Source organism: Syngnathoides biaculeatus, chromosome 5 (genome assembly GCF_019802595.1).
Source record: "Syngnathoides biaculeatus isolate LvHL_M chromosome 5, ASM1980259v1, whole genome shotgun sequence".
Taxonomy (NCBI): Eukaryota; Metazoa; Chordata; class Actinopteri; order Syngnathiformes; family Syngnathidae; genus Syngnathoides; species Syngnathoides biaculeatus.
The window spans coordinates 21,591,028-21,852,705 of record NC_084644.1 but is presented as its reverse complement, the minus strand read 5'-3'; the positions used below and the strand labels follow the sequence as shown (position 1 = coordinate 21,852,705).

The 261,678-nt window shown below is 40.9% G+C and overlaps 3 protein-coding genes across 17 annotated transcripts; all 3 read right to left on the bottom strand.

Annotated features, from left to right (window-relative positions):
* Positions 1-12,089: 12,089 nt before the first annotated feature.
* Positions 12,090-21,474, bottom strand: zgc:91890 (solute carrier family 52, riboflavin transporter, member 3-B). Of its 2 annotated transcripts, none has more exons than XM_061820690.1 (4): positions 21,329-21,474; positions 16,449-17,529; positions 16,112-16,235; positions 12,090-12,955 (listed from the first exon to the last, which is right to left on the bottom strand). In XM_061820690.1, exons 2-4 carry the CDS (start codon positions 17,480-17,482, stop codon positions 12,743-12,745), a joined length of 1,371 nt encoding a protein of 456 aa, XP_061676674.1. In that variant the 5' UTR covers positions 17,483-17,529; positions 21,329-21,474; the 3' UTR covers positions 12,090-12,742. The 2 variants fall into 2 exon arrangements, with proteins under 2 accessions (XP_061676674.1, XP_061676673.1); XM_061820689.1 differs by lacking the exon at positions 21,329-21,474 and adding an exon at positions 21,017-21,298.
* A 6,919-nt stretch (positions 21,475-28,393) lies between these two features.
* On the bottom strand, positions 28,394-60,412 carry macf1b (microtubule actin crosslinking factor 1b). Of its 5 annotated transcripts, none has more exons than XM_061820447.1 (40): positions 60,139-60,412; positions 57,226-57,929; positions 56,979-57,035; positions 56,691-56,861; positions 55,926-56,092; positions 55,688-55,847; positions 55,523-55,607; positions 54,917-55,161; positions 54,273-54,392; positions 51,912-52,019; positions 51,608-51,826; positions 50,540-50,743; positions 49,565-49,796; positions 49,203-49,429; positions 48,998-49,120; positions 48,822-48,923; positions 48,594-48,695; positions 48,283-48,447; positions 48,015-48,170; positions 47,489-47,686; positions 41,877-42,005; positions 41,625-41,795; positions 41,401-41,556; positions 41,099-41,305; positions 40,880-40,999; positions 40,640-40,809; positions 40,394-40,553; positions 40,120-40,314; positions 39,714-39,839; positions 39,363-39,506; positions 39,027-39,215; positions 38,790-38,904; positions 38,539-38,705; positions 38,203-38,365; positions 37,237-37,391; positions 37,086-37,160; positions 32,911-33,031; positions 31,689-31,834; positions 31,380-31,535; positions 28,394-31,264 (listed from the first exon to the last, which is right to left on the bottom strand). In XM_061820447.1, exons 2-39 carry the CDS (start codon positions 57,847-57,849, stop codon positions 31,389-31,391), a joined length of 6,321 nt encoding a protein of 2,106 aa, XP_061676431.1. In that variant the 5' UTR covers positions 57,850-57,929; positions 60,139-60,412; the 3' UTR covers positions 28,394-31,264; positions 31,380-31,388. The 5 variants fall into 5 exon arrangements, with proteins under 5 accessions (XP_061676431.1, XP_061676432.1, XP_061676429.1 ...); XM_061820448.1 differs by having other exon boundaries at positions 31,415-31,535; positions 57,238-57,929; XM_061820445.1 differs by having other exon boundaries at positions 28,395-31,264; positions 31,415-31,535.
* Positions 60,413-91,818: 31,406 nt separating this feature from the next.
* On the bottom strand, positions 91,819-242,889 carry plecb (plectin b). 10 transcript variants are annotated; one of them, XM_061820436.1, is made up of 34 exons: positions 154,398-157,612; positions 129,196-129,257; positions 125,528-125,542; positions 124,897-124,986; positions 123,713-123,790; positions 123,488-123,592; positions 122,294-122,460; positions 121,545-121,660; positions 120,339-120,442; positions 118,617-118,736; positions 116,719-116,814; positions 116,471-116,598; positions 115,239-115,332; positions 114,620-114,774; positions 114,494-114,518; positions 114,209-114,421; positions 114,021-114,098; positions 113,775-113,936; positions 113,560-113,664; positions 113,373-113,468; positions 112,918-113,043; positions 112,676-112,828; positions 112,446-112,600; positions 112,151-112,277; positions 111,507-111,690; positions 110,821-110,978; positions 108,726-108,904; positions 108,500-108,638; positions 107,949-108,305; positions 107,770-107,853; positions 106,633-106,737; positions 106,448-106,546; positions 101,362-104,715; positions 91,819-100,326 (listed from the first exon to the last, which is right to left on the bottom strand). In XM_061820436.1, exons 1-34 carry the CDS (start codon positions 157,510-157,512, stop codon positions 94,171-94,173), a joined length of 16,500 nt encoding a protein of 5,499 aa, XP_061676420.1. In that variant the 5' UTR covers positions 157,513-157,612; the 3' UTR covers positions 91,819-94,170. The 10 variants fall into 10 exon arrangements, with proteins under 10 accessions (XP_061676420.1, XP_061676418.1, XP_061676419.1 ...); XM_061820437.1 differs by lacking the exons at positions 125,528-125,542; positions 154,398-157,612 and adding exons at positions 236,681-236,911; positions 242,403-242,889 and having other exon boundaries at positions 91,823-100,326; positions 114,209-114,518; XM_061820439.1 differs by lacking the exons at positions 125,528-125,542; positions 154,398-157,612 and adding exons at positions 236,681-236,911; positions 242,403-242,889 and having other exon boundaries at positions 91,823-100,326; positions 114,209-114,518; positions 123,500-123,592.
* Positions 242,890-261,678: the final 18,789 nt, after the last annotated feature.

The window sequence follows — 261,678 nt, the reverse complement described above, 5'->3', positions numbered from 1 at the left end:
ACTACAGTTACCTTGGCAGTGGGAAGGAGAACAGCTATCTTACAAACAGTCAATAAAACAAATTAATATTAACAATGGATTCAAAACCAATGACCTTCTTACAATTAGACAAATTAACTCAAGTATTCCTGCCTGTGCAGAAGCGGCGTGTGGAGGGACACACTCAGCAACCATGTTTGTGCGCGCATGAGACATTCACTTGTGAGCAAGCAGATGTTAGAGGACGCTCTCTCTTTTTTTTTTTTTATTTAACTCCCATTCGGTATCGTCATACCCATCTGACGCCATTTTATTAAGGTCACTTTAATTTCTACAATTTAGGTCATCTCTCAACTGGATTATTAATATTATTAGATTACATGTTTTTTCCCTTTTATCTATTGACTCATTCATATATTTTTTTTTCTTTCAAAAAGTGCTCAAGCCTGTTTATTTTAACACAACAGTCTTTTGATTTCGAATGAGGAATTCTAGTCTATAGGATTCTCCGAAAAAAAACAAGACAACCTCCCAGTCCAGAACGTTTCGGACTGGCCTCAACATAACCGGTGTGTTCTGCCAGTCATGGGATTTACAACCTTTTTGTGTTGGCACAACCTCCGACACAGGGCACTTCTAAAATGTTTTTACAGTGGTATGCCCTCACACTCTACGGCTTTTCAACCATTTAGATGGGACGCAACAGTTACCCACCAGGGCCTCTAACCTAGGACTATTAATGTTCAATTTCCCCTCCTGCTCATCCAGCCAGAAACTATAATTTCACAATGTCACAAATTCAAACGTGACATGGACCTCAACCCCAGTTAACAGACAGAAGATCACTTTTGGAGGATTAATGTCCTCTTACCTTATCAATTGTTGGGCGGACAATGTTCCGTCTGTCAACCAACACCTTAGTCCGAAATCATGTCAAGGTCACCAAATGTTGGAGGATGCTTTTTTTTTCCTCCGCCTGTTTGTTTAATTTCAGGTACTGAGAATGTTGGTTATCCAAATACAGGCTTGACACAATGAACAGCTTCTTTGAAGTTTTTACTTACACAATATTCCGGGCACTTATGAGTTACAGACAATGGCAGTTGGAGTTCACAAGTGCAAAGGTACATAGGGAGCATACATCTTTTATTTTGTCTTCATGTCGAACCACAGGCGCTATTTAACCTACTGCACAACATCGGGTCCTTCTACTTAGACAAAGACTTTCCATCTAAACCGGTTGTAGCTGGCAGTGCATTAATAGAAAGTTTCTAGTATACAATTCAGCAAGGTTAGCCTACATGCAGAGATGTGCGATATCACTCAAGGACACATCTGACCAAAGAGCAGAGCTCCACAGAGGACATGAGAAAGTTATGCAGTCATGACTAAACATGGGCATAAGACACAGTTCAAGAGCCATTGGTTTGAATCGCTTTCATCCCCATATCCTTTAAATTTACATATCCTTTATATTTTCATACTCGAACATTCTTACCCACATACCCTTTTAATTTTAACTTTAACATAGATTAGGTTGTATGTGAACTGTGTACCTTATGTATTGACTTTGTGTATTTGATTACATTTTTTTGACTGTCTGCAACCCAATGGGGAACACAATATTGTGCGACATGAAGGCCGGTCCCATGCCAGGATAAACGCAGAGTGCAGGGTTGCGTCAGGAAGGCCAGCCGGCATAAGACTGTCCTAAACATATATGACCGTTCATCAAACGAATTCTATAACGGATAGGTCATGGCCTGGGCTAAATACGTCTGACCCTGGCACTGTTAATCGGCAAGGGATAGGTAGAAATTCAGATAATGTAGGTCGAAGGCAAAAAAGAGGAGGAAAGTGGCTTAATCGGCAGAAGAAGAGGGGGAATGCACAGACCCTACAGCTTTGTGTAGGGACTTTGAATGGTGGTGGACTTCACAAAAAGGATGGAATTGACAGTGGTGAACACTTTATTTCCAGAAGAGTGGAGGTAGAAGCACGTAGGTGGATTAGATTTTGTACAGACTATGTAATTTGAAGGATGTTACCGACTTTAAGGTAGTGGTGAGGGAGAGTGTAGTTTGACAGCATAGGATGGTGATGTGTAGGATGTCTCTGGAAGTGGGTAGTAAGATTAAGAAGGCAAAGGTAGAGCAGAGAATCAGGTGGTGGAAATTGAGAAAGGAAGAATGTTGTGTGGCCTTTTGGAAAGAGATGGGACAGACTCTAGACGGACAGGAAAAGCTCCCAGAAGACTGGAATATTACTGCCAAGGTTTTCAGAGAGGGTGGCAGGAAAGTATTTGGGGTGTCTTCTGGTAGGAAAGGGGGGAAGTAGACTTGGTGGTGGAACCCCAAAACACAGGAAGTCATTCAAGGAAAGAGATTTAGCGAAGAAGAAGTGGGACACTGAGAGGACTGAGGAGAGGCGAAAGGAGTACATTGAGATGCGGCTTAGGGAAAAGGTAGAGGTGGCGAAGGCTAAACAAGAGGCATATGACGACATGTACACCAGAATGGATACAGAAGAGGGAGAAAAGGATCTCTACAGGTTGGCCAGAGAGAGGGATAGAGACGGGAAGGATGTGCAGGATGTAGAGTTGATTAAGGATAGAGATGGAAATATGTTGACTGGTGCCAGTAGTGTGCTAAGTAGATGGGAAGAGTACATTGAGAAGTTAATAAATGAAGAAAATGAGAGAGAAGGAAGAGCAGAAGAGGCAAGTGTGAATGACCAAGAAGTGGCAATGGTTAGTAAGGGGGAAGTTAGAAAGGCACAGAAAAGGATGAAAAATAGAAAGACAGTTGGTCCTGATGACATACCAGTGGAAGGACGGAAGCAAGATGGAGCGGGGGCTGTGGAGTTTTTGGCCAACTTATTCAGGAGAATACTAGCGGGAGAGAAGATGCCAGAAAAATGAAGGAAAAGTGTGCTGGTTCCCATTTTTAAGAACAAAGACGATGTTCAAAACAATGGAAACTACAGAGGGAAAGGTTAGTGTATGATAGACTCTGGACAGAAGTAAGTATCTGCAAGCAACAGTATGGTTTCATGCCGAGAAAGAGTACCACAGATACATTATTTGCCTTGAGGATGGTCGTGGAAAAGTACAGAGAAGCTCAGAAGAAGCTACATTGTGTTTTCATATACCTAGAGAAAGCCTATGACAGAGTACCACGAGAGGAACTGTAGAACTGCATGCGCAAATCTGGTGTGGTGGAGAAATATGTCAGAATAGTACAGGAAATGTATCAGGGCAGCAGAACGGCGGTGAGATGTGCCATAGGTGTGTCAGACAAATTTAAGTTGGAGGTGGGACTGCATCAGGGATCCGCGCTGAGCCCCTTCCTGTTTGTGGTATTAATGGATAAGCTGACAGACGAGGTTAGACTGGAATCCCCTTGGACCATGATGTTCATAGATGATATTGTTATGTGCAGTGAAAGCAGGGAGCAGGCAGAGGAACAATACAAAGATGGAGGTACGCACTGGAAAGGAGAGGAATGAAGATTAGCCGAAGTAAAACAGACTATATGTGCATGAAAAAGATGGGCGGAGGAGGAAGAGTGAAGTGAGGGTGGATGACTTCAAATACTTGGGGTCAACAACACAGAGCAATGGTGAGTGTGGTAAGGAAGTAAAGAAATGGATCCAAGCGGGGTGGAATAAGGCATAAGGTGTCTGGTGTTCTATGTGACAGAAGAGTCTCCGCTAGGATGAAGGGCAAAGTTTATAAAACAGTGGTGAGGCCAGCCATGATGTACGGATTAGAGACGGTGGCAGTGAAGAAACAACAGGAAGCAGAACTTGAGGTAGCAGAAATGAAGACATTGAGGTTCTCGCTCAGAGTGAGCAGATTGGATAGGATTAGAAATTAGCTCATTAGAGGGACAGCTAAAGTCGGATGTTTTGGAGACAAGGTTCGAGAGAGCAGACTTCCATGGTTTGGACATGTCCAGAGGCGAGAGAGTGAGTATATTGGTGGAAGGGTGCTGAGGATAGAGCTGCCAGGGTAAAGAGCGAGAGGAAGACCAAAGAAAAGGTTGATGGATGTTGTGAGGGAGTAAATGAGGACAGTGGGTGTTAGAGAGGAAAATGCACGAGATAGGCTTAGATGGAAAAAGATGACACGCTGTGTCGACCCTTAATCGGGACAAGCCGAAAGGAAAAGAAGCAGATTTTTTTTCTTCTATGCATCACTTTCAGGCACTCTGTATAAGACTATAAGAATGAATGTCATAACGATGCAAATCATGGTTTGATTACACCATGGTAATTTATGATTTAAGCTGTATTAATAAAAAAATTACCATTTTTACATTTTTATACTCATGTTGGTTACTTACACTACATATAAAAAAACCCACCTTTGCTGAACATTGTCTCTGGATGTGTGTTTAAACGGTCACAAGTGTTCTCAATTCCCCACCCCCAGTCAATATGGTCTTTCCGGTTCACTTTGTGTTCTCTATTTTTTCATGGAGCCTTCCCAAACAATCAGTCGTCCATTGTTGGCTGCAAATGTTTCAGCACATATCCATGATGTTTACGTTCAAGTATACGTGTATTGTAGCGCACATTAGAGTTATGCTTAATGGGCTTCAGTAAAAGCTCAGGCTAGTCAAGAGTTGAGGCAGGTGCAGGCTCTTACAGTAGATAAAGGAGACGGGCACTGGAGATGAGTTCATGACAAACACTGTTAGGCTTTTAGACGCCTTCTCCTAGCTCAATCTTCATTTCCCCTGACACTGATTTTGCAATAAGGATCCGGAGAAAAGGGGAATGTCCATCTATTCATTTTAATGATCCTTCATTATTGACTGCTGGCAGGGAGGGGGCGGGTAAAGGTAATGATTCCTTGTCTTTGCTGGCCAATCACTCTTCTTAAAGAAATCAGACTCTAAAGAAGGCCACTAATAGATGCGTGTTGTGACCTAAAACTAACCCTTGAATGTAATCCACGATTTCCACACATGCTGGACATTGTTGTGTCGGCCTTTTGTCTCAGTGACAACTTCTCGCATCACCGAGGGTGGAACTGTAAACAGGAATACAGTAAAAATACTCAGAAATAGAGTCCAGTTTGTGATTATTGAGTCCAAATATGATGATTACAAAAAGACTATTGTACTCCCCTTATTAGAGAATGACACACCGGTTGACATTTTGGAAAATATGCCGATTGGCTTTCTTTCAGAGTTAAATGACAAAATGAATAGCACATGTCCATCGGCTCATTTATAAGGCCACAGACTGGGGTCTGTTAGCATAGTTTAGCAGAAAAACTTGAAAGGAGGCCAGGCAGACTCTGTCCCAAGGTTACAAAAGCTGCTCGTCATACCTGCCGTGTCCACAAGTATGCTCGGATCCACCGCATGACAACGTGCAGAGAACAGAGAGGGGTTGTGTACCTGTCAAATTGTTGAGTCTTCTTGCAGTTGTCTGCTCACTGACTTTGCATGGAGAACAAATGATGAAGTGACTTCAAATCACTTCAATCGTCAACACAAAACTGCCTGCTGATCTTAAACTTCCTTTTTTTTTGTCTGCTGTTGGGACAAATGGTTTCCACATGAAGCACTTGAAATCAAATTGAACACCAGACATTGTATTAATACCACAATGCTGTGGTGTTTTTTCAATGAAAATAAATTGGTGGCCTACCAACTGCTAAGGCAGGATCCATTAATATTGTCTTTCCCCAATTTAGGCTCCTGAATGTTGCATTGAACAAAATTCTGTGAACCAAAAAAGTAAACTTTTAATACCTGCCCCTTATTTGTGAGAAACGACTCTCATGTAATATTTGACAACTTTGTCAATATGTAGCTTTTGTATAACCCTCATAAATGTTCAGTTTTTCCTGAATAAATTTGAAAGGTTTTTGCTTCCTGAATGCAAACATTTTGACTCTGGAAGTAGATAATTACATCTCCATTGTTTCCTCTGGGAGAAAATTGCTTTATAATTACATTGTTTTGGACCTCTGAAGATCCACTGTAAATCATATTCCTAAACAGATTGCAACTATATTGAAAAGCCCTTGTCCAGTTTTTAGGCCTCAAGCAGCCAACGCCTCAAGAGACCTACTGTTGTCATAGTTTTGAACTGAAATTAGGGTGGATCTATACAATGGTTTTTTTTTTTTTAAATTAATGATTGTCAGTTTGAGCAATGACTAAAACTGTTGTGTGTGCGTGTGCGTGTGCGTGTGCGTGCATGTGTGTGTGTGTGCATGTCAGCCGTCATCAGTCTGTCAAAGTAATGAACCCTACTTTGGTCCACCCTGCAACAGCTCTTTAAGGCATCATTCACGCCACTGGAGAGACACACTCAGGTATTAGTAGTCTTGCCTGGATGGTCCAGTGAATGATGGGTGGGCGGGGATGTTATTAGCAGCATTCATCTACAAGGCTCCCCAAGCTACACTAGACTGAAACTGACCACAAGACAACCCTATCATCTTCAAAGATTACCTGTCTCCTGCACACTATATGAATGTTTTATCATAAAAGCTTTCCTTTTTTCTTTTTGCTAAGTGCCTCCTTGAGTGTTTGCTTTCAACTTTTGATTACTTTATGTCTTGTTGCGAAGAAGAAAAAAAAAAGGCCAGGCCCATTTGAATATAATGGACCTAACGGGAAAGGTAATTTCCCATGCATTGGAATGATAAATGTGGAGGTGAAATTTAACATAATAGGTAATAGGTTTTGACAAAGATAAGATTTTAGCACCTAAAAAGAATGCTTTCCTTGAATCCTCAAAGTATCTTTGTGCAAACAGAGTTCGTCAAGGGGAGCAAATAAATGAACATGTCAACAACTTCTAAATCCATTTTAGAGGAAATAGGATAAGATGCATTTCAGTGTAAAACACTTCTTTAAAAACCATTAATATCAATTTAAAAAAAATACTCTACTGTTGCCATTGACGTCTCACTTTTCTCAGTTTTAAATACACAGTGGTTTTGTTTCATTTTTTTTTCTTATAGTCTTGAGTCATTTAACTGAAAAAAATATTTTTGCACTCCTTTGGTCCAGACACTGAGGTTTCCAGCCCCAAAACACCCCGACCTAGTTACCCCCCCCCCCCCTCTCGTCGAGGTTTTCGCAGACACTGCGTTGTGAGCGGGGAATGGATGATTGCATAACAGCAGGCGAGACGTGATCGTTGCTGGCAGCTTTTGCAAAATTCAGTCATTCTCTGAATTCTCCCGTCCCATAAATACACATTAAAAAGGAGGATGAGTGAGGATATTTACTCGTATGTTTTAGATAGCGGTTATGGTCACATAAAAGTTCATAAAAAGGAGGGAAATTGAGAGGAAAGGGGAATTTGAAGCATGGAAAAAGAAATTTAAAGTTAAAGAACAATGTACTTTAACAATTATTTCATTTATCTACTTCCTGCCCAAATTTATTCTAACCATTGTCAAAAGGTCCCATTTAAACGTAAGTACTCAGTCACCCCATCGCAAATCCTTCCAAACTGGTCTGCAGTATTTAAACAAAGCATACCATAAGTCATAGAAACTACTGGAAGCGATAAGAGCCAACAGGTGATGTATGAGCCACACAGAGATGATGACCCCAGATGTTCACAAGGAACCACTGGGATCTGAATCAGACTCTGACTAGTTATGACTTTCTCATTCTTAACTGTCCCTGCGGAGTAAATGGAAGATAAATGAACACACTTCTTACACACATACACTCTCTGATTTAGTGTGGTGGGGGATATGATGCAGATGCTACAATATGGGCATACCCCCTCCAGGGTTATGAATCACAAGGCTGTCCACAAACTACAACGGCATTTTAGTGCAATGGGGCAAATATTATTAAGTCTTGAATTGAGCAAAGGTGATATTTTGGCTTTAAATTGATTGAATGTACTTTATGTAATACCATTTACGTCATGGTCACGAAGGCACATCAATTCTTTTGTTTTTTGTTTTTTTAACCGTTCAAACAGAGACACCTAGTGTCCATCTACAACATGTGCAGGTTAAGGCTCCTACCACAAATGCACACACCAAACCAGAGGATTAGCGAAAAGGTTTCACCGTTGACGTGTTCAATGGGTATTATAAAATAGATTTTTTAAATTACTTTTGATAACATAATACACAATGTCAGTGGGGTCACTGTCACTGGCAGAAAAGGATTGCCCTTACAAAACGTTTAGCCATTTGGCTGAAGGATGGATTGGTAGTTTTTTTTTTTTTTTTTTAACTTGCATTATAAACTGATATATGTAACATCGTGTACTGTAATCGATCACTAATTAAAAACATGTTGCAATATTTAAAGGCATCATACTCTGTTTTCCAAAACAAATTTTTCTCGTATTTGGATGTAATATTTTCTCAATTGTGCCTCAGTTACCGTGAAATATGAAAATCACCCACGCATTCCTGAGAATCAGACGTTTTTCTGCAGGGAAATCAGGTCATTCAAATCTCAAATTTATCCACGTCTTCGCCTACCTCTCAGCTCACAAACCAGAACTTGGGAACGCACCAAAAAACATCTGCGCTCACAAGTTGTGAGTCTTCGATATGGAGGAAACCAATCTGACAGAAGGGGGGAGTCATGGTAAATATGGACAAAGTGGATACAAAACTGGGTCAAACAGATGTGGTTGTCAGATGGGTCCTTTCTAGACACTTGTATAATAAAACGAAGGTGGGTTAGAAATGAAATCATTCAATGGAGCTCTAGGTGGCCAAAACATGGGGTCCACAACAGGGAATGTAACAACTAACTTGGTTAAACTAAATTTAGTGTAAAGCAGAAAAGACAAATCTAACCTAGTCTTTGTATTTTTTTTTTCTCAGTAGCAACAGGACAAGCTTTCCTAAAAACGAGTCTGCCAAAATGATGTGCCTGGTTGAGTGGAGACGTCAACTTGAGTACAACACTAGAAATACAAAAATGAAAAAAATCAGATGAGATCTGGACTTCCAAAGAAATTATTGTGTGTGTGAGAGAGTGAGAGATAGATAGATAGAGAGAAAGAGAAGAAAACTAAGGACATTTTTTGTGTGGTATTGCCTACAGAAAATTTTATCCAAAATATCTTTAGAGTAACTTCATTATTTTACAAAAGTGCAAACACCAAAGGTATCTAAAAGATGACACCAAAAAAAATGACACAAAAAACATTATAGGAGGGCCTGGGGGGATCCTCTGGGCCTCCACAGATAACTTTTAATTTGAACATAAATGAAACTCTCAAAGATTAAAGAGTACAACAAGGCATAATAAATATTTAGTTCATACAGAAAAAGTGTACAAGTACAGTTAATTAAAGTTAATTTCCAAATTTTAAAAAAGATTAGAAATAAATTTGCTTCATTTCTTTGCTTTTTTCTTTCGGCCTTCAACTTCCACCTCCTTCAAGCTGTGCCACATGAATTAGCATCCTCATCTTTAAGCACTCTCAGTCTGAGAAAGAACTGACTAAAAGTCTGTTTCACTTCATTTTTCATGATTACAAATTTAAAAGGCTAATCCCAAATGCATCCTCCAGGAAAATATTAAGTACTGTACGTATTTTTCTTTTTATTGACCATTTGTGAATTTAAAGTTACTTTGTTCTGTGATGTGACATAATGCCTGACATCACGCTATCAACATTAACATCTGTAAAATAATAAGATAATTGTAGGTGCATGATACAAGATGCACTCGCGGATCAGCTCTTGACACCTTTACATGTGCATCACGCTTCCACTGGGACCACAACCAAGGCCACGACTCAGAGCACCTCTATGCCAAAAGATAAAAGACCAGTACAAAACAACACAACAATTTGATTTGATGAGCAAAAATGCTGCTTAAAGGTCAAGTGTCATGCCTATAAACATTCTAAAAGAGATATTGTAATGAAAAATACATACATTAGTCACTTCAATGTCTATAGGAAAAAATAAATATGAGCGGAGAGCGCGTAATCCGTGCGCAAAGTTGCGGAAGTGTCATTCGACGACATCCAAGTGGTCGCCATATTGACTGCATCTCCGGTCCGTGACGTCACCCCGGACATTCACCAATGAAAACACACTGTGGACCCTAAAATGGGAGACGAACACACCCCTTCTGACACGGAAACTCTTTTCAAAGAAGAGAACATCACACAACCGAGGGAAGTTAACGGGGCAATATTACTCTATTTTTTCGAGCCATATTCAGATGATATGCGATCACGGCCAAACTGCCTCCCATCGGATCCACTTCTGCAGCAGAGATGAGCCATCACGGCCTTGTGCAGCGATGAGCCACCCCGGCCAACAAGGCCTTGTCGGCTGGTGTGGTGTATTTTCAGCACCTTGGTGGCTAGTCACGCTGCCGAGCCAGGCCGCTTTATGGTGTTGTCGACGCTCGTGGCTGAGTGCGCCATAAACAATTGTTTATCGCTGCCGCCATCGGCGGTGTTGTTCATCGTGGATGACGCCGGCTATGAAGCAAAGGCTGCCGCATCGTGACGCGGCAGCCTTCGCGGGCAAGCCAACGCGGCAGCCTTCGCAGGTAAGTCGACGCGGAAGCTGTCCATGCGCACATTGACATATTAAGCACCTGTCATACGTACGCAGATATTTTGTTACATTATGAGAGATGGATTACATGGTCCATCCCAAACTCATATGTATTTTAGTAGCTGTATACACACGTACCCGTCATTTGGAACCCAAGAAGCTCTCGTCCTTTGCACCCGTGCAATCCATTTCTCACAAGAACCGGGGTTCTTGCAAATTTATGAAGGGTAAACCCATCCTCCCGAGTGTTCAAGCAATATCCAGCAATGCAACGAGCCGGCATTTTGACAAACACGAAGGAAGAACGAGCTACCTTCCCAGAGGTAAAACTAATAGAAACAAACGAGTCCACTTGAGCGCAGTCCTGCCATGTGTGTCACTTCCTGCTTCTTCTTGAAAACAAATCCCTCGAGAGAATTTTCATGGCGGGAGTATACATCAAAATCATGTTTTGTGGTGAAAAAACAAATGGGTCCATGTCGGCTGCTGTTTTTTCATTGATAACATACAAAAAAAATATGCATTTCATGACAGTGGCCCTTTAAATATGAGTAATGATAGAGGATGTCCGCTCCAGAGGTTGATGGATTAGACAAAATTTATAATCAAGTAAAAGTACTGTTATTTTCCAATAATGTGACTCAAGTAAAATGTAGTCCTAAAAAAAGGGTTAAAAGTATACAGCGAAATAATTACTCAAGTACTGTGTAAATAGTAACTTCTGATTTTATTTGATCACAGCATGGACATCAATAAAATACAAAAAATAAATGTGCAAAATCTGTGTGTGTGCATATGCACTGCCAGAATGACAACAAAACATCTTCAATTTACTGCATTGTGTTTTCTAAAGTTGTGAGATGGCACGTTTGGCAAGACAGTGCCAGACAAATATTACAATACATGAAAGCTGATGTCTCAGCACATCTAATCATAAACTAGTTGTGCGTCGTCGTCTTCATGGTAATGAAAACCTTCCAAACATGGTGGCCTGGCTAATATAGTGTTAATGCCAATGTCCTGGAAGCCAGATACAAGACATTGTGTGAGGTCATGTGACTTAAACGTCACTTGCCCTTAAATTGGATTGACGCAAACTGCGCCCAATGCAGAGGCTGAAGTCAAAGTCTCACGGAGGTAATAGTGGGTGTGTTTTTTCTGGTCTCGTCAATTTTTGTGACATATCCAAAGCAGGTCCCAAGCGCAAGTGTGTACTTCAAACTGATGCGCTCGCATATTAGTCCAGAATGCAAAACAGCCTGACGTCAGTGACCCCCAACCACCCCAAGGAAAAACTCTGGATCTATAAGATTCACATAAATGGCCTACTTTGGGTTCAAAACAGCAAATTTTGCCAAAAGGCAACTGATTTGCATGTATGATTTTCACACAACTTCTTGACCCTGTTCAATTGGCTGATAAATTTCAGTTAAAGACATCCAATAGGCTCATACATGCCAAATGATGTCATTTATCCTAAAAATGCCACGTAAATGATGAAACTAAAACATTATTCATTAAGGATTTTTTTGGGGCAATTCATTTGTTATGGAGGATTTTAGATGTGGTTTTTAGGAAATGTCCACAAAGACAGGGGCACCCCAATCTCACATTTGTTAGATACTTTTAGCCATAACCATGACAACAATGTCATAAAGTCGCGTTGTACCTGATACAGTATTCAAATGAGCAAATGGTGTTTACCATTTGATGTTTTCATGAAGTGTTAACAAAAGTGAAAAAAAAGAGCCCACTGTATTGATTTTGGCTTTATTTTTGTTACAGTTTCACCAATCTAGTACATTTACATAGTCTCTAATATGTAACAGTCTGAAATCAAATAGTTAAAAAAAGAAAAAAGTACCGCATTTCCAAAGTGCAAACTCAAAATATTTCAACTTTTACATTATGTTCACATTAAAAAAAAAAAAAAGTTTGAGCTCAGAAAAGTAAAGGTATTGATGATGTAAATAAGCAAATAAATATTTTGATCTGCTGTTATTTTGTAGTCCGTAGTCTTTCAGAAGACTGAAATCTACCACGGATTACCAACTCTGTTTAAATAAGAAGAGTAGTAGATGAACACCTGAGCCCACTCAGCTCTGCTCAAAAGTTGAAAGGTTTAAACCTCATAACTTCACACCCATTAATGTGCCTATATTGCAGTACAAGTGCAAGTTGGACTTGTGGTTCGTACACCGATGGTTTAAACAGATTTCTTTGTTACATGGGGCACTTGGTGTTGCAGGCATCACCTGACTTAAAAAGGCTATAGATGCTTACCAGTGGAAACATGGAAAGGGCACCTACCATAGAACCCAACTGGACTACTGCCCCACACCACACGAGGGCAGTATGGCCCTCGTCTCGGAGAATTACTCCAATAATTACTTTTACATAGGACAGGGAGAGAACAAATATGATCCAGACCAGCACCTGAAGAACACAACATATAAAATAAACACAGAGTAGCAATTGAGTACAACACAAAATATACAATAAAACAACTGTGTGAGTGTAAAATTTTTGAACTACAAGAGTCCATTTACTTGGATGGACCATGGCATATTTTCATGGCCCGGACGACTGATCAGTTACATATTCCAAATAATATTCGTAGCCAGCATATTGGAATGTTTTATTACTAGTGTGACAGTGAGCTAAAACAATTTGTATGTACTTATATATTTGCCGTAATTTCTCGTGTAATGCGTCCTTAAAGGTATCCAATGGGTCATGTAATATGTACCCTATTTTGACAATGTGATGTTAAATCCTCTCTCATTTACTGTTTTGAGAAGATTTTTACTGACTAAGAATTTTCAGGGGCGCTGTCATTTTCAAACTGGATTTCCCATTTAAGTATAATGTGCACCCCAAAGTTGACGTAAAAAAAAAAAAAAAAAAAAACAGGAAAACCCTTCTTCCAATGTACAATGTGCACCACCAATTTATTGCTATCCATATGCTCAAAATATTGTGAATTATCTGTATTTATACTTTGTTAGGTTTGTACTCGTATTGTTTTTCAAAAACTGTCTGTACAATAATCATTAATAATCATTGTACATGTGCTGATGTAGCGGTAAAACATATTTCGGGACAGGCCACAGGACACGCTTGTCCTGGTCTCTGTAACTGTCAGAACAGTATCCATCAACCAACTAAAATAAATGCTCAATGATGGCATAACATTTTATCACTGATGTTGATAACACATATTCCAGTCTTAAATATTGAACACTGTTTGACTTGAGTTTTTTTTTTCATTAAATATTTGTGCATAAAACGTTTGTTCATAGCACAGTTTATCCACTACATTACACATCCTTGGCCAACACTTCAAAAGAAGCATCTGACTCATCTACAATCTGAAAAGTATCCACTGTAGCGTCCTTTGGTGCATCACTGTCAAACTCATCATTGTGACTTGGTACAGTTCCGGTCATGAAGATCCCATCTTGCTCCCACCGCATGTCATCCTCCCTGTCATTCATGGGGTTTGTGAGGAAACATTTTTTGAATCCTAAGAGTTTTGGTTCCACAGCGCAGCCTCTTGCTCTCCATTCAGCTACATTCTGTAGCAGCTTCCATACGACGTCGAGTGGCTATCAAAACAACATGAGCTCAAACTACATAGAAACGAGCGTAATGGGAGCATTTCAATTGTGTGCGCTCTCCCGTTTTTTCTTTTTCTTATGTACTCATGACGCTCGTACTATGGAGTTTGAGCCCACGTTGTTTTGATAAAGACCTGAAGCCATTGGGCTCTGTTGTTTTGGACTGCTGCGCTGGTTCCGGGTTCCTAGCGTCAGCGATGACATATTTCTTTTAAAAGCCGCTGCTTAACTAGTCGTCGCAGTCGACATTTTTTGTCTTAGTTTAAGTTAAAACGAACTCATGGGCAGTCGTTTCTGATGTTTGGTACCGGAGGAACAAATATGCTATGCTAACGATCATAAAATGCGAAACTCCGCTGACGAGGTCAGAGAGCTCAGGTTGGTGGTACACATTACCATAATATATATATACACACACACATATGTGCAACATAAGACATCGAATATCATATCAAAATGTAAATGTATAACTTTTTTTTTAAAACCACTCTATGTACCTGTATACAATTATACAATGTGATTGTATTTATTTTTCATCCAAACCTATATATAATGCATATGCACAAAATATAATTATTTTTGACAAGTACTTGAGACATTTGAATCAGAGACAAAAATCGAGCATTCACGGAGACGATGAAATAATACTGTGGGCTGTCACCTGCTCTGACAAGTGAGTTAGAAGAAAACACAGACTGAGTTATATATTTGTTAAGATAGTTATTTTTTGTGATATAAAATGGAGCTCTAAGTTTTGTAATTATGAATATTTTTAAATTGTTATGATTTTCCACACTATACCAGGGTTAGTTATTTATTAAATTAAATCCCATACTTTCATAAGAACGCTGTCAGCTGTGAGTGTTAAGGAGGCATTTTTGAAGAACGTTGGACTTTACAGTAAAGAAAATACTGTACGTATTTGAACACTCTGCTTTATTGCAAGTTCTCCCACTTAGAAATCATGGAGAGGTCTGAAATTTTCATCGTAGGTGCATGTCCACTGTGAGAGAGAATCTAAAAAGAAAAATCCAGAAATCACAATGTATGATTTTTTTAACAAATTATTTGTGTGATACAGCTGCAAATAAGTATTTGGACACCTGTCTATCAGCTAGAATTCTGACCCTCAAAGACCTGTTCTGAACATGCACCTACAATGAAAATTTCAGACCCCTCCATGATTTCTAAGTGGGAGAAATTGCAATTTAGCAGGGTCTTCAAATACTTTTCTTCATTGTAGCTATACAGTTAAATACTTCAAGTCCAACCAAACTCACGATTTACACTGTTAAATATGTCAGTAAAGTACATACCACTGAACTCTGTTTCCTATCCAGTACCTTTTTAAATAGCGTGCATGGATGCTACCGTATGCTTTAAGCTAATGCTGCTATATAGCTATATTCTTTGTGGCGCTAAACGTGTATGTAAATAACATTTGAAGTGCATGTTTTACGTCAATTATTTCTTTGCTCATTGTTTTCTTGTCTGCTGGTTGTGCTGTTCTGTTTGCTGTGGTGTAAAGATTTTAGTTTGGTGTGAAACCGTGAGTGAAGATGGTGTGTTGACTCATGACTCGCTTCCACTGCTCGTAGAGGGGGAAAGAAAAATGTGTAAGCTTGTTCTTCTGCTTACAAAAATAAAGGTGCAATTGAGAGCGCCACTGTACCTACGCCTGATGATACGGTGTGCCTTGTACATCTGTTGGATACGAGAATTGCACCCACATCTGAGACTGCCCCTCTTAATACGGTGAGCCTTATGGTAAGTATTGTTTGACCCTCGCAACATACCGGATTGGAGCATGGGTGGGGGATTTCCAAAACCAGGCGGGCCTTTGGACATAGCCATTGGCGTCCGTCACAGAAGCTTGGGGTGAATTTGAAATTTTCTGATGTGCTGCTTTGCTACAATTGAGACCGATATGGTGTGTTAATGAACCGCTTGAGACAAACAGAACAAGTCTTACTATAACAACGGTCCCAGATGCATTATGGACCAACAGAGGGCAAGGACTGAGTGCAGCCATGGCCATGATGTAGGCTCCAAATGCAGTGCCAAACATAGTCAGAAGGGACATGAAGATAAGAGACCTGCAAGCAAATACCCATAAATGAAAGGAAATCCTTAGTCTTAAATATTAAGTCTTTAAACATTGAGCTAAAAGATGACTATTTATACATCAAGTACTGTGATTAATACAACGTTATGAGACTTTTCTATTTGTCATTATTGAAATATTTAGTCTTTGAACATCTTATGTTTGGACAGGAATATTTGTAGAAAGCTCCTACAGTCACACATACCTGATAGGCATACACATGGCAATGAAACACGCCAATGGATTGGCGACCGCTGCCATTGTAGCAGCCAGATGATAGGCCTGGTTCCCATAAGGCAGACAGGAGTAAGACTGCACCGATGGCAGCACGCCATTGGTCAGAGCATTCACCCAGGCCAGTACAGCAAATATTAAAGCCACCTCAGAGTTCGCGTATGTGCCCTTGCCAAAGGAGCTCCGAGGTTCCCTCGGAGCAGAATCAACAGGATTTAACATTGGCTTTTGCTCTGGTGTTTGAGTGTGCAAAGAGAAAACTTGCTCTCTCTTCTCTGAGGTCAATTCTTCTCTGAAATACAGGTCCTTCTTCTTCACTCGATCCACAGCAGGGTGATGGTTGAGTAGGATGAAGGCCATCAAGCATACAACCATCATAACACTGAGGAACAAGAAGAAAACTCGAGCAGAGAATTTTGCTGGTTGATAGATTGCATGGAGCTCCCCAGCGTCAACCGTGGAATTCTCAAATGTTTTGTTCAATGAAACCGTCACGTTGACATTATGACACCGGACTACACCCACACCTTGAATAAGAGCCACCAGTGCAGGCACCAGACCGCTGAGGCCTTCACCTGCAAAGTAGCTGGTAAGGTACTGAGGGCACAGACGTATCATAAAAGGCAGAAAGGTGACAGAGGAGGTGCAGTCCACCACAGAAAGCAGGAAGCACAATATCAAGAGGGGAACACTGTGCATGTTTCCTGATATAGTCACTGTGTGCTTCCAGAAGAAAGCCAAAAGGAATGTGGCAATGATCCCCAACACAACAATGCAGTAGACAACACGCCTCTCATCCAGCAGTCCTGGGCGAAAGTGATGCATCAAGGTGATGACGAGGGGGCCTATGTTGGCCATCTGGATGAGGACTGTTAGGTAGGATGGCAGGTACCAACCCTCAGGGATCTGTGGCACAATCAGTGGAAGCTCCACCCACATTCCGTTGATTGCCACCCAGGAGCCCGTGCCAAACAAACATGCCAGCATGTGAGTCAGCAGCGACATGATGGCAGTGTTGATGAAGGTAATGAGGAAACTGAGTGCTGTACAATCTGAAACACAGAGAAAGGACAGTTTGATCACATGGATATGAAAAAAAATGCTGCAAAACTCATATTGTTTGTTTAATTCACAATAAGTATCTTCTTCTTCTAAGTATGTTTCTATTTATATGTCGAAATAAAAGTTACACAGTAAAAACTGTACTCTGTTCTTTTGGACAATCTCAAGTAGAATGTGAAAATGTTTCTTGTTAGACAACTGATTTAAAGTCCATATAGTTTTAAATCCATCAAGGAATTAGTGTAAAAGAGGAATTAAATAACTTGGTTTGACAGTTTAATATAAGGTGCATCCCACTACTCACCCCAACATCACAGGCTTTAGTTTGTTACAACTCTGACTACAAGAACTATAAAAAAAAAGGATACTTCATCCATCTTGAAATCCACTTTTTGAGCTGCTTATCCTCACAAGGGCCATGTAAGTGCCCGCCTATCTTGAGGCAGGATACACACTGAACTGGTTTCCAGGCAATTGCAGGGCACTTACAAACAAAACCGTTCTCAACTATGGGTAATTTAGAGTCTTCAGTTAACTTGCTCTGCATGTTTTTGGGATGTGAGAAGAAACCGTAGTAACTGGAGGGTCGTGGTTGAGTAGGATGAAGGCTATCAAGGTGAATTTACATTATCGATCTAGCATCAAGCCATCATTCTCTGGGGTTTCGTAGCATGAAGCGGCATTGACGTGCATTTAAAAATGTGTGTAATTATGAGTGTATCCCTTTAAAAGAGCAGGGGGAGAAGTGCAGCTAGTTGTTGTTGAAGAGTTTGGTGTGCTGCTGGAGTGTTAATTAATAAAAAGAATCTAACAAACCCGTGGTGACTCCTCTTCCTCATTGCCAAGGGTATTACATTGGGAAAAAAAAAAAAGAGCACTATTTTATTGAATGATGAAAATAAATGTGCGCAAAATAACTGCCCGAGTATTTATTTTACCTGCTCCTGAACCTCTGCACACAGCGTCTGCAAATTACGGCTGTAGTAAATTACTTACATCTTTACGCAGGACTGTAAGCTGCCATCTGGGAGGCCTGTCGGCATCTCAGTGTGAGACTTATTTTGAGCGATGAAAAACATATCTAAATATATACATTGGGTGTCCCAAAAAAAATGTATCATCTTTTTCTTTCAGCTTGTCCCGTTGTCCTTTTTTTTTCCCCCATCTAAGCCCATCTCGTGGATCCTCCTCTCTAAGAAAACGGTCCTCATGTTCTCCCTCACAACATCCATCAACCTTTTCTTTGGTCTTCCTCTCACTCTTTTGCCTGGCAGCTCCATCCTCAGGCACCTCTCTACCAATATACTCACTCTCTCGCCTCTGAACATGTCCAAACCATTGAAGTCTGCTCTCTCTAACCCTAACCCGTCTCCAAAACATCCAACTTTGGCCGTCCCTCTAATGAGCTCATTTCTAATCCTATCCAACCTGCTCACTCCGAGCAAGAATCTCAACATCTTAATTTCTGCTACCTCCAGTTCTGCTTCCTGTTGTTTCTTCAGTGCCACCATCTAACCTAACGGGACAAGCTGAAAGAAACTTACTTACACACAGTCACTCACATTTTAAAGATGTACAGGTGTGGTCAGTCATGCTCGCAGATAAGAGTTCCGGGTGTGATTACGGATGGCCTTAAAATAATTTACTGGATTATTATGACATAACTGTAAATTAAAAATGTAATAAACAAATGCATAACTAAAATAGAAAACTAAAATTTCAACTGATATTAGTAGAACATGATATGAAACGGTATTTAAAATTTTTCATCAATAAATCTGACAAACATTATCTGAAGAAAAGTTCAATGCGCGAGCCTGTCAAGGAATAAACACGAACGGTCTATACTCACAACCTTTTGAAAAAGCTGAAAGTTTAGTTCAACATAATTGCCGTTTGTGGCAACAACGTCACGATACATTGGAACAAACATTCCTGTCGGCAACCGTGACGCATTGTTGGGGCGGGGGGGGGTCACGCATCACGGGACTGCCGTAAATAGAAGGACGGCTTGCTAGAACGTGCCTTTATGTGCATGCGGTCAACGTATTGACCACAACTCAATCAAGCGACCTGGTGGATGATAGTCTTTTTTTTTTTTTTTTTTTTTTTTTTAAACGCCGTCACACTGCCTCGCGATTGACGCAATGAGCACCCCTGGTGTAACTGAATTTCCTTTGACATGCCTCATGATATTGATGACTTTTGACGTAAATGCGCTCGCATTCCATGAAGCAGTTCTGAACATGCACTTTCGTACATGCTCAGTACGGTTTACGTGAATTTCCTGTTTCCAGGTGAATAACTGATGTTTTGGAGCACGCTCATTTAGTTAACGTTTATGAAATAAACACGTAAATTAATGTCAAGACCACACAAGATAAGCGACGTCTTGAGAGAATGCGAGGTCAGGGGTGTTATTGTTACGAGTGATAGTGCCTCATCATGGCTACGCTTGTGAAAGCAAAACAACGAACTCAAAGGCATGTTCGTTTAATGTTGTCAACTAATATCCGGATTAATTTTAGGCAATTTTTCCTCAACTTTCCGGACCAATTTTCATGAAAATTTACAAATCCGGAGGACTTTCATCACTGCACAGAGGACACCAGACACCTTCCGCCAACTGTTCCATCCCGCTTGGACCAGTTTCTTCACTTCCTTACCACACTCACCATTGCTCTGTATTGTTGACCCCAAATATTTGAAGTCATCCACCCTCGCTATGTCTTCTCCCTGGAACTACACTCTTCCTCCTCCGCCCCTCTCATTCATGCACATATATTCTTTTTATTTCAGCTAATCTTCATTCGTCTCCTTTCAAGTGCGTACCTCCATGTTTGTAATTGTTCCTCCGCTTGCTCCCACTGCAGATCACAATATCATCTCCAAACATCACGGTCCAAGAGGATTCCAGTCTAACCTCGTCTTTCAGCCTATCCATAACTACAGCAAACAGGAAGCGCCACTTTGAGACTGTACTTGACCTTTTCTACTGGTGAAGTATGCGATGAACTTTCACACACTAACACACTGCTCCCATAAAAAGAATGTGACCTGCAAACGCTTGAAATGACAAATACGTAATGTTAAACTAACCTTGATAAAGTTTAAAGCAAATGTATAGTATTTAATGAGTGATGAAGACTATTTTACTTTTATTGTACTTCCATTATTTGCTTAAATATGACCTTAGACATTTAATCAGGAGATAAGGTCCATTTGCTAATCAGACAAGGATGTGTTGCGCAGTGTGGCGGCTGTCCTTGATCTTTGTACACAGAAAACCAGCTGGTGAGAACCTCCTCGCCCAGGCGTTGTCATGGAGACGAACGACACCGGATAAGGAGCAGAAAGTTACCCAAGACCAGACTGGGGGGTAGCCAATTTTACCATGGACCCATATATATATATATATATATATATATATATATATATATATATATACACCTTATATACCTATATATACATATATACCTTGTGTCTTATTCTTCTTTGGGCTATCCTGCCAGAAGACACACGTGTCGTGTGCTGCAGATACGGATAAGACCCGGACGTCTGTATTGCACATTCCTTTGTAATAAATCCAATTACTCGTCTAATCATTGGTCGTCTCTTCCTGGATCCGTGAACACGGGTAGGGTCCAAACTCCCAAATCCCTACAGTTACAATACTGGGCGATATGAGATATTTTATCGTATTTAACTGTCTCGAAATAAGCAGTTAAAAACACTAGTAATTGTTTAAACTTCCGTCGTTAAACGACGCAAAGACGTCTATCTACTTACCGTTTTCCGGTCACATGTACCTCTCCTGTGCCGGTTTCTACAACTCCTTTACGTTGCGTGACAGCTTGGTTGATTCGGTCGTAAACTTGTGTGGATGTGAGCGACGGTTTCCATTATACTTCCGGGTTTTTGAAGCGGTTTGACTGTGAGGCGTGGCTGCGCACGCGTACACGACCTAGATTTCATAAAACACGCGTGGTGATCGAACCATAGATGCTAGCTTGCAGAACCCCTACCATGGCAGTTTGTCCGCCATATTGGACGTGGCAGATCTGACATTAAATTTATGCAAATAAAGGGAGTTAACTCCATAAAGCAATGTCACCCTCCTATTTACCCATTCACTGACACGCACAAACATTAATATATATCTTGACAAAAAATTTATATTTTCTAAGCTTATATTTGATTAGTATGTATTGTTATAAACATTAACTCCCACACAATATTGTACCGTATATGGATACATTCCAGTGTCGGAGTAGCCTTCATTTTCTGTCTATATTAATTTTTTAGTAATTTTTAGTTGTCCTCAGACAAAATGTAACTGTAGGATGTAAATTGTGTTGTCACCATGCACTATAGCGGCTAAAACAGGTAGAATGGACTCTTCGGCAAAAAAAATAAAAAAATAAAAAAAAATGGTTAGTTAGTACAACCTTTTACTCAGAGTTTAAACAATATGAAACCTACAATTTATTTTATTGTAAATTATTTATCCAGCAATATTTTTCATTTTATTTCAGGGGACTGGGTATCCGTAACAGGGTTGTACCAAATGCATCAAGCTATGTGATATGACAGATAAAAGACATGAAAAAAAAAGTTGCAGCAGTTGGTTTAGACGGTTGACTCAAGTCACATGTTACTTTATTACCTGTTGTATTTGGGGCGGGGGAGTACATTTGTGTTGGAAATGTTGTGTTTTACATGTATATCAAATATTAGTTTGATTCTTTCCACCTTCAACTTTCACGGGCTTTGTTCTGTTATGGCTTGTAGTTCTCCCAGTCATGTTGTCCGTAATACTTGTCCCTAGATGCTTTATTGTTATTTTGTTCTACCCCTTCTGTGTAAAATTTGGTACAGCTGGACCAAGATAATTTTGTTTTGTCTTTCTGTCCTTTTCACTTTGATATAACAAGGGTTACTTTTAGTCTGAACTTCAGTAAGGGGGACAATTCATAAGATGTGGACCTTTTCCTTCTCTTTGCAAAAATGTTTCTTTCTTTTTGTAATATAAACCCACAAAAACAAGAATGCTTCCTTTCTTACGGTGTCACAAAAATATTTTACAGAACACATTTAAAAAACTAAATGAAGTGGTCTGTTTTCAAAAAATGTTAGTACGAAAATTGTCTTCCAATGATGGAATGACCCAAATATGTCTAAATATTCATCATCGTAATCACATATTTGCATGTATTTGTAGTTAGGAACATTCTTACAAGCTTGAGAAAGTAAAATAATTAGTTTTTCTGTCTATGTATGCTTCCTAAATACATACACACCCACACACACGCATGCGCACACACATTAATACAGGTACATAATTACAAATGTTTAGGTTATAAGTAAGCACCGTACCATCCATCCATCCGTCCATTGTCTGAGCCGCTTAACCACAAAAGGGTTGCAGGGGTACTGTAGCCTATCCCATTGATCTTCGGACAGGAGACGGGGTACACTCTGGTCGCCAGCTAATCGCAGGGCACACAGAAACAAACAACAATTCACACTCACAATCACATCTACGGACAATTTGAAGTATCCAATGAATCCATGTTTTGAGGATGTGGAAGGGAACCGGAGTGCCTGGAGAAAACCAATGCAGGCACGGGGAGAAGGTGCAAACTCCACACTTGAGTGGCCAGATTTGAACCCAGGTCCTCAGAACTGTGAGACAGATGTGCTAACCAGTTGTACACTGTGCCCTACATAGTCTTTATTTATTTTTTATTTAATATATTCAATTCATAGTTGCACAGTGCAGGAGTGGTTAGAGTGTCTGCCTCACAGTTCTGAAAGCCAGGGTCCAAATACCAGACCCGCCCATGTGGAGTTTGCATGTTCTCCCTGTGCAAGTATGGGTTTTCTCCAGGCACTCTGGTTTCCCAAAATCCTGCATTAACTGAAGACTCTAAATTGCCCTTAGCTGTGAATTGTGTTTGTTTTTATGTGTCCTGTTATTGGCTGGCAATCAATTCAGGCTGTTGCCCAGCTCGTGCCCACAGATAGCTGGGATAGGGTCCAGCACTCCAGTGACCCTTGTGAGGATAAGCAACCCACAAGATGGATGAATATTGAACTCATTATAAATTAAATTAAGACTATTAAGATACAAAATAAGTAAATTAATTCCCCCAAATGATGTTAAAATAGCTAAATACAATCAAAAGTGTTTTTCAGTTTTAAACCAATGAGATCTGATTACAAGTGTAAATTGTTTCCTAAATTTCCAAGCAGGAAATTAATGAAAACTTTTTACTGGTTACTCCACTTAACCACATCCAGCATGGCGCTAATGGCTGATCAGCACACAACTTAATCCCTCCTGTTCTAATTAATTCTGAATCATCCATCCATCCACTTTCTGACCCACTCATCCTCACAAAAGTATGGGAATTATTTAGGCTTAAATAACGGTGTTATTAAATATTAATTATGTTTTGTGTCTTGTCTCAATGTTTTCAATACAATCTCAAAAAGACAAAATGTATAGCCTTAAAAGTTAGTTTGATTATTTTGTTTCACTCCAGTGAAAAGTGTTCAACTTTGAAATAGGTTGTAATATTATGGGTCAACATCGTTGAAATAATTCAGTGTGTCCAGTCAGCTAACTAATCCTAATGCAATTGGTAGGATACACTCCTCATGTGCTTTTTTTGGGTTTGTTTGTTTTTAATGAAATGCTTCAGTGTGTCAGCGGAGAAGTGTACAAAAAACGCAAAGCTCATGTTTCTGGATGAATGTCTAATCAAAAATCCATTCTCAAATGTTAGTTTGCTCCAAAGCTTATTCTGAGACACATTTCTAAAGCCTTCAAGATTAGTTTGGACTGTTCATGAAAATTATTATGAGTATAAGTTTTATCTTAGACTTCTCACATCATCATTGATGGCAACAAGTAGTTGAACATTAAAAATGTTAAGTTCAGAGAAATAATGTATTTTTTTACATGATACATAACTGATCATTTAACCATAGATATATTTTAAAAATCAGTTTCCAGTGATGTAGCAACAACGGTCTGGTGAGCATGAGAAGTAGAATTTGTAATTCATCATATATATATTTGTATATTTGCAATTACTGTATTTTGCAATCATTGGAAGATATATTAAGTATTACTCACCTGCCTGTGAAAATGAAAATGCTGAGTCTGCTCTAGGGACAGGCTTTACATCCGTGGAGAAAAGTATGTAGAGGTAAAGACACTGCACAGGAACTCAGTGGTGGCCGTTTGATGCTCCAGTGGACGATGTATTATTCATTTTGACTCCAGTGTTTTACTAGTCTGGATTTCTGGGATATTGTCATGTGACTATTGAGGGCTGAGCCAGGGGTCCAGCCTGGGAACCAAAGTCAGAGGAAACATATCTGGATGGAGGAAGGTAACGAGGCCAGAGGGAGGTAAAAATGAAGAGACGAAGGGTGGAGCTAAATGTAAAAAAAAAGAAAAGGTTGAAACCACCCTATAAGAAAAATAATAATAATTAATCAAACCAAACCAATCCACAATATATAATCTAAAATGCACTAAAATTTTAACCTTGGTTGAACTACAAACAACACAGGTAATGTACAAAATACACGGTTTACTTTGTCACAGAACTCAGAAGTTGTTTCAAATGAGAGACAGTTGTTATAATCTGAGGGTAAAAGGTGTATAAAAAGAATACTCAAACACAAGAACAAACATAATACATGATGCTTCTGTTTGAGGAGTTAAAGGTGACATATTTTCCCATACCAACTTTTTGTCTGGTATTTGGGATGTAATACAGGCTCTATGGTGCCTCAGTAAACGTGAAATATGAATTAAAATTGTCCATATATTCGTGACTTCCAGACGTTTTTCTGCTGAGAGGGCTGAAATAAGTTCATTCATACTTCTCAAGCTTATCTACATCACGAGTAAAGATCCCCACCTTCCCTCTTCGCTCCCGAGCCAGCGCTGTTGATATAACAAATACGTGTGCACTCACAAGTAAGCCTTCTTCATGTATGTATTTCTTTCGGCTTGTCTCTTTAGGGGTCGCCACAGTGTTCATCTCAGATGAACGCTCATATTTGTTTGGCACAGTTTTCACGCTGGATGCCCTTCCTGACACAACGCCTTGGCATTTATTCGGGGAGAGAGCTGGAGCCTATCCCAGCTAGGAAAGGGGCGGTCTTAGTCAAATCTGGACAAAGGGGATACAAAACTGGGTGAAACTGACCAAACAGAATTGACTCGAAAAAAAAAAAAAAACTTTTTTTTTTTTTTTTTAATGAGATTGACACTTTTAAGTGAAGTCTATGTTAGAGAATAACTCCATGGAGTTCTTAATACCCCAAATATGGGACTTTTAACTCGTGGAATGGTTATAATAAATACATAAAGAGATAAATTAGATGGGCAGCATGGTGGAACAGCTGGAAACGGTTGGCCTCACAGTTCTGAGGACACGGGTTCAGTCCCAGCCCTCCCTTTGTGGAGTTTGTTTGCTCTCCACATGCCTGGGTGGGTTTCTCCGGGTACTCCAGTTTCCTCCTACATCCCCCCCAAAAAACATGCAACATTAATTGGAGTGATTCTGAGTGCAACTGTTGTCTGTCTCCATGTTCCCTGTGATTGGCTCGCAAAAAGTTCAGGGTGTACCCTGCCTCCTGCCCGTTGAAGGCTGGGATAGGATCCAGTACTCCTTGTGAGGATGAGCGCCTACGAAAATGGGTGGATAAATTAGATTGATGATGATGATGATTTTGGAGCACTTGGAAATGTTTGCTTGAATGTTATCTTGAAACGGATTAGGCTATTTACATGTAAAATGTCTTTCTACTTGCTAAATTTTCAGGTTACAAAACGACTTCCATAACAGATTAATTTCGTATGTCGAGGCACCACTGTATCTGAACAGGTTCTACACTTTTATAAGTACTGTATGCATTTATTGGGGATAAGGGAGTCTCATTAGTCCAAAATAAAAGCAAGTTTGAATGAATGAACCTTTTTGAACTCGAACGTCATTTGATAGCATTTCAGCTGACTGCGTTCCTTCAGCCACATATCATGTGACCTCATGTTGTGTTCTTCAAAAATAAAGTAATGGAATGGGATAAAAATTGTAATGTTTTCTTAGTTTTTTTGTTAATCTCTCTTTCTGGAAAACAAACACTTCCCTGGTGCTCAAGTGAGGTAATATTTCAGGGTCAAGTTGGACCTGAAATGAGACATTTCAAGACTGGAATGCCATTTACGAGGGTGACATCAGTTAAGTGTGTGACACATTCAAAAACCATTTTAGTCCCAAATGACAGTTTGCTTCCAAGCCCTTGAGGAAGGTAGCTATTCTTTAGACTCTTGTTCTTCTTTTTCTTTCAGCAATAGACTGTGACAACATATTTGACATGGACTTCCTAATACAGTATCATAATAGAAATCCTTTTTTAGATATGTATTTCTCCTGCACAAGAGTCTATGTAAATACTCTAGATAATAGAATGTGAACTTCTTTCAATGACTTCTTAAAGACAGATTGCGTAAACTTTGATGATTTGACATCTACTTATCGTACTATGAGCAAAAGAGATCACAGGCTAGCGAGCACACAGTATACTTGTTGAGATAAAACTGAGCAGCAGGGTGTTGTTGTGACCTGGGGTCATGGTCAGTGTTTTCATTGAACAATACACTGCTTTCTTTGTGAAAAGTGCTGGCCTCTGTGTTTAAACTCGTATGAATGGTTTCAGCACAGCATGTTTGTTGAACGAGCTTGGGGGAGGTTTGACAGCAGGAGAGCAAACTGAGCTGAGGATGCACAGATGAAATTTCTGCCAAAAGGACTTCATCATTATAAAAAGGTCTATGTATCTGCCGATATTTTCTACAATATTTACCAGAACGGGCAGCACGGTGGATCAGCTGGAAAGCGTTGGCCTCACAGTTCTGAGGACCCGGGTTCAATCCCAGCCCTCCCTGTGTGGAGTTTGCGTGTTCTCCCGTGCCTGCGTGAGTTTTCTCTGGGCAGTCCGGTTTCCTCCCACATTCCAAAAACATGCAACAGTCATTGGACACTAAATTTCTCCTATGTGTGATTGTGAGTGCAGCTGTTTGTCTCGATGTGCCCTGCGATTGGCTGCCAATCAGTTCAGGATTTACCCTGCCCCTTGCCTGTTGACAGCTGTGATAGGCTCCAGCACTCCCGCGACCCTCGTGAACATAATCGGCTAAGAAAATAGATGGATTTACCAAGACGATAACTCCGCTATCATGGCACCACAGTTGCTGCTATTTTTACTGCTGTTACTACTACTACTACTACTACTACTGTCATGGTCCTGCCGTTCCAGTCCTGGCTGTGCGTGTCCCACCGGACTGACGATGTTTCAGAGCCGCACACTTGCGCCTCATCTCCGCTGATTAACCCTGGTACTTATCGGACCCAGGGGACGACTGGTCTTCGCCAGATCGTCGCCTCGCATGTCTCATTCGCGCACTTCTGAAGTCCTGACTTCAACCTCCCGTGTACCGACCAACGCCTGTCTCCCGACCTACCCTGTAAGCCTGTCGCTACTGATCCTGTTGCTTGTGTGGACTGACTCCGCGGTTACCGTCTCTGGAACAAATATAGACTTTCTCCTTACTGCTTGCCTGTCACCCGAGTCGTGCATTTGGGTCTGCCCTCGAGCCTCGTTCGACTACTACTACAGTAAAAAAAAAAAAAAAAAAAAAACACATTTGCATGTAAAATCCACCAAATTGATTAAATGACTAGGTGCATGTTACTTTAATGGAAGTGACGCAATAATCACGCCAAAAGTTTGGATTTTTTTTTTTTTTTTTTTTACAAATGATGTATTTATTGATACACATAGACAAAATGATTAGTGACCTGAATCAATAGGTCGCCAAAAATTTAACTGGGGTACAGAATCATGAACAGTAGATAAATTTAAGGGTGCATAGTAAGTTAGTTGAAATGTTGTCATTTTTACAGCAAAAACACCCACATCCCGATAGAAACAAATTGAGACCAAAAGGATATGCAGATATATAAAGGAGTATTCTACACTGTAAACATATTTAATAAATCAATTCACAAACGCAGAGACCAAATACAACTTGTCTACTGATTGGACCCAGTTTCTGTAAAAAAAACAAGAATAAAAAATGGTGCATTTATGCTGAGTATTAACAAAGGTAACAAAGAGGTATAAAGCTCGTGCACCTATGTCATAAAATCAGGTGACTTTTGTTTGCCTCGCCATATTACCTGTCAAGCTAAGCATTGCTCAATGCTAAGTCGATTGGAGACGACAAGGAAATATGTCTTGTAACACAACGCCCAGAGTCTTGTCCGATACCGTCAAACATTTAGAAGGTGAAAGGAAACGACGGTACATGGAAAAATTAGATAAACTCGGTATAGAGGACCCGTATTTAATGCCGAAGTTGATGTTTTCGTCGATAAGAAATTTGACTATTAATTCACTTCCGCTTGTCTTGGACAATTGGATATACACATGGATCTGGTGAGTAAGTCGTCGAGATTTACACGGAAAAGTTTGAAAGTGTATAAAAGACAGGACGCATACGAATAATTTGTTGCTGGATCTGTTCTCATCAGAAATAAATCTCACATAGTGACAGTTTTGACGGCTTGTGAATACAGAAGTGTGTTCGCCGACACGTTAACGTTTGGCGGAATCCATTGATCTTTTCAGCTTGTATTCAATACAAATACCAATATTTAAATAAATTGACCTCTGGTTTTACACAAACTCTCACTCATTAACTATGATTGAAAAAAGACAATGGTTGGCGGCTCGTGAACGCGGAAGTGTGTTCGGCGACACGTTAACCTTTGCCGGAATCCATCGATCTTTTCCGCCAGTATTCAATACAAATGCCAATATTTAAATAAGTGACCCCTGGTTTTACACATACTCTCATTCATTAACTATGATTGAAAAAAAAAAAAAAAAAACAGAGGACAGAGTTGTTTCCATGAAACGTACAAGAAAGCAACTGCGGCCACATTTAACCTCTGTAAACCTCTGCGACACAGTTTTTTATTTAACACACATTGTTCTCAAATGAGCCAATTTGGCATTATAAATACTTTTTGGTAATTTGAGATTGAGAAGAATAATTCCTACCTGAAATGAAGCGATTGCTCCACAGGCGTGTGTGTATTTTGGTTGGGCACCATCCATCACATTTAATTGCCGAAATCCATCAATCTTTTCTGGTCTTTTTAGCTGGTATTCCATAGAATGATCTCTTTGAATATCTGTCACGTCTGTTCTGGCAACCAAACAGCACAACAGGTCTCGGGTATTGTAAATATTCTCCTCCGGTTCAATGTCTCCCACAATGTCGAGCAGCTCTGTTTGACTGGCAGTATGGCGCGGGGGAAATTGTGACGTCACATGTACGAGCTCTACAATGTTAACACTGAACAGTTTGATTAGTTGCAGTGGACTGACAGACTGACAAGGGAAATTACATGTTTTAATGTTGTTTTCACATGGGCTACTGACTAGAGACATTCCACATTAAAGGAAGAAAACCAAGCATATAGACGTACTTTTGGTACAACTTGCTAGCAAGACAGGCAGAGATTAATACTCTAAATTGTAAAGTATGTATTGTTGGAGGAGAGAGATTACTTCGTGAATATCTACAAAAAATGATTTCAGATTTTAGCATGTATCTCCTAAGTACTACATTTCTTGCTTATAAATCGAACTGCAAAGTAGTCATGCATAGAAAGTGCTTAATAAGTGAACAAAATGAAAGTAAAAGAAAAAAAAACCTACTGCAGTTAAAAGGAAATATCACATCTACTCTTTCCCAGCAATGTTTGATAAAATTACATCAAAACCAATCCTAACAAAATAATTAGCTTGTCAAAATGGCATTGCATCGTTTTAAATATTGGGTACACCATTTTCAATAATTCAACTCCCGTAAAAATGCAGAGCATTAAAACAATATGCAATCACTTAAAAGCACAGCATCAGAAATTGAAAAAGACGCAAAGGTGTGGCCCTGCCAACAATATCATTTTTGCAGCAAACGACAATTGACATCATACAAGAGAGGACCAACAAAGTGTAGCCTCGCATATTCATAGTGGATTTGGTATTTGTGTTTTTTTGGCTACTCAGTGGGCAACACAAAGGGAGCACACTTTTTTTGTTCATGTCAGTCCCATATAACACAAACGTGCATGACTGGGCACTGATGTTTGCTATTAAGTTAAATAGGTAATTACTACGTAGCAGTTGACACTTTCTGGTTTAAATGATGTAAAAATCTGAAAAAAATGCTTAGGGGGAAAAGAAAAAGACTGCTCATGAAGCTACCATGCATTCAGTTTCCATGCATGACCTCGACAAAACTATTCCATTTGCAATTATATTCTCGTGTAGGAACTGGATCTGGGGAAATATGGTACAAATGTGATTTTTCACACTTGACCAGACAGTTTGAGTGTCTTTCTTTTTCTCAGACATCCCAGGCAGCAGATCTTCCTGCATGCTGACCCAGGTTGTACTTTCTCTTCACAGTTTGCTTTTTGTGTTTGCTTCAATAACCGGTCGATGACTACACACCGACTTATGGCTGTGTCTGTCACTCAAGGCCATAAGGCTGTTCAGGTTTTAGCACACACATGGAGCTTGAAGGCAGAGAAAATCATGTGGGGAGCAGCCTCTCAGCTTCTTCTGGAGGGTGAAGAAGAATGAAAAAAAAGGGATATATTGTATATACTGTATTATATAAACAGTCATGCAGTCATGATGTGAACTATAAACTACATCACACAAAGAAATGACTTACTGTAATACTTCATGTAACTGTAGTAATCGCCTGACCTGAGGGTGATTGAGAGTTGAGCCCTTCTGTTGTGACAAATTGGAGTTCAGACCCCAATGCGGCAATGGAACTTCGAGGACGAATGGAACGGTCGCCTGAAAAACTTCGGCGGAGTAAAGCCTAAAAAGCAAGTCAAGTTGAAAGTCACATGTTTCTGGTCAAATAACCTACAACGGTAAAGGTAATGCAATTTGATTATTTAACATGCACCAGAGTGGACTTATACGTTGATAATAAGCAAAGGTGGGAAAGGTTTGAGGAAGTAAAACTTGCCTTGCGTGTCATGGGACTCGTAGGGGCGGAGGCACTGCTGTAGAGACTCAGACTCGAGTTGGATCTGCTAACAGTCAAACCTTTCGAGACGCTCCCTGTTGGAGACAAGTACTTCTCCTTGATCTTCAGATTGGTCCGACCTTTTACTGTTGGTAAAAGAGCAGGAGAAGTGATTAGAATGCTGTAGAGGCCTTTATTTTATTTTATTGTAGCTATTAATCGAAAGACAGGCTTGTGACCGCATGTGTACAGGTTACAAATTTGTTGTTACACTTGAGTTAAAGAAAGAATCCCCGAAAATAGTAACTACAGACAAAAGGCCGTGATGAATGAAATAGCCTGAAAAAAAATTAATAATATTACTCAGTGTCGCCTCTGAATTATAATCCTACAGCATATCAAAAGAAACCAAATGAAACTGGAAAGTTCATTGAATATTTTAGGACAGTTTTCAAGTACTGAAAAAAAAAAATACAAAAAAATATGCACTTTCATGACGGCTAGCATTAAAATACAGCAGTGCAGTAGCCCTAAACTTTAATACAAAATAAGGCAGAGGTTAAGTACACAGTTTAAATGTGAACACTGCAATTAAATAAAGGAGAAAGTACTTACCTTATTCAATGACAGTGTATTGTACAAAAAGTTCAAATAAAAATGTGGCTCAATAAAAGTTTAAAAATAAAAGAAGCAGTGTTTTTTTTTTTGTGCACTACTAAAGGGAGGCCGCGTACCACTAGTGGTGCTGGTACTGCACTTTAAGAATCAGTGGTTTATCAGAATTAGTTTAGCAAGTTTGTCCACTTGTGTAGAAGCAATAGCACAGATTGTACTGCAGAAGTTTATCAATGCAACTTATAGGTTGTGGAAAGGAGCCTTTTCCTTTGGGGTTTTCATGTTAATGTAAGATGTGTAATTTTTTTTCTGAATCCACAAAGCACACCAAAATGTATTTGTTTGTTCCTCATCATATTTCAGGAAGTTTAGTGGTAATTGCTTGGAAACAAAAAAAACAGCTTTTGTGGGTTATTCTTGAAAGGGATAATAAATAAAATGACTTTGACAATACAGTACTCAAAACCCGGAATTAAAAAAAAGTTCTCATATTATTGCCATTTCAATTAATGACTTGTCGATTTATGTAGCGATTTGTTTCTCTTAAATGCATTTTTTTTCTGTTAACTGACACTTTTGGGACAAGTCCAGTTTTCAGTACGCTTACCTCTGCAGGGGTCATTCTTCACCAGGAACTCATCGAGAGCAGTCCAGCCTCCTCCCACTCTAACCATCAACGTGCTCCGCAACATACGAACCATCCGCAACTGTTGGGACTCTCCAAACTGCTTACAATTGAACATTTGCAATGACAATAAACTGTGAAAAATATATTAAAGCTTGTAAACTAACACCAGATATTCAGAACGGCAAATGTACAACCGCAATTCCAATGACGTTGGCATGTTGTGTTAAACAGAAAAAACAGCACAATGTTTTGTAAATCATATTCAACCTACACTTGATCAAATACACTATAATGTTCTAACTGATAAACTTTATTGTTTTTAGCAAATAACCATCAACTTAAAATTTTATGGCTGCAACACATTCCAAAAAACCTGGGACAGTGTCATGTTTAACTCTGTGTTACATCACCTTTTCTTTTACCAACACTGAATGAACATTTGGGGACTGAGGACACGACTTGTCAAAGCTATGTAGGTAGAATTCTTTCCCATTCTTGCTTGATGTGCAGCTTCAGCTGTTCAACAGTCTGGGGTCTTTGTTAGCGTATTTTATGCATCATAATGTGTCACACATTTTCAATGGGAGACAGGTCTGGACTGCAGGCAGGCCAGTCTAGCCTCCACATTCTTTTCCTACAATGCAACGCAGCCCTACAGGGGCACAAACTAGTGCAATCTGCAGGCCGGTCCCAAGCCCGAATAAATGCAAAGGGTTGCATCAGGAAGGGCATCCGGCGTAAAAACTGTGCCAAAAAAATATGAGCGTTCATCAAAAGAATCCCATACCGGATCGGTTGTGGCCCAGGTTAACAACGCCCGCCACCGGCACTGGTAACCTGCAGGGCGTCGGTGGAAATTCAGATACTGTGGGTCGAAGACAAAGAAGAGGAGGAAACCGGATCCAGCATCAGAAGAAAAAGAGGAATGCACCGAGCCTACAACTGAGTGTAGGGACTTTGAATGTTGAGACTATGACAGCAAAAGCTCAGGAGTTGGTTGACATGATGATTAGGAGAAAGGTTGATATATATCGTGCATCCAAGAGAGCAGGTGGAAAGGTAGTAAGACTAGATGTTTATGAGCAGGGTTTAAATTATTCTACCACAGAGTAGATGGGAAGGGAAATGGAGTAGGGGTTATTTTAAAGGAAGAGTGGGCTAAGAATGTCTTGGAGGTGAAAAGAGTATCAGATCGAGTGATAAGACTAAAATTTGAAATTGAGGGTGTTATGTATAATGTGGTTAGCGGCTATGCCCCACGGGTAGGATGTGACCGAGAGTTGAAAGAGAAATTCTGGAAGGAACGAGATGAAGTATTTCTGAGCATCCCAGACAGCGAGAGAGTTGTGATTGGTGCAGATTGTAATGGACATATTGGTAAAGGAAACAGGGGCGATGAAGAAGTGATGGGTAAGTAAGGAAAGGAACTTTGAGGGACAGATGGTGGTGGACTTTGCAAAAAGGATTGAGATGGCTGTAGTGAACACTTATTTCCAGATGAAGGAGGAACATATAGTGACCTACAAGAGTGGAAGTAGTAGCACGCAGGTGGATTATATTTTGTGCAGACTATGTAATCTGAAGGAGGTTACTGACTGTAAAGTAGTGGTAGGGGAGAGTGTACTTGACAGCATAAGATGGTGGTGTGTAGGATGAATCTGGTGGTGGGTAGGAAGATTAAGAAGACAAAGGTAGAGCAGAGAACCATTTGGTGGAAGTTGAGAAAGGATGAATGTTATGTGGCCTTTCGGAAAGAGTTGAGACAGGCTCTCAATGGACAGCAGAAGCTCCCGGAAGATTGGACTATAACAGCCAAGGTGATCAGAGAGACAGGTAGGAGAGTCCTTGGTGTGTCTTCTGGTAGGAAAGGGGAGAAGCAGACTTGGTTGTGGAACCCCAAAAGAAAAAACTGAGGAGAGGCGAAAGGAGTACATTGAGATGTGACGTAGCGCAAAAGTAGAGGTGGCAAAGGCTTAACAAGAGGCATATAATGACATGTACACCAGGTTGGACACGAAAGAAGGAGAAAAGGATCTCTACAGGTTGGCCAGACAGAGGGACAGTGATGGGAAGGATGTGCAGCAGGTAAGGGTGATTAAGGATAGAGATGGAAATGTGTTGACTGGTGCCAGTAGTGTGCTAACTTGATGGAGAGGATACTTCGAGAAGTTGATGAATGAAGAAAAGGAGAGAGAAGGAAGAGTAGAAGAGGCAAGTGGGAAGGACCAAGAAGTGGCAATGATTAGTAAGGGGGAGGTTCGAAAGGCACTACAAAGGATGAAAAATGGAAAGGCAGTTGGTCCTGATGACATACCGGTGGAGGTATGGAAGCAATTTGGAGAGATGGCTGTGGAGTTTTTGACCAACTTATTCAATAGAATACTAGTGGGCAAAAGGATGCCTGAAGAATGGAGGAAAAGTGTTCTAGTTCCCATTTTTAAGAACAAAGGGGATGTCCAGAGCTGTGGGAATTAATGAGGAACAAAGTTGATGAGCCACACAATGAAGTTATGGGAAAGAGTAGTGGAGGCTAGACTCAAGACAGAAGTATCTGCGAGCAACAGTATGGTTTCATGCTTAGAAAGAGTACCACAGATGCATTATTTACTTTGAGGATGCTAGTGGAAAAGTACAGAGAAGGTCAGAAGGAGCTATATTGTGTCTTTGTGGATCGAGAGAAAACCTATGACAGAGTACCAAGAGAGGAAGGGTGGGACTGCATGCGCAAGTTCGGTGTGGCGGAGAAGTATGTTAAAATAGTACAGGACATGTATGAGGGCAGCAGAACAATGGTGAGGTGTGCTGTTGGTGTGTCAGAAGAATTTATGGTGGAGGTGGGACTGCATCACGGATCAGCTCTGAACCCCTACCTGTTTGCAGTAGTAATGGATAGGCTGACAGACGAGGTTAGACTGGAATCCCTGTGGACCATGATGTTTGCAGATGATATTGTGATATGCAGTGAAAGCAGGGAGCATGCAGAGGAACAATTAGAAAGATGGAGCCATGCACTGGAAAGGAGAGGAATGAAGATTAGTCGAAGTAAAACAGAATATATGTGCGTGAATGAGAGAGGTGGAGGGGGAAGAGTGAGGCTACAGAAAAGATAGCAAGGGTGGACGACTTCAAATATTTAGGGTCAACAATCCAGAGCAATGGTGAGTGTGGTAAGGAAGTGAAGAAACGGGTCCAAGCAGGTTGGAACAGCTGGCGGAAGGTGTCTGGTGTGTTATGTGACAGAAGAGTCTCTGCTAGGATGAAGGGGAAAGTTTATAAAACATTGGTGAGGCCGGCCGTGATGTATGGATTAGAGACGGTGGCACTGAAGAAACAGCAGGAAGCAGAACTGGAGGTGGCAGAAATGAAGATGTTGAGGTTCTCGGTCAGAGTGAGCAGGTTGGATAGGATAAGAAATGAGCTCATTAGAGGGACAGCTAAAGTCGGATGTTTTGGAGACAAGGTTCGAGAGAGCAGACTTCGATGGTTTGGACATGTTCAGAGGCGAGAGAGTGACTATATTGGTAGAAGGGTGCTGAGGATGGAGCTGACAGGTAAAAGAGTGAGAGGAAGACCAAAGAGAAGGCTGATGGATGTTGCGAGGGAAGACATGATGGCAGTTAGGGTTATAGGGGAACATGCAGGAGATAGGGTACGATGGAAAATGGCGACCCCTAACGGGACAAGCCGAAAGGAAAAGAAGAAGAAAGTCCTTAAACTGTTCGACTATTTTCTCATGCACTTGTTCACAAAGTGGTAAACCTCCCCCATCTTTGCATGTAAATGACAGAAAATCAGGGAGGCTCTTTTTTTACTCAATCATGGCACCCATATGTTCCAATTACCTTTTTCACCAGTGGGATGTTCCAAACAGGTGTTTGATGAGCTTTTTTGACACGTGTTGGAGCTATAAAATTCTACATTAATTATATATATATATATATATATATATTTTTTTTTTTTTTTTTTTTTTAATTTTTTTTTGGGCTAAAAAAAATGAAGTTTATCAGGTTAAACATTAAATACCTTGTTTTTGGAGTGTATTCAATTAAATATAGGTTGAATGTGATTTGCAAATCAGTGCATTCTGTTTTGATTTATGTTTAACAAAAAGCTTCATAGGAATTGGGGTTGTTAAAACAAAAATGATAACTCACCTTGTATCTGTTGGCACTGATCTGCTCCACTTGAAACCTCTTGGGACAATTACATTGTGACACCTGACGGCTTACCTGCAAAAAGAAATTGCACGGAAAACTATTTGAGTAACAACTAACTATATCACAAGTAAGCATGTGTTGTTCGTACCTCTTCATTGATTTGATCCCCATCCAGAATTTTCCGATAGGGATCTCTGCTGGGGTGCAGTGCGCTCACAAACTCATAGTAATCAATGAAGCCATCACTGTTCATGTCAAAGATGGCTGCCACTGCGTTCATCTCCAGCGAGTTGGTGGGAAATTCTGCAGTGAAGGGGACAATGTTAATACATAGCTGTAGAGTATTTGGTGTACTATGGTATCTAGGATCTTTATGCATCATTGGTAAGTTGAAAGGGAATCAATGCTAAAATCAATGGAAATTATGTCAGTGAGAGTGGTGCAGATTACTTTGTTCACAAGCTTTCAACCCAGCAGTTTATGCGTCGATGCGGCAAATTTATGCATTTTTTTTCCAACGGCCACAAAGGGGCACTCGAGCGGAAAAGGTAAGATTGAGACTGGTGGAATATATGTGCCGAGGAAGTGACTTTTACCAGTCTGGCCCTGTTTGAGCTGCGCTAGTGTGTTACTGCCGTGTCTCAGTTTTTTACCGGTATGTTTTTTTTAATCGGCCTTGTCAGCGTGGCGCTAGCATTAGCTTTAGCGCGGCTGTGCTAGCGTTAGCGCAGCGGCGCTAGCATCAAACTGTCTGTATACTGTCTTTCTTTGTAAATATGTTTCAACTTGGGTTTCAATGTGGGTACTTGCGCCTTTTATACAGCAGCGGTGTATGTATGTACCAAATAGTATTTCTTTTCAAACGTACTGGGTAAGGCTTATAACATGGTGCGCTGTGTAGGCTGGGAATTAAGATAATTTGTAAATGTACTTTGCTGCACTGGCTTTCTGAGCATCTTCAAAGGAGCATTTTTATTCCATTCATTTCATTACTTTTTTCTTTTACATACCGTCTGTGTTTTAAATGGCACCACATTTATTGGTCATGTGAAATCAGTTCAGGTAATGTCTTAATTTCACATCTATACAAAACAACAAAAGGCAAGAGCCTTACTAGAAGCCAAGACGAAGTCGATGAACTCTTTCTGGCTGATGCGTCCATCCTGATCCCGGTCAATGTTGCGGAATATGTCTAGGATACGAGATTTCAAATGGCTGATCCACTGAATGTAGCGTTTTCGCCAAATATTAAAGTCAAAGTTGGCAAATTCTTCTATCTGTTGGAAAAAAGCAAAAATGTAGGGCTAACTCTTTAATGAAGGTTCAAAATAATTGATTGCATATATATATTGTATAGATTGCATATCTACAGTATATCAAATTGGTCAATGTACATTAGACTAACAATGTATGTGTATCGTATTAAAATATTAAAAAACAACACAATAACCTCTTTGAGTTTTTGCCGGTGTTGTTCAAGATGTTTTTGTCTCGCTAATGCCAGGAGCCAAAGTTTCTGCCACTGACTGACCAGCTGGATGAGCAGTGGGGTCTCGGGGTCGAGGTGCTCCAGGGGGAGTGCTGCTGGAGGCTGCATCTTCAGAGTGCTCCTCCTCTCTGGGAGAACAAAGAGTGGAAGTTTATTATCAGGTCAGTCCAATTCATGCCTTTTTGGGATGTAAACAACAGTGATGTCTTTACTTATGATTGGTCGTTTGGTGGGGGAAACGAGCTGTTTAGAAACAATCTTGTGTTTGCAGGACTTTGTAGCATGTTCAACTTCGGGGAGCTTCTTATTCAGCTCCTCCATGAATACCTGCAGGAGGAAAACATTTAGCCGATTGCTGTTATGTGTGTTAACAGTCACACTCTAGCTCTGAGTAGGCACACTTCCAAAGTGAACAATTTTTCCTCACATTTAAAAAAAAAAAAACATACAGAGTGCTGCTCAATAAGTTGTTGGTTCTGCGCTGTGTTTTCAGCCACAAGCTCTTCATCTCTGATACTGAGAGCTTCTTGTGCTGAAGAGATCCACTCCAACAGCCTTTGGACCTGTGCTCTCTCTTCCTCCAGAAGTTCTAAATTGGTCTGGATCCTTAAGCTCTGTTGCTGGGCCCACGTCAGAACCTATCTCGCAAATCCAAAAAAGGATTCTGTGATGTTGTGTCCTGGAAGCCTCCCTAATTAATTTCATTTACCTAACAGTAACCAACAAAACTTTGTCTGAGGAACAAAATGTGTCATTTTTCATAATGTTATCATAAAATGTCTCACCTCCTCGTAGCGAGTCCTGGTGACACTAATCCAGGACTTGAGGGTTACTGTTGAGTCTGGGTGACAAAAGGAGAGGATCTCTTCACCCAGAGACTGGATATTCTGTAGCTCAGCTGTCTGCGCTTTTAAGGCAGCCATTGTCTCCTGCAGAAAAAGGAAACAAACACTTAGGTCAACATTTCTGCATGTAATCAATTATTCAATGATCAAATATGATCATAGACGACTAACACCCTCATTGCCCGACTGCATCCCCTTGAGCTTGTTACTGAATCCTGATCTGGGCCCTGACCTCATCCCACATTTGACCTTCCCTGATGTTTCGTGCATAGAATTGGAAGTGGTCCTTACCTCATTCTGTTTGTGAAAAGCAAGCAAACCTTCCTCTTCATCTGGTACGACTCCGAATTTAAAAAGCCTTTCTACCTCGGTGAGTCGCTCCATGAAAGAGTGAACAAGGCCATCGAATTTCTCAGCCTCATGGGAGCAAAGATCAAGAGATGATAATTACATTAACTGATAACCAACCATAACACAGTTGTATAAAGCAAGAAATTTTGTGATGACAAGTTACTTGCAACCTAAATTTCATGCAGCAAAAAATGAGGAAATATGGGTTATCATAATTTATTTTTTTTAGTGTGCTGCAAAGAGCACATAAAGTCATACACGAACAACTCAACATACAGTACCATGTGACACAGGGTTAAGTATTAGTTCACATACCATAGCGTCATTAATGCTACGCTTGAAGTACCTGCTGAAGTGCAGCCTCAAGCCTGTCCTGTTTGGCAACTGAAAGCTTACACACCACCTCCCAGCGGCCCTCCAATTCATCCATTTGCTGCTGCAGCCAGTATGAATCAACAGTGCTGCTTCTGGTCAAGTCCTTTACTGAGCGTTTCAGAGTCTTGATACAGCCTGCTCGCTTCCCTAGCTCCTTTTGGAATGCCTTAGTGAGAAAAACAAATATGTTTTGCAGAACATGAAACGTGACATAGTAATGGAAGATTTCTGCTTTGGTGGCGTACCTTGTGTTTGTCTATCAGATTGTTGACCAAGTCCTTGTCTCCACTAACAGGGACATCTTCAGCTAAGTGGGGCTCAGCTCTATATAGCCAGTCATTCAGTGCTTGAAGAGCATCTGTGAACCTTCCTGAGAAAAGTAAAGCTTCCTCTAGTTTGTGTTGTCTGCAAGAGAAAAATGACTTCACTCAGCATCTTTTATACTTTGTAGAAATTCATGTTCTCCTGCCAATAACAACATATCATGGAACCTCTCGGTAGACTTTCCACTGATGGTGTCCCACGTGTCTTTCAATTCAGCCAGGAGGTTCTCCAGGTGCTGCTTGTCATGGCTGCTTTGTGCTCTCTCATGAAGTTTGCGGCCACTCTTTAGTGTCACTTCATACATGGGCCTCTTGGATCTCAACACTTTCTGGAATGCCTAAAGAAAATCAGCAGGATCCATGAACATTCACACATAACATAACATTATTGTTAAAACCTGAATGTACCTTCTGCTCAGTTAGTTGCTGTTTAATCTCCTCATGTGACGGAGCAATCTCTTTATGGTTATCTAAGGTTTCTTCTACCTCATACATCCAGTCCATCAGAAGGCGACAAGATTCATTAAACTGAAAGTAAAGGCAAATTTTACTTTGATTGTGATCGTGTTTTTCAGTTCAGGCATCGCTGAACATGGATTTTGATATTGAACATAGAAAACCCACTACCTGTTTGGCATCCTTTTTGACCTCATCCAGCATCCTGCCTCTCTCTGAAGTACACTGATGGAGCTTTTTGTAGCGATCCTGGACAGTCATGATGAGGTTATGAATGACATCACAATCCTCTTTCCTGCTAAGCTCTGCAAGTCTCCTGGCAGCACTCTCCACTGTGGTTTTCTTCTCCCCGTAACCATTGATTTCATCTACTAAGGTCTTTACAGATACGTTATTACAGAGAAAAGAGGGATTACATTACATCGTGCTGAAGTACAAAATAAAACAATATACTGTATATTGAAATGACCTACCCTATGATCTTCCAGTTGGTTATAAACTGTGTCCAGAACAAAGCTGGGAGCTGGGAGGAGTCCAATAGACTCTTCACACTTGGTCATCTTGGTGAGAAGGTCCTGGATATCACTGTAGAATTCCTTAGCAAGACTCAAGCCTTTTGTTAGCTTTGCCTGAAAAAAAATAGCAATAGACCCTTAATTGTGTAATATATTGATAACAAACAGATGAGTTGGAAAACCTTGCGCTCTTGAACTTTGTTGTAGACAGAAGACCACTTTTGTTCTAAGATTGACAGGGTGTGTTCTGTACTTGATCCCCGCATAACATTATTGCATTCCAGCATTCTTTGGATGGAATTTTTCACATCTGTGTAGGTGTGAAGTTTTGACTCCATCTCATTGCACAACTCCTGTTGCAGGTGAACAGAACAAAAGAGTAGGATGTTAATGTGAAGCTATGTCTAAGAAGTATAACAGTTTGTTTGGCTCACCAAATGAGCATTAAGCCTCTCACTGGTTGATTCTGGCATTCCCCACATGGATTTGGAAGATGGCAATCTCATGTCTGTGTTGTCCAGCCACTGGAGAAGGTCCTGAATCTCCATTGTAATATCTTGCACCTGCAAAAGAAGACAAAAATGCATTTCACTTGAATAAAAGTGCACAAACATATATTTGGCAACCCAACAAAGGAGCTTCAAAATAAACAGCAGAGATAGCTGGAAGGGTGAAACCTGAAAGTTTGCAATGGACCTTTCCGACTGGCGATCTTCAGCTCCGCCCACTTAGCTACAGTTGCCGTGCCCCACAATCTTCCAAAATGGCGATTGAACAGAACATGTTTGAACTGGATACTGTATCGCGTATTCCAGATAATGGGGTATGTTTTTTGCAAAATGTGTCAAACTTGTCCAAGAGAGATATACAGATAGGTCTCACCTATTTCACGCAAGGATATGGACATGGAATTAAGATTTTGGACGGACGTTGCAGGACGCAATGTCAGAGTTCCAGCAAAACGTTGGCGATCAATGCAAGAAAGTTTGACGCCTCACAAACTTCATATTGAAATCCAACAGGATAAAATTATGGAATCGTACTGCGCATGTAAAGCAGGGTGAGTACTTTTTACTTGGAAAGATCACAAGTAATATCATTGTAGTCTTTATAAGTGAGTGGGTCTATTCCTTTGACTTGGCTCGTAATGGAACCCAGTGCCCTCCCTGTCTTAAAAGTCCGATGCGATACAAATAGGCAAATAGACATTTCTCTTGATTGACATCGTGCATTTACGTATCACTCACCCGACTCGTCGGCATAAAACATTACACACTTCATTCAGCAGGTCTGTGATACACTAACATACACGTGTCAGTGATACACTAACAATACATGTGCTCTCTTTGCTGTGGTTGACAAGCATACAACCCCCACCCCCCGAATCAGATAGATCTAGAAATCAGAAAACAGGTGACAAATGCAACGAGTTTGCCCGTTATTTTAGTGAAAAAATACAATCCATCAGGTTAAATGTCAGCACAAATCAGCAAAAAGATAAAATGATCTCACATCTGAAGCCAACCAAAGAAAACTCTATTAACTTGTCAGAATTTGTTACAGTTGACCAAAAAACTGTTGAGAAAACTGTTCAGCAGTTGAAACCATCAAGGAGGTGTCTCAACACAATACCATCTGACTTTTTCAAAACTATGGTGAAGTCAGTGCTACCTGATTTGCAACAAATAATCAATTGCTCACTTCAGTCTGGCGAGTTTCCCAAAGCTCTTAAAGTAGCTGCTGTTAAGCCTCTTCTAAAAAAACAGAGCAATGGACGATTTCATGTTAGCAAGCTATAGACCCATCTCAAATCTGCCGTTCATGGCCAAGATTCTTGAAAAAGTCAGCAATTTCTTGAATTTAAATGGACTTTTTTGACAAGTTTCCGAACTCATCGCAGTACAGAATCTGCTCTCTAAGGTTGAACACTGACTCAGGAAAGGTTTCAATTTTGGTCTTGTTGGATCTCAGCATGGCTTTTGATATGGTACATCACAATAGACTGCTAAACAGGTTGGAAATGTGGGTAGGACTAAATGGAAAGGTTCTCAAATGGTTTAGGTCCGACCTGGAGGAAAGGAGCTACTTTGTGACCATTGGAGGTGATGACCTATGGGGTCTCTCAAGGGTTAGTTCTTGGACCTCTCCTGTTCAGCCTGTATATGCTACCCTTGGGTCAAATTCTTCAAAACCTTAGTTTTGACTACCATAGCTATGCAGATGACACACAGTTAGCAGTGTCTCCAGATGACTACAGTTCAATTGTGGTATTGTGCCACTGTCTCAATCAGATAAATAACTGAATGAGCCAAAAATTTCAACTAAATCACAACAAAACTGTGACAATTGTTTTTGGCAATAAAGAAAAGAGAATTGCTGTTATTAAACACCTGGACTCTCTATCTTTAAAAACCAAAGACCAAGTCCGAAACCTTGATGTTCTGACTGATTCTGACCTGACTTTCAACAATCATATCAAATCAATCACAAAAACTGCCTTCTACCATCTGAAAAACATCTAAAGTGAACTCTTGTATGTGTCACACTGTCATGGTCCTGCTGGTCCAGCCTTGGCTGTGCAGGTCCCCACACACCTGCACTGATTAGGAGGCGCACACCTGCGCCTCATCGGCAGTGATTAACCCCTGTATTTATAAGACCCAACGGATGATCTGTCTTTGCCAGATGGTCGCCACCCATGACTTGTTCCCGCACTTCCACATTCCTGACGCCAACCTCCCGTGTACCGACCAACACCTGTATCCCGACTAACCCCGTAAACTTGTCTCTCCTGTTCCTGCTCCTTGTGCTGACTGACTCCGCTGTTATCGATTTCGGAACGAATAAAGACTCACTCCTCACTGCCTTCCTGTCCACCGAGTCATGCATTTGAGTCCGCCCTCGAGTGCTGGTTATGATAGAACGATCTGGCCAAGACATGGACCCAGCCGACTTCGAAGCCATCCGCCGCTCATTACAATTCCAAGGCAGCCTGACTGAGCAGGAAGCTGCCCTCCAGGTAACAAACCAGAGGCTCCTTGAGATCTGTGCCCGGCTAGAGCTGTGGCTAGCCTCTTAGGCTAGCGCCGGTACTACCATGCCGATGGCGGCCACTCTGACTTCTACCCCTGCCCAGCTCGCTCCGACTACCCCACCAGCCGCGGAGAGTCAGCATACCGGAGTAACAGCTCTCTCCTGACCCGATCGCTTTTCTGGCAACTCAGGAACGTCCGACCCTTCCTATCTTGGTGTGACCTCCACTTCGAGCTACAGGCTTCCTCCTTCCCGACGGACCGCGCAAAAATCGCCTTCTTCATGTCCCACATGACGGGAAGAGCGGAGGTGTAGGCCACGGCGGAGTGGAGTCGCAACTCTGAAACGTGTCACTCCTGGACGGCCTTCGTCTGCGCCATTATACAGGTTTTCCAGTACGCCGCACCGGAATGCGAAACAGCGGCGACGCTGATGACATCACACCAGGGACAGCAATGAGTGGGTGACTACTCCATCGAGTTCTGCATCCGGGCAGCCGAGAGCTGATGGAACGAGGACGCCCTCCTCGACGCCTTCTTCCAGGGGCTCTCACCGCAGATCCACAGCCTTCTCATCGCCGTGGACCTCTCTACCTCCCTGGATTCACTCATCGCCCTGGCTCTCAAAATCGATCAGAGACTAGTGATCCAGGGACAAATGGACACACTTGTCGGAGGAGAAACCTCCGCCACCGACACCCACACCCAAGACGGAACCCATGTAGGTGGAAGGCCTCAATGGCCCAGCAGAGGAGTGCCTGCGACATCTGCAGGAGGGACGCTGCTTCTACTGTGGGCGCCTGGGTCACTTAGTAGCCCACTGCCCGGTCAAACCGAACCGTCCCGGCCTCAAGATCACTACTCCGGTGAGTGTAAGATATACCGCGGCGGAATCGAGTCGAGCGCTGCTCCAGGTCCCCTTAAGCATGGAGGGGCATTCGTGTTCCGTCACAGCGTTAATTGACTCAGCCTCAGACGCTAATTTAATTAACCCCCGTGAAGTTGAAGCGTAGGGCACTGCAAACTTCCAGACGCAGCGGTTCCGCAATGCGTATGCGGCGGATGGCAAATTCCTCTGTCGGGTGACGCACCGTACGCAAACAAATGGGAATGACGTTTCCGGATGGTCACATGGAGAGAATAAGTTTCACATGTTCAACTCACGGAGCAGCAACATCATCCTGGGCAGCCCGTGGCTTAAGGAGCACAACCCGCATATTGATTGGATCACGGGTCAAATCAGGGTGTGGGGCGAAGAGTGCAGCAAGGGGTGTTTCGGAACTCAAGAGGAGGGGAGTATTCAAATTGCGCCCATTGACATAGAAGCCAGGTCCCGTCCCAGAGTTATCCGCGGTGCCATCCTGTTATCTGGACCTCAAGGAGGTCTTTTTGGAGGCTAAAGCTAAATCCTCTTTGTTTTGAAATGTCTTTAATCATGTAAAGCACATTGAATTACCTGGTGTATGAAATGCGTTATACAAATAAATTTGCTTTGCTTTGCATTTGCTTTAACAAAGTGAAAGTTGTTCTCCAGTAATGTATAAAGCACTAATAATGAAATCAGATACTTCACCCTCACTTAACTTTGAACCTACAGCTTTGTGTTTATTGTCCACAGTTAGTTGTAAATCACGTGCTTTTCCGCGAGCCTTAATCCATTGTAGACCCTTGCTCAACTGCGTTTTAGGCTTTGGAAAATGAATCAACCCGGCCCCCTGTAATCTAGCCGGATATCTTTTCATCAGAATTGCACGTTCCCGAAGCGCATCTGAGGGCCATTTTGTTTGTAACATTAACTTTTCCAACCGCACGCGACCGACCAGCATTGCTTGTGGGAGGGTCAAGCCAGGGGTGTTAAGGGGGGGGGGGGGGTACTATCATGGTCCGGCCAGTCCAGCTCTGGCTGTGCGGGTTCCCGTACACCTGCACTGATTAGGAGGCGCACACCTGCGCCTCATCAGCAGTTATTAACCCTTGTATTTATAGGATACGTATATATTATATTATATTACATATATTAGTCAATGCGGCTATCTGATTGGCTATTATTGTACAAGTGATTGACAGGTTGGAAAGGTCCATTATATTGAGGTTGTCACATTATATAGGGTGAGCCGTATAATAAGATATATTTTGTCAAATTCAGTTTCACTCATTGTTTTTAAAACTGCCATCAATGTTTGAGTCATGTTTATGTACATTTACAACAATCTTTGTCAACCTAAAATGTATTTAAAATACCGAAGTTAAATTCAGTGTTTGTAGTGTCAAATGACAACCACAAAAAAAAAGAACCCAAAAACATCTCTTCCATGGAAATTCTTGCTTGGAAAGAGATCATGGTGATAAATATCTGAACTGAAAACTTTTGAAGAAACTTGATTTGCCGTGTACTTTTATTTATTTATTTATTTTTCATTTATAATTATTGGACATCCAAACATGGTCTGAGTCATAAGCATCGTATCCTGGTTAAATTACTTTTACCTGCTTTATTTCATGCAGAAAAAAACTAAACTCCCTTCGAATTGTGAGAGTTGCCCACAACCCAGAGCTGTCCGCACATCATGACTGGCCAACTTCATATCCGCTAGTATGAGGCATTTTCAAACTTAAACTGTGATTTACCTTTTTCACAGATACAGAGTACTATAAATTGAAAATAGTCAAGTCCATGCCTGAAAAACAGGACTTTTGCATAAATGGGAGAATATGGCTTTATGTGGAAGGACCATACAAATTCAAAGTAATTGTCATGTAAAGTTACTCCATGTTATTTCAGGTAGTGATTATGTGAGTGTAACTTAATGCTTGGATTCAACTATTTAATATACTTTTCAGTGAACAAATACTGTTGTAAAAGTGAAAAAAATGACCTTAAAAAAATTCACCAGTTTTTTTTTTTTTACACATTTCTTGAAGATAAGTGGGAGAAAACACTACCATTATTTTTGGAGCAAGCCACTGAACAAACTGCACCCCACAATCGTAAACTTGTAAGTGAACAGCATTACCTGACTGACTCTGTTCTCTAACTCCAGCTGATAATGTTCAGTTTCACAATGAACAAATTCCCAGCTTTCGTTGAGTTGAACTAATCGAGACTGAAGCCCATGTGCAGAGTCCCCAGATCCAGCCTCCAGCAACTCCTTGCCTGCCTGGTTCAGGGACTTCATTGTGCAAACATGAGACATAATATCATTACGCAAGACCTGGAAGAAATGGGAGACATTTCAGTTACTTTCACAAGCAAATTCATGAGCTGTTGTCTGTTGGTGTGTCAATGATACGCAGTCCTGATAAGAGTTCATTAAATGGTAGTAGAGATTGTTTCTGTGAACACATGTGTTAGAATCGAACTTTTTTCAGGATATAGTAGACACTGTTATGTTTCTGTTTCTCATCCAATGCTCAGGGAAATGGTTTTACTATTGCTATTTGGAGAGATATTTGCCGCAGTGACATTCTTTTGGTGTACAATAATTTCCTTCTTTTTCAGGCATTTTCACCATTTAGGATCATTATGATCTCATTGCCAACCTTGTGTTTGGCCAGCTCTATTTCACAAGCCTGCAGGTCGATGCTGATTATTTTTCCACCCTGCAATTGTTCAGCAGTATGGGCAAGCCATATGTGCAACTCATCCAGTGTGTTTTGGAACTGGCCCAGACCCAGTAGAGCGCACTCCAGTTGATGCTGCAAACAGAAACAGACTTGGACTGTATGGTAATAACTAGAATACTGGAACAATTAAGTATTGTGGCAGAACACAAATCTTTCATTTTGATATATATTGTCATACTCTCACCTGTCTGCTGACAGTCTCTGACTCTAGACTGTCCCAACGTAGTCGGAAGTCGCACAGCGGTGAGACTGAGGATGGACGCTCTGTGCCTGGAGACAACCGACACACAAAGCGATGGTTTTGGCTTTCTATTTCAATCTTCTTCTGATAAAGTTCTTGCTTAAATTCCTGAGGGAAATAAATGCAGAGTTAAAGAACCGGTGATATACAGTACATTAAATGAAAAATAGCAAAACCAAAATAATTTTCACAAACAGAACATATGGAGGAACTCATATAGTAGCTACAGTGGTCATCTCAGAATGAATCCTCACCTTGAGTTCATGTAGCTGCTCTTTTACTGATTCCAGATCAGCTCCAACCATGAACTCTTCAGTTGACCTCAGCTCTGCAGATTTCAACCATTCAAAAAGTCCCTGAGATATAAAATGTTAGGCTGGATGGATGAATTATACAGTACACAAGATGCGTGAATTATGAACATAACATGTTTAGAACTTGCTCCTCTATTCAAGACAACAAAATCACAATCCTCTACACACCTGCATAGTGTCTTGATAATTTAAGGCCATTTGCAAGGACTCCTCCAGCTTTGTCTGGCATTCATTCCACAATTTACTCAAATTGTTCCATAGGCAATAAAGCTTAAAAACATCGAACACATTGTTGTTCTCACATCTCATAACATCAAATCTGATTAATTTCATGTAATGCTTACTTCATCCAGGCTCTTTGTGACATTTGGTTTGTCTGTGTCCCCACATGCTGACATGAAATCCATTCCGAGAACACCAAGCGTGTCTAGATCTCCTTGTAAAGTGTCAATATCCTCCCTGAGAGTCTATTGTGTGTCAGAATGAAAAAGGACAATTATGTCAAACTTTGTTTCATGGTAAAAAAGGCTTGAGATTTCTCAGACTAACCTCCATGGTCTCCAAGCTCTGGCGGATTGTTTCAAAGTCCATCTGACTTGCATTAAGATCCAAAACTGCCAGCTGAGCATTATTGAGAGCTGCTGTGAAATCCGCAACATCGCTCCAAAATTTTATGGACAGATCCAGTAGTTTGAGCAACCAGCTTTCCCTTTCTTGAACCTCACCATGTGTCTTGGCCAACAGCTGGGAAAGAGTGGAGACTTGCTCCTGGATTGCTAGTATTGGAAGGATGTAGCAAAATGCTTCTCGATAAGCACCACTGACATAATGTGCAATGACTGCAGTATGGATTAGAGCAACATAACTACTGTATTGATAAAAAAAAGTTCATTTCAGACAGTGTTTGTTACCTGTGCCAATGGAGGGATCTGCTGCCAGCTGTGTGTTAGTCAGCAAGTCTTCCGCCTGTGTCTTAACACTTGCAACACTCAGCTCCAACTTGTACAGTTCAGACAGTGTGTGCTTATTGTCATGCAACTGCTCTTGAATCGTCAGTGTCAGGCATTGAAGGGATGTTGGAGTCTGGATGCGACTGCGCAGGCGGTCAAGACTTTGTCTGAGAAGAGCCATCCTCTCATTCAGCTGCCGTAACAACAACAGCTTATTATACATTCATCCATTTTCAGTACTGATATTGTCACCAAGGTAATGGGTGAGCTGGAGTCTATCACAGTTGACTCTGGGTCAGAGGCAGGGTACAATTTGAACTGGTCGAAAGCCAATTGGAGGGCACATAGAAACAACTATTGACACTCACAGTCACACCTATGGGCAATTTAGAGTCTTCAATTAATGCATGTTTTTGGGATGTGGGAGCAAACCAGAGTGCCCGGAAAACCCACGCAGGCACATGGAGAACATGCAGACTCCACACATGCGAGGCTGAAATTGAACCAGGGCTCTCAGAGCAGTGAGGCAGATGTGGTAACCAGTCGTCCACCATGCCATCTGCTGTATTACTGTATTATCGCAATGAAAATTACTGTTTATGTCCTTCTTGTGGTTCCTCTTGTTTTCTCTGACATTAAGAGTAAACGTTTTTATCGACCAATAAAATACATATAACTATACATGTTATTTAATAACATTTAGTGGAAAAGCTACAACACAAGACCAATTCATTCATATTAGAGATCTGTATTAGGATCATCGGTATCTGGAACTAATTCTGCAGTGTGACACCTTTGCATTGAATTGATGACCTATGGATTGTCATTCTATTTTTTTCCATTTTCTTGCAGGACATTTTTTTCCACATCAAACGTCACTGAGTGATCAGATTACTGTCTTGGCACGTTCTTTCTTTACAAAGGGTAGAAACTTACTTGAGTGAATCTGGGTAAGGACTCTTCAAGTAGAATGGCAGTCTCCCTGACACAGTCTCTGATGGCTCGGTGCTGTTCCTCAGCCTCAGTAGCTATACGAAAAAATACCTCTCCCTGAACTGGGTTTAGCTCCGACAGGCGTTTTGCAAAGGAGCATAAGCGTGAGATCAATGGCCGATGTTCGGCAACTGACTCTCTCAGACCCTTAGCAATGGAAAAAAAAACTGAAATTGTTAAACAACACTGAGTTGCAACTCGCAAAAAGGCAAAAGCCTACAGTTTATGTAAACAGTTACAATTAGATGGCACAAACATGATTTACACACAAATTCCAATGGTAGGTTTTCTGTCTTGAAATATTACATTATATTGATGAGGTGGTGTAGGCAAAATGAGAGACAAAGCGAAGAACACATTTCTTTTGCTTTTGTAAGCATTTCAGAAACAATAGTCCATTTTTATGATCAATTTACTATACAGTTAATGTGTTCATATTTTGTATTTGATATTATAGTTTAAAGATAATTGTCATGATTATTTTATATATTATAATGAGTTTGTGTAAAAATACAATAAGATAGTTTTATGAAAATATTTAATTATTGGAACGAATAATAGTGATAAAAGAGAGCCAACACCACCACCATCTATTCAGCAATGCAATTTGGGAGCTTGTGAATGATCTTAGGGCTGAGTTTGAGCCAAATGATTTCTGACTCTCTCACTTTTTGGGTATGTTGTGCTAAGTATTAACTGCTATGTTACCCAGGCTGAGCCGATAATGTGCATGAAAATGTCACACACTCAGTCAAATCAAGTAAATTGCTTCCCATGCAATACATCTACTTTCTGTGACTCAATCATAGGTTTCTCTGCCTGTTCCACTAAAATTTGTAATTCCATCTCTTCAAAGTTCATTTTTCACTTTGGTGCTCTCCCAAAACTTCAATGGTGAAAACCATCAGAGAGCCACCTAGAGCGCATAACCCTCTTTTAAATAAGGGAGTCTAAAAGAGTGACGAAATGGTACAATATGGAGAGTAAGGCTTTTTTTGTTGTTTTTTTTACCTGTAAAAGGTCTTGCTGTTCACGAAATCCTTCGTAACTAATTGTGCTGAGAGAGAGCTGCTGAACAAAGATTTGTGTGTCTTTTAGCCAAGGTGAAACCTCAGCAATGCCCTCTGAGAACTGAACAAGAAGTGAGTGAGCATGCTCTAGCTGCAGAACTCCATGGGAATTAGTAGCTGACGTGGTGGCACATTGTTCCTTTAAGGCATCTAATGGGGTCTGCATAGAGAGATGAAAGGAGATATGAAAAAATAACGACAACAACACATTTTTCAACTAAAGTGTTACATTATAGAGACATTACCTGCAGATTCCTAGTTTCACTTTCCTCACCATATGTTTGCAAGATTTCAGCTATTTTTACCATCTTCTCAATGTTGAATCTGTGTTGTAGAATCTCAACTGACAAAATCTATTCGGGAGACAAAACACCTGATTTGTGCATGCTCTGAAGTTTCTGATCAAGTTAAATTGCACCATGAAAGAGGCTTTAAGCAGATATCATGTTTTGTTTTGAAATACATTTGATATGTTTATAGTGCTGAAAACATGCAAAGACTTATGAAAATATAGTGCTGAATTGTTGAGATACACCTTATGCATCTTTTTCACCTTTTGAATTTTGAGGCCTATACTTTCTAGCGTAACTTCCCTCCTCCACTAAAAAAGGACAAAGTGAAATATCATTTGGCTTTGTTGCTCAGTTGTGAGTTAGTTTTCATACAATGCCCATTTATCACTATAGCAAGTAGTTACGACCTCAGTTCCAAAAATACATCTTCACTAAATGCCTCCATTTACAGAACAGCTTAGTGATGTTTATTATGCTTAAAAAAAAGAAAATAAAAAAGCGGTGGATTGACTTTTTAAGACATGTAGATGGTGAGCTCAACTTCAACATTACCAGGCAACTCAGCAGTGCCCATTTTACGACAGACTTTTTTTTTTTTAAACTTCCACCAGAGACAACGTATCTTTGTGCTTGACTTGATACAAGTGAATGAGGCAATGCTAACTGTTTTAACTATCTGGGGTTTCTCCTACTGTACCGTTGTCATAATGTCCCATGTCCTGCTGTCACATTATGTCACTAACAACAAGGGTAAGTTGACTTGTGTGATTATTTTTATGATAACAGTCCACAATAACCATTCAATTTTGAAGTTGAGCCTGCTAACGTGATTTTACGTTCCATAGTCAATCACTTCCTCAGTATGTTTGATTCCTTTGGTCACATTCATTCGACACACCTTGAGTGTTTGAGAACTGAGAGGTCGCACTTATTATTGAAGTTTTGAAAACCAATTTTATACATGTAGCATTTTTTTAATTCATTCTAATTTGGTAGGCTTGTTATCATTTCTCTTTAAATTCCCATGCCATTTTGTGGGCCTGTTTACAGGGATGAGAATTTGCTGCGGATTCCTGGAATTCTGAATTTTTTCTGTCGACAATGTCATTGTTGCATGGTTGTGAAACGTGTAGTTTCGTTGTAGAAAATTTGGGGGGGGGTTTGTACGGGTTGACGCAGGTCGACGCTTTGATCAAGACCGGCATCTATCGGCAATGGCATTGCTACCTGTTTGCATTAAATTTTGTGTTTATAATAACAACAACATTATGATTTCCAGCATCATTTTGGCGGTATTTCATCTATATTTTCACTCTGATGTTAACATTTCATAGAGAAGCATTCTGTTTACTACAGCATAGATATAACTTACAGACATACATGCGTATATGTTATCAAACGGTATGTACGTTTTCTAGTATGGTGAAAGTCTTGGAGCGAAAAGATGAAGATGATCGTGGTAGGGAAATTGATTAAAAACCACGGGGTAAACAAATGTCCCATATGGGCATGGCTTGAAAAAAGTGTAACCGTGCAGATAGGAACAAAAACTGTAACATGTCTAACCGAACACATGCAAAAAGTGGGCGCTCCCGGCAAAGTGCTGTGCACTTTGTGTTCCGATAGGAGCAAAAAATATCCAGGAGCATATCCAAACCAGGAAACATACAGGTAAGTTGGACGTAAATTTCTCAAATATTATATAACTGACAGCTGTTAATACGATTAGGCCTATCTGTAGCGCACTGGCCCCGTAGATCACGTATTTTATCGCTCACTTTTATATTTCATGATCTCTCTCTCTCTCTCTCTCTCTCTCATACATATACACACACACACACACACACACACACACACATATATATATATATATATATATATATATATATATATATATATATATATATATATACACACACACTTGTGTACTTATATCTAAAGTATAACTTGTAAGTGCAGTAGTCTCTTTGATAAATATTTCACTGTGTACATTTTTACGTCTGAAGTTTGGCAAAATTATTTGGGTTGTTTAGACTCATATTTTAAGTTTTAAAAATATTATGATTGCCCTGTATTTGCACTGTTAGAAGTAACCAGAGGTCACCATTTAACGGTGCATTTTATAAAAAAAAAAAAAAAAAAATCATGCCCAAAGGGGGGATTACCCCCCCTTTGAGCACGCCCCCAAAGGCAGACGTTTTCAGTGTTTTTCCAAATTGGTCATTCTCATCCCTGTGTTTAGTTCCTAAACAAATCTAAAACAAATCACACACATTACAAATGTCATGGTTACTTATTGTTCATTGGCACAACCTTCTGCTCCTTGAGTTGTTCGGATATGAGCTCTGGATCCAAATGAACAATTTTCAACTTTTCAAGCCTTTGTGCTGCATCTTTAAACCAAGCCATCTCTTTCACCACTGCCTGTTCCAGCTATAAAAAAATAAGGCGGAATACCATGAATAAAAGCACAAATAATATATACTCTACATTTTACAATTAAATCAAGATTTTACAGTGAAAAGAAAAAAAAGATATACAAACGTTATCATTAGAATGCAGTATGAAAATTAAATAATCACAACTATGTATGAATAAAAAGTAACATACCCATAAGCCGAACAATTCTAATCTCAGTCTGACTGTGGTAAATAATTACAATGCTTTACAAAACGTCTATGTTTTCTGCGCAGAATTTATTGTTAGTTGATATGCTTAGCTCTTAGCTTTCAGTCTTTGTTTTTCATTTACACTTGCAACATTATTGGTAAATGATTAAATGTGAAACACACCAATGGATAACATTCATTCTTGGTTCATGTGGAAATTTGAAAATATTGTAGATGATGGGTTCTGTTTAATAAATACAGCGTGTCTGGTCACCTCAGTACCAAAGTCCAATAGAGCAAGTTAACCTGGATATTTTAGATGACAATTCTTTCAATCCTTGATCTCACCCTCTGTCTTTCTGCTGCACATAGGACTGCATCTCCGGCATGTGTCTGTGCACCTGCTGCACCCAAGAGTTCTCTCTCAATGCGACCCAGCCACAGGTGGAGGTCCTCCTGGCTGGATGTACAGCGACTGGAGGCCTCCAGAGCCTGCTCAAGCCTTTGGAGCACATCCAGACTACTCAGATTTAGCACGGAGCATCGGATACGAAGTGCATCTAATTTGTCCTGCACCTGGTGTTCCTCCTCCTCTGAAATCAGTCACAGCAACAATCACTGGGCAAGCCAAATATATTGAAATGTTCATTGGAGACCGTCAGTGACAAATTCAGACTTTTGCAAGAAATCTCATATGTATTACTCTAGTTCCTCTAACAGTGAGTGGGGCATTTATTTACAAAAGTGAGGAGGTGTATTTGGAAGGAGGGATTCATTAAGCTAGACATGCCTCTGTTTATTGCTACATCTTTGCTTAAATAACTGGAGACTAGTTTCAGTAAGTGGCTCATATTAGCAATTCTCGTGTTCCCCTCTGTTGTGTCAAATTTGACCTTCGATTCGTGTATACACAAAATCCAAATGACTTCTTGTATTGGTATTATAAAATATTACCTGAGATCACTTCCATGAGATCATGACCTGTTTTCTGAACTTTTGCAAGGTCAGCAGTTTTAACCTGGATCTCATCCGTGATGGCCTGACAAGAAATGAATGCATGTCAAGTTCTACTCCTCCAATTGAAAAATACAGTATTTAGAAGAGGTATACATTTCCTACCTTCGCCCCGTCTGTGGCCTCTGAAAGATGCAGCATCACTCTTTCAGCATTACGCAGTTCAGCAAGGGCCTGCTCAACAGATATGAGCCACTGCTGCACATTGTCCACGCCTTCCTGGAAGATCTGAGCCCTAGGTAAAATGGCATCCAAACTGTACCTCCTGCCCAAAAACATAGTTAAACAGTAAATGAGATGTACTGAAATGTGTGAGTTGGAGTTGCCTGTCAAAGTGGTTGACCTTTGCTCCGCCTCTCGCTGTATAGACTCCCACTTCTGTTTGAGGGCAGAGAGCTTGACTCTAGCCTGCTCTCCCTCCTCTCCTGGGTAGGCCTCCACTAGCCGAGGACCCTCTAACATCATAGTATCGATACTTTTCTGTCGGTCTGTTAGGAGTCGCTGAAGGAGCTAAAAAATATTCTCAGTTAATGAGTAAGGACTATACCAAAAGGAAGAAAAGAAAAAGTCACGTGGTAAGGATTCTTTGAGTCAATTAACTCATAAGCACAAAGGTAAAAAATGGAAACTTTATACTAGACATGTACTGTTTAATTTTACAAAAAGGTAAAGGTGGGCTGGGGGTGGGTAGAGGCCCATATCAAGTTAGAATGCATTAGGCATATTTTCTGATCAGTTCCATTTCTGATCAATCATGTGGAAAAGCCATTTGATGTTTCATCTTTTTTCTTTTTTTTTTCCTGCCTGTACCCTTCTCAGGTGTCAAGATGATATTGTTTATTGCCAAGTAAGGTTCACATCATTGGAAGAACTCACAATAGCTGAAGTCAGAGCGGAAAGGTGAGAAAACTGCCTCCTTTGTTCCCAGGAAATGGCCATTAAAACATGCAAGAGGCCACTGTGGACACCAACGCGGGCCATTCACCCCTGACCAGAGAAGGGATCTGACCTTGCTGCACCTTTCAGCAGCATGCCTATTCTGGCGTATTCCCCTACTGTAGGTAATCTAATGATTATAGGGTGTGAAATGAGGTGATAAGAAACAAACCCTTTGTTCTTGAAGCTGCGCTTTCACCACTTTGACCTCTGAAGATGGAGGTTTCTGATTCGCTGTGAGCTCTTCTATTTCACACACCCACGTCAGCAAGGCTTCCAGACTTTGAAGGAACATCTCAGAATTGGTAGAAATGTCTTGCAGAGACAATGTAGACTTGGTTTCCTGTAGAAAGACAATCTCATTATATTGACCAAATGAATTCAATGAATGGAAGGCTGGAAAATGTAATTAATTTTTTGGTAGTGTAAAATGGTAACAGAGTGGAGAATAAAAACATACCCTCCATTTAGCCACGCAGGAATCTTGGTCTGAGCTTGAGTGTCCATCACTTTGGAGCTGTGAAGTGAACAAAATATCATTACTTTTTTTTAAATCAAAATTTGTTAATTGGATGCAGTTTTTGAATATCAGACCAATGGGAATATTTGAGATTAGGCATTGTTTTGAAAGACACAATGTTAGTTTAGGTGAGAGAAACAGGGATGAAGTAGGTGGAATCAAGTGATATAAAATAGTAAAAAGTTACTTTTGTCTCAACCTCAGCAAGTTCCTGGGCCACTCCATTTAGTACTCGAACAGTTCTTGTGATTATGGGGTCACCCCCCTTATCTCCTGTTGGATATTCTGTGACTTCCACGATCTCAGTCACGATTGTTTCTGTCACCTCTGTCACTTCTGTCACTTCCCGTGACGCCACAGTCTTCCAGGACCAGGGACTCCCTTCTCTGGAGTCCCTCCTTTGAAAGCTGGCCCTTCTCTCTGCAGCAGTCTTGTCAGGGTAAGACAAGGGAGATCTTGAAAACTCTGGGGGCATGGTTCTTCTTGTTAGTGTCCCATTGCGTGATGTTTTTATAGGAGAGGGGGTACTGTGCCAAGCATTATCCAAAGTACTAGTACTCCTGATTGTGGAAGCAGGGGAGCTGTGCAGAGGTTTGTCAGAAACTGGTGTATGAGCTCTTTCTTCTCCCTTGTGATGAGGTTCTTGTGCCTCCTCTGTCTGTACCATACTGTCCTTGTTCTTATCGTGCCCATGTTGAGGAGACTGAGACTCTTTTCGCCGTTGGTAGCACTCCTTCAGGAAGACCTCATCCGACCGCACATGCTTGGACTTCTGACCCAGGCAGCTGGGCCGGGTTATGAGGTTACCCATAATCTTTCAGCCCAAAGGGCACTGACGTAATAAATCAGCTAAGTGCCTTCGGCCATGCATGTGGAATCTCCTGTAGCTTCCTAAAATAAGACAGATGAATCATCATGCAAAAATAATTTTTTTCTTTCATAACTCTTCATATCATAGCTAAAATAAAAACCAGTGCCTTTATTGTCCAGAGGGAACGCAAGCTGAGACACTTGGCTCTGGTTCTTGCTGTGGCTTTGTTTTCAATTAGACCACATACATGCATACTCAATCTCACATCAGCAACTCAAATATTCTGGGTTTACAAATCTATGTGACAGCCTTATCAAGGATCCCACTGTTGGCATGATGAACCAGTGGCAATGATCCATCTTAATTCATCAGCCAAGTCCAAGGGGGAAATATTATTGTCTCACCATTCTTAATGGCATCAACATATTTTTGACTGTAATTTGCAAGAGGACTATAAGAAAAAAAGTTTTTTGTTCTATGCCATCCCTTTATTGTTGTTTTGAAGAGTGGTTACGGGTGAATGCTCTTATGGTGATTTGGACTATAGAAGAGGTGGTGAGGTGAGCCAAACAGGCAATCACAGGAAAGGTTCTTTGTGCAGGAGGGTCCTTCCTGCAGGGTTGTCACGATTCAGGATACTTGGTCACCTTATTCATGCTTGATGACCAAAGTAAGCTTTCAATATGGTGGTTGCATCAACAAAATGATAAACAGATGGTTTGCTGATTAAACAAAAACAGAGAGGGGAATTAAATGTTTGGCAGACAATGGTTAATACTTATGATATTTCTATTTTAAACACTTTTGGGACCCAAAGAGTTTGTAGCAATTTGAAATAAGGAATCATTTACTGCGACAATAAATTTGATTACTTTTCTCACAAATACAGTATCTAACCACATACATTCTGGTGTAGAGGACATGGCTTTTAACTAAATGAGAGTCTAAATTTGATACCTTCATGTGAATTTGTAATTACCTATCATGTGCTGTGTGCCTCACCCGGCAGAAGATCCGGTCAAGAAATACACAGGGGAGTACTAAGTCAGATCAGAGAATGGTCACGGACCAAGCCCCAGCCTTTGGATCAATTATTACCTGGTTAGCTCACATCACTGCCCACCAGTGAGCGTACTAGGACAAAGTAACTATGGCCATGTCCACATGGGTTAACAATTCAAGAGCAAGGGTGTGCCGTCTTTTATTGCCACATGTAGCTGTTTGCTAAATCGCAGGTTTGGCTTCACAGTGATCGAACAGAGGTGTCCATTAAGTTACAGGAGATTCAGCAATATACTATATAGTGATATTTTCTGTCAACTTCCCAACCATTGCTATGTAAAGATATCCATCCATCCATTTACTACACATCCAAAAACTGCCTTTCAGTGTCTCAACGGACATAACGCGCATCCTAAAAATCCAACATACAACTGTCTTTGACTTAGAAGTCAAAGTTCCGCTGATCCATTTAATTCATCTTGCGAGGACCTAACTGACCCAACACTTAACCATTTTATGGATCTCTTTTAATTAAAAATAAAGCCAGTTCTGAACTCTATTTCTGTTAAATGCATATACCAAATTTAATTAATTAACTACAAAGCGTAATCCTGTGGTATACATAGACAAGGATGTTTTTGTGTAAATAAATCCTAATAATTAAAATAACCACAATCATTAAAAAATATATTATAATACTATAATTAATAATAATTTAAGTGCTTAATTATATTCCAATATCTACATATTTACTTTATTTCGACCAAAATTAATGCATTTAGATGGTCCAACAGCCACATTATTGAGCATATTTGTAATTAGCAGCAGAGCAAGAATCATCAATCACAGGAATCATCACTATGATGTTTTGACACTCTCCTTTCATCATTTTAGTGTTCCCTGAACATGCAGAAGAGCTAATCATTTACTCCTGAGACTAGTATGACAAAATGGGATGGCTATTGTGGCCTAAAAAGTCACAGATCCAAAGTTTGACATCATAAGTTTACTAAATGGGTAATGTGTTCAAATGTTAATCAGGACTGATTAAGATCAAGATCAAAAGGCTAAAAAAAAAAAAAAAAAAAAAAACTTTGGGGGACGGAATTTTGCAATGTCTATTCAGCGTAATCGCTATTTGATTCTCTTACTCAGAATATAAAATACAGTACCAAGTCCCCCATGATCATGTGGACTTCTAGTTCAAGGACTGGCCAGGAATGTCCAAACAATTTTTGTTTAATACATGGCATTTTGGCAGTTTGGAACTATGTGAACTACACTTACCCTAATTCAGGGACAAACAGCATGAGTAAAGGAATCCAGCCAGTCCCCATTCAGCATTCAAACAGGAAAGAAAAAAAAAGCTTTGTCTGAGCATCCTTTGAGTGGCCTCCCAGTTCCAACATCCCAAACTGAGAACTGTGCACACCAACACGTCCATACTCTCTTGAATACACACTCAATCGCTTCTACTCGTTTACACATGCTCACCTACAAACACACTTTCTAAACACTACCACGCACATATCCTGATATCTCATGCTTTTCTGTTGCCCACAGCCACAGGGAAACAATGTCCTCCTCCTTTCCCCTCACAGTGCACCCCTCCCCTCAGCTCACTTCTCCTCCCACCGGCTCTGCTCCTCTCCCTTTCTTCTTTGTTGTGCGAGCTGCGATAGAGGAATTCCTTGCTTGTTAACACCGCTGATGGGATAGCGTGCCTAGATGGAGACAATGTATTCCAATGACTCAGTTGAACTCCCACAGTTCCCTGCCAAGAGCAGCTCATCTATGGAGGTCAGACTCTTGACAGGCGCCTTTAACGTCAGGACGATATCACTCTCACCAGTTCTGAGACTGCTCAGGTTGCTCCTGTACAAGGCAGCTGGATGGCAAAGTGCCCTCTTTAACCTTTCCTTGGGATTTCCTCTCGAACTCCCCCTCTTTTCATCTGAAAATGCCCCTCCTCTGGATGTGAATGCGGCTTAAAAACTCCATACCGCTGTGTCTTGAGCGGGTGGGCGGGCGCAGGGTGCAAAAAAAAAAAACAGAAAAGAAGGGTTTTCTAAAGGTCCCCGGGTTGCCCTCAAAACATTCACATGTTAAGTGACAGCTGCCTCAGCCCATTCCCCCTTTTGGTGGTGAGGGAGAGAATTGCAGGCTACAAAAGAAGAGACCCACACCCACTTTGATACCCACCCACTCATACAAACATCCCAACCCCCTTGCATTGCCCATTCTCCCTTCAGCGGCAGTGCAGCAGTGCTCCTCAGCAGCAAGAAAGGCACTGTACAACAACATCTCAGATTACTTTTCAAATTACTTTGCAGCCATTGTAATCCTGGCTCAGGAAGAAAGAAACCTACAGAGAGTACAACAAGATGAGTGTTTTCCCTGCTTTTGGCCTTGAAAAACAATAGAACCCCTATTGTGAAATGATATCACGTCTCGTTACTTACTGCAGCTATTCCCATTACCATTCTTGGATGTTTTGACTAAACCGTGAGGCACCTTTAGGTATTCTAGGTATAAATAGAAGTCTAACATTGTTACTGTAAAAATATAGAATTGAGTTCTGGGCAAATGTGCACACCAATGACTTTTACAATGTCCCCAGAATAGTTATTTTGATGCTTCTGTATTTCACCAGCCACCCAAATAATGAAAATCAACTGTTCCAACTAACATGTGCGTGCTTGCATTGTGCACACACCCACACTTTCCCCCCTGAGCAATTCCAATTAACAGACACGCACACATTCACTTCACAAGGTCAGTTAGTTGAATTTTTGTTATAGCCAACCTAAACTGTCGAAAAGCAAATGTAACTTTTTTAATAATTTTTTTTATTCAATTCATTATCCATCCGTCCATTATATTAGCTGCTTATCCTCACAAGGGTCACGGAAGTGATGGAGCCTCTCCCAGGTATCTTCAGGCAGGAGGCGGGGTATACCCTCGACTGATCGTTAGCCAGTTGCATGGCACATAGAAACAAAAATGACTGGCAGACATGCTGGGCTTTATTTTATTTTTTTTCCTCAAGTCAACTAGCATTGGCTTCAGCCTCAGTCATAATACTTAAGAGGATAACTAAGACAAAACATAAACCCGACTACAACAACAAAAAGTATCTGTGTTACACAGCCAAAGAGTAGCCATCAGCATTTTGTTGTCAATTTGTTTTTATTTTGCTTGATTTACAGATGAAAATCTCCATTGCTTTGATATATTGCCTGGATAAATAATAAAAAACAAAACAGCTGAGTAACAAAAGCAGCAAAAAGAGTCAACTAATACATCAGCTTCAAAACCTTTTTAGATTTCGGATGTTGCCAACTCTGCCACCACCTGTCACGATGCGGGGCTCAAGGGTGGACCCAAATGCACGACTCCAGAGACAACAGACAGTACAGAGGAAACCTTTATTCAGTCCGAGGTCTGAGATCAGGTAGACAGTCCAAACAAACCGAAGTATCAGTACGGACGGGCTTACGAGGGTGGTCAGTGGACAGGCGTGGGTCGGTGCACGGAGATCAGAAGTCAGGAAAGCAGGAGTGCGGGAACGAGGCATCAAGAGCAACGATCTAGCGGAGTATTTGTCGTCCCCCGGGTCCTATATGTACTGGGTCTAATCAGTGTTCATGAGGCGCAGGTGTGCACCTTCTGATTAGCTGGCCATGCCCAGCCCGGGCTGGAATCCAGGAGCATGACACCACCAATTATTATACCCATCCATTTTCTGAGCTGCCTATCCTCACGAGGGTTGAGGGAGTGCCAGAGCCTATCCCAGGCATCAACGGGCAAGAGGCAGGGTACATCCTGAACTAGTTGCCAGCCAGAATTTTGTTTATGTTGCCATATTGCCGGTCAGAGGATTGTTCTATCCTAAATCCGTTGAGACAAAACAAAAATATGTCTTATAGCACTACGCCCAGAGTTTCGTCCAATACCATTTAGAAGGTGATACTAAATGAAGGCACATGGAAAAATTAGAGACACTTGGCATAGAGAACCCAATATTTAATGCTGAAGTCGACATTTTCACTGATAAGAAATTGGACTGTTAATTCGCTTCTGGTTGTCTTTGACAACTAGATATACACATGTATCTGGTGAGTAAATCGTCGAGATTTACACAGAAAAGATTGCAAATATCTAAAAGTCTGGACACATACACATACTTTGTTGCTAGATCTGTTCTCAATCCCATAAAAAAAAAAATCCCACATAGTGATGGGGAGATGGCTCATGAACGCAGAAGCGTATTCCGCCACACGTTAACCTTTGCCGAAATCCATCTATCTTTTCAGCGAGTATTCAATACCAATACCAATATTTAAAGGTCAAGTGTTGTCAAACGGATGATTTTTTGGTATATTATTAATGAAAAACCCACAGCCAATATGGTCCCATGTGTTTTTTCACCACAAAACATGATTTTGACGTATACAGCTTTTTGTAACTCCTGCCATGAAAATCCTCTTGAGGGATTTGTTTCCAAGAAGAAGCAGGAAGTGACGTACAGGACAGTGGCGCCCCCTCGTGGATTTGTTTGTTTCCATTATTTTTACCTCCGTGAAGGTAGCTCGTTGTTCCTTCGTGTTAGCCAAAATGCCGGCTTATTGCATTGCTGGACATTGCTTGAACAATCGGGAGAATGGAATTACCCTGTTCGTTGTGAAAAATGGATTGCATGGGTGGAGAGGATGAGAGCTTCATGGGTTCCAAATAACAGATAGGTGTGTATACAGCTCCAAAAAAAAAAAAAATAGTTTGGGGCAGACCACATAATCGGTCTCTCTCATAACGTTGCAAAAGATCTGCGTATGAAATGTGTTGATGTGCGCATACAGCTACTAAAAAAAAAATAATAGTTTGGGGCGGACCACGTAATCGGTCTCTCTCATAACGTGACAAAAGATCCGCGTATGAAATCTGTCGATGTGCGCGTCGCCCAGCCAACAATGTCTTGATAGTGTTCATCGCATACTGCGGCGACTTTGAACCTACCCCTAAAAGCAATATAGCTCGGCTCCACCTCCTCCACCACGGGCGCTGAAACTCATCCACACCGGCTGAGGCGCCGCGTTCGGCGGTCACAGCTTCTGCGAAGGCTGTGCGTCGGGCTTTGCGACGGGGGCGGCTCTGAAGAACCCAGCTGAGAATGCGTTACTCAGTCGCGTGCGCGCATAAAGCGCCCCGGCTCGACTGTGACTAACGCACCACCGCTCGGCTCTGACATAAGCCACACCGGCCGGCTGCGATGAGCCGCGATGGCTCATTTCCGCCGCGAGAGTGGGTAGGACGGGACACGGTTTGGCCGTGATCAGATATCATCTGAATATGGCTCGAAACAATAGTGTAATATTGCCCCGGTAACTTCACTCGGTTGTGTGGTGTTGTCCTTTTCGAAAAGAGCTTCGGTGTCAGAAGTGGCGTTGGAAAAATGTGAATATCTCTGTTGATCGGCTTCCATAGTAACAGGCACTACGCGTTTTCAATGGCGGAAGTGACGGTGACGTCAAGGACAGAGGACGCGACTAATATGGCGACCACTTGGATGTCGAGGGACACTCAATTGCGCAACTTTGTGCATGGATGACGCGCTCTCAGCTCACTTTTTTTTTGTTCGTATAGACATTGAAGTGAATACTGTTATGTATTTTTCATAACAATATCTATTTTAGAATGTATATAGGGATGTCAGTCCCACTTTAAATAAATGACCCCTGGTCTTACACAAATTCTCATTCATTAACTATGATTGAAAAAAAAAAAGAGGCAGCCACATGTTAATCTCCATAAACCTCTCTGCTGCGACAGTTTATTTTCTTTTTTTAAATATGCATTGTTCTCAAATGAGCCAAATTGGCATTATAAATACTTCTTGGTGATTTGAGATTGAGAAGAATAATTCCTACATGAATTGCTACACAGGTGTGTCTATTTTGGTTGGGCGACATCCATCACGTTTAATTGCCGAAATCCATCGATCTTTTCTGGTCTTTTCAGCTGGTATTCCATAGAATGATCTCTTTGAAGATCTGTCTCATCTGTTGTGATAACCAACAGCACAACAGGTCTCGGGCAATTTGAAAAATCTGCTCTGGTTCAACGGCTCCCACTGTGCAGAGCAGCTAGGATTGACCAGCAATATGGCGCTGTGCAAACTGTGATGTCACATGCACGAACTCTATAGTTGTCGGAGAAATCAAATTAGTCGTACGCAATAAACAATTTTGAGATCATGATTGAACGTTATATTGTCTTCATTTGACTCCCTCCCACAACTTGATTTCTGTCCGGTGGTTTATTCCATTTTCATTTTAGAGATGAAAATTATGAATCAACCTGTGATTCAACTTTTCCCAACTCATTCCAGCCATTGTGTTCATCCATTTTCCATGCGTTGAGGAATGCTGGAGCCTGTCCCAGCTAACTTCAGGCGAAAGGCAGCTCCAAATGTTAACATCTCATTACCAAAAGAGACACGGACGTGGTCACATGGGCCATTGAGAGAGAAATGGCATGAATGACCCCCGTGGTGTGATGTTATTCAACCCCTGGGTAGAGCTGAGGAAAAGTTCCTCACATGTATTGAAAGGAACTACAAACACGCAAATCTGGTGTGCATTGTACAGCGAATCACACATCAGATAACATTGATAATTTGGCTGCGAAAGGTTCACAGAACAAACTGTTTCTTTGTGTCACTTAGTGGATTCATATATTTTATTTTTTTAATGAGAGCCTTGAACCTCAACATACAATAAGTGGTATAGAATAAATTAAAACCAGAATGAAAAGCAGTTATTTTTGTACTAGAGACCATAGCCTAAAAACAAAGAATAATTGTACGGGAGTGCTGTTGTTTCAATTCAATTAATGAGACTTCACTGAGGTCCCCCCCCCCCCCCCAAATGGTAATTATCCCCGTTCATAAGACTTATAAAGGGGGTTAGTTCGTTCTTTGGTCAAAGCAGAAGCACTATTCACGCATAGTCATTCATCACCCAAAGAGGTCGCTTCAAAGAAAACTGAATGAAAGGCATTGGTACTTTCCAACTGGGTTATCTGAGCCGTGTCGGGCTGCTTGAATACTGGAAATTACAGTCATGGTTTGGATGAGGGTTTTGCCACTTGGGGATCAACCATATCAAAGGCGTATGCTATGTTTGACACAGAATACGCCTTTGATATGATTGAGTTTTACACCCTTGGCCAGAGGACTTGATGCCCTCTGTAAGAAAGACACAAAGTTACTAAATAGGAAAAGTCATACTTGACATAATAAATAAAGAAAAAGGAAACAATGTTTACCATATTGCGAGAAAAACAAAGCCCCTTTTCTTTGAGGACAAGAACGCCACAGAACACAACTAACAGCATTAAGCCTCCAAAAAAGAGAGGATAATGGGCTGTGATCTATGTTTCTAAGTTCAGAGAATCTAAATCCGTACACATTATTGATTCCTATGAACAATTTGGGAGATCAACCCGATTGTCTTAAATTACTCGAGCATTTTAGTAGGAGTATGTAACATACTGACAAAGTAATGGGTAGGGTGGCAGTCACTGGACTGGACAGTGTTCATCTCCCACAACAGAGTATGAGAGCATGATTGCACTGGACGAGCCCAAACCGTGTTTAGAATGCTTGTACTGTATGTGCTATCCATCTTGGTGCAACTTCTTCTTCTTTTCCTTTCGGCTTGTCCCGTTAGGGGTCGCCACAGCGTGTCATCTTTTTCCATCTTAGCCTATCTTCTGCATCTTCCTCTGTAACCCCAACTGCCCTCATGTCTTTCCTCACCACATCCATAAACCTTCTCTTTGGTCTTCCTCTCGCTCTTTTGCCTGGCAGCTCAGCACCGTTCCACCAATATACTCACTCTCTCGCCTCTGGTCCAAACCATCAAAGTCTGCTCTCTCGAATCTTTTCTCCAAAATTGGCTGTCCCTCTAATAAGCTCATTTCTAATGCTATCCAACCTGCTCACTCTGAGCGAGAACCTCAACATTTTCATTTCTGCTACCTCCAGTTCTGCTTCCTGTTGTTTCTTCAGTGCCATCGTCTCTAATCCGTACATCATGGCCAGCCTCACCACTGTTTTGTAAACTTTGCCCTTTATCCTAGCAGAGACTCTTCTGTCACATAACACACCAGACACCTTCCGCCAGCTGTTCCAACCTGCTTGGACCCGTTTCTTCACTTCCTTACCACACTCACCATTGCTCTGGATTGTTGACCCTAAATATTTGAAGTCGTCCACCCTTGCTATCTTTTCTGTAGCCTCACTCTTCCCCCTCCACCTCTCTCATTCACGCACATATATTTTGTTTTACTTCGACTAATCTTCATTCCTCTCCTTTCCAGTGCATGTCTCCATCTTTCTAATTGTTCCTCTGCATGCTCCCTGCTTTCACTGCATATCACAATATCATCTGCGAACATCATGATCCAAGGAGATTCCACTCTAACTTCATCTGTCAGCCTATCCATTACCACTGCAAACAGGAAGGGGCTCAGAGCTGATCCCTGATGCAGTCCCACCTCCACCTTAAATTCTTCTGTCACACCTAAGGCACACCTCACCATTGTTCTGCTGCCATCATATATGTCCTGTACTATTTTAACATACTTCTCCGCCACACCGAACTTGCGCATGCAGTCCCACCCTTCCTCTCTTGGTACTCTGTCATAGGCTTTCTCTAGATCCACAAAGACACAATGTAGCTCCTTCTGACCTCCTCTGTACTTTTCCACTAGCATCCTCAAGGCAAATAATGCATCTGTGGCACTCGCATGAAACCATACTGTTGCTCGCAGATACTTACTTCTGTCCTGAGTCTAGCCTCCACTACTCTTTCCCATAACTTAATTGTGTGGCTCATCAACTTTGTTCCTCTATAATTCCCACAGCTCTGAAAATCGCCTTTGTTCTTAAAAATGGGAACTAGAACACTTTTCCTCCATTCTTCAGGCATCATCCGCTAGTATTCTGTTGAATAAGTTGGTCAAAAACTCCACAGCCATCTCTCCAAATTGCTTCCATACCTCCAACGGTATGTCATCAGGACCAACTGCCTTTCCATTTTTCATCCTTTGTAGTGCCTTTCTGACTTCCCCTTTACTAATCATTGCCACTTCCTGGTACTTCACACTTGCCTCTTCAACTCTTCCTTCTCTCTCATTTTCTTCGTTCATCAACTTCTCAAAGTATTCTTTCCATCGATTTAGCACACTACTGGCACCAGTCAACACATTTCCATCTCTATCCTTAATCACCCTTACCTGCTGCACATCCTTCCCATCTCTATCCCTGTCTGGCCAACCTGTAGAGATCCTTTTCTCCTTCTTTCGTGTCCAACCTTGTGTACATGTCTTCATATGCCTCTTGTTTAGCCTTTGCCACCTCTACCTTTTCCCTACGTTGCATCTCGATGTACTCCTTTCGCCTCTCCTCAGTCCTCTGTCCTCCTCTGTCCCACTTCTTCTTCGCTAATCTCTTTCCTTGTATGACTTCCTGTATTTTGGGGTTCCACCACCAAGTCTCCTTCTCCCCTTTCCTGCCAGAAGACACACCAAGTACTCTCCTACCTGTCTCTCTGATCACCTTGGCTGTTGTAGTCCAATCTTCCGGGAGCTTCTGCTGTCCATTGAGAGCCTGTCTCAACTCTTTCCGAAAGGCCACACAACATTCATCCTTTCTCAACTTCCACCACATGGTTCTCTGCTCTACCTTTGTCTTCTTAATCTTCCTAACCACCACCAGAGTCATCCTATACACCACCATGCTATGCTGTCGAGTTACACTCTCCCCTACTACTACTTTATAGTCAGTAATCTCCTTCAGATTACATCGTCTCTACAAAATATAATTCACCTGCGTGCTTCTACCTCCGCTCTTGTAGGTCACTATATGTTCCTCCCTCTTCTGGAAATAAGTGTTAACTACAGCCATCTCCATCTTTTTTGCAAAGTCCACCACCATCTGTCCCTCAAAGTTCCTTTCCTGGCTGCCGTACTTAACCATCACTTCTTCATCGCCCCTGTTTCCTTCACCAATATGTCCATTACAATCTGCACCAATCACAACTCTCTCGCTGTCTGGGATGCTCAGAACTACTTCATCGGGTTCCTTCCAGAATTTCTCTTTCAACTCTAGGTCACATCCTACCCATGGGGCATAGCCGCTAACCACATTATACATAACACCCTCAATTTCAAATTTTATTCCCATCACTCGATCTGATACTCTTTTCACCTCCAAGACATTCTGACCCAGCTCTTCCTTTAAAATAACACCTACTCCATTTCTCTTCCCATCTACTCCACGGTAGAATAATTTAAACCCTGATCCTAAACTTTTAGCCTTACTACCTTTCCACCTGCTCTCTTGGATAAACAGTACATCAACCTTTCTCCTCATCATCATGTCAACCAACTCCTGGGCTTTTCCTGTCATAGTCCCAACATTCAAAGTCCCTACAATCAGTTCTAGGATCTGTGCATTCCTATTTTTCTTCTGACGACGGATCCGGTTTCCTCCTCTTCTTTGTCTTCGACCCACAGTATTTGAAATTCCACCGACGCCCTGCAGGTTAGCAGTGCCGGGGGCGGGCGTTGTTAACCCGGGCCACGACCGATCCGGAATAGGATTCTTTAGATGAACGCTCATATTTGTTTGGCACAGTTTTTACGCCGGATGCCCTTCCTGACGCAACCCTCTGCATTTATCCAGGCTTGGGACCGGCCTACAGATTGCACTGGTTTGTGCCCCAGAGGGCTGCATTCTTGGTGCAACTCCATCGCATTATTATTATTATTATTATGATAGCAGCCAGGGTAGACCCTGAACTGGATGACACCAAAGCTCTTTTCGAAAAGGACAATGCCACACAACCGAGTGAAGTTACTGGGGCAATATTACACTATTGTTTCGAGCCCTCAGGGCAATATTACACTATTGTTTTGAGCCATATTCAGATGATATCTGATCACGGCCAAACCACATCCCGTCCGATCCACTCCCGCGGCTGCGATGAGCCATCGCGGCTCATCGCAGCCGGCCGGTGTGGCTTATGACAGAGCCGAGCGGCGCTGCTTTAGTCACAGTCAAGCCGGTGCACTTTATGCGCGCATGCAACTGAGTAACGCATACTCGGATGTGTTCTTCACAGCCCCCCCGCCCCCCCCCCTTCGCAAAGCCCGACCCGCAGCCTTCGCAGAAGCTGTGACCGCCGAACGCGGCGCCTTAGCCAGTGTGGCTGAGTTTCGGTGCCTTTGGTGACATATAAGGAAGAGGTGGAGCCTACCTATGTTGCTTTTAGGTGTATGTTCAAAGTCGCCGCAGTCGTGATGAACACTATCGAGACATTGTTGGGTGGGCGACGCGCACATCGACACATTTAATACGCGGATCTTTTGCTACGTTATGAGAGAGAGTGATTACGTGGTCCGCCTCAAACTATTTTTTTTTTTTTTTTTGGAGCTGTATACACACCTACCTATTATTTGAAACCCATGAAGCTCTCATCCTCTGCACCTGAGCAATCCATTTTTCACAACAAACAGGGTCTCTTTCAAACTTATGAAGGGTAATTCCATTCTTCCGAGTGTTCAAGCAATGTCCAGCAACGCAATGAGCCGGTATTTTGGCTAACATGCAGGAACAACGAGCTTCCTTCCCGGAGGTAAAACTAATGGAAACAAACGAGTCCACTAGGGGGCGCCTCTGTCCTGTACGTAACTTCCTACTTCTTCACGAAAACAAATCCCTTGAGAGGATTTTCATGGCGGGAGTTACAAAAACCTGTATACGTCAAAATCATGTTTTGTGGTGAAAAAACACATGGGACCATATTGGCTGTGGGTTTTTCATTCATAATATACCAAAAATTATCCAATTCACGACACTTGACCTTTAAGCACCTTGCCTTGTCCCTAGTCTCATCTAAATCTGCGTGAAGTCAATTCATCAGTCTTCTTCTTCCTTTCCTTTTGGCTGGTCCCGTTAGGGGTCGCCACAGCATGTCATCTTTTTCCATCTAAGCCTATCTCGTGCATCTTCTTCTTTAACACACACTGTCCTCATGTCCTCTCGCAAAACATCCATCAACCTTTTCTTTGGTCTTCCTCTCGCTCTCTTGCCTGGCAGATCCATCTGCAACACCCTTCTACCAATATACTCACTCTCTCGTCTCTGAACATGTCCAAACCATCTAAATCTCCTCTCTCTAACCTTGTCTCCAACCTATCCAACCCATTCACTCCAAGCGAGAACCTCAGCATCTTCATTTCTGCTACCTCAAGTTCTGCTTCCTGTTGTTTCTTCAGTGCCACCATCTCTAATCCGTACATCATGTCAAACCCAAAAATATGGAGTTGTGCATACCCTGGCAGAATTTGTGAAATATTGTTTTATAATTGAATATAATTGATAAATGATAACTGAACAACAATGTTTAAATGACTGTGCTTTTCTGAAATGCCAGATTGTTTTGAATTGGGACTTTTCTTCCTGATGAGGCTTTGATCCATCAATGTGTGCAGTATGATGTTATAGATTTCCAAATATGTGCCAGTGAGGGTCATATATGTTGCTGTTGTCCGAAGGGGGATCGGCATCAGTGCAAGGGACACCAAATGGATGAGTAAATTCATCTATCATGAATAATATTTTCCCATCACTTAAGTATATCCAGACCACAATAAGCATGTAAAAATAATAAAAATTATGTAGGTATTAACATTACATTGTATCCCCTTTTTCAAATAGACTCTAATGGTACAGTTCATGGGTAAAAGGTTTAAGATGTGTCACTGAACTGGGTTCGCACGCGGCCCCAAATGTCCCTAAAAACCCCTAAATTTTCAAAGGCGCATTTACGGGATCCTAAAAGTCCTTAAAATCCGCAAAAACCAGTCAAGCCCCTAAAAAGGCCTTAAATTAAAAAAATATCAAAGGGAGGACCTCTCCCGCCAAAATTCTCCCTAAAAAATAAATTCATCTTTTATGTTAAAAAAAATAGCTATCCGTCTGGCATCCAAATCAGCCGGAAATTGTCAACAGAAGTCACCGTGTTGACAACGAGTCGCCATCTTGTCGATATTCCATTGTTTGTTTCCGTGAGTAGGCATTTCACTTCGTCTTCGTTAAGACGTAGTGTCGTTCTTTCATCGATCCAACTTGTATCACGGGGAAGGGCATTTTTCAAGAAGCTTGGGTTGAAAGTAAGGAGTTTGGGAGCTGGGTTCATCGAGATCCAAAAGATCGGCACATGTTTTACTGCCATCTGTGCAAGCAGAGTTACCAGCTTGAAAAGATGGACGTCAAAGACCTGGAGTCGCACCGGAAAAACAGGAGACACGCTGATTTGGCGAAGACTCTCTCATCTTCCGTTGGTATGAATCTGTTTCTAAAATATCAAAATAGTGAAGCATCAACTTCAGGCAGTGGTACTAGCAGTGCATGCGCACTAGGGATCGGAAAAAAAACGCTTACTTTCATAACCGGTTTTAACCGAACAATTGTAGCAAAAAAAACGATTGACCGGTTTTAAAACCGGTACCATAATGGTGTTTACATAATTCACCCGCGGGACCTCGAGTTGGGGCGCGGGGTTCCGCACGGACTGTTTTTGTTGTTGCACTTCCGGAGTGACGAGTTCACAGAGTTCCCCCCGTTATGCGAGTAGTGTTTTGATGTCTGCCAATAAAACAAGTTTTGTTCCTGTGTCCGACACTCCGCCTCCGACTCCTTTTCTCCGGTGCTACACCATCGATCGTTAATTTACTCCGCGGTAATGGAGTAGTTTGTATGCGATATTGACAAACAAGCTTGTTGAATGTGGCTTTCAACAACGCACTCGTGTAAGTTAAATTTTTGTTATTTTTTTTTGTAAAAATGTTTTAATGTTGACATTCTTCTTTCGGACGTTCAGAAAGGGCATGAAAGTATACCGAGCGTTTCCTCGATGCCATGTTTGATGTTTCTTTGATTTAACTGAATGTTCTTTTGAGTCCAACTTTACTCTAACAGCGAAACTTGAAAAAAGTGGAAATGATGTTGAAAAAGTAGCGCAATGTGGAGTATCGGAACCGGAAGAAATGATTGGAAATTTTAACCGATTTCGAAAGTCTGATTACGGTTTCGGTTTTAAAAAAAACGAAAACTGGTTATAACCGGTAATTTGTAACCGGTTGCGATCCATAATGCGCACCTACAGTTGTCCAGCCATCGACTTCAACCAGCCAGAAGTCAGGCTTTCTGAACGTAGATCAATACACAAAGACGGATTCGTTAAAGGCAGAGATCGTGTGGACTTTAAAAGTGATCTGTAGCCATTACAGTTACAAATCTTGTGAAAATAATTCGAAAGTGTTTGCAGTCATGTTCCCAGACAGTGACATTGCTAAAAACTACCACTGTGGGGAAAGGAAGACTTTGTACCTGGCTACATTTGGCATCGCTGCCCACTTTTCATCTCTACTGCCTTAAAGCCAAAATAGAGACTGACGTTGTTGTTGTTTCTTTCGACTTGTCCCTTTTGGGGTCGCCGCAGCATATCACACAGATGAATGCACATATATGTTTGGCACAATTTTTACACTGGCTGCCCTTCCTGACACAAGGGAGTGGAGGCCCCAGTGGGATATGAACCCACAACCCCTGGTTTACCAAACCAGTGCTCTAACCACTGAGCTACGGGGCCTCCAGAATAGAGACTGACATATCAACACTTATTGAGAAGGCTGACAGGCTGTGTGAGGAGGCAGAAGAAGAGAGGAATCTGAGGTTTATCACCGAGGCCAATGCACTCAGAGGCAGAGCAAAGGACAAGAGAGCCACTTTGGCACCTCTGCAGCAACAAATAGAGGAGGCACTGGGTAGGCTCAAGGAGCTAGAGTAGGGGTGCTGAAACAGACATCAGTTGAAGACATTTGTGTATACAGTTGCAATTGTAGTTAGAATCTGTTTTTCTGTATACTGTTATGTGAAGACGTTGACAATGGTCATAATCAATGAGAACTACCACAAGCGGCGACGGGTGATCACTGACACAGGTACTGAGGTACTGGAACATTTGATGAGCCAAGAACGGTTGATGGCACCATTGGGTGAGTCTTTTTTCCTTACTCTTGATTTCCCACGATGGCCCTAAATTTTTCGTGTCGGCCCTAAATTTTTTCCGTGTCAGCCCTAAATTTTTCGTGTCAGCCCCTAAGAATGCCCCTAAAAAGCCCTTAAATTTTTTGGGTCAGACTGAGTATGAACCCTGTTGAAAGTCTTGTGTGCAGGAACAAAGGTGAAACCCTCTCTTGTGTATTGGAGTAAGCTCTGTATCTGCGTCCCAAGGATTTCCTCATTCATGCTGATAACGAATGAGTCCCAAAGGTACAAAGTGGGGGAAAAAAAAGCTAGCAGAGACAGACGAAAAAGATTACCATGACTGAGGTCTGTAAAAGGATGTAGTGTGATAAAAGTATCATGGAGCCAACCACATATTTAACTCATTGTGTTTGGGGATTGTAAGAAGATTCCTCGGGCATTTAATTTTCAAGTCTAAACATTTGACTCAACATGACATGACAAAACCATCCAAAGTGTGACAATTTATTTATTACATAGTCATGATCATTTACTTCAAATTGAATGTCCTGGAACATTATCGATTACTCAATGAGAGCTTTTCACTTTAGAAACGACAATTTGGTTGATTTCCTCACCAGGTTTTTGAAAACGTGTACAGACAAAATATATATATATATAATAAATATCATATATTTGATGAATTACTTCAAAGGAATAATGTGTTTTTTTCTGCTGCAATGTCTTTGTATGTGGCACAATAAATGAACTTGATATAAATATTCACATGACAGTTGTGATCAATAAAACAGTTGGATGTGAGCGGATTTACTGCAAGGATCCTCCTCCTTTTCTTTTTTTTTTGTGACGCTCTTTGCTTGTCATCCCAACAGAAATGAATGTCTTTTCAGTGTGTTCATTCATGTGTGCCGTGGGCCTCCAGTGTAAAACCCTTGTCTAGCCTGACTGCTCCGACCAAGCACAAAAAGCCTGATTTCCCCACACATCTGCCCCCTGTGGTCTAAAGAAGTTTCCCTGCAGGAGTAAAAGTGAAGCTTTCCATTGGTGAGGGGGGAAAAAAACAAATAAAATAAAGAAAAAAAAAAGAACTTATCCGTTTTCCTATTCTGTTCAATGTGTCTTGGACTGAAGTCAATGAGACAGACAACCATCCGTGCGATATTTACACAATGGCAATGTGCCATATTCAATACATATCATACAGGGCTTTTGTTGTGGAAGAGAAGCCAGAAAGAGACAGAGTACTTATTGTAACTAGTATAGCAATGGTCCCAACATAACAGTAGAATTTTGTACAAAATGTCTGAGGAAATTAGATTAGATTAGACAAAACAATTTCATTACATTATATATATGCACACACACACACACACACACGCACGCGCACACACACACACACACATGTATATACAAATACATATAAATATATACACACCGTGCCTTCTGAAAGTATTCGACCCCCTTGAACTTTTTGTCATGATCCTGCCGGTCCAGCCCTGGCTGTGCAGGTGCCTGCGCGGTTGCGCTGATTGGGAGGCGCACACCTGCGCCTCGTGCTGGCTGATTGGCCCCGGTGTGTATTGGGACCATGGGGATGAGTGGTCCGGCGCCAGATCGTTGCAACTCATGCCCCGATCCAGCACTCCCATATCTCTGATCGACAACTCGTGTGTACCGACCTACGCCTGTTCTCCGACCGACCCCGTAAGCCTGACTCCCTTGACACTCTTGCCTTCCCTGATCGAAAGCATATATAACCATATAGGGATGACACCTGGGCTTTAAATACAACTACCCCAATCCATGAGGCTGCTACCACCATGTTTGACAGTGGGGATGGTGTGTTCAGGGTGATGAGCTGTGTTGCTTTTATGCTTTTATGGACTGTGGCCAAAAAGTTTGATTTTGGTTTCATTTGACCAGAGCACCTTCTTCCACATGTTTGGTGTGTCTCCCAGGTAACTTGTGGCATACTTTAAATGGGACATTTTATGGATGACTTTGAGAAATGGCTTTCTTCTTCCCACTCTTTCATAAATGCCAGATTTGTGCAGTGTACGACTGATTGTTATCCTATGGACAGACTTTCCCACCTCAGCTGTAGAGCTCTGCAGTTCATCCAGAGTGATCATGGGACTCTTGTCTGCATCTCTGATCAGTCTTTAAAGTTTAAAGGTGCGACCGGGTCTTGGTAGATTTGCAGTGGTCTGATACTCCTTCCATTTCAATAAGATTGCTTGCACAGTGCTCCTTGAGATGTTTAAAGCTTGGGAATTCTTTTTGTATGCAAATCCAGCTTTAAACTTCACAACAGTATCTCGGACCTGCCTGGTGTGTTCCTTGGTCTTCATGATCCTCTTTGCACTTTAAACAGAACCCTGAGACTATCACAGAGCACGTGAATTTATATGGAGACTTGATTACACACAAGTGGATTCTAGTTATCATCATCATCAGTCAACAGTGGATCATTCAGAGATCCCCAATGAACTTCTGGAGTGAGTTTGCTGCACTGAAAGTAAAGGGGCCGAATAATATTCTACGCCCCACTTTTCAGGTTTTTATTTGTTAAAAAAGTATAAAATGTCCAATAAATTTTGTTCCACCTTTCGTCCCACTTGTTGTTGATTCTTGATAAAAAAAAATATTTTATATCTTTATGTTTGAAGCCTGAAATGTGGCGAAAGGTTGAAAAGTTCAAGGGAGCCGAATACTTTCACAAGGCAGTGTATCTATATATATATATATATATATATATACACATCTGTCCACTTTTATACCAGTTGTCAACGGGCAGGAGGCTGGGTACACCCAGAACTGGTTGCCAGCCAATCGCAGGGCACATAGAGACAAACAGCCGCACTCAAAATCACACCCAATGGCAATTTAAAGTGTCAAATTATTGCAGTATGTTTTTCGGATGTGGGTGGAAACCAGATGCCCTGAGGAAACCCACGCAGGGACGGGGAGAACATGCAAACTCCACAACCCAGGACCTCAGAACTGTGAGCTTTCCAGCTGACCCACCGTGCCGCCTAACGCTACCAAGGTTACATTAGGGCTGGATAAAAAGAAAAAACAAAATTTTTCCTTTCCATCAAGATGAAAATGGTATGAGGGTGGGAGAGAAGTGCGGAAGAGAGGGGAGAAGGGATAACAAGAAGAGAAACAAAAACTAACCCTGGGGTGTACGGGGGGCAGCCTCATCTCCATGCACGTCAGCCATTGTCTCAGTGCCCTGATTTGACCCCTGAACTCACACTGCCATTGGCTTACACCCGCTGCGTCACTCCTAAAAAAAAAAAAAAAAAATGTTGGCTTCATTAGGTGGCCAAATTCAATGCTGTTATTATAGAATGACTTTTTTGGAGGGAGGAAGGAGTGGGCAAAATAGACATTTATTTACACATTACAATTCATATATTATTATTGTTATTATTTAAAAGACGTCTGAACACAAAGTTTGTCAGTGGTTGTCAAAGGGGGCATCCGAACAGTTAGTGACTTGTATAACTCTGGTTACATTTAATCCCACTTGACTTTTTTCTGTGACATCCAATCTGATTCAAAATCAATTGAAACGTGTCAAATTTGTATTTTATATGTAATTTGGTCATAACAATGCAGCATATAAATATATCCATCCATCCATTTTCAGCACCGCTTATCTTGGTTCCCATCGCCGGGTGCCGGACCCTGTCTCATCTGAATTCAGGCGAAAGGCGGACTACAGCCTGAACTGGCCACTAGTTGGTCGCAGGGCACAAATTGACACCCTCACTTCAACCAACACAGCCTGTACCAAAGTCAGGCAATTGTACCACTACAGACTAAACCAGGGGTGCCCAGACTTTTTTACCCCAAGATCTACTTTTCAAGCAGCCAGCCTCTCGCGAGCTACCGTGGGGGATGATGCTCCCAAACCGTTTAAGGTTAATGTTTTGTTGCCTCCTATATTTAGAATACAGAATTAGCTTTTGTGCACTGTATTGTCTGTGCTTCCAAACTGGATCAGGTGGAATTTTAAAATCACACACCATCTCATCTGTGCTCTTTCTACTTTGGCTTCAGACCAGACTTTCCCACTCAGAAAAGAGAAAATCTTGTCCAGTTTAACCACTTTTTCATCGATTATTCACATACTCCGACAGTAATTGCACCAGAAAACAACAGCATTTCTTTTTTAAATTTCCCCATTAATATCAAAAGTAAACATAAGCTGTATGTGTAGCTCGTCTTTCCTCAACGTTGCCCAGACTGTGGATGCTGTCATTATAAAACACATTGATGGGCTGCGTAGGTACTGTAACATTTGTGATTATGAGTGTATGTCTTTAAGTGCGCGGGGGAGGGTGGGTTTGGGGGCAGATGTAATATAAACTAGGAAAAGAGTGTGGCGGAGCAGCGGTCATTGTTAGAGAAAGTTCTGTGGCTGTCTAAAAGAAACCAATTGCTTCTTCTTTTCATTTATTACAGTACTTATGTGAATTGTGCCATACAATGTAACAATCAGTCATCCCTCACTCATTGAATCACATTGCAAAATGCCACAAACTGAATAGCTGTATGTTATGCTTTCAATTTTCATTGGATTTTTTTTTTTTTTGCGTACAACGCAGAATATCTGCAAAGACACTGTATCAGTGGTGGACAATTGCACACGTATGCAGTTTAGAGGGAACGTTGGCTGACTTTTTTTTTTTTCTTGGCACGCCATCCCGCGATTGACCAAGACTGCCTCGCGATCAACCGATCGACACATTAAGCACCACTGGACTACACCATAAGTGACTAATATAAATATATATTATTGTATTCATTATTTTTAGAAGCCTATCTCATTCACTGTTTTCGAAAAATATATATGCTTTTTTTGAGGGAGCATTGTTTTTCATTATTTTATTATTATTTTTTGGAGTGCTTTTTTTTTCTATTTTTCTATTCCCACTCCACCCCCGTTTTTCAGAGTAATTTTTTCCTGAGTTATTGGAACACATCAAAGTCACTGCAAACTACAAGTGACTTTCCTGACTCGCTAATTTTGGATTACTGGTCGCACACCTTCAACCTGCTCATACACGTTTATCTTACCGGTTCAATTAAGGTAAAGTTAGTCAAAAACAAAACTATTTTGAGTGCCATACAATGTGTGTTACTAATTACAGGGAGTCCTTGGGTTAAGACGATCTCGACCAAAGACGTTTCGACTTTACAATGCCTTTCCCCACCCGCCATTTTGTCTGGCTAATGCTTGTCCGTGTTTGTGCGCCAGAAGTATCTTTGCATTTTTTTCCCTCCTTTTTAGACATTATCACCCCAAAGACGAAAGCTATGTCTTTTAGCAATGCTTCTGCAGCCAAAAGAAAATCCATTACTAGGGAATCAAAGCTCAAGATCATCAAAAGATTGGACAAAGGAGAGACACCAACACCACCAAGCCTTCAGTTGGTTGACTGTGGTGACAATTTTTAAAGCCAAAGCCTGTACTTTAGCGCAAGTGATCAAGGGTTCTGTTCCTCTGTCACATACAATGATCACAAAACAAGGTGTAGTTTCCTAATTGGGCTAATCCTGACGCATCATTCCTTCTTCACTAGCACAAAAAAAGGTGAAACAAAAGTAATCCAGGACGCAAGTGGTTGATTCAAAGAAAACAGTTTACTCGAATTCAAACAACAAAAATAAAATAAATAAAACTGTTTCCCCATCACATGGCCAGAGAAAATCCAGGTCAATGAACAAAAATACAATGAAAATGATGATGATTGCGGATGATGATGTTAATTATGATGATGTTGATGGTCAAAAAACTATTTCGCCCAACCGTCCAAATTTCCACTGTCAATCTTTGACTGCTTCCTTCAATTCATTGTCAGCTAACTTAAAGTTAGTCCCATTATCCGAATACATTTCTTTGACTTGTCCTCTTCTGGCGATAAATCTCCTAACTGCATTCAAGCAAGCATCAGTGTCGAGTGAAGATGCAATCTCTAAGTGCACAGCTTGTATTCCGAGGCAATGGTAAGATCACACCATACCTCTTGATTTGACCTCTTCCTCTTTTTATCATGAATGGGCCAAAATAGTCAACTCCAACTCTTGTGAATGGGGGATCATCAGGTAAAAGCCTGGATTTCGGTAAATCGGCCAGATATTGTTTTCCAGGTTTTCCACTAAGCCGTTTACAAGTGGGGCATTTGGACAAGAATTTTCTGATGGCCCCATTAGCTCAAGGTATCCAGAATTTCCCACATAGTTTACCCAACATATGATTCCGTCCAGCATGAGCCACAGTTGCATGGACGTGTCTCAATACAAGTTCTGCAATGGGCAAACTCTGGCAAAATGGCTTGCTGCTTCGAATCTAAGGGCATTGCAGCTCTGCTTAGCCTTCCACCTACTCTCATGACTTCATTTTGCACTACTCGACTCAACTTGTACAGTGAACTTCCTCTCATCACTCTCTTATGCTTCTCAATCGCTGAAATATCCTCTGCAAAACATTGCTTCTGGTAGAACTTTACAATCTCTATTTCAGTTTTCTGCAAATCCTCACAAGTTACGTATGGTCCTTTGAAAGCTGCTCCAAACTCATCCTGTCTGTCTTAATTATTTGCTGCGTTTGGTTCCTTGTCCTTTGTTTTGACACAATTCAGCAGTTTTTTAAGCCTGAGAAACCAAGCTACAGCACGTTTTAATCCTGTCCAAGATAAATAGTGGCTCATTAACTGGTCTGTAGCTCCTTGATAAACCTTCTGTTTGAGCAACATGCACACCTGAGCTGTTCTTTTGACCCCTATGTCATCATCATGCACCATTCCTGTGTCTGGATTTTTAGACCATTGATCAGGGGCACAGAGCAAAAAAAACATGGGCCTATAAGGCAGGTTACGCATTTCAAGAAGGCCTCCACTGTTTGCCCTCTGCAGACATAGTCTGCAGGGTTAAGAGTGCCATTTACGTACCTCCACTGTGACGTTTTAGAGTGCTCCAAAATTGTTGTAATTCTGTTCACCGCAAATGTTTTGAATCTTGCGCTTTCACTGTTCAAGTACTTAAGCACACCTGTGCTATCTGTCAAAAAAAAAAAAAAGAATCATGAAATTCCAACTCTAGCTCGTTTTTCAAAAGCTTATCCATTTTAGCAGCGACTGTAGCTGCAGTTAACTCCATTTGTGGTATTGTTAGAACCTTCAGCGGTGCAATTCTAGCTTTTGCCATCATCAGAGTAGCTTGAGTTTCACCGTGTGCATTACAAAACATTCAGTCGCGTCAGAAAAATGTTGCAATGGTGCAAAAACTATTTAGCCAAACTGCTTTGTCTTGATGCATCTATTGATTCCAAATTTCTCTAGTTGCTCCAGACCTTGGATCCATTTTTCCCGATCTTCGATAACAGGCTCTGGCAGGTCTTCATCCCATCCAAGCCTTAATCGATGTAAGTTCTGAAGAATTCTTTTAGCAGGCAATATTACTGGAGAGAGGAAGCCCAGAGGGTCATAAATAGAACTGACAAGGGAAAGCAACCCTCTCCTGGTGTATTTTCGCACTTTGAAGTTGATTTTGAACCTGCACTGATCTGACTGTGCCCATCATCGGATTCCAAGAGTTCTCTCAATAGGTAAACTATCTTTACTCAAATCTAGGTCTTGAAATCCATCTGCTCTTTCCACTTCTGGAAGCGAATTTCGCACCATATTACTGTTGCTTGACCATTTTGTTTACCTTAATCCACCCTTGGCCAACATCCCTTTTAAGTCTGCATTAAGACTAACTGCCGTTTCTTCATCATGTACTGAGTTGAGGCAGTCGTCGATGTAAAAAAATTTTGTGACTGTCTTGGCAGCTTCTTGACCGAATTCCTTTTCAAAACCCAGTGCACATTTCTGCAGTGACAAATTTGCAATGCTTGGGGATGACGTTGCTCCATAAATGTGTAGGAACATCTTATATTCCATTACCTCCTGTTTTTAGTTTCCCTCAGGGCACCAGGGAGATCTAAAAAGATCTTATCTATCTTCCTTGCTGACTTGTACTTGATAAAACATTGCTTCAATGTCAGCCATTACAGCTACGTCCTCTTGCCTTATTCTCATAAGAACCCTCACAAGGGAACTTGTCAGGTCTGGGCCTTGTAAGAGTTGCTGGTTCAAGGACACACCTTGAAAGCTGGAGGCACAATCAAAGACTACTCGGAGCTTCTGCTTCACGGGATGTCTAACTCCGTGGCATGGCAAATACCACGTCCATCCTTCTGTAACTTCATATTTAGAGTTTAGCTTCCCTGCATAGCCTTTGCTGAACATGCTGTCCATGAATGCAACATAGTCTGTGTGAAACTTAGCATCTCTTGTAAATCTTTTCTTCAAATTCAATTGCACGTTGCTCAGCGACTGACCTGTTGTTTGGCAGATGAAGTGAGTTGTTCTTCACAGGTTATGACCATCTGAAAGCTTGCCAGAGTGAGATAAAAATTGGATGAAGCGATGATCATCCTTCGACCACTCAGTTTTTTTCATTTGGCAGGCATCAGGAAAGTCATGCTTAAACTGCATTTGCCAGAGCTCTTCTAGTTTTGTTACTGATATTTTGTTTACAGAGACTTCAGCTAATTTGTTTACCTCCATGTCATTTCCACCTTTAAGTGGTCCATTTATTGTCCAGCCGAGTATCGTCCTTAATGCATGAGGTCCATCATGCACACTACTGATATCTTGTAGTGGTTCCATTGCTTTGGGAATGTTTGCTCCAATGAGTAGTCCCATGTCTGCTTGGAGTGAGGGAAGCTTCACCTCCTTTAGGTGAGGGCAACAATAAAAATCCCTTTGACAAGGAATATGGTCTTTGGTAACAGGAATGTTTCATTATGAAAACACTTCAGGTAATTGGATAAACTGATCTCCATCAAGGCCACTAATTTCCAGCTCAGTCACAATGCAAGTGTCCACAACTGATTCCTTTCCCATCGTTTGTATTAAGATGCTCGTGTTGTGTCCATCCAAGCCCAGTTGATGCACGAGTGACTCAGTTACAAAAGTAGCCGTACTACCAGGGTCTAAAAATGCAAATGTAGTCACAAGCCTTGTTCCCTTTTGAGCTTTGACACGTACTTGAATTATTGAAAGAGCGCAGTCTGTTTTCCTTTTCCTTTACCTCTTCTTCATCCTTAAAGGTAATGTGTAGCAAAGTAGGATGTAAGCGAGAACATTCTTGACACTGTGCCTTTTCTTTACAGTCTTTCCTCATATGACCATGTTTTAGACAAGCAAAACATAGACCATTGATTCTCAAAAATTGTATTTTTTGTTTAGGAGGTTCGTCCTTGAGTTTTTTGCAAGTTGGGAGACCATGTTGCCTTACTTTGCAGTGGGAACAGTGCTTACTCTCTTTTCTGTTTCCTCCACTTTTAGCTTTCGAAGAAGCTACAACTGTTGTAAACGCCTTCTTTGATTTGTTCCTATCTGCACGTTGTGACTTTAACTTCTGTTGAAGTGGTTCTTTCACACGTACAGTAGTGTCCTTTATATTTCCATAAAGAGGGTGCTGCACATACCTCACTTGCTTATTTATAAAAACCTACAAAGTCCTTGAACTTTACTCTTTACTTGTTTTTTTCTTGCACAGGCAACTTTTCGCCAGGTTTCTTTGAGCTTATATGGAAGCTTATTTACTAGTGCCTTTATGTTAGCTGTATTGTCCAAATCTTCCATATAGCTAATATCAAACATTGCATTTAAGCATCCTGTAAGGAACATTGAATAAGACTGTAACGCATCGCCATCTTCTGGTTTGATCATTGGCCAATCCAAGAACTCCTGAATGTAGGCTTCCACTATCTTGTAGTCGTCACCAAAAAATTCTTTCAGCATTTGCTTGACTTTTGCGTAACCAACTGAGGGTTCCATATGCAAACAAGTTTTGACTAAGTCATGTGGTGGTCCACTTCTAGAAGAAACTGTAATCAGTCACGATTATCACTAGTTCGGCCTTCTCCTCCATGTTCCATTGATCTAATAAAAGATTTATATTCGAGATGATCACCTGTAAATATTGCAATCTTGAGAACAGGGAGTAATAATGCCTGGTGGTTTTTTGCAAGATATTTAGTCACACAAATTTGTTGAGAGATGGTCTTACATAAACTCTCAAGCACTCCTTCTTTCTCACAGTCCACTTTTAATTGTGTCACACTTCCTTTGAGCAATACTGGTTGATCGTTGTGCTGGTTGGATGACATTGAGCTACATTGCTGTGGCTGTGAGCCAGCATTTTCTGCGTTATCAATTTGTTCATCTACCTGATCTTCTTCATCAAATATACTCATTCCTGCTTGTGAGTCTTCATAATTTTGTAAAACTTCTATTCTCGCATCTGCTACTGCCAGAGCACTGCGCATTGCATGCATCTCTTTTCGAGCCTTTAAAGCCATTTCTTCCTTTTCTATAGCTAACTTCTCTTCTAAGGCCGCAGCCAAAGCTTTTAATGATGCATATTCAATTTCTGCCTTTAGTCTGATAAATGAAACTACAGACAACACACTTCCACAATGTGATCCTTTGTTATTTGTTTGTTTAGTAGACTTGGAAAAATTTGACCTACAATCATCGTGCGTAATCTGTACCTCACAATCCTCTGCTTGTTCAGGTGTCAAGACATCTTTCATCCATTTTTCACATTTCCAGAAAAAATCATTTGTTGATTTATGTTTAGGCTCAAACCAGTTTTGCTGGTCATTCAAAAATTCCTCGTCATCCATGAATTGGTGCAGTCTAGAATTAAACTCCACAAATTCCTGCTACATACAGTTGGAATCAACACACATTTTATCCTTTACAGTGTTGACATATGAATCATTTTCTATAAGATGATCAATATGTCTTATCATTGCAGTTGTCTGGGATAGTTTTTCTACTTGCGTGAGTGCAACTGTCTTGCTTTGTGCTCTTCTACAGCCTTCTCAGTCCTTTTCACTTTTCCGTTTTGTTCATCCATTATGAACGCCTTTTTCTTTCAAACTGAGCAAAATGGTAAATCACATTTGCGAATGCTATCAGCCTACTGCAATTCCAATAACGGCAGCTCATATCGAAGCAGTCAATTTACAGTTCAAAATCCTTCCGATGTCCGAGCACGTGTTTTCTCCTCCGGCGCAAACTATATTGCTTTCAGTTCAAAAGTCGATATTTCCATCCAAAAAGAGCAAGTTTTTTGGAATAAAAATGTAGTTTCCTAATCGGGCTAATCCTGACGTATCATTCCTTCTTCACCTGCACAAAAAAAGGGAAAACAAAAGTAATCCAGGGCGCAGGTGGTTGGTTTGAAGAAAACACTTTACTCAAATTCAAATAAATATAAATAAAAGGGTTTCCACATCGCATGGGCACAGCAAATCCAGGTCAATGAACAAAAATACAAAGAAAATGATGAGGATTGCAAATGATGGTGATGTTGATGGTCCAAAACTATTTCGTCTAACCATCTTCTTCCGGTTCATTACGTTATCACAACATATCAATTTCGTAGCAAACCTCAAATCCTCATTTTAAATATCACAGATTGCAATATAATCATCATCCACAGCATACATAAAATAAACAATTTCTGAATATACAATATCACATTATTTTAATTATGTGAGAGAGTTATGAGTTTTAAGTCATCTGAAATTATTCACTAATCCAACTGAAAATATTTGAAGAACAGAAATTATATTTAGGCTCTTACACAAGGTTCTTTGATATTTGTCGAGATGGAGAGGATTGGGGACCAGGTTCCTTCGCAATAGCTAAGCACAGCCTCCCCTTCTTCTTCTCCATCCGCATCTCAGCAGTAATGCTAAGTACTTCATCTTGTTTATTTTAATGTATTTCTTTTTTTTTATTTTTTTACAAAGTATTTTGATGTAGATTCTGACTTTAATGGTGGAATCCGACTTAAGTCGAAATTCGAGTTAAGTCGCTACTCTAGGAACGGATCTCATCTCGGATCTCGTAGACCGTATGTGACTATTCCCTAATTGAAAAAAAAGAAAGAAACTGAAGAAAAACAGTCATTAAACAGAGAGGAAAAATAAATGGGGAAAACAGAAAAACAAAAAAAGCAAAACCTTGAAGGAAATTACTGTACTCCAGAAAATCCAAGTGAATGCAATATATTTCCATAAATTTTAACAATAATGCAATATATAAAGAAATGTAAGAAAACAAACTCTAATTATGGTCATACTCTCATATCTTTGAGTACTTGAAAACAAAGATCTTGTACTCTCAATTCAATGGTTGTAATTTAAGTATGAGAAGGTGTGTTTTTGAAAATGTTTTCAATTAAACCTTTTTCATGTTGATTATTTAAGGCCCATTAATCAACTTGAATGATTTTCTTTCTTTCTTTCTTTAATCAGAGATTGGCATCGTGACAGAGTTAAGGCTCCGTCACACCATGGGGTTCTGGTCAACGTCCTCTGAACATTTCAATCGTTCTATTTTTCAGCGTTCTCAAACGCAGATGACACATGTGGTGTGTGATTAACGTGTATCTAACGCATGACTTAAAGTGTCTAACGCACGAAAAGCATGTTTAGCGCACGAAAAGCGTGTAACAGCCACCAAATTAGATACCCGTAAAAACCATTACCGTGTGAAAACGCGTCATTGGGGCGCAACAAGCGATTTGTCAACGTAAAACGAGTGTGTTGAGCGTGTGACCAATGGGTGCATAACGACAGAAAAGCGTTTTGCTGGCGTGTAATTTTTACAGTGGAACCAGCACTAAAACGTTGGAAAGTTCACAGTCACTTCAGTTGTTGTCGTGAGTTAGAACAGTGAGCATCATCCCGCCGAGAAGAAAAAAAGTTAGGGCGCGGACTTCAACAACTAGCGCTGCTAGTAAGAAAGTTAAACCTCTTTCATCACGAGCAATGTGTTTGGAGGAAAAACAACAGCAGGAGGAAGAGCACGTCCGCGAAGTCACGTACCATGTGACACCCCCTGGGGACCTTAAACACCTTGCAAACCCCAATGAGGACGGTCCGCAAAGAGACAAAAGAAGCAGAGAAAGGATTGCAAGATCCTGGACCGGGCTGTTGAGGATAGTATGGTGGAGTTTTTTTGCGAAAATAAACTGCTGCTTTCTGGATCTTCCATAGTAGGTGCTCTCTACTGTAGCTTAATATTAAATGGACCTTTGCTTTTACAAAGCATTGATTTATATACCCTTATGCATGGAAGTTCGGGAAACGCTCGAATGACGCTCAATGGACACCAAACAATGTTCGTTTCACTTTGGTTACACATTGTGTCCGCTAGGGGATTGTTCAGTGGGCGTTGACAAGTTGCCAGTGAGTTGTTCACTGCAAACCAAACAATTAAGTAACAACCAAGTAAAGCTAGAGTTACGACTGACTAACGATAGGCAAACGCGTGCAACGCTCGGTGAACCTTAGTAAAACGTTCCATGGATATTCTTGAACGTTCTGCAGCGTTTAAAATTAAACGTTGATGAACGCTGGTCTCGGTGAGAACTTTTGTGCATGTTCAAAACTTTTTTTCCGGACCGGCATTCTCCGCCGATTCACAGCGATCATTGACGTTCACTGGCGTGGAAACAACGTTACTCTGGAGCTATCCCGGCGACCATGAGCGACTACCAACATTTCCTCAAACGCTATAGGACGCTGGCCAGAACGTCATGGTGTGACGGGGCCATAAGCGACTTGAGCCATGAGCGTCTTTACTGCTCATCGATTTATGGAAACCGGACATTGTTCTATCGCTGTGCTGTTATGTACACTAGTACCACTTAAAATAAGTTACGTATACAGGTGTTTGTCTTTTGGGTGAAATGATCTTAAATGCACTGCAACCTTTTCAAGTAATCTTAATTTGATTGACTTGAAACTATTTAAGATCCAACAGTTTCAGCAATTTTTGCACAAGTCGCTGCTCTCCAGCAAGGACTTGAATGGCAACATTCTCAACAGCTGTTTGATCCCTGAACATTTTCAAGGATGCCCTCTCGTGTGACTCAGTTTTTGCAACTTTTCCCAACACCCATATGGCTGTTACAATTTGCTGATGTCACTCTCAGGTCAGTGGTGACGACCCTCTGAGATGATTCTGTTTGAAGCAGGTCTTGGCTTTGTGATGTCAAAATCAGAACAATTAGATTGTTTCAATATCAATTCGAACAGAAGCAGGATATCTGTTGGTTGATTTTTGGATCAAAAACCAGTTGTGGGTTTTTAGCTCCTTGTTTGAGGACTACAATTTGTACAAAAAGTAATGAAATGAAATAAAATGAATGGTTCAACATGCTTAAAATATAAAATAAAATGAGAGGGTGAGGTTATATTTATAGTGACTTAAAAAAGGATACAGTGCATTCTCAGCTCACCTTGAAAATCTCACCCGTCACTCAAATGCTGAATCCCTAATTTATAGCAACTTTTGTATTTGCTTTCTAGTAATTTAATACGAAATTCTCTTTCAAGAATGCGAAACAAACATTTTCATCTACTGCACTTGTTTATCCCAGCTCTATGCATACCAGTATTGCTGATCCTGAGATGTGGGTGTTGTTGATTCAGACAAATCCCCTCCTATATCCTGCAAGAACACATGTACAGTCCACTTAGTCAATTTCATTGACACACAGCATATGAAGGAAAATGTAACTTGATGCTCTTTGTTTTTTTATATGCTTACCTCACTAATTGCATAAAGTTCTGACACAGAATGATTCAAACTTGAGCAATCAAGAAAGTTATAAGAAGAACTAATTGGGATAAAGGCCACGTTGCCCTTGTTTGAAGTTTTCTCCATTCTTGTCAGTGGCTAATTTTGGCACACACAGCAAAACATGCATTGATGTAAAGTCATAATACCAATAACATACCATTTTTAATGTTTAATTGTCAAACTTCCAGACAGTGATGAAAATTAAAACAATGGTGGTCTCACTCTCTAACACCCAAACTACACACTACAGGGAGTCCTCGGGTTAAAACAATCTCGACCTAAAACGTTTCGCCCGTGTATTGACCACTATTGAGGCCCCAGCACCGTTGTGTTTCTGCTTAGGTCATGCATATTGCTTATCTGCCTTTTTTGCCCACCTTTTTTTACAATATGGCCCAAAAGAAAAAAGCTGTCTCTTTTCAAAACGCTGGTCCAGCCCAGAGAAATGACCGAGGAAACGAACCTTATTATCATAAAAATAAGAGAAAAAAAATCGAAGAAAAGCTTGACACCGACGGACATGACGGACATAAAGACCTGGGCTTCATTCGGACGAGCGTGGAGATTATTTTTAAGGACAAAGCCCGTATTTTCGCGCATGTGAAGGGTTTCATCCCAATGAGGGATTCAGTGATCACGAAGCAACTTTTTTTCGTGAAGAAAAAAAAAAGAAACAAAGTTCTTCGATCGTTGCCGAGTTGGAAAAATTACTTAGTTTATGGATCAAAAATCAGAATCAACGTAGGCATGGCATATTTTCCTAACTTTGAAAGAACAGAAAAGCAAGGATGCTGAGGAGGAATTTACCACTAGCAAGGGCTACCTGCACTTGCTTCCTTAGCAATAGCTAAGCGTAGCCTCCCTTCATTCCTTGCCACCGACCTCTTGTCGTTATAGTAAGTGAAGCATCTTATATATATTTTTTATTTTTATGTATTTTAGCTTTTTTATATGAATTACCAACACCCATCAATTTTCTGAGCCGCTTATCCTGACGAGGGTCACGGGAATGTTGTAGCCAATCCTAGCGGTCATCCTAAATTTGGAATTAACGGTGAAATCCAATTTACAGCGAAATTTGAGTTATGTTGCTAGTGTAGGAATGGATTTCAGTCGTAGAATGAGGACTCCCTGTAGTTATAGTTTATAATAGTGGACAGGAACTGGAGATTAAACAGCTAATTTCTGGAAAGACACCATCACAGTGCCCCCCTGTGGTCAATTCCCTACAGCAATTCAGTTGGTCGATGCTTACATCATAAATTGTGTTTCTTTTTGTCTTCAAATGCCCACCCCATCCCTTTTTTAACACTGCTTATCCCGATTAGGTTTGCGGGCACTGGAGCCTATCCCAGCTGACTTCAGGCGAAAGGCACACTACACCCTGAACTGGTTGCTAGTCGGTCACAGGGTATCAGGACTGGTGTCATCAATTGTTGTTTTAGTTTATGTATACTAACACACACATGCACAAATGAGTATATAAATGAAAAAACTGAAAAGAAAATAATACACCAAATGTTATGGATAAAATTAACATAAATGAACACGAGGACACTAAAAAAAAACACAATACAAAGCAAACTTACTTCAAAAGGACATTGTTCTATGGTAACTTATATTTCCACATTTCCCCTAATATTATAATATCAAATACATAAAAAATAAAAAAAATAACAACAATGATTAACAGAAAAAGTATAACTAATATACTGTATGTAAATGTGGTAAAAGTATTGATTCATGCTTTTTACCCAATGCAAAAAAAATCAACAATGTGAAGTTTATTTTTCTTATATTGGTGGAGAAGAGTTGGAGGTTGTAGATATTTTTGCATAAATGTAAAAATCCTTGATGAAGAACAGGAAACCTGAGATGGTGTCAAAGTGAGTCAACCCGAACTCATTTCAATTGAGTAAAAAAAAAACAAAGAAAAAAAGGTGCCAAAGAAACAAAAAAATACATACAAGTAACTAAGCAAAAAAAAAAAGGAACTTATTGTAAAATATTGAACGTAATAATTCAAAGAAACTTTGATGAACCTAAAATTACCAATTTTTACAAACTTAATGTACCTGGGCTCCTACAGGATGACACTGGTTGAAAAATCCATCCAGTTTGTTGGGGTCATAAACTGTTGTTGTCTGAGAATCTGTGCTCAAATGAGGAATTCTGAGGGCGTGAGGTAGCTGTTGAAAACAAGAAAAGCAATTGGACGTTAACCGGAATAGAATGTTGAAAATAAACGTTATTCAAATGGGGAATTTTGCTGTCAACTTATCAATACAAATGGATGTATCTATGTATGGACGTACAGAATGTACGTCCATCCATTTCCTAAGATGCTTATCCCCACAAGGGAGTCCTAGAGCCCATCACAGCTATAGAGGAGGCGAGTTACACCCTGATCTCATTGCCAGCCAATCACACAGCATATTGTAGCAAACAACCAGTGACACTAACATTCACACCTACGGGCAATTTAGTCTTCAATTAACTTACCATGCATGTTTTTGGGATGGGGGAGGAAAACAGAGTTTACGGAGAGAACTCACACAACCGCGGGCAGACATGCAAACTGCCTCTGTATTTCAGCAGCCAGCCAAATAATAAACCAAATCAACTGTTCCATCGAAGATGTGCATGCTTGCACTGTGCACACACCCACACTCTTTCCTCCTTAGCGATTCCAATTAACAGATATGCACACATCCACTTCACAAGGTCACTGAGGTGATGTTATAGCAAACTTTATTCAAAACATAAGTTATTTTTCTATAAGCATTTGTTTTTTAATTCATTTCATTATCCATCCATGTATTATCTGAGCCGCTTATCCTGACAAGAGTCGCGCGAGAGCTGGAGCCTATCCCAACTATCATCGGGCAGGAGCTGGTTGCCAGCAAGTCGCAGGGCAGACATGTTTTTGGGATGCCAGAGAAAACCCACGCAGGCTTATAAATATATATATATATATATATATATATATATATATATATATATATAGTGAAGAAAATAACTATTTGAACACCTTGCTGTATTGCAAGTTCTCCCACTTAGAAAACATGGAGGGGTCTGAAATTTTCATCGTCGGTACATGTCCACTGTGAGAGCGATAATCTAAAAAGAAAAATCCAGAAATAACAATGTATGATTTTTTTTAATGATTTATTTGCGTGGTACAGCTGCAAATAAGTATTGAACACATGAGAAAACCAATGTTAATATTTGGTACAGTAGCCTTTGTTTGCAATTACAGAGGTCAAACGTTTCCTGTAGTTGTTTTCACCAGGTTTGCACACACTGCAGAAGGCATTTTCTGGAGACAGGTTAGGCCACACCAGAGCCTTGATATGCTTCTTACAGAGTAACACCTAGGCTTTCCTGGATGTGTGCTTCAGGTCATTGTCATGTTGAAAGAACCAGGCACGATCCATCTTCAATGCTCTCACAGAGGGAAAGAGGTTGTTCCCCAAAATCTCACACTACATGGCCACGGTAATTCTCTCCTTAATACAGTCCTGTCCCATGTGCAGAAAAACACCCCCAAAGCATAATGCTACCAGCCCTATGCTTCACAGTAGGGATGGTGCTCTTGGGATGGAACCCATCATTCGTCTTCCTCCAAACACGGTTAGTGGAATTATGACCAAAAGTTCTATTTTGGTCTCATCTTACCATAAAACCTTCCCCCATGCCTCCTCTGCATCATCCAAATGGTCATTGGCAAACTTAAGACGGGGCTTGATGTGCTGGTTTAAGCAGGGAACCTTCCGTGCCATGCATGATTTCAAACCATGACGTTTTAGTGTATTACCAACAGTCACCTTGGAAATGGTGGTCCCATCTCTTTTCAGGTCATAGACCAAGTCCTCTCATGTAGTCCTGGGCTGATTTCTCACCTTTCTAAGCATCATTGAGACCCGACAAAGTGATATCTTGCATGGAGCTCCACTCCGATTGAGATTGTCCGTCATGTTTAGCTTCTTCTATTTTCTAATGATTGCCCCAACGGTAGCCCTTTCCAACCATGTGGAGTTGTACAATTTTGTCTCCGGTGTCTTTGGACAGCTCTTTGGTCATGGCCATGTTACAAGTTTGAGTCTAAGTGATTGTATGGGGTGGACAGATGTCTTTGTGCAGCTAACGACCTCACACATGTGCATCTGATTCAGGATAATACATGGAGTGGAGGTGGACTTTTAAATGTGAACTAACAGGTCTTTGAGGGTCAGAATTCTACCTCATAGACAGTTGTTCAAATACTTATTTGCAGCTGTATCACAAAAATAAATCGTTAAAAAACTCATACATTGTTATTTCTGGATTTTTCTTTTTAGAATATCTCTCTCACAGTGGACATGCACCTACGATGAAAATTTCATACCCCTCCATGATTTCTAAGTGGGAGAACTTGCAATACAGCAGGGTGTTCAAATACTTATTTTCTTCACTAAAAACGCACACAGAGAAAGCGAGAGAGCGAGAGAGAGAGAGAGAGAGAGAGAAGTTGTCAGTCAGTGGGGCTTTGGCAAACTAATAATAAACGAATAGAATATAAATATGGAAAAGCAAAACAACTTACACTACAATTAACAGAAGGGAGGACAGCATCAGGTGTGGGACAAAGTCTGACATCATACGGTTTGTCAGGAACACTTAAGAGTAATTATAAGGAATTCAAAATGTAGTGTGTGTAAAGTGAACAAAAAAGGATGCAAGCAATTACATTTTATATCAAGCACAAACGATCACAAAGACTCATATGAGAGCATTATTTTTCTTTTGCACATCTTTAATTCTGACAAAAAGTCTCAGTGTTGCATTCATGTGCTGTCTCATTTTAGTGTGTGTTTTATACTGCTGTTACACAATCCAATTAGAGAATTGACAGAAGACAAAAACCCATTTATACTCTATACAAACATCTGAACCTCTGTATGCTTTCGATACAGATCTAGATTGTCAAAACATTTTGACTATGCATCTTATTTAGTAGCATCAAAAAAATACAAAATAAACACATTGTATTGAATTTGAAATAAAGCAAGGAATACTGCAGAAATATTTAAATTTGACGAACAGCATATATTAGTTCAGAAAACATTTCACAACTGACATTTTTAGCTATGAAGCCATTTGAAAAGAAGCAGAGATGTCATGCTGGATATGCCAAGTTGTTAATTTATCATATACAAACACTATTTCTCTATCTCTTTAAATTTGTAGTAATGCTTTGTTTTCATATAGGAAGACCCTTAAGGCACTGTTTCCAAGAAATAAAATGATTAGTCAAGGTAAGGCTTGATGTAACCACATGGCAGCCAAAATAAATAAATTATAATGTCTTTGTTATTACAATTTTTTTCCTGAAAGAAATAAATTTTTAAAATATTACGATACCATTGTTACTTATGTTGCATATGTCAAATAATGGAGGTGTTAAGGGACAGATATGGCCAATCAAAATTTACGGCTATAGCCAGTTGAGGAAGATGTGAAGGAAGACGATGAGTAGTTGATGCTGAAGCCAGACCCTGCATCGATACTGCCCCTCCTGGATCCTGATCGGGATCCTGTCCTTGAACCCGTCCGTGAACCATAAGCAGATCCAGAGCCACTTACAGTGTAGGGACTATAGAGGCCTTTGCTGGACTGTGAGGAGGCCTCCAGAAGCCTAAGGCTAGATCCTTCTTCTACCATGCTTCTATCCATCGCATCTCTGAAAGAGATTTTGAGTTTTGTTTTTGGACATGTTAGGTATCTCGAATAGGAACTGACGTCTCTTAGTTTCTGGGCAGTGCGGGCATCTATTGTGCCCTTTTTGATTGATTCATCCAGTGAGACTCTTCCCTCAACATCAGGCTCCACAAGTCCCCCTGTCAGATATTGCACCTCAAGGAATCTCTGCCCAGCTTCATAATACAACCAACCCTTCTTTAGAGCTTGGGAGGCAGACATCTTTTCTTTAGTTCTGGGGTCTTCAAATCCATTGAAAGCTTTTTGAGCCAGATTAAGACGATCAACCATGACCTTGTCAACAAGGCCTTTTTCTGCAGCAATGGTGAGTGAAAATCTCTCCCCAGTTGAAGGGTCAATTATTCCCCCAGTACAGGCTTGGGCTTCCAATAATCTTTGGCCAGTGATGTTGTCTACCAAGTTTCTACGAACGGCCTCAGTGATTGATACTTTCTCCAATGTGTCTATGTCAAGTATTCCAGCTATAGGGCCGGTCTCCTCTGTTGGATCATTCCATATGACTGCAGGTGCTTTTATGGAAGGTATTGGGCTCATTGGAGAGGAGAAATCAGAACAAGTGGTGGAACCAAAGGAAGATGAGCGAGACCGGAAGCCTCCCATGTTTCCGGAAAGCATGTCGGCAAACTCTGTGATAGACAGGTTTCCAGATCGATATGTTTCAAGAGCATTGTGGTCAATGAGACCACGTGCAAGAGCGTCATCAACATCATACTGTCTCCCTGACTTCCTGTCAATAATAATGGATTTGATAGTACCATCGGAGGATGTCATTGTGATTTCTTCCCATTCACACTCTTGTTCAGCAAGCTCCAAGTATGTTTGGTGATCAATGAGTCCCTTCCTGTAGGCCTCATACACTGTCATTTCTTTGCCTGTTTCTGGGTCAATGATAACAACTCTTCGTTTACGGACCGATGATTTTGATGAAGTCTTTCTTTCTCTTTTCTTTTCTTTCAAGAGAAGGAGAACCAGCCCAGTGTCAGGATCAGTAATACATCTCTCCATGAGTTGCAGGTAAGTTAGGTTCTCCTCAGTGTTGGGATCAAAGAAGCCTTTGGTGTCATCAGATGGATCTGTCAGTATTTCATTCATTTCCTCATCAAAGAAGCCACGTTCATAGGCCATTTCAACTGGCAAACGATGACTTTCCTCAGGGTCAATTATTCCACCGGTGGCTATCTGAGCCTCAAGGAGACGGATACCATGATCTTTTAGAATGAGTCCCTTTTTCATGGCCTGGAAGAGTGATATTGTCTTGCCAGAATATGGATCCCTATATCCTGTCACTGCACGCTCAGCAGAGAGAAGTTTGTCCTTGAATTCTGGTCCAACAATTCCCATTTTCACTGCTTCATTGACAGTCAACTTAAGGTTTTTAATTGGGTCAATAACATACCCTGTGGCAGCCTGAGCCTCCAGAAGTTCAAAGGCTGTACCTGGCCGAATCATGTTCTTCTTCATGGCTTGGTAAATTGAAAGACGTTCCTTTGTGTTTTCTATGAATACACCTGCGATGCAGCTTGTTCCCTCAAGGTACTTTGATAACCTACTACTGACCTCCTCCACTGAAATAAGACCTTCATTTAGTTCAGTGACAGTTTTCTGGTCAATAATTTGCGAAAGAAGAAGTTCTTCCATTGTGATCTGTTTTCTAAGACCTTTAAACATCAGTCTCTTGTCTCCCAGAGAGAGGAGACGCAATCCAGCCTCTAACTTGCATCTCCTAAGTAGCTCTGCATATGACAATTTCTCATCAGTGACAGGGTCAATGAATCCTTTAATGCCATCTGTTAGTCTCTCATTGGTTTCCTTATTGATATAGCCTCTTTGCATAGCGATGTCTGTGGGTAGATGGAACTGGAATTCAGGATCAATAATTCCTCCTGTGGCAGATTGTGCCTCTAACATTTTCAGAGCATAATCCTCTTTAACGAGATCTTTTTTCATGGCCTGGAAAAGAGATATGACCTTTCCGCTGTATGGGTCCTTGTATCCCGTAATAGCTCTCTCAGCAGAAAGTAGTTTATCATGGATCTCAGGGCCGACAACACCCTTCCGAACGGCTTCATCAACAGTAAGTGTCTCATTTTTTACTGGATCAACAATAAATCCTGTCGCTGCCTGTGCTTCTAAGAGGCTAAGGCCAATTTCAGGTTTAATAAATCCCCTGTTCATTGCTTGGTATATACTGATCTTTGAGCTTGAGTCAGTTTGGACCCCAGCAACACAGCCAGTGCCATATAAATACTGTTTCACAGTAGTCATCTCCATTATGTCACGGATATCTCTTTTCCCCTGTTTGAGAAGGTTGTACGTCTCCAAGTCAATGATGCGGGCATTGTAGAGCTCCTCAATAGTAACTTGTCTCCTCATTGTCTTACATGAAAGAGGAGTCGCATTTCGGATGATCTCTCTCTGCTCCATGATTTCAATGATAATTATGATCATTCGCTCCTTAGTCATGTTTCCAGAACGATATTCATCCATAATCTTCTGCCTCTGCTGCTCTGGAATCAAATTTGAGTTCATGATGTCCCAGAGGTTCATGGTTTTATCAGCAACACCCTCAACTGGAATGTCAATTTGGGTATTGGTCAGGTCACTTTGTGTTTGCTCCTGTGTGAAGAGATATGTCTTCTCAACAACTGTAGGAGACTGTGGCTTTGAGAGTGGGAGGATCCAGATGCCTGTGTCTGGATCTCTTTTGCACTTGTCTTTAAGCTGTCTATACGTTACATTTTCATCAGTTTCTGGGTCTGTGAAAACCTTGTTGTCGTCAGATGGCTGAGAGAGAGTGTTAGCCATTTCCTGACTGAATATGTTCTTTTCAAAGGCAATATCCATTGGAACACGAAGGCTGTTTACAGGGTCAATTATTCCTCCAGTGACCATTTGTGCCTCTAGGAATGGCATGGCTTGGTCTTTCAAAATGAGATCTTTTTGCATGGCTTCAAAGAGGCCTATTTTGTTGCCTGTAAATGGATCTTTGTACCCTGTGACAGCTTTTTCAGCAGAGAGCAACTTTTCATGTAGCTCTGGGCCTACAAGGCCTGATTTTACGGCTTCATCTACTGTCAAAAATTGTTTTTCCACAGGATCTACAATGAACCCAGTGGCAGCCTGGGCCTCCAAAAGAGAAATACCTGTGTTGTGTCTGATGACGTTTTTCTTCATAGCTTGATAAATGCTTAGCTTTTCTTTTGTAGGCTCTAGGAAGATGCCAGAAACACTATCTGAGCCCTGAATGTATTTTGCCACATTTGGATTTTCGCTGACCTTTTTTGGCGTTGTTTTTCCATGTTGAAGAAGATCAAATGTTGTTTTGTCAATTATTTTGGACTCATAAAGACAGCCTGCTGGAATGGGTGACCTGAGACCCTTGAAGCTTAGCTGCTCCTGTTTCTTTGCCTCCTGTTCTTCTATAAATGTAATTATAATCTTCAGTATCTTTTCAGTTGTTAGCGTTCCAGATTTAAATTGTCCGAGCAGGTCAAGTCTTTGTGCCTCAGTTATATAGTCAGAGTTGAGCATTTCCCAAATAGTAATTTTTCTTCCCTTGAATGGTCCAGAATCAAGTTCAATAGTTGCCTGAGTCATTGCCTCTTTTGTCTGAGCTTCAGTAAGGGTTGGCTCTTCCTTTGCGTTGATGGCTTCATCGGTGAGATAAAAAAGCTGGAGACCAGTATTCTGATCAGTTAAGCATCTCTGGAAGAGCTGTGCATATGTGGCCTTTTCTTTTATGTTGGGGTCATAGAAACATCTTACTTCATCATTTGCTTGGTATAGCATCCGCTTTAATCCATCATCAAAATAATTTCGCTTGCAAGCAACATCATGGGGAACACGATGGCTCTTGACAGGATCAATGATACCACCAGTGGTTATTTGCGCATCCAGCAGTCGGATTCCTTGCTCTTTAGGAATCAGATCCTTTTTCATTGCTTGAAACAGAGACACTGTCTTGCCGGTATAGGGGTCTTTGTAACCTGTGACTGCTCTCTCTGCGCTTAGGAGCTTTTCGTGCAGTTCAGGACCAACAACACCTGCTTTTACAGCTTCATCAACAGTGTACTTCTTATTTTCAATAGGGTCTACCACATAGCCTGTCCCTGCTTGGGCTTCAAGCATGTTTAAGGCAAGTCCAGGTCTCAGCATGTCCTTTTTCATTGCCTTATAGAAGGACATTGTCTCATTTGATGACTCAGTAATTATACCCGCAATGCAATTTGTGCCTTTAAGAGCTTTGTGAACAGGTTCCATTTCAGATACCTCTTTGACAGTCTTATTACCCTTTTGCAATTTGTTGTACAGGTCCTTATCAATAATTTTCGATTCAAGTAGGTCAGAGGCAGGAACTAGTAATCGAAGACCATTGAAGTTAATTTCATTTTTCTTCTCCTTCTCTTCTGCTACAGTGATGACAATCCTAATGATTTTTTCTATTGTGATTTTGCCCGTCTTGTACTGACGGAGAAGGTCTTTCTTTTGGTCTTCAGTAAAGTACTCGGAATTTATTATTTCCCAAATGGTGACAGTCTTTCCTTTGAATCTTCCAAATGGCACAGACACAGTTGTTTTGCTGAACATATCCTTGGTCTCTTCCTCTGTGTATATACTGGAGCACTGTGCAGCTTTATCTGTGATTGGTAAAAGAAGCAGGCCAGTTTCAGGGTCAGGTGAACATCTCATCATTAATTCAGAATATGTCAAGGGTTCCTGGGTGCTGGGATCAAAGTAACCCTTTGAATCATCTGAGGGTTTTTCCAAAGATTTGTTCATTTCTAGATCATATAGTCCCTGTTTGTAAGCCACTTCATTAGGTACACGATGACTATTTAAAGGATCAACGATGCCCCCTGTTGCAATCTGAGCCTCAAGGACTCTAATCGCATGATCATGTTCTATCAGACCTTTTTTCATCGATTCAAAGACAGATATTTTGCCACCTGTGTATGGATCTTTGTAACCAATAACAGCCCTTTCAGCTAAAAGCATTTTATTATGGAGCTCTGGGCCAATTAAGCCTTCCTTGACAGCCTCATTAACAGAAAGCTTCTTATTTTTAATGGGATCTAGCATGTAACCAGTTGCTGCCTGGGCCTCAAGAAGTATCATGGCAGTGCCTGGAGTAATCTTCTTCTCCTGGGATGCTTGGTACATTGACATCACTTTATTAGACGGTGTCAAAATACCAGCAATGCTGTTCTTTCCTTTGAGAATAGTTTTGAGATTTTCAGCCTCACCAAGTTCTTCAACTGTAGTTTTACCATTTTTAAGCTTATCAAAATCTTTCTTTGGTATGAGACCTAACTCGTGAAGTCTGCTTGCTTGGACTTTTTCACGAATACCATCAAAAGCTAAGGGATCTGCTTTCTTCCCCACACTGTCTACTGTGTCACTTGTATTTTGTCCATTGAGAACATTGTCAACCATGGTGACTGGGACCTTGACAGTCTGAACAGTGTCTTTGTTTACTGTCTCCATCTGCTGTAGTTTCTCCCGTAGTTTCTGGTTCTCTTCTTCCAGAATTCTTTCTTGCTCTAGTCTCTTCTTTTCCAGTTCCTGCATTTCTTTTTGCCTGTTTAGCATCTCCTTTTCAGCTTCTTTCTGTTTATTAAGCGCCGCATCCATGGTAGCCTGCAATTTCTTCTTCTCTTCCTCCATCTGTAATCTTTGTCGTTCCTGTTCATCTTTCAGAGCTTGTGCCTTTCTGACTTCCTCCTCGAATTGGCTCTCTAGTCTCTTTTTCTCATCTTCGATGAGCTTCTCCTTCTTCAACAGCATTTCTTTTTCTGTAAGGAATGTTTGCTGGAGCATTGACTTCTCCTGCTCAATTTGTTTCTGCTGTGCATCAGCCATCTGGCAGAACATAAGAAAAAATAAAAAAAGTAAGTACAAGTTTGTGTAGTACTGCATACTGTAACTACTCTTGACACCAGTCTTTGTGTCACACTACACCACACCATACACCCAACAGTGCAGTCTGCTTATACATGATACATTATTCTATATATAATTAAATCAATGACTTCCCATTTTGTCTATTCTATTGTGATGAATGAAATTGAGTTCAAGCAACTTCTTTTGGAATTGGAAAAAATATACATATCTATATATCAGTCTACATACTTGAATATCCAATTAAACCTGCTATGACATGAGTTTTTATTTCGACCCAATAAATATACTCTATATACTTTACCTATATAAGATCCAGCTAATTTTCGTAATTTTCTAAATCATTTGAGCTATGTTTGTATCAAACAAAAAAATCATATGGGAGCTGTCAATATGTTACTAAACACAGAAAAAAAGAATAACTTGTTTTTGGTATTACTAAGAACCTGGTTTTGTCTTATTGCTTATATCTATAGTATATCTGTTGTCACCAACATGGTGCACACAGACTCTAGGTCACCTCCAAGAAACACATGATTAGCCTGCTGCCATTTTCAAAAATAGCCCAGCACTAAGTTTCAAAAAGATGATCGATCCCTGAACCATATTAATCCATTAAATATAAGGATTACCAGCTAAAAGACAAATTGTACTGGGGAATTGATACATTATTATATTGTAAATCAGATTCTAGGTTAGTTTCCCTCAAGGAGATACTGTTTCTAATTAGGATTTATTGCAATTTTTAATTTTTTTTTTCACAAATTATGATGTGTTCCCTTGAAACATTCAATGGCATGAAGCATTCGAGGTGGGATGTGCATAAGCACAATGCACTGCAAAAAAATGAAAGTGAAGCTAAAAATCAAAGATGCATAGTTAGTATAATCAAAAAAGTGAAAGAAGAAACCAGAAGAAAGAATTGGGTTAGTTTTCAAAGAAGAGTTAACAATGGCATAAACATCTGTTATGCCATTTTTGCTTTTTACACAATACCTCTTTCGACACATTTTGAAGTTCTTCAGCCTCTTTTTTCAGCCTAGCCTTCTCGTTCTCAAGCTCTGCAATAGCTTTGCGTAAGTCGCTGGCTTCTTTGCTGGTATTTACTCTCTCAACTTCCAGTTTCTCAACAACAGACATCTTTTCTTTGCTGGCAATTTCAGTTTGATGAAGACGAGATGCAATTGTATCCGCTTGTTTCTTGAATTTTTTTGCTTCTTCTTCTGCTTTGGCCTGAGCTTCACTGAGCTGAGAAACCTGGAGTTTAAGTTTTTCTGCCTCTGCGATGATCTCCAATTGCCTTTTTCTTTCTGCTTCAAGTGATTTCTGGTATTCCTCAGTTTCCTCTTCCAGCCGCTGTTGCATGAGTTGTTTATCTTCAAGCAGCTTTTGTGCTTGCTCTTGAGCCAGGTCCTTCTGCCTTTGGAGCATCTCTGCTTCAGCTCTCAATTTAGATGCTTCCTGAATGGCCTGCATCTTCTCTTTGAGCATTTTGTCTGCAAGAGCTCTTTGCTGATTCAGGTCTTCTTCAGCAATCTGTCTCAAACGAGCTGCCTCTTGGGCTTCCACACTAAGTCGTGCAGCATCTTCAGCAAGTTTTTTCATGTTTTCTGCTTCGTCTGCAAGGAACTTTTGAGTGTTGTCTTTGTCTTTCTTGATGAGACGCTGATTTTCCTCCTCAATTTTCATTTTAAGCTTGAGCAGCTCTTCCATCTGAACTTTTACCTTCAACAGTTCATCTTCTACCTGCGCCCTTTGTTTAACTGCATCATCAACCTCATCCTTTAAGCGCTGTAGCTCTTCATCAAGGAGAGACTTTTGATTATCAGTCTCATTAAGCTGAAGTTTAACCTTTGTGAGCTCTTGTTCTACTAGAAATTTCTGTTTTAATGTTTGCTCTGCCAATTTCTTGTGCTTTGCCATTTCAGCATCTGCTTGCTGCTTCTGCTTCAGTGCTGCAGCTTCAGCCTGAGCAAGTTTAGCAGCTTCAAATTCAGCCTCCTTTCGAAGCCTCTCAGCATCTTCCTGGGCTTTGGCTTGTTTTGTGGCTTCTAACTCAGCAGCCACCTTCTGTCGCTCTGCCTCCTCCGCTTGTTGACGGAGGAGTGCTGCTTCCCTTTCTGCTGTCTCCTTTGCAGCCTCAGCTGCTTTGGCAAGCATTTTGGCTTTCTCATACTCTTCCTTCAGCTTCTTCTGCATGATGCTGTCCTCCTTCTGTTGAGCGAGAACACTTTGTGCTTGCTGTTCCGCTGCACTGCATTTCACGGCTGCTTGTTGGGCTGCCACAACCTGTTTCTCTGCTTCTTTATCAGCCTCTTCTTTCTGCTTCCTGGCTTCTTCTGCCTTCTTTTTCAGACGCTCAAGTTCTTCTTGGGCTGCCTTGCGTTGTCGACCTGCCTCTTCCTCTGCAGCAGTGATCTTCTTAACTTTATCTTCTGCCTCCCTTCTCTTTCTCTCCTCCTCAAGCGCAAGCTTCCTTAGTTTTTCGGCTTCCTCCTCTGCTTGGAGCTTGCTTTGTTGAGTTTCCTCTGCAATGTTTTTCAACTTGTTGAGCTCGAGTTCCAGATCGAGTTTTCCAGATGATGCTTTCTCGAAGTTCAGCTTGAGGATTCTGATCTCTTCTTCAACAATTCGCCTCTGTTTGAGTGTGTCATCCACGATTGCTTTTTGCCTATCCATTTCAGCTTCAGATGATTTTTTCAGTTGTATTATTTTTTCCTCAATTGCTTGCTTGTGTTGATTGGCTTGGTCTTCTAGTGCTTTCCTCTGGTAAGCCTCATCTTCAGCTTGTCTACGCAGTCTTTCATTTTCTGCTTCTTTTTCTTTTAGAGCAATTTCAGCCTCTGTTTTCAAACGCGTGGCATCGCTGATGGCTGCTAGCTTCTCTTTAAGAATCCTCTCAGCTTCTACTCTTTGACGAGCTGCCTCTTCCTCAGCAACTTGCCTTTGATGCTTAGCTTCCTCTGCAATGGCTCTTAGCTTGCCAGCCTCTTCAGCCAGGTCCCTCATTTTGGCAGCCTCTGCCTCAAGAAGCTGTTTGCTCTTCTCTGTGTTTGACATGGTCTCCTTTTCTGCCTTTGACTTAAGGTGAAGGAGGACATCCATTTCACTCCTGACTTTGGCTAGTTCATCTTCAAGCTGCTTCCTTTGTTGTTGAGCAGCAATTACCTCATTCTTTAGACGGTAAAGCTCATCTTCGAGCAGGGACCGTTGTTGTTCTGCATTGTCAAAGTCTGCCCTGAGACGAATCAGCTCGTGTTCTGCAGTGAGCTTCTGCTGTGCAGTGCTCTCAGCCATCTTCCTCTGCCTTTCAAGCTCTTTCTCAGCCATATCCCTCTGCTTCAGGGCTGATTCTTCAGCTTTGGCTCTTTTTTTAGCCTCACGCTCTGCCTCATCCTTTTGCTTCTCAGCTTCTTCTTGTGCAAGATTCTTTTTGTGAGCTTCTTCCTCAGCCTGTAGCCTTAGACGGAGAGCCTCGTTAGCTTTTTGTCTCCATTTCTCAAGCTCCTTTTCGGCCTCTTCCCTCGCCAATTCTGCATCTTCGTGTTGCTTCTTGAGGCGTGAAGCTTCTTGTTGCAGTTGAAGGACAGCACCATGCTCTTGTTTGAGAGATTCTTCCAATTTTGAGGTCTTTTCCACAAAGGACAAATGTTTGCTCTGGAGCTCAATAGCAGCGCTCTTCTGTGCTGCCTCATGAGCAAACATGATTTGCTTTTCCTTTTCAATTTCTGCTTGCTTCACTTGCCTTTCTGCCTCCTCTGCCTGGATTTTGAGCATTTCAAGGTCATCTAGTGCTTTTTGCTTTTGCCTTGCTGCTTCCTTCTCTGCCTCAAATTTTAATTTGAGTTCCTCTTCTGCCATACGCTTTTTCTGGGTTTCTTCATGGACTTGTTTGCGTAGCTTTTCCGCTTCATCCTGGGCAGCCTTCCTGAGTTTCTCAGCTTCAGTTGCTCTGTCACGAAGTTGCTTAAGCTCAGATTCAGCTGTAGTCTTTTGTTTTACTGTTGTCTCAAGTTGGATTCTTACGAGGCGTATTTCCTCTTCAATCTTTACTCTGCTTTGAAGAGCATCATCTACTTGTTGAGTTTTGTCTTTGATCTGTTGTTCTGAAAGATTTTTTAGCTCAGAAAGTTCCAGTTGGACATTTTGTTTTTGTTTTTCTGCATCTACAGCAGCAATTTCTCTCCTGCTAACTTCTTCCTGCATTTTGAGTTTCAACTCTTTTGCCTCTTTTTCTGCTTTAGCAATGGCCTTTGCATTTGCTTCTGCCAATTGCTTCTGTTTGTCTAACTCAGCCTGCATCTCTGCCATTTTTTTCTGTTCTTCTGCTTTGAGTTTCTTTGCAGCTTTCTGCATTAGTGGAAGCAAATGGTAAAGAAAAGATTAAAATTAAGCATGACAAGTGAAAAGTAACACTTTACATTGACCAGCTCTAGTCAGTGTGGCTATAAAATTGTAATTACAATGTAATCACAACATATTCACACTAGAATAAGAGCAATGCAATGTACTGTATTACCAGTATAATGTTAAAAGTTAGCACATAGAACATGTCAAAGATTAATGTCAGATGCAAAACAGATTTACATTTAAGTGAGGTTAAATTCATGATGCAATGAAATTAATTTGTGACAAGGCAATTTGAGGAAAACAGATGATGATATCAGTTAATGGATGACACGGACATATTTCACAGTAAGTAAATCACATTGCATGCAAGTATAAATGGACCTGAATAAGTAAAATTATTATTATTTTTTTTTACATTAAACTAGGATTACTACATTTAGAGATTATACTGAGGTGTCAGGTGGTACACATTTAATTTAATGTGGTTTAAAGTATTTGACTACCACACCAAATCATATATAATTTGTTTTCAGGATATATTTATCTGTTTGTTGGTACTTCTAATTTTAAAAACTTAGGGTTCTTTAAATCACTATATACCACCCAATGAAATTAAATGAAGGAAAGGCAAAGTCAAGGAGAAACTGTTTACAAAATACCATTGTTAGTTGGGACACAAAATACCATTGTTAGTTGGGACACCAGGTAAATGTATAAAGTTCCCTCAACTGAAATACAGAATTGACTTGTAGTTGTTCCTTGAATAAGTAAGCTTCACAGTGATGGTATATTAAGTACAGTATTTGAACGTTAAGTCTTGGAGGTTTTTCACATTTGTCTATTGACAGCTCTGTGAGGTCTCCTGAATAATACTTTAAAGCTCAAAATACATGCAGGCAAGAGTCTTAGTACAACTAAAATAAATTACCTTATTTTATCAACATTAAGAATTGCAGTCACCAAAGACCCAGAATCGATGTATAGTGAAAAATGCAAGAAAACCAAAAAGAATAGATGTGAAAGAACCTTCACCATTCAACATTTACCTCTTTTATGCTCAAACAAGTTCAAGTACTCATCAGGGCAAACCACTGGCAAGCAGTTAAGAGAAGCAAACAAACAAACCATTAGGGTAAGGAGAGAATGAATTCCCAAATGTGTGAATTTGAGAAAGAAAACCAAGATTTATACATTTTAACTTTATAGAACTGACCAGTTAAAAAAACAAAACAGAGAATAAAACTACAGCGAAAGAAGGAACCCTTAACTAATGGAACACTGGAATATATTGGATAATGGAATATATTGTAGGGAAATTTAAAAAAAAAAAAAGGCCTTTGTATATTGTCATTTTCAGAGCACTGAATCACTCAGAAGACTCCAGTTGCATTTGATTCAATGCCCAGAGAAAGAGCACAACATTAAAAAGGAAAAAATAAAACAGAACTACTACACTCATTTTAAATTTGGACACTCTTATAATCTAATCTTATTTGATTTGTCCTAGACTAAAACATAGCAGTTCTTTCTATCAAATATATCCATGGCATGTCTGTGTGCTTGGGTACCATTAGCATCATTCTAAAAACACTCACACATACATACAGTATCCGTGCATACAAAATTGTGATGATAGGAAGATAAAAATGTTGCTTGTGTGGACGATTAGTTTGTTGGTTAAGATCTTGTTAGACTTTAGTTTGTTTGGGATTCCCAGCCAGGAGTCACGCACCTCCTCATTCTCTAGGCGTTCCTGCGCATCAGTGATGAACTTGATGTACTGACTGGTCAGAGTCATCAGTTCACTGTAACGGGTCCTTAGTGTTACATACTGGTATGGAAGAAAAGGAAATCAATGAATAGTCTTGAAAAAGTGGCCATTTAATATGTTCATCACATGGATTTGAAGAAACATACCTCTTGAATGATGTTATCAGATGCAGAGTCCAGTTTGGTTTTCTTTAAAGGAGAAGCAAGAGGCTCTACTTGAGCTTTATAGGCAACCAACTGGAGTTCATAGTCCTTTAGGGGAAGAAAATAAAACACTGTATTTAAGTAAATGACTAGACATTTATGTAAAGAAATACATCTTTATAAGTATTGTTATTATTATTATTATTGTTTTATCAGCTCAAAGAACAAAAATGGGCAGATCAATTAAAATGTGTATACTATTTCTTTTTTCAGCCGCAACAATGATCCATTTTTAACCATTTCTTTTTATTTTTGAAAAAAAAATATTATTAGGATAAGATGGAGCTTATCCCTGCTGACTTTGGGCAAGAGGAGACACTGGACTGGTCGCCAGCCAATCGCAGGGCAGATATAGACAAATATGCGGCAGCTTCACACAAATGGATGGTGGATGTGTGGAATGGATCTAGCTGCCAGTGTTCAAGGAGTACAAAACAGTGTTATAACAACAGCAACAGTGTCCTCCCACTTCCAGGAAACAATCATATCTATATAATTCAAGTAAATGGCCTATATTCAGTTCGAAACCGCAAATTTCACATAAAGGTGACTGACTTACATGTATGAGTAACCTAACATCCATATTTTTGGGTGAATTTAAAATGAGGGAACAAGATGGAGATGGACCATAAGATGACCCACACAAACACAGGGAGATTATGCAAATGCCACACAGGAAGGCCAGGTCTGAGATTCAAACCCCAAACCTCAGACCAGTAATGTTGAAGTGCTGAGCAACAGGTCACCGTGTTGCCTCAGCCCAAAAATTGACAACGAAAGATACTAATCTTTTTATATAAGAAGCTCAAAAACAAGATGCCATAAAAGCATGAGATGTGACAATGATGGCATAGCATCCATAGAAATGCATTAAACCTCCATCAGTGTTCTTATGCCATCCATATCCATTTCATAGCTCAGAGGAGCCATTTATTAAGTGTTGTGATGCACTATGAGATGTCAACCAACATTAACTCTGCCTTAAGTCTGTTTTCGCGAGCAATTCATCTTATCGCCAGCAACTCAAAGCAAGGCAATTGCAATTTTTACACAGTATTACTGCTGTTGTCTAATGCTCACCTTGATTGTGTCAATGTATGCTTTAGCATATTTTTGACACTCATCGACTTTGCCTTTGTTCTTCTCAATCTCCTCCAGTAATTTCTGTTGGAAAGCATGATGAAAAATGATATTGAACTTATTCATTTTACGTGGAGGTATACATTAGGTTCCTGTCAAAGTCAAAGTACATTACTGACCTTTTCCAGGGTCAGTTGCTCTTTCAGAGTTTTGCTGTCGGTGATAGGAACAGTCTGAATTCTTTCTTGCCTTTGCTTGGCATCTGCAATCCAGGTGATTAGCCAGTCGTAACTGTCACGGTAGTAGCCCAGCTGTCGTCCAAGCTGCTCCAGCTCTCTCTGGCGAAGGTCAATCTGCGTGAACACTGCCTTCCACCTGTCCTGAACGCTGGACTGGAGCTGCCTGAAGTGGTCCAGCTCAGCATCGCGCTCACTGTGTACACGACTCATCTTGTCACTCACAGTAGCGGCTTTCATGAGTTCTTCTTCGAAAAAATCAAACACTGGCTGTTCAGCCTCAGCCTCAGCTCGCATTTTCTGCATTTTTAAAACCAAAAAGTAGGAAACTGGGCTGTAAGTAATGAACACAAAATAATTAAAAAAAAAAAGTCTAGGCTAGACTATCAGAGTGAACACAAAGTAGCTGTGTGAAGAGATGCATTGTGGATGTGTCATATTTCCACACTTGCAATTCAAAAAACATGCAATCCTTCCTCTCATATCTTCATTACCTTAAGCTTTGTACGGTATGTTTCAACGGCTTGGACGTCACTGGGCACAGTGTGGACTTCACGCAGCCAGTCTTCATACTGCTTGAGTACACCCTCAGCACCCTGACTGTTACGAATGACCATTTCCACATTCTTGAGCCTGGAGTAAGAGACAAATGAGTCAGAAAACAAAACTCTGTGGAAGTTGATTCTCTTAATAGTGTGTAGAATCTTTTGAGGCTCTCACTTCTCAAGATAAATGGAGGACAGCATGTGAGTGTGATCCATCTTCTGCACGGTAAGCTCTAGCTCAGAACGAAGCACAGGGGTCGAAGTAGACTCTTGTGGAGACTCCAAGATTTCTTGTGCCCTCACAGAAACCTTATCAAGGTCCTTCTTGAGGCCGTCAATCTCTGCCTGCACTTTCTGTTAACAAATGGCCAAATGTATTAGTTAAGAAATAACAAAAAAATATAAAATAACGGGACATGGGAGACGAAAGCCACCTGTGAGTCACAGCAGGGTGTTACAAAAAAAACCCTAATTTTCTCTTGAATTTGTACCTTTCCTTTTTGTCATTTAAAGTTGATTGTGCAATGTGCTAAACTGTTGTGGACAGTTTTCATCATTTTTTTTTTTCGTGATATTCTTTCGTGGATAGTATCACTGCTTGTTGGTCTGCCTTCACCAGCAGTATGTTTACAACAGGTTAGTTTTTAATTTGGAGGAAATATCGGCACTATTGGACTTTTGCTGCTTGTTTCCAATGCTACAACCACAAGAAGTTTCAACCGGGAGGTGCTACAACCATGAGGAGCTTTACCCACCAACATGGAGCAAAATGTATCCAGCAGTACATATGGCGAGGGACGAGAGCTTGTGCCAAAATATAAAGTGAAGTGAAAGACAAGACTGCAGTAAAAGGTACAGAAGAATCAATTCAGACATCAACAGACAGCTACTAGCTCAGGGGTCGGGAACCTATGGCTCGCGAGCCATACCTGGCTCTTTTGGTGGTTGCATATGGCTCGCCGAGCCCTCATAACGACACGCCGTCCATGTGATTTTTGTCGTGCAGAGAAGGTTTGTCCTTGTGGCGTTGCCGTAGTTAGGTGTGGGGAGCAATGCAAATGACGTAGAGACAGTTTGCCATAATGGGTTGCCGTAGGTTTTGCGTGGTAGTCGAAGTCCAGTGGTGCAGAAGGGTCTAATGCTGATCTTATCGGAACAACTATTTATGGAAACGCTTTTGACAAAGGTCGCTCAAAGAAAAGAATACGAGTACCACCGAAGTTTTCAACAAGAATGGACAGCCATTGTGGAGATGGAGGATTCTGCTGTGTGTTTAAATCCACAGATGGGGAGTATGGCAAAGCGTTCGTATTTGACGTTGCAATCAACATTTTGCCAAGTTTACATCAAGACATGATAATCAAACGAATAAAAGACACGCCTTTGTTGGCAAGAACTGTTCACCATCCTTCCAGCAAAATCAAATTGAATTACTTTCATGATTAACCGATGGAAATCAAAACGCCTGCGTGAAGATTAATCTGACAGTGTATGAAACATACTGTCAAGCCATTAGCAAAACCAGGAAGCACCTGAAGTCGCATTAATGGTAAGAAGTGCTTTTGTCATCATTGGTTAGCAACATCATAATCTTATTTAAAAGAATTTCAGAGACTGTATTGTACTCTAAAACTGTTGTTTCGACATAAATGCGCAAATACACCTGTATTTAGTTTTTTAAACATTGCATGGCTGTTTTAAAATGTTGACATTTATGGCTCTCTCAGTCAAAAAGTTTCCCGACCCCTGTACTAGCTGTTAGAGAACTGCAGCTGTTTGATAGGAAACGTAAATGATGTCATGCATGCAGTGACTGTGAGATTACAGTAAAATTCCATAATCTCGGTACGCTCATACTGGTCAATGCAGACTTCAAAATTCTTCTTTGGTCTCATCCACTGAGAACTTCACAAAACATGCAACAACAGAGAATCAAACGCTATACCCCTGGATAGTAATTACCAATGTAAAGTGACTTGTGTGTATTTTAATTAGAACATACTTGTGTCCCTGTTTATAATTATCTTATTTTCATTTTATTATTGTCTATATTTTCTGCACAGAAAAATACAAAACCATACTCGGTTCTCATCACTGTACTAGTATTTAAGATATGACAAATAACTCAACGTGACCAGTGGTAGCAATATATCGTTTTTCTGGGTCCCGTATGAAAGGTACCAGCAGATAAATCCTGTACCTACATTTTCGGCTCTGGTGTGCAAATGTTGGGGAACTAAGTATGAAACTGGGAAAACAGTCTTGCATACCTGCTGGTTTACTGTTTTCTGAACACATTCTTTCAAAGGTTCCTTTTCCAATGGTTTGCGTATGCGCGCCACAGTCTGGGCTTCACAGTCCTCAATTCGCAGTCGCAGGTCCTTGAGCTCTGAAATGTAGTTCTTACATAGAGACTCATTTTGTTGACCTATGAAGAGAAGTTTAGATTTTATTACGTGTGAAAAAAATACAATCCATCCTGACAAAACAGCTCATTAACTCAGCGAGCACATGCAATTCATGTTGAGATCGTAGTGGATCCACTCACCTGTGATTTTGACAAATACTAACAGATAATGATAAAATTATCTGAATATACCGATACAACTTGAATCTCATTACATTATATAAGTGTACCAGCATACGACCTGCTTTATTTCATTTCAGTGATGTGGCCCAGATTACGTGCTGTATTTTGATCAGACTCTCTGTGGAAAACACCATGCAGCCAATCGTCTACATCTACTCTCAAATAAACGTCTCTACGACTACTCGAAAGCTTGGAAGCGTGTCCACACAGTAGCTAATGTTGTGCTCGACTCTACATCACTCACCTTGGAGTCTAAAAACCTTTCGTCCTGGAATATGAATTAAGAACATAACATGTGTGCTCTAGAGACTACATTAGATATGACTTTTTTCTTTCTGTCAAAGACAGATATGTCAAGATCTGTACCTTTCTCCATGGAGCGAAGCAGGCTGTCAAAATGTTGGGTGGACTTGGTGTAGTCTCCCTCGACTTGCAGCCGGTCATCAGGGCCGAAGAGCTGAGAGTCCTGACTGTCTCGTAAGAAGTCCTGGTAGTGGAGCTCCAGGTTCCTCATCATTTGTCTATATTCTTCCGGTTTCATTGACTTTAACTGTAAATGAAAGAGGAAAATAGGAATACGCAGGTGAAATTAAGATGTAAAACATTTTAGATAAATAATTTTTCTTTTATATTATTTTTACACGGGAATTTTTAGGTTTTAAATAGGTAACCAAAGTGTACTGTATATCATTATCAGATGAACATTTTGAAGTGTATACTGAGTGTCCATCAGCAGTATTTGTAATTCTATTGAATATAGTAACTGTATTTCAAATGAAATTTGGGGCACAGTGTTTATAAAAAAAAAAAAAAAAATACAAATCCAACCTTCAGCCCCATCCAAATCCTCGAAAGTAAATATTCTAAGAATAATAACCTTGTTCCCATGCATTCATTTCATTTGAATGTAATTTTTAATTACACAATAAATAAAACCAAGAAGCAAAATAAAATGTGATCTTGAAGCCTTTCCCCAAGACACAATTAAAAAGAAATGTGTCAAGACACACCATGGTGATGTTCCAGGACCGAATCTGCGTAAAGTCCCTAATCAGGTACTGCCAAGATAGCAGACTCTTCATGTTGATATATAATGTCTGCCACATGGAAACCATCTGTTGGTGACCTGTATCCAGACTGGAAGTAGGAGATAATAAGATACATATATTGTTCAATGATTACATGTAGCTTCTCATGACACAATAAACAAATACAAAGCTTTTTTTTCCAACTATAAGACATTGAGTTTCAGAAAGTAGATCGAATTGTGAAATTTAGTCGTGGTACTGTGCGTGTATTTCTCACCCGGACACACTGTCCATAGCGTCCTTGTTTACTGGAGGAACCAGGAAGCAAATGGAAGGCACAGTTGCCTCATGTCCAGAGCGACTCAGAACCTTCCATTTGAAAGGCTGGGAGTTGTTGAGGAGTGCACACTCGTCTCCTTTATGAACAGTAATCTGCGAAAGAAAACATCATTTAACCCTACAGTGACACCTTGTGAAATCATTTTTAAAATTCCAAGTCATACAGACCTCTTGTTGTTTGAAGTCACAGACAGCCTGAATGGGAAGTTTGCCTTTGATGGATGTGGTGGGGTTACGTGGTTTCAGCTGGATGATGGAGCGAGCCCTTTTGTTCAGGCTATTCACAAGTGTCTTGAATTCATTCAACTGTTCTCTCTCTTCCTGTTGACATAGAAGCTAACTAGATTACGACCAGGTGACGACTACAACTAGAGTGCACACGAAGATATATTTAAGCAATCGTCCCTTACCACAGTATCCTGGAGGAGATCCTCCAGCCGTGTGGCTGTGGTGGAACGATCACAATTGTATTTCTTGTTCATAGTCTCCAGCATTTTCTTCATCTTGTCCTGAGCCTCTTTTACGTCAGCAAAGAACTGTAATGGAGAGGAAAATAATTATTGCACTCCATTAATCCATTGGTCTGTCACATTAATGTTATTGTGCACCAAAATAAGCTTTCTTGTTTAATAACAGATTATTATTATTTGCCAGTGGATGATTAATTATAAAATATATGATGGCCCTGTTGTTGTCATCCTAATGCTGACTACAGACAACAGAAGGCATATTAATTTAGTATATGGGGATTACAGTGGTATGCTGTGGTAAAATATTGTATTAACATTTTATCTTTTTTTGGGGTCGAGGGAGGGGGGACCCTGAAAACACTTAGAACATGACAACTGTTGGTGATCAGTGATACCTGGTAGTAAGCTGTGTTCTCTTTAAGATGAGCCTCAATACAGCAACACAGCTGAAGGATCCAGCTCCACTGAGTCTGGAGGGCGCTTGTGAAGGCCTGAGCAGGCAGATAGAATAACAACAAGTTTGTTAAGTCAAAAGTGCATTTAGGCCTATGTCCCTGTTTAAAAAAATATTGATGTAATCACCTCTATTGTCTTCTTGCCAGGATGCCCATCCTTGACCAATTTATCTCCTGTAGTCTGGATCTCATTGACTTTCTTCTCCCTCTGCTCCAACTCTCGCATTAGACCCTGAAGGATGTGAATAAAAAAAAATTACATTAACACACACATATTTTATATAATACATATTATGTTAATTTCTAAACGAAAGATGATAAAAGTCGACTTCTGAAACACACCGAGTAGTTGTCTTTTTTTGCTGCCATGTTGGTATTTCGGTCACTCCAGTCATAGTTGACCTCCTCCTCCTCTTTGTCATTTAACCACATGAGCTCCTTGGTCGCTGCACTCACAAATGCATGTAGTGAATCCAAGTTCCGTAAGCGTGACTTTGAGGAGTTCTGAGAGGATAAAAGAATATCGAAATGATTAAATCATCCTGCAATAGTATTATCAGTTACATTCATATTTGTTGGCAAATTTACCAGCAGTTTGCCATACTGAAGGTCCAGTTTACCCAGGTACTCTCTGTATGTCCCTTTGCTGGCAGGGGACAGCTGGTTCTGAAAACCAGAAAAGGTGCAACGGAAATATGAAAAAAATACTTCATGAAGGTTTATCTTACAAGGAAAAATAGGAAATTTGAAAAATAGAAAGAATAAGATGAAAAGACCTCATCAGCCTTTGCACGTTCAATCTTTGATCGGAAGTCTTCCACTGTCTGGTGCAGACCTCTGTGGCTGCCCAATTGTGACTCCACAGAAGGCAGATCAGATCCCCACTCAGCTCCGTCAATACGCCGTTGATTCTCCTCCACCCAGGCAAGAAGATCTTGGGCATAGCGCAAGGTCACGTCATCCAACTCGGGCCGAACCTTCATGGTCGTCTTTTGGGACATTTGAGTCAAAGAAATCTGAGAAGACTTCAGGCGAAGGTTGTAATCACTGCGCACGTTTACCAGGCGCTCATGGAGGCTGTAGACCCTGTATGTATAGCGGATCATAAATTTTACTTGATAAATGTAATCTGATCGACATGTTGCTTCCTGTTAAAACACTGTGAGTGGGGTTCATGTGGCACCCACCTGCGGTACATTTGTTCAGCCTGAGGGTGGCGCCCATCCTTGAGTGTCTGTACATCATTGAAGAGCAGACGGACAACGTTGTCGGCCCTGTCCAGCTCCCGCTCTATTTCTGCTGTGTGCTGAGCGGGTTTCCCTGCATTAAGTAGGCGGATGTCCTAAAACAACAGAAACAATTTGAGTGGCAATGTCAAGTAATGTAAGTTTGACACAATGTGAGACCGTCCATTTTCTGAGCAGCTTATCTTCACAAGGGTCGCGGGAGAGCGGGAGCCCAATCCAGCTATCATCGGGCAGGAGGCGGGGCACAACCTGAACTGGTTGCCAGCCAATCGCAGGGAAAACTCAAACAAACAACTGTTCAGAATCACAATCACTCTGAGGGGCAATTTAGAGTCTCCAATCAATGCATGTTTTTGGGATGCAGGAGGAAACTGGAGTGCCTGGACAAAGCCCAGACAGGCACAGGGAGAAAATTCAAACTCCAAACAGGCGCGACTGGGATTTGAACCCAGGGTTTCAGAACTGTGAGCCAGATGCTCCAACCGTTCCACCGTGTTGCTATTTACTCTTTGTCTATACCCACATCTATACCATAGCTCTGTTTCGTCTTCGGACTCACCGTCTGGAGCAAGGTCTCAAGGTGGATTAGGTGCTCATCATATCTTCCTGACTCCATCTGGATTTTGCTTAAAATCCTCTGAATCCTCTCAAGTCTGAATGCCAAAACAAGAAACAAAAACATATTTAAAGAACCATCCAAGATGTATTTGAATTTGTAGTGGAAAGTGCATTCAAGCATCACCATACTTTTACGAGAACCTGTGCTGTAACAAGTACTCCAGTTTAGAGGTTCACTCACAAATGCCATTACCTCAACATTTCCAATTTACATTTCAGCAAAACAAGAAAATACTATGCAGTGTCTGCAATATGTCAGTGCGCCTGACAACAATGTCTACTTTTCCTGTCTTTCCACTTTTCAGAACCATAAATAAGACTATTACATTGACAAAATGACTGGATAGTCTTGTGATACAAACCATGCCATTTCTCAGGCATGACGCCATGTTTGTCAAAATGCATACAAATTCTAAAATGGCACATACTATTGTATCAAGCTTTAGTTCATGTGCCGATTTAAGAAGAATAGCAAAATATGTTCCCTAGCATTGTACTATGGTAACGATTGGTGTTGTATAGTCTATTCAACGGGCAGTTTTCTCTTATTTCATGATGTCTGGTTAACCATGAAGGCAAGAGATATTGGTTTATGTGTTAATTTGAAGTAAGGGAAAAACTACATACATGTACTTGTATTATAATAACATAATAATGTATTCATTAAATTTTGGTACAAATCTGGCTAAACTCACATGGAAACACTTTTGTTTATTAGTAGCTTTGAGCCACAATGGGAACCATCAGTACCAACTTCCCATCTAAGGAAAGTCTCCATGAACCAGAAAGTACATAACTATAATTTTTTTGCTAGACAATTTTGGCACGTAATGGTACACTATTTTTTTTTCATATTTTTCATGTATCTTTCTGCGAGTCATCATGAACTCATTACTCCAGCCTCAAATATGTTCTTGTTCTAAGTTATTCTTCATGGTTGTAATGACAAACAAACATAATTGCATGCCACATTTTTCACCTCTCACTTCTGTTCACGGATTAGACTTGGTGAGTGTCTGTGCCTGATAGACTATTTGTACTTGTGAAACTATGTGCATGTTGTTTTAATGCCTTCATACAGTGCTATATTGTTTTTGGTCACTTGGTTGGGAAGTAGAATAAATTTGTTTTGATCAAAATAAGTTTTGAGTTCTCAAATATTTGTCAGCTAACCTCTCAAACTCTGTCCTCAGCAGTCGTTCTCTCTCCAAAATGGACACATGGAGTCGACCCCATTCTTTCTCCACATCAATAGGATGGTAGCCAGGAGGGACCTTCACCTGTCCAGCATGCACTGCACTCTGTGAGCAAGTACAGAGCAGTTGTTATTCAATTCATCAGGTAATAAGCAAATACAAATATATATATATATATATATATATATATATATATATATATAGTAAGGGTGAAGGGGAACTTGCCTCGAAACTTTGGTAGATGTGTTTGGAGCGGTTCTTATCAGATTCTTTAGGTGGCAGTTCTGTTTCCTTGAACTTCATGAACTGGCGCCAAAGTAGCTAGAGGAAAAAAAAAACAGAGGAAACAAACTATTTGTAATATTTGTTGTCTTTTTACTTTGCCTCTTTCAAATGCTTAATAACTTCCTACAATATAAACACAACTAACTAAAACGAAGATTTGAGCCAAGTCATTGATACTTTAGTAGTACATGTGTCTGACTTTGGTGCAGTGAGCATGTGAGCATGTGATTGATTCCCGCTCAGTGACTGTGTTGCTATGCGCCCTGGATATCAGTTCAGTGTGTAGTCTGCCTTTCGCCTGAAGTTAGCTGGGATAGGCTTAAATATTCCCGTGACAATTGTGAGGAGAAGTAGCTTGAAAACACGGATGGGTGGATGGATTTGAACCAGAATACAAATCCCGTTTGTTTTCCAAGAGTTAGTCAAACAGTTAAAATAGTATTGGACTATTTGGTTTAATATTATTATCATGTTGAGTAGAGCTACAAATGAATCTACTACTGTTGCTCTATTACTTGGATTACACAGTTGAGCTCTCCGCTGAGATGATAATTCTCATGGCACAAGGCATCCGTCGGCCATGATGATCAGATGCATGGATGTTCAAGGCAGACTGCGACAGCGGCAGATGAATTGAATAAAGTTATGAAGGATTCCTTTCACACATCAGAGCACATGATTGACGAGAGGTAGCCAGCTACTGCTATTTAGATGCTAACTAGCTGGCTAGTAAAAGCAGATTTCTAAGCCACCTAGCGTACATTTACGCTTTTTACGACCCCAAGATTAGCCCAAAACAGACCACTCCCATGACAGGATGACAGGACCAGGGATCCTTGTTAAAGTAAGCTATTTTAAACTAAAGACACATTTTGACATGTTTTTTTTTCCCCAGAAAAAAATGTGGGTGCTAAAATGCACTGGCCACAACACACTTTTAGTGTTGTTGTGACATTTATGAGCCCCCCCCCCCCAAAAAAAAAAAATGCAACCAGTAAGCAACCAAGGGCGCAATTGATAATTATCAAATAATCAAATTGTAATGTGTGTTTGTTGGACAATGATATATTTATTTCAGACTCGTAGAAGAAGTAACAATTAAATTATGATTCAATAATCATTCGTTAGTATCAATGTGAAGAGTGAATATTAGAATAATAATAGATTTTAAGCTTTTAAGATTTCAAGAGTCCAAGTCTTAATGTTAATTGTTTTAACCTAGAACAGCAATATTTTTTTTACATTACAAAAGTATCTGTTATAGCTGAGTATTGTCTCTTGGATGTACCTGAAAAAATGGGTTTATGCTACACTTTTAGGTTTTATTATAGCTATACTTTCTAACTTTTTTAACATTATTTTCACCTAAGCCACTACTAGAAGAGGTAACAATGCTGATTAAGTCATTCAGCTCCTCTCACATTTTTCTGTGTTTGTCAATATCTCACTTTTAATATTTACCGAATGCCCCATTCATTTCCCACACTAAACCTATTGGTGGTGCAGTGCAAATGAGGGCAATGAAATGAAAAATGAATGAATAAAAATGAAGCATTTCCTTCAAAGCATAGTGAAAATAAGAGGCACAACATACATTGCCTATTTCATATTGAAGCGACGACGGTTCTGTTTTTTGCTGTAATGCAGAATTCGAGCTGAGGGTGGCACCAAAAATTACATTCCATACCTTTAACTTACATACTACAGTATAGCATTAACTTAACATTAAATGCAAGATAACACCATTGTGTCCCTTAGTCGGAGAGGGCAAAGTCACCCAGGACAAAGACACATTCACAGATGGCATAACAATGTGTGACATTTCCAAATGGTCTCACCTCTATCTCCTCATAACTAGCTGGGAACCTTCTCTCCTCAAAGACCATGACATGGTGGCGGATCCACTGGAGCAGAAGAGTTACGAGCTCGTAGTACTCCCGCCAGCGCAGCTCTAACTCCTGAAGCCAGCACAGCAAAACGGACAGCAACGGCAGCTCAGTTCAGTTCAACAACAGCAGCAGACAACAACAGGAGAACTTTTGTTCTCCAACGTCTCCATTTTCGATCACTTACACGCCACAGTAAACTCAATTAGGCACAAGCGACAATCCAGGTATTGTGCAGAGGGAGAAATTAGGATGGGCTTTGTGAAAGAGGGGGGCCGAAATGGAAGGGAGAGAGAGGTGGGTATGTTCTTGTATTGTCATATTATACAGTATTACTTATTCTCTGCTTTCAAACACACGAATAATCAATTAGCAATGGATCTTTCTTCTTGTCGAGTGTGGTTGTTTTTTATACAAAATCATGGATATTAACCCTTTCCGGGCAGGGGTTGCAAATTTGGAACAGGTTTAATATAATCGAAAATTTTAAGTCCAGAGTATCATTTTCTGAAAGTATCAGATTTGTCTCTGCAAAAATTTTGGGGAGTCAAGAGAGGGTTAAATAAATAATTGTCACATTTCAAAGTTAACATCTTCTAATTCTTGAATTCACAAGACATCCATTTCTCTTTTAGCACAAATGTCAGAAGCCTATTTAATTTTATTTTTATCTCAACACTGAGCTAACATTGAGCATGTTAGCATTACACCTTCAAACATATCAATGGAGTGTGCAGTGTTGGGAAAATTTCATCAAGTTCCCAAGATTGACCAAAATCCCAAATAGCAGGTGTTAAATTGCAAATTCACTCTAATAAATTGGATATTGTTGGTGGGTATGTTGGGTGTGAATAATTAAGATTGTCAGCTTTTACTCAGATTCCAAATATCAGGAGCTAATTTGCATTTTTAGTTGCATAATCAGATTGTGCATGCTGTTGGTAATGTGCAAATAAAGACTGTAAAACTAAATAGTGGATATAAGAGATAAGTGCTCGTAGAGGAAACCTTCTACGCAAACTACATTGGCACAACATTGTTTTTTTTTTTCTTTTCATGGTAATACAAGTAGTGCCTCAGACAAGCAGCGAGTTTTATATGATAACCAATCACGTGATCGGGTTGGGACATAGGTATTAAAATAGCTAAATGAGCCAGCGGAATTCAACTCAAAATCACATTGCATGTACAAAATTAATCTATTCTCATCTACTCCACAACATGCAACATGAACCATGCAAGAATTTAGCACATTTGGACAACACAGTTATTGTCAATAAGGTATGGCATTTCTCTGTGAGTACATTCAAGTTCGGATCTGCTTTTGCACACTCAAATCTTTAGTAAATCTAGGCCTAACTATCACATCTTCCTGTACACAGTATTCCAGGATTTCTTTGAACATGTCACTAATACCATACCGATTACCATCCCTAACATGGGTGTTATATCTCAGGATTTCCACATTTTAGGTTCTACAAAAAGAATTCTGCTGGGATTGTGCTGTGTGACCTCACTACAGTAACTCAAAAGTAGTGCCCAAGTCATCTAACACAGAATATTATAAAGTAACGTGCTGAAACTACTGTATTTACTTTCAGATGTTTGACTTAGACTGACTATTGCCAGATTTGCATCAACTCAGGATTACTGTATGTTCTGTGTTTTACTCACATTAGCTCTCATGCTCTCATGTGCAGCAGCCCGAGGCATCACATCATACAAAGAAGACACATACGTGATGATGGATTTCTCATCAGGGTGTGGAACATCAACATCTGAAAAAAAAAAAAGTTAAATTGTACGAGATTCTGTATTATACATGCAATGCAATAACACAATTTGCTAGGAAAGCTCTGAAAATATGGAGTTTTTACTCAAAAATATAATAATAATGCTTTGCAACGAGTACTCTGTGTTTGAATGGTTTTCCACATTTAATATAATTATTTACATTGCATACACTTTTATAAATGGGGTGCAACGGATAAAAATCACAGTGCACACTGTATCATAGTTTTCAGTCACTGAAAGTCTCATTTTCTGGATCAGCAAAAAGAAAAAGGAAACAATAAAAACCCATACACAAATATGAGCATGCCCTCCATTTATTTTGTAAAACACTTTTGCTGATTAAATAAAAATCCTGTTTAAAATTTTAAGGGGACCTTCTCCTTTTACACATGGACCCTGAATGAAAAACTTCTAAGGGCCCTTTATGCTCTTCCATTACACAACCATCCACCCATTTCTCGTACCGGTTCGCCTCATTAGGGTAGCGGGCGTGTTGGAGCCTATCCCAGCTGACTCTGTGGGAGAGGTGGGTACGTCCTGAACATTGACTGTAAATTAAAGAGTAACCTACTTCTGCATCATCATCAAAAAAAAAAAAAAGTAAGACAGCAAAGCATACCTGAGTTTAAAATTAAACCTTTTTTTTTTCAGGTGATACCAACCAAATAATACGAGCATACGTGAAGTGTGGAGTCACATCCACACTTCTCTGCTGATGTAATAGCCACCTCTCTCCTCTTGCGGTGAGATTTCAGTTTTTAAAATACCAATATTGACTTGACTGTATCGCCAAATGTATACATTTGCTCATATTAGCTAATGCATGCTGGAGCATGTGCAGCGAGGTTTGGCGGTGTGTCTACACTGCACGGACGTACTCTTGCAACAAAGCTGCGAACAACGTGTGTGCTGAACCCTGAAGAGTTAGCCCTACCGATCGGCATTTGAACCACTATTTTCTAAAATGTACTACAAATACAAATTTGCATCACATACAGTAATTTCTGGTACTACACTAAAAAATAATAATGATTTTGTATGAGTTGATAAATTCAAACTTTTGCCATTTTGTTAAGGTATTCATACCTTCAGGGTCCAGGAGACGTGTCACACCCAGGTCTTTCTCAGCCACAGTGAAGGCCTGTTCTAGGTTTTGCAGGTTGGTCTGGTGATACACTTTGCCCATGTCAATGAGCCTGGGACTAGAAGAACGCAGGGGAATTAACCACGGAAAATAAACAATGATCATCTTCAGAGGTGAAATGTGTGTGTATGAGTAGATGTATACAGAGAGAGAGAGAGAGAGAGAGAGAGAGAGTGAAGGGGAGGGAGGGAGATTTTTTCGTGTTTTTTGTTGTTGTGCCTGCATTTCTTGTGCTTTAAAAATGAAACATGAGACCAGTGAAACCAAGTCAAGAGGAGTAACACCAAAATGAAAGCTGACAGATTTTCATTGAAGTTATGACTTCCAATGCCTTTTATAATTAATCAATAAATTCTAAGCATTCATTGTTTAAAAGCTAAATATGAGGTATCTGAGTTTTTATTATTATTCATTTGTTTTTGTTATTTATTTATTTTTTTGGGGGGTGGGGGGCTTGAAACTGTGGCAAAACACCAAGTATTGGAGTTCTCAAGTTCAAAGATATTTAGAAGGTGTCAGCACCCAAGGGTACAAAATAGAGTAGCATTTTGTAAACAATATTTTTTTGAAAAAGTATTGAAGTCCTACAACTGTTCCAGTAATTTTAAACAAAAACTAATGGAAGATGAGGTGTCATGCATGACAAGCTTCAACCTTAATGCACTCAGAGTAATAAAGCGAGGTGACTTACTAGTGTTTGTGTATGACAGCGTTGAAGAGTTTCCCATCCCTCCAGCTAGTACTGAAGTTATCACATCGGAGGCCTTGGTAGCCATCAGTCATCCTCTGAGACCAGAGCAGGAGCTTCTCTTTGGCGGTCATATCTTCAGACTGGCCATTGACCTGAATATCTGAGATCTGTAGTGAGTGATACATGGTAATTACAATGTGAAAAAAAATGAACAGGAGAAACAATTTGGGGAAATGTGGAAAAACAAAAATGAATCATGAGTGGAAACCCATGGGTTGAACAGAATCATACAGTTAAACCCAGGATAAACCCAATTTAATGATCATCAACAGAAGAAGACGATTAACAATTAATTTGGATTTCTTATGTAAAAAGCTACTAAAGAATGGAATCAGTTCGCTTTGAGGGAACCCCTGAAGCCCTATCCCTCATCATTTTTAATCTTGAGAATGCAGCGTGCCAATTCATTAGACTTTCATCCAATATAAGGTTTATTCCAATGCTTCCCTAAATTAATACAATGGTAATGACCATAATCATATTTTTACTTTTCTGGAAGAGTTAATACAGCAGTTTGCAAACGCTCCTTAATCAAACTAATATTTTTCAATTGAAATATCTGTATATTATTGTTTTTAGTGTTATCCATGATTTTTTTCTAACCTCGAGTTTTACAAACAATAGGAAATGGTGAATTTTCTTGATTATGATGGGAAAGTGATATGCAAGCTTGATACGTTCTCTGACTTCAGTATGTCAGAAAAATAGTGGTTCTTTGACATCATTTAATATCAGTCATCTCTTTTACTGTCAAATTGAGTGAAATTTGGCCTTTCATCCCGAATCATTTGCTGCATCTTTTATTCTGGCACCTCCAGGGATTCCTGCTTTTGCTTTTGGCAGACAGAGCAGGAGGAGACCTGTATATATGGAATTGTGGTTTTAAGACAACCTATCCTTGAGAGTTTCAGGTACATCAACTCATGATCACACACCCTCTCACACTGTGTTAGTATGTTATGTTGATTCCTCAGATTGTGGGAAAGATTGAATATGGAAATGCAGTATATTCTTTGAGAGTAGTTGGTGCAGTCCATTGTGATTGGTTCCAAAGAGTTGGGAAGAGGGAGATGACAAGTGGAGATCCCAGAGATGAATCGATGGAGCGATAAAATGATAAAATAAAACACTGACAGTGGAGGAGACCTGGAAGTGTAGGATGATAGTCCATATTAACCCAAGTGTCAGCTTGGGGTTCCCGTCTGCAATGTCATCGTTTCTGATATTAACAAGCTTGACCTAGACACACACAAAAAAAAAACACAAACAAACAGACAAATAGTAGTCCTTTGATCATAAAATACAATTACATGGCAAATTATTATAATTTTTACATTGATTAAATATGATAGATTTTACCTGCCGGTGTTTGAGGAAGTCCAGTGCTATTTGTACATTCTGCAGTTTGTGGAATCTCATACGGCCTTTCTCTCTGGGCTGCAGAGAACAAAGAATACAATTCAAGCATCGTTCCTAAAAGCATGACTTAGATAAAGGGAAGAACTTAAAGGAAAGGTGGATGATGCCACTACAAATATTGGAAAATGGAATAATAAAACAATGCTAAACCAAAAACAGCACAGTTGTCTTGCACATTTGTGCTGTTTTTATGACCATTTCATAGCAGTAATTTTCACAGGAAATAATTCAATCATCTTCAATCATTTTGTGTATGTGTGTATTTGAACAAAAATATATAAAAGCCTTTTGATGAAAAAAATGTATTTTAAAACACAAAAAAATGAGTTGAAAATCTTTTATTCCCCCGCAAAAAAAAGTCTCTGAAAGCCACAGGCAAATGATTGGTGACAAGATGGTTTATAAACCCACTCACCAATTCAACTCTCCTGAACACGTTTTTCTCTCTCTGCTAGCTCCAACAGGAGCAATGCAAAGAGAGCCAGATGGCAATGATCAGTTCACACACAGATAGGTTAAAGGGGGGCAAACAGGAGGTCAGGGAGAAGAGGGAGAACAGGAGGAGAGCTTTGGATCCAACAGGCAGTCATAAACAAGCCAAAGTTCAAGTTCATTATCATGTTGACTTTTTACCACTGACTTAAAAAAACCCAATCTAATATTAGTGGGGAAGGCTTGACTACATTACTTGATCAACAATTAGCGCAAATGTTTTAATGATCAATGAAATGATCCAGTGTTTGTTTTAAACCCCATTATTGATTTTAAATGGAAGAAAATAATGAACTTCAATTTCAATAGCAGTTCTGTATTGAGGAGAAAAAGTTTCAACAGAGGAGTTCTCCCATAGCAAAGAACATGTGGCTCCTCTTAAGGTTGGAAAAGAGTTGAGACTAAAAAAAAAACCCAACACTGCCTCTATTAGTATACAGTAGTTGCAGCACAGTAGTGCACTTCCTAAATGACAAAACATACTTACATTCAGGGTAAGGTAAAAATAACCCATTGACAAACAAACTGACCTAACAAATGACGGTCAAAGATGTGCTGTCGGTGTTGGATCTATTTGTTGCTTCAAATCAAATTTCAAGACATATGTCCAAGATGCACACTTTAATACTAACCAGTGTTTCTCCAGAGAGGACCTCCAGCAATGAGATCAGGTTATGTCCATCTCGCAGGTCCTCATACAGATCTGAGACATGACGCTGGGCCTGGCAGAAAAAATGACAGTATACATCTTGAGGAGAATTGTACAGCAGTTACATGCTCTGATTTGAACTCATTGCAAATAGAGTTCAGGTTCAGCACTGATGAGTTTGTTAGATAAAAAGAATTGAAAAAAAATTCACCCTACAGCTCTGTCTTCTGTGTTGGTATAATTATACATACTAAGTAAGGAATGTATTGCCGTAAGCAACTCAAGTATGAGCCCTTCTAAAAATGTACAATGAAAATATAAGAAATCCGTGAGTTAAGCCAGACAAAAACCAATTCAGTCACAAAAATGCAAACTCAAAGATGGCAATGGACTTTTGTGGTGGTGAAACTCCATTTATTGAGGAAGTGATGGATGTGCAGTTTTCAAGTGTTCAGACAAGTCATAAGGTGAGCAATGTGAAAATGTAATTTGCTGTGGAAAAAAGAGCACACACGGTAAATGTGGGGGGCTGTCACAATGCAAGCACTGTATTAGCCATCTTTCCAGTCCACACATGTTTGGAAGCGCTAAACTAGAACATGCTGGTACCTTACCTCTGCTCTCCAGGGCTAAATGGAGAAATTAAAATAAATGAGTAATGTGCAAAAAGAAACGAAACAGGTTTGTCCCAGAAAAAAAACTATTAAAAAATGCAATTGTAGGGTGCCGTATGACGTATAAAACAATTATTTTGGTGCTCTCTATGCTCAATAACAGAAGGAAATGAGAGAGACATTTTGATTAGCTGTGTCAAATTTGAGCTACACCAAAGAATAAAAAATCCTAAAGCTCAACCCCTAAATGGAATGTAGTTCAATTGCCGGTACAAGTTAGAACAGCGGCTGATTCATGATGGCAAGAATTGAAACCACCCTGAGCATACAGACTTGCATGGAGATTAAACAAAAAGTACCCATCAGGGTACACTGTTAACACATTTGAAATGTCTCCCTGAAGACTTGGATACAGTGTATCTTATACAGTATTTTGCAACAATATCTTTGCCCTATCATGCGACCCTTGTGAGCTGCTCAGAAAATGAATGGCCTAATCATGTTTCTCAATCAACATGTACTCTGACAGTTATGAATACAGTGTTTGTTTTAAGGTGTAAATAATATCATATGATGAGGTGATCTGACACGTGGTTATTGTTTAGTCCTGTTTACAGCTCTGACCGCCTCCCTTTCCTTGTACATCAGCAACTTTTAATAACATTGTCGTGAATAGAGTATGCAATCGTATGTGAGGTCAACATTATCGGCTGTAATGGGTGTCGCAAGACAAATGATTCTAAAAGCCAAACACAGTATAACTGTTTCGCTCTCAGGGTGAAATCATTCACAAAAGAAGGCCCTCAAAACTGTCACTAACTACTCTGTCGTCAAGTACTTAATATGCCCTTGACATTGAGAAAACATTCCCTTACGTAATCTACAACTCATTGACTGAGCAGGGAAACCTCTGCTACGTGTCCCTTCACAAGTCGTCCTGACCACTCCCAAACTTTGTGCGCCCGTCAAGACTACCTTGTAACTATCATGATAAATTACTTTGTCAGATTAACTTTTGCACAGCAGTCCATAACACATTCCCACCCAAAAGTGAGCGAGTGATTCATGTACTTATTCATGTTTGACAAAATTAAATTCATAGCCTGTTGCACATGGTCTCTTGACCTGATTATTTGCTTTTTTGGTTTCAGGTTAATTGTAAATCTTTACTGCTGCCTTCAGTTCTTATGACTCAAATTAACAAAGTAGTGTATGGATTACAGGTACATATTACACAGTGGATCAGCTGGTAAAGCGTTGGCCTCACAGTTTTGAGGACCCGGGTTCGATCCCGTTCCCGTGCCTGTGTGGGTTTCCTTCGGGCACTCTGGATTCCTCCCACATCCCCAAAACATGCAACATTAACTGGACACTCTAAATTGCCCCAAGGTGTGATTGTGAGTGTGGCCGTTTATCTCGATGTGCCCTACAATTGGCTGGCAACCAGTTCAGAGTGTACCCCTGCCTGCCCGTTGACAACTGGGATAGGGTCCAGCACTCCCTGCGACCCTCGTGCGGATAAGTGGAAAAGAAAATTGATGGATGGATGGATTACATACAAGGTGAATTAAAAAAATATATATTCGGTCACTTTTGATTTTGTTAATGAGATGCAATGACAATGGTAGTTAGGGTTGGGTATTGTTTGCATTTGAAAGATACATGTCCCGATTCCTGTTCTTCATTTTGATTCTGATTCCAAACAATTCTTAATTCAGATTGTTTAGGGGGTGACGTCAAAAAGATTTGCATGATTTAAATAAAGGGTGCCCAAATTATCCATCCATTTTCTTAGCAGCCTGCAACATAAACTAAAATGAACTTTCGAGCCGGAGTTCTTTATAACCAGTATCAATATCAAACCTATGAAGTGAAAGGCAGTGGGTGTGGAACTAACCAAATTGACTTAATATTCATTAATAATTCATATATTCATTCCTCTTCCATGCTACTTATCCTCAATAGGGTCGCAGGCGTGCTGAGCCTATCCAGGCTGACAATGGGCAGGGCACAAATAATCAGTCATTCGCACCTATGGGGAATTTTGAGTTTTCAATTAACCTACTACGCATGTACCCTTTTATCTTGAAGATAGTGTGAGCCAATTTTGTCACTTTTCTTCCAATCTAGTGTGATGTAAACCTCTTGGGTCTCTCTCAGTTCAAGAAGTGCTGCACTGCATATGCGCTACAACTGTTGGCCTCAACAACCATGAGCGTTTGACTGACACCCTAATCTGAGTTCTCAGAGGGAACCAAAATAATCCAGATGTCTATGAGTCACGCTCCCACATACAGAAAGTGAAACAAGAACGAGCTAGTAAGTACATGTTGTGGCACAATAAATTAGTCCTGCACCGTGGAAAGGAAAACACTGTCCTGTCCCCCTGCCACTCCCCATCTTGTTCACACATTCCAATGAACTACTTAATGTCACAAGGCTACAAATATAGTACTGCCAGATGTAGTGTTTAGAAAGAAAAGTCACACGAAAATGGACATTTTCACTGCTATAAGGGACCTTTTTTTTCTTATTGACATTAATATCTAACTCAAGAGAAAGAAAAAGTGAGCACTCATCGGACTGTTTATTCCTAAAAATTAGCCTTGTAAGCGGCATTAGGGGCTCAATTTGAGAATAAAAAATGGTGAGGGGACAATGGAAGCAGGGTTTACACAGTTTCCAAGGCGATGACTGACTGGGCTTCTGGCAAGCAGATCCATTGTGGTATTTACAATATGAGTGAAGAAAGAAGAGAAACAACTAACCAGCCAGTGTGCAGTGTGTATAAATAGTGTGACGGCAAAAATGTTTAATGTACCTAAGAGAGACACATTATATTGTATGAATAGTGTATAATAATAATAATAATAATAACTTGAAATTGCAGTTGGAGCATTCATATATATATATATATATATATATATATATATATATATATATGTGTGTGTGTGTGTGTGTGTGTGTGTGATAAATGATATGTTTTACGAATTGTATATCGCTATAATTAAGAAAATGCCAGCATTATGTATTTTGAGATGGGAACTATAATGGTGGCCCTGAATGTATTAACTGCTGCTGTAAATCAGTTTTATCAGAACTGGGCAAAATTTTCAAATAAAAAAAAAATAATAATTAAATGACCCAATTAATACTTCATAAACATTGTGCTTTTCACAGCTGTTTTTTGTCACATTCTTTGGGAAAACAAATCTGTTGAGTTATTTGTATTTTATAATGGTTATTAATAACTACATATGTTGTGGCCATATAGTTTCATGCTTCCCCAACCCCGCCATTCCTATTAACGTGATCATTCAACTCTTGCCAACATAGAGTAAATGAAACACACCCCGCTACAGTATTTGCTGTGATTGCAGTTCATGCTTTTTTTTGTTAAAGGGTGAATTAATTAACTTCACTACATCTGGGTTTCAATACTCATTGCATTGCATCATGTAGTTGACAGAAAGTCAGACCAACGAGTTGCAGAACCAACATTTACATGTACAACATTATTATATTTGTTGTTACCCTCACAAGATAAAGTAATACCAACATTACCAAGAATGTTCCTGTTGAGGATCAATTCAAGTGAATCTTTGGGACGAGTGTAAGTTTTTGGTATGTAGTGATTATCACAAGACAGTTTGAAGAATGGACATTACCTTGATCAAATGCTTATTCACCCATTTTGTGAAGGTCTTTTTCTGTACGCGATCCCGTTCATCTGCAAAATACAAAAAAGCAAAACCAAGCATCAGAATGTGTCATGAAGAGTGCACTAATGTAAACTCGCTGCAGAGGTAAAGCAATGATTTTTTTGTGTGTGTGAATAAAGCTAAGAAAATGGTGTGGTTAGTAATTCATTAAATGTTTTTTTTTTCTTTCAGGAAAACAAGTTCTGAAAGCATGCGACAATGGCTGACTGGATCTCAGACACGCTGAATCAGCATACATGTGTTGGTGACAGATTCATTGACTGTTTCAAAGAATTTGTACCTGCCATGAAATGTCTCAATATTTCTATACTGATTCAATCGTTAACAGACTGTCTATGATAAGACAAGGCACACAGAACATAGTAGAGAGCAATTATCCAACAAGACACAGCAAGACCCTGCTGGGGATACACACCCATGAATGCAACTACAATACCTCGATGTCCCCATTAACTGTTATGTCTCTTAGGGAGAACTGGGAGGGGGATCGGGACACAAAGTGTGTTACACCAACATTCATTATTGTGTCTTCTTTGTACTTTTAAGGCTACAAAGGATTTTGCAGACTACAAAACTGGACTGTCAGACTATCCAATGCAACTTGTGAGTTTTCTACCCCTTCGTATTGACTCGCACAGCAAACTATACTGGCGCGACCTATGGACATTAATACAAAGGCATTTTCATAATCTTATCAGTTTAAAGAGAGTGACACAGTATAGTGATACACCCAGCAATGGGTGGAGAACAGGCAGAAATACAATCCTTCCACAGTACAACGCTACATTAATTTTCTGACATTTTTGGAACTTTGAAGAAGTGGTGATAACTTTAAGTACTGTCCTTGGACAAATAAAGTTTTTGGACATTGACTAGAATCAATTACAGCTATCTCTTACTGTCTGTCAGCAAGGCAATCCACCAACTAGACTTGTGCTACAGATAAAATACAACGGCATTTTTCCTTAAAACTGTTTTCAACATGAGTTACTCCTTGCCTCATGGTCACCCACACCGTGTTACCTCACCATATTTCCATGGTGTATGCTAACTTCATAAGTGCAGGATATGCTTTTTGTTAGGGGGGAAGTTCAGTGTCACCAGACAAACAAGTATCCCCAAAAAGTCCAGCTGCCAACAATATATCAGTGCTAAGTGTGGCATGATGAACATCAACAACAATCAATTTGACCCTTGCATGGGATGAAGCACGCGTTTATCTCTTAAATAAACCACTTGTATATCATGTACTTTAGAGTACGGTCTTTCTTATTGAACTACAATTAGGATTAATCTTTTCCACAAGAAAACTGGATGGATGCTGTACAACGACATCTGATGAACCCCAGGAAGAATAGTAATGGGGATCTAATAAACTTAAACTTTCACCAGTACAAAGTGAGGTAACGGCAGTTCTTTCAAAACAGTAGTACTATGTAACTGTAGGGTATCATGACTTCTCATCGGTCGTTTTTAATTCATGAATATTAATTCAGTGTTTCTTTCCAAATAATCTCTCCATACTGGTACCTTTCCTAGTGTCCATTGCCTTCAACATCCCCTGGTAAAAGATTTCATCTGAGGGCATTCTCTCTCTGCCCATGCTGTCAGATGAAAAATTACGGTACCTCTGCTGTGAAGAGGCCATCGTCTTTCAGGTCTGTTACACACAAAATAATGCTCCTAATGCAAAATATGCAATGGCAATTGTTCCCAAAAAGAATCTTGATCTTGGGTCTGTCTGTCCTTTGGTTCGTCTCAGGAGTCCTGTAGCTCTGGTCTGCTCACTACTTTGAAAAACTACCAATTTCTCCTCTGTTTCCGCTGAGCCTTCTTGCTCTCTGACTGGGTTCAGCTTTACCCTTCTTTATCTTCCTTGTGTGTTTTTCGTAACGCTAACCCTTTTCTCCCGCTCACCCAATCTCTTTCACATGGTGCATGTGGGCTATAAAATCCAAGCTTGTCTTCCAATGTGCCGTTCCAAGTGTGTATTTAGTGGACAACATTGTGGGTAGGGCTCTAAACACACCCTAAGACAGAAGAGGAGGGAGGGAGGCAGGAGAGGTGTGGCAACTAGCCTGTACTATGACTTAATTGTCCCATTGCACAAAATCACACACCCTCAAGCTGAGTGATAAAGTAAAAGGAAATACCTGTATATATAAACAGATAACTCTCTACTATTTGCAGTGGATACGGACCAAACTCTGCCCTGAATAATGAAAATCTGTGAGCAATTGACTCCACCTTAAGAAAAGCTTGTAATTCGATAAAGATACCACAAGATGGCAGCAAACCACTTAAATAACTGGCTAGAGGATCATAAAGTATCAACAATATTCAGTGATCTAAACAAACTTTTGCACTGTAAATTTCTCAATTGGTCACACCAGCACATGATTTGGTCACCACATTTATGGGAGATACAGCATGACAATGGCTGATATGTGTAGACACACACACACACACACAACACACACACACACACACACACACACACACACAAATGCATTTTACATAAGAACTAGATTACATTAGTTCCATTTTGAGCTTGTAAGATTAGTCTGCCCTGCATAGTTGGATATCAGGCTTCAGGATGAAGGGGTGATTGAAAAAGTGGAGGAGACGGATCAATGTGATGATTAATCTGAGTAGGTACCAGTGCCATCTGTGACCTTGTCACTGGCAGCTACTCACCCAACAATAGAAGGAACCCTCCGTGAGATCTGACTTTCTCCAACTCGTGAATGCTCTCCTACGTGAGCCTTGTTCTCGTCGTAGCGAGAGGGGAGAAAGAACGGGCGTGTAAGTGCATGCCCATTTGCTGTTCATAATAAGAAGGTGCTCCAGCTATCTTCACAAAAGAGACCATACAGGGGGAGATGGACAAAATTACTGAAAAAGATTACAACTTTCAGCCACCATGTCTTTGTCTAGCAGTGGTTTTCAAATTGGGGGGCCGTGAGGGGGCGCGGCGTCATGACAGGGGGTGGGTGAACTGTTTCTGCCTCCCCAACCCGCTTAAATATTTTTCAATTCCCCCCCAAATTTGCGTGCTACCACCGTCCATGTGCATGGACATGCTTTTGAAATGCAGGCGCTCATGTACACAAAGCTTTTTTCCAAAGTTTTCTGGCAGCAAGCCGGTAGCTGCACAGTTACAGAAAGGTGAGCAGCAAAAATTGAGTAAGTTCCAAAGCCTTACGCCACAGAGACATTGTGGAAACAATTTGGATACAACCCATATGAATGCGGCCAGCCCACTAAGGCCAATGAGTTGGCCTGTCGAATTTATATGAAGTCTCAACAAAGACAACAAAAAACAGCAAAGTAACAAAATCCATTTTAAACATCACCCAATTTCTTCAGCTTGGTGTTATATGTCCCATTTCCCGTCAGCTTGACAATTATGGAACCCCAAACAATGCAAATAGTGTATACGGCATCTGTATGGTCACATTATCTACCGTATAGTGTCCCCACAATTGTAATAGATAAAGTCATTGGACATGTTGACAAGCAGCATTTAAAAAAAATAAAGGCTGCAAGAGTAAAACAAAATGTTGAATTAGAACAGGTTGCTTTGATCTACCTGGGCGGCAGATGTTGTTTTCATATGTAGTGCACATGTATTATTGTACATAAAGTACATACATGTTTTGTTACTGCTGTAAGGAACAAATATTTATGATTAATGACAATTAAATTGCTATCTTAACATAACAGTTATCAATATGGTTATGGTAGCTGAAGTATTAGGCAGCCTTTTAATCCCATCCTATTAATTTATTTTCTGATAATTATAGTTATTAATATTATTTTTTTAGTAATGAGCTGACTCTATATAAATCACATTTCCCCACCTTTTCGGATATCCCCTTCTGAGGCAACCAAAGCCATTTTTCTATAGTGCAACGTATTAAACCCAACCTGCACGAACATGAAAGCATTTTATGAGTCAATGTGAGTGAGTCCCAATGGGTGTGGGTGTGTTTGCTCATTCTGAGCCACATTTTTTAAGATCAAGAGACACACCTTTGTAGTTCCATTGACTGTCTAGACAAGCTTAGGAATTTAGGAGTGGTGTATGGATGGTCAATTTGGAGTCAGAAAAGAAAGTAATCCTGATTTCCTTTAAAAGGAATTTCAGACGCTTATGCGGTCACACCATGTTTGCATGAATAGGATCAATGTGACATGATTACATGCCATGACCACATTGCTATCCCGCAGTGCAAGCAGAACATCCATCCATACATTTTTTGAGACACTTATCCTCACAAGGGTCACAAGAGTGCTGGAGCGTATACCGGCTGTCATCAGGCAGGAGGCAGGATACACTCTGAACTGGTTGCCAGCCAATCGCAGGGCACATGGAAACACATGCACTCACGCACTCACAATCACACCTAGGGGCAATTTAGAGTATTCACTTAATGTTACATGTTTTTGGGATGTGGGAGGAAACGGGAGTGGCTGGAAACTCTACACAGGCAGGGCCGGGATTTGAACCCTGGTCCTCAGAACTGTGAGGCCAACGCAGCTGCCCCACTGTTCCGCCCAAGCAGAACACACCTTTCCAATTTATATCTAAAAAGTACGAGTGCTTCACGGTATTGGGAAAAAAATTATGGAATGCGCATAATCATTGATATCTTAATAATAATTGCATCCATGACGTAACTGAGGAAAGATTTAGTCAATTACTTGGTTGCAACTAAGTAAAACTTGGCAAAAATCATTGCTGAAAATGTCAAGATTTTCTATTTAATACATTGACTACTGAGCTCCACTACTTCTCTGGGTAATTTCTTCTTTTTTAGCTTCTCAAATCACAAGTCAACCTCAGTAAGTCAGGTTTGAATGGCTCAGGTGTTACATTTGCTGCCCTTCCAGAACCAAGACTTCCATTTAATCAGGATTGGACCGACATTAGTAATCTCTAGCACATTCGCAAGGAATTGGAACTATAGCAGTTGCATAAAAGAAAAAAAATTACTGTATAACTAGACAAAGCCAAAGTACCGTCAGTGGAGAATAAATTAAAAACTATAGCTACTTGGGAAACACTTTCAGGAGACACAAATAACAGCCGACAAAGATACTGCGTCTACGGAACACCGTCATCATGAGCGCTTTTCCCCCAAAAGGAGACGTATCATTAAAGTCTCAAAATGCTTATAAACTCGCCTTTTACATACTGCTTCATTAAAACCAGATGGAACACTGTGGTCTTTCCAAGCAGTGAGAGGTTGGAGAAATTTTAAGTACTACATGGGTTTCCTTTCCATAACAAACTATACCTATGATAATCTAGTTCACGTCTTACATTGCGTTTTATTATTTTTTGTCCTCGTATTAGGTCAATGAAGACTTCACTGGATAGATTAAAGAAGCAATACTGGTCTTATCAATGGAATTGATCCAAACAAAATCCTATTGATTCAGCCCAATTTCACTGGATTTAGGTTTAATAAATAAATAAATAAAATTTTAAAAAGCACAATTTGTGACTCCCTTTACCTCAATATGTTATTTGATAGAATGGCCCTATGCTTTGTGCATTTAGTCCATAAATGATGACCCTTATAATTGTGACTTGTAAAGTCATTAAAAAAAAAACAAAAAATAACACCAAGTGGTTTTACAATGAAGTCTAGATGTTGGTCATGGCCTGCAGCATGTTAAGCGGAGTTGTTGATGTTTTCATTGTGTTAGCAAATTCAAAGTATGCTGTTGAAATAAAACATAGAAGATTGCATGCAATAATTTCAATTAAAAAAAATTGGGGGAGACAAAAACGAGCAAATTTCATGATGGCTTGTGAAAATGCTAAACTCAGTTGAAGTTTCCAAGGCAGATTCTTTGTGATGGCAGTAGAATATCATGGCGCCAGTTTATTAGGTTACACTTATTGCTAGGCTCATATTCCATAATGACATGCCTCCACTGGCCCATTTAGGTAAGAGTGTAAATAATCATGCAATATCTGCCAACCACACCTCAGCCACAGAAAAAAAAGAATGTTGATAAAAGTATGAGTGACTCACCCTGGGGATTACATTACAGGGTTATCTGAGAAGATAAGTATTTAAGAAAAAGAAAGGCAGGACTGCTGTAGGTCACGACCACCTCAATCACATGATCAAATACAAGGTCCAACTTCTGCAGTCCTCTGAATAATATGCCTTTTGATCATAACACAGCTATTAGCCATCTTAAGCCTCAGGGTGGGAAATGACAGTACTACAGCAGAAAGCCACAGGGATTCCTGGGCGTGAACTACCTCAACAATAAATAGAAATACACGACTTGAACCATATTCTCCACAAACTTGAATGGGTTCATCCTGGTCCATTTGCCACTCCTGTAAAAAGGTTTTGGGGAAGTTGTTTTTGTTGTTGTAGTAAATGAATTAATTAAAACATTGTAAGTCATTCTATTTGCAATTATTATTTACTTTTATTCATTTTTCATTTAATACAAATACCTTATTGTCATAATGTCCTACATAATCAACTTATGCAGTATGCAAATAATGTTGGATACACGTGCAACAACCAACTACTACCCAATAGTTAAAAGTTGCTTTAACAAATCCACCTGTCTGTACACACTGGACCATCCACTTCCCACACCAAGCTGATGGCAGGCATCTGACTGAGGTGTCCGAATTGAGCCTAACATCCATCCATCCATTCTCCAAAGTGCTTGTCCTCACAAGGTGAATCTAAAAGCCTTTTCCAACTCAAGGCTGTGGTTGAGACACAACAGCTGAATTTTAAAATAGATGGGCTATGAGTCGCCAAAGACTGAAAGGGCACCAAGTGTCGGGCTTGGCTGACATGTCAGTCGTTAAAACAAATCCATTTATCTTGGACAGGCCTGGAACCCGGTGGTGCACAAACTGGAGCCTACAGCTGAGCAAGGTAGTCTTTTATTGACTTTAAAACAGCATCATGTGTCTCCCTCTGCAGGTCAAAGGATCAAATATCGCTTCATAAAGTCTGAACGTAAAATTTGATCCATCCAATTTGAATAGAGGTTGAAACAGTTTGAATATACAAACATTAACAGTATGTATTTTGGGGGCAATTTTTTAAGGAATTTCACGTCAATAAAATCAACTTTTTTTTTTCTTGGTCATTCCCCATTTATTGGATTGTACAACTACTACAAGAGAAGTTCCTCTGTTCTTATTTTGACATTTACCTTCCCTGTTAGAAATATTATTATCTACTACTATTCAATCAAACCACACCAGCAAAAGTAGTATATAAAAAAGACAATCTGTCAAAAAGATTTCTTCTTCTCAACACCTCTGCGCATGACCTTAGCCAAGAGGAATGTTTGTGGGTGTTTCCTCTCTAAAATGTTTTAAAAATGTTAAAAAGGGAGAACTTTACAGATATTTGAATATTTCTATTACAAGTCTAATCATACACCACCCTTTGATCTTGCAGCCAGGACTGTTTACCGAATCAGTGAATGTAAGTAAAAAAAAAAAAACTATATTTCAGCCACTAGATGGCAATAGTACAATGACAACCATGAACATATGTAATGAACAATCATTACAAATGTACATAAATTAGAATTTTTTTTTTGCCTTGGCAATATTTATAACATTCATTTACAGTTTTATACAGTAAAAAAGACAAACCTAACTTATTTTTGTATCATGTCTATGAATTTACAACCACAAAAAAAGCATACTGCACTTACTGTGTTTAATTCTCACAGTCAACTACTTCCATAACTATCAGGGGAAGTAAGTAAATCCATATCAATAATATATATATATATATATATATATATATATATATAGTTTAAAAATTATACAAATAACAACTGATGCTACCAAATACAGTTCCTTGCTCTAAAGAGAGCTAAAAACTACATTTTGAAGTTTTCAGTAAGAATATGCAAATTCAAAATTGTTCTCATCATACTGTTTCAGTAAAACCTACTATATTGTTTGTAAGTGCATGCTTTATCTGAGTAAGGTAGAATAAGATAATATCTGAAAATACTCACATGTAGGCTATGATGATGGAAGATAAAATAACTCATTTTTGTGTAAGTCTACAAGATAGTGATAGAGCTGGTTGTTACCCCCACAGAAGAGAACACTTTGGTAACCCACAAAACCTGAAGAAAATACTGTACGTAAATAACTGCCACCTTAAGTGTGGTCTCCACCTCTTTAGCACTCACATGCCATCACGATGCTCACACAATCTTCTCCACACACAATCGGTCAGGTCTCATCTTCCCTATACAACACATTTTACTAAGCAGATATCTATTCCAGTCTTCAGATGTACTCATTACATTCCAATTGTATGGTCTCTCTTTAATGTTCGTTTTTTTTAGCCATTGGAACAAATATCAACCAGCAGTCCTTAACACACACTTGCAGGCTTATTGGTGTGAGGACTCTTAAAAAAGAAACAGGAACCACTTTTAAACAGGTGTTTATTTTTCTCCCACTTATCTTTATGATCAGCCCAAGAGGTAAAAGATTAATGAGACATACTATTGCTATCTTGCTGCAAATGTTTGCACTAGATAACTGATATTGTTACATACTTGGCCATTAAAGCTGATTCTGATATTAAAACTGTTCTCTCACACTGTGCATGCTGTAGGTTATTAAACAAGACACAAATATTTCATTATGATTTCACATATCCTGAGTTACGGTAAACTGTTTACGCTTCTTTTTTTTTTTTTTTTTTAGCTCTTGTGGTTTTCATCGTGGGATATTTGGGAGAGCACCATAAGCACAAGATGAGATTTGAATTAATATAAATGAATTGGGAAAAAAAAATAATTGGCCACTTTGATCATTTCAAGGAAGCCAGCAACCAAATAGCCACGTTTGTTTTTATTTATTTAACTCATCCCATTTGAGTGGCAATTGCATAGACCATAATTTCTCAAAAATAATGCACAGATTTTTCCAAAAATATTTTCAAAAAGTTAAAAGAGTGCATTATATGTAGGTATGAATGAAAAAAAAACCACAATCACATTCCATAGTTGCATACAGGTATATAGAGTGGTTAAAAATAAGGCATACATATACATTTCAATATGATATTTGATGTCTTATGTTACACATTTATATTTATTACGGTAATGTGCGCCCCCAACCTGAACTCTATGACCTCCTCTGGGAGCTTGGATTTTACGATCGTTAGCATAGCATGTTTGTTGCACCAAAGATCAGAAATGACTGCCCATGAGTTTGTTTTAACTTAAATCAAGACAAAAAATATCGACGACAACAGCTGGGTTGTGCAGCTGCTTTTAAAAAAAAATGTGTCATCACTTGTGCCGATGACGCCGCCAACCCGAAAGTAGTGCCGCAGTCCGAAACAATGACAGCTTGCCTCAATGGCTTCAGGTGGGTATAAAAACAACGTGAGCTCAAAGTACGTAATAAGAGCGTCATGGGCACATAAAAAAAAAAGAACGGGAGAGCGCACACAATCTTCTTTTCCTTTCGGCTTGTCCCGTTAGGGCTCGCCATAGCGTGGTCATCTTTTTCCATCTAAGCCTATCTCGTGCATCCTCCTCTCTAACACCCACTGTCCTCATTTACTCCCTCACAACATTCATCAACCTTTTCTTTGGTCTTCCTCTCGCTCTTTTGCCTGGCAGCTCCATCCTCAGCACCCTTCTACCAATATGTCCAAACCATCTAAGTCTGCTCTCTCTAACTTTGTCCCTCTAATGAGCTCATTTCTAATGCTATCCAACCTGCTCACTCTGAGCGAGAACCTCAACATTTTCATTTCTGCTACCTCCGGTTCTGCTTCCTGTTGTTTCTTCAGTGCCATCGTCTCTAATCCGTACATCATGGCCAGCCTCACCACTGTTTTGTAAACTTTGCCCTTTATCCTAGCAGAGACTCTTCTGTCACATAACACACCAGACACCTTCCGCCAGCTGTTCCAACCTGCTTGGACCCGTTTCTTCACTTCCTTACCACACTCACCATTGCTCTGGATTGTTGACCCTAAATATTTGAAGTCGTCCACCCTTTCTATCTTTTCAGTAGCCTCACTCTTCCCCCTCCACATCTCTCATTCACGCACATATATTCTGTTTTACTTCGACTAATCTTCATTCCTCTCCTTTCCAGTGCATGTCTCCATCTTTCTAATTGTTCCTCTGCATGCTCCCTGCTTTCACTGCATATCACAATATCATCTGCGAACATCATGGTCCAAGGGGATCAGTGTAACCTCATCTGTCAGCCTATCCATTACTACTGCAAACAGGAAGGGGCTCAGGGCGGATCCGTGATGCAGTCCCACCTCCACCTCAAATTATTCTGACACACCTACGGCATATCTCACCATTGTTCTGCTGCCCTCATACATGTCCTGTACTATTTTAACATACTTCTCCGCCACACCGAACTTGCGCATGCAGTCCCACCGTTCCTCTCTTGGTACTCTGTCATAGGCTTTCTCTCAGTCTACAAAGACACAATGTAGCTCCTTCTGACCAAGTATCCTCAAGGCAAATAATGCATCTGTGGTACTCTTTATAAGCATGAAACCATACGGATGCTCGCATATACTTACTTCTGACCTGAGTCTCGCCTCCACTACTCTTTCCCATAACTTCATTGTGTGGCTAATCATCTTTATACCTCTGTAGTTTCCACAGTTCTGAACATCGACTTTTTTTTTTCAAAAATGGGAACTAGTACACTTTTCCTTCATTTTTCTGGCATCTTCTCTGTCGCTAGTATTCTATTGAATAAGTTGGTCAAAAACTCCACAGCCACCTCTCCTACTTGCTTCAATACCTCCACTGTTATGTCATCAGGACCAACTGTCTTTCCATTTTTCATCCTGTTCAGTGCCTTTCTAAATTCCCTCTTAATCATTACTGACACCTCCTGGTCATTCACGACTGCCTCTTTCACTAATCATTTTCTCTCATTTTCTTCATTCATTAACATTTCAAAGTACTCTTTCCATCTACTTAGCACACTACTGGCACCAGTCAACATATTTCCATCGCTATCCTTAATCACCTTTACTTGCTGCACATCCTTCCCATCTCTATCCCTCTGACTGGGCGAACCTGTAGAGATCTTTTTCACCCTCTTTTGTATCCATTCTGGTGTCCATGTCATCATACGGCTCTTGTTTAGCCTTCACCACCTCTACCTTTGCCCTACGTCACATCTCAAAGTACTCCTTTTGTCTCTCCTCAGTCCTCTCCGTGTCCCACTTCTTCTTTGCGAATCTCTTTCCTTGAATGATTTCCTGAATTTTTGGGTTCCACTATCAAGTTTCCTTCTCCCCTTTCCTACCCGAAGACACCCCAAGTACTCTCCTGCCTGGCTCTCTGAAAACCTTGGCAGTAGTATTCCAGTCTTCTGGGAGCTCTTCTTGCCCATCTAGAGCCTGTCTCACCTCTTTCCGAAAGGCCACACAACTTTCTTCCTTTCTCAACTTCCACACCTGATTCTCTGCTTTACCTTTGCCAGAGTCATCTTGTACACCACCATCCTATGCTGTCAAGCTACACTCCACCAAACCACTACCTTACAGTCAGTAACCTCCTTCAAATTACATTGTCTGCACAAAATATAATCCATCTACGTGCTTCTACCTCCGCTATTGGAGGTCACTCTATGTACCTGTCGCTTCTGGAAATAAGTGTTCACCACTGCCAATTCCATCCTTTTTACGAAGGACCCTCAAAGTTCCTTTGCTGGATGCCGTACTTACCCATAACTTCTTCATCGCCCCTGTTTCCTTCACCAACATGTCCATTGAAATCTGCACCAATCACAACTCTCTCTGACTGGAATACTCAGGACCACTTCATCTAGTTCCTTCCAAAATTTCTCTTTCAACTCAAGGTCACATCCAACCTGTGGGGCATAATCACTAATCACATTTTACACAATACCCTGAATTTCAAATTTCATCCTCATCACTCGATCTGATACTCTTTTCACCTGCAATAGATTCTTAGCCAGCTCTTAATGTAGAATAACCCCTACTCCATAGTAAAATTATTTAAACCCTGCTCCGAAACTTCTCGCCTGACTCCATTTCCACTTTCTCTCTTGGATGCACAATATATCAACCTTTCTCCTCATCCTCATGTTAACTAACTCCTGAGCTTTTCCTGTCATAGTCCTAACATTCAAAGTCCCTACACACAGCTGTAGGGTTTGTGCATTTCTCTTCTTCTTCTGCCAATCAAGCCACTTTCCTCCTCTTTTTTGCCTTCGACCTATATCATCTAAATTTCTACCTACGCCTTGCAGATTAACAGTGCCGGGGGCGGGCGTATTAAGCCCGTGTCACGACCTATCCATTCTGGAATTCGTTTGATGAACGCTCATATTTGTTTGGCACAGTTTTACGCTGGATGCCCTTCCTGACGCAACCCTCTGCATTTATCCAGGGTTGGGATCGGCCTACAGGTCGCTCAATATCGTGTTCCCTAAAGGCTGCATATATATATATATATATATATATATATATATATATATATATATATGTATGGGATATGTGGATTTAAAGGATATGGGGATGACAGAGATTCACACCAATGGCTCTCACTCCAGTAGTTGCAGGTTGAGTCGTCCTCATGATCGTCGTTGTACAAGTTGTGTTGGTTAAACAAGATTATGGAGTTACTCACGTTTGCTGCTTCTTCAACAATAACGGTTTGATCACAACGTGTCACGTTGTAAGCCAACTAAGCAAAGGAAGTCTGGGGCGAGAGGCAAGTTTGAGTCGGTGTTTCAATTTGTCTAACTTCTCTACTGCTCGTACTCACGGACACCATTGTATATGATACAAAGGTTTTGCCGGTGTTTGTACTAGCGATTGATGTTATCCTCCTCTGTAAGTATTAGATTATTATTAATTATTAGTATTAGACAGTGCCGAAGGCTCACCTAGCTACCTTTTGGTAGGAGGAGGGGTACACTCTGAATGGTATGGCAGTCAACCCCAGGGCACATAGAAACGAACAACCATTTGCACTCATAATTACACCTAAGGACAATTTAAAGGCTCCAATTAATGTATAAATGCAAAATATTATCCAATAGTGATCACGCTGATCAGATTAGTTTAAAGAAAGTTTGATAGATGCAGAAAACACAGCAAACCTACAGTATCCATCCATTTTCTTAGCTGCTTATCTTCACGAGGGTTGCGGTAGTGCTGGAGACTAACCCAGCTGTCAAATGCCAGGAGGCAGGGTATACCTTGAATTGGTTGCCAGCCTATCGCAGGGCACACCGAGACAAACAGCTGCACTCACAATCACACCTAGGTATTTAGAGTGTCCAATCAATGTTGCATGTTTTTGGGACGTGGGAGGAAACCGCAGTGTTTGGAGAAAACCCACGCAAGCATGGGGAAAAAATGCAAACTCCAAACAGGCGGGACCGGGATTGAACACAGGTCCTCAGAACTGTAAGGCCAACACTTTCCAGCTGTGCCACCTTCCCACCTCTGGTGGAAACAATTTACGATAATCATCACCATTTAGCAAATAAATAAATTAATAAATAATTGAGACTGAACAAAATTGACTTCAAACAGGAAAGGTTTCGTCTGATTCATGTCACAGTATGCATGTTATCTGCTATTTATGCTGTGTGCGCCCTGGACTAGGTACAGTATGGTGTGATGCTTGCATTGAGCTATTTGTTTACTGCATGCTAAAAAAAATTAAAAAAAATAAAATAAAGTCATGTTATGATATAAATGTGATCGTTTTTTTTTTACAGATTAAGAAGAATATGCTGTCTGTATGCATTACTACAGTGTTTGTGTGTGACTATTCAATTTTTGAAGATATATCCCTCCCAGGATTAAATGTTAACATAGCTAGTGAGTCTAAAGGGGTTTCCGTTACTGTATATATAAAATATCAGAAAAATATAAAATGATGGTAATTATTTTTGTTGCGTTTTGTTTTATAGTAAACCTCAACTGGAGTCTCAATAAGCATCTTAAAGTATGCTCCAGTTCAGATTACTTGCCCAGCCACACTCTACTCTGCACAAATTCTATGCAGGCTTCAAAGTATGAGCTGTGGGTGATCTTTTTTTTTTTGTTTGTTTTTAGTTTTTTTTTTTGTATCACCAATGAAAGGCATTGATAGCCGAGCAACAGACAGGTTTTCTTTGGAAATTAGCCAACAAACAGATCGGGGCACCACTCATTTGAGTTTTTGATTATTTCACCTGAGCTGAGCGTAGATGCATGTGCTTGCCTACAATGTGTGGGTGGTGACCTCACATGGACAGGTAAAGTATTACACGTGGGCAGTAAATTGCATATATCCATTCCATTTTCCACACAGCTTATCCTCACTAGCATCACGGATGAGCTTGAGCCTCTCCTAGCTGACTCTGGGCGAGAGGCAGCGTAAACCCACAACTGTTCACCGGCCAATTGCAGGGAACATACTTAAATTCACACCTACAGAAAATGTAGGTGTGAATTCTAGAGTCTTCTATTAACTTACCTTGCATGTCTTTGGAATGTGGGAGGAGAAAATCCTTGCAGGCATGTGAGAACATTACAAACTACACAAAGACGAAGCTGGATTTGAACCCAAGTCCTCAGAACTGTGATGGAGATGTGCTTACCAGTCATCCACCATTCCTGAGTTGGCTTTATGAAACTTGTAAATGTAAAGTATTATACAACAAATAAGGTCACTGCTTCATAGATTTAACTAAATACAGGGGATTGATGTAATGTAACCCCCTCGATTTATGAGAGTTTAAAAATACACTATTACATTTTATGATTAATGTAATGAATCAAGAGAATTATGATCCTAAATCAATTGATTGAACCTTGCCTCATGCATGAGCATTCATTCATGTACTAGTTAAACATCTAGCCCGAAAGACTTACATTGCTTTGATAACGCAACACGAGTTTGCATCAGACAAACCTTTCAGTTGGAATCATTAAAACTGTAGCTATTTTCAATGGAATTTGAATGCCTCTACAGGGTTCTTAGACAAAGACACAGACAGCTTTTTAGTGGTAAGCAAACATGACAAAACCGGTTTGGGAAGCACTGTTTTTGGAAAGCTGCCACCTGTAATTTTGCTGTAAAACACTGCTATTGCGTGTTCTGTTGGAATACTCTCACTGTCACACTCTGCAACACAAGAACTATCAAGTCTACTCCCCAGTGTATCAGAATAGGGATATTTCTATCACTTGGTTGTAACATGGCTCACTCTGCAAACCTTAGAGGAAGAAGTAGTTTTCAAGCTGCAACATGAAAATGCAAAGTGTAATCAAGCTCCGCGTGATGCTGTATACAATATCCTACAGACACAATATGACATTCTCACACTGACTGTTAGAAGAGAATTTATCACACCAAAAAAAATTAAACAAATTTTCATTGCAGAAATGATATGTGGCGTATACTCGATCAATTTTTGGGAACTTTAGTGGGAAAAAATAACTGTGTTGCTTTTGGATTGAACTTTTTAAGTTCTCTGTTGACCATCGCAAAGTATTTTGAGTCATTTTACTGCAACTTTAATCTCATTTACTTTTGCTTTTTGTGTTTTTCTCTAGCTCCAAAACCCAATAAGACTCACCTCAAGTAACCTACAACTACCAAGGTGGAGAGAATGCTTCCAAGGCAATGTAGAGGAGATGGCATGAGCCTGGTTGGTCGAACTAGAACAGATAGCTCTGGTGGTGCAGTGACAGGTGGGACCTTACTGAGTGAGGGAGGGGGTCAAACAACAGTGTGATGGTATGGGTGTGGCATTTTTCACCCTGAAATCAACCATCAAATCATTGTTGGTTTAAGCTACATATGTTTTCAGCTGCTTCATGAACATTCTGACACATGGCACACAGGCCAAAGTCCACTTCCAATGTACTCTGAGCAGTAATCACCTAAATCCAGGTTTAGTTGTTATCTCTATTGAACCATTCACGTCTATTTCAGTTGCAGCTGTTGTTTGTGTGTGTTTTTTTTTTTTAATATCTGACACACTACTGAGACTTGTAATAGTGACCATATCATGGGTTGGCCATCTTTATTCCTGTGACATTCTGGAGAACGGAGTTGTATAAAAAGTAACATTAGACTGTTTACCTTACATGACAACACTCCAATAACGTAAGGTATATTATTAAACAATGAAGTGGATAGGTTTATCTGTTTCGCCTAAGAGGCGACACAAACTTGCAGGCCCTAATGTTATCTGCATGATAAAAAAAACAAAAAAGTTCAAGAGACACAATGAGGTGAAGCTTGTTTTAATAACTTGACAAAGGCTCACATTGTTTTTCCATCATTTTGCCTGAAATTTAAATTATACGAGATAATGGACACACTTTTAAAGTTGCTCATCATGCTCTTTTTTCTTGGCAGCAAAAAGAGCTCCTCAAAGAACCAAGGGGTGCACGTTAGGCTGGTGGGCGGCAGCTTTGGCCCAACGCCCTCCATTGACACACCATCAAATGAAATAAAGCAGTAGGGTCGCGAAACTTAACTCAATCGTGTCGAGGACAAGTTTAGATGTGGCATGTAATGTGTGCTGCGGTAGCTGCCAGTTGCTGTTAGTGGACTGTGAACGCGCGTATATGTAGCGTATTACTGTTGTGTTCGTGTTAATATGTGAGGGAGTACCGGGATCACAACACTTCCAACTCCTCTTTGCCAAACAATTCTAACAGCCCACAGCTCAACAAACAGGCAAAACGAAAGAGAGACCAGACACATAGACACCAAAGCAACCTCAATCTGGTCACCTACCAGGTATGATCTTCATCTAAGAGATGATACAGAGGAGAACAGGAAGACGAGAATGAAGAACACGAGAACTCAACAATACTGAGGGGGGATGAACACGATAGGAGAGTCTGCAGTTTGGTTGCTCTGGAATGCCTTGTTTCTCCCTTGTGTTGAATTTTGACAGGCTGCGCCTGCTGCTTGGATCCGTCAGCCTTCTGTGGCCAGGGGAGGAGGGACGACCCAAGCCTGGGGAAAAGGGCAGGGGCGAGGGGCAAAGAGGGCTGGATGTTCAGGCAGTGAGGGTTGGGGCTAACTGGGGGCTATTAATATCTACCACATGTTGAATGATCACATAGTGTCACAGTTAGAAACTGATGGAAGCACTCTGGCGGGACATTGGGCAAATTTGCCCCTGGGGACGCAAACACAATCAGATGCGTCCTCATCACATACTACCAATGATGATAAAAGACATTTAATCCCATTAATACACCATAAAACAACCATCTGAACTACGCTAGCTCTATTTGTGCCGGACAGGCATAGTGTGCCTTTGTGTTGAACAGTTCCAGTGCCAACATTATTGCTAACTCTCTAACTCACTCACAGTTTACAAAGGAAGACAGTTCATCCTTGATGTTTATGGTCCCATATTTTGTCTGGGATCACAGCAATGTACAAACATTCTCTCAATATAGTTTGCTTTCTTAGATGTATAAGATGATGAATTACAGTGTTGTTAACACATCTTGTTTGTCTGGAATGTTGAAAGCAATTCTACCCTGTCGTGGGAGCACAATTGAAACATTTACTTTCGATGATGGGCATTGTAAAAACAGCACCTATATGGAGAAAGCATGCAGAGACTGTGGGAAATGTATTTTATGAGCCTCCCTTTACAAAGAGCTCATCCACATAACATTCATGTTAAAACACATGACTGTAATGTATTTTGAGCGTGTGTCCATTTGGAAATATGTTTCCATCGACACTGTCAAACGGTAAAGAGAGAAGCACGATAGCTTCATCCCAGAGAATAATGAATAACATGGAATCCTTAAGTAAAAGATAACAGTCCCAATACTCCATGCACAAAACTGAATTTGCCTCACAGACACTCTATGATGTTACCCTGGGACATGACTAATGTCATAAGCATTTTGACTGCAGCCACAATTATTTCCACATGTTATTGATCTCTTTTTCCTGGGTTTGGCTGTTAGTGAGTTACTACACAGTAAAAATCCTGGGTCAAACTTGGAACTCAACAGTTGGTTTGCTGTAGTTGGGTCAGAGGTTTGGTCAATTTAAATGAACATTGGATAAATATTAGAGCAAATTATTAACCCATTTGTTGGGTAAGAGATGCCCTGCCAACAATACAATAAAAAAATACATTGATTTCAAAAATGTTAATTGTCATATATCAAATGATAACGTTCCGATATCACAATCATTTTTCTCTAACCAAACATGACCAACAGTTGAAAAACCCATAACCCTTTATGTCTGATTCCAAAAATAGTTCATAAATTTCATGTGTAAATATGATGAGGCGATTATATATTTTTATGGTATAACACTTATAACGCCCCTCTGAGAGAAACTGTAACTACAATGTGGCACGTGACAAAAATTAGCTTGACACCTCTGGATTATAGGTACAAACCCAGTTCCAATGAAGTCCGGACGTTGTGTTAAACAAAAACAGAAAACAATAATTTGCAAATCATGTTCAACCTATATTTAATTGATTACACCATAAAGATAAAATATTCAAAGCTCAAACTGATAAACTTGATTGTTTTTAGAAAATAATCATTAACTTGGAATTTTATGGGTGCAACATGTCGAAGACAAAGAAGAGGAGGAAACCGGATCCAGCGTCAGAAGAAAAAGAGGAATGCACAGAGCCTACAACTGAGTGTAGGGACTTTGAATGTTGGGACTATGACAGGAAAAGCACAGGAGTTGGTTGACATGATGATTAGGAGAAAGGTTGATATTCTGTGCATCCAAGAGAGCAGGTGGAAAGGTAGTAAGGCTAGAAGTTTGGGAGCAGGGTTTAAATTATTCTACCACGGAGTAGATGGGAAGAGAAATGGAGTAGGGGTTATTTTAAAGGAAGAGCTGGGTCAGAATGTCTTGGAGGTGAAAAGAGTATCAGATCGAGTGATGAGACTAAAATTTGAAATTGAGGGTGTTATGTATAATGTGGTTAGCGGCTATGCACCACAGGTAGGATGTGACCTAGAGTTGAAAGAGAAATTTTGGAAGGAACTAGATGAAGTAGTTCTGAGCATCCCAGACAGCGAGAGAGTTGTGATTGGTGCAGATTGTAATGGACATATTGGTAAAGGAAACAGGGGCGATGAAGAAGTGATGGGTAAGTACGGCATCCATGAAAGGAACTTTGAAGGGCAGATGGTGGTGGACTTTGCAAAAAGGATGGAGATGGCTGTAGTGAACACTTATTTCCAGAAGCGGGAGGAACATATAGTGACCTACAAGAGCGGAGGTAGAACCACGCAGGTAGATTATATTTTGTGCAGACGATGTAATCTGAAGGAGGTTATTCACTGTAAAGTAGTGGTAGGGGAGAGTGTAGCTCGACAGCATAGGATGGTAGTATGTAGGATGATTCTGGTGGTGGGTAGGAAGATTAAGAAGACAAAGGTAGAGCAGAGAACCATGTGGTGGAAGCTGAGAAAGGAAGAATGTTGTGCGGCCTTCCGGAAAGAGGTGAGACAGGCTCTCGATGGACAACCGAAGCTCCCGGAAGATTGGACTACAACAGCCAAGGTGATCAGAGAGACAGGCAGGAGAGTACTTGGTGTGTCATCTGGTAGGAAAGGGGAGAAGGAGACTTGGTGGTGGAACCCCAAAATACAGGGAGTCATACAAGGAAAGAGATTAGCGAAGAAGAAGTGGGATACTGAGAGGACTGAGGAGAGGCGAAAGGAGTACATCGAGATGCGACGTAGGGCAAAGGTAGAGGTGGCAAAGGCTAAACAAGAGGCATATGAAGACATGTACACCAGGTTGGACACGAAAGAAGGAGAAAAGGATCTCTACAGGTTGGCCAGACAGAGGGATAGAGATGGGAAGGATGTGCAGCAGGTAAGGGTGATTAAGGATAGAGATGGAAATGTGTTGACTGGTGCCGGTAGTGTACTAAATAGATGGAAAGAATACTTTGAGAAGTTGATGAATGAAGAAAATGAGAGAGAAGGAAGAGTTGAAGAGGCAAGAGTGAAGGACCAGGAAGTGGAAATGATTACTAAGGGGGAAGTCAGAAAGGCACTACAAAGGATGAAAAATGGAAAGGCAGTTGGTCCTGATGACATATCGGTAGAGGTATGGAAGCAATTTGGAGAGATGGCTGTGGAGTTTTTGACCAACTTATTCAACAGAATACTAGCGGGCGAAAAGATGCCTGAAGAATGGAGGAAAAGTGTTCTAGTTCCCATTTTTAAGAACAAAGGGGATGTTCAGAGCTGTGGGAACTATAGAGGAATAAAGTTGATGAGCCACACAATGAAGTTATGGGAAAGAGTAGTGGAGGCTAGACTCAGGACAGAAGTAAGTATCTGCGAGCAACAGTATGGTTTCATGCCTAGAAAGAGTACCACAGATGCATTATTTGCCTTGAGGATGCTCGTGGAAAAGTACAGAGAAGGTCAGAAGGAGCTACATTGTGTCTTTGTGGATCTAGAGAAAGCCTATGACAGAGTACCAAGAGAGGAACTGTGGTACTGCATGCGTAAGTCTGGTGTGGCAGAGAAGTATGTTAAAATAGTACAGGACATGTATGATGGTAGCAGAACAATGGTGAGGTGTGCCTTAGGTGTGACAGAGGAATTTAAGGTGGAGGTGGGACTGCATCAGGGATCAGCTCTGAGCCCCTTCCTATTTGCAGTGGTAATGGATAGGCTGACAGATGAGGTTAGACTGGAATCCCCTTGGACCATGATGTTCGCAGATGATATTGTCATATGCAGTGAAAGCAGGGAGCATGCAGAGGAACAATTGGAAAGATGGAGACATGCACTGGAAAGGAGAGGAATGAAGATTAGCCGAAGTAAAACAGAATATATGTGCGTGAATGAGAAAAGTAGAGGGGGAAGAGTGAGGCTACAGGGAGAAGAGATAGCGAGGGTGGACGACTTCAAATACTTGGGGTCAACAATACAGAGCAATGGAGAGGGTGGTCAGGAAGTGAAGAAACGGGTCCAAGTAGGTTGGAACAGCTGGCGAAAGGTGTCTGGTGTGTTATGTGACAGAAGAGTGTCTGCTAGGATGAAGGGCAAAGTTTACAAAACAGTGGTGAGGCCGGCCATGATGTACGGATTAGAGACAGTGGCACTGAAGAAACAACAGGAATCTGAACTGGAGGTGGCAGAAATGAAGATGTTGAGGTTCTCGCTCGGAGTGACCAGGTTGGATAGGATTAGAAATGAGCTCATTCGAGGGACAGCCAAAGCTGGATGTTTTGGAGACAAGATTCGAGAGAGCAGACTTCGATGGTTTGGACATGTTCAGAGGCGAGAGAGTGAGTATATTGGATGAAGGATGCTGAGGATGGCGCTCCCAGGCAAAAGAGCGAGAGGAAGACCAAAGAGAAGGTTTATGGATGTGGTGAGGGAAGACATGAGGGCAGTTGGGGTTAGAGAGGAAGATGCAGGAGATAGGCTAAGATGGCAAAAGATGACACGCTGTGGCGACCCCTAACGGGACAAGCCGAAAGGAAAAGAAGAAGAAGAAGAAGAACATGTTCCAAAAAAGCTGGGACAGGTAGCAACAAAAGACAGGACAACAGATTGGTAACAGGTGGGTGCTATGATTAGGCATAAAAGGAATTCCCTGAATTGCTCAGTCATTCACAAGTAAAGATGGGGTGAGGTTCACCTCTTTGTAAAGAAGTGAATGAGAAAATAGTCAAACAACTTAAGGACAATATTCCTCAATGTAAAATTGCAAGTAATTTAGGGATTTCATCATCTACGGTCCATAATATCGTTAAAAAGTTCAGAGAACCTGGAGAATCACTGCATGTAAGCAGCAAGTCCAGAAACAAACATTGAATGCCCGTGACCTTCGATTCCTCAAGTGGCACTGCATCAAAAACTGTCTTCAATGTGTAAAGGATATCACCACATGGGCTCAAGAATACTTCAGAAAAACAATGTCATTAAATACAGTTTGGGATTATATCCATAAATGCAATTTAAAACTCTACTGTGCAAAGCAAAATCCAAAAATAATCAACAATACCTAGAAACGCCATTGGTTTCTCTGGGCCCAGGCTTAGATAAGATTGACTGGTGAAAAGTGGGCGGCACAGTGGATCAGCTGGAAAGCATTGGCCTCACAGTTCTGAGGATCCAGGTTCAATCCTGGCCCTCTCTGTGTGGTGCCTGCGTGGGTATTCTCTGGGCTCTCCGGTTTCATCCCACATCCCAAAAACATGCAACATTAATTGGACACTCTAAATTGCCTGTCGGTGTGATTGTCAGTGCAGCTGTTTGTCTCTATGTGGCCTGCAATTTGTCTGGCAACCAGTTCAGGGTGCACCCCGCCTCCTGCCCTTGTGAGGATAAGCGGCTCGGAAAATGGATGGATGGATAGATTATCAATTCTCTCATCTAATCCTAAATTTAAACTATTCGAAATAATTATTGGGCGGCCAAGTGGCGTTGGCCTCACAGTTCTGAGGATCGGGGTACCACTCCCAGGCTCCCCCTGTGTGGAGTTTGCATGTTCTTCCCATGCCTGCATGGCTTTTCTCTGGGCACTCCGGTTCCCTCCCACGTCCCTAATACATGCACGGAGACTCTAAACTTGCCCCTAGGTGTGATTGTGAGTGCAACTGTCTGTCTACATGTGCCCATCGATTGGCTGGCAACCAGTTCAGGGTGTACCCTATCTCCTGCACGTTGACATCTGGGATAGGCTCCAGGACTCCTGCGACACTTGTGAGGATAAGCGGCTCAGAAAATGGATGGATGGAAATAACTATTTTCAAATAGTGTTGGGGTGATTTCAGAACGTCAGTGTGACTTTCAAACACTCACAAATAGAGGGCAAAAGTATTTCCAAGCTACAAATGTACATCAGATGATCTTCAAAGTACAACTGCTTGCATTGTGAGGTTGTCAATTCGGGCTCTTAAATTTGTGAATAGTTTTGTTTTGGCACAGAACCAATACGATGTATTACCACAATGAAAGGCACTGAGCTGCAACATCGTGTAGTTGTTCTTTGAAGCAATTACACAAGTATGGATTGGGCAACAGTTCAGAGTTGAGAACAAGGAGGACCTCAGTGGCATGCCCGTGTTCTGTTCAAGCCCAACTGTCACTCGTTCCCTGTGTGGGCATGGTTAAAACAATTTCAAAGCATGCCTACAATATTAAAATGTGTAATATGCACAGTCCTATTTCAACACTTCACATTCAATGGAAGCTCTCTACTCAGCTACAAACAGAGCATTATACGCTGGCTCCTTAATAATTATAATAATAATAATACATGAATGGCAAATAACACAAAAGTAATTTTTGATAAATAAAAGTAAACAAGCTGAAGTAAAGTATACATGTATGCATCTAGCTCTAAATGTGTCTGCAAGCAGTTGTGTAAGATATATATATATATATATATATATATATATATATATATATATTATATATATATATATATATAAATCGGTATGTAACAAACAAACCACAATTAATTCCAAAATTGAAAAGGGCTTCAAATGACAACCCGTGTATAACACCTACTTGATGTCAGAATAGAAAGGCACAAACAGCCAAGTACCACCTGTCTAAACTTGTTGGCATTTGGTGTCAAACAAAACAGTAGTTGTAAATGGACAGTAGATGTCAGCAGTGGGACATCAAATACTGACAGATGGCAATTGCGCAACAGTGCCTATCTCACATATAGAATAACACTCAACTACTAAAGCCACAACAGCTAAGCATTTTAAAATTATTCCTCAAAGGTAAGCAGTCTTTAAATTGTGTCATTCTGTTAACAGTGAACTGCATGCATTGATACTTCACTATGAGTTATACCATTTTGACTACAGATTGCATCATTCCTGTTAATTAGATCCAGATCTCGTGTCATGTGTTGAAGCAAACAAATACAACAGGAGAGTCATGAGCAAGCTGTTCCCTCACTCTTTGCCTATTACTCACACCCACAACAGACAACGCCCATGTGAAGTACTTCTTACACCCTTAGAGGGCTCCACACTGTCAAGTGAGCTGGAACTATTTCATGCATTTCACTTTTTATTTCCATATAATCTGAGTCACAGTAACACAATGCATACACTGACAATCTTCAAATTTTCTGTTAGCCATAAAAACAGAGAGTTGACCCTTTTCTAGAGTCAAAAAAGAAAGCAATCTTGCAGAGCTCTTATCACATTGCATGCATACCTCCAAGATCCTACACATCACATTGGATAATGGAATGTCATCACACATATTTCACATACAAATCTGGGTGACAGGAGAGCCAAAACACAACCACAATAAACATTACTGCCACAAACATCTTAACAGTGATATTTATTACTACCACTAAAAGGATGAGAATAGCTCCCAAAAGCACCACACCTCCTTTACTTCAATCTGTCCATGGATCACAAGTATCTCTCCAGAGACCCAGCAACGCCAAATCTCAACAAACAGCTCCACCTTGCTGGAGTGACCTCAGGCTTGTATAATTTCATTAGGCAAACATGTGACCTAAGAGATAATGACTTTCACATTAATCACTTGCAGATGAAGGTACAGTATTTTTCTGCAGAATCAGAATTTCCCTCCTAAACTGTAGATATTAATTTAATTTGTTAGGGTAATCACCTGAGGTGCATAGGAACATTATAAGATCCTTTACATACGATCTTATTTTTTGATACCCCCAAAATTTGTAGCTTTAATAATGTCTGGAAGTAAATCACTTCAGTGTGATAGCTGACAGTGGCTAGAAAATACTCCTGCTATGTTCTAACAGCCTTGCCGACAATTTGTCAATAACAGCACAGATAGTTAAACCACATGCATACGTTAATGGATTATTCCCACCATCTATTAATAAAAAGAGGCACTTAAATGGCCTTACATGAAAGAGGTTGTGTTTTGTAATATTCCGTGCTTTAATTTCTTGTAAAACCCAATTCCAAATTAATTGAAAAAATAACACAATTCATTGTCAGTGTCTATGTTCTCAGAGTAATCATTGGCACAAAGTGTTGCTTAAAGTCCACTTCAAATCATTGTGCAAGACAAAATATCATGGGAGAATGATACAGGAAGTAGAGTGAATGATAGACTAACCTTCAATGAAGTTAGGCCATGTCTTCTCCTCTGGCTCCTCCAGTGAGTGGTCCCAGTCTGCCTCGGGTGAGGCTCCATGCACCCTGACACCCGGCGCCCCTGATAGAAGTGCCCTCTCTATGGCAATCTCTTCCAAAACATCCAAGTCCAACTCCTCCTCTTCTTCTACCTCAGGCTGCACAGGTTGTGGACTTGTTTGCTCCCCAGTTGCCTGAGGACTAACAAGCTGCTTCACTTCAACTATCTCTTCAACCACTACAATTTTCCTCTTCATGTTGCCTTCGTCTGTTTCTGGGCTTGCAGAAAAAGAGGAGTCCTCCAGGTGAAGCTTAGCACTTGCAAGTGTTGCAGTGGCAGAGGGTGTGTCCTCCTCCAAGTCCCTCTTCTTCTCTGCCTCTTGCTTTAAGGGTTTAGACACAGAGAGCTTATTTGCTATGCCGCGCTCTACTGCCGGAGTGGCTGAATGTTGTGCAACTATGGGAGGCTCCTCTAGCTTGACAAGGGGGTTGGCCTGTGTCTGAGCTACAGCTGCCTCTGCTGTTACCACTCGCTCTGCTGACTCGAATTCTCTGGCTTTGGGTGCTTCCCTAAGAGTGGAGGATGTTTTTGCTTTCGAAACCTCCTGCTTGATTTTTTTAGCAGAGATCTGTACTGGCTCCACCTCCCCTTTGTCTGCTGGGGCCCGAGAGAGCACATCTGCTGCCTGTCGAGTTTCCTCAGTGCACATTTTTTCAGGAGTCGTTTTTGGAGAAACACTTTGTTTTTTCAGGTCAGAGGTCACAAAAACTGTGACTCCAGGCAAAAGTGTCATTTCAGTGGATAGCTCTGCTTCTTCTTCCAGGTTCATGTTTATGGTCGAAGACACTGCAGTCTCAGACTGGTCTTTACCTTGACCGGTTTTCAAAAGTTGTGATTGTTTTTTGTCAGAATGGTCAAGATCTTGTACTGGTTTTGTCACTGTTTCCAATTTAGCAGATGTCATTTTTTCACATTTCACTGAGTCCTTGTGAGATACAATAGATTTAATTTGTGCAACTACTGGATGAGGCACTGGGGGCACTGCAGCATTCTGGTCAAATGGCGAAGGTGACTCTTCAGAAATAACTTTTGTTTTTCTAGACGTTTTCCTCACTGCTGTCATTGCCATTTGTTTTGAGACATCAATTACTTGTTCCCAATCATGATTTAATTTTTTGTCAGTCATATTTGTTTGTGCAGAAGATGGTCCCTCAGGCATTGTGCTTGTTTCAAGAGTATGGCCATGGTCTTGGGCCTTTTCCTTTATATTTTCATCTTCTTTTTGTGTCTCAGGTTTCCCCTCACTCCTCTTGACTTTCTCTGCCTGAGATTTCTTTTTCTTTCGCTTGGATTTTGAGCTTCCCTCAACCACTTGTTTGTTTTCAATATCTAGTTCAGTGGGCACAGAGGTTTGACTAAGCTCAGGAGAAGTGTCCTTTTCCACCGACATAGAGACAGGTGATGGAGTTTTAAGAGCCTGTTCAGGTAATGTGTCATCTTTCTTGACACCATGACTTTTATTCACATCAGTTTTCTTCTGCTTTGGCTCAGCTTTGTATGACTTTGCCTTTTCAGTAGCAACCATCATTGTTGAAACAGTGGTTGTACCAACTTCAATTAGTGGGGACTCCTGTGGTGGATTCTTGCGCATTTCTTCCTTTTTCTCAATTGCTGCGTGAGTCGCTGGGGTAACTGAGAAAATGACGTTCTGAGTTTCCTTAATTGGAGGGATTTCTTCAGTTTTTGCAGACATCACTGGTTGAGATTTGGTTGTCTCCTGAATGATGGATTCTTTTGATGTTATTTTAGCCATTTTTTTACTGATTTTATGTGTAGATTCAACTTGACTCTTCAAACCAGTATGTTTAACTGATTCCTTTTTTGTCATGACTCCTTTAACCTGTTCTCCCACTGCATCTTTCATGTCAGGTTTCATAACAGAACTATCAGTGTTGGTCAGAAGTTTAGATATTTCCTGAGAAGCTGCTTTAGGTATTTTATTCTTTACTTTATCAGCTGGCATTTCAGTTGTGGCAAGTTCCCCATTAATGTTCACCTTCATCTTTTCCTTGACATTATTCTTGGTGGGTTTGTTTATGGCATGAGTGGCTGTGACAGTTTCTGTAATGAGATTGCTAGTTCCTTGGTCAGAAATCTCTGTTTCAGGAGATGCTGAGCTAGATGACGTGCTGATAAGTGTGTTACAAGCCTCTGCAACTTCAATGTTTCTCTTGTCTGTGCTTGCAGTACGACGAGAAGGTTCACGTTTGATTCCTTGATACGTAGCATCTCTTTTCTCAACAACAGGGGCTATGGTAAGCACTGGGGCTTTTTTGGAGGATCCTGTTTTTAGAGACGGCTTTGACACATCATTTATCAAATGAGTTTTTAAAGTAGAAGACACACTTAATTGTGTCTCCTTTTGAACTTCTATCTCCTGAGATGTTGCCTTTTCATTGCTCACATCAGGCTCCTGATATGAGTGGTCCATTGACACTGATTCACCTCGAAAGCTGCTCCCCTTTGTAAACAATGATTGAGACTGGTAGCCCATTTCTGTTGACCCAACAGGTTCTGCAGAGAGTGGACGGCCCCTGAATCTGGGGGTCCTGTTAGAATAGCTTTCTTTTTCTCTAGGACCCATCATCCGATGGCGGTAGCTTTGACGCTCTGCCACTGCTTCTTGGCTTTCCGCTTCACCCCCACGCCCTGGTTTGGGCACGTAAGATGTAGGACCTTCAACAGATTGGACCATTACAGCTCGTCGAGCCGTGGCTAGAGTGGTGGCTGGTTTCTTAAACCTCTGTAAGGAAGCTGGAACAATCTCAAGGGGCAGGCGGAGGTAGTCACGCAGGTAAACAATACCTTCATTGGTAAGGTACCAGTAGAAATGTCTCCAGGCAAATGTTTCCTTCACAAAGCCTCTGGACTTAAGTGATCCCATTGCACGGATGACTTGTAGGTTACACACTCCTTGTACCTCAGGATGCTTGGTCTGAGGTCTTTTGTCCTTTTTGGCCACCATGACACCATCTCGAAAGAGAACTTCATAGATTGCCCTCAGATCCCGCAGGGGCATAAGCATGCCTGCAACCATTTTGCTTTACAGCCACACTATCTCAACAAGAAAAAAACAGGACTCAAAAGATCACAAGTCTTACTGGGTAGAAAAAAAAACCACTTGCAAAACACGTGCTTCAATTAAATTAGATATACATGAAAGAGAAAAAAAGTTCTTCTTATATGTCCCCTTACTTGCTCACACGTTTTTCCCGTTGATCCTTCAGATTTTGTGAAGAAAAAGAGTAATCCATTCAAATGTCATTCATACTAAATTCAGTTTGTCCATAAAGTGTTGCTTCCTTCTACTGGGATGGCAATGATAGAATGGAAGAGAGAGAGCGCATGTGAGCGTGTGGGTGAGAGAGATGAAGCACACTTCGTCGGGCTCCTCCTACCTTCCCTCTCAATTCCTTATGGAAAAAAATACTCGCACGGAAAAAAGTTCTCAGTCAAGCAAATATAACAGCAGCAATGAGGAAATGAAGAAACGCATTAGTAATAAACTGATTAACGGCGAGAAAGAGCAAAGTCAAATGAATGAAGCAAACACACCAATGAAGTGTGTCAGAGCACACGTACTGTGGCTCTGTGACTTCAACAGAAACGCCTACTTACACACTAAAGTACACACCTCCTGTAATCTCCACACGCACACACACACACACACTCATGTATGCGTACACACACACCTTTAAACTAACACCATGACTAGCTGAAACACGCCCTTTAGTGTGTCACACACACCAGCTCAGTACATGGGCTTTTCTAAACTCAGATACAGTACACGTCAAGAAAGCAAGAAGACCAATTGGCACACATCCATTCTAGCCTGGAGACACTCGTTATTCATGCATGTACGTTATCAAGAGCCACCGATCTCGTTTTACACATTTCAAGATCAGATATCATTCTACATTGAAGTTGTAGGTTTCATATTCCTGAAAAAAGTGAACTATATACCATTGAATTTACAAACCCATTTACAATATGCTAAAGGATCAAACTGTGAGAACTGTTTATATTTCAAATCTGGAATTTTTGTTCTTGCTAATGAAAGATGTTTTTAATATTTATCCGTAGTATATTTTATAGAAGACGTGCAGGCCACGTTCCCAGTTCATTCAAATGATACAAGGCAATGTATCTTAAAGGTTTGTTGCTGGCTAACATTAGAACATCATACTTCAAATAAGCGGATAACTCTTGCATAACTATAAAAAGAACTTTGCATTACACCCAACCTTTACAGCAGAGAGACATGATATCACATTTCTACACTTAGATCACTTCTCCCTTAAGTGCATCTGTCTCCCGTTCGTCTCTCTCTGACATATGAGTGATCTCTCATGAACAGTCTAGTTAAAAGTAAAGGAAGAATACATTCAACCTACAGTATTGTAGTAGCAACATGAACTCTAGAAAAGAACATACTACAGAGTAGATGGCTGCGTGAAACACAGTTGCGCAATTCTAGTGGGCAGCTATGAAAAGATACATTCCTCCCGGGTGTTTGAAACCGCACACATTGTTACACATCCAAAACGAGTGGAAAACTTTTTTTCTTCTTCTTTTTTATTACATTTACCATGGTAACAGTCAAATCAGTCAGTTGTGAGGGAGTCACATATCCTCTTTAGGTGCAGCAGTGGAGCTACTGTTTTATAAATTGATGGTGTAAGACAGTTGGACAACAACACTGTCATTTAGCCCCCAGACCATTTCTAAGAGTAGAACCGGACACTTGCTGGTAACATATTGTCAAATTTTCAATTTTCAATGCTTATTGTCACAGGGGATGTGTTTGAATACAACTGGGCATGAAATACTGTATTGTATGTACTGTTGACAAAAGTGCTATAGAATTAGAGTGGACAACTCTTAAACAAGATTGTTTTTTTTTTTGTGTGTGTTCAAGAATATCAGTACACAAAGCCAGTCCAGTCCATTCCAGTGAGTCATGGTTGGATGAGCTGGTTGTGACGTCAATACCACCAATCACTTTTGAGAGGAACTACAACAGAGATGGTGAGGCAGCAGACCCTGCCTGAGATTCAACTTCAGTGACTGACTTCACAAATATTAATCTGAATAAATGTCTGACACAAAAAAACAAACAATGAAATAACGTTTGCAGGTACGTGATTCTGTGCAACCTGAACCATGTTTATGTCGTGGTCGACGGCAATGCCCACCGGTGGTTTTGTTGGTTGAGACCTGAAGATTGCTTAAAAATCTGTATCAGCCTTCCATTTAAAATTACTTTACTAGAGCACAACACTACAATCCACTCCATATTCAGCAGGGAAGGAGCTGCCGGTATGTACCCTATCTTTGGTAAATATGTTTCAAAATGTTCCTCACGATTGTTGAGTTAATGATTCTTTCCTAAGATGGAAGGAGTAGACAGACAAAGGGATTCTCAGGTACCTTGTACATGTTGTGTAATTCCTCGGAATACCTTGAGGCCAAGGCAATGTTGGCAAAAGTCATTTTTCTTTTTCAAAGGCTAACTGAACAATTTAAAAACAATGTTTGTAGTTATGCAAATCTACTACATGGATGTACTAAATGCATTCAAACTGAGGAAAATACATGCAAATATTCACACTTTAAATGCCATTTGTAAAATACAATTAATACCAATAGCTGCAGTATGTAATGTGAGGACATTTGCATTATGAGACTCTGTGCCGGGCGGCACAGTGGAGCAGCTGTTGAGTGTTGGTTTACAATTCTGAGGAACCCGCTTCAAATCCACCCCCCCCGTATGGAGTTTCCATGCTCTCCCCGTGCCTGTATGGGTTTTCTCTGGGTACTGCAGTTTCTTCCAACATCAAAAAACATGCATCAATTGGACACTCTAAATTGCCCCTAGGTGTGATTGTGAGTATAACTGTTGTCTGCCTCAGGTGCCCTGTCAATGGCTGGCTACCAGTTCAGGGTGTACCCCCCCTCCTGTCAGATGAGAGCTGGGATAGTCTCCAGCCCTCCTGCGACCCAAGTGAGGATAAGTGCCTCAGAAAATGGATGAATGGATGGATGGATGGACTCCGCAGCTTTTAGCACAAGTATTGGAGTTCACAAAGTAGCCAATTCAGTAAAGCTTAGTATTTTAGAAGTCTGAAACCATGCAAATATGAAATGTACGCTACTATATACAGTATGCCACATGCAGATGAATGTTAATAACACGAAGATTACTGCTTAAGGGTCCACTTGAGAATGTTTAAGACATTCACAAGTCTTGGAATAGACTTGTCAGGACAAAATAATAGCTGGCGACTGGCCCACTGCAATCTATTTGTGCAACATACGTAGCCTCCATTTTGATATCAGTGCAAATTAAGGTCAGCAAAGAAAAGTAAAACCTTTTCAAATTCATGAAAATAAGATACAGTGAAACCGAACCTTGACAAACAATTCAAACAGGATTAATTGTTAACGTTACATGTTGGATAAAACATGCAAAAACTCCTTTACTCAGCTGACGAGGAGGTTAAACAACTTTCAACTTCATTAAAAGGCAGACAATGGATTGGTTGGGGTTCGAGAAATGACTTGTGCTTTTGCCACTGTGACAAATGACTGATGACAACGTGATGGTTACCTTTTTTCTTTGGATGATAAGCCTATTTTTATTAGACCAGCTTGTCACTTGACAAGTTATAGTTAGGAGTTTGACCCCTGAAGAAGGGACAGCTGTGCCCCCTGACAGAGCTAAGGCATGTTAGATTCCCCAACACCTCCACCCTTAGAACCTTCTAAACTTAGAGAATGTTGAACAGCTAAACCACAACAAAACGGTGACAATTGTTTTTTGAAAATAAAGAAAAGAGGATTGCTGGAAACCCAGTCTTTAAAAACAGAGATCAAGTCCGATACCTTGGTGCACTGATTGATTCCAACCTGACTTTCAACATCTGAAGAACATATCCAGAGTGAAGGCATGCATGGGTCAAGCAACCAGGAGAAGATCATCCATGTTTTATCTCAAGTAGACTGAACTAGTGTAATGGTTTTCGACTGGATTCCACAAAAAATTTAGAGTTTTCAATTGGCCAACAAGGTATGTTTTTTGGGATGGAATACAAAGTAATCTTCTGCTACTTTGCGGGTCTTGCTTTACGGTTCTGCTATATTGCAGATTTTTATTACAGTAGTTACCCTTTAATCTTCTATATTGTTTGTACAATATGTTTGTATCCATTGCTCTTGCCGTCTCTCCATATATTTTATGCCTCAGGGCCGCCAAGATAGCAATATTTTTAGAATAAATTTTCCCCAAAACTTCAAGATAAATGATAGTATCGTTGATATTTTAATGCTACTGGTATAATGTTTGGGCATAATTAAGAATTGTACACTTTACAAATTATACCCTGGTAATCAAACATATGAGCACAACTCTTTTCTGATTTACAAATAAAAGTAGGCCTGCATTTCACAATCAGAGTAAGTAAATAAAAGGAGAAAGTTATACACGTTCAAATAAAGTGGTGAATTTGACAAAAATTAAGTCTGCTTTTTACAGGGAGTTTTACATATTTTAATTCAACAAACCTTAACTGAACATTTTTATCCATCCATCCATCCATTTTCTTAGCCGCATATCCTCACAAGGGCCGTGGGAGTGCTGGAGCCAATCCCAGCTGTCATCGGGCAGGAGGGAGGGTACACTGAGGAATGGTTACCAGCCAATCGCAGGGGACATGGAAACAGACAGTTGCACTCAGAATCACACATAGGGGCAAGTTTAGAGTCTCCAATGAATGCATGTTTTAGGGATGTGAGAGGGAACTGGAGTGCCTGAGGAAAGCCCATGCAGGCTTGGGGAGAACATGAAAACTCCACACAGGCAGGGCCAGAATTGAACCCGGGTCCTCAGAACTGTGAGGCCAACGCGTTACAGCTTCGCCGCCATGCCGCCTGAACCTTTTTAGAGGTTGTTAACAACCTCTGTCTTAGTTCATATTTTCTTTTTGCATATTATATGCACTTTTAATAAGAACTCTAAGTGGGAACTTCCCACTGAAAAGTACAAACAAAAATGATTCTGCCTGTTCCACTTTAAGCCCGATTTGTTCCAAATTTGACCTTCATTTGTCGGTCCTTTTCTGAGCTTCCTCAGTCTTTAACCCAACTTATATGCACACTCTCTCTCTCCTTTCTTGTCTTTGTCTGGTCTGTGCGGAGTTAGTGATTAGAGTAATTACCCCCTGAGATGCAAATATGATTGACTGAAAGGATAGCGGATCTCGCATGTTTTTGGTTGGTAAAACTCATCACAAATGTAAAGCCTGAAATTAGACTTTAGAATGACTTGATCGGTGAGATTGGTATCCACCGATCATGAGCATTTTATGATGATCGGCCGATCGGCTTTATTGTCATAATTCGCTGAGCCAATCAATGACGTTATTGATCAGCTTTGAAGTCATTTACTCTGCGTTGCCATCATACCCGGTGTATTTCAATACAAGTGATATATATATATATATATATATATTTTTTTTTTTTTTAGCGTTCTCGGATGTCTTTTAACGTAGAACTGTAAATACCTGATGGCCAAAGTTATTTAAAAAAAATGTGGAGACAAGAAGGCTGAGAGACAACACGGTATGAGGAGATTAGACTACAAGGCAAAGTTGATCTTTCACGGTTGTACTGTGTCAGACTACTGCAATAAAATCTTGCATTCAATACCCAAATACCACCGCATCCCATTTTTTTACGATCGTTCACTCTATTTTGTTAATGCAAATGTGACACTTGTTACTGTTGCAACAACAACATGAGTGTATCGCAGAAAAATGTGTGTTGGTGGTCACCAGTGCTCAGGACAGGAAGGGAAGTTCCTCTAAGGCTTGCTTTAGGTATGTCCACATACTTTTAAGACATACTTTTAATACGATACGTTTTGCAAGTAAGTGACAAAACATTACATATCCTCGCAAGCTAGTGCTCCTGCTCATAGTTATGTGTAAACGTGTTGATGTTCTATGAAACACATGATCTGACCAAAGCAGCGAATTATGGTCTTTTTGGATTCAAGGCACATACTTTAAAAGAGAAAAATAACACGACACACCAACAAACAAAAATGTCACAAAAAGTAGATACATTAATTGCTGTATGTACTGACTGCCATCAAATAGAAGACCATTCACTTTTTCTATCCGTCAATATGCCTCACTGGCATAAATAGATGAATAAAGATATATTATTTATTGTAAATACATATTTTTGGGCGGCATGGTGGCTCAGCAGGAAAGTGTTGGCCTCAGTTCTGAGGTCCCCTGTTCAATCCCAGACCCGCCTGTGTGGAGTTTGCATGTTCTCCCCATGAGTGGGTTTTCTCCGGCCACTCCGGCTTCCTCCCACATCCCAAAAACATGCAATGTTAATTGGACACCCTAAACTGCCCCTAGGTGTGATTGCAAGTGCGGCTGTTTGTCTCGATGTGCCCTGCGATTGGCTGGCAACCAGTTCAGGGAGTACCCTGCCTCTTACACATTGACAGCTGGGATAGCCTTCAGCACTCACACGACCCTCATGAGGATAAGGGGCTAAAAAAGTGGATGAATGGATGAAAAGTTCATTTAAATAGACTAATTTCTTCATCTTGTGATCAGATCGGTAATAGGTTATCATATTTTTGCAATAAACGTGACTTGAGGTTTTGCTTTTCCATATGTTTCTTAATGTATAAAATACAAATTTTGACCTGTAAACTTTGATGCGAGATTGCTTAATTTGACCCTTGTGCACATAGGTTAGTAACCAATGTTCTGCACCAGTGTTAGCAGATTATTCATGCTTATTGTGTACTTGATCATTTTTGTGTCTTGGATGCTCGACACATCAAACGAGTTTCCTGTATTTTATTTAGAAACAAATCTCTGAATTGACTTTACAGGGACTTTAATGTATTTCACAGTTGATCAGATGGTCATCTCCAGCTGACAGCTCTCAATAGTGATCTGATCCTTTCTCTGGATCATCTTGAGATGGTTACCACACAATAGAGGCAAGAAACAACATTACGGTTAGAGTTGTGTGGCATTGGCAAATGAAAATGCTGTGTCGTAAAACATATTTAAACATTTTTGGAATTGACCCGCCATCCCCATCTTAAACATTCTCACGCCATGTAATCTGTGTTGCTTATGAGAAGTAATTATGAAGGAAATTTGTCTGAATAACATATCGCCTGGGGTTCTGTAAAAAATTTTGAGAAATGAACCAAGCAATAAAAATTATGCGAGCGTCACCATCGATGAGCTTTTTGTATGAGCAGTGGGAAAAAAAATGGTTTCCTTGCTTTTGTTTCACAAATTCACTCATAAATGCAGATGGAAAATCCCTAAAGTACTGGACAGGAAAAAAACGAGAGCACAAGAACACAGTGGCTACCTTTTCCAGAGTGGAAATAGTTGAGGTCACAGATTCATGCCTACAGTCACCAAAATAAGCAGAGACACCCAAAAGGACTAAATCCTCCTAGCTCTTTCTGAAGCGGCCAAGCAAGGATTCATAATGAAGCATATTTGGCATGATAACAAAACCATCAACTGTGGAAAAATGTATTCAAATAATGATGCTCAACAACTCGCCCTGCAACTCTTCACAATTAGACCACATTTACGATTTTCCTGTTAGCACACTTTGCATAAAGTAACACTTTAATTAGCCTTGTTTTGTTGTAAAGTACAACTTTTGGCAGGATCCACAGTATAAGTTCTCGATCTTTCCTCAATTCAGAGCATGAAAAACTGCAGCAAACATGTTCCAAGAGTGACAAAAAAGATGAAAATTGCAACCAGTCCCAACCCGAACAGCAGCCAAGAATCACCAAGCATACAAGTATCATCTCACTTATTCACTTATTCATCACACAACAATGAGGCAACTCATTTGCATTGCATAATCATTTAGCATCGGTCCAACTATAGATTTACTTTTTTATTTTAGTTTTTTAAATAACATATGACTTACCTTTTCTGGGACTGAGCCAGAATCTGTCACCAAGTGCATCTCCTTTGTCCATGGTTCTGATAAACCCCACAGATCAAAATATAGATTGCTTTTACAGCATCATTATCATGTCATTTCTACACTGTGAGACTAAGTGCATGCTCAGCACCAACATGACACAACCAGTTTGGGTCCAAAAGAGAGAAGGAATCAGAGTGGAGGCCAACAAGGGAGGGTATTAGTGAGAAAAGAACAAAGGAATCTTTTCATGTTTGTCTCAAAAAAGCAGAGGAACATCTACACCATAAATTTGAGGCCTCACCAGCTCGGACACATTCTCCCTGCTGCCCTGGATACCAAAGGCACATGTCCCACATACGACTACCTTCAGCCATAATGGTTAAAGGAAACGTTGAATGTCTTGTGAGAAAAATATCCCAAATATTAACAACAGATGTTTAAAAACATGGGATATTGTTAATCCATCCATCTTCTACTGCTTATCTGAGGTTGGGTCGTGTAGGCAGCAGCTTTAGCAAGTATGCCCAGACTTCTCTTTCCTCAGGCACTTCTTCCAGCTCTTCCAGAGGGATCCTGAGGCGTTCTTTGGCCAACCGAGAGACATCGTCTCCCCAGCGTGTCCTGGGTCATCCCCGCGGTCTCTTTCTGGTGGGACGTCCAGTGAACACCTCACCAGGGAGGCGCCCGGGAGACATCCGAATCAGATGCCCCAGCCACCTCATCTGGGTCCTCTCAAAAGCAGTGGCTCTACTCCGATGATCGAGGTTCTCACCCTATCTCTAAGGGAGATCCCGGACACCCTGCAGAAGACCTTATTTCGGCCGCTTGTGTTCGGGATCTTGTTTTTTCGGTCATTACCCACAGCTCGTGACCGTTGGTGAGGGTAGGAATGTAGATCGACCAGTAAATAGAGAGCTTCGCCTTTTAATTTTCAAGGAAAGACTGTTTGTGCCACAATTATAATGCAACTGTAAAGCAGCCCCAGGATACTGAATATATTACTGAACTTTGATTGAGTTAAAAAAAAATATATATATATATATATATATATATATATATATATATATATATATATATTGAGATCTAATCAGTACAGAAACGTCCAGAGTGACTTTGGTAAATACCAATGCTCTTAATTTAGGCAGCTATGAATAACCTTTACCTCGGGGTGGTGGTCTGATAAATGCGATTAGTAATGTAAACTGTGTACAAAAAGAAAACAAGAGAAATAAATATTTTTGCAGGCATGAGTCAGCGTTTGGGTGTGGCCTTAGGTTGCTGTAGCAACTTAACCAGAAGGTTACGCAAATGAGCTGTGCACAGTTAGGGTCTGGGGGGAATGCAGCCATGCAGTTGCTATAGGTAACCAACAATCACACAACAAAACTTGTCACAGTATCCAGACATTGGCCTTCCTGACCACATGGCACAAAGTGAGGATTTGCATTGCAACCATTGAGGCTTTATGTTATTTTCGGATCTGGATACTGAAGATTGGTGTGTAATAAATTAGAACTCATCACTATGTGGGTCTATCTGGTCGACACATACTATAGTCAGATGCATATACACAAATGACAGAAGTGATTTATCATGCCCACTCCCATAAAACGCCTCCATCTGGAGAGAATGAATCGGCTGCAATCTTTCTCTCCCATGAGCAGAGAGAAAAAAAATGATTGGATGGGCTGTTACTTTCATGAAAGATTTAAGGAAACTTTCTGTGTGAATGTGTCTGTGTGCGTGCAGGGATGTATGTGTGTTACTGTGTGGCTGAGGAAAGAAAAGGCCCATTATTCGGTGGCTTCGGAGTCTAGTTACATGCAATGACTCATATCATCAGGATTCTCAATGAATAGCCATGACAAAATTGTCTGTTATTATGCCAAGACAGTCACAAGAACGCTATTGTGACACCACAAAATGTGTTTCATTTCTCTTCCTAAATCCTGTTCTTCCACTGTAATGAGACACTAGCAGGGAAACCACACCCATGCAACACAGTAAGACATGCAATCTAGAGTGTCTGTATGAGACAGAACTATTCATTTTTTTAAGTGGAAGCACCATATTAGTTATCTTAGGTAAAGCAACTAGTAGCGTGGAAAGATATATATATATATATATATATATATATTTATTAGAAGTGTACTGTGACTGACTGGTGACTGATCTCGGGCATGTCCGGGTCTATGCAGCCCTAAATAGGTTAAACAGTTAAAAAAAAAAAAAAAATGAATAATGCAACATTAAACCATCAAAAGGTTTTGTTTCACTGACCTATGCACTTACGGTTTCTCCTCTGCACCTACATGTTCCCTGACACATTAGATGTCTAACTAGACATTCACTATATCAAAAATATCGTAATACAGTACTCCGTTTTGAATGACGGAAATACTGAAGATGGGTCATTTCAATATAATCTGATCAATAACAGGAGACATGTTGTAGACATGTTGCATTGGTTTTATATGCGTTTTATTAATGAGTTAAAATTTTAGACATTCATAATAAAGGTAATCCTTACAGACAGAGCAATAGTGGTAGCCTATTGAAATGCAGTTCATGGATCACAGTAGAGAAACAAAGAAACATGCAACACACAGAGAAACAAACCATTTGCAATCACAAACACACCTACGGGGAATTTAGAGTAGCCAGTTAATTAAAGCATGTTTTGGGGATGTGGGAGGAAACCGGAGTGCCCGGTGAACACCTATGCAGGCCCAGGGAGAACATGCTGCTCTATCTCATCGGCAACCATGCCGATGGGGTAATCCTAAATATTTAAAAATGTCATTTTTTTTAGTTACAGAAATAGTTTTGCAAATCATTGAACTTCAATTCTGACACCAAACGACAAGACATTCTGGCATTAAAGAGTTTCCAAAATGTTTATTTTTTTTTCTTAGAAGCAGCAATGACATTTTTATGGATTATCAGTAATTCAATTTTCAATAAAATTTATTGATTTTCAAAAAGAAATTAAGTGATCCATGTCTTCACTGTTACTGATCAAATAATATGACAAAGACTCAAATATTAATTGAACAATGTGTTTATTAATGTGGTTGCTGCTTTCACTTGAGCAGAACTAGAATCCAATACAATTTCAATAAGAGGTGTTTCCAACAATATTCATGAACATATATTACATAATATCCTATATAGTATCCCATTGTTGAAGTTTAGTTTATGTGTCTTGTGCAGGTGTATCCAATGTTATGGTCCATGAGTAGAGATAAGCTATACACGCACACACACACACACACACACACACACACACACACACACACACACACACACACACACACACACACACTAACACACACCCATGGCCCCACTCCAAGTCATTTCTTATCAGTTCAGTTGGTTGACTCCATATCCGGTGTTCACTGTGACACACACCTCTGAGACTTCTTGCCATAAAAAGACAGTAAAAGACCACACAATGGGCAACTTCCCTTCCCTCACTGTTTAAAAAAAAAAAAATTTGACTAATGGACCAAAAGCTTAACACACGCAGTGAATTTTGACACCCCAAAAAAATGACACCAGTCTGTCCTCATGAGGTTGTTGCATCAACGGCAACAAAACTTCATGTTTCTCAGTAAATTGTGAAAGCAACTTGACAGCTTGCAATATTTTTTTTTCACAGTAAACAACAATTTTAAGAACACCTTGAATTTGGCAACAAATAACCTTCTTCCTGAAATACACACACCTCGTGTACATTTAAAACAGTGTCACAACCTTGCTCATTTAAAACAGTGTCACAACCTTGCTCTTGCTTGCAGTGCAAAGCAAACCAAGATGCAAAGTAAGATTGGATATAATTACTTTTCCTACAGAGCTGACACATAAATCACAATACATTGCAGCCTTACACAAATAGAAAGGTAGTGGAAAGACTATAAGGAATGTAGTATTGCAGCATCACCCTGTAATTAAACTTTGCCTGAATATTTGATGAGAACGTAAAGAGCATAAATGTGTTTCCTTAAAAATGAAACACATACACAAGTTTTTGCAAAGTTGCTTTTTTTCGGACAGTTTAGAGAAAACCTCAGTAAAACGCATTCCAAATGTTATGCTCTTTTGTAAGTTATCGTTTTCTCAAATAATGAAACTGCCTCACGTGTCAACTAGCATGCCAAGAAATTCAGTGAGCTAAATTAAGTTTTCACTCTGCAGCAGGTCTTCTTTTCCATGACAGCTCTCATACTTGACTTGTATAGCAAATAAATGAATGGAGTGACCTGCTCCATGATAGGGGGGCTTGGCTACACGGGTGATGGAATCTCACTTCAGATGCACACAGGTGGATGTAAAACATTCCAGATGAACTTCAAAAGAACACGTTGACCAGGAAAGGCAGGTTTTTCACCAACCCTTGTGATGTATGACTTGGTCAAACAAAGCCCAGTTCTCACAAATCAAATTGTACAGCTATGCACATACACTGCACATTCATCGCTGACCCTTAGCCACTTTGTTGTAATAATAATGATATGTATCTGTGTCTGAGTAAAGGTTGTCAGAATACTTATTGGGCTTGACAGCTTCAGATGTTCACAACTACATCTTGTCACAAAGAACTGAAGAAAGGCCACTCACCTGAAAAAAAAACACATAGATGTATTTAGGTCAAATATACTTGTGTGGGGAAAAATAAATATTGTGCAAAATATACAGGATAGCATATACTTAAAACTGTGTAAAGAGCAAACGTGGACTAAGTGAAGTACAGTGTAGATGTCACATCTATAATACTACAATGTATTTTCTCAAGTGAAATCTGCAGAAATGTCTCATTTGTCACATTATCACGATAGCATGACATTACAAGTTGCTCTAGTTTTATGACAACTATTTGAGTCATTATTTATAAAAGGAGAAAAAAAGCCAATCTTGTTATAATAAAAATTGGTATGGATAAAGTGCTGTTTAGCTGGGTAATATCACCATCTGCTGGGCATTAATGAAAACGTGACTTTCTTTGGTTAAAATTTAAAAAAATCCATCCATCTATTCATTCATTCTTCATCCCATTCGCTCTGTTCAGGGTTGCGGAGCACTGGAACTTATCCCAGCTACAGTAAATTTGGGCAAAAGGCGGACTATACCTTGAATTGGTTGCCAATCAGTTGCAGGGCACCCATAGAAAGTGACAAACCTTCCCAAAAATCATGTATACTAATTTGCAAAACATACACCAGCAGGTACACCTGAATAATTCTGTGATATTCAATACAAGAGTGATGCTTACAAAGATAATGCTCAGCCTTGACTGACGCTGTCAAGACACAGTCATTGAATTACTTGACAATGTGTTTATTATTCATATCACAATTTTTGGCTATCACGTAACACTTGTCAATTTTAAAGCCGTTGAGGTTTGTGAGTGAAGGGCATTGAATGGACATAACATTCTCAAATTTGTGAAATTTAAAAGGCACAAACTAGTTGAATGACTCTTGTGTAACGGGGATGAGAGTCTCAAAATGTCAAATGTACAGTTGCTTTGTGCGAGGGCATGCCCCCATTGAGTGCTGCCACCCACCACCCACAGTGCTTTACTAATGCCAGACATTCCACACATTAGTGACAGTGCAGTTTCTTAAGTGTATGACTTCTTGTCTTGCTGTGATGTAACCAACCCAGTGATAAGTCATCACATCATGACATTTCTGGGGAATGTCACACTCTAAGAAAAAGATCTGTTAAACTTAGTAGGTAGGTCATTGGGGGGGATTTAATTTCTTATGATTGATGATGTAATGAAAAAGTCTAGCAGCCTATAAAGTAATCCTAAAACCCGAGTGAGTTAATCAAGAAGTCAGTCTAAAGTCAACGTAACATGAGGAAAATGCTGTTTATTGTTTCAAGGGATACTCACTCTGGTAATCAATCAGAAAAGTTTTCTTCTGGATTTTACAAGCTAATTTAATGCTTATGACTGAGTCTTACTCAAAAGAATGTGTTAGTATGTATGTTTTCAGGTTAGAGATCTCAAAACTAGAACTTGAAGGCCAGTAGAATAAGTGGAAAGCTTTGGAAAGATATTGGGTGAAACAAAGTCAACAGTGTCAGATCTGGACCATCAAAGTGTACAACAGCAGAAGCAAAAGGAAAAAGTCAAATAATGAAAACCAAATACTATTTGTTACTCACAACGGCAACCATCCCGCACCTAGATGCGTTTGTGGAATGACTCCAGTCGGGGGTGGAATTCAATAGATACACCTGCCCTACATCATCAAAAGCAAGCCAACTACAAAACTGTTTCAACAATTTCGCCATAAATAAGACACTAAACGCTCTACTCTGAAAAGGCCAAACCTCTTGAAAATTCTTGAATATTGGAGAATAGATTTATCCTTTATTCTGTGACAAATTAAGGAAAATTGGTGAAGCACTATGAAAAATTAATGGATGGTAATTTTTTTTTTAAATGCCAAAAACACATGCGTGGAGATCATCAACAGTGTGGTATGCTGGGTACAAAACAGCAGCGAAGAAAGCTCTGCAAAGAGTGATCAACAGGGCCCAGAAGATCACTGGCTGCTCTCTGCCCTCCTAGTGGACACCTAGTGGAGCTACTAACGTTGCTGAGGACTCTCCCCACCCCCCTCACTACCTGTTTAACCTTCTGCCCTCTAGTAGGCATTACAAGTCCCATAAAACACGGACAAATAAACTCTGAATAGCTTTTCTCCATACAGCCATCAATACCTTGAACTCAAGACCACTGAACATAAACACGAAGGTAATGTGAAATTATGCAACTGTTCTGTTTGCATGTCTTACTTCACTGAGCAATAATGGAGTACTAATGGGTAATAATCTTACTAATGTCTGGACATGGGGATTAAGACTAAAATATACACTATTTCTTTATGTATTTTTTTTAGTTCTTTTTAGTAATAACTGTGCCCTGTTTGTAAATATCTTAGTCACTCTACCTCACATCTAATGTTTTCGATTCTTTCTTTCAGCTTGTCTCATTAGGCACAGCGTGTCATATCAGATGAATGCTCATATTTGTTTGGCACAAATTTTATCCCGGATGCCCTTCCTGACGCAACGCCTCTTGGGGAGATCTAATGTTTTCGATTCTATTTTATTTATATTGGTTCAAGCACACTGTGGAGTAGCACACGTATGCGCGGTCATATAATGACAATAAAGGCTTTGATTGATTGATTGATACAACAGAAGACAACCATCAAATCAGATCGCAGAATAACCAGAATCGCAAAGCCTCAACCAATGATCAGCTCCAGGATGATCAAAGACAGTCTGCCATAACCTATAAGTACTGTGACAGTGAGAAGATATCTGTGTGAAGCTAATCTATTGACAAGAATCCCCTGCAAAGTCCCTGTGATTAAAAAAAAAAAAAAAGACGTGAATTGTTCTTTTTGGAGCCAGGAGATACAGACAGTTTTCTAAGACTAAAATTCTGAATTCAAACCACGGAACACAGAGAAGACTGTGAGGCATGGTGGTGCAAGCATCATGATATGGGCATGTTTCTCAGACTATGGTGTTGGGACTATTTATTGCATACCAGGGATCACAGATCGGTTTGCATATGTCAAAATACTTAAAGAGGTCATGTTGCCTTATGCTGAAGAAAACATGCCCTTGAAATGAGTGTTTCAAAAAAACAATGACCCCAAACACACTAGTAAACATGCAAAGTCAGGGCTCCAAATCAACAAAGTTAATGTAATGGATTGTCCAGTTCAATCCCCTGACTTTAGTCCAATCGAAAACTTGTGGGGTGACATAAAAACCGCTGATTCTGGAAAAAAAAAAAAAAAAGAAATGTATTGTTCAATGTTGTCAAGGAGTCTTGGAGTGGAATGATAGCTGAAAGGTACCACAAGTTGGTTCCCTCCATGGCACACAAATGTGAAGCAGTTATAAAAAACCGTGGTCATACAACTAAATATTAGTTTAGTGATTCAAAGGATTTGTGAATCGTAAAAACAAAAAAAATAAAAAAATAATTGAGTTTTTCCAGTCAACAGCAGGCTGTTGATATTTTAACACACCCTTTCCAAAAAATTTCCCAATTGCACAGCCTTATGAGTTTGTTTATGATGAACACTGGGTCTTGTTGGTTTTCTGAGAATGTACTGCACCTACTGGTAACTTCTTTGACATATAGAAATAAAAAAATATATATATTGAAAACATGGATTCATCTGGTTAGTCACATTGGACTGCTATTATTTTGAACCCAACTGAATGTGTGAATGTGAGTGAATGTTGTATGTGCTCTGTGTATATGCCACCTCTCGCCAAAAATCAGCTGAGATAGTTTCCAGCTCCCCCATGATCCTGAACCGCATATGTCTTGTGATGAGTACACTTTTTTTTAATAAAATACACAAAATGTAAACAATTTCAGCACTTTGAACTTCCATTCGTAAATTGAAAACCACTCTGCATTGAGTTGGGCAGTTCTGTCTCATCAACTGGACCACAGCTCAAGGTGTCCGCCTGTACAATGTCAAGTACAGCTTTTGTTACTGCAATAACAAGGGGAAAATTTATATAATACGGGATTGAGACTATAAGGTTGACAGCTTTTTTCTCAAAGAACCTGCAGTCTGAATAGAAAAACAAGGCATAACATCATCACCGCTGACCGTAAACCACTGAATTACACTTATCAACTAGTGAGGTGCAGCAGCTCTGCTTACTTTTTGCCTTCAATAGCAATTTGGTGCAGTTTGTCACAAATTTGGCCAAATTCAGAACTGCTCCATGAGAGTTTGGTTTTTGGAGATTTTGTGACCAAGAAGCACTTTGCTGTTCAATTTCACCAATGTTCAAAGGACAGGTACTACTGGCAATCAACTATTTGCATCCAAGAAAAAGTCCTTGTTTAACTCTGACAAGTTCAATCTATTACAAACAAGTTAAAGTTCACAATGCAGTGCAGTTCCACAGAGCAAACTACAATTCCAAACATAATATATACATAATATGTCAAATGAATATAGGGAAATACTAAAGTGCAGTAGAAGTACAGTATATCATTGTTAAAGCACAATTGTGACCTACAACAGCATCTATTTATCCATTGAATGTCTACCTACCAACTTTCTAACCTGAAAAGCAACAAATGGCTTTGGATAACCGCAAACTGCACAAATGTTCTTTTCTCTCTGTGCGAGGTCCTGAAATCATTCTGTGAGTAAAATAGCCCAAAAACTTTACTAAAATGTACTAAATAGGAAAATTCCACGTGTTTACTGACTGTTACTTATTTCTCTTGAACGTGTCCCTTCATAACACACGAATTTAGTACTTGGAACTGAAATGATGCATCCAAAAATATGCAAAGGAAAGCAGCTAACTTCAAAAAGCTTGCAAAGGTGCACTGACTGAACAATAATACAGACATGCACGACCACTGATTTAGGGTCAGCCATGAGCAGACTCTTCTCAGTCAGCTTGTCACCTGTATCACTTTACCTATTGGCTTTTTTACCCCTCTTTGTATGCAGCTGCACCTCTTTTCATTTCCTTACAATAGTGTGGCTTACCTTTGCTCGACCACAAGGACGCCATGGGGAACATGAGGAAAAGGGTATCAAAAATACTTTGGTAATACAAGAACTCCCAAATCTCAAGTATTCGTCCTCAAAGTTGACAAATTTGTCCCAAGAACTTTGACTTTCTCTCCCGATGAGCTTTCATTCTCTCGTTCACACAAGTAACGCTTCGTCGAACAGAATGGTAGTCTCTCACACACCCTCCCACAAGGTCAGAGCCGCCCTCCATTATAATGCCTCTATTTGTGTGTAAAGCTTGTGTACAGTAAGTCTGTGAAGTGTTTGAAAAGGAGCTGCAATCTCCAGGTCCTGCAGGATTGTGTGATGAGAAGTAAAAATAAAAAAATTGAAGACTGAAGTCTTCACTCAGCTTTGTATAAAAATCTGTAAATTGTACTGTAATTGTCTCTCTTATTTTACAAAGATCTAAAATGTACAGTTGACAAATATCAGAGAAAGTGCATAAAATATTATTCATATATATATATATATATATAACATCATTGCATTTGATCCAAGACATGCGTAGGGAGAAAATGTCACATAATAATACGATTAATTATGGATAGAAAGCCACTAGTTCTACTTTCCATCATTTATGGGAAAGTATATATAATCTTGTTTATTGTCCAGTAAATAGTAAATCTGTCTGAGGTAGATATGCTAAATTCCTGGACATTTACATAGTGAATACGGACACGTTGCAGTTGAGCTATTTGACGTAGTGGTGTAAAAGCTTACCTATGAGGCAACAGTTTAAATGGTTAATGATTGATACAGGTCCTCTAAATTACAGCAAAGAACCACACAGTCACCTAGCAAAGAGATAGAGTAACCCGACAGATGCTTATCAACCACTCTCTTGGAAAATACAACATGAATCCCTAAAATCCACTTTAGCCCCTGTGCCACAAAGTATTCGGCAGCATTTACATCCTTTCTCTTGCAACAATTCCGCTAAGATGGCACTGGAAAATGTGGTGACAACACTTTATTTATATGCTTTTTTTAGCTCCTTTTTAACAAAGCAACTCTAAATGATTTTATCTTACTTATCTATTTGAAAAGGTAGGCCCTATTCTCTCTGAACAATTTTTTACATTTTCAGTACATAGTCCTCCTCTTTTGACCTTTCTAGCCAAGGAAGTCAGTACAGTACTCACACATGTCAAACAACTGGGACTTAAAGACTCCGTAAAGTGACCTCAGAGATATTTCTAAAGGCAGATACATGTTTAAAGACAACTCCTCAAAATGTGCAAAGACTGACAACTATGTTGTGTACTAAGTTCTGGTAAAATAGTGTTGACCTGTTTTTTTGACAATTTCACTTTCTCCTGACTGTTTGGGTATGGCTGAAACACATGATGCACTTGGAACTCCACTATGAGTTATCCCTCGCCCACTATATAAAAACTCGAGTGCCTTTGTACGCGTAATGTTATCTGGCACAACTGTAAATTATGTTATTTATATTATTACTAGTAGGCCGATTTCTTCCACTATAAGTGTAAGATAAAATGACGATTACACAGTTATTGAGCTAACTATGTCTCAATCCTGGAAATGCAGCGTCCCTTATTATTTTAGTTCCAAAGTGATGATGTGATGCCACGGAGATGCACGCTCTTTGCAGGCTGAGAGGAGCACTAGATAGCTTGCGAGCTAGCTGGTTGTGATCACCTCTCATCGTCACGTGGAAAAGGTCACAACAATATCTAGTAAAATATATTACAGCGAGCAAAGGCTTAAAGCAGATATTTATTTGAAGAATGGATTGAAACATTGACATAAAAGGTGTCATAAAAATACAGCATTCAGGACCCCAAAAATCCCCTCCTCGAGCCAAAAGATGACAGGCTAACGGGACAAGCCGAAAGGAAAAGACGAACAATGATCAGCAAGGATAGGAGGTAAGGCAAGGCAAATTGCACGGCGAACAGGTTCTCGGTGAAGGATCCAACAAAGAGCAGCTTAAGTGGAACATATGAAATGGCTCAAGAAGGGAGCCTGTGCTCTTGTGCCACATTTGGAGATTCTGACTAAATATACCTGGGTATGCCTTGTCAAATGACTTGTACTCCAGGACTGTCCTCTTGAGAAGGGTTTGACTGTCTTCCACTCTGTAATTGTCCCTGATAAGAGGTGCCAATCAGGTATTCCATCCTTATTGCTGACTGATTTGGTGCCAGTATGTTGGGGTATATCCTGGTGGATGAGAGAGTATCCTCCCTCCGCCTCTGAGTAGGTGGCCTTGGTGCTATCTTTTGTTCCCATGCCCCAAACAGCCCTGAAGCCAGGACCAAAATAGAGTAAAGAGGATATTGTGGATGTTAACAAAGCAATGTCCACAGCTGCAACAGACAAGCTAGACTGACGTTAGGAGAGAGGCTCAGTTGAGAGGCGCTAGAAGGTTGTGTTCCCCCCCGGACCCATCAACCTCATAGAATTATCTTATAGTAGGAAGAGTACTCCATCCTTCCATTTTTTGCACCACCTATCCTTACTAGGGTTATGCTGGAGCCATGACCTCTATCTTTGGGTGAAAGGCAGAGTACACCCGGATCTGGTTGCGAGCCAATAACAGGACAGGTATAGTCTTTGCTAAAAACAATGGCAACGCAGGGGGATTGTTTAAAAAGAAACTTTTTTTTTACCAAGTTTCTGACATGAAATCATACCACACTTTTCCTACTATAGGTCAATTAGGATTACAGTGGTACCTCTTCTTACGAATGTCTCTAGTCACAAAAAATTCAAGTTATGAAACACCTTGGAAAAATATTCTCTCTAGTTACGAAGGAAAGTTCAGTATAAGAAGGGAAAAAAATGGACTCTGGATTTACAGCCCCCAAGTTCCAGCGGACGTAAAAATCCTGTATCTTAGTTTGTGTGGTGCAATAGAGCTGCTCTTCCATACGCGATCACCGTAGCATCTTCCTGGCATCCCATTGGCGAGGAGGAATGTCAATCTTTACCCATGATGTTTATCCTGTATCTTGTTTTATGTGTCACGATAGAGCTGCTATCCCATTGGCTATCACCGTAGGCTATTTCTGGCATCCCATTGGCTAGGAGTGACGTCAATCTTTAGCAATGATGCTTTTGGTTTCCCTTGGACACTCGACTGTCACCGAAATTACACTAGCACTTTCACACGCTGTCACATGCTAGTGCATGTTGGTAAAGTACTTTTTTGTGAGTTTTGCATTTGTGTTTTTTGGGAGTTTGTTCATCTTTCTTCACCCCAGGCTCCAAGAAACTTTAGTGGAATTAAATTGTGTATGTGTTTGCATGTGTGCATACAGTCTTTTGTATGTTTTGTCTGGGCTGTCATACGTTTGGCTCCTCCTCTGTTCCCCATGATGCCTTTTGCTTCTCACTCACCCTTCTCTTCGCATAGTCGCCCAACACCAAAGGTAAATGAACATCATTTTTATTATTTTTTACATAACGCACTTTGAATGCTATTTTTTTGGCGGCGGGCTTGGACCAGATTATGCAATTTACATGTAAAAAGCACTTCTACTTACAAAAAATTACGAAAACGACGTCTGGAACTAATTTCTTTAGTAGAGGTACCACATTACGAAGATAATTTTTATTTGCCAAATGCCAGAATATCCATTTTCCAAGATACAACAGTCTCACGAATGTCATGGAAGTGCTGGAGCCTATAGACATCACATAGAGACAGACAACAGCCGCACTCATAATCAACTTCGAGTCTCCAATTAGTGTATGTTTTGGCAATGTGGCAGGAAACCGGAGTACCTGGAGAAAACCCACGCAGGCACGGGGGGAACATTGCAAACTCCACGCTGGCTTTGAACCCCCGTCCTCAGAACTGTGAGGCCAACACTCTACAGCTGCATCACCGTGCTGCCGTAAAAGTAATTTAAAAGTGCAAATGCTCTAAAATGCAGTTTCAACCTGCACTTAAAAACATTCCCACACAGGGCACTTCTGTTGGCAATTTATTACATTTGTGTTGCTATATTATGTACTGTATCTTTTGGATTCTGTCCTCTTCTATTTGACCTAAGTCTGTCGATCGCAGAGCCCCACTGGGTTAATATCCCATTAGCATGTCTTCCTTTTATTCAGGACCAAAACATTAAGTGATTTAGAAAACCAGTACCAGAACTGTAAAATCTCTTCCAAAGCAGACTGGGAGCCAGTGTAATGACTTTATAATTGGAGTAACATGCACTGCCCTCTTTGTTCTGGTCAGAACCCCAGCTGCAGGATTCTGAATGAGCTGCAGTTGTTTAATGAGTTAATAAAATAATCTATCTGTTGGGTTTTTTTTTTTTTTTGGGGGGGGGGGTTGAAGTTACACCTTCACCCAATTAATAGCTGCAGATCAAGTCTAGTGCAATCAGGTCTTCCCCCTGGAATTTACATTCTCAAAAATTAGCTCATCAACAGACAGGAAGTTACTCATGATATATTTCCCTGAAGGAATGACTCATACTTTGCCTGAGGAATTTCCCAATTGTGAACAAATTGTTGATAGTATAGTGGTGGTGTGTGAAGAACAACATTATTCTGTGTCTAATGGTGCAAACTACTTTTCCACAGTAGCATAAATAATATGTATCTATTTATAGAAATCTTAAAATATATTTCTGAATGTCCTGTGCTTGCTTCTATATTAACCAGTTCTGAAGTACAAGGTTCATCCCTGCCTGTGTGGCGTTTCCATGTTCACCCCGTGTTTGCGTGGGTTTTCTCCAGGTTCTCTGGTTTCCTCCCACATCTCAAAAACATGCAACATCAATTGGAGACTCAAAATTGTCCCTAGGGGGGATTGTGAGTGCAGCTGTTTGTCTCTGTGTGCCATGTGATTTGTTGGCAACCAGCTCGGGGTGTACCTCCTGCCCCTTGACAGCTGGGATAGGCTCCAGCACTCCCACGACTCTTGTGAGGATGAGCAGCTAAAAAAATGGATGGATGTATTTATAACATAATAACAGGATTGCTGCCCCCAAGAGGGAATAATGAGGTTTTTTTTCCTGATATAATTTAATTTCATTGGCACGTTAATCATGACTGTGAACGTATGAATGGTTGTTAGTGTGTTTGTGCCCCATCATCGACTAATCAGCCTAGCATGTAATGCGCCTTTCGTCCCAAAGTCATAAAGTACAGTGCATATATAAAATTAATTCATTCATTATATATATATATATTATTCATATATAAAATTCATTCATTCATTTTTAGTACCACTTATCTTCACATTAGTTGCAGGCATACTGGAGCCTATCCCAAGCTATCTTTAGACGAGAGGCAGAGTACACTCTGAACTGGTCGCCAGCCAATCACAGAGCACATAGAAACAAAAAAAAACATTTGAACTGTTTGAAGCAATTTCAACATTTCTGAATTTTCTTCTTCATTGGCTGACTGTCTGCTTGTTGTGTAAAACACGAGTGCTGTCACATATATTTGTTTTTTTTTTTTTAAATGAGTGGTACCCTAAAAAAATGAAAAATATGGTACTGTACTAGGTGGCACTGTCGACTAGTTACAGCATCTGCTTCAGAGTTCTGAGGACCGCGGTTCAAATCCCGGCTCCACCTGTGTGGAGTTTGCATGTTCTCCCTGTGCACTTCGGTTTCCTCTCACTTCCTGAAAATGGACGTATGGTGGGTTAATTGATGACTCTAAATTGTCCGTATGTGTGGATGTGAGTGCAAATGGTTGTTTGTTTATCTGCCATACGATTGGCTGGCAATAAGTTCAGGGTTCACCCCGCCTCCTACCTATAGCTGGGATAGGCTCCAGCACCCTTGCGACCCTTGAGGATAAGCGGCTCAGAAAATGGATGGATGGATTGCACTGTGCTATTGCTTCTTTTGTTCATTCCTGATATCTGTACTTGGTGCAACACTAAACCCATGTATGAGAAAATTATATATTGTTGTGCAGCTCCCGTCTTGACACTACAAAGTCTTTACCTTCACATACATGTAACAATAACTCAAAGGAGAATGAGGACATTCCTCATATGAGGGAGACAATCAGAGGAAGGCAGCGAATCATTTCATCTGCACATCAGGTTATGACACTATTGTTGGTTGTTGACTTTGCAGCATCTTACTAGAGAGAACTAAAATCTCGGCAAGAACTCTCCTGAACAGGAAGTAGAGCAAGGTCAAAGTATGACAGAAGGAAGCAGAGCCTGTGTGTCGTATTTCTTTTGCAAACTGAAGTCGGTCAAGGTCAACCAGTGACTGAAATACTTTAAAAGTGTCACAATAACAGAAAATGAAGAAGAATTGTAGGCGGTGAATGTTTAATCACTTTCTGGACTCTGAGTTTAGAAACTAACTCTCATGTCAGTGTATTTGAAGAAAATGTAATTTGTACAGAGTGGGCATGAACCCTGAAATGAGCGTGACCTCACGATGTATCACTTAAAAAAACTCATATTTTGATCCATCCATTTTGTATCCCACTTATCCTCATGATTGTCTTGTCTGAGCAGAACCTACCGGATTATATAATGTATTTCAGGAATGCAATACAAAAATGTATGCCTGCTATAAAAGTAATTAATGGTATGCCAATTGCTAAAGCAGTATTATTGGTATGTTATGTATTGGTCATGTATTAATTTATATGGTAACACTATATGATATTACTAATCCAAATATTCTTCAATTATTATTCCCAATATTGGTAGTATTATTACATTTTCTTAGTTCTAATACAGTATTCATTGTCTGAGATATGTTACATAGGCACAAAAATATCTCTTGTGTCTATAAAGAAAAAGTATCCCTTGTTTGACTGCCTTTTTTAGGTGGGTGTGCATCTGCCTTTATACTACTAAAGATGAAGAAGAATACCCCATAATGCCATAAACTGTAATAAAAGATATGTGTTGCAATACAGTCTACTGTATGTAGTCTTTCATAAATAAAGAAATAAGTAACATATATCTTTGACTGGACGCAACATTATTCAGTTAAAGACATCACATCTTACTCACAATAACAGAATCCACTTAAAATGGTTCTGAAAGGGAATGGCTGAAAACCTGACATGTAGATGAGAGGTACCTTGAAGTGATAGCGTTGACCTAAAAAAATATATTTACATAATCTATTGAATAATTCAAGCTATTTTCTAACCGTTTCTTTCTGTCCATTTTGTACTTGTACGGCATCTTTGGTTGTTAGACATCCCTGTCATTTTCAGTGTACGGGTGAAAGGACTGAGTTCTAAGCCTTTGTAACACTCAAGCAGACTCAGGAGTGAGTGATGCAGATTTGCAAAGAACCTTTGCATGGCAAATTTGAGGTTTGAGTACTTTTCACCAACAGAACCTGTTATGCTTATTACTTATGTATTATGTATGTCCAGCTATATTTTTACAAAGCTTGCTTATCACAGGTAGGTAATCAAACTAATGAAATTTGTTAATTGAAGCTTCATATTTTGCAAAAAGAAAAAATAGTTTCATAGTGACAGTTGAGTTAAAAAAAAAAAAAAATCTATGCCGGGAAATCCTCTGCTTTCCGCTTCTTTCCAAACAATGCATGCGCGAGAATCCACACCTTCACATTAATCACAAAGGGCACAAACTCTTATCTATGAATGCTGTGCAAGTCTAAAATATTGAAAATACCTTTCAGAGAAATAATCTCATGTTGGATTGATCTGGAATGGTCCATTTCAGATGTCCTGTTTTGTGATGAATAAAAACTATATGTATTGATAAGTATCTTTAGCAGCTTTGCCTCCTTCCTGCTTGGCTTTAGAATTTATAGAACTAAAGAACTGTCTTCAGACTTTTCTGTCTTTGTTGAGCTGATTACGCACTTAAATGTAAACTACTACAGGTCTTCTTACGGGTAATCTTTGTTTTGGTACTTTAACACACACTCGTTCCGTGTCATAATGTGTCTACATGACACAAAGCTCCTCCCATGCATCATCCAAAAACCTAGGCTTTCACTCATGTAAAGAATGGCAGTGGAAGGCGTTTCAGGAACCACGTATCTAGAGAGCACATGTTCATTTGTTCAACAGTCTTAGCACAAAAGGGAAGTGCGGCTGTGAAGAACACACCCATACACTTGGAGTTGTTTTTATAGTGAGCCTCTTTTCACCAACCAAAATAAATAAATAAACTGAAAGGCCACAGAATTAGGTACAGCTGTGCAAAACAGTGAAATCTAGTAGGGGTATACTGTACCTTTTATTGACACTGTCAGAAGGGTCGCTGCTTTGAACACTCTAATTCAAATATTTTGCCCTTATTATGTAGGTAGCAAAACAACAAAAATCCATTGTAAATACATTTCAGATTAGGTGGCACGGTGTCTCAGATGGAAAGCGTTGGCTTTACAGTTCTGAGGTCCTGGGATCAATCCCGGACCCGCTTGTGTGGAGTTTGCATGTTCTCCCTGTGCCTGTGTGGGTTTTCTCCAGGCACTCCGGTTTCCTCCCATATTATGAAAACATGCAACATTAATTGAACACTTGAAATTGTCCCGAGGCGTGATTGTGAGTGCGGCTGTTTGTCTTGATGTGCCCTGTGATTGACTGGCAACCAGTTCAGGGTGTACCCCGCCTCCTGCCTGTTGACAGCTGGGATAGGGCGCCAGCTCTCCCCATGAGCCGTGTGAGGATAAGCAGCTAAGAAAATGGGTGGATGGGTACATTTCAGAGTACAGTACTTCTAAGTAAATATTTCTCTGACAGTGTCTAAGAAAACAAATAATAATCTTAATCTTACAGAAACTTCTGTTTCATATCTGATTATGATTTTTTTTTCTTATTGTCTTTTTAATGATGAGCAGTTATCACTATGGCAAGTGTGATGTATGTTTTTATTGAGTTGCATGACAAATAAGGGATAGTGGATGACCCTGCCATTAGGTACACCATGGTACACAGTGAAGCCCCACCATCTTACATACTACTCTGACAATGACACTAAAAGTATTTTGTAAAGTGGTAGAATCCTGCCAATGCAAAACAAATATATCTTGTATGTGCTAGTCATATCTGTTGTCTTAAGTGAATCTTTGTTAAATTATAATCCAACACACCAAATAACTATATCAAGCAAACTGAGATGCTAAGACACTAAATCAATCCATTGTTTTTTTCAACACGTTATTGTTTGCAGCGTCACAGATGGGTTAAAGATACACTTTGGACAAATTACCGTACTGACAATTAGAGGTAGACAAACATGAACACACATATTCACAGCTATGGCCAATTTAGAGTTGTCATTTAACCTACAATTGATGTTCATGGACTGTGGGGGGGGGGGGGGTGTCAGAGAACCCACTCAAGTTCAGAGAGCCCATAAGGCTGTTTCGTATACAAAGGACAGCAATTTGAACCCAGAACTAAACCTGAACTCTTTATGCTAGTGCACTGCCCAAGGCAAGGACAAGCAAACACGTTTCAATAGAAAGGCTTCCACAATTAAGTGTCAAAATCAGTAGGTCTGTGACCCAAAGTTTATTTCTCTGAAAATGGCTTTTGATTGAAAATCATAGACATTCCTTGATTTTAAAAATAACACTCAGTGAAAGTGGCCTGTCTAAAACTCAATATGGACAGTAAGAGAAATTAACCTTAAACAAAATAAATGTCAAATCCATCCACCCACTTATAGGTGATAACCATCTGCTGCCCTGTTGCTGAGCTGTGATTTGATTCATCTTGAGAATGCCTTCTTGTACAAGATTATGGACATCTAGGAAGCATCATTGACAATTCAGCAAGATTGAAGGTATGCTGATCTTTACTGTCAAGCAGCATTCCAAAGTATTTGTGCATCTTTTAGAAAAAGCCTGCAAACAAGCCTTGCCATCAAAAGCCAACCAGATGTAAATACAGTAGGTGGGTCTGCTGGAAATGATGAAACGTGCTCAGTTTTAAAGTCTAGTGTATGGTTTTGAATTTAAGAGAACTAATTAAACCTATTTTTAGCTTTAAACAACACTGATTTTGATGGAATTGTGGATGACTAGTTAGACCGTCTGCCTCACAGTTCTGAGGACTGGGGTTCAAATCCTGGCCTCGCCTGTGCGGGGTTATCATGATTTTGCCATGCCTGCGTGGGTTTTCTCCAGTTTCCTCCCACATCCCAAATTCAAGGTTGGTTAATTGAAGACTCTAAATTGTCCATAGGTGTGAATGTAAATGTTAATGTTTTTTTTTGTTCTATTTGCCCTGTGATTGGCTGGCAACCAGTTCAGGGTGTACCCCACATCCTTCCCATTGATAACTGGTATAGGTTCCAGCATTCTTGCGACTCTTGACTCAGATAAGCGGGTCAACAAATAGATGAATGAATATTGCAAGCATTTTTGTTTTATTACCCCTGATTTCTGACACCTAAACTACTTCATAAATTTCATGTGTAAATATGATGAGGCGGTTAAAATTTTTTATGGTTTCACAGTCATAACGGCACTTTGAGGGAAACCATAACTACAATTTGCCCCACCACAAAAATGAGTTTGACATCCCTGGTGTGGATTAACAACATAAACACTTAAAGGGGTACTGTCATGAAATGGACGATTTTTAGTATGTTATTAATGAAAAAACGGCAGCCAATATGGGCCCATGCATTTTTTCCCACCACAAAACCTGATTTTGACGTATACAGCTTTTTGTAACTCCCGCCATGAAAATCCTCTCAAGGGATTTGTTTTCGAGGAGAACCAGGAAGTGACGTAAAGGACAGAGGCACTCGTTTGTTTCCATTAGTTTTTCCTCCGGGAAGGTAGCTCGTTGTTCGTTCGTGTTAGCCAAAATGCCGGCTCATTGCATTGCTGGACATTGCTTGAACACTCAAGAAAATGGATTTACCCTTCATAAATTTGCAAGAGACGCGGTTCGTCGTGAAAAAATGGATTGCACGGGTGCAGAGGACGAGAGCTTCGTGGGTTCCAAATTAACAGGTAGGCGTGTATACAGCTACTAAAAAAATAATAGTTTGGGGCGGACCACATAATCGGTGTCTCATAACGTAACAAAAGATCCGCGTACGAAATATGTCGATGTGCGCGTTGGACGGCATCAGGCTGCTGCATGCTTAGCCAGCGAAGGCTGCGCTTTGGGCTCGCGGACGGCGGCGGCTCTGAAGAACCCAGCTAAAAATGCCTCACTCAGCCGCGTGCACACAGTAAAGCGCCCCGGCTCGACGGTGATGTTCATCTCGTACTGCGGCGGCTATGAACAACCCCCTAAAGCAGCACAGCTCGGCTCCATTGTATGCCACCACGGCGCCGAAAATCAGCCACACTGGCTGAGGCACTACATTCGGCGGTCACAGCTTCTGCGAAGGCTGCGCGTTGGGCTTTGCGGACGGGGGCGGCTCCGAAGAACCCAGCCGAGAATGCCTCACTTCACCGCGTGCCCGCATAAAGTGCCCCGGCTCGACTGTGTTGTTCATCGCGTACTGCGGCGTCTACAAACAAGCCCTTAAAGCAGCACGACTCGCCTCCGTCATAAGCCACACCGGCCGGCAGCGATGAGCCGCGACGGCTCATCTCTGCCGCGGAAATGGATCGGACGGGGATGCGGTTTGGCCGTGATCGTATATCATCTGAATATGGCTCGAAACAATGGTGTAATATTGCCCCGGTAACTTCACTCGGTTGTGTGGTGTTCTGCTTTTCGAAAAGAGCTTCCGTGTGAGAAGGGGCGCGTTTGTCTACCATACTTAGGGTGCACTGCATGTTTTCATTGGCGAATGTCCGAGTGACATCACGGACGGAGGATGCAGCCAATATGGCAACGACTTGGATATCGTAGAATGACACTTCTGCAACTTTGCACATGGATGACGCGCTCTCCGCTCACATTTATTTTTTCGTATAGACATTGAAGTGAATAATGTTATATGTATTTTTCATTACAATATCTATTTTAGAATGTTTATAGGGATGACACTTGGGCTTCAAAGGAATGGTAACAGTTTGTCGTCACGGGCTAATGAGCTAGATTGCAAGCTCAAAAGCTAGCCTGCAAGCTAAAGAGCTCGAGAGAAAATTTCAATTGGAGAGAACCAAGTTTTAATGAGGAGTGACAGAAAACAACAAAAGGGTATCTCTCCCCATTTTGTGAAGATATAACTAAATAATATAGGAAGAGAAGCCAACAAAAAAAAAGAACATTATCTCTGATAACTATGAGGAAATTAAATCCTTATATGCTCAGTCTCATGACAATTAAGATTCATCAGTGTTGGATGGGCTGTCTGTGAAGGAAGGACAGTAAAATATATGACAGGACAGAACAAGGACAGGAGGGGAAACATATAGGACAGAGTTAGTGGACCTGGCTGTAAGATACAACTAAAGCGCAGTGGGAGTGGCAACGTATGTAAATAAATAAAAAACAACAACTGTGAAATAAGAGTGCAAGTGAGGGTGACGCAGGAGGTTCACTTAGTTATATTACTAGGGGGAGGCTAAAAATGTCTTTTTGGAGGAAAAACACCCGGGAATGAGTTTAAATAAATCTTTATTGTACATAAAGAAGATATCTAAATGTTATTTCTCTCTGTGATTTTGCTTCTTGCGGCTACTTTCATTTTATGAAATACATGACTGTAACCTTAAAATCGTTATTTTGCAGAAATATTCAGTGTGCATCCTTGTATGTCCGACACATGTCAGGCTATTCACATTCAGCTATTGGATATAGTGTCAGGGAAGTTGCTCCATGGCCAAACAAAAGTCTGACTATGTAAGTGTAGATCTGTCCCTGGTCTTGCCTAACAGAACCTTAAGATTGTCACCAAACTGTTCAGGAGTCAGAATCTTCCGCTTTCGACCTTCACTGTTGAACATCCTGAAGACATGGCTTGTTCTGGGTAGTGATACTGAGGTATCTCTGGCAAATGTTACTTCGTCTTTCATTCTCTTGGTCTTTGTCTTTAGGTCATCTGCTGTATTCTGAATGTACTTATCAACATGTTCAGCTGCTGTGAATGGCCTTGGTCCTTCAGTCTGTCCAAAATATTTAGTTGTCTGTTCTCAACATGTAGCAGATTAGTTTCCTTCTTACTAAGCCCAGCAGCTCTAAGATACTGCTGGCATTTGTTCCAGTCTGCAGTAATATTATCCATAATCTTGACCACTGGGGCCATTTTACGGAAATCACTTGAATCATCTTTTTGGCACAAGTCTTTAGTCAGCTTTAGTGTATTGCCACAAGATACAGTGTCCAAACTAGGCTTCTTTTTTAGCAGCTGATCTGTCTCCACACAGCCTTTCCAACTGCAAGTTGTGAACAGGAGCCTTGTCGATATTCTGGGCCTGTTCAAACACTGGATATTCTTTCTCATATCCTCCAAAATCATAATATTTGCCCCTCTGCATGCCAAGGACATCAGCCATTTTGGGAAGAATTCTGTTTGCCAAAGATACACATTCTTTGGTATGTGTAGTTGCCATCTCTTTGACAGATTCGACAAGCTTGTAGTTTGCCTTAACTTCATCAAAGAGAATCTTAGAAATTCCACTGAAAGTAGGTTGCTGGAAACAGAAGAATTCTTCATCAACTTCTGTGTTCTGGAGATCACTGTGGAGTGATGCAAAGAATTCTGCAAGGCTTGGATATGTTGCTTTGCTTGAAATAGTCTTTGCATGAAATGAGAAACAAGGTGCAACCCAAAGGGAGCAACAACAGCAATAACCACTTTGACATATTCAAGAGCTAACGCATCTCGAACAAGGCAGGCTAGCTTGTTGGTAATGTACTCATGGCTACTCAGGAAGCTCCTGAAATCATCCCAGTGATGGCACGTGATCGCACATGATTTTGAAAGCGCACCAAAACGGGCATCCTTCATTAGAAATAGATGAGTTGGCTTGGCTTTCTGCTGCATGAAGACTTTGAAATCCTTATAGTAGTTCCATGGTTTTTGAAAGTTGTCTGGTCCAAAGAGACTCAGGAGACAGTAGTCATGCAGACTGTATCTTTTCTTTGGCCAATATCCAGGTCTAAAAGGAAACGATTGAATACGTTTTGCATTCCCATCTTATCCTCAATACTGTTGACAACTTTGGACATACCACGATCAAATCCAAGTGTTGTGTGACTATCACAAAAGATTTGTCCAGCTGTTTCATCTCGGTTGAACTTAATTGCCAGTGCAGCCGCAACACCTTTACTGTGATCAGTGGAGTCAGTCATGTGATCATCTACAGCTTTGTAGAGTTCCTCTGCTGTATGTCCAGATGCAACTTCTAGGAGCTTAAAGAGTGGGTGACATCCCTATAAACATTCTAAAATAGATATTGTAATGAAAAATACATATAACAGTATTCATTTCAATGTCTATACAAAAAAAAAAAAAAGTGAGCGGAGCGTCATCCATGCACAAAATTGCGCAATTGAGTGTCCCTCGACATCCAAGTGGTCACCATATTAGTCGCGTCATCTGTTCTGGACGTCATCGTCACTTCCGCCGTTGAAAACGTGCAGTGCCTGCTACTATGGAAGCCGAACAACAGAGATATTTGGATTTTTCCAACGCCTCTTCTGACACGGAAGCTCTTTTTGAAAAGGACAACACCACACAACCGAGTGAAGTTACCGGGGCAATATTACAAGATTGTTTTTAGCCCTCAGAGCAATATTACACCATTGTTTCGAGCCATATTCAGATGATATGCCATCACGGCCAAACCCCATCCCGTCCGATCCACTTCCGCGGCGGAGATGAGCCATCGCGGCTCATCTCAGCCGGCCGGTGTGGCTTATGACAGAGCCGAGCGGTGCTCCTTTGGGGGGGCTCACAGACGCCACAGTACTCGATGAACACAGCCGAGAGCCGCCCCCGTCGCAAAGCCCGACCCGCGGCCTTCGCGGAAGATGTGACCGCTGAACGCGGCGCCTCAGCCGGTGTGGAGCTACATAAGGAGGGGTGGAGCCGAGCTATGTTGCAGGCTGAGTGAGACATTGTTGGCTGGGCGACACGCACATCGACACATTTCACACGCGGATCTTTTGTTACGTTATGAGATAGACCGATTACATGGTCCGCCCCAAACTATTGTTTTTTTTTAGTAGCTGTATACACACCTACCTGTTATTTGGAACCCACAAAGCTCTCGTCCTCTGCACCCGTGCAATCCATTTTTCACAACGAACAGGGTCTTTCAAACTTATGAAGGGTAATTCCATTCTCCCGAGTGTTCAAGCAATGTCCAGCAATGCAATGAGCCGGCATTTTGGCTAACACGAGGGAACAACGAGCTACCGTCCCGGAGGTAAAACTAATGGAAACAAACAAGTCCACTAGGGGGCGCTTCTGTCTTGTACGTCACTTCCTGCTTCTTCTCGAATACAAATCCCTGAGAGGATTTTCATGGCGGGAGTTACAAAAAGCTGTATATGTCAAAATCATGTTTTGTGGTGAAAAAACACATGGGACCATATTGGCTGTGGGTTTTTCATTAATAATATACCAAAAATCATCCTTTTGACGACACTTGAGCTTTAAAGTCAATTGCTATTGAATCTGCTGTATTGTCAGTGGTTTCTGTCTACCAATCAAGTCAAGTAAGTATAAGTCAATCAAGTGGCAAGTTTTCCTTTAAATCTTGTAGACCTTCACTAGTCAAATGAGTAATTGAATGCATGCATTCAGTTTGGCCACATAATGGTCTACATGATATTGATGATAAACTCTCTCAGTGTGTTATTTAGGCAAAAATGCACGTATCTGCGGTTTTCACATATATTCCAGGAGCCAAGAGAAGCCAATTCTAAATGAAAAATGATGTTGAAAAATGTAGTTTTCATGGGTATGTGGTTCATTTGAATTCATTCCTGGCATTTTGTAGAATTATAGCCCCCCTCTAATATTGCATATCTATATGTAACAAAATAAGTAGTTATTTTATTGCAAAGGGAGAGTGACCCCACGCCATGCGAATAAGTCCCAGAAGTGTGTATTTGTTGTGAAATGCAAATGAATTGAAATGCACAATAACCTTCAGAAGTCACCTGTAAATGCTTTTCCTACAACACAGGAGCTGAGGAACCCACCCCACCCAGTCGATACCCGAAGGCAAGTTACTGCTTGGTGAAAAGTGGGGTGGGTAAGGGTGTCCAACAGGGTAATGATAAGAGCACTCAGGAGAGCAGCCACAGGACATGAGAGGGGAGCCCACACCCTGAGCAGCCAGTGAGACCCCGCCCCAGGTGCGGCTCACCGAGCCTAGTGGAAACCCACCTCACCCCATTACTATGACTGCAAGATCTCTGAATGCCAGTCAATGGCCCTATCCTGTGTATAAGTGACCCCAGAGAGGTGTCTTCTTCTTCTTTTCCTTTCGGCTTGTCCCGTTAGGGGTCGCCACAGCGTGTCATCTTTTGCCATCTTAGCCTATCTTCTGCATCTTCCTCTCTAACCCCAACTGCCCTCATGTCTTTCCTCACCACATCCATAAACCTTCTCTTTGGTCTTCCTCTCGCTCTTTTGCCTGGCAGCTCAGCACCGTTCCACCAATATACTCACTCTCTCGCCTCTGGTCCAAACCATCAAAGTTTGCTCTCTCGAATCTTTTCTCCAAAATATTCCAAATTTGGCTGTCCTTCTAATAATCTAATGCTATCCAACCTGCTCACTCTGAGCGAGAACCTCAACATTTTCATTTCTGCTACCTCCAGTTCTGCTTCCTGTTGTTTCTTCAGTGCCATCGTCTCTAATCCGTACATCATGGCCAGCCTCACCACTGTTTTGTAAACTTTGCCCTTTATCCTAGCAGAGACTCTTCTGTCACATAACACACCAGACACCTTCCGCCAGCTGTTCCAACCTGCTTGGACCCGTTTCTTCACTTCCTTACCACACTCACCATTGCTCTGGATTGTTGACCCTAAATATTTGAAGTCGTCCACCCTTGCTATCTTTTCTGTAGCCTCACTCTTCCCCCTCCACCTCTCTCATTCACGCACATATATTCTGTTTTACTTCGACTAATCTTCATTCCTCTCCTTTCCAGTGCATGGCTCCATCTTTCTAATTGTTCCTCTGCATGCTCCCTGCTTTCCTGCATATGACAATATCATCTGCGAACATCAAGGTCCAAGGGGATTCCAGTCTCGCCGCATCTGTCAGCCTATCCATTACCACTGCAAACAGGAAGGGGCTCAGAGCTGATCCCTGATGCAGTCCCACCTCCACCGTAAATTCCTCTGTCACACCTAAGGCACACCTCACCATTGTTCTGCTGCCATCATACATGTCCTGTACTATTTTAACATACTTCTCTGCCACACCAGACTTACGCATGCAGTACCACAGTTCCTCTCTTGGTACTCTGTCATAGGCTTTCTCTAGATCCACAAAGACACAATGTAGCTCCTTCTGACCTTCTCTGTACTTTTCCACGAGCATCCTCAAGGCAAATAATGCATCTGTGGTACTCTTTCTAGGCATGAAACCATACTGTTGCTCGCAGATACTTACTTCTGTCCTGAGTCTAGCCTCCACTACTCTTTCCCATAACTTCATTGTGTGGCTCATCAACTTTATTCCTCTATAGTTCCCACAGCTCTGAACATCCCCTTTGTTCTTAAAAATGGGAACTAGAACACTTTTCCTCCATTCTTCAGGCATCTTTTCGCCCGCTAGTATTCTGTTGAATAAGTTGGTCAACAACTCCACAGCCATCTCTCCAAATTGCTTCCATACCTCTACCGGTATGTCATCAGGACCAACTGCCTTTCCATTTTTCATCCTTTGTAGTGCCTTTCTGACTTCCCCCTTAGTAATCATTTCCACTTCCTGGTCCTTCACTCTTGCCTCTTCAACTCTTCCTTCCCTCTCATTTTCTTCATTCATCAACTTCTCAAAGTATTCTATTTAGCACACTACAGGCACCAGTCAACACATTTCCATCTCTATCCTTAATCACCCTTACCTGCTGCACATCCTTCCCATCTCTATCCCTCTGTCTGGCCAACCTGGAGAGATCCTTTTCTCCTTCTTTCGTGTCCAACCTGGTGTACATGTCTTCATATGCCTCTTGTTTAGCCTTTGCCATCTCTACCTTTAACCTACGTCGCATCTCGATGTACTCCTTTCACCTCTCCTCAGTCCTCTCGGTGTCCCACTTCTTCTTCGCTAATCTCTTTCTTTGTATGACTCCCTGTATTTTGGGGTTCCACCACCAAGTCTCCTTCTGCCTTTTCCTACCAAAAGACACACCAAGTACTCTCCTGCCTGTCTCTCTGATTACCTTGGCTGTCGTAGTCCAGTCTTCTGGGAGCTTCTGCTGTCCATCGAGAGCCTGTCTCACCTCTTTCCGAAAGGCCACACAACATTCTTCCTTTCTCAGCTTCCACCACATGGTTCTCTGCTCTAGCTTTGTATTCTTAATCTTCCTACCCACCACCAAAGTTATCCTACACACCACCATCCTTTGCTGTCGAGCTACACTCTCCCCCACCACTACTTTACAGTCAGTAAAATCCTTCAGATTACATCGTCTGCACAAAATATAATCCACCTGCGTGCTTCTACCTCCGCTCTTGTAGGTCGCTATATGTTCCTCCTTCTTCTGGAAATAAGTGTTCACTACACCCATCTCCATCATTTTTGCAAAGTCCACCACCATCTGTCCCTCAAGGTTCCTTTCCTGGATGCCGTACTTACCCATCACTTCTTCATCGCCCCTGTTTCCTTTACCAATTTGTCCATTACAATCTGCACCAATCACAACTCTCTCGCTGTCTGGGATGCTAAGAACTACTTCATCTAGTTCCTTCCAGAATTTCTCTTTCAACTCTAGGTCACATCCTACCTGTGGTGCATAGCCGCTAACCACATTATACATAACACCCTCAATTTTAAATTTTAGTCTCATCACTCGATCTGATACTCTTTTCACCTCCAAGACATTCTTAGCCAGCTCTTCCTTTAAAATAACCCTAACTCCATTTCTCTTCCCATCTATTCCATGCTAAAATAATTTAAAACCTGCCCCTAAACTTCTAGTCTTAGTACCTCCTCACCTGCTCTCTCGGTTACATATTTCAACGTTTCTCCTAATCATCATGTCAACCAGCTTCTTCGCTTTTCTTGTCATAGTCCCAACATTCAAAGTCCCTACACTCAGTTGTAGGCTCTGTGCATTCCTCTTTTTCTTCTGATGCTGGATCCGGTTTCCTCCTCTTCTTTGTCTTCGACCCACAGTAGCTGAATTTCCACCGACGCCCTGCAGGTTAGCAGTGCCGGGGCGGGCGTTGTTAACCCGGGCCACGACCGATCCAGTATGGGATGTAGTGCACTAAAATCTGTAGTGGCCCGTAAGGATGCGCATGACGGTAGGACTGCTAGGCACTGCTGCCCATGCAAACAAATCCCCCTGGCCCAAATCCAACTGCCCTCAATAAATCAGTGTATGTAGTCCATTAAAAAAACAGGGATGGGTGTGTGTAATGCTGCATCTGGTAGGCAGGCAGGGTGGGGAAGCAAATCACTAATGTTATGAATCCCGAGCCGACACCTCTATCTCCCTGACCCTGCACTAACCCCACAAGAAACCCTGAGTATGTGTGTCCCTGGGTGTAATTATCCATCCATCAATTTTCTTCTGCCTATCCGAGGTCAGGTTGCGGGGGCAGTAACTTTAGTAGGGAAGCCCAAACTTCTCTCTCCACAGCCATTTCTTCCAGCTCTTCCACGGGGATCCCGAAGCATTCCCAAGCCAGCTGATAAACATGGTCTCTCCACTGTGTCCTGGGGCGTCCCTGGAGTCTCCACATGGCAAGACATGGCCTGAACACCTCACCAGGGAGGCGTCCAGGAGGCATCCTAAACAGATGTCCACACCACCTTATCTGGGTCCTTTTAATGCGGAGGAGGAGCAGCTTGACACTGAGCCCCTCCCAGATGATGGAGCTTCTCATCCTATATCTAAGAGAGCCCAGATAGCCTGTGGATGAGACTCGTTTTAGACACTTGTATCCAGGATCTCATTGCTTCAGTCATTACCCACAAATCATGACCACAGATGAGGGTGGGAACGTAGATTGGTTAGCTATCATTCTAAGATCATTATTACAGTGAATTTGCCTCAGATGTCCTTGGTGTTGCCCAGATTTTTGTTTGTGACTGTATATTTCATATATATATTGTCTTCCCAGTAGATTGGCGAGGAGTAGTTTGAACACACCTCATACCACAGAATGTGTCAGGATCATCTCAAAACTGACCCGCTTTGAAGGGGGAATCAAGTTATTGTTTTATAAGACCACTGGAATGGAGATTGAATCTCTAATCCAGATGCACTAAACATCTCAAAAGTCTAAGAACACGAAAGCACGCACATAGAGAACATGCAAACTCCACACAGGAAATGAGTGGATTTAAATCTGGGTCTTCAGAACTGAGGCAAATGTCCCAAATAGTCATCTGCCATGCCACCCTACTCCAGAGATATGCTGCTGTCATCCGCCACTATAACTACACCACATGGCTGTCACGTCAATGCCCCACATTCAACATGGCCACCACACAGGCTCGGGAGACGCATCTTGGGAATTGGATATGCCCACATTGCATAGCTGTGCATGTATCTATCCATCTATTTTCTTAGCCGCTTATCCTCACAAGGGTCATGGGAGTGCTGAGCCTATTCCAGCTGTCATCGGGCAGGAGGCAGGGTACACCCTGAACTGGTTGCTAGCCAATCACAGGGCACATGGAAAAAGACAACAGTCGCACTCACAATCACAACTTGGGGCAATTTAGAGTTTCCAATTATTGTTGCATGTTTTGGGAATGTGGGAGGAAACCAGAGTGAGAGAGAGACAGACAGACAGACACAGACTCTTTGGTGTCTTCATTAAATTGGTAGCTTTGCAGTGGCCAGATAAAACATTCCTCCTGCATGAGGTCACACAGATACTAAAATCTCTGGCCTAAAGTATTGGATTAAAAGCCTGAACACTATTCAGCCATAGTCTGTGTTTTCATCCAAGACACACCCCACTGTTTTCGTTAGTAGTAAATAGTTAAGCCAATGAATGGAATGCCACAGTCGAATTTGGTGAACTGTGAATAGGTAGTTCTGGTTTGGACACTTCTTTTGGTGGTCTGACAAACAATGCTGATCTTAACCCATCTGCGTGAATGTAGTTTCCTAAAAAGTGGACGGTGGCATTTTGAGGGGAGTTAATACATTATTTATCAAAAAGACTATCTCTCCCCAAATTTTAGATCTTTGAATCAATTCCAAAAAAGTCAATGGGCCACAAGAAAGGGGAAAAAAAGAAGTGGATAACTTTTTTTTACTAGCTTTAACTTGCTTAGTTAGAGTTGGAAAAGTTGTAGCAGTGGAAAGACAATGACCCATTCGGGGCTGTTCGCTCACATGACTGGAAACAGTGACATTGCCAAGTGATGAGAAACAGGAGCCTTTCAGGGAAGAACCTGCATGCCGCTGACAGGACTGGTATGACAGTATAAACTTAACAGCTGAAAGGAAAATTAATCTTTAGGGCTTTGTGTTCATCTCTCAAACTAACCAAAGTCCAGAGCTTGACGACATTTGAAACTCATGAAGAATATAGCAAACAATAAATAAATAAATAAATATATTCTATCTGAATTATTTTTATTGTAATAGTACAATGAACAACAAAACTTGAACCAGGTGCTGACCATAGGAAATTTAAATCTTGATTTGGTCCAAAGCAGGATGGTTGCGAGACCTCTTAGACCTTCAGATAAAATGAAAATTTCTTCATGGGATATTGAGGGCACCACTTTTACCAGATCACTATCGTTGGATCATTTTGAGTACATTTTGTGGGGTCCTCCATGCATGAAAATTCTATGAAGTTATTGCTGTTTACATCAGGTGTCGGGCCTGTGGGGGATTCAACTGTTGCACCACTACACTTCAGCAATGGAAGGCTTAAACATCGACATTTTTCACACTGCCCCACCGCCCCGCATACCTGAAATAATGTTGTACAGGCAAAAAAAAAAAAAAAAACAACAACCAGAGGCCATTTAACAGAATGCTTTAGTACAAAGAGGCGATAGAGCCCCCCAACTTATCTTATTGTCACATCAATGTTAATAAGGAAAGAGCAATACTTCTGAATCCCATTTCCTGTATATTTGATTATTGTTATGTTACTTGTAGTCAGTGATGGTGATGGCTGACTTTGGTGCAGGTAAGCATGGGTTCAGTTCCCACTTAGTGATGGTATAAACGAGCGACCTAATGGATGTCCGCGTCTATATGTGCCCTGTGAATGACTGACAAGCAATTCTGGGTGCAGTCCGTCTTTCACATCCTGCATCTGACACAGCGCCCCATGACCCTAACCAGGATAAGCGGTGTTGAAAATGGATGGGTGGATGAATTTTACATTTCTTTGCTCATAATGATATGCACATTACAAGGGCCATAGTTTCTGCAACATCATCCATCAACCTGGATATATACTGCTTCCAAGTCTAGATGTGAGACCCATGTACGGCCTAGGATTTATATTGGTTAAATCTGGTTTTCACAAACTTTTACAAAGTTGACTTCAATATCTTACCTCCTGTTTAAGAACTGCAGCCAGACTCGAGATTTCTTTTTTTTTTTTAGCAAGTATTTTTGGTCTGATTCGGAACACAAAAGTCAACGATGCAAAACTAAAGGCATTTTACCTATGTAAGTTTTCATGGTTCTGCTGGACATCAAGCTTTTTCAACAGCCATAGCAATATCAATATACAGTTTTATTCCACACACTTGATAAACAGATCAAAGATTTCCATGACAAGTTGAAAGGTGGCTCGAGGATAAACATCGCCACAGAGTAGTGTGTTTTCCTGATATAAATGTTAGAGTCGCTCCAGTGTAACAGGAAAGCCCAAATTAGCAATGCTCTGAGATAAGAAAAACAAATGGGAGTTTTTTTTCCAGGGTTTGCCTTTTGACCTGTGCTCTAAGGGAGAGCAGCCACACCCCTCAAGGACCTCACAGTCAAATGAAACACGCATATGGAGGAGGGTCTGTTTAGTTTAACAGCCGTTGATTATCTCAGAAGTTTTTAGTCATACCTTTTATGTAACTGAACAGTGTGTAGCTCATGGAGTCAGACCTGCCATTTAGGGCAGTTCATATCTAACTGCATCTTCTGTCAAAGCTGGAGAGAATGACTGTGAAAGGTATTCTGGGTTAAATACTGTACCTCCTCCTTCTTTGGTATCCCAGATTGAAGAGAGATTAAGTGATCTTCTTAGAGGGCGTGATGCAGCAATTCCTTGTGTGTTTGTAATTTCCAAGAGTGTGTGCGCGTGGGTCAGCGTGTGTGTGTGTGTGTGTGTGTGAGGTTTGAGATATATATATATATATAGAGGGTGTCCCCCAAAATATTCTAAACACATTAAATAACTGTAAACGTGATGTTTATTATAATTTGAATAATTTTTAACATATGATAATTTACACATATTATTTAAAGTGTGTATACATTTTTTTGGAGAGAGAGAGAGAGAGAGAGAGAGAGAGAGAGAAGAGAGAGAGAGAGAGAGAGAGAGAGGAGAGAGAGAGGAGAGAGAGAGAGAGAGAGAGAGAAAACATGAGGTGCATTCACCCTGAGTGTCAGCTGTGAGGGGTGACCCGTGGAGACATTCCTGGACTTTGTGGTTGGTGAGTGTCACACTGGCTCCAGCTGCCCTGAATACCACTGGCCACCAATAAAGTCACAGCTCTTCAGTGTCAGGAAGCAGTTGAGAAGGACCAAGGCAAGTGTGGCCTGCCACATGTTAACTAGCAAACATTAGTGCAACTAAGCATCCAATCAGGTGTCTGGGGGAATTTGAATTATTTACTTATAAAGTAATAGAACGGAATTCCTTCCGAAGTATCCTTGGCAATAAAGAAAATATATTTCCACTGCAGCTTTTCACAGAGAGATATTTCTGAAAAAAAAAAAAACTTTAAGTGTAGTGGAACACGTGGTATTTAAAATAATAAAACAAAACAAAATTTTCATGCGAATGAATAAAAAGCTGCTCCCTTCTCTATATAAAATGGTTGAACATGTGTGTAAAGAAAGGAAAAGTTCTGATCTGTTTTGTTCATGTTCTGATCCCAGTACCTAAATTAAGAATCAAGAACCAAGTAGTTATGTAAATTCGCAGAATCCCATTTTAATGATTAATCTGATGGGTAGAAAGATGGGATGGTTGGGTTGATGAAATGTTTTTGCCAAGTAGGATGGTGGTGATTGATGCCCTAATTATTTCATCCGTCACAATCATATTTGATTTGTTTTGTATTAATTTGTTTTCCGTTCGGTTCTCAACAACAGACCCTGCAAATCATAATGTGAGTGTGCAATTTTCTCTATCCTGTAAAAATACAACAAAAAAAATTTTAATGGACATTAAAACATGCAATAAATGGAAGGAATAAAATTCAAGCAGTGAATAGAGCCTAACCTAACTGTATAAATCATTTTATGGGGAGGAAAATGTAAGTCACTTAACTGGAACTATGAGCATTTCATTTGACAAACAACAGCAGGAGTTTTGTTTTGTTTCTTTTCAAAAGGACACTGGCTTCTTTTCTGCAAAGTTATTCCATGTCTGACAGGAAGGATGTCAGCTTAGGGAAGCATCCCATTGGACTGCTCTTGCTCCCTTAAAAGTCCCTGAATCAATCCTTTACAGTTGTGTTATCATGCCTCACAGTAATCTTTAGTAGTGCTGATCAATGCAAGGCAGCTGGATGCTGACAAAAACAACAACAAAAACATAACGTGAAATTATCATTAAATGAGCAACACGTTTTGACGTCACACTTCTAACACAGAATGGTTAGACATAAGAATATAAAAACATTATCCACACGTGTGCTATACTCTGGAACTATTCCATGACCAGGGATGGGGATCGAGAACCGGTTTCTAGCATATCAATTCCATCGCACTTGTTCACCTCCAATATTATCAGTTCTTCTTAACTGAAATTTGAACAGCATCACGTGGCGTCAGGGTACGTTACATTGACGACACGCATGCACATGACATGAGACGCTGAACTTCAACCACGTGGAAGGATGGAGAGGAAGAAGTGGTCTTAATTGTGACAACAAAACAACATTGCCATGTACATTTTTCATAAGTCAATAATCTCATGCAAAGGTTCAAATATGTTAATGCATTTTTCAACTCTGCATCAAATAACATTTCAGGAGTGTGGCATGATCATACTGCATATGAGAGCTAAATGCTTCTGCGACAATTGCTGATGATCATACAACAAGCTCTATGACCTCATTCGAGGATGTACTGTAGTCATTCAGCAGCCATTCCCAGGACAGCAGGCAGGCAGTTTCCCCAAGGTGTCCTGGTTTGTCTTTGGGGCTGGAACACCTCACTAGGGAGGCATTCAAGGGGCATCCTCGCCAGGTGGCTGAGCAACTTGTGAGGTCACTTTCAAATGTGCAGGACCAGCGGCTTCAACTATGCACAAAACTCAGGTGACCGAGCTTCTGACACTCTTTCTAAGGGGTTCTGGGCATCCTGCAGGGAAATGTAATTTTGGCTGCTTGTATCCAAAACATTGTTCCTTTCAGTTACAACCCATACCTCATGACCATAGGCGGGGGTATGAATGCAAATTGACCGGTAAATTGAGAGCTTCACCTTTCGGGTCGGCTCCTTCTTTATAAGGACATAACGATTCACTGTTCACATCTGTAAAGATGCTACACCAATGCATTTGTCAACCTCCCAACCCAATTTTTTCTAACTCGTGAACAAAACTCCAAGATACTTGAACTCCTCTAAATCGAGTTCCTCTTTGACCAACAGACAGCACTGGACTTTTTTCTGAATGAGGGTTGTGACCTTAGATTTGTTGGTGCAGATTCTCAACCCAAAAATGTCATTATCTGCTATGAACCTCTCAAACGTTCAGAGATATACAAAATGCCTTGAAAACTCTTTTGTACCCTTCTCCTTCTCCATTTGAACAAATAGAGCTCTGATGCTGTGGAGCATCTTTGCAAACCATGGCTTGAGATGTAAGATTTGACTACAAAAAAGAAAAAAAAAAAATGGGAAAAGTATACTCAAGCATCTGAACCTTCGAGAGCACTTTATGAAATAATATAATTAAGTGGTGCCAAGGGTGTGGTTTCTTCCATTTAACATGATCTTGAATTTTATTCATTAATTCTGAGCACGGCCATAGCCCCAGTTTTAAGAAGGGCTGCACACTTGTGGAGTATCATTTATTTTAGCTTCACCACTCAAAGATATTTATTTATTCATTTATTTATTGATTATTTATTTTACCCTTCTGGTAAGGTTTATCCAGGGGTTTCAGAGGGATAGGTCCGTCAGGAAGTTCAAGATTCAGGAGGAGCAGTGGGAAATCTTCTGGGAGAAAACCTACAACTATGTCTCCGGCTTGGCTGGGAACACCTCAGGATTTCAACAGACGAGCTGGATGAAGTGCCTTCGCAAGCTGACTCCGGACAAGAGAAAGAAAATGGATGGATGGATTTTTTTTCCAATTGAGTACTACATGCAATTTGTCACATTAATGATGGGACATGTTTTGAAATGATTTAACTCGGTCTCGTGTTTTTATATCTTACAAAACCGGCATTTAAAAGGGGTGTGCAGATTTAATCTACTGCATTACTAGAGTGTCATTTATGCAAGTACTTACTGCAAATAAGAAATTGGCGTTTATATTAGTACAGTAAACAGTCAAGCGTATCAAAAATAACAGGTTAATTGGATGATTGTAAATGTCCCTATCTATTTGGGGAATATTTCAAGCCCTGAAAAACAAGGGACAGGGCCTTGTAGAACACTTGCTCAGGCACAATAAGGATTCCAACTATGGTTGTGCTCCATCAGCTATTCACCCAACATCAACAGGGTAATCTCCCGTAGGAGGTCCTGGAACATCAGCATCAGCTGCTGCTAGCACACATTGCTTAAAGTTCCACTGACACCTAAAACATAACATTTAAAAATAAATAAATAAATCAGCCAGAATAGAATCATCAGTTTGTTCACAGCACGTCAGAATGTTGCTGTATATCGATTTTTTGATCTCCCGCCTTGAAAAATCTGTCGACTGTTTTGAGTTGATGAAGAAGCCGAAAGTGACGTGTTTTTCAGACACCTACAGCTGCGGAGTCAAGTGTAATTACCTCTACAGGCGCGGAATTAGCAGTGGATTTTGTTCAAACACACAGGAGGATGGATTCAGTGTTCATGTATTTCCAAAAGATCTGATTCATCGTGAAAAATGCATTGCACAGGTGCAAAGGACAAGAGCTTTGTGGTTTCCAAATGAGAAGTGTATATCGTCCTATTAAAAAAATAATAGTTGGGGGGGCTAATTTGTATACAGTTTATAGCATATGTTACGTGTGAATTTAGATTAAATTCCCTTGGTCAAACCAGCAAAATACAACAAAGCACTTGTATTGCGTTTAAGACAATTTAATCACACACAATACAATACATCACAAAACATTAACAAAATAGAAGTATGTAGACAGTTTAGTAGCATGTAACACGAGCTAACTAGCCAACCGACGTTTAGTCACCATAGTCAAGCGAATGCTCCAAATAGGCGAATGTCATTTCCAGCGAATGTTCCGGAAATTTCAAAAAGACAGAAAGCAGTGTGGCGTCTGTGTACGTGCATGTGTACTTGTCCTGAAAGCAGCAGTATTAATAAAAAGTTCCGTTGACAGCCATCCTCATCCTTATAGGAACATTCTAGATATCCCTGTCCGACAACATCCCACAACGTAATAGAGTCCTTCTCTCAGAATGTAACAAAAGATCAGCGTCATAAGAACTTCATTAAGTACGTAAGTCAGGGGTGCTCAATGTGCCAATGCGCGTTGGCCGCCGTTTCCCCCGATGCGGAGGTCAGGCGGCCGAGTGTGGTCGCACCGGGGGGTGGGGAGAGAAAGGAGCTCTGGGCATTCCTGACGTATTTACTTTGCCTGACATGGGTCCTTCTGAGTAAGCTACATAGACAAGACTTTAAAAGGGTTAGGAAATCAAACAATTATGGGCCAGTCATTTTGAATATTTCATCGGGTCCCTCGTCCTCCTCATCTCCCCACTCAATCTGTGTCTGTATGGGAGTCTGTTGTCAGTGTAGAAGTGATCCGCATATGATCTAAATATGGCTTGAAATATGATATGATGTGATAAAATGGCTCCGGTCGCTTCACTCGCTTCTGATGTTTTCTTCCTCAAAAAGAACTTCAATCTCAGAAGGGGCGTCATAAAAATCTGAAAATCGCTCTTGTTCATCTCCCATTGCGTTTGGCACAGCATGATTTCAATGCCAGAGATCCAGTATGATGCCTGGACATGACGTCACAGACAAATATGGCCGCCACTGGGATGCGTATTGTGTCCAGTGAGACTTATGCAACTTTGAGCTTTTATAAAACACTCCCAGCTCACTTTTTCCGACTGGTAATGTGATTAATATTATTTGTAGTTATGATAACAATACGTTTTTTTAATTGTGATTTTTGGCGTCCATGGCAATTAAGAAGTCAGCGGGAATACACCCAGGATTCTCCCATCCACACCACTGCATTTGAGGGCAGGCGATGATCATCAAGCAATATTGGAAATAGCAGACTCACTCACTATCATCATAGTGTATTGCCAAATATATCCGTACACCTGCCTTGACTCATATGATTTTAAGTGATATCCCGTTCTAAAGCCACCCATCCATTTACTGAACCGCTTATCCTTGCAAGGGTCGCAGTTGTGCTGGACCCTATCCCTACTATCTTTGGGCAGGCAGCAGGGTACACCCGGAACTGGTTGCCAGCCAATCGCAGGACACATGTAAAAAAAAAAAAAAAAAAAAAAAAAAAAAACATTTGCACTAATATTCACACCTAGCGGCAATTTAGAGTCTCCAATTAACCTACCATGGATTTTTTGGGCATGTGGGAGGAAAAATACACAGGCAGGGGGAAAACATGCAAACTAAACATACAAGGCCAGGATTTGAACCCTGGTCCTCAGAACTGTGAAGCAGATTCCGGTCTTTCACTGTGCCGTCCATTCTAAATCCATCCATACATTTTATCTGAGCCGCTTCTCCTCACAAGGGCCGCGGGAGACTGGAGCCAATCCCAGATATCATCAGGCAGGAGGCAGGATACACTCTGAACTTGTTGCCATCAAATTGCAGTGCACAACAGTCTCAACTTAATGGATGTTTTTGGGGATGCGGGAGGAAACAATATTGCTTGGAGAAACCCTACGCAGGCACAGGGAGAACATGTAAACTCCACACAGGCGGGGCCTGGATTTAACCCTGGACCTCAGCACTGAGGCAGATGCTCTCACCAGTTAAATTCATATATCTTAATATGATTTGTAACTATAAAAACTTTAACTTTTGTGGGAAGCCTTTCAACAAGGTTAGCATTGAGTTTGTTGTGATGTGCACAAATCAAGGTCTATAAAGACATCTTCTAGTCATTTCAAACAACTTTAACCAAAAATAAATAAAAATCACCATTTCTACATTACTGATACCATTTTATTGCTCAGTGACTTTTTTATGTCTCCAAAGTATTCATTTTCAATTGACTGTTGTCATACTGGAACAGTTCCAACTACACGAGACATTCCTTGCGTGTTTTGAACATACTTGACAAACAAAGATGATTCTGATTCTTAGTTTGATTCTGATGGGAGTTTGATGCAGATGAACTTGAGTGGCCTGCACAATTCAGACCTCAAACCTATACAACAATTTGGATTCATTAGAGTGGAGACTGGGACCCAGGCCTTCTCATCCAACATCAGTATGTAATCTCACAAATGCACCTCAAAAATAATTACCAAAATAACATTTCTAAAACTTTGCGAAAAACCTTCCCGTAAGAGTTTAAGATGTTACGAGTGCAGAGCCTGTACCAATGAGATACTAAAGTGTATGGGTGAAGAATGGGATGTCACTTAAATTCAAATGTGAGTGAATAATTTTGGCAATACTGTATGTTATAAATGACTTGAATGAATGGGTTGGTATGGATTAGCATTCTTTCTTTGGTCAACTAAGGTGAAATGTAACTTTTAATTAATTGTCTCACTGTTAATTCAAATTGAAAGTGAGGGACTAATCTCCTGCTGAGTGTTCTGAACTGTTTCAATGTCAATGTTATAATTAATCCTGACATAATGTTGTAGTGAAGCTTGAAAGAGTACAATCATTCTACACATAGAAAACATAATGTGCATGGACACAGTATGGCTTGAAAAAAAAGACACCATTCAAATATTATCAGCTAAATAGGTAAGAGTCTTCATTTGGTTAAACAGTGGTTTGATTAAATGAAAGTTTTGATGGAAGAGAGTTATTTTTATAGGTTTTACACCAGGATTTTTGGGGCCAATCACCAATCAGGGAGTTTAAAATAACACTAATCGATCAGCAATCCAATAACATGATGGAGCAATGAATCTATTTAAATGACCTGCTCATTTAATATATATTTTTGTGTACTTACAGTAAATGTTCAAAAAAATTATATATTTATGGTACAATGTCAAATTCATGCCAATGAGGCATGGTGACCAGAACAAATTAATGGTCTTCTACGAGATGGTAGGAAGTACAAACAGCAATTGCGGTAATGTATCTACTCTCAGTGACATTTTTGTTTATTGCGTTACATGAGAATTTTCAATGTAAAGTATGTGCCTTGGCTCCAAAAATGGTGGAATTCTCTGCTCTGGCCAATATCATATGTTCAACAGAAGGGCAGCATGTTTAAAATCAACCCTGAGCGGTAGCATTAGCTTGCTAGGCTACGTAACGTTTTGAGTCTTTTCAGTCTTGTATTCTGATCTGCGCATTATTTGCCATCTCTCAGTCGCCTTGTCTCTCCTATTGTGCATTTTTCTTTAAAAACTTTATTGGCCATCATATATTTAGAGTACTATGTCAAAAGACACGAAAAAACTATATGAATACTATTCAGCCATCCATTTTCTTAGCCGTTTATCCTCGTAAGGGTTGCGGTTGTGCTGGAGCCTAACCCCGCTGTAAACAGGTAGGAGGCAGGGTACACTCTGAACTGGTTGGCAGTCAATGACAGGGCACATAGAGATACAATCACACCTAGGGGCAATTTAGGGTGTCAAATTAATGTTGCATGGTTTGGGGATTTGGGAGGAAACTGGGGTGACCTGGAGAAAACCCACGCAGGCACGGGAAGAACATGCAAACTTCACTCCAGTCAAAGGAGGGTTGGGATTGAACCCGGGTCTTCAGAAGTGTGAGGCCAACACTTTCCAGCTGGGCCAATGTGCCACATATGAATACTACTAAATATACATAAATAAACTATCTTTTAGATTCAGATATACTGTGCACAATGGCAACGCAGAGTAAATGTCTTTCTTGGAGCCGATCAATCATTGATGTCGTTGATCGGATTGGCAAATTATGATTGAATATTAAAACCGATCACCCAATCTGTAAAAAAATGTCATTTTTCGGCCAATCCAATCGGGTAGATCAAATTGGCTTAAAGTCCAGTTCAGGGGTGCCCAGAATTTTTTACCCCAAGATAGAATGACCAAGTCACAAAGATCTACCAATTACAAAAATGCAAAACAGAATTATTTTAAAGTATATTGAGGATTTTTTATGTGTAAATGTATGTTTGTCGCCTTGCATAACCGCATGAGCCAATATTAAACAACATAATTAACTTTAAACATTTTTGTAACTATCTGAGTTCACAATGATTACTAAACACCATACGAATGAAAATGCACACCTGGGCTGTGTCACTCACGTCAGTGGAATCGTTCAACTGCAGTGAGAAACACCCACAATCTGAGATGTCTGTGTGTGGTTGCGGCCAATTGGGATTTCACTTTTCTCATTCTCAGCTTGGTTTTCAGTGGAATGCTGGTGTCGTATTTTCCATAGAAAGTTCGAAAATACCGCGACACATTTCACTACACTGGCAGATGAGGCAAACACACTTCAAAAATGACATCGTTAAAAAATTTGTCCACCTCCCATTCTGTCTGAAAGTGATACGTTTTTGTCTTTACAGTAGCATCCAAACTCATGTTTATTAAGATTTCTCAAGCGAGAGCTTGAAATAGGGGGGAACTCAATGACAGTGTGTTTTTTGCACATGCGCAGTGAGCTAAAGTAAAAAAAAAAATATGGCTAATGTCTTTTTCTTTTTTTTTCCCCCTGGGCACACTGTCACCATCGACCGAAACTAGTCAATCGCGATCGATGCATTGAGCACGCCTGGTCCAGTTATTTAACACTTTTCCCTTCCCTTTTCTTAACTGTTCCCTTAACTGTTTGTGATTGTTGAAAAGACTTCAAACCGACTCCAGCAAAGAAAGAAATCAGTGTCCACCCCAGGAAAAACCGAGATGAAAAAAAAAATTAAGATAAAAGAGGAAGTGTTTTTTTTTTTTTAGCTTATCATCATTGTGCCTTAATAAGGAGTGCATGCAGTAGCTTAATGCAACACTGATTGTGTCTAGCAGGGAAGAGAGCAGAACGTTGAAATATAAACAACTGCCACAGAGTGAGCTCCTGCTTCCCATTACCCTGTAAACCAGCACAATAAACAGAACATTGATTCATGTTAACAGCCATGAACACTTGGAATAACTTTGCTATTATTGTAGGACTTTCTTCTCCCCATTCTCCACTTGCCAGTTGTTGAATCAGTTCCTGCCACCCATAATCATTAACAAATTGAAGAGATTAAGAGGGAGTGTATCATTTTAGCCTGAAGATCAATCAGCATCTCCTCGCCCTGCATACAATGTTGTTGAAACGTGCGATATGTATATATATGCACACAGACACATATACATGTGTAGAGAGAGATATATACATGCTTACTTAAATTGAATATTTATTAAAAATTAATCATACCAGAGAGACAATGCTATTAAAAATTATATGTTTAAAGTGGGAAACAAACTTAAAATTGTTTTAACAAATTAGGTCTTGAATGATCTTGGTAGGGAGACACGTTCGTCAAAGAAAAAAAAGGATTGAAAACATTTTGCAGAAAGAATATATAATCAATGACTTCAATGTTCACTGAGTCAAACAATTTTCTGCAGCTACTTTATGCAGCTATTCGCTGAGAGGATTTCACCCTGCCAAAAAGTTATAAAAGAAGCTATGTCAGGGGAGTAGGAGTCAATTTATCTCACCCATCAAGGACAAACTTTACACATGTGTACAGGTAGCTGTTTCAACCTTCTCTATGGTAAAATAAAAGTGGTTTCCCAAATACTGAGGGTACACAGACAACACCTTTGAGTGCCCCAAGCCAGTGACATAGGTTCTGTAAAGGGTTCAGATGATCCCGATTCTTTTCAGGAAAAGAATCAGAAAATCATTCAGACGTAACATACTATTTGATAGCCTCATCAGAATCAGAGGTGAGGAGGGCAGACTTCCTGCTACAGTCACAAAGAGTGGAGCAATTCTCTAAAAGCCAGTGCACTCTTGTAACCCAAAACACACGAGTGACAGAGAACCTATTTACTAATCAATAATCACTAGTTACCCTGCAAGTCGAAACACACAACACAAATACGAAAAGAGAAATATACAGGGTAAAAACCCCACAAACAGATCAGGACTCACGCAAACCCACCATCACATCATATAGCTCATGCAGGCCAAGGCGTCAAACAGCCTCTCACCTTTATACTTCTCTCTGACGCTTTCATAAGCCTGGATGAAGTCCTGCTCCTCAGCGTCCGGAGGCAGGTAGGAGGGTTCATACACAGCCATGCTTGGAATCTCACCCTCTTTCCTTCCTTCTCCTACAAGAATTCTTTTTCCACTTATCTGTAATTAATTTGTGTCAGAGCTTTTGGGAGTTTGTGAGAAGTCTTTGCTGTCCTCTTTCAGCTCTCTCAGTAGTGTGTGAACCCTCCACAGCTGCCAACTTCATTCCATGAACCAGCTTCACACACACACCCCCAACACACACTCACAAAAAAAAAAAAAAAAAAAAGTATAAATGTTTAGCCCCTCCTTTTAAAGATACACTTACCAGAGGGGCAGGGACTCACTCTCTGCTTGGGCTTTCAAAATAGTAAGAGAACAGTTCAAACCCTACCCTTACCAGTAACACTTCAACTCAAATGGAATGTCTGGAGGGCTGTATGCAGTCAGCAGACGTTATTAGTTACACTAGCACAAGCCAAATACATCCAATAACATTATTGTATCAGAAATTCCACTATAAAAACATTAGGTACCATAAACGAAAATGAAACTGAAGTAAACATCGGGAAATGCAGCAATCGTATGCTCTTGACCCTGATGAAGTTCAATGAAAGTGCTTTCCCACAGTTGAAGTGGCGTTTGAACATATTTCCCAAACAATTCCTTTCCTCCTAGTTGCAGGTAGCCTGTACAAATCATGACACAAATGGAGCTTTTTCTTCTTGAATTTATTTGATAGATAAAAAATGCATTCCTTCCATCAAAAGCTGTTCATGCCACAGCATCATGTGTAAACTTATTTCAGTAAAAAGGTTGTTTGATGGGCCCATCCAGGCTTCATCTAAAAAAAAAAAAGGGGGGGGGGCTGTAAAAAAAGTTTTCGAACCACTACACTCTGAAAAAGATGTTTATGTAGGGGTGCCTGTTATTGTCAAAAAAGTAGTGTTGCATAGTGGTAAGAAAAATCTATGCAGCCTCAATTCTTGACAGTCAAACTTGGCAATAGCCACCAAGACTTTCTTGGATGAAGTATGGTGATTTCAAATGCTGACTGCTGCTTCAGGTGGTAAGTGATTTGACACCATTGTCCTTGTCTTTTATATTGGGAATGGTACGGATTTACAAAATACTGTTTGGCGCATTTTTTTTTTTTTTTGGGGGGGGCGTTTGCAGTTTAGTTTCCATTGACAGTGTTTATATATGTGTGCCCATTGCGCATTCACCCAATCACAATTGTAACTGTATATGGCTTTAAAGTGCCGCTCATGGACATAGCAAAATGTAAAACCACAAGCACAAATTTGAAAGCATGAACGTACCAGCAATGATTGAAACTAAAGCAATCCAACCTGTCTTTTTATCCATACATACAGTGAAGAAAATAAGTATTTGAACACTCTGTTATATTTCAAGTTCTCCCACTTAGAAATGATGGAGGGGTCTGAAATTTTCATTGTAGGTGCATGTCCACTGTGAGAGAGATAATCTAAAAAGAGAAATCAGAAATCACAATGGATGACTTTTTAACTATTTGTGTGATATAGCTGCAAATAAGTATTTGAACACCTGTCTAACAACTAGAATTCTGACCTTCAAAGACCTGTTAGTCTTCCTTTAAAAGTCCACCTCCATTCCATGTATTATCCTGAATCAGATGAGGTCGTTAGCTGCATAAAGACACGTGTCCACCCCATAAAATCAGTAAGACTCAAACTTGTAACTTGGCCAAGACCAAAGAGCTCTCCAAAGTTTGCAATTACAGAGGTCAAACGTTTCCTGAAGATATTCACCAGGTTTGCACACACTGCAGGAGGGATTTTGGCCCACTCTTCCACACTGATCTTCTCTAGATCAGACAGGTTTCTGTGCTGTCACTGAGAAACGCGGAGTTTCAGCTCCTTCCAAAGATTTTCTATTGGGTTTAGGTCTGGAGACTGGCTAACCACGCAAGAACTTTGATATGCTTCTTACGCAGCCACTCCTTGGTTTTTCTGGCTGTGTGCTTCGGGTCATTGTTATGTTGAAAGACCCAGCCACAACCTATCTTCAATGCTCTGACTGAGGGAAAGAGGTTGTTTCCCAAAATCTCACAATACATGGCCGCGGTCATCCTCTCCTTGATACAGTGCAGTCGTCCTGTCCCATGTGCAGAAAAACACCACCAAAACATGATGCTACTACCCCACATGCTTCACAATAGGGATGGTGTTCTTGAGCTGGAACTCATCATTCGTCTTTCTCCAAATATGGTTAGTGGAATTACTACCAAAAAGTTCAATTTTGGTCTCACCTGACCTTTCTCCCATGACTCCTCTGTATCATCCAAATGGCCATTGGCAAAGTTAAGACGGGCCTTGACATGTGCTGGTTTAAGCAGGGGAACCTTCCATGCCATGCATGATTTCAAACCATGACGTCTTAATGTATTACCAACAGTCACCTTGGATACGGTGGTCCCAGCTCTTTTCACGTCAGGTCAAGTCCAGTCATGTAGTCCTGGCCTAATTCCTCACCTTTCTTAGCAACATTGAGACCCCACAAGGTGATATCTTGCATGGGGCTCCACTCCGACTGAGATAGACCGTCATGTTTAGCTTCTTCCATTTTCTAATGACTGCTCCAACAGTGGACCTTTTTCACCAAACTGCTTGGCAATGTCTCCGTAGCCCCTTCCAGCCGTGTGGAGTTGTACAATTTTGACTCTGGTGTATTTGACCAGCTCTTTGGTCTTGGCCATGTTACAAGTTTGAGTCTTACTGATTTTATGTGGTGGACAGGTGTCTTTATGCAGCTAATGACCTCACACAGATGCATCTGATTCAGGATAATACATGAAGTGTAGGTGGACTTTTAAAGGCGGACTAACAGGTCTTTGAGTGTTAGAATTCTAGCTGATAGACAAGAGTTCAAATACTTATTCGCAGCTGTATCACACAAATAAACTGTGAAAATAAAAATAAAAATTATACATTTTGGTTTTTCTTTTTAGATTATCTCTCTCACAGTGGACATGCACCTACAATGAAAATTTCAGACCTCTCCATGATTTCTAAGTGGCAGAACTTGCAATATAGCAGGGTGGTCAAATGCTTATTATCTTTACTGAAACTAGCATGCTACTAAAGAAAAACACAAGAAAATAGCCAAGCAGGAGCCCTTATCTGCAATCAAAAATGTGTGGTTTGGCCATTTACTGAAAACACAAAACCCAAGCTTTGTTTTAATTACCAACCTAAGTGTAACAGTTGAAAAAGATAAAGATAAGTTGATAGTGGGGCTGGGCATCGATGAATTTGAGCAATTCTTGTCCCGATTCAGTTCCTTATTTCGATTCGGTTCCAACAACTTTCAGTTCTAATTATTTTAGGGCAATGCGTTAAAAAAAAGTTTGTATAGTTTCAATAAAGTGTTTCCAAATTATGAAGATTCATTTTAATAGCAGCCTGGAACATCAATTAAAATGAACATTTGACTCAAGGTTCTTTTCACCAGTAGCAATATGAAATCGAAACCCTAAACCTAACCCTAAAAGGCTAAGGGTGTCATGGCTAGAACTCATGGCTGAACCCAAATTTACAACTCATGAGGATTAGGAGCAGTTTGGGAAGTGTCTTTATTCAGTCCAAGGTCCAAAGTGACTAAAATGAAAAAAAATAATTGGAAGGAAAAACTTAGAGACACACTGCAGTGTAAGGATTGGAAATATGCTGGAAAAAATTAATCCAACACAAAACTAATATTTATATAAATGTTTATCAACACAACTTCACTGGTCAGTTAAATAGCCAGAAAGTAGCGACCTTGCAAGAGTATATAATAAAATAAGTAATAAGTAGTAATAAAGAGATATATAGAATATTGGAAGAAAATAGCATGAGAGAGAGATGAGAATGTTGAGAGAAAGAAAATTAAATGATGTTTGATAGAAGAGATGATGACGAAAAAGGACTGACATCAGGACAATAAAGGAAAGTTGAAAATTAAGAACAGAGAGGCGAGTGCACGCACCTCTCTACCCCCAACTGCCTTTTTCACAATATAACATGACATTTTAAAATAATGACCAACTGAGACAGCCTGGACTGAGACAAAACTTTTTAAGGGGAGTGTGCCGACTGCACCTCATGACATACAAAATAAAACTACCTTGCGTGCCTGACTTTGACACTTTAATTCCCTCAGACCAGATGCAATAATATTCATCGTAATAGATATAAGTAATGCATTTCTTTCAACCCCAGTGGGTAAAGAATGCCAAATTTGGTTTGCATTCACGTTTGGAGTCAAACTTTCAACTCCATGGTTTTTTAAATATGTAGCGAAAGCGTCCCGTGATAAGGAAACGTGAAAGACAGTGGCTCTTTAAAAGCATCTGGCTGAGGACGGGCACAAAGCAAAAAGAAACTCCAAATTTGCCAATAACAGGTTAAACATATCATGAACTTGAAAGCCGCAAAGAATTCAACAATTTGTCATTTTTGGGACTGACAAATTAACGCTGAATTTAGGTACCAAATTAACAACTCCATTACACAAAATGATGCAATAAGGAAGACTTAAAAATGACATTGTTGAAATGGAGGGCGGAAGCGAAAAAAGCATTTTGCAACATAAAGCAAGCATTGGTGACAAGCGTTGTCTTGATTTTGCCAAATTGTGATGGGATTATGATTTTCAAAGGTCACTTTATGACTTCATAGAAATAAGTGCATTAACTGTTTTGTTTCACCTTCTGCGAAACATGACATTTCTATGACAATAGAAAGATGTACAACTCTTAATCCAGCAAATGTTGCCATTTCCGGGAGATGGAACAAAACATGATTGTCAAAAATTGGGAAAGAATGATTTTTTTTTTTAATAAATAAAGCAGATGTGACATGAAAGACCAGCCATTACCAAAAGGGAATGTAGTGTTCGTATTTGGTAAAACCAAATCAGAATATGCTTTCGCATTTTCTGCAAAAACAGTACAACTAACACTAACTGAGGCATGTAAACTAATGAAAGATTTCATTTAACGATTTATACAGACAACCAATAAGCATTTGCAACGGTTCATATTTTTGCGCAATACTAAAAAAAAAAAGAAAACGCAGATAATTTCATCCACAGGCAATGTATGCAATTTGTAATTGAAATTGTTAGTTCAATTACTAAATGAAACAACTGCAAAAAACTGTTGCTGTATCCAAATATGTCACACAGACAAACAAAAAATATGAATTCATTGGGAAATGCTTTGCTGATGAAATAATCAAGGAAGCTGGATGGGGAAAAAAAAAACTCAAATTATGACGTTGATACAACTACAAATCTAGAATTGAATACATTACGAGAAACTCAGCAAAAGAGTAAAAAAATGGAACAGGATGTATGGAAAAAAAAATAAAACAACATCTGTGTATGACCAAACAATAAACCAGTTGCACCAAATTACCTTGTCTAAATTGAGTCATGAGCTAACGCATGTCTCAACAGGAGGGATAATGGGAGGACAGGTAACATTAATATTATACTCAAAAAAATGGGAGGATAGGTAACATTAATATTATACTCACAAAAAAAAACAAAAATTTGTCATGATCCTGCCGCTCCAGCCCGGGCTGTGCGGGTGTCCGCGGTTGCGCTGATTGGGAGGTGCACACCTGCGCCTCATGCAGCCTGATTATACTATGTATTAATATGACCCCGATGACGACTGGCCAGCGCCAGTTCGTTGAGCTTCATGTCCCGTTCCAGCACTCTCGTATCCCTGATCGACAACCCCTGTGTACCGACCTTCGCCTGTTCGCCGACCAACCTTGTAAGCCTGACTCCTTTGATACTTCTGCCTGGTTTGATGGTTCTCCTGTGTACCGACTCCTGCCTGCCCGCTCACCTGCTCTCTTCGCCCGACGTCCCAACTACCGCTGCTGCACCGGACTGCCTGCTCGATCCCTGACCTCGTCATATGATAAACGTTTCTCCTTGAACTACCTGGCATCGTCCGAGTCCTGCATTTGGGTCCTACTCTCGTTCCGATGGGACGTGACAAAATTAAAATAAACATTCTCCATATTTTCCACATCAACTTCATTGAATTAAACCAAAGTGAGATTTATTAACCAAAATGTATGTTTATCACACATTTGCTGCAATAAAGAGAATGCTTCTGCTTCCAACGAACGCTTTGCTCAGCACATATGTCGATATCGTACATATTTGTTAGTTTACACATCGTAACTTTCCAACTACATGCAGACACATAGTCACACAAACACGTTTTTGCTCGCGCCCACCCTTTAGATTTGTCACCGTTGGTAGGGACCTCCTAAATCTAATAAAAAGAGAGGTTTCAAGGAAGACTGCTTTAGAACATTCAGGAATTGTACTTGACTCTTCTGCGTACTCTTTGCGCTCAAGTAACAGAAAACAGGTATTCTCTCCTGATTACTTCAAATTGACTTTACCTGACACAATATGGAAAAAAAAGTATTGCTTGGTCATAATAGATGCATTCTCAAAATGGGTAGAACTCTTTCCAACAGAGCATCCTGACTTATCGCCATCAGCAGGATATCACGTTGGTGGAACCAGGAGACTGGATCCTGGTGAGGAGCAAAAAGAAGCACTGGTATTTTCCTAAGTGGGAATGTCCATTTCAGATTTTGTTTAATGGTTTGTTGAACAATCACAGCTGTAAAAATTAGGTGGACTTGGATTCATTTGGCACATTCCACAAAGGTAATTTCAGTCTAGGATCCGATTGGGGAGGTGAGTTAAAGACTGGTCAACCAGGTGGGTGGAGATTTATAGTATCTCAAAATAGCTGACGGCCAGTGAAGAAATTTAAAGACACCAAACCTATAGGGATACCTAGATGAAATACCTACCCGAAAGTGGTTTGGTCATGAAATGGGATGCTGTGGAGTGGTTGTAACCATCGTAACAATCTTCCTGCTTTTGAGATATCTGTGGGGTGTCGTAATATTGTCATGCCATGCATGAAAAACCTACGGCAATCCAAAACCTAAATGATCCACAATTGGGTTCTCATGCGTGCGATGATGATCCAAATTTTATTTTATAATAATCCCATGGTCAAGTCTGACAGATGGGGGAACAAGAAGCAGTGTTTAGTCAAATTAAGTGGTATATGATGAATAATCTGAATGCACACTTTGGTGACGGATGAAAATAATAAAGAATAATGTTGGAGCTTTTTCCTCTGGGTCTACATCTCTGGTAATCCACGCTTCACTTTGATGCTTTGTGAAAAGTACAGCAACATTAGAAAAGGTAAGGGTGATCCAAAAGCCAAAGGTTGATGAGTGGTTTCATGTAATAACAGTCAGTTTGGGACAAAATAATAATAGTCTTCTGATGGTGTAACAAGCAGCAACAGCTTTATCAAAAGATTGCGTCGTTTGCATGGGTCCCAGACCACTTTTACAGATTATACCAGCGCTTTTACCAGATAATTGCACCTTGGAAGTTATGAGTAAAACACTACCTGTTAATGGATGCAAAAATTGGGATTCTGTATATCCATTGATTTTTTTGAAAAATGAAAAACATTGTTTTCTGATTCTCTCCGGGTATTTCACTTGCGTTCATTTGCTAGGAACCATAAAAAAATTGGGAAATTTATCAGCAATGATGTGTAAAATCATTTTGGTGATTGAGAATTCATTGAAGCCATTGTCACAGTTACATCTGGTAGTGGTAAGGAGATAACGGGCTTTTAAATAAATTGCCCAAGAATGTAACATTATTGTACTTTATTCATCCTATGTCTGTTATTGAATCAACTTCTACTGTACAGGCAATTTCATTTGAACATTGGCATTGAAGAGAGCAGCTAAATGTCAAGGATAAAACGATCCAACATCTGCGCATTGGTGTTCCCGTGGTGTTCAGAGTGTAAATAAGCTGACCAAGTGGCAACTGGATTTGAATCTTTTGAGTGTTGGTGGTGTGCAACCAACAAGAAGGTGGAGAGAATAAACTACATCCACCACAATGTCAAAATTGGGAAATTGGACTCAAAAGTGTTTTTTGAGGCTGTGCATGTGTCACGAACGGGGGACGAGGGCGGACCCAAATGCACGACTCCAGAGACACGCAGACGGTGCAGAGGAAACCTTTATTCAGTCCAAGGTCAGTGTTCAGGTAGGCAGTCCAAACCAGGCAGAAGTAATAGTACGGCAGGCTTACGAGTGTGGTCAGTGGACAGGCGTGGGTCAGTACACAGAGAGCAGAAGTCAGCCAAACAGGTGTGCGGGAACGAGGCATCAAGGAGGACGATCTAGCGAAGGACAAGTCGTCCCCCAACTCCGATATATACTAGGAGGCATCAGCTGGAACAAGGTGCAGGTGTGCTCTGACTAATTGGCTGGCCACTCCCAGCCTGGACAGGAAGCCAGGAGCATGACAGTACCCCCTCCCCCTCAACGGCCAGCTCTGGACGGCCCAGGAGCATCAGGATGAGCCGCGTGAAAGTCCCTAATGAGGGAGCGGTCCACGACGAAGCGGGAGGGGATCCAGGCGTGCTCCTCCGGGCCATGTCCCTCCCAGTCCACCAGGTACTGGACCCCCCTCCCTCTGCGGCGGGAAGACAGCAGCCGGCGCACAGTATACACCAGCCCACCGTTGACCATGCGGAGGGGCGGGGGGGACTTGAGCGGAGGAGCCATGGACGAAGTGCGATTCGGGTGAAGTCTGCTGACGTGGAACGTAGGGTGCACCCTCATCGACCTGGGCAGTTTCAGCGAGACGGCGACCGGGTTAATGATCTTGGAAATCGGGAACGGGCCAACGAACCTGGGAGCAAGTTTGCGGGATTCCGTCCGCAGCGGGAGGTCTTTGGTGGAGAGCCACACTCGCTGTCCCACTCTGAGCTCTGATGCGGTCCTTCTCTTGCGGTCCGCTGCGGACTTGTAGGCGCTGCTCATGCGTAGCAGTGTCCTCCGAGCTGCTTCCCAGGTTCGTTTTCAGCGTCGCACCATGGCCCGGGCCGACGGAACCGCGGAGTCTGTGGCCAGTGGATGAAACAGGGACGGAGGATAGCCATGCACGACATGGAGTGGAGCCATACCTGATCAGGCGGAGGGTAGAGAATTGTGGGCATACTCCACCCACTTGATGTGCTGTCTCCACGTGCTCTGGTCCCTGGATGCCAGACATCGGAGACCGGTCTCCAACTCCTGATTTATCCTCTCAGTCTGGCCATTAGACTCCGGGTGATGACCCGATGTCAGACTAGCTGAAGCGCCGATGAGGTTGCAGAACTCCTTCCAGAAGTGGGCGCTGAATTGCGGACCCCTGTTCGAAACAATGTCCTGGGGTAGCCCGTGGTAATGAACGACCTCGTCTAACACCAGCTGGGCTGTCTGCTTGGGCGACGGGATCGTCGGAAGCGGCACGAAGTGGACCATCTTGGAGAAACGGTCCACTACAGACAACACCACTGTGTTCCCTTGGGAAGGCGGCAGGCCGGTGACGAAGTCCAGCGCGATGTGTGACCACGGACCAAGGGGGGTGGACAGGGGTCGCAACTCACCAACAGGCCGTAGGCGGAAAGTCTTATTGGCCGCACACACCAGGCAGGCGTTGACAAACTCCCTTACGTCCTTGCTGAGGTTGGGCCACCAGAACCTCTGTTCGACCACTGAATGCGTTTTTGCCATACCCGGGTGCCAGAAGGTCTTGTTGGTATGGGCCAAGTTGATGACGTCTCCCCGCAGAGATGGAATGACGAAAAGGCGGCCCGACGGACAATCTGCGGGCAGCGGTGTCTCTCCCAGGGCCTCCTTCACCCACGACTCGACCGCCCAGGTGAAGCCGGACACGAAGCACGCCTCTGGCAGGATAGGAGCGGCCTCTGATTCCGTGCGCTCCCCCTCGTGGATCCGCGAGAGTGCATCCGGCTTGCCGTTCTTGGAGCCAGGGCGGAAGGACACCGTAAAGCGGAAGCGGGTGAAAAACAGGGCTCACCTGGCCTGGCGGGCGTTCAACCTCTTCGCAGACTTCAGGTATTCAAGGTTCTTATGGTCCGTGAAGACAACGAACGGTACCTGCGAGCCCTCCAGCCAGTGCCGCCACTCCTCCAACGCGCTCTTGACCGCCAGCAGTTCCCGATCTCCCACGTCGTAGTTCCTCTCTGCCGGGGTCAGGTCGGGTGGATCCGTCCGTCCTTGGGACTCATCTGAGACAAGACGGCTCCGATTCCTGAATTAGATGCATCCACCTCCACCATAAACTGGTTATCTGGGTCCGGCACACTGAGAACAGGCGCAGCAGTGAAACTTGCCTTTAGCCTGCTGAAGGCCTCCTGGCAGGTCCCGGACCACGCGAAGGTGGTGTGTGGCGAGGTGAGCGCATGCAGAGGAGCGGTCAAGGAACTGAAGTTCCTTATGAACTTCCTATAGAAATTAGCGAATCCCAAAAACCTCTGTACGTCCTTACTGTTGGCGGGGGTAGGCCACCGCAGCACCGCGTCGACCTTCCATACGTATCTCTCCCTCTGCCAGGACGAAGCCCAGGAAGGACACGGATGCCCGATGGAACTCACACTTGTCCATATTTACGTACAAATGGTGCTGCAGCAGACGCCGGAGCACTTCTCTGACTAGTCGAATATGAGAGGTTAGGTCTGCCGAAAAGATGAGAATGTCATCCAGGTATACAAAGACAGATTTATTCAGAAACTCCCAAAGCACGTTGTTAATGAAGTTTTGAAGGACGGCCGGGGCATTTGTCAGTCCAATAGGCATCACAAGATACTCATAGTGCCCTGTGGGGGTGTTGAACGCCATCTTCCACTCATCTCCTTCCCGAATCCGCACCAGATGGTAAGCGCTGCGCAAGTCGAGCTTGGTGAAGATCCGGGCTCCCTGAAGGAGTTCGAATGCTGTAGCGATCAGCGGCAAGGGGTACCGGTTCTTGACTATGTCGTCCAGTCCTCGTTAGTCGACGAGTGGAGTCCTTCTACTTGACAAAAAAAAAAAAAAAAAAACGCACCGGCTGGTGAGAATGAGGGCCGAATGAGCCCGGCTGCCAGCGAGTCCTCGATGTAGTCCCTCATGGCTTGATGCTCTGGTCCTGTTAACAAGAACAGTTTCCCTCTGGGAGGAGAGGTGCCTGGCAGGAGTTCAATCGCGCAGTCGTATAACCGATGTGGCGGCAGACTTTGCCTTAGATTCAAAGAAGGCCTCCCGGAGGTCATGGTAGCAGGAGGGCACTGCGGTCAGCTCTGGGGCGGTACTAGGTTCTGTTAGCCGAACCGGCACGACTTGAATACCCTTGTTTTCCTGGACAGCGAAACAGCAACTGTGACAGTCCTCTCCCCAAGTCTTGATCTGACCCGTGGCCCAATCTATGTGCGGGTTATGTTATTTGAGCCACGGGCTGCCCAGGATGATGTCGCTACTACGTGCGTTGAAGACATGAAAGCTAATACGCTCCGAGTGAGCGTCCGGAAAGCTCATACGTAGCGTCTGAGTGCGATGTGTAACCCAACAAAGGAACTTGCAGTTGGCGCCATAGGCGTGACGAAGCCGTTGCGGGGGTAAATTGCTGCCCCCAGCTCCTCGACCACGCGGGGATTTATGAGGTTTGCGTCCGACCCGGAATCTATGAAAGCCATCACAGTGCACGAATGGGAGTCCGTTCCCAAGGTGAGGTGAAGGAGGGACCTCCCTGACTCTGCCGCGGTATACCGCACACTCACCGGAGTAGAGATCCTGATGTCTGAGTGCTCTGGTCGAATCGGGCAGCGGGCGATGAAGTGTCCCAAACACCCGCAGTAAAAACAGCGACCCTCCCGTCGCCGGCGCAGACGCTCCTCCGCTGGCCGCTCCTCCGCTGGCCCGTCGAGACCCTCCACCTGAATGGGTTCAGCAGTGGACGACCGGGCGGCAGCCGGACTGGACCCCTCCTTCTCTCCCTCAGTCACCACGGCTAGTTGATCCTCCATTACTAGTCGCTGGTCAACCTTGAGGGCCAACGCGATGAGTGCGTCCAGCGAAGGAGGAAGATCTACAGCGATGAGGAGACCCCGGATTTGGGAGGAGAGCCCCTGGAAAAAGGCGTCGTGCAGGGCGTCCTCGTTCCATCGACTCTCGGCGGCGCAGGTCCGGAACCCGATCACGTAGTCCGAGACGCGACGACAACCCTGGCGAAGCGTCAAGAGGGAGGCCGCCGCTTTACGCTCCGGCGCCGCATACTGGAACACCTGGGTGAGTGCGCAGATGAATGAGGTCCAAGAATGACAAGTTACTGAGTTACGACTCCATTCAGCCGTGGCCCATGCCTCCGCCCTTCCAGTCATGTGTTAAATGACAAACGCGATCCTGGAGCGGTCTGTGGGAAAGGCGGACGCTTGCAGTTCAAAATGGAGATCGCACTGAGCGAGGAAATGCTTGACTTTCCCCGAGTCGCCTGAGAATCGTTCCGGTCGGGAGAGCGGGGTAAGGCTGCTAAAGGGGAGCTCCGTGGAGAACTCCGGTGGTACCGGTGGAGTGGCCACCTTTGGCGTGGCAACCACGCTAGCCTGGGAGGTTAGCCACGGCTCCAGCCGGATGCAGATCTCATAGAGCCTCTTGTTGGTTACCTGGAGAGCAGCCTCCTGCTCCACCAGGCGTTTGCCCTGAACTTGCAGCGCACGGCGGATGGCTTCGGAGTCGGCTGGGTCCATGTTATGGCTTGATCGTTCTGTCACGAACGGGGCACGAGGGCGGACCCAAATGCACGACTCCAGAGACACGCAGACGGTGCAGAGGGAACCTTTATTCAGTCCAAGGTCAGTGTTCAAGTAGGCAGTCCAAACCAGGCAGAAGTAATAGTACGGCAATCTTACGAGGGTGGTCAGTGGACAGGCGTGGGTTGGTACACGGAGAACAGAAGTCAGGCAAACAGGAGTGCGGGAACGAGGCATCAAGGACGACGATCTAGCGAAGGACAAGTCGTCCCCCAAGTCCGATATATACTAGGAGGCATCAGCTGGAACAAGGTGCAGGTGAGCTCTGACTAATTGGCTGGCCACGCCCAGCCTGGACAGGAAGCCAGAAGCATGACAGCATGAACAACTTGGAGCCACTTAATGCTACTTCAAAACCAAATAGCCATGGACATGCGCCTGGCTGAAAAAGGTGGTGTCTGCGCTCTCTTTGGGGAGCGATCCATCTTCATCCTCATCTTGAACCGTATGGCTGCTGATGGTGGTCTGACCGAGACTATAAAAGGCCTTAGGGTCCTTGACGGTAAGGTGAATGAGCACTCTGGTGTTGACACCTGCATGTAGGATAAATGGATAAGTGTGTTCGACAAATACAAAGCACTCGTCTCATCTATTTTAATTCCATTGCGGTTTTCGGAGCTATTTTGACTTTGTGTGGTTGTTGCTGTATTCTGTGTCTGCGATCTTGCCGAAACTGTATTATTGCCACAGCAATCTCACCCATGGAGAACAAAATGGCGTAGATGTATCCTTTGCTGGGGACAAATTATTAGGGAGTATTCTGGCTGACTTGCCCAATCTGTTTCTAGATGTGTTAAGTTATGACAATGCATAAACAGCCATTTTTCCTCTGAGTGTATCAAAGTAGTCGAAGATCTGGCAAAGTGTCTATTTTACGTGATGTGAGAATTTAAGCAAATTTTTGATAAACAGGAGGGAAATGTTAGATTAATTGGATATAAAGTTCTCATATTTGCTTTCTTGGGTTTTTAATGCTTATGTGATGCAATGCAATCGAGAGGCACATTGGGTGCCATGGAAACTTTGCTATGATGTACTTTAACGATGTGATGCAATCAATTTACATTGGGTGCCATGGAATCACCAGACAGTGATGCAGAAGACAACAAAGACTGACAATATCCAGAGGATGGTGAAGACATCGCAAAGACTCACATGCATTATTTTTGTCATGGTTGCTTTGTTTGTCACAATTTGCTTTGTGTGATGCGGACCACACTAAGGAATAAAGTGGAGACGTGGAGATGTGATTAGAACGGGTAAGAGATTGTTAAAGAGACACATTCCACGTTCTCCTCGCGAGCCAGAAGTTCCTCTTGTCTTCTTCCTTGATAATTTTACTTTAAATGTCCTAGGCTGTTTAAACCTGACAGACATAATTACAGAGACTTGACGCTGGTGCGTGCATCTGCTGATTGGAGCAGGTGCGCGCCACATCGGGGACCGACACAGCCATAGCAGGACCAGCAGGACCGGGACAGCCATGACAAAGTTTGTTGAACTGACCTAATAGACTTAATATGGACCGTTTTAGCTAAAAATTAAATATAGCATTGTAAAAATTGTTCTTTTTTTATCACCAAATTGTTTATACATTTATTGGACACTCTAAATTGCCCCTAGGTGTGATTGTGAGTGTGGTTGTTTGTCTCGATGCGATTGGCTGGCAACCAGTTCAGGGTGTACGCCGCCTCCTGCCTGTTGACACCTGGGATAGGTTCCAGCACTCCCACGACCCTTGTAAGGATATGCGGCTAAGAAAATGGATGGATGGAAATTGTTTATATGTTCACATTTTAACTTAACTTCCTGTTTTAAGATTCCATTTTATTTTGAAGGGAATGTTTGCCCTGTCACTGACTTCGCTTACAACCCATCGATGCAGGGTCCCTTAACGCAACTCGCACAGTTGTACAGCCGTGTCATGCCTGCCTTATGGAAACATTAATGGTAGCTGTACAAAGGGGTTGCCAAATGCAGCACTGGTCTTTAAATATATTAAGGCTCATTTATAGTGTGTTCATCCAGGTTTAGCCTGGAGGTCCCTAACAAATCCTGGCACTATCCAATGAAAATTATCTTTCATTAAAAAAAAAAAACACACAGACACTCGAATGAGAGATTTTCGATAAAGGTCATTAGGCACAAATAAACTACATTCAGTACATGTTCACCCATGAACGAACTCATGTTCAGACACAAGACTGTGGTTGTACAGCAGGAAAACTAAAAGACCAAAGATGCCAGTCCTTGTGTTGCATATGGATGCGTAAAGCAGCATATACAGTAATTACAATAAGGGAATGAATGAGTTAATTATAATAAATTTGACGAATTAATTAAATAATTTACATTTATTTTAAAATGTTTTTTGATAGCATATGCTTTCCCATTGATAATATAGTAAACTGCATGAAAAAAACAAAGAATACACAAATATGACTCAATTTTAGTGTCCATGCATTGCCTTCTATGGGAATGTCGACCACTGCAATATGGCCGCTATATACGCATGTCGGTGAGCCGGCCTGTTTCATGACGCTGGCGCATCTACCATTCCATACCTACGGCCAGCACACGAGCAGAATCATTTGTTGTATTAGCGGTGCTTGTGCTATATACCAGCATGCCAGCCATGATACTGCTGTCTAATAGTGTAGATATGGCCGAGATGCATCAATTTAACATGCTTCCTCATCCTTGACACCAGCTGCTGGATAGCACTCTTATTTGGATGCATCTTGTGGCAAATTAACACATTTCAGAAAGCACATATACAAGAAGATGTGACGTTTTCTTCCACATAGATGGGGATATGCATCCATCCATGAATTTTCAATGCCGCTTATCCTCACTCGGGTCGTAGGTGTGCTGGATATGTGTCACAGAAAGTAACTTAAATACCTGAATTTGTGAAACGTGAAGCATGAATACGCAGGGGGTTTATGCAGGTTGTTAAACATGAAATAATTTTATAAGTTGGGAAGTTGGGATGTTGTGTTAAATAAAAACAGAATACATTAATTAGAAAATCATGTTCAACCTATATTTGATTGAATGCATTACGAAGACAAGATATTTAATGGCCAAACTGATTAATGTCTTTGTTTTTAAAAGCTGGACATGTGGAAAAAAACACTGCAAAGTTAAGGAATGCCTGAACAGCTGAGGGTGTAAATCAAGCAAGAAAGGGAAAAAATTCCACCTCAGTTCCCAGTTTATTGACTGTTGTTGAAAGAAAATTTAATGTATAACAGTGGTATACATGACACTGTCCCAGCTTTTTGGGAATGTTTTGCAGCAATAAAATTCTAAGTTAATGATTATTTGCAAAAAACAAAGTTGATCAGTTTGAACAAGAAACATCTTGTCTTTTCAGTGCATTCAATTAAATACAGGTTGAACATGATTTGCAAATAATTGTATTCTTTTTTTATTTGTTTAACACAACATCACAACTTTGTTGGAATTGGCTATGTACAAAGTCACGTCACAGTATTTTATCAAGATTCACAAAAATGTCTACAGTCAATGGGCATCATTTTTTTATATTTTTAAACACAAAAACACTCCCTGCACCACTACCGATGGTGACAGGCTGAAATATGTGAAACTAACTTTCACACCATTTTCAAAACTTAAGAATCCATCTTTTCAGATGTTGTATTTTGGCGTTCTAATGATGTTGCGAGGGTCAATTAAAGACTGTGCCATTACACATCAAGGCCTGGTTTTATTTTTTTTTTTTTACGAGCTGATGGGTTTAATAGTACCATGAGAAAGATGCAGATGTGGTAAGCTGATCTGCAGGCAGTGCTATATATGAGCTATCACATAGGTCAGATAGTAACATAACCAGATGTTCATCTGCTGGATAACCATTCATCTATTTTCTCTATTGCTTTTCCCCGTTAGGCTCAGGGATGTCCTGAAGCCTCTCCCAAATGAATTTAGGAGAGAGGCACTGTTAAGTATGAACTGGTGACCAGCCATCACAGGGCACATATAGATAAACAGCTGTTGACAACCACCTTCACGTCTGAAGATGATTTAGCTATTAACTAACATGCATGTTTTTGGAATGTGGGATGAAAGCGGAAAGCCCATCCAAGCAAAGGACAACATATTTTTTACGTTACAGTATTTGATTTTATACTTGCATATATGTGAGTACGGTGGGGAAACTGCTTAGAGTGTTGGCCTCACAGTTCGGAGGACCAGCTATCAAATCCCTGCCTGTGTGGAGTTTGCATGTTCTCTCCGTGCCTGTGTGGGATTTCTCCTTGAGCCTTGTGAGGATACGTGGATGAGAAAATTGATGGATGGATGGATGGATGGATAGATGGATGGATGGATGGATGGATGGATGGATGGACCTGCATAGCCCATCTGCAATCCTTACTGCCATTTGTTTTTATGGTGTTTCTCAGAAACTTATTGCTGAAATAAGGGGAAAAATGGAAAGTTCACATTTGTGAAGAACAGATGAAATAAAGACATTCTGTCTGCTTGGCGACATCACTGAGCATAAATCATATTGTCCTAGTGCATTGACCAGCAGTACAATGGGTGCTGTATGTGGTGATTGCTATGTGGAGTGAGTATGGAAAGTGTGACACTTTTTCCAGAGGATGTGGCAGTCTTTCAGGAGAAATGCTTTCACCCAATGAGCCCCTTTCACAAACTGCCACCTATTGGTCAAACAGTTTATTGCTGTCAAGCTCATAAAAACTTCAACACAGAGCATTATCTGTTCTGGAAAATGCCAAGCTAGATATTACCTTCTTCATTTAAAGGTGACGAGAAGAAGAATAGGCAGTCTGTATGAATGAATAAAAACCATGAATGGAGAAATGTGTTTCCGTGAGACATTTCTCTATCCAAAGCAATGTAACTGTACTCAAAAAGATCTTTTTATTCCTGATACAAATTTCCAGTTCAAAAAAATAGAGCTCCATATATCTCTAATATAGCTCTGTTCTAAAATTGATCCATCCATTTCCTGAGTCTATTCCATCTACCACCAGGAAGGACGCAGGGTTCACCCTGAACTGGTTGCCAGCCAATGGCAAGGCCAATGGACACAGACAACAGGCGCACTCACAATCACTAGGGGCAATTTATAGTCTGCACTTAATGCATGTTTTTGGGATATGGGAGGAAACCGGAGTGCCCGGAGAAAACCCACGCAGGCACAGGGAGATCATGCAAACTCCACACAGGCAGATTTCAACACACAGATTTGAACCCCAGTCCTCAGAACTGTGAGGCCAAGGCTCCACAGCTGCGCCACCATGCCACCCTAAAAACATTCAAATACAAACAAATGAAACATCTGCAAATAAAGATACAGTTAAAAAATGAGTCTTTCAAATCTTGATCCCCCCAAAAATATTTTCTGTATATTTACTGGTATATCCATCCTGTTTCTGGACTGCTTATCCTTACTAAGGTCGCGGGCATGCTGGCACCTATCCCAGCTTTCTTCGGACCAGAGGCGAGGTACACCTCAAACTGGTCGCAAGCCAATTGCAGGACACATACTGTCTGAACTAAGAACCAATTGCACTCACATTCGCACCTATTGGCAATTTAGAGTCTACCAGAAACGTGCAAGGCAAATATCATCGAAGTGAGCGATCACCTGACTAGTTAACACATTTTCCGGATGATTCTTTTGAATAAATTCAGAAATGTCATGGAATTTCATCAGCATTTCTTTTATTCTGTTTGACGGAATAGTGCCTGCCTCCTCCTACGCCACAAACTGCTCCTGCATTGTCTTGCGTTGCATCACCTCCAGCCTTTCACTTTTTCATCGAAAGATTCTCGTGGTGCTCCTGAACCAACTCGTCGATGTCCTCCTCAGCCTTTCTCAGCGAAACAATTTAATCAACTTCAGGTTCAACCTCCACTTCGAGCCTCTCAAAATCCTCTGGAGCAACAGCATGAGGCCACATGCAACAATGACTATTTCATAGTTCTTGATGATTTCTTGTTTTGATGGACAAAACAACTCTCGTCTTCTTTTTACTTGCACTGGCCATCAATTTCTTGGGGGCCATGGTGAAAAAAAGTTTAATAAATCTGCGAAGTTGTACAGTTCAAGTGTGCACGGCGAAGAAGATACAGGAAGTTCATCACGGGTAAAGATTGACGTCCCTTCTAGCCAATGGTGGGATGTGATGCCAAGAAGATGCGATGTCAGTCACTCACATTTGAAAAATGTACCGGTGTGGTCAGTCATCCCCGCTGATAAAGTGGCGGGTGTGATTAGGGATGGAATCGCAAGACCTTAAAATAACTTACTGAGTTGTTGAGACAGACATTTTTAAAGAGGTCGATAGACATTCAATTTCAAAACTAAGAATTCATATACTCAAATCATTTTATTTCATCATGATTTATTCTTATAATCTAGCGTAATTTACAACAGTATGTATTGTCAATCCATTGACGGAACCTAGCAGCAGATGATCTATATGTTCCTAAAGCATGTAGAGGGGAAAAGTTTTCAACTTCAAGATAACACGGTACCACAGGAGAAAATGACCAATTGCATTTATATATATGGACAGACTAGTCTAATGTTAGAACTTAGGTCAAGTCAAAGTAAATCACAATCTCATACTTATTATAGTTAGATACTGAAACATTACCTATGTTATATTCCAGAAATGTTTTCAGTGTAACTGAGTTTCCTTTGACATGGCTCATGAAGTTGATGACTTTCGACGTAAATGCACTTGCAGTACGTGAAGCAGCTTGGAACATGTGCTTTTGGCATAACTTCCGAACATACTGAGTACTTGGATTTTCTGTTTCCGGGTGAATACTGATTGTTTAGGATCACGCTTCTTTTGTTACCAATGTTTATGAAATAAACTCGTAGATTAATGTCAAGACCAACGTTCCCTCTAATTTTTTACATGTCTGAGCAAACATACTAAGCCCGTGAGCGCCCCCTTTGAACACTGTGAGCAACATCAGACGTATGCACTGTTGTCAGATCAGTGTTATCCATTGAAGCTACATGGCTCATTCAAAGATTCTGATTACAGCAATTACATTCCCATCAGAACATTTCTAAGAACAGTTTTGTGTTTTAGCAAACTTACAATGAAAATGTCAACAAACAAAAAAAATACATTGCTAATTAAACCAAGCCAACTATGAACTATAAATTTGAAAGGTCGCTTCCAACTTTGTTTAATTTTTTTTTAACCCACAATGATATCTCCGTCCATTTTTCTTGGTGTAAAACCGAATTATTGCTTGCAGAATATCTTTAGCAATGCATGTTGAAAGCTGAATGATGCTCCCAAACAGTTTTAAAGTTAATGTTATGTTGCCTCCTATATTTAAAAAACCTAATTAGCTATTTATGCACTGTATTGTCTGTGCTTTCATTCTCGATCAGGCTGTACAAAGGAATTTTAACATTATACACCATCTCATCCTGTTCTTTCCACTTTAGCTCCTAACCAGACCTTTTTTACTCAAAAAAAGAGAAAATCTCATCCAGTTTGACCACTTTTTCTTCTATTATTCACATACCACATACTTTTACCATTATTATCAAGCGTAAACACAAGCAGCATGTCTAACTCTCTTTGCCTTACGTTGCCCAGACTGCGTGGGTCACTGATCTAAAAAAAAAAAAAACAAAAAAAGGACTGGATGGCTCATTGGCCTCCAAAACTGAAGTTGCCATCTGCCATCTTGATACTCCCAAAACAACCATGCCGCCCTGTTCAGTTTTGTGTTCGTGAGAAAACATTCCAGAGGTAAGTTAGAAAGATTTACTTTGACACTGTTAAAGTTTGTAAAGTTTTTTTTTAATTTTCTGATGAGCTTAATTCATTTGAAAAAAAGTTTTGTTTATGGTTGTTGTTGTTTAGTGTTCACTCTTTGCTTCACCTTAGAAACAGACAGTTTTTCGCGAAGAAGCAATGTAAATATTTTCCCAAACTTCATCAGTGGATAAGCAAGAAAACACATTTTCTGTGAAATTTTTGATAAATTTTATAATACAGAACTGTGCAAATTTTATTTTATTTTCAAATCCGAGGAAACAAGTTTAACTTTTCTGTCTGAAATAGGACCCCGTAGAGACAACAAATGAACAATGTGTTTAGAATGTATTTTCCTATTGCGAGTCCTTATTTCCAAAAATATATCTGATTGACTTAAAAATGATTATTTTTTTTGCTATGTTATGATTGTAGTGCTTCATAGTGTATTTTGGGTTAGGTTTTGGGTTAAAGTTAACATGTCACAGAAATAGGGCCCTAGGTAATATGCAAGGTTTCTTGGTCGTCACAGTGGTATATGTCTTTCCCTTGCACTTGGCCTTTTTTGCCTTACCAAGTCGGATTAAAAAAACTGAAAAACAGAACTGAAAAAATGTCAAATTCACACAACCAGTTTTAATTCTACATACAAAACTTTGAGAAAAACCCCACTATAATCCGACCTCTAAACCATGTCCTCCACACATTTTGGGAGTACCAAGATGGCAGCCAACTGGCTTCAACCAAGTTGAAAAAAAAAATGCAAGCTGTGGTTCCCTGCGCTGGATTTTCATGTGCGCTGAATGTTTCTGTATTTCTACTCATAACAAAATTTACGCATGTGATTTTTTTTTTTTTTTTTTTTTTTTGCTTGACTGTGCAGATTTGCGAGTGCGATGTCGCGCCAGTCAAATCACAGTGGCTGCTAAGATACACAATGGTAGAGTTGCTCTATCGCGCCACTTTCAAACCAAGATACAGAACAGGATGTTTACGTTCCATTGAATCCAGCACCATTTTTTTCATTTTGTATCCTGAATTTCTTTCGTAACTAGAGACAAATATTTTCCGGGGAGGTTTTTCGTAACCTGAAAGTTTCATTAGAATTGTAAGTAGTAGTAATAATCGTAAGTAGACGTACCACTGTAGTATGTTTCACCACAGTGATGTAGATCTATCATGGATTTATTGATTCAAAGCATTGTTCTACATTATACAATTAATTTAACACCTTGTTGTACTTCAACAAGATCAAAAATTTATTTTAATTTACAATATGCAAAAATATGTATTCCTGTAAATTCTACATTTTATTTCCTAATGACTGACAGTAAAATGTTTTTCATTAAATAATTTTCACAACATTGTTGGATTTAGGTTGACGTCACAAATCGTGTGAAGCCAAGGCCGTTAATACTTAATTTTTATGAATGACAATGACTAATGTAACATTGAGCAAGTCTATTTATGTTACCTGTATTTCATTTAATTTATGCCTGATTCTATTATTCTCGGGTTACAACGTATTTGACACTCCCCTTCCTATGAAACACTCACTGTTGGTTTTGTAGAAAAACGTGGCATTACATTAACTTCTGTGGTATGCTATGTAGCCTATTTCTACAGACCGAAAGCGCTCTTATTTACCTTGTGTAACTCACCAGCACCACACTGAATACAAATATTGATATTACATTGCTGTCAGTGAGTTACTGTAAAAAGCCTATGAAATGTCTAAAAGTCTGTCTGTTGAAATGTAATCGATCACAATTATCTGTGGTTGTTGTATACTTTGGCGTACTTGTAGTTTACCACTGTGTGTTGCAAAACAGAAAAATGCTAAATTCTCAAAGTGAGAATTACATACAGAATTTTGTTCAAGGTATTATGTTGTCCAGATCTACTGTCTGTGACCAAAAATACTGTATTTGGATACAGTCAAGCTCACGCACGTGTGCAAACACTGCCTGATCTGATGGAAGAGCACAGGAAGCGCAGCAAAGGATATGCATGAAGGCCTATTATAGGTACACAAATTATGTGAACTTCCTCTTAGCCTGGCAGGAACACACCAAATTCCGTCCATCAATTTCCTGTGTCCCTTATCCTCACATGGGTCGTGGGAGTGCTGGAGTCTATCCCAGCTACCTTCAAGCAGGAGTCGGGGGACTCCCTAAACTGGTTGCCAGCCAATTGCGGGGCACTTGGACATAAACAACCACTCGGACTCACAATCACACCTACGGGCAATTTAGAGTCTTCAATTAGCCTACCATGCATGTTTTTTGGGACGTAGGAAGAAACTGACGTTCCCAGAAAAAACCCACGCAAGCACAGGGAGAATTCCAACATCAAACTCTCAAAACTCCCATTAATTTTCACTAGTCTAAAATGCCATAAATGCTCCAAGAATCTAATAATCGCATCCACCTTAATGGCTTGGTACAGAATATGAATTAGCTCCCAGTATGTGCTCCCCAACCTGTCATAATCCAGATTTCGAAATTGATAATATACACCTTCATTTTAGAAAATGGGAACACGGCCAGTTACAAGGGTCTTGTAATAAATAAGGGGAATTTTTCGTTTAAAGGACTTCTAATAAAAGATACAAGCATACGTTTTTATACTTCTGTTTTCCTTCTTTTTTACGTGGATTTAATTTCTTTTGCAGATTAAAAAGAAAAAAAACTTGAGAGTTTTGGCGATTAAAAAAGATGGTCAACCAAGAAGCATGCTCCAGGATTGAACGGCAGTCAGTTATCAAGTTCTTGGTTACTGAAGTGTGCAAACCAGTTGAAATTCATCAAAGAATGTCAACTGTGTATGGTGCCACAAGTTTCATCTGAAAAAATGTCTACAAGTGGGCTAATTCTTTAAAGATTGATGTAGCAGTGTTGAGGACGAAGTCAGACCGAGGAGTCCTGCAGAAGTGAGGTCTCCTGAGGTGATCGAATCAGTCAATGACCTCATTCAGTCTGACAGAAGGGTGACAGTGGATGACATTGCAAGGACTTTGAGCTTATTTGTTGGGACAGCACAAAAAAAATTGTCCATTATGACCTTGGTTACTTGAAGGTCAGTTCAAAGTAGGTCCCAAAGATGCTTACTGTAGATCAGAAATAGTTGAGAGGTCAAGTTGTCCCAGCAGTGTCTCTCCTGGTATGAGAAAGATTATGACTTTCTGAAGAAGGTGGTCACAGGCGATCAGACATGGGTTTGGTTGTATGATCTTGAGTCCAAACGGCACTCCACGGAGTGGAAGTATGCAGGCTCTCTAATAAAGAAGGTCAAGTCCCAGCAGTCCACGAGGAAGGTGTTGCTAACCGTTTTTATTTTGGATATGCAAGGCTCAATAAACGTTTCATTGAGAAAGGAAGCACTGTGAACAGTGCCAACTAATCTGAACTGTTGAGGCAGGTCAAGAAAGACAAAGAACAAACACGGGGGTCATTAGTCAGAAGAGGTCATCTTGCATCATGACAACGCAGGGCCACACACAGCTGCCCAAACGATGCAGACCATCATTGCTTCGGGCTGGGAACTGCTCCCTCATCCCCCTTACAGCCCAGACCTTGCCTCGTCAGCTCTGCCTGTTTGGATCCTTAAAAGCATTCACGAGAGGCACAAAGTTTGAAGGTGACGAAGTCAAAATTGTTGTGAGCGACTGGCTGAGACATCAGTCCAAAGATATTTACGCTGAAGGAATATGGAAGCTTGTCCACAGATGGGAATGGTGTGTTACAGTGCTGCAAGACAATGTTGAAATATTTTTTAAAAAGTAAGCTTCTATCTGTATTAGAAATCCTTATACTGAAAAATTCACCTTATTTATTGAATTACCCTCGTATTTAACAATGTTTATAGGACGAGTGGCATGGGGGGGATATCTAGTTAGAGCACTGGCCTCACAGTTCTGACGACCGGTGTTTAAATCCTGGCCCTGCTTGTGTGGGGTTTGCATATTTTCTCTGTGCCTATGTGGGTTTTCTCCAGGTACTCCGGTTTACCACCCACATCCCAAAAACATTCATTAATTGGAGAGTTATATTGCCTCTAATTGTGATTGTGACTCCGACTGTTGTCTGTCTACATGTGCCTTGCGATTGGCTGGCAACCAGTTCCAGGTATATCCCACCTCCTGCCTGATGATAGCTGGGATAGGCTCCAGCACCCCCGCAACCCTTGTAAAGATAAGCGGCTCAGAAAATGAATTGATTTTTAGGACGCTTGATGAACTGTTCCAAGATTTCCAAATAACAGGCGGAAATTTCTTCAATACAATAAATTAAAAGCAACAATAAAAAAGTAAAGAATACCAACACTCCAGAGTACTCTCAAATTTCCGGAGTATGTCACGCAAATAGTGACGCTTCACCCAAAAGAAATCGTTCAAGAGTAAATTAACTTTATATACTAAATCAGAGGTGTCATACTCAGGGTCCTTGGGCCAGATCCAGGCCGCCATATGATTTTATATGGCCCGCGAAGGTAAATCATGTTAATCAACTTCCCTGATTTTTTTTTCTTTAATTTGTACCAAACTTTAAATACATAACTAATGTTGAGATATTGTAAGCATTTTTGTTACCAACCATCAATAGTAAGTTTCTTTCGGCTTGTCCCCCATTACCCTTTATTTCCGATTCGTAAACTAGTTCATAAATTTAAATACATTTAAAAAAAGGAAATTTAAGATTTTGAATTGTTTCACAGTCATAACAGCCCTCTCAAGGAAACCATATCTATATTATGCATCTACAACATGGTTCGCAATTTTACACTTGTAAAATAGTGTGTTGCTTATGAAATACATCCATTCATCCATTCATTCATCTTCTTAGCCACCTATCATCACAAGGGAAAAGAGCCTCATGCGGCTCTGGAGCCGCGGGTTGCCAACCCCTGCTCTAGGCCATAAGTCCCCAATCTATTTTACATCACGGAGAAGTTTCATGACTGTCGCATACCAATGAGGAATTGCCCCAATTTCGGCACAATTTTCTGTATTTAGTGACTGTCGCTGTTGCCACGGGAGTTTATTGTGCACCTCACGCTCACTTTAATTTGAAAAAGTCGTTTATGAATGACCAACACTACTCGAGTCCCAATTACCACATCACGCCCACATAAAAAGAAGAAAATGTTTGCGATGCAAATGCAAAGACACACAATGGCACTCTTAATATTTTCAGTCCACATTTACATGTGGTCACCACTTATGTACAGTCCTGTGTATTGGCCCTTGATCACGGAAATTCCACAAATCCTTCACAAGTGACACTCACATTTAATGTACGGACGCAGATCTATGCTCGAGCCTTGTAAAAACTGATATTCTAATTATATTGTAAGTTTATTTCAAATATTTAGACCAATCACATACTAAAACCCGGCGCAACATTCCTGGCATGTAATTGTATTGCTGGATCTGTGTAGACCAGACATGTCCAAAGTCCGGCGCCCGGGCCAATTGCGGCCCGTGGCCTCTATCATGAAATCAATAATATGCGGCCCGCCAGCACTGTTGACCACAGTATAAAATACATGTGTACAAAAAGCTATTTTTCATATTTTTCATTTCACCAGAAGATGGCAGTAGCCCTGTGGCCGCACTCTGGCCGCCGTGACCCTTGACCTTGCGTGATCGTTTCAGCCCAGCCCATTTCTAACATGGCGTCTGTAAACAAAAAAAGGAAAGTTGACCGCGAGGCCGCCGCTTCCAGGACAAGTGGAAATTTGAGTATTTTTTCACTGAAATACGAAACAACTGTGTCTGCCTAATTGCCAAGAGACTGTGGCTGTTTTCAAGGAATTCAACATCAAGAGGCACTACCAGACGAAACATGCTAGCTACGACAAGCTAACTGGGAACAAACGCGGTGGAAAAAGTGAAGCAACTGGAAGCTGTTTTAACGGCACAGCAAGCTTTTTCACAAGAGTCCGTGAGTCAAATGAAAATGCCACAAAGGCAAGCTACGAAGTGGCAACGCTGATTGCAAAGCACTGCAAACCTTTCACTGAGGGTGAATTAGTTGGCTCAGTCGGGGGTCTGCGCTGCAGCGCTTATTCTCTCTCAGGAGGAAATTGGACAATTCTTGACTAAAAAGGGACAACCCATGCCACAATTAATGATCCTGTTTGGCTGGCTGATTTGGGATTTTAGTTGACATAACGCGACATCTGAATGCGCTGAACACAAGCCTTCAAGGGCAAAATGCAGTGGTAAGCCAACTGTATTCACACATCAAAGCCTTTCGGACCAAGCTGCTACTTTTCCAAAGACACCTGTCACAGGCGCAGCCCAATACCGCACATTTCCCGTCGCTGCAGGAAATTGTGACCAGTTTCCCACAGATCAATATCAGGCGCAAATGACAAAGTATGCAGCAGACATCTCATCTCTGGTTGAGGAGTTTCAGCAGCGCTTTCGGGACTTTGCAGCTATTGAAAAGGAGATCACGCTTTTTTCCTCTCCTTTCTCGTGGACCCTGATGACGCTCCAGACCACCTGCAACTGGAGCTCATTGAGCTGCAGTGTGACGCCGAGCATCGCAGTCGGCACCAACAGCTCCCTCTTGTCAACTTCTACCGCCAGCTGGATGAAGGCAGGTTCCAAGCAATTCGGACATTTGCTAAGAAAATGCTGAGCTTGTTTGGCTCCACATACATGTGCGAGAAGACATTCTCCGTTATGAACATTAACAAGAGCCGCATGAGGACGAGACTGAGTGACTCTCACCTGCGTGACGTCTTGCGCATCAAAACCACTGCTCTTGAGCCAGACATGGACTACATACTGCAGTCAAGATCCCAGTATCACCCTTCACATTTGTGCAGGCAAGACCTTTGTTAAGTCCTCTGAGTTGAATAAATTCTTAAATCTCAGTTAATTAATTTTTTTGTGATGGTCAAAATCACAGTTTGAATATGCAGTGATCATTGTTTTGTTTTAAGCACTTTTCCTACAGTGAGCATATAATAGTGAATAATATGTAATGTTTCACATTAACTTAGATATCCTTTATAGTTTTCTTAATTTTTTGTGGTTTGTGATTTCGGTAAAAACCTAAATGTAAAAAAAAATGTAAAAGTAAAAGTATGCCATTTGTAATTAAATTAAAAAAAATCCAAAAAAGTTAATTTGTATTTAATGTTAATGGTTCAAAGAATGTCAGGCTAAATAGTCGGCCCCCACACATTTTCACCTTACCAAATCTGGCCCTCTTTGCAAAAAGTTTGGACACCCCTGGTGTAGACAAATTAAACAAATGGATTCTCCAGCTATTAAAGTGAGTGTACCTGCAATGCGAATTACCGCCCTCTCAGCTGGATCCAGGACCTCTCCCAAGGCTGACTGGGACCGTTTGGCCCATTGATGTTTGGACAAATTCCACGGTAGTGTGTCCCCTGGATAGGGGATGCTACTTGCTTCTCTATTGCTCTCTTGTCGTAGGATCAGATCCCTGCATCTTTCTTTTGAATTTGCCATCACCCACCCACAGGAACGATCAGAGGAACAAGTTGACACACCTGCATAAAAGAACAGACGGGAACCACAGTCTCATTTCAAGGTCCTAAACAGTACAGAATCAGTTCATCTTTAACAGGTCCAGCAGGGTAAACCTTACAACAGAGTAAATCAAATACTGCTATGCAAATAAACATTTTTTGGAGAGTAGTGTGAATGTACCTTAGAAGCATTGCCATAATTTCCGGGCTATAAGTCGCAACTTTTTTCCACACGCTTTCAACCCTGCGGCTTATGCGGTGATACGGCTAATTTGTGCATTTTTTCTAACGGCCGCAAGGGGGCACTCAAGTGGAAAAGGTCAGAGTGAGACCGGTGGAATATATGTGCAGAGGAAGTGACTTTTACTGGCCCTGTAATCGCCGCGCTAACGTATTGCTGCTGTGTTACCGCAGTCTCTCAGTGATTTTTATCGGTATGTTTTTTTTAACAGGCCTTGTTAGTGCCGTGCTAGCTTGCTGTGTTACTGCCGCGTCTCAGTGATTTAGGTAAGGGGTTTTTTAACCGGCCCTGTTAGTGCTGTGCTACCATGTTGCTACCGTGTAGCTGCTGCGGCTGGTTTTTTTTTTTTGCCGGTATGTTTTTTTTTTTGTTTTTTTTAAACAGCCCTATTTGTGCTATCGTGTTGTTGCTATGTTAAGCTAAGCTAAGGTATTAAAACTTTGAAAACTCTCTCTGTGTACCGTCTTTCTTTGTAAATATCTCGTGTTTCAATGTGGGCACTTGCAGCTTTTACACATGTGCAGCTTATGTAAGTCCAAATGGTATTTCCTTTACGAATGTACTGGGTGAGGCTTATCAGCAAGTGCGCTCTGTAGGCCGTAAATTACGGTACTTTGAATGATATTAAAATAGCCCTGACATGACAAAAAAACAAGATATTTATTGTTCAATACAGACACATAATGACTCAAATTAAATGTTGTGTCATAGCTGCAGGTCTGATGATTACTTCATTTAACTAATATAAATCAGTAAATTAGGCATGTGAGGCACAGGATCAATTTTTTACCCTAAGAGGATAAAAGTTAGTTTGAATAAAATTAAAACTTTTCAAATATTTTCAAGCATTTTCTAGATTAATTACCTTTACAATATCTTTGTACTCTCTTGGGCATTTTAGGCCATTAATGTGTATTGTAGAGTATCACAAAAGGGTGCATATGAACAGAGCAGGGTAGGAATGCACCACATTTACTTTGTTCGATTTGATCAACTAGGATTTAGGATAAATTGTTCTTGTCAGAGAATTTCTAATCCAGCATAAATTTTACTTATACTCACGTATTCACTGTGTGTTAAGAAGAAACAATACTTTTACTCTGATACAATGATCAACATGCCACTAAATGGGCGATGTTTGCTTTAATACAATGTAACTTCTAGTGACATTTAACTTCAGTTCATCAATCAACCAACACACGACAGTGACACACCCTGCTAAAAATTTTCTAGAGAAATTCTATAGAAATCTATATAATTCTATAGAATTTGTACAGAACAACTTGTTCTATAGAACTTTGGCTGTGACTTTCTATAGAACAAAATGTTTCTGTAGAAATTCTATAGTAGAGATGAAAGTGGACTTTCGTCAAAATTCCTGAAAATACAAATGCGACCACTGAAGGTGTGAAGTCCTGCTAGGGGGGTCCGGGGGCATGCACCCCCATGACATTTTTGAAAAAATGGATGGCTGTGGTGCATTCTGGCGATATCTGTAAACAAAATTCAGACAAAAACTGAAAGTAAAATTTCTAAGTCCAGACCCAATAAAAATATTGGGCAGAAGTCCTCCAAGAGCCAAGCCAGATTTTTTTTTGCCCCATCCCTCTATCACTGGATAGCACAAAATCACATTTGTCATTAAATATGCATAAAATATGCCATCTTATCTCAAGACAAATGAATTAAGTGAACTATGCAGTAAAAAGACACATTATACATAAGAATATACATGAAAATATATCCCAGAATTGCTACACCGTACAGCAAAACATGTTAATGTAGTTGATCTGTAGTATTTACTATTAACGTTTTAGTCTCAAACTTGTTACGTCGCATTGCACTGCTACACTCGACCACGTTGCTCACTATCTTAGACATAGATCCAGTAATACTAATAGTATAATGAATTGCTTTGAAAAAAAAAACACATATATATATATATATATATATATATATATATATATACACACACACACACACACACACACAAATTTGAAAAATGTACAGGTGTGGTCAGTCATGTTTGCAGATAAAGTTGCGGGTGTGATGATTAGTGTTGGGCTTAAAATAACTTACTGGATTAATATAACATAACTGTAATTAAAAATAAAAATAAACAAATAGATAACAAAAATAGAAGACTAACTCAAACTCTGAAATGATCATTTCCAACTTCAACTGATATTAGTAGAACATGATATAAAACGGTATTTAAAATTTTTCATCAATAAAAATTCTTGCTCTGACAAACTTTATCTGAAAAAAAGTTAAATGCACTGGCCTGTCAACGAATAAACACGAACAGTCTATACCCGCAATGTTTTGAAAATGCTGAAAGTTTCGTTCAACATAATCGGCGTTTGTGGCAACAAGCTAGCGATACATTGTAACAAACACAAACAACGATAGTCTAACGTTTTTTTTTTTGCCGTTGTTTTTTTTACGCCGTCTACGCCTCGCGATCGACGCAATGACCACCCCTGGTGTAACTGAATTTCATTTGACGTTGCTCATGATATTGATAACTTTCGACGTAAATGCGCATGCATGCGCTTTCGACCAAACTTCCCTATTAATTTCCTGTTTGCGGGTGACTACCGGGGGTTTTGGAGCAGGCTTGTTTAGTTAACGTTTATGAAATTAACACGTAAATTAATGTCAAGTCTACAAAAATAAGCGACTTCTTGAGAGAATGCGAGGGGAGGGGCGTTACTGTTACTAGCGTTAGTGCCTCAACATGGCTACTCTCGTGAAAGCAAAACAATGAACTCAAGCACATGTTCGTTCAATGTTGTCAACTAATATCTGGGTTAATTTGAGGGTATTTTTCCTCAATTTTCCGGAGGAATTTTCATGAAAATTTGAAAATCCGGAATTCCGGGAAAATACAGAGGACTTTCATCACTGCTATAGAAAGGTTTGAAGAACAGAAAGTGGCTCAGTGCTTGATATCAAATGTCTAGAATTTGTACAGAAAATAATTTCTGTAGAACAATTTTCAAGCAACATTATAGTTAATACACATGCTGAAGTCGCATAATAAAATGCATCAAGTATTTGTTACAATATATAAATACTGTCATGACTATGGAGATTTCAAAATAGGGCAAGTCCATCATGTAAGACAAGCCACTATTATAAAGCTGAGATCTTGAAAAATCAGAAACCAGCTGTCAGTGTGTTGAAGAGAGCACTAGATTCACAAACCTTTAATCACTATCAACCAAATGGCAAAACAGACCAAGGAAAAGTCATCTGACCAAATCCGGATTTTAACCATTATTCCAGTTTTAAAGAAGCGGGTTGCACACCAACATGACCAACAAAAATAAACAGCTGACGTGTTTTTTTCAAGTTTGAGTATTAAGTTTGCAGAGGCTTAACATTTCCAACAGGTCTCTGGGTGTGGCATGTTTCACCTGCCAGCAGGTGGCGGTGAGTTGTATGCTGATGCAGTTGACTGAAGGAGAAGAAGAAAATGCGTCATATCCTTTATTTTAAAAAAATGACGGCTGCGAGTGTAGAAGCCTCCAGTTTTCTTACTGTGACGGCAATAAATTAACGTTTTCCACACACCACCTAAGGAGTTTGCCTGGAACTGTTTGCCAAAATATGGATATTGCAGCACATTTATATGTTAAGAAAACAGCTTGTGATAAGGTTAAATGTTTTTGTTGTTGTTATAGATGAGCAAATTAGTCCACATTATCCCAATATTATGGTCATAAGCAACTGTAAAACATGCATGTTTTAGTGTATGTACTGAGCTAGCTTACACACATGAGCATGCACACTCCCCCACCCACACACACACACATACATACACAGAAAGACATACTCTACATTCAGGTTATTTAGTTATAGTTTAGTTTTAACAGTATGCTATTTGACGCACATGGACTGACAAATCAGAGGTTCCCGCTTATTATTGGGAATTTTTTTTTCACTGAGTGCTTTCTTACTCAAGTTTTGGGAGCATTACTCTTTAATTTTACTTGAGTCAGATTATTTTTGAGGTAACAGTAACCTATCCTCTACAATTGGGTGGCAACCAGTTCAGGGTGTACCCTGCCTCGTGCCCGTTGATAGCTGGGATAGGCTTTAGCACTCCCGCGACCTTTGTGAGGATAAGCGGCGTAGAAGAAGGATAGATAACAGTATCTTACTTGAGAAGAATATTTGGCTACTCTAACCACCTCTGCACATGACCACAAAAAAAGTTCTTTGAATTATCACTCATCCGTCACCAATGACCCCTCCTCTCCCCATGAGCCAGTGAAAACGAGGTTCCACTATTTTCCCAGCAACGGCTTGTGTTTCCATGGAAGGTATTATCAAATGCATTGTCCACATCCAAAACAAGAATGCATTGCTTGCTACAATTATTGAAGCATATGTATAAAATTACTGAGCATACCCAGTTGACCTCAGAGTGATATTACAAGAGTAAGAGAATCTAACGGACTTTGAAAGTGGAGCTTGTTGGCAGGAAACAGAAGAGTCTGCTATGCCTGGCTAATGTTTCATTAGAAATAGACATACATTAAAAACCCAAGACACAAAGGGAGGGATGGGTATTGAAAATATTCAACTGAAGAACAAGAAAAATGACTTTCCATCATGACTGTCACACCAAAAAGTTTAACATCTCTCCCTTAGTCCATAAATACACACACAGTTCCTCTTGTGTACTGCATGCAAGTGTCTGTCAGTCTGACCTGTCTGTATTAAACAGGCTAGCAAACACATCTGATGGCCAACATGATAATGACTCAACAGTCTAATGAGTTGCAACACAGTTGTACAAGGAAAAAATACATTGACAAAGATAGTGTACGGCGGATTAAATGACACTGTCAGAGAGGTTTTAATCCACACATATATTATTAACGTGCGTGAATGGCTGAACTTGGTCATGTATGCTAGCAGCCTTGTTTCTGTGTATACTGTTGTTCTGTTTTGTTGCTAAATAACGTCGGCAAAATATTACATTCAGCATTCAGGATGCTAAAACTAGAATTCAAGAGATTGTGCCTGGCGGCAATAGTGTAAAAAATGTGTACAGTATTGTATAGGCTAATTTCTAATAAAGGTTGTTCTTTTACATCTCCTCCAATGGTGCACCTGCAGCATGCTATCACAGAACAATACTGCATAATGCTGTTACACAAGATAAATCGTACTTTTGATCAGTGCAGATCAAAGAGTGCTTGAGTTCCCCCTAAAGCTTGCATTATTCCAGTGAGGGCATGCCCTGCGTCGTCTTACCTTGCTACCTCGCTTTATTGCTGGGTCAGCAATGTGTGCCATATAGCCTTGGGTGCATTTCCTTCCAAAGATTTCCGCAGGGTATTGGCCACACTCATCGCAGAGAGCGCGTGTTCTGTAAATGGGCGTTGGATTCAGCATTTGTTCCATTCACCGTGAAGCGGCCACTCCTTGCCATGTTCGGCATATAAAACACAGGAAAGACAAGAAGCAATGTGTGCTGTCCAGTCATTGTCATCCTTCTCATTCACAGTATCCTATGACGCCAACAATAATGCTAGACTTCGTATTCGTCCGTGCTTCTGTTTGTAATTGGCACCGTAAACCTGTGACATGGTTCTCCCCCCTTTTCTTCCATGCGGTAGTAAAAAGAAAACAGATACAGTAGTCTCGTGGAAAGCGGGAAGCCGTGGACTAGTGTGCCAATCGAGTGCATTGAACTCCACCGACGAGCTGGCTGTTTTGTGTGTGTGTGTGTGTGTGTGTGTGTGTGTGTGTGTGTGTGTGTGTGTGTGTGTGTGTGTGTGTGTGTGTGTGTGTGGTGATGGTGGTGGTGGTGGGGGGGGCTGGGGTCTATTCCATCTAAGATTGGTTGACACATAGTTTGAAGTGACGTGTGTGTTTGGTTAAACTTCACCCGTTCTGACCTATGACAGTCATTAAAAAATAAATAAATAAATTTGATTCTTTCGCCCGGAAATTTGATAAAGGGACCCACTACATCCACAAAGAGGAAAATATTTAAAGATATAATTATTTTATTCAGGTGCGACACAATCCGTGTGTACGGAGTTCAAATTTGACACGTGTACTGCTAAAATGCTTTTTAGATTTACCAATGTGTGTTTAATTGAAGGAAATGGTGGTAGTCGTGGGCAATTATCTTGAAACAATGAAACCGCATTGGGTGAATCACAGCACATTTGCAGTTTCCCACAGAAGAATGCATATGCAAAAAACTCACCTGTTGGCCTTGGACTTCCACAACAGTGGAAGCGTAAAACAGCCAAATAATGGTCATATATACTAAACATGGGTAACAGTCCGGTCTTTGTGCTTTCACCGCCGCGTGAGATTTTCAAGTGCAAATCCAAGTACCTGCAAAAATATATTTTTTTTAATCTGAAATGTTGGTTCGTATTGTGATTGTAGGTGGTTATTTGATATTCTGACACGAACAAAATTGACCTGGAACCTCGTGTGCGTTCAAAATGAACAGGATGCAAGCACTCACTCGGTTTTGGCCTCAGTGAATAATGGTCATTCACACATTAATAAAACTTTTTAAATAACACCATGAATTTGATGCCTAAGACCAATGGTGATAAAGTAATTCAGCAATAACATTAAAACCTCACAAAATATAGCTCAGCAACATCATCACAATTGCTTCAAGTCACTGAAACTCTTCCGACTTTAGTGCAAGCAGTGTGGGTTTAGTTCACACTCACCGACTGTGTGATTGTGACTATGAATGGTTGTTTCTGTCTGTGAAAGAGGTAAAGGTACAGGTCAGGGCTGAATTGTAGTATTTTCAGTTCTTGTTGCTATTATTTTAGATTGTCTTTGTAGTTATTTCATCTTTTATTATACTAATTTTAATTACTGTGTTATCCGTTCCAGCTCCTGTCGCCTGACCGTGGTCGGGAGATGCAGGAGAGACGTCTTCTCTGGGGCCGAGGTTGTCTTCCTCGGGGTTAACTCCCTTCTTGCGTCGCAACTCCAAAGCTTGATGGCGGGAGTAGAAATATCACAGAGCGTCAACTTGCTGTTATATTTGCTTTATTTTGTTTTGCACACAAGAGTTCCCAGTTGCTGTAAAACAGCTTTCTTTTTCCATCTCACACTCGCTTCTGACCAAAAACGTTTCACCGGCACAACGCACACGTCCACCTACACAAAACCCGCAACACTACCCCCACCCTTGATGGCACTAAAATAATGCCACTTCAGTATAGCAATATATGAACTGATATACAACACAACTGTGACACCATTAACGTATACAGTCTGACATAGAGTAAAACAATGATAATATTTGCTTATCGTTTAACGCTTACACTGGTACACAATCAAAAATTAGGAGATAGAAGCTAAAGTGTAATTCAATAGTCACTATGTGGCGACCGGGAAAAACAAAAGAAATACTAGCAGACAATGAGGTGTAACATTGACAAACACTGAGGGATCAAAAGCACAATTTCAACAGCATTTTTTTAAGACACGAGATCAACGGAAATAGCTCCGTTAACATTTTCGAAACCCAACACAATAGAACTTCGACCTGTAACGAGAGTCTCTCCCAGAACTGTCAGGCAGTAGAAGGGACATCCAACTACGTGACCCACACACCATACCTGTTGGGTGCCCTATGGTGACGTCTACGTCGTTGCCCTTGCAGTCCCAAAGGCCATGACTCACCTGTTACACCCCCACTATCCTCACTTCCTGTATGAGAAACAGATGTTTGGCTGAGAACAACTGCAGTGGGGCCTGTCACAGCTGGGACGGAGGGAGGATCGGCACCAAGACCAGCTTCCCTCGTACTGGAGAACAGGTCTTGTAAACCCATATCACGGTCTACTAAGTCCTCCTCCAAGGCTGGTGGTGGAATCTCTGTAGGTCTCCATTCTTGAGCTTGGCCCAGAGCCCAGGTGTTGTCCAAGGGGTCACGGCAGCGGTAATGCTTCAGCTGATCCTGGTGGACCACTTTCACCTTGGCTCTCGGGTTCTTCTGAATTCAGTATATCAGATTGACTAATTGACCCAGAATAAAGAATGGCCCTTCATATGATGGGAGGAATTGCTGGACTCTATTCTTGACGCAACAGATTCCTTTCACTAGATAACACACAGGATCTCCGATCTTGTACTGTGTGTGGCAGCAGTTCTTGTCATATTGTCTTTTAGCATGTGAAACTGACTCGCCCAGGGCATCTCTAGCGATGAGGTGGGCCAGCTCGAGTCACTCACTTACTTCTCGCCCGAACATCATGAATTATGTCGCACATCGCAGTCCAATGAAGCGTCGGACCTCCTGGATCGATGTTGGCGGGGGGGACGTTCTGACTTTTTCCACTTTTATGGGTTCCGTGGCCACACCACACTCGGACACTGTTTGGCCCAGCTATGCAATCTGGTGACGAAATAAGCAACATTTGGCTGGTTTTAATTTCAAATTAGCTTGCCAAAGTTGGTCGAAGACCTGACCCAACCGCTGAACTATCTCAGGCACGTCTTTGGGCAGCATGATGATGTCCAAATAGACCAGGCAGCTCTCCCAGCCAACCAGCACGCAGTCCATCACCCATTGGAATGCTGCTGGAGCATTGCAGAGTCCGAAAGGCATGACATTGCACTCGAAGAAGCCAGTACGAGTACAGAAGGCTCTTACTCTGTGGACTCTCGGTGTCATCTCCACCCGCCAGTAGCCTGATGCAAGATCCAATGTGCTGAACCATTTGGGAGTGGAGAGTGTATCCAGCGTATCCTGGATCCAGGGTAGCGGGTATGCATCAGTTATGGTGCGGTCGTTGAGGCCTCTGTAATCAACGCAAAGACAGTACGCCCCATCCTTTTTATGCACCATAACTATGGGGGACGCCCAGCTGCTGATGCTATGTTGGGCGACACCACTCTCCAGGCTGTCACACATTTGTCTGTCTGCATCCTGTTGTTTTTCTCTCCCCATCCTACGTGGAGGTTATTTAACAGGGGCACATGGGCGGGTCAGGATGTCGTGTTGGACCAAACTGGGTCGGACCAAGTCAGCAGGCCCTGATGAAAACACGTGCCTGTAACTACAAAGCAAACGTTTAAACCCAAAGTGTCATCCCTATAAACATTCTAAAATAGATATTGAAATGAAAAATACGGATAACATTTTTCACTTCAATGTCTATTCAAAAAAATAAATATGAGCAGAGAGTGTGTCATCCATGCGCAAAGTTGCGGAAGTGTCATTCGACATCCAAGTGGTCGCCATATTGGCTGCATCTACTGCTCGTGACGTCACCCCAGACATTCGCCATTGAAAACACCCCGTGGCCCCTACTATGGGAGATGCCCCTTCAGACAAGGAAGATCTTTTCGAAGAAGAGAACATCTCACAACCGAGTGAAGTGACTGGGGCAATATTACCCTATCGTTTCGAGTCATATGTAGATATGCGGATCACTTCTAACTAACAACAGACTCCCTGACAGTATGTATGAGCCAGCCCGGCAAAAGCCATGCTCGTCCATGAGGCACAGCTTTGGCGCCGGCTCGTCCGCCCACCTACTATGGGGCAGGGAAGCTCGGCCAAAGCCGTAATCAGCGGACACGGTGCCGACGGGCACATCAACACATTTAGCACCTCTGATTTACGGACGCAGATCTTTTGTCACGTTCTGAAAGGATTACGCCCTCCCACCCAACTATTGTTTTTTTTTTTGTAGCTCTACACACACCTACCTGTCATTTCAAACCCTCGAAGCTCTCGTCCTTTGCACCCGTGTAATCCATTTTTCACGACGAACCGGGTCTCTTGGAAACTTATGAAGGGTAAATCAATCCTCCCGAGTGTTCGAGCAATATCCAGCAATGCATCGAGCCGGCATTTTGGCTAACACGAAGGAATAAAGACCAACCTTCTCGCAGGTAAAACTGGTATAAACACATGAGTCTGGGTCCGCTTGAGCACCCTTAACATCACTTTCTGCTTCGTGTAGAAAACAAATCCCTCTAGATTTTCATGGCGGGAGTTACAAAAAGCCATACAGCCAGGTCAAAATCATGTTTTCTGGTGAAAAAAAAACAGATGGGTCCATACCGGCTGCCATTTTTTCATTAATAACATACTAAAAATCATCCATTTTATGACAGTGGCACTTTAAGTTGGAGTTGTTCGTGGTCATGGAGCTCGATGGCGCTCTGAGCATAGAGTTCGTGCAGGTGCAGAGGGACCACAGGTGGGCTAGCCAGTGCGTCAGAGGCTGGTAATACATTGGACGGCTGCACAACTTTGGCTGGTTGCAGCAGGCCGGCAATGTGCACCTTCTTTAATAATAACAGCCTTGTTGCCAGGGTTGTAAAGGCGAAGAGGGACAACTTTGGACGGCCCGGTGTTGACCAAGACTCTGGCAATTAGGACTTTGTGCTTCTCAACAAAACCTTTGGTGGGCCGAAGCATCATGTCTCCTTGGGCTGCCACACCCTTGTGGACGTTGCCTTTCACAATATCCTTTCACCCCGGTTCCACTGCAACAGTCTTGGTTATCCTCACCGCCAGTGATTTTGGCCTGGCCACTGTTTGGTAGTAGGGCACATGTTCACCAAAAAGAACGATGCAGTGAGGTGAGGCTCAGTTTGAATAAGCAAGGGATGACTGAGCAATTATTCATTGCCTGTTATATCGGCCACAATAAAATCAATTACAACTTGCCGAATACAGAGATTGACAGGGATTCACCTAGCACAGGCACGTCCCCTGGTCCCACACCCATCAAGGTCTCAACAGTCGAAAGCTGCAAGGGAGGCCTCATGTCTGGGTGGATAGCCTCATAGTAATGTAGAGGTAGCACTCTCCTTCGAGCACCACTGTCCAACAATGTACATACTCTCAGCTCGTAGATTTGTACAGCTATACACATTTCTCTGTCCTGGGAATTGAGTTGGAGCACTGTTGATTCAGGACTGTTGCAAGGGGTACTCCTCAATTGTGACGTCCTGGTGATGTGTTGTGTGGAAGGACACTGCTTCTGGAAGTGGCCCCAGCCTTGACAGTTGTGGCAGAGAACTCTTGTTTTTTTTAAGTTTCTCCGATGGTTCAATGTTGAGGGTGTGAACGAGCCACACGGACTGGAGGAGGAACCGGCTGGAGGAGCATTATCGTTATCTTTCTCCCGTACAACAGCAGTACGGGACCGACCTTCGACAATGTGGCGGGCATCCTGCCACATGGCCTTGGTGACATATGACGCAGCCCGTTTTGTGGTCTCATGGTAGCGCGCTATTTCATATGCTTGGGCAAATGTTGCCGGACGCCTTTCCAAGAGCTTCTGAACCACATCCGCATCTCCTAGCCCATTCATAAACACTTCGACAGCTATGAAGTCTTGCTCGCTCTGTGTCCTATGACTGTAAACCAAGCTACTCTGCCATAAATGTCATCCCGGAATGCATGCAGGGCTTCTCCAGGTCTAGGCACCTTTTGCCTAAGCTCCACAGCAATTTGTCATTTGCATTAGTCGGGTAGGGGCTAAGCAACTGTGTGTAGTGCTTCCTGTTTTGTGACGCCGGCTTTGATATACGTCATCAGGAAAAGGGTTAGAGCATTAAAACTGCGGCCTAGTGAGCATTTCCTCCCCATCGGCAAATGTGTTTGGACAAGTTGCATCACACACAAACGGGTTATGATGTTCAACTTAGACAATTTGAGAAGGTCCCTTCGTGGTTGCCAGTGTTAACCATTCCTGCTCCGGTCGCCTGACCGTGGTCGGGAGACGCAGGGGAGACTGTCATGATCCTGCCGGTCCAGCCCTGGCTCCGCGGGTACCCGCGCGGTCGCGCTAATTGGTGGGCACACACCTGTGCCTCATGCTGGCTGATTGGCCCGGGTGTATATAGGACCATGGGGACGACTGGTCCGCGCCAGATCGTTGCGGTTCATGCCCTGTTCCAGCACTCCCGTATCTCTAATCACATTCCCATGTGTACCGACCGCCGCCTGTCCTCCGACCAACCCCGTAAGCCTGACTTCTTTGATCGATCACCCGTGTACCGACTCCTTCTTGCCAGTTGACCTGCTCTCTACGCCCGACGCCCTGACTACCACTGCTGCACCTGACTGCCTGCCGGATCCCCGACCGTGGAACAATAAACGTTTTCCCCGAATTACCTCTGCGTATCCCATGTACTCCTGCATTTGGGTCCTACCTCCATCTCGATGGGTCGTGACAGAGACATCTTCTCCGCAGTCGAGGTTGTCCTCCTTGGGGTTAACTCCCTTCTCGCGTCGCAACTCCGAAGCTCGATGGCGGGAGTAGTAATATCACAGAGCGTCAAGTGGCTGTTATACTTGCTTTATTTTCTTTTGCACACAAGAGTTCCCAGTCACCGTAAACAGCTTTCTTTTTCCCTCTCACACTCTGACCAAAAACGCATGCGCAGTCCGTCTTACCCACACAACACACACACCCAGCTACATGAAACCCGCAACAACTGTTTATTCCCTTTTCTTTCTGACCAGAAAATGGACAATATAATATAAAGTAATTTAAAACTGTATGACAGACAGACAGACAGACAAACAGATAGACAGACAGGCTGCAGTACTACGTGCCGTATCGAAATCTAACATGGGCCATATAAATTAAGCAATACGATATGGTACCTCGTGAATTAACCACTAATTTCGTATCTAAACAAATACAGTGCAGCTCAAACTTTGGCTAGAGGACATTGTTAAAAGGAAATATCCCTTGGTGGTACATCAACTTTGTTCAAGGACCTTTAGAGTATTTCACTCTCATATACGGTCACCTAAACTGTCGCGTTTACCTTAATTGTCTTCTCAGGGATACATATATCATGATTAACTTTGCCAAACTCCATTCATGAACCAGAAACATCTGAATGATGAAGGTTTTGCCCTTGCAGGCTCTCAAGTGAGGGACAGTGCAGGTGTCACATTATCATGATAATGGTAATCCGAGGCCACCCATAAAAGACTTAAGCAGTCCTGCATGCATGATTGATGGCCCTGGATGAAGAATGAAAAAGTGTGTTACTTTCTGATGCATACTGTATCTACACACATGAGAGTAATTATGTGTTGAGTTGGCCAGAATCAAGACCATCAATAACCGTTGGATTGTATACTTTGCACATACCTCTGATGCTAAAATATTTGATCAATCTAATTGCTATCCTCTTTCAGTTTCCAGGTAACCTGTTGTCTATCTCACTTGTTCCAATGCAAGGTTCACCCTGGACTGGTCACCAGCCAATTGCAGAAACATTTTTTGGGGCAATTCCGTTTTTGAGGGGGTGGGGGCCGGGTTGTCATGATTCAAATTCTTAATTATGACAACCGAATCTTGGTTTTCACTTCCCACCATATTATGGACTGTTAACAGATTAAAATGTATTTTGTACTGTATACAATACGGTGTTCTCCCATTATTCGCAGGGGTTACATTCCCTACAACCCCACAAATAACCAATTCCAAAAGAAATAGATGATTAAAAATAGATATTAATACACACTGGTTAGACAATGTGAGAAGGTCCCTTCGTGGTTGCCAGTGTTAACCGTTCCTGCTCCGGTCGCCTGACACTATCAGTATGCATGCCAGGACGTGTTTTTGCGTGTTTATAAGATACCATGTGATGGCACTTATGAGACATTGAGGAACAGTTGTTTTTCACATTTGTAAGCAGAAGATGCACATTGTAGCCGGATGGGAGCACAAGCCATTGCAGTCTGTAGGCAGGTCCCAAGCCCAGATGAATGCAGAGATTTAACAATTGCCCCCCCCCCCACATCCCCCACCCCCCGGCACTGTTAATCTGCAAAGCATAGGTGGAAATTCTGATACTGTAAGGGGGAAGACAAAAAAAGAGGAGGAAAGTGGGCTTAGTCTTCAAAAGAAGAAGAGGCATGCACAGACCCCATAACTGTGTGTGTAGGGACTTTGAATGTTGGGATTATGACAGGAAAAGCTCCGGAGTTGGTTGATTGATTAGGAGAAAGGTCAAAAGAGCAGGTAGGAAGATACTAAGACTAGAAATTTAGGAGCAGGGTTTAAATGATTTTACCATGGAGTAGATGTGAAGAGAAATGGAGTAGGGCTTATTTGAAAGCAAGAGTTGGCTAATAATGTGTTGGAGGTTAAAAGAGTATCAGATCGAGTGATGAGGCTGAAACTCGAAATTGGGGGTGTTATGTATAAAGTGATTAGCGGTAATGTCCCACAGGTAGGATGTGACCTAGAGGTGAAAGACGAATTCTGGAACAAACTAGATGAAGTAGTTCCAAGCATCCCGGACACAGATTGGATTGGGTAAAATATACACCCATCCATTTTCTTAGCTGCTTATCCTCATGAGGGTCGCGTGGGTGCTGGAGCCTATCCCAGCTGTCATAGGGCCAGAGGCAGGGTACACCCTGAACTGGTTGCCAGACAATCGCAAGGTACATGGAGACAGACAACAGTCGCACTCACAATCACAGCCAAGGGCAATTTAGAGTCTCCAAATAATGTTGCATGTTTTTAGGATGTGAGAGGAAGCCTGAGTGCGCAGAGAAAACCCACACAGGCACGGGAGAACATGCAAACTCCATGCAGGCGGGGCTGGGATTCAACCCTGGACCTCAGAACTGTGAGGCCAATGTTTTACAGCTGTTCCACCATGTAGATATATGTTCTGAAATCTAAATCTATGTGTTACACTCAATTTGTAGCCGGTATTACACGGGATATTGTACCTTTGTTCCAAAAACGTTGAAACAGAATTTCTCAATCTTTGTTAGTTATTTGTTAAATGCTGGGCTCTGTGCACATCATGTGCGTCTCATGGGGAGTTAGCCTTCCAGTCCATAAAACCTAGTTACGCACTGGCTTTAATTTAGCTATATAGTATTTTTGTTGCCCAAATTTAGAGTTGACGCTTTAGAAGAGAAGAACTCTAAAACTGTAAACTATTACTTGACAAACAGCGCCCTCAAGTGGAAATGTCTGTATTTATTTCACAAAAAAAATAAAATCAAACGAGCTAAGGTTATTTGGGATCTATTGTGTTATCAAACCAGTCATCAAACCAATTGAAAGAAGCTAGGGAATTTATTTCCAATCTAATAGCAGAAAGATAATTTTTTTTCATGGATTTATGTGATGGAAGTCACATATTTTCAATGATGGAAATCTGTAAAACTGGCTAATGTTGTGTTCAGTCTATTGGATATAGGAGTTCCATAAATAATAAATGGAAAGACTGAAAACCCCGCAATGAGTCACTTTTGGAACCAACTTCATCATGGAAGATTTTTGGGCAGTCCATGAAAGGTCCTCACTGGTGAAGTGAGACATGATCACTACTACATGTGAGGGCTTATCAACATTATTAAGTGGATCAATAATTTGATTATTACAAACCACCAACCCACAGACACACAGGAATGCAGCGTTTCCAAGTTACACACGCACACCCACAGTTACACCCACGTGTTCACACACAGTACTCGAGTGAAAATCCCTATGCAGTGTAGTGTGCAGTAGTCTTTTGCCATAAACCGCATTCGTGCAGATACCTCCCCATTAATGGTACAGACCCAGACACCACATGCCAGTTCACCTCGCTCCATGAGCCACAAGCCGCAGGAGTAGAAAAAAGAAACAGATGTGTACCAGCTGCTTGGATGTAAGCCCGAGATACACTGCTTCTGTATTGCACCACTCACACATGCTTGAACACAAATTCACGCAAGTTGTTTCACTCGAATATTTGAATTAGTGTGGATCCCTTAAAAACAAGTCGAAAAAGAAGAGATCCTGCACGAAAGATAGCTGTGCTAGTGAGAAGTCAGAAATTAAAATGTTATTACTTTGAAAGTATTTTTTAAATGTCTGAGACCACCTTAGGGTACTTAAAATATAAAGATCTGTTGTATGCTCTTAGAGAGCTCACTTTGAAGGTTCTCGCATCCACATTAACAACTGTGGAATTGAAAAAAAACATTATTCTTGTAAAGAAAAAAGAAGATGTTTGAATCAGTATTACTTGACCAGACCACCAAAACTAGCAAAATGTTGTCACCTCCCTACATCATTATCATACATTGTCTTCTCATGTCAGCATTAGTCTGGAACCATCTCAAGTAAATAAGTAGACAATTATAGGAAAACAATATTTGTTTTTGTTCTTTCTTTTTCCATTTGCAGCTCACATTTCCCCGATATTTGAATAGAACTAACTAAGGAGCTATAGTTTAGCAACCAACATTCAGTCTTTTCCGATGCAAGTCATTGTAAAAAGTCAGTTAACCAATTACTATGTTTTGTTTTCATTGAGTTACTAAAATGATGAATGATGAGCATTTAAGGGAGTAGGAATTTTGACCGTCTGCTTGTTTGTTTGTCTATCCATCTAAAATAACATTTCTGACGTATAGAGGTTGACTAACAGTGATGGCATTCAGATTCTGAATGGGAAATACATAACATTGGTGCCATATTTACTTGTCTGATTCATAAATAAGTGATACATACACCTTTATCCAGATCCTCAACAAATGTTCAAAGTTTCTTAGAATATGCATCACCCAGCTACAAAGTACTGTGTTTTCCTGCATTTGTCTGGCAGAGTCTTTGTATTTTTCACATAACTACTTCACCTATTAAAGTGATTAAAATAACACTGCTACAGCACAGAGAGGACCTAAAATTCCTGTATAGTAAAGTGTAAAAGAATAAAGTAAAATGGTTAAGTAAAAAGGGCGGCACGTTGGATCAGCTGGAATGCGTTGGCCTCAAGAGTTCTGAAGTCCCGGGTTCGACCTGCCTGTGTGGAGTTTGCATGTTCTCCCTGTGACTGTGTAGGTTTTCTCCGGGCACTCCGGTTTCCTCCCACATCCCAAAACCATGCATCATTAATTGGACACTCTAAATTGCCACGAGGTGTGGTTGTGAGTGCAGCTGTTTGTCTCCATGTGCACTGCAATTGGCCGGCAACCAGTTCTGGGTGTACCCAGCACTCCCCATGACCCTTGTGAGGATAAGCGGCAAAGAAAATGGATGGATGGATGGATGGATGGATAAGTAATAATGTAATCTGTGATTGGCTGCCGACCAGTTCAGGGTTTACCCCACCACTTGCCCAGGATGGCTGGGATGGGTTCAAGCACGCCCACGACGCCTCGTGAAAATGAGCGGAACGGAAACTGAATTAATGAAATTAATGTAGCAAAACTGAAAGAAATCTAAAAGTTGTATGAAACTATTTTGCAAATCTTTTATATGTGCAATTCTCTAAAACACCTACTTTTGACTCAGTGTGTGGTCATAATATTATATGTGCTGCAAATACCAAATGTTTATTTGAAATATTTAAAATAATTTCTAGTAAACATTTAAGTCACGCTAGCTTGACCAAGTTGTTTTGCGCCTTTGTAATTTCCACTCACTGATGAGTGAATTTATTCCCGTCTTCCACAAGAGAGTGCTGCAGCTGTATTTTAGAAATGAGCAAGCTTCAGCACCAGTATTGCGTGTGGGTCGAGGAAAAAGCAAGTTCATATCATTATCATTCTATCTCTAGAATGCTGTGATGGTTCAGTAACAGCACGTGTAGATATGCCTCGTATTGTTTCCATGATTTACAATTGATGTGAGCGATCCTATTGGAAAATGCTCAAAACAATCATGATTGATCTGCGGGGGTCCTGTGAAACTGAAATTGAATGGTGATTAATGACAATGAATATAATCATGGTGAAATGATTGTTGTTGTTCTTCTTAACCACCGGCTATTTGTCTGTGAGACTCCATCCACGCCGCTGAAAGAAAACTACCATTGTTAATGGATATTGCACGCAGAAGAAAAAGTGTCTCATCCTAATACATGAGACACAATGCAAGCGTCAGTTTTACATTATTATTATTATTATTCATCCATCCCTTTTCTTTGCCGCTTATCCTCACGAGGGTATCGGGGAGTGCTGGAGCCTACCCCAGCTGTCAACGGGCAGGAGGCCAGCTGTCAACTTGTTGCCAGCCAATTGCAGGGCACATAGTGACAAACAGCAACACTCACAATCACACCTAGGGGCAATTTAGTCTCCAATTAATGTTGCATGTTTTTTGAGTTGTGAGAGGAAACCGGAGTGCCTGGAGAAAACCCACGCAGGCACAGGGAGATCATGCAAACTCCACAGAGGCACGGCCGCGATTGAACCTGGGTCCTCAGAACTGTGAGGCCATTATTATTTTTATTATCATTATTTATATTATTATTTGCTGTTATATATTTGAATAGATGTTGGAAATCTGTCTATGTGGTGCAATTGCTGTCTTTAAGGAGTAGCGTGAGAAATGACGTAATTAAAGGCAACACTACACCAAAGGTGGGAACTGGGATCGTAAACACGCTTTCGTTTAACCCCTCAAATCAGGCCTTTGTGTTTATTTGAACCAGCGATTCATCAGAAAAGAGCGGTCCGAATGTTCTTTAGCCACACCCTACTTCAAAAGATCCTTAACAAGTGTCAAACTCTTTTTCAAATATTTTAAAATAAACAATATTTTACTTTACATTATATATTGCTGCATAAAATCAAAGTAATTTTTTTAGGCATTCAATAACAAATTTTTTTGCCACGTATCCTGTTCAAGGGAAGATGGAGTCCATCTCAGCTTACAATGAGAAAGAGGCTGGGTACTGGAACAGTTGCCAACTACTCCACTCACAGATTTTTTTTCTGGTGAATATCTTTATCCACACAGTGGAACCTCCAAAGTCCAATAAAACAAAATATTCCACAATAGTTCCTACACACAAAAAAAAAATAAAAAAATCTCAAGAGGATGAATGAAACGTTAATATATCCAAAATCAATCACATTTCATCATTAAGGCTTCAAATTAGTGATTGTATACTAATTTATAGGATTAATTTCACAGATGTGTATTTGCTCTTTTTTTCTTTATTATTATTATTATTTTTTTTTAGGATGCAAGCATCAACTAGATGATAGCAAAGGAATAAGTACCTGATTGATATCTACAACAAAGAACAACATGAAACTAACCCTTGTGGTATAGTAAAACAGAACAGACTTCTCTGTCCTGGCTTCAGAGAACATACTATAGATGACATCAAAAAGAGTTCCAGGACTGGGGTCACAAAAGATATATAGTATTTCAACCCCAACCTACAAACTATGAGTTTTCCCCTAGTACTGTAAGAGATCTTGTTGTGCTTACTTTATTGAATGTTCAAGAAGAGCCGAGAGTTTGGGTAGTACAAGTTATAGTAATTTTGCCACAACAACAGACGTTCTCACGATGCATCCTGACTGAGAGAAACCTCCCTAATTACCTGACCTGGCTCTGTCGGATTCTTTTCTTTATTTGCCAGGGGACGTGTATTGAAGACGTGAACAACAAAATGGGCGTGAAGACGAAGCTTCAGAGGATTCCAGCATGGCAGAGAAGGCTGTGAAACTCTGTTAGGCTTCAGAAGAACTAAAGTACTTTGGAGGAGGAAGAGTTGTAGTTTAGATCTGAAACATATCCTTTGATACATCAATCCAAGAACCTTTCTGACACACATCTTACAAATACACAGTAGTGGACCACTTAAAAGCAGTAATCAAAAAATGGAATGTCAAGCAAAGTTTTTTTTTTTATCATATTAATGCGTGGCTTCCGCTTGCCAGGAAATGCATGGACAAGTAATCTCCCTTTGTTAATATTATTGTTCTTATTATACGCTTGATGAAAGTGACAAATTTTAACATGTACTAAAACCATTCCCTACATAGTTAATCAGGATTATTTGATGGCAACAGTTTAACTCTGTGACAGAATTAAACTTATAGAGAAAACCTTTGATTGCACCAACCTGTATGTGATGAGTGAACAAACTGAAATAGTTACTTTTGAGCAAATCACACTGGACTAGTGTGTCACTAATGCTACGTTATTACACTTGTTCAAAACCATGAAAGACTGTTTTACACCTCTTATTGTTGCACCTGTGACATGTCTTCATTTGTTTACTAAGTGGTTTCTCAGTTCTTTACATGCAGTGTTTGGAATCATTTCTTGCTTGTTGCTTAAGAGTCCGTTGTGAGTCCTTTATTGTAGATACCAATCAGGTTATAGACAGTTTTTGTTTAATCTTGAGATCTCAGTAATTTTGTTGCCACCTACTTATTTTTACTACAGTATTTGACCACACATTCCAACTTATCCCAAACTGTTTGGTGTATGGTTTTGTTATGATTACAGTATTGTCAAAATGATTGGAATCATTTTAATGTTCATCACATGTTCCGTGTGGAACCATAAGCATTGCTTTAAATAAGAGACATGTTTCTCTTCCTTCAAAGTCAAAGAGTACACAGCTTGAGGACAAAGATGAGATCACAATAATGTAGTGAAATGAAAGAGAAACAACTTTAGCCATATTACTGTAATGCATAGATTGTCTACAAGCTCATGTCCATATTATTGTAGCTATAATGCTTTTTCAAGTTTGCAAACAGCAAGAACATAAATACAATGTCCCCAAACATGAAATCGTCCAAGGAGTAATTATATTATTTTGACAACAATAAAATTTCCAACCACATCACTATTTGGGTTGAAATTCCAAGACTTGTTTGAGCTTTGGCTTGTTTGAACACATTTGACCAAACTGAAAATTAAAATAACTATGCATGTGAATGTGGTTTTGGACATTGACATTTTAAATTACCGTAAATGCACCCTCAAGTATTCAACAGCAATCCAAAATAGGTTTGTTCGAATGGACGGGACAGAGACAATTACAATATAATATTTTGCTGGGGTCATAAGTGGTTCATAGCCTAACCTCTGTTTAAACACAAGGATTAAGATACATATGTACATTTTGTCTCCTGGTGACTTTAACAAAAACATTCTCAGTTCAGTTTCTTGTGTATGTATCTATGTAATGATGACGAAGGTTTGATATTTCATCAATGGGGGAAATCACTATTTCTTGAACATCAATACTGAGTTGTTAAGATCAAGTGTCAAGCAGTAGATGTATGTTTTAAAACATGCCACCAGCCCGCCCAGTCTGTATTGTCAGATGTCACAAAGCCGTAAGTATTTAAGCCACTAAACGCTGTTTTCGCTAATTTGACAGTCGCTTCATAATGACTGGAAGTGTTTAGTACGCCAACCTTCTGGCTGCTTAGATTATGATCTGGTTAACATTCTTTTTCTGACCACAACTTCGATGAGACCTTCAGGGTTTCCAGTTCAACCCCACTTTGAAACCTTTTGACTTTGCCATTTGCTCGATACAGTACAAAGACTGTTACTTATCGGAATTCTTTGAAGAAGGGGCCTGGAGGAAGCTCACCCAGTCTGTGTTCCCATTTGCCATTCCGATTCCAAATGTTGTGTGGCATGTTTGACAAAGTCAGTGAACGGAATAACACCAGTTGTCAGGTAGAAAAGAGCCAGGCTAAAAGGCCACAGCAATCAGGAACATTTGGTCCAGCGTGAGGCATGACTTCAATAAAATACCTCCAGTCCCACTTTTAAAAGCATTAGTCCTTGGTAAATTAAAAAGTAGAGTGCAATTAAAAGAAATCACTGTGTAAATGTTAGCATGTGGAAGTTGTTCGTTTTCCTTTCACCCATTTTTCCCTCCTCCATGCTGAACAAAGAATGCCCCAGAGGCAGAGTGGTGCAGCTGCTGAATATTACGGCGTCCATGTGTTTTAAATAAGACCCCATTATAATTCAAATCATAAAAAAAGGCAGTGGCTTCCTTAAACGGATACTTCAAAAAACATTTAAAGTTTAAACATTCATGTTAACCAATATTGGACTGAAGCATTTGTCATTCATGGTTAAATAAGAATTCGGAAAACAAAATTAAAGACTAGACTAACACAAAATATGTGTATTTGGGCATTTGATCTGAAATTATTCTTCAGAACATTATTATTGAATTTTGATGACATTACGAAATGTGGGGAATGCCTATGTTACGTAAAACATACGTATGCTAACAAATGATATTGATTGATCTTCTGTTGGTTGCTCAACTGAGTGGGAAGGTGGCCATTGGAATCACTTTAACCTTTAAAACAGTATTTGTTTAGGCAACATTATGATAATATGAGACTTGTACTGGATGCCAATAGTTGTGTAGTCTTTCTGATAAGATCTGGCCACTGTAAATGACCATATTGGATGAATGTGCTGTCTGTAAACTGTTTTCCCAAAGTTCTTCTCTTCCAAAAGTGGTTTGCAGTTCAGCCCTACATGAGACTTAATATGGGATGCTGTATACATTATTCAAACAAACATGAGGGAATCAAACAGCTGATTTATAGTACTCACAAGCAACCTGTAGTTTTCAAAGGAGCTCCCAAAGTGGACTACAAGTTAAGTCACTTTCAAAGAAACCAGAGGACCAAATTGCAGATTCATTTTGTGGGATGTCCTGATCCACAGCAGTCTACACTCAACCCTTTAGTTAAAAGTCATTGAGGGTGTCGCCTCACACCAGGACACATGAGTTTCCATGGGAGGAATGAGGACGTCTGGCCAAAGCCACTTTTCCACCTTATTAAAATGGATATTTCCAAGTTGTCAGAGGGTGAAGTCTGGGTTTTGCAGACTCGCTGACAGGAGGCTTCCTTTCGCCACTGGACCAGTATCTCCTGTGGCTCTCTCTCTTCCACTGTGCGGTATAGTGGGTTCCCTATTGGTCCTAAGCCAGCAGAGTTCTGGCAAAGTGTGCACTTATCATTTAGCAGCAAACACTAATTTACTGTGACACACACTCCTTTGGGTCGGCAGGGCAATTCCCAAATTCCAGTTGACAAAATACATAATGTGTCACCCAATGTTTTAATGCTTGTTGATGGTAAAAAGAACTGGGTGTAAAACTGCATAGCTTAATCAGCGGTGATTTCAAAAGTGCTCCACTCTGACCACCAGTCTGGAATTGATAGTGGGCACTGAGAATTTCAGTCTTCTAAAGCTTAGAATCAATTAATTTTCCCAAGAAATTGAGATCCAAAAATATTACATTATATCTGTGGTATGGACACCGCAGTGATGAATGGTTAGCACATATGCCTTACAGTTGAGAGGTTCTGGGTTTTAATCTGAGGCCAGGCCTTCCTGTGTGGAATTACTGTGCTTGTGTATGGTGTCTCCGTGTACTGTGGCCTCCTCCTACTTTCCCCAAAAATGCCCATCCATCCATCTATTCGTTTTCTGTACAATTTACCCTTACGAGGGTCACAGGCATGCTGGAGTTTATCCCACCTGTTTTCAGACGAGAGGCCAGGCAAACCCTGTAGCTCAGTGGTTAGAGCACTGATTTGGTAAACCAGGGTTTGTGAAACACACAGGCCAGGCAAACCTTGAACTGATCGCCAGCCAATCGCAACACACATTTAACAAACAACCATTGATGCTCAAATTCAGACCTGTGGGACATTACAGACTTCAATCAATTTACCACACATGTTTTTGGGAAGTGGGAAGAAAAGGGAGTGCTCTGTCGTCCATCCAAAATATATTTTTATGGTTAATAGAAGACCCTAAATTGCCAATAGATGTGCGCGCGAATGGTTGTTTATATCTTCTGTGGTTAACTACCAAATCAGTTATGAGGGTGGTATGGCTTCTACTTGAAGACAGCTGGGACAGGCTAAAACCTACCGGTGAGACAAGCTGTAGGCGATAGAAAATGAATGGCTGGATGCACGGATGGATTTGTGGTGTGTTTTGTTTATTATGTCCGTCTCCATTTTTTTTTTTGGATGGATGATTAATGGTAAGCAATCCTTCTTTTTTGGGACAAGACCTCTGTTCTCTCTCTTTTTTTTAACCTAACAGGTAAAATGCAACCAAGTGTACGACCGCCGTAATATAACCATCTCAGTAAGATTCCGCCAGACTGCTGGAAAATACAAAATATACCATTTAAGAATGAAACAAGGTTCAATCCCAAAGTAACCTGGTGGAAAACAAACAAAATTAGTTTGTAAGCACATGATTTAGAATTTGATGACCAACAACAGTTTTGGCTGTTTTGAATGTTCACCAAACATATAAGTGCAATAAGTACTCATACAGTCACATTTCTCCAAATTTAGAATTGTTAACATCAACTCTATTGTTTAATGAAAATATTCAATGTTGTAGTGAAAAAATGCACTTAAATCCATCCATCCTTTTTATGAGCCACTTACCGTCACTGGTGAGAGTATTGGCCTCACAGTTCTGAGGACCTTGGTTCAAATCCCTGCCCCTCCTGTGCGGAGTTTGTTCTCCTTGTGCCTGTGTGGGTTTTCTCCGGCCACTCCGGTTTATTTCCATATCCCAAAAACATGCAACATTCATTGGAGACTCTAATTTGCCCCTAGGTCTGATTGTGAGTACAACTGTAGTGCCCTGCAATTGGCTGGCCACCAGTTCAGGGTGAACCCTCCCTCCTGCCCATTGACAGCTGGGATAGGCCCCAGCACTCCAGCGACACTTGTGAGGATAAGCGGCTAAGAAAATGGATG

Excerpts from the sequence above, each read along its gene's own strand:
- plecb (XM_061820434.1), bottom strand. The coding sequence starts at position 157,512 with ATGGTTGCAGGCATGCTTATGCCCCTGCGGGATCTGAGGGCAATCTAT. Across the intron at positions 129,258-154,397 it reads ATGGCCTAACTTCATTGAAG|ATGAACGGGATCGCGTACAG; the intron begins GTTAGTCTATCA and ends TGTATTTTGCAG. Across the intron at positions 120,443-121,544 it reads ACGTCTCCTGGACCCTGAAG|ATGTTGATGTTCCACACCCT; the intron begins GTATGAATACCT and ends TTTTTTTTTCAG.
- zgc:91890 (XM_061820689.1), bottom strand. The coding sequence starts at position 21,110 with ATGTGCAATACAGACGTCCGGGTCTTATCCGTATCTGCAGCACACGAC. Across the intron at positions 16,236-16,448 it reads GCCATGTGTATGCCTATCAG|GTCTCTTATCTTCATGTCCC; the intron begins GTATGTGTGACT and ends ATTTGCTTGCAG. Across the intron at positions 12,956-16,111 it reads CATCTGGGACCGTTGTTATA|GTGCTGGTCTGGATCATATT; the intron begins GTAAGACTTGTT and ends TGTGTTCTTCAG.
- macf1b (XM_061820445.1), bottom strand. The coding sequence starts at position 57,849 with ATGGGTAACCTCATAACCCGGCCCAGCTGCCTGGGTCAGAAGTCCAAG. Across the intron at positions 56,093-56,690 it reads CGCAGCTTCAAGAACAAAGG|CTCCTTCAGCGACTCCTAAC; the intron begins GTTTGTTTCTTA and ends AATATTTTTTAG. Across the intron at positions 33,032-37,085 it reads TCAGTGCCAACAGATACAAG|CAGTTTGGAGAGTCCCAACA; the intron begins GTGAGTTATCAT and ends TTCAATTGTAAG.